Source organism: Ranitomeya imitator, chromosome 1 (genome assembly GCF_032444005.1).
Source record: "Ranitomeya imitator isolate aRanImi1 chromosome 1, aRanImi1.pri, whole genome shotgun sequence".
Classification (NCBI taxonomy): domain Eukaryota; kingdom Metazoa; phylum Chordata; class Amphibia; order Anura; family Dendrobatidae; genus Ranitomeya; species Ranitomeya imitator.
Window position 1 is genome coordinate 372,858,334 of NC_091282.1, and position 250,268 is coordinate 373,108,601.

A 250,268-nucleotide genomic window follows, 5' to 3' on the forward strand; every position below is an offset into this window, starting at 1 on the left:
CACACTGATCTGCACTTGGCCAGAACTAAAAAAACAACAACTAAACTTACCAATAAATTAATAGAGAACACTCAAGAAGTGATAACACATTTTTTTTTAGATCTAAAGGGTAATACAAAAATAGGTATTTCCCATGATAGTAGCAATTTTACTAATCACTTGTCCCACTGGGAAAAATGTCAAAGCATGAACAATAATGTCACCAACAAAGCAGCATCAATAAGATTATAACTGTTTTTCTGGTACTAGACATATTAATTAGCATTAATAATAGCCTAAATTTGTCTATAGACTTGAAATATTTCTCAATTAGGCAATGTTCATACTGAGGTTTATTTTTAGGCATTCAAAACAACACATTTTTGGGGGGAGTTTTGTTTTCCCGAAGCATTTCCTAAACCTGTTTTGAAGATTTTTTTTCCTAAAACTTTCTTTTAATTTTGCAGTGCTTAAAGGGACACTGTCACCTGAATTTGGAGGGAACAATCTTCAGCCATGGAGGCGGAGTTTTGGGGTTTTTGATTCACCCTTTCCTTACCCGCTGGCTGCAATATTGGATTGAAGTTCATTCTCTGTCCTCCATAGTACACGCCTGCGCAAGGCAAGATTGCACCTTGTGCAGGCATGTACTACGGAGGACAGAGAATGAACTTCAATCCAATATTGCAGCCAGCATGCAGCCAGCGGGTAAGGAAAGGGCGAATCAAAAACCCCAAAACCCCGCCTCCATGGCTGAAGATTGTTCCCTCCAAATTCAGGTGACAGTGTCCCTTTAATTTGAAGTGGTCTCACCAGGATCCGCTTCAAAGAAGTGACATGCATTTTTTTTCACACCAAAAATGTTTCAAAACCTCTTCAAGAAAAAAAGTTGGGTGGGTGAGGCCAGCGTCACACTAGGCGTATGAAAATACGGTCCGTTTTTTACAGCCGTAATACGCAGAAATAATCCAGAAAGTGTTCCGTATGTAATCCGTTGGCAAGGTGTGGCCGCGTATTTTGCGCATGTAATGTTGCGTATGTAATCCGTATGACATCCGTACTGCGTTTTTTCCATGCAACCTGACAAAATGGACATTTAACGGTTTTGTAGCCTGAAATTAATTTAAATCAGCATCAGCAACCCTATTTAAGGCCTCTACAACAGGTGGCACCCTCCCATATGGCCATTTTGTGGTTGTGCACCTGTTGGTGTGTTGTGGCAATGTTTGCACCATGTCTGACCTACTGCACTTCACCCCAAACTCAGCGGGTGTTATTTAACTGGGTCTTGTCGCGTCGTTTTGGGCAGCCATACCCTGTTATTGTTGATCAGCGAAGGAGAAGAATGTGGGTGCATCCTCTTTTGACCAAACGCCTCACTAATGGCCATTTTCAGAGGCTCTATACAGCTCTGCGTGCACATCCTGATAAGTTTTACCTATACTGTCGAATGACAATACCAACATTTGATATCTTGTTGGAGACAGTACGTCCAGGACTCACGTATGAGGAGACCAGGATGCGAAAAAGCATATCTGCAGAGGAGAGTCTTCTCCTTACCTTACTGTATGTATTCAACATCCTCACATACTGTATGTTGATGATGCTTTTTTAAGGGTTGTTTGCTAGCAGGTATTTTAAACTATATGTGTAAGTTAGGGCAAAATCCCTTCCAAAATATGTATTTGTAATGATCAACTTATGTACCCTAGGTAAATTTTGAATAATTTCATTGTTCTTCCTGTGTTTTCAAATCTACAACATGTTTGCATGTTTTAGCGCTGCAGTGTGCTGCCTTATTTACTTGACTATATACGAGTTGGCGACTCAAGGTTCAGCACCTGTTCACACTTAGTCTATGTTTGGATGTGACGGTCAGTTTTTTTAAATTTATTCTTTAGCCTTCTGATCAAGCACTCCGCCTCCTAGCCACAGGTGTTTTAATTACAGCAGGTCCAATACCCCTTCACAGAGAGAGAGAATTTTAGTCTAAGAAGAGGTTTCACAGGTACTCATTCAGATGGAGACGTTTATTCTCAGCGAGGAAAGGCAAGTGTAGGACCTGGTATAAGAAAGATGCCGTAAAGTGGCTAACAGGTACACATAAAATTGGCCATTTTTATGCGCTAAACGCTCTCATTTTTCATATTTCTAGTGCAGTAATGCAGTTCAATTTTTGTGTTTCATGTTTGCATGTTTTAGCGCTGCAGTGTGCTGCCTTATTTACTTGACTATATACGAGTTGGCGACTCAAGGTTCCGCACCTGTTCACACTTAGTCTATGTTTGGATGTGACAGTCAGTTTTTTGAAATGCCACTATCCAACCAGACTTGGGCTAAAGAAGCGCTCTAATGGCGCGTGGCGCCATACTAGCGGTCACAGCAGTAGACGCTGTTTCGTGTGTTAACGCTGTGAGTTCAGCCGGGCACTAGATAGCAGCCATACACCTTACGCGAACAGTCATACACAAGGGATGGGTTTTTTAAGGAACGACTTGCACTCATCAACACACACACGATTACAAATGTACACTAGCGCATGGCTGTGCGGTCATGCGAACCTTTTATAGCTTATTATATTATTATTATTTTATAGCTGCAGCATGTACAAGACCTTCCCAGAAGGACCAATGGGAGGCTGCCACAGAAGTTGAGCACCTTCATGACCTTCCTGGAGGACCAATGGAATCTGCTGCAGTATCTGAGCATGTGACCCTCGATCTCCAATGGGAGATCTTGCCCTGGGCATGCTTAGAAGAGGAAAAGCAGGACTTAGTCCCAAAAGCATCTGCTTGCCGCTGCCCAGCATTGGCCTCAATTGCAGAAGATGGAAAAGCAGCAATAACCATATGCACAGAGTGAGACTGAGCAAGATGCTGGGACCGACATCTCCGCTGATCAAGCTCCACTGCAACAGAAGAAGAATAGGAGACCGCAGCTGAGATGGCCCGAGATTCCCCCTGTGCAGAGGTGGGAACTCGATCCTTAACTTACAGATTTCTGTACGTTGGTGGAGGTGATGGCGGAAGCTCAGGGTCCTGCTCCGGTGGCCTTTTTTGGGCTAATTGTCCTTCACCCTGTGTGGATGTTGTGTGGGGCGGATCAAAATACAGGCCTTAATTATATTGGTCAGTTGGGTATTGCCCATAAGGGATGTGACTCTGGCCCTCATGTTGCTGGAAATATGGCCTTGACTCATAGCCACCCCCAATATGGCCATGTCGTCCAAACCCAGGTTGGGACCAGCCTTCAGCACTGGGTCTGGACAAGTGGCCATATTGGGAAGGGTGATGGTAGGCTGGCATATGGTACTGAAGTTGCCTTGGTGGGTTTTGGGTGGGAAGGGGTTGAGGTGTAGGCACACGTGGAGGAGGTGCTTCAAATCCCTGTTGAGCATGCATCTGTTGAGATCTTGGCAGCCGCAGGACGTTATGTGATGAGAGCTGCCACCTCTCAATAAACTCAAACAACACATATGGGTTATTTGGGGGTTGCATGCATCAATAAGGATTTGAAGACACCCTCTCACATGTAGCCTCACCTCACGGGGTAGGGGACGTAGGTACCGGGTCAGGCTTCTTGCAAATGACTACTCCCCCTCATTCTGAGTAGCCCTTGCAAGATAGTTAAGGACCCCAGCATTCACATTCCTCCGACTTTCTTGGAGATCTCTCCTTCGGCGGCCACGCCTTAAAATTACAGCAGCCTGTGGGGATGTCTCCAGTGGCACAGTAGGGCTGCTGCTGTTTCCAAGATCATCCTGGCTTCTTTGTCCTGTTGCTGCTGTGGGTGGTGGGGCCTCATCTTGGGCAGATGAAGAGGATCCTGGAGGGATGGACCTTGAAGGAGCAGAAGATGGGCCAGCCACCTCTTCTCCTTCCCCAACTGGATCAATCACAAGCTCTGAGTCTGATCCTGTCTCCCTCTCAGTGAGGTTGGACTGTGTTCTGTTATGAAAGTATGGGAAATAAAAAATAAAATATATAATGTCTGACCATTGAAAACATGTGTGTAATGTGTTGTGACGTTTGTACTTACGGTCTGAGATCCATACTGGTATCACCTAAATGGAACAATCTGCAGGCAATGCTATTTAACTTTATAGCCCGGAGATATTATGGACTTTGACGGTGATATGGGGAGAGCTCTCGAGGAGAACACACTGGAGAATTCATTTGTAGTATTATGTGATGATATTTCTATATCGATGCTTTTTTCTTCTCGGGGGTGTCTCTCTCTATTCCTTTTGTATACAGTAATATGTATTGGAGGTAATTTCTCCATATTATCAGATATATATATGACATGTATATGAGCAATCTTTGTTGTTATATTTTCCGGTGCTCGCCTATGTCTGCTGACATGTTATGCTACTTACCATCGATATTCAGGGTGGAAGCGCTGACCTTTTTCTACTGCAGTCCGTGGAATGGTTAAATCTGTCCACAATAAGATGGCAACGCGCATGCGCACTGCGCCCGGGACCCACCATTTTGTTGAAGGCCTCTGTATTGTCGGCACTGCGGATATGACGTCATGGAGGAGTTCCTCCCCGCATGCCGACAATGAGTGCCGGAAACAGATGCACCTGGGTCCCGGGGGCGGCGGTGCCATACGCGATGCAGGATTGGCAGCGGCATTAAGCATCAGGCTCTATTTAAACCGGGTATATGGGAGACATGATATGCACATTTTTTGCTTCCCCTTGATAAAGCACATACGCGAAACGCGCGTCGGGGTGCTCTCTGAGGCTGAGGACAGGCAGATCTCATGGGTATGTGTTGTGTTTTGTATTAACCCTGTATGCATTTGCACTTTCTTACATAGGATGGGTTATTTTGCGTGTATATTACCGCTAAGTCATTGTATTCATGTTATACCAACCCTATCCCAGAGCCTTATTTTCCTCACCCTCTATTTTTGTGCAATTTTACTCGGGTATTTGACATCCTTCCTCATACTGTTCACAGTAATTATTTACTGGCTTATAATTATGCGTTTTTAGTATTTTTGTATATTTAATAAAGTTTGTTATATCTTTATATTGCCCTCTGAGTGGTGTGCTTTTTGATACTTTGTATCTTTTTGGGTGAATGTTAGTTTTTCACACCCCATCTATGTTCCCTATGGGATTTCCTTCTTTGGTAGAGGAACCCTTTTGATGAGCATTATTATGTTTATGGACATTTTTGTTTATTTAACTGTTGTTGTGTTTTTCACAGCTGTCGATCCTAAACATATGGACTATAGAGCCCGTGATCAGACGTGGCTCCATAAGTTAAATGAGGTATTTAAGGATGACCCGAGTTTGGTTTTAAATGGCAGAGATACACAGGAGCAAACAGTTTCTCTTAAAAATCTCCTTCACAGACGTACTAAGGTGTGGTGGAACCGTGCGTTTTTGGAACGCTATATGTCTAAAAATCTGATCCCGCGTGGTCTGCGGGTGCAGATATTTCCATCGTTTGTGGTTAATGACGAGGAATTAAAAGATAAATGGGAGAAAGTTGCTGATGGCTGTTCTAGAGGCTTTATGGAAATTCTTATGCAAATTGATGATGCTAAATTAAAGGAGATTGAAAAAGAAATTGAAGAGGTCCAAAATGATCTCAAAAAAGCATTATCAGGGGCTGCATTGGACGAATTCAACAAAGATCTTGAACTATGTTTTCAAAAATGGGAGAAAGAAATCGTGAATGCAAAATCCCGTAAACTTCAGCGCGATAATTTGGACTTTTAGAATAAGACTGTATATAGATGGAGGAGAACTAGGAATATTGGAAGACCGAATAGGTCAAGATCGGGATCGATGTCATCTTTTACATCCATTGATGAACCACGACCCGGTGTTAGTGATCCACCTATTGAAAGCCTCTATACGTCATCTAGTACTAGAAATCCCAGGAGGACCAACAAATACAATAAGGGAAAAATTACCCCTCCACAGCATTATAATAAGAAAACCCGCAGTGCCCGCAATAATCTGGAGGTAATCAACCTTTCTTCCCACACCTTGTCCCAGGCACAACAGGAGGTCTTGAGGTTTGGTCTATCTTTCTCCCCCACTAATAACTTTCATCTCTTTACAGCAATAAAAGATCTCCATCTTTTTTGTCGGAAGCTTGTCCTGAGGAGGCTGCATCATCGGCCTAGTGGGGATGTCGGCGTCTGTGGTGACACTGAGCAGGAGGCTTTAGAGGTATTAGAGGATTTACTAAATGAGCAGGAATGTGACAATGCGGTTGGGTTTCCTGGTAATGTTGTGCCAAGATCTAGAACTTTTCCCCCCTTGTCCGTCTGTCCACAAATTGATATTTTTGCACGTCTGGTGACTGAGGACTTCAAAAAGATACCAACAAAAATAAGGCACGATAATCTTAGTCCCAATCACAGACGTGCGATCAAACAACTTAAATCATTAGATGATGTGGTTATTAAATCAGCGGACAAGGGGGGAAACGTCGTGATCTGGCCAACAGACAAATATGAAAAGGAGGCGTTTAGACAATTAAAAGACAAAAATTACTATTCTTTGCTCCCTCAAAATCCGGTAACCGCATTCTCGCACCTGCTTAATACAATTTTGATTCAGGCATGGGAAAAAGGACTTATCCCTAAAAAAATTCTGGATGGTTTAATGACAAAATTCCCTAAGGTTCCCACCTTCTACCTCCTTCCTAAAATTCATAAGGACCCTATCGACCCGCCGGGGCGTCCCATAGTCTCTGGCATAGGAGGGCTATGCGACCCTGTGTGTAAATTTATTGATTATTATCTGAAACCTTTGGTCGAAACGTTGCCCTCTTATGTCAGGGACTCTGCGGACGTCCTGGTGAGGGTTGATGGCCTTTGTTTGGATCCAGATATGCTCCTTGTCACCGCAGACGTCGAATCCCTCTACACGTGTATTGATCATCACCATGGTCTCATGGCCGTACGATATTTCCTGGAGATGAGCAGTCTGGGCGGACCCTTTGTTGATCTTCTGTTGGAGCTATTGCAATTTGTTTTGTATCACAATTTCTTTACCTTCAGGGACCGGTTTTACCTGCAGAAACGCGGCACTGCCATGGGGGCGGCGTGTGCGCCCGCTTACGCTAACCTCTTTCTCGGGTTTTGGGAGAGGGAGGTTTTCTGTGAGGAGGGGGCACGCGCCGCCGACCGTGTGCAGTGCTGGTTTCGTTATATTGACGATCTCTTTATCATTTGGCAGGGCCCGGTCCCTGAGCTTGAGAAATTTATATCTACCTTAAACAATAATGAGTATAACATCAGACTCTCATATAAATGGCACGAGCTGAGGATCGATTTTTTAGACATTGCTCTATCGGTTGACGACCTGGGGTCCGTCCACACTGACATCTTCAGGAAAGATACTTCCGTTAATTCTTTTCTTCATGCCTCCTCGGGACATACCTATTCGACAATTAAAGCTATCCCAATTGGCCAGTTCCTTAGAGCTAAACGAACTTGCTCCACAGTGGAAAAGTTTGAGGAACAGGCCAAGGATTTGAAAGATCGTTTCATGGAAAGGGGATATAGTTATAGAAATATCAAGCATGGTTATCACCGTGCTAAATATACCCCACGGCAGAAATTGTTGGTTAACCCCGGTACTAAGACTAATAAGGGTGAAGTTCAAACTAGATTCATTTCAACCTTTAACTGCCACTGGGACACCATGCGCCAGATCTTGGTCAAGCATTGGCCTGTTCTTCAAACCGACCCCATCTTAAAGGAGGAAATTTCTACTAAACCTCTTATTACAGCAAGAAGGAGCAAAAATTTAAAGGATCAGCTGGTGAGAAGCCACTATGTAGCTCCACGTAAGAGCTTCTTCGGTAACTCAAAACAAAGATGGGGCTGCTTCCCTTGTGGGAACTGTATGGCATGCAATCTATCGAACATTGTGAGGGCCAAAACCTTTAATAATGCTGCTGGTACTCATGAATATAATATTGTTCATTATATATCCTGCACCACCTCATATGTTGTATACCTTGCACAATGTCCGTGTTCCAAAACCTATATTGGCTTGACATCTAGGGAACTACGAGTTAGGGTGAGAGAACACGTGAGGGACATCTCAGCTGCTAAGATGGCAGAAGATACATCTATACTGAAAACACTACCTAAACACTTTTTGTCGCACCATAATTCTGACCCCCGAGGTCTCAAAGTTAGGGGCATTCACAGGATTTACGGTGGTATAAGAGGGGGTGACTTAAAGCAACTGTTAGCACAATCTGAGACCAGGTGGATTGTTGAACTTGGTACCATGTCCCCTGGGGGGTTAAATGAGAAACTTAGTTTTGCTCCATTTTTATAATTATAATTCTCTGTTTCTCTTACCCCATGACGGCACTAACGAGAGAGAGGGATCCGCCTTCAGGGACAGGAAACCCACAGGTTAAAAAGGCGGGACCTCTCCTCCACCTCAGTTCGGTTTCCTGTCCCCGACGGGGATCCCACAACTCACCATCCAGGAGTCCAGGGACCATCGGGCCGAGTTCAGGCAGCGGGGGGCCCTGCCACGGTTCAGGTGGATTCCTCCCTGAAGGCGCGTTCCGGGGTCGGCGGGCCTCGTGGATATGCGCGGAGGGGAGGCAGTGAAGAGGTTACCGAGCCTGCCTCTTCTCTTTTCAATGGAGTGGTCGGTAATAGGTAGCGGCGGCTACCTGGAGGTTTCCTCCGCCGGTCCATGAGGCGCACAGGGGGTGGTGACGCCGGTCACCGACAAGCGGCAAGACGCAGATTGCAGCGGCAGCTGCAGAAGCTCCGTCCCTCCTGTGAGCCGGCAAGTAGTGAGCGCGCGCGCGAGGTCCGGCAACTTACTGCGCAGGCGCTGGGGTCACTTCCGGGGTCGGCGCAAGGTACCTCTGGGTAAACCGGAAGTTACCTGGCGCCGCTCTGTCAGCATAAAAAACGGAAAAAAAGGGGCATACCGCTGCTCAGTAATTACCACCATGAGTGGAATAGAGCAGTCGGTGGAAGAAATTTCACAGGCCCCTGTGACAAAGAATCCGAAGGAGCGCCATTCGTCACGGAAACCTACGCAGCGCAGCAGCTCAGGATCCCAGCGCAGCAGAGGCTCTGGTGGATCCAGGAGGGAGACGGTGGTTCAAGTGGAGGAGGCATCCTCAAAGCCACAGCCGGTATCTTCCTCACATTAGGAGGGTAAGTGACCTCCGTGAAAGTGTATATTCTAATAGGGGTTTATTGTTTCCTAGGGAAAGAAATGCCAAGGGAAAAGTAAACATAAAGTGTGCCCACTTTGTTCAGCAGATTTGCCAGATTAGTGGGTTAAAAAACTCTGTGCGTCATGTATTAAGAACACCATTGATGAGGAGGCACCAAGTTTCACATCTGAATTAAAAGATTTAATTAAAACCCAAGTAGCAGACGCATTAAAAAGCGTAAAAAACCGTAAAAGAAAACATAAAGAAAAATCTCCAGATTACAGCTCCAGCGAGGGAGATAGTACGAGTGGGGATTCTGATAGCTCTACAGCTTCATCATCCTCCTCCGCATCTTCAGAAAGCGGTCGCAACTGTTTCCCAATAGATGAAACGGATGCGTTGGTGAAAATGGTTAGGGCGACAATGGGTCTGGCAGATACTCGTTCCAAAAAATCTGTACAAGATCTTATGTTTAGTGGCCTGGAACAAAAGAAGTACAGAGTGTTCCCATTAAATGAAAAAATTCAAGCCCTTATAAAAAAGGAGTGGAAAAGACCAGACAAAAAAGTACTGTTAACACCCAAAAGGAAATACCCATTTGATGACCCAGCCTGCGCCTCATGGGGAAAAGCGCCAAAATTAGACGTCGCCATCGCGAAAGCCTCTAAAAAGTTCGCTCTGCCTTTTGAAGATATGGGGACCCTCAAGGATCCTATGGATAAAAAGGCCGATGTCTTCCTAAAAGGGTCCTGGGAGGCCGCCAGCGGGGGGCTAAAACCCGGTATAGCTGCTACGTGTACAGCTAGAGCACTAATGGTCTGGCTGGATCATTTAGAGACTCAATTAAAAAATAAAACCCCGAGAGAGTCTATACTAGACTCCGTGTCAGCGATGAAAGGGGCCGCTGCATATTTAGCAGATGCCTCAATAGACTCAGTTAGACTGACGGCAAGATCGGCTTCCTTCTCAAATGCGGCTAGGAGAGCATTATGGCTAAAGTGCTGGCCGGGGGACCTGCAAACTAAAGCTAAGTTGTGTTCCATTCCGTGTGAAGGTGAATATTTGTTCGGTCCCACCCTAGACGATGTCCTCGAAAAAGCGGTTGATAAAAAGAAAGCCTTTCCGGGATTCCTAAATCAATCTTATAGGCGGCCCTTTCGAGGAAGGAGGTTCACACAAAGACGCCCCCCAAAAAATCAAAAGGAGGGGTGGGAAGACAGAAAATTCAAAAGAGGAGGTTTCATGTTCAACAAGCCGGATAATAAAAAACAGCCACAATGAGGGTGTGCCCCAGGTAGGAGGGAGACTGACCCACTTTCTTCCAACCTGGGAAAAAATTTCTGGAAGTGCCTGGACTCTAAACATCATAAAGACGGGCCTAAAACTAAGCTTTCACACAATGCCACACAATCAGTTTGTGGTCACACCACGAAGAAAGTCAGAGATCGAGCAGCTGAGCATCCAGAGAGAAGTTCTCAGTCTTCTGGAGAAGAAAGTCTTACAGGAAGTTCCACAACAGGAAGAGACGAGGGGGTTTTATTCTCCACTCTTTCTTCGAACAAAACCGGACGGAACTTTCAGAGTAATTATAAATTTAAAACAACTAAACAGATACCTGGTAATAGAAAAATTCAAAATGGAGACAATAAAATCATGTGTCAGATCCCTTATCCCGTCTTGTTTCATGACTGTTATAGACTTAAAGGACGCATACTATCATGTGCCAATCCATCCGGATTTCCGGAAATATCTCAGGGTTGCAGTAATGATACAAGGGGAACTGAAACATTACTAATACAAGGCTCTTCCGTTTGGTCTAGCCATTGCCCCGAGAGTATTCACAAAATTAATGGCGGAAGTAATGGCCCATATAAGGGAACAAAACATATTGATTGTGCCTTATCTGGACGACCTCCTAGTGATGGGCAGTTCCTCTCTACATTGCAGCCAGCAACTAAACAGAGTGATGGTAGCCCTATCGAATCTAGGATGGTTTCTGAACCTGGAAAAATCCAGGCTTATCCCATCTCAAGTACAGTTGTACTTGGGGATATTAATAGACTCAACAAAGCAAGAGTGTCGTCTGCCGGAAGAAAAAGTATCCAACATGATACATCTAGTGAATCAGTTGAGTATCTCTCCTCTGATCTCTCTAAGGAGAGCCATGTCCATACTGGGGTCAATGACATCCTGTATCCCAGCGGTACAGTGGGCTCAGAGCCACTCGAGAGATCTCCAGTGGGAAATACTAGAGGCGGTATCCCACGCAGGAGGAAATTTAGAAAAGCAATTAAAAATATCCTCTCGGACAAAAACTTCCTTAGCTTGGTGGACAGACCCGTCCAATCTCAGGAGGGGGGTTCCATGGGTATGGCCGGTCTCGATAATCCTGACCACAGACGCAAGCCCTTGGGGGTGGGGGGCCCACCTAAACAGGCAAATTGCCCAAGGTCCTTGGTCAGTAGAAGAAAAAGACCTTACTTCAAACATGAAGGAGCTTTTAGCAGTTCAGTACGCCATCAATCATTTTTTAACTTCCCTCCGTTCCCACCACGTGAGAGTACTGACGGACAACAGGGTGGTAGTAGCATATTTAAACCATCAGGGAGGGACGAGGTCTCAATCCCTAATGAAAGTGACAAATTTCATCATGTCACAAGCAGAAGCCAACTTGTCCTCCCTGACAGCCCTTCACATAAAAGGGTCAGAAAATCAAACTGCAGATTTTCTAAGCAGAACCCAATTAAAACAGGGGGAATGGGAGTTAAATACAAGTATATTCAAACGCATAGTGGATCTTTGGGGGGCCCCGGATATAGATCTATTTGCAAACAATCAAAATCGGAAAACGGAGGCCTTCTGCTCGATAGATCCTCGGGGGAGTCCAGTGGCCATAGACGCGTTGTTAATTCCATGGAAATTCCATCTAGCTTATGTGTTTCCTCCGATAGCTCTAATTCCCTTAGTCTTGAAGAAAATCAGGGAAGACAGAGCCAAAGTGATACTGATAGCTCCGTTCTGGCCGAAAAGAGTATGGTTCCCATGGCTACGCCTAATGTCCATAGCGGATCCATGGGTACTCCCAGATATCCCAGACCTTCTGCATCAAGGGCCAGTGAATCACCCTCAAATAAAAAGTTTGCACATGACGGCCTGGCTTTTGAAAGGGAACTGTTAACAAAAAGGGGGTTTTCTTCAAATCTAATTTCTACCCTGCTGGCCAGTAGAAAACCTATAACTACCAGAGCCTACGGCAAAGTCTGGAAAAAGTTCCTCTCCACGTCAGGAGTTATCCTATCAAATCAGATGCCAATTCAGGAAATCTTAGAATTTCTTCAAAAAGGTTTAGAGAAAGGCCTAGCAACAAATACTCTGAAGGTTCAGATTGCAGCATTGGGTGCCCTTTACAACCAGGATTTGGCGGGGAATCACTGGGTAAAAAGATTTGTTAGAGCATCTACTAGGTCCAGACCAGTTATACATCTCACCGCTTCTCCCTGGGACCTGAACCTAGTCCTTTCAGCACTAACTAAAGCGCCGTTCGAACCTTTATCTCAGGCTTCACTAAAAATAATATCTTGGAAAACCTGTTTATTGGTGGCCCTAACCTCAGCTCGCAGGATTAGTGATCTGCAGGCCTTATCAGCCTACCCACCTCTAACACAAATATTAGATGACAGAGTAATCCTCAAAACTGACCCTTCTTACCTTCCCAAAGTGGCGTCAAAATTCCACAGATCTCAAGAGATAGCGTTACCATCTTTTTGCCCCAATCCAAAAAACAAAAAAGAGGAGGCTCTACACACTCTAGATGTAAAGAGATGTCTAACACACTATCTATCAGCCACAAGGGAGTGTAGAAAAGGGAGGGCTCTGTTTGTCTGCTTTCAGGGACCAAATAAGGGTCACAAGGCATCGAAAGCCACGTTGGCGAGGTGGGTAAGAGATGCCATCAAGATGTCATATACCTCTTCCGGAGAACAAGCTCCGGACACAATTAAGGCCCATTCAACCAGGTCGGTGGCAACCTCTTGGGCTGAACGTGGTGGAGCATCAATAGATCAAATATGTAGAGCAGCCACTTGGTCTTCCCCCTCTACATTCTTCAAGCACTATCAGCTTAATCTATCTTCTCCCTCAGACTTAACTTTTGGTAGGAGAGTTCTTGAGGCAGTAGTCCCACCCTAAAATTTTTCATTCTTTGAAATTCTCTCGTTAGTGCCGTCATGGGGTAAGAGAATATCGTAGTTACTTACCGATAACGGTATTTCTCTGAACCCATGACGGCACCTGTATATTCCCTCCCTTCACGTATGGGTGTCCACACTACTTATAAATTAAGTCACGAGGTGTGCAAAAAAAAAAAAAAAAAAAAAAAAATGTGTGTGTATATATATATATATATAGAGGAGCTTATATAAGTTATACAGTTATATTTTGTTGTGTAAAAATAACCAATTAAGTTACAGCAGAAATTCCCTGCAAGGCTCTGTAAACCAACTGAGGTGGAGGAGAGGTCCCGCCTTTTTAACCTGTGGGTTTCCTGTCCCTGAGGGCGGATCCCTCTCTCTCGTTAGTGCCGTCATGGGTTCAGAGAAATACCGTTATCGGTAAGTAACTACGATATTTTTATTTCCTTGTTGTTATGTCTCTTATTTATAATTTTCTCTTTCTTTCTGTATGTTTTTATTTTAGCAATAATGATGGAAATTGCCTAATTAATGCCTTGGTCAGAGAGTCTTATCATCCCATAATTCCATGACATTTTACTTGGCTTTGTATCACCTAAATGGAACAATCTGCAGGCAATGCTATTTAACTTTATAGCCCGGAGATATTATGGACTTTGACGGTGATATGGGGAGAGCTCTCGAGGAGAACACACTGGAGAATTCATTTGTACTATTATGTGATGATATTTCTATATCGATGCTTTTTTCTTCTCGGGGGTGTCTCTCTCTATTCCTTTTGTATACAGTAATATGTATTGGAGGTAATTTCTCCATATTATCAGATATATATATGACATGTATATGAGCAATCTTTGTTGTTATATTTTCCGGTGCTCGCCTATGTCTGCTGACATGTTATGCTACTTACCATCGATATTCAGGGTGGAAGCGCTGACCTTTTTCTACTGCAGTCCGTGGAATGGTTAAATCTGTCCACAATAAGATGGCGACGCGCATGCGCACTGCGCCCGGGACCCACCATTTTGTTGAAGGCCTCTGTATTGTCGGCACTGCGGATATGACGTCATGGAGGAGTTCCTCCCCGCATGCCGACAATGAGTGCCGGAAACAGATGCACCTGGGTCCCGGGGGCGGCGGTGCCATACGCGATGCAGGATTGGCAGCGGCATTAAGCATCAGGCTCTATTTAAACCGGGTATATGGGAGACATGATATGCACATTTTTTGCTTCCCCTTGATAAAGCACATACGCAAAACGCGCGTCGGGGTGCTCTCTGAGGCTGAGGACAGGCAGATCTCATGGGTATGTGTTGTGTTTTGTATTAACCCTGTATGCATTTGCACTTTCCTACATAGGATGGGTTATTTTGCGTGTATATTACCGCTAAGTCATTGTATTCATGTTATACCAACCCTATCCCAGAGCCTTATTTTCCTCACCCTCTATTTTTGTGCAATTTTACTCGGGTATTTGACATCCTTCCTCATACTGTTCACAGTAATTATTTACTGGCTTATAATTATGCGTTTTTAGTATTTTTGTATATCTAATAAAGTTTGTTATATCTTTATATTGCCCTCTGAGTGGTGTGCTTTTTGATACTTTGTATCTTTTTGGGTGGATGCTTAGAAGAGGAAAAGCAGGACTTAGTCCCAAAAGCATCTGCTTGCCGCTGCCCAGCATTGGCCTCAATTGCAGAAGATGGAAAAGCAGCAATAACCATATGCACAGAGTGAGACTGAGCAAGATGCTGGGACCGACATCTCCGCTGATCAAGCTCCACTGCAACAGAAGAAGAATAGGAGACCGCAGCTGAGATGGCCCGAGATTCCCCCTGTGCAGAGGTGGGAACTCGATCCTTAACTTACAGATTTCTGTACGTTGGTGGAGGTGATGGCGGAAGCTCAGGGTCCTGCTCCGGTGGCCTTTTTTGGGCTAATTGTCCTTCACCCTGTGTGGATGTTGTGTGGGGCGGATCAAAATACAGGCCTTAATTATATTGGTCAGTTGGGTATTGCCCATAAGGGATGTGACTCTGGCCCTCATGTTGCTGGAAATATGGCCTTGACTCATAGCCACCCCCAATATGGCCATGTCGTCCAAACCCAGGTTGGGACCAGCCTTCAGCACTGGGTCTGGACAAGTGGCCATATTGGGAAGGGTGATGGTAGGCTGGCATATGGTACTGAAGTTGCCTTGGTGGGTTTTGGGTGGGAAGGGGTTGAGGTGTAGGCACACGTGGAGGAGGTGCTTCAAATCCCTGTTGAGCATGCATCTGTTGAGATCTTGGCAGCCGCAGGACGTTATGTGATGAGAGCTGCCACCTCTCAATAAACTCAAACAACACATATGGGTTATTTGGGGGTTGCATGCATCAATAAGGATTTGAAGACACCCTCTCACATGTAGCCTCACCTCACGGGGTAGGGGACGTAGGTACCGGGTCAGGCTTCTTGCAAATGACTACTCCCCCTCATTCTGAGTAGCCCTTGCAAGATAGTTAAGGACCCCAGCATTCACATTCCTCCGACTTTCTTGGAGATCTCTCCTTCGGCGGCCACGCCTTAAAATTACAGCAGCCTGTGGGGATGTCTCCAGTGGCACAGTAGGGCTGCTGCTGTTTCCAAGATCATCCTGGCTTCTTTGTCCTGTTGCTGCTGTGGGTGGTGGGGCCTCATCTTGGGCAGATGAAGAGGATCCTGGAGGGATGGACCTTGAAGGAGCAGAAGATGGGCCAGCCACCTCTTCTCCTTCCCCAACTGGATCAATCACAAGCTCTGAGTCTGATCCTGTCTCCCTCTCAGTGAGGTTGGACTGTGTTCTGTTATGAAAGTATGGGAAATAAAAAATAAAATATATAATGTCTGACCATTGAAAACATGTGTGTAATGTGTTGTGACGTTTGTACATACGGTCTGAGATCCATACTGGGATCCAAAAACGATAGTCTGTCCTAATATATTTTTTTTTGGCGGAGCTGCTGCCCCACTTTTAGCCCTCTGCTGCCTTTCCCTCCTATATTGATCTCTTATGCTCCGCCATCTTTTCAAAACATCTTCCACTGCAAGGAAAGAGAGAAAAATAATGTATAAGGCCATTGTGCACAGTGGTAACACAAGGTGTAATTGCTTACACAGATTGTAGTGAGGCCTAGGAAGCTGCATTTGTTTAATCTAAACTTTTAAAAACAAACAAGAAGATCATCACAGAATGTAAGGCCACAAGGACAGAGTCCTCTCCCCCCTATACCAGTATGACATTTTTCAGTTGTTTACTGTAAGGGACATCTATAATAAGGTGACCAGAAAAATGCCCACAGGAAAATACATCTGACCAACGTGTTTGTGGGGGGGAAGGGCCAAATTTTGCACTGGGGCTCATCGGACTCCACTTCAAAAGCATATCATACATTCTCAGCAAGAACACAAAGTGGTACAAGTGACAGAATCTCACCTTTCTGCTGTGCCTTCTGGGCTTCCAGGACCAACTATCTCTGCTAGCAGCAGTGATACTTTTGCGAGCACTGATAGCAGTGATGGCTCCTCTGGATCACACTGCTGCTGCATGTGCTGCTGTTTTGGGCTTGTGGGAGGAGTAAGGCAGAATCAGTGAGAGATGAGAGCAGACTAGATCTATCTATTGCTGATAATGACAGACTGCTGCAAACCACAGATCATCATTTTTGCAGGTTTGCACTAGTTTGCAACTGTAAATCACAAGTTGATCACATATTATCTGAACATCCTCACCTTGCACCTGAAATATCATAGATCTGAAAGTTTTGTGATGCTGTAATTGGCAATTTTCTGTGTGGGGAATTTTCTGTGTGGGGAATTTTCCATGTGGGGAATTTTCCTGTGGGCATTTTTCCTGTGGGCAATTTTCCTGTGGGCATTTTTCAGGGAACTCTATAATAAGCCTGTATGTAACCAGTTTCTCATGTCCAGCACCATGGAATTAATGGTGCTATATACTGTAACTAAATAACTAGAATAATAAACAACATATTTCAATGTGATTAAAATCACTTAGGTACTGCAGTTTCACATAAAAATTAATGTAGAAACATGAGTGTACTTACTGTTATGATCAGGTGACCTTGGAGCAGCATGAAAACTTTCACTGGAGTAGGTGGTAACTATCCTGACCGCAAACCCTGATCTTATCACCGCAACTAGAAGTAGCCGTGGGGTGTACCTAACAAAACCTAGACACCTCGACACAGCCGGAGGACTAAATACCCCTATAGATGGAAATAGGAATTTCTACCTTGCCTCAGAACAGAACCCCAAAGGATAGGCAGCCCCCCACAAATATTGACTGTGAGTAGTAGAGGAAAAGACACACGTAGGCAGAAAAACAGGATTTAGCAAATGAGGCACACACTAGCTAAATAGGAGAGGATAAGACAGAATACTAAGCGGTCAGTATTAAAAATCCTTCCAAAAATATCCACAGCACAAAATACAAAAACTCCACCATCTAACTAAAGATGTGGAGCATATATCTGCATCTCCAGAGAATCCAACAAGACCGAGAAAACACTGACACAGTCTAAGCTGGACAAGAGAAAAACAAATGAATAGCACAGAATATAAGCACACTGCATGTGTGCCACAGGAACAAAAACCAGACACCTATCTTTGCTGAATTGACAGCTGAGTAGGAGAAGCCAGAAAGAGATCCAACACTTCAGAAGAAACATTGACAACTGGCAAGGGCTAATGAATCCTGCACACTTAAATATCCCAGTCAGAACAGCAATCAGCAGATACACCTGGCCAGGACTGTGACTCAGAGACAACTGCATTCCTACCTACAATCACTGGAGGGAACCCAAGAGCAGAATTCACAACAACTTACTTATTTGCCTCTGGACCTCACGTGGCCGCTGATCATAATTTGGGAATAGGGACCCACATATGCTCCTCCATGCAGCCTCTTTTCTTGCCCGGTTTGCATAGTTTGCATCCCTTTGGTCCCAAATTTCGGGCCTTTCCTGGACCAGGATGATAAGCATGTCCACATTTATTATAGTAGCCATGCTGCTTCAGACTCCGTGGAGGCGTGCGGCAGACTTCCGGGATGTCTTTCTGGCTTTTTCAGCTAATTAGCATGTCTAAGCTTCCTGATTGAGGCCTTGGCACATTTCCTGTCACCTGCCAAAGTCTAGCGTATTTCTCGCAAGTCACACGCATGGTCCGTGTGTAATCCGTATTTTGTGCGCCCACATAGACTTGCACTGGCGCATTTTTGGCGCAATACGCTGGCAAACACAGCATGCTGCGATTTTCTACGCCCGTACAATACCGTATAACATGGATGTGTAAAATACGGCAGATAGGAGCTGCCCCATAGAAAATCATTGGTCCGTGTGCAATGCGTATTTTCTGCGCCTCTCATACGTCCGTAAAACTCGCTAGTGTGACGCCGGCCTGAGACTGAGCAATTGCCCACAGCCTCTATCCCCAAAAGGTCTCCCAACCAATGCAAGCCCTGCATTATCAGTGCAGTGTCCGAGCTTGGCATCATGGTTATATGAGCAATAGTCCCTAACAATGTGGGTGAATGGGGAAACTGAAGAGGACAGCACCTTTTATGTCCTCTATATTGTGTGTGTGTAACATACAGTGTGTATGCCCCCCCAAGTACCCGATATATCACATGACATGTCACATGATTCTCTTTGATAGATCATATGATAGGACATGTAACACACAGGTGCTCTGGTGCACATCTGTACATGGAAAACGACAGAGATAGCGGAGCAACATGCATATTTTTCCCTTATGTACAGCACTATACATAGCATAGCGCTATACAAAATAGAGCAGGGGTGGGAGAATATATTTCCCAAGGGGCCAAGTGAGAGACTGACTGTTGTGGAGGCCAAAACAACAGGCTGAAAGTAATTCTGCTAAATATTAATATTAACATTACTATTATTAATTGTATGACTTAATATTGAGAAGAATTAAGTATGCTGATACCACTATATAAGGTACGAGCCCCCACATAACCCCCTACATACAATATGAGCCCCCACATTGCCCCCTCAATCAACAACCAAACCTATGGGGCCCTTATACATACAGTATAAACCATTAAAAAAACTTAAAACATTCTCTATTTGATCAAAATAAAAAATAGTAAATCAAATTCCCTTTGTCACCCCCTTAATTAAATAAAAATATTGTAATCTTTTTCCATTCTTTGCTGTTAGGGTTGGGGTTAGAATTGTTTTTTTTCCCAAAAGTAAAAAAAAAATGATGCTGATATGACGGCTATTGTTGGGCGCAAGTGCACACTTCTAACAGCCGCAAAACAAGTAGGGCAGGGACTCAGGCATGTCACTCAAGCAACTGCGATATTTGGTGCATATCCGAGCACCCAATGTAAAACGGAGGAGCGAGCACTTGCGCTCAACACTAATGATGATGTAGTCAATATGACAACCTAATGTTATCAAATTCCAATTCGTACCTGTGGGTTCAAGGTGCTCAATACACCCCTGGGGTGGTTTCCAAAATAGGGTCACTTGTGTGGGGATTCCACTGTTCAGGCACATCAGGGTTCCCCTCTCCAAACGCAACATGGTGTCCGCTGTCGATTCAAGACAATTTTGCATTCAAAAAATCAAATGGGACCCCTTCCCTACCAAGCTCTGCCATGCACCCCCAGTGGATTTCCTCCACAAATGGGGTATCGGCGTACTCAGGAGAAATAGAACAACAAATTTTGGGGTCCATTGTTATGACCTGGTGGTTAGGACAATAATGGACCTGGTGGTAAAGAGCACACGGAATGACCTGATAGTTACTAATAATACAGGACAAGCTCTGGGACGTGGGAACTCTGCTGACCGCAATCCCTAATCCTATCACACACACTAGAAATAGCCGTGGATTGCTCCTAACGCTCCCTATGCAACTCGTCACAGCCTAAGGAACTAGATAGCCCTAAAGATAGAAAAATAAAGCCTACCTTGCCTCAGAGAAATTCCCCAAAGAAAAAGGCAGCCCCCCACATATAATGACTGTGAGTTAAGATGAAAATTACAGACACAGAGATGAAATAGATTTAGCAAAGAGAGGCCCGACTTACTGAACAGCACAAAAACTACAAAAAGACCACGCAGAGGGCGCAAAAAGACCCTCCGCACCGACTCACGGTGCGGAGGCGCCCCTCTGCATCCCAGAGCTTCCAGCAAGCAAGACAAAAATCAAAATAGCAAGCTGGACAGAAAAATAGCAAACAAGAGAAAAACAAGCAGGAACTTAGCTTCTGCTGGGAAGACAGGTCACAAGAACGATCCAGGAGCGAACTAGACCAATACTGGAACATTGACAGGTGGCATGGAGCAATGATCTAAGTGGAGTTAAATAGAGCAGCCAGCTAACGAATTAACCTTGTCACCTGTGGAAGGAAACTCAGAAGCCGCAGCCCCACTCACAGCCACCAGAGGAAGCCCATGGACAGAACCAGCCGAAGTACCATTCATGACCACAGGAGGGAGCTTGACAACAGAATTCACAACAGTACCCCCCCCTTGAGGAGGGGTCACCGAACCCTCACCAGAGCCCCCAGGCCAACCAGGACGAGCCAAATGAAAGGCACGAACCAGATCGGCAGCATGAACATCAGAGGCAAAAACCCAGGAATTTTCTTCCTGACCATAACCATCCACTTGACCAGGTACTGGAGTTTCCGTCTCGAAACACGAGAATCCAAAATCTTCTCCACCACATACTCCAACTCCCCCTCAACCAACACCGGGGCAGGAGGATCAACGGATGGAACCACAGGCGCCACGTATCTCCGCAACAACGACCTATGGAATACATTATGGATGGCAAAAGAAGCTGGAAGGGTCAAACGAAATGACACAGGATTGAGAACCTCAGAAATCTTATACGGACCAATGAAACGAGGCTTAAACTTAGGAGAGGAAACCTTCATAGGAACATAACGAGACGACAACCAAACCAAATCCCCAACACGAAGTCGGGGACCCACACAGCGCCGGCGGTTAGCGAAACGTTGAGCCTTCTCCTGGGACAATGTCAAATTGTCCACCACATGAGTCCAAATCTGCTGCAACCTATCCACCACAGTATCTACACCAGGACAGTCCGAAGACTCAACCTGCCCTGAAGAGAAATAAGGATGGAAACCAGAATTGCAGAAAAACGGCGAAACCAAAGTAGCCGAGCTGGCCCGATTATCAAGGGCGAACTCAGCCAAAGGCAAAAAGGACACCCAATCATCCTGATCAGCAGAAACAAAGCATCTCAGATATGTTTCCAAAGTCTGATTAGTTCGTTTGGTTTGGCCATTAGTCTGAGGATGGAAAGCCGAGGAAAAAGACAAATCAATGCCCATCCTAGCACAAAAGGATCGCCAAAACCTCGAAACAAACTGGGAACCTCTGTCCGAAACGATGTTCTCCGGAATGCCATGTAAACGAACCACATGCTGGAAAAACAATGGCACCAAATCAGAGGAGGAAGGCAATTTAGACAAGGGTACCAAATGGACCATCTTAGAGAAGCGATCACAAACCACCCAAATGACCGACATCTTTTGAGAGACAGGGAGATTCGAAATAAAATCCATAGAAATATGCATCCAGGGCCTCTTCGGGACCGGCAAGGGCAAAAGCAACCCACTGGCACGAGAACAGCAGGGCTTAGCCCAAGCACAAGTCCCACAGGACTGCACAAAAGAACGCACATCCCGTGACAAAGACGGCCACCAAAAGGATCTAGCCACCAAATCTCTGGTACCAAAGATTCCAGGATGACCAGCCAACACCGAACAATGAACCTCAGAGATAACTCTACTGGTCCATTTATCAGGGACAAACAGTTTCTCCGCTGGGCAACGGTCAGGTCTATCAGCCTGAAATTTTTGCAGCACCCGCCGCAAATCAGGGGAGATGGCAGACAAAATTACCCCCTCTCTGAGAATACCCGCCGGCTCAGGAACACCCGTAGAGTCGGGCACAAAACTCCTTGACAGGGCATCAGCCTTCACATTCTTAGAGCCCGGAAGGTACGAAACCACAAAATCAAAACGGGAGAAAAATAGCGACCAACGAGCCTGTCTAGGATTCAACCGTTTGGCAGACTCGAGAAAAGTCAAATTCTTGTGATCCGTCAAGACCACCACGCGATGCTTGGCTCCTTCAAGCCAATGACGCCACTCCTCGAATGCCCACTTCATGGCCAACAACTCTCGATTGCCAACATCATAATTGCGCTCAGCAGGCGAAAACTTTCTAGAAAAGAAGGCACATGGTTTCATCACCGAGCCATCAGAACTTCTTTGCGACAAAACAGGCCCTGCTCCAATCTCAGAAGCATCAACCTCGACCTGAAAAGGGAGCGAAACATCTGGCTGGCACAACACAGGGGCAGAAGAAAAACGACGCTTCAACTCCTGAAAAGCTTCCACAGCCGCAGAAGAACAATTGACCACATCAGCACCCTTCTTGGTCAAATCAGTCAACGGTTTAGCAACACTAGAAAAATTACTGATGAAGCGACGATAAAAATTAGCAAAGCCCAGGAACTTTTGCAGACTCTTCACAGATGTCGGCTGAGTCCAATCATAAATGGCCTGGACTTTAACAGGGTCCATCTCGATAGTAGAAGGGGAAAAAATGAAACCCAAAAATGAAACTTTCTGATCTCCAAAGAGACACTTTGACCCCTTCACAAACAAAGAATTTGCACGAAGGACCTGGAACACCATTCTGACCTGCTTCACGTGAGACTCCCAATCATCCGAGAAGACCAAAATATCATCCAAATATACAATCAGGAATTTATCCAGGTACTCTCGGAAGATGTCATGCATAAAGGACTGAAATACTGATGGAGCATTGGAAAGCCCGAATGGCATAACCAGGTACTCAAAATGGCCCTCGGGCGTATTAAATGCTGTTTTCCATTCATCGCCCTGTTTAATACGCACAAGATTATACGCACCACGAAGATCTATCTTGGTGAACCAACTAGCCCCCTTAATCCGAGCAAATAAATCAGACAGCAGCGGCAAAGGGTACCGAAATTTGACTGTGATCTTATTAAGAAGGCGGTAATCAATACAAGGTCTCAAAGAACCATCCTTCTTGGCCACAAAAAAGAACCCTGCTCCCAATGGTGACGACGACGGGCGAATATGACCCTTCTCCAAGGATTCCTTTATATAACTCTGCATAGCGGCGTGTTCTGGCACAGATAAATTGAACAGTCGGCCCTTAGGAAACTTACTACCAGGAATCAAATTAATAGCACAATCGCAATCCCTATGAGGAGGTAGGGCACTGGCTTTGGGCTCATCAAATACATCCCGATAATCCGACAAAAACTCTGGAACTTCAGAAGGGGTGGATGACGAAATAGACAAAAATGGAACATCACCATGTACCCCCTGACAACCCCAGCTGGACACAGACATAGATTTCCAATCCAATACTGGATTATGGACCTGTAGCCATGGCAACCCCAAAACGACTACATCATGCAGATTATGCAACACCAAAAAGCGAATATCCTCCTGATGTGCAGGAGCCATGCACATGGTCAATTGGGTCTAGTACTGAGGCTTATTCTTGGCCAAAGGCGTAGCATCAATTCCTCTCAATGGAATAGGATACTGCAAGGCCTCCAAGAAAAAACCACAGCGCCTAGCAAACTCCAAGTCCATCAAATTCAGGGCAGCGCCTGAATCCACAAATGCCATAACAGAATAGGATGACAAAGAGCAAATCAGAGTAACGGACAAAAGAAATTTCGACTGTACCGTACCAATGGTGGCAGACCTAGCGAAACGCTTAGTGCGCTTAGGACAATCGGAGATAGCATGAGTGGAATCACCACAGTAAAAACACAGCCCATTCCGACGCCTGTGTTCTTGCCGTTCAGCTCTGGTCAAAGTCCTATCACATTGCATAGGCTCAGGTCCATGCTCAGACAATACCGCCAAATGGTGCACAGCTTTACGCTCACGCAAGCGTCGATCGATCTGAATTGCCAAAGACATAGGCTCATTCAGACCAGCAGGCATGGGAAATCCCACCATGACATCCTTAAGGGCTTCAGAGAGACCCTTTCTGAAAATTGCTGCCAGGGCACATTCATTCCACTGAGTGAGTACAGACCACTTCCTAAACTTCTGACAATATATCTCTACCTCATCCTGACCCTGACACAGAGCCAGCAAGATTTTCTCTGCCTGATCCACTGAATTTGGTTCATCATAAAGCAATCCAAGCGCCAGAAAAAACGCATCAACATCACGCAATGCCGGATCTCCTGGCGCAAGGGAAAATGCCCAGTCTTGAGGGTCGCCACGTAACAAAGAAATAATAATTTTCACTTGTTGAACAGGGTCACCTGAGGAGCGAGGTTTCAAAGCAAGAAACAATTTACAATTATTTTTGAAATTCAGAAACTTAGATCTATCCTCAAAAAAACAAATCAGGAATTGGAATCCTAGGCTCTAACATCGGATTCTGAACCACAAAATCTTGAATGTTTTGTACCCTTGCAGCGAGATTATCCATACAAGAGGACAGACCTTGAATGTCCATATCTACACCTGTATCCTGAACCACCCAGAGGTAAAGGGGAAAAGAGAGACAAAACATACTGCAAAGAAAAAAAAATGGTCTCAGAACTTCTCTTATCCCTCTATTGAGATGCATTAATACTTTGGGCCACCTGTACTGTTATGACCTGGTGGTTAGGACAATAATGGACCTGGTGGTAAAGAGCACACGGAATGACCTGATAGTTACTAATAATACAGGACAAGCTCTGGGACGTGGGAACTCTGCTGACCGCAATCCCTAATCCTATCACACACACTAGAAATAGCCGTGGATTGCTCCTAACGCTCCCTATGCAACTCGTCACAGCCTAAGGAACTAGCTAGCCCTAAAGATAGAAAAATAAAGCCTACCTTGCCTCAGAGAAATTCCCCAAAGGAAAAAGCAGCCCCCCACATATAATGACTGTGAGTTAAGATGAAAATTACACGTGAGAAGAAAAACACCGTGTGCACAGCTCACAAATTGGTGCTAAAACTTAGGTTCCCAAACCGTCAATACATGTAATGTAAAAGTTTAGCACTCAACTTCAGTAACCGTAGACACAATCATAACCGTGAAAACGATTTATTAGTAGCACCAGAAACGTTTCAGTCCCTTAGGACTTTCATCAGTCGCTACAACATAAAAAAGAGTGAAATAACAAAAAAGAAGTACAACCTGTACAAAAATAACTAAAGTATATATAAAAAATACTAATGAATAGACAGACAAGGTATACATGAAGTTTAGGTCAAACATAATATATAGCATAATGCATAGGAGTAATCAGGGAAACTAATCTCCAGGCCAAGTGTTGCTCCAATGAAAAGGGCGTGATGAAGCCAGTGGACGGGACCAAGGTAAGAATGAGGTGGATCAAGCCGACATGCAAATCATGCTCATGAAGAGACTATCCAGAAAGTCGAATAAATAGTGGCTAAGAGTGGATAAACTAGCCAAGTGTGGTATAGCTATTATGGACAAGCGTGTAGATATGTTGTACCAGGAGGGGATAAAGGGTGGTGTCCGAGTAGATAGAAAGAAGAGAAGAAGAAAGAAAAAACAAGCACAAAATAGATCAAAATTAAGCAGACACACATACCGTGCCTATGAAGATCCAAGCAGGCAAATATAGAATAGCTGGAAAATTATGAGAATAACCAGCGCCTGAATGAGAGGGGAGCAATCAAAAATAGATATGAGACTCCAAGCTCCAGAGAATGAAGGGGCAAAAGAGAATATTACGGATACTCACATATAGGTGAAAGCGCCCCAATGTAAAGGGGATGTACTAGAAAGATAATGTAAAAAGGGGGAGGGAAGATTAGACACGAACAATACACCCCGCCAGTCCCAGAGTGAATAATGAAATAGGTACCTTAAAATGTATATGAAAACGATATATAAGTAGCACCAGATGGTGGAAGCTGTCCACCTAACGGGTGAATCACCCGTAACTATGGGAGAGAGAGAGACCATAATCAAATATATAGGACCAGGGAGAGAGGTATGAAATTCCGGAACAGATACCCCCGAAAACAGATTACCTTGAGAATGCTGGGGAGAGGGAGAGGAGAGCCACCTCTGGACACGGCGTCCACCGCAAGTCTGTGAAGCGGTGGTAAACGCCGGTTTAAATGGCGCCAGACGCCGGCCCTGAGACTAGGGGGCGGAGACGCCAAACCGGAAGTGACGTAGCGTGGCGTCAGCCGAGGTGGAACGGAAACAAGATGGTGAAGCGGTTCACCTAGTCTGTGCGTTCCACCTGGCAGCCATACACATGCAGAAAACAGAGGAGCTAACAAAGAATGAGGACTAGATGAAAGAAAAAAGAGAAAAAAGGAAATGGCATAACGAAACGGACATCCCTAGGTGTAATATAAGGGGAACATATGGAGAAATTATAAAAAAAGGAGAAATATATAAGGGAGAAAAAAAAAGGGGGGATCTGTCGCATAAGGGTAGGGATCCAGGGCTAACCTGGATAACAAGAGCCATAACCCAAGAGGGTAATATGGTTAGAGAACATCAATGATAAGCCAGAAAAGAAGAGGAAAGGGGATATAGAAATATGCAGATAAATGGGGAGTATAGTAACAAGTGATGTATGTGCCCCTCTTACCCAGGTCAAATTAAGACCAACATGCAGGCCATAGTAAACTATACAGATATTAACGTCACTTCCGGTTTGGCGTCTCCGCCCCCTAGTCTCAGGGCCGGCGTCTGGCGCCATTTAAACCGGCGTTTACCACCGCTTCACAGACTTGCGGTGGACGCCGTGTCCAGAGGTGGCTCTCCTCTCCCTCTCCCCAGCATTCTCAAGGTAATCTGTTTTCGGGGGTATCTGTTCCGGAATTTCATACCTCTCTCCCTGGTCCTATATATTTGATTATGGTCTCTCTCTCTCCCATAGTTACGGGTGATTCACCCGTTAGGTGGACAGCTTCCACCATCTGGTGCTACTTATATATCGTTTTCATATACATTTTAAGGTACCTATTTCATTATTCACTCTGGGACTGGCGGGGTGTATTGTTCGTGTCTAATCTTCCCTCCCCCTTTTTACATTATCTTTCTAGTACATCCCCTTTACATTGGGGCGCTTTCACCTATATGTGAGTATCCGTAATATTCTCTTTTGCCCCTTCATTCTCTGGAGCTTGGAGTCTCATATCTATTTTTGATTGCTCCCCTCTCATTCAGGCGCTGGTTATTCTCATAATTTTCCAGCTATTCTATATTTGCCTGCTTGGATCTTCATAGGCACGGTATGTGTGTCTGCTTAATTTTGATCTATTTTGTGCTTGTTTTTTCTTTCTTCTTCTCTTCTTTCTATCTACTCGGACACCACCCTTTATCCCCTCCTGGTACAACATATCTACACGCTTGTCCATAATAGCTATACCACACTTGGCTAGTTTATCCACTCTTAGCCACTATTTATTCGACTTTCTGGATAGTCTCTTCATGAGCATGATTTGCATGTCGGCTTGATCCACCTCATTCTTACCTTGGTCCCGTCTACTGGCTTCATCACGCCCTTTTCATTGGAGCAACACTTGGCCTGGAGATTAGTTTCCCTGATTACTCCTATGCATTATGCTATATATTATGTTTGACCTAAACTTCATGTATACCTTGTCTGTCTATTCATTAGTATTTTTTATATATACTTTAGTTATTTTTGTACAGGTTGTACTTCTTTTTTGTTATTTCACTCTTTTTTATGTTGTAGCGACTGATGAAAGTCCTAAGGGACTGAAACGTTTCTGGTGCTACTAATAAATCGTTTTCACGGTTATGATTGTGTCTACGGTTACTGAAGTTGAGTGCTAAACTTTTACATTACAAGATGAAAATTACAGACACAGAGATGAAATAGATTTAGCAAAGAGAGGCCCGACTTACTGAACAGAGAGAGGATAGGAAAGGTAACTTTGCGGTCAGCACAAAAACTACAAAAAGACCACGCAGAGGGCGCAAAAAGACCCTCCGCACCGACTCACGGTGCGGAGGCGCCCCTCTGCATCCCAGAGCTTCCAGCAAGCAAGACAAAAATCAAAATAGCAAGCTGGACAGAAAAATAGCAAACAAGAGAAAAACAAGCAGGAACTTAGCTTCTGCTGGGAAGACAGGTCACAAGAACGATCCAGGAGCGAACTAGACCAATACTGGAACATTGACAGGTGGCATGGAGCAATGATCTAAGTGGAGTTAAATAGAGCAGCCAGCTAACGAATTAACCTCGTCACCTGTGGAAGGAAACTCAGAAGCCGCAGCCCCACTCACAGCCACCAGAGGAAGCCCATGGACAGAACCAGCCGAAGTACCATTCATGACCACAGGAGGGAGCTTGACAACAGAATTCACAACAGTCCATTTCCTCTTGTTACTCTTGTAAGAACAAAAAAGTTTGGGTCTAAAGTTAACTTTTTGTGAAAAACGTTAAATGTTCATTTTTTCCTTCCACATTGCTTCAGTTCTCATGAAGCAACTGAAGGGTTAATAAACTTCTTGAATGTTGTTTTGAGCACCTTAAGGGGTGCAGTTTTTAGAAAGGTGTCAAAGTCACTTCAAATGTGATGTGGTCCCTAAAATATGGTTTTGTAAATTTTGTTGGAAAAATGAGAAATCGCTGGTCAACTTTTAACCTTACTTAAAGGGACCTGTCACCCCAAAAATCGTATATCAGATAAGGCCACCGGCATCAGGGGCTTATCTACAGCATTCTGTAATGCTGTAGATAAGGCCTCGATGTAAAGGTACCTTCACACTCAACGATATCGCTAGCGATCCGTGACGTTGCAGCGTCCTGGCTAGCGATATCGTTGAGTTTGACAGGCAGCAGCGATCAGGATCCTGCTGTGCCATCGTTGGTCGGAGCAGAAAGTCCAGAACTTTATTTCGTCGCTGGATCTCCTGCAGACATCGCTGAATCGGCGTGTGTGACGCCGATTCAGCGATGTCTTCACTGGTAACCAGGGTAAACATCGGGTTACTAAGCGCAGGGCCGCGCTTAGTAACCCGATGTTTACCCTAGTTACAGCGTAAACATAAAAAAAACAAACACTACATACTTACCTTCCGCTGTCTGTCCTCCGGCGCTGTGCTTCTCTGCACTGTGAGCGCCGGCCAGACGGAAAGCAGAGCACAGCGGTGACGTCACCGCTGTGCTTTCCGGCTGGCGCTCACAGACAGTGCAGAGAAGCAGAACGTCGGGGGACAGACACCGGAATGTAAGTATGTAGTGTTTGGTTTTTTTTACGTTTACGCTGGTAACCAGGGTAAACATCAGGTTACTAAGCGCGGCCCTGCGCTTAGTAACCCGATGTTTACCCTGGTTACCAGGGGACCGGCATCGTTGGTCGCTGGAGAGCTGTCTGTGTGACAGCTTTCCAGCGACCAAACAGCGACACTGCAGCGATCGGAATCGTTGTCTGGATCGCTGCAGCGTCGCTAAATGTGACGGTACCTTAACTTGAAAGGTAAGAAAAACAGGTTATATTATACTCACCCAGGGGCGGTCCCGGTTCTGTTCGGGTCCGATGGGAGTCGTGGTCCGGGGCCTCCTATGTTCATACGATGATGTCCTCTTCTTATCTTCAGGCTGCGGCTCCGGCCTACTTTGTCCTGTTGAAGGCAGAGCAAAGTACTTGAGTGCGCAGGTGCTGGGCCTCTCTGACCTTTCCGGTGTCTTCCTGCCATGGCTCCGGCGTAGGCGTACTTTGTCTGCACTGTTGAGGGCAGCGCAAAGTACTGCAGTGTGCAGGCGCTGGGAAAGGTCAGAGAGGCCCAGCGCCTGCGCACTGCAGTACTTTGCTCTGCCCTCAACAGGGCAGACAAAGTACGCCTGCGCCGAAGCCGCGGTGTGAAGAGCAGAAGAGGACGTCATAGTAAAAAGATGGGAGGCCCCGGACCGTGACGCCCATCGGACCAGACCGCCCCTGTTTTTCTTACCTTTCAGGTTACATCGGGGGCTTATCTACAGCATTCCAGAATGCATTCCAGAATGCTGTAGATAAGCCCCTGATGCCGTTGGCCTTATCTCATATACGATTTTTGGGGTGACAGATTCCCTTTAACAAAAACAACTTTCCAAAATTGTGCTGATGCAAAGTAGACAAGTGGGAAATGATATTTATTAACTATTTTGTGTGACATATCTCTCTGACTTAAGGGCACAAATATTGAAAGTTTGAAAATTTCAACATTTTCAATCTTTCTGCCAAACATGTTTTTTTCATAAATAAATGCAAGTCATATTGATTAAATTTTATTACTATCATGAAGTACAACATGTCACGAAAAAAACATTCTCAGAATCACTAGGATCTGTTGAAGCGTTCCAGAGTTATAACCACATAAAGTGACACTGGTCAGAATTGTAAAATTTGGCCGTCATTTTGGAGAAAAAGCGCATCCTGCAAAGTTGCCCGCAGGATGCGTTTTTTCTCCATAGACTTGCATTAGCGACGCATTGCCACACGTCGCATCCGTCGTGCGACGGATGCGTCGTGTTTTTGGCGGCCACGACGCACAAAAAACGTTCCATGTAACTTTTTGTGCGTCGGGTCCGCCATCTTCGACCGCGCATGCGTGGCCGAAACTCTGCCCCCTCCTCCCCAGAACTCACAATGGGCAGCGGATGCATTGTAAAACTGCATCCGCTACCCACGTTGTGCTAATCAATCACACTGTCTGTCGGTACGTCGAGCCGACGGTTAGCGACGGCCCGTACCGACGGACTAGTGTGAAAGTAGCCTAAGGGGTTATCTATATTTGCATTTGGGGTCCTACTTTTCATTTTGGCCAAGAGTCACACTTTGTTTAAAACTGGTCCAGCAGTTTCTTGAGTTTTGTGCCACAAAAGCCACCTAATAACATTTTACTCTGCTTATTCATTTCAGTGTTATTACCTTTGCAGTTCATATGTAGTAGGTTTTTTTAGTGTGTTTTTTTTTTCACTTCAGGCCTTGAAAAACATTTGGTGGGAGAAAAGAAAGTGCACGTCCCTTCTGTGAAGAATTTCCGGATGGAAAATGGTGCAAACTAGGCAATGATCCAAACTAGACACGGTCTAATCAATAGATGGCAAAAAAAAAAAACCCTCTTGCAAAGTGCTTCAAACCTGCCTTAGGAAACGGAAAACTTCAAAACCTTCCGAAAAGCAGCGTTTTGAGAAGGGATTTCGGTCTGAAAAGCTCGATATTTTTCAAAAAAACCTCATTGCACATGTACCCTAAAGTTACCCATCCCTTGACTGATCAGCCAAACGTAGTTAGACACGGCTACGTGTGGCCTTACCCTTAGCATGGCCGCATAGTTAGGACCATCAGAGGCTAAGATGATGAAAGAAAGACTAGTCAGAGATATCTAGGAAGCATAGTCACACTTGTGAGGGTAGCATAACCTCTGGTAGAGACCACCGAACTGACACCCCCAAGTGCATGGAGCACGGGGAACCACCGTTCCTCATCTCTCAATATCTTCCCTCACGTAATCTTCGATCCTCCCAAGACCTCCTTCTCTCCTCCACACTTATTTGTTCTCCTCCACACTTATTTGTTCCTCACACCATCGCCTCCAAGATTTCTCCCGAATATCCCCCATTCTCTGGAATTCCATGCCTCAACACGTCCGATTATCCACCACCCTCGGATCTTTCAGACGGAACCTGAAAACCCAGCTCCTCAGGAAAGCTTACAGCCTGCAATAACCATTCTGCCACCTCACCACCATCAGAGCTGCCGCCTCACCAACCACCAGAGCTGCCGCCTCACCAACCACCAGAGCTGCCGCCTCACCACCGTCAGAGCTGCCGCCTCACCAACCACCAGAGCTGCCGCCTCACCACCGTCAGAACTGCCGCCTCACCAACCACCAGAGCTGCCGCCTCACCACCGTCAGAACTGCCGCCTCACCAACCACCAGAGCTGCCGCCTCACCAACCACCAGAGCTGCCGCCTCACCAACCACCAGAGCTGCCGCCTCACCAACCACCAGAGCTGCCGCCTCACCACCGTCAGAGCTGCCGCCTCACCAACCACCAGAGCTGCCGCCTCACCACCGTCAGAACTGCCGCCTCACCAACCACCAGAGCTGCCGCCTCACCACCGTCAGAACTGCCGCCTCACCAACCACCAGAGCTGCCGCCTCACCACCATCAGAGCTGCCGCCTCACCAACCACCAGAGCTGCCGCCTCACCAACCACCAGAGCTGCCGCCTCACCACCGTCAGAGCTGCCGCCTCACCAACCACCAGAGCTGCCGCCTCACCAACCACCAGAGCTGCCGCCTCACCACCGTCAGAGCTGCCGCCTCACCAACCACCAGAGCTGCCGCCTCACCACCGTCAGAGCTGCCGCCTCACCAACCACCAGAGCTGCTGCCTCACCACCATCAGAGCTGCCGCCTCACCACCACCAGTGCTGCCGCACCCCCGACCTTCTGTCTCTTCCCCATTACCCCGTAGAATGTAAGTCCGCAATGACAGGGTCCTCTCCCCTCTGTACCAGTCTGTCATCATAAATTTGTTTACTGTAAACGGCATCTATAACTCTATATGTAACCCCCTTTCTCATGTACAGCACCATGGACTTAATGGTGCTATATAAATAATAATAATAGATCATATATAGGACCTGCTGGTATGTCTTCTCGTGAGGTAACTTTTTGAACTAAAAGCCTTGGAAGATGGCAGCATACTGTGCTTGTTGTCAGGGCTTCAGTTTCTGATAGGCCCCGAAGTATTGGACCCCAAGAGAAACCTAAGAGTGCAGATGCAAGATTATATGCGGGATGTTTGGCTGCGGGGAGAAGGGGGCTTCTGACAGTTTCTGAATAGGTGGAGGGGAAATGTCCGACCAGCCAGAGAAAGTACCGGAAGCACACTGTGCACACAGAGACAGAACAGGCTTTGTGCATGGCATTGAGTGTCCAATCAAATAGCAGCTTTCACCATTTTCAGCACGGATGAGAGCAGTGAGATGATTGGTCGCTCCTCTCTGCATAGAAACTCATTCTACGCTGTCACCTTCCTGCTCACAATTCCCCTGAAGGCCCCAGTACACGCCGCCTGCCCCGCCCACCCTCACTCCTGACCAATCAGCAGGCAGCAGAGGCGTGTACCAGCTGTGCACTCGTCTTTGCACACACGGCTCCAAGAATACAAAGGGGACACGCTGACCTTCACGTATCCTTTCTCACTGCCGGCCCGTGTACGCGGTATAGCGCCGCCGGGTATACTCTGTTAACCGCTTCATTGCTGCCCGCGTTAGTGGTGTCTCGCCTCCCCTCCCCCGCTGGTTTGGCCTCCTGCCCGTAGTTGCGAGTGAGTAGGGGGCTGACGGTACGGGTGGGAGGGGAGAGCTCGCGGACGGGAACTTTGCGGCTGGACACAATGGTTCGCAGCGTCGGGTGGAGATGGGAGTGGGCGTCTCGTGTATCGAGGGTCGGGGCTGTGCACACGGCCGGGCTGTGCTCCTGGCTCCTCTCAGCAGGAGTTTCCCGTACACTGAACGCCGCATCATTCGCTAGCGCCGTCTATTTAGCTGCCATGACTGGCAAGCCTGGGGTTAACAGAGGAAGGGTTGTAGTCAGGCTCTTCTATTGGTCGCTGGTAGCCCGCCTCTCTTTCAGCACGACGAATGGCTAACCTGAAGTTCTAATTGGCAGCTGGCCGGTACGAATCAGATGTGAGGGCGGATAGCCAATCAGAGGGAGAGGTGGGTGTGTCTCGGCGTGCGCGCTATGTACACGGAACACTGTATGTCGCGCGTACAGCCTGGAGGTCACGTGAGAAATGGCGTGTACTGGCCACACCCACCTAAGTGACGCAAGACGCTGGGCGGATGAAAGAGGTGGGAAGAGCCAAGGCGGAAGGCGCGCGGCTCTAGTCACGTGTGGGAAGAGGAATGCCGGCTTCTCCCGTCTGTAGGAAGAGCGGCGGCGCTCTGGTGCCCGCGGGGTGCGCTCTGTGCGGTATCTGCACGGCCTTCACCTAGTTCCTCAGGAAGCAGCGTTCTCGCCAATGTGTGACCAGGCTGGAACGTTCACATTAGCGTTTCCCGACGCTTCGTCGGGAAACGCAGCGGCGACGCACGCGTCATGCGCCCCTATGTTTAACATGGGGGACGCATGCGTTTTTCTTGTTGCGTTTTCCGACACGTGCGTCGTTTTTGACGCTAGCGTCGGACGCAAGAAAATGCAACAAGTTGCATTTTTCTTGCGTCCGATTTTCGTCAAAAAACGACGCACGCGTCGAAAAACGCAGCGTTTTTGCGTGCGTCGTGCGTTGCGTCGCCGACGCAGCGGCGCGCAACGCTAGTGTGAACGTAGCCAAAGTGCTTCCTCTATCTCCTCTGCTGCCGGCGTCTGCGGGAATCGCACTGCACTGGGATGACATCCGAGTGCAGTCTGGTGTTTCACATGCACCCATAGACTTATAAGGCCGGGTCACACTTGCATCAATGTATATGCAGCTGAACACTCCGGTCCCAAATGCCGGGTATTGAGGCGAGAGTTTCCCATAACACTCCCAAGTGTGACCCCGGTTAGGGTGCGAGTGAGCAGAGTCTCGCTGCCATTGTTCTCTCGTGCATGAGAACATCTCAGGTGTGAGCTCCCCATAGTATAACACTGGGCGAGCGCGATCTGATGTTTTATCACATAGCACTCCGCCGTGTTATACGGTAGTGTGACTCCGGCCATATAGTGCCGCTGCCGTGTGGGTCCTGATTCATCAAGTTCAGCATTGTTCTCGTTAGTGGTTATGAGGTGATCTGCTGGAGTCACATGTTCCTAATTCATGGACAGTTGCCCACCGCCCAGGCTTGCCACCAGGAATTTTAGGGCCCCGTGGTGGCAACATTTTCAGGCCCCTTGAGACTCTGCCCAGGCTCCGCCTCCACCCATCAAACCTTCCACATTCCCACCGCCCACTCTTGGAATAACTCCACTTCTGCATCATGTCCTCGTCAATCACACATTAACATTTCCCATTGAACACCATATCGCAGAGGTCCCCAACTCCAGTCCTCAAGGCCCACCAACAGGTCATGTTTTCAGGATTTCCTTTGCATTGCACAGGTGATGCAATTATTACCTGGGCAAGACTAAGGAAATCCTGAAAACATGACCTGTTTGTGGGCCTTGAGGACTGGAGTTGGGGACATCTGCCATATCGGATATATAGCCATTAGCTTTTGTTTTGGCCAATACATTTTTTCTTAAGCCGCCGCCGCCATGACAAGGTAGACTCTTTAGCAGGGCCCTACTCTTAACATATTAAACATTTCTTAAAATATCCAATACTCTTTTTAGTAAATTTTTATTACATTTTCTTTCAGGTAATAGGTCACATACATTTTTAAAATGACCAATAATACCACATATAAGGAACAAATTCCATCACATAATGGTCGGACCACATCTTACCACTACATAGTGACTAATACCACATACAAGGAACAAATACCATCACACAATGGTCGGACCACATATTACCACCATATAGTAACTGAATAATACCACATACAAGGAATATTTATGACCAGACCACATAATACCAAATCACATATTACCGCAACATAGTGACCGAGTACTATCACATACAAAGGACAAATACCATAACACCATGACCAGACCACATAGTGACTGAATAATACCACATACAACGGACAAATAGCGTAACACCATGACAAGACCACATATTACCACCACATAATGGCCAAATAATACCACATACAAGGGACAAATACCATAACACCATGACCAGACCACATATTACCACCATATAGTGACTGAATAATACCACATACAAGGAATATTTATGACCAGACCACATAATACCAAATCACATATTACCGCAACATAGTGACCGAGTACTACCACATACAAGGGACAAATACCATAACACCATGACCAGACCACATATTACCACCACATAGTGACTGAATAATACCACATACAACGGACAAATAGCGTAACACCATGACCAGACCACATATTACCACCACATAGTGGCCAAATAATACCACATACAAGGGACAAATACCATAACACCATGACCAGACCACATGTAACCACCACATAGTGGCCGAATAATACCACATACAAGGGAGAAATACCACCACACCATAACACCAAACCAAATATTGCCACAACATAGTGGCCGAAAATTACAATACTGATCATTAATAAAAAAAAAAACTAATATTTTTCCCAGCGGCACGGATTACATGTTTATGGGGCTGTGTGAAACACAACAGAGAGATGGCATCCGTGTGTCATTGTGCTGTACGTGTTTAACATTGCAAAGTATAGGAGAAGCTTTGTAATTAATTTTTCTTAAGCCATACTGAAAAAATAAATGACACACTGATGGCACACTGATACTGTTTTTTTCTGGTATCGGTGATATACTGATGTGTGAAGGGGGCCTTATTCAGTAGGCAGAGTAACTGCTGCGTTTGGACATTGCTCCATCCACAAAGGTAAAATGTAAAAGCATATATATTCAGTTTCACTAGATGCATAATTATTCAAATAAAATCAAAAAAATTTATCCTAATAAGAACAACTAAAACATCAAAATGGCAGATTCACTACTATTATTTGCTTAAAGGGAACCTGTCACCCCGTTTTTTGAGATTGAGCTATAAATACTGTTAAATAGGGCCTGCGCTGTGTGTTCCTATAGTGTATGTAGTGTACCCCAATTCCCCATGTATGCTGAGAAATAACTTACCAAAGTCGCCGTTTTCGCCTGTCAATCAGGCTGGTCAGGTCGGGAGGGCGTGGTGACATCGGTGGTTCTTCCTCAGCTTTACGTTGGTGGCGTAGTGGCGTAGTGGTGAACAAGCAGCGCGCGATCTGCGCTGTAATCCCTTGCATCGGTGGGGGCGGCCATCTTCCTGGGGCCGCGCGTGCGCAGATCGAGTGCTCTGCTGCACGGGGCTTCAGGAAAATGGCCGCGGGATGCCGCGCGTGCGCATTAGAGATCGCGGCGGCCATTTTCCCAAAGCCGAGATGCAAACTCGGCTTTGGGAAAATGGCCGCCGCGATCTCTAATGCGCACGCGCGGCATCCCGCGGCCATTTTCCTGAAGCCCCGTGCAGCAGAGCACTCGATCTGCGCACGCGTGGCCCCAGGAAGATGGCCGCCCCCACCGATGCAAGGGATTACAGCGCAGATCGCGCGCTGCTTGTTCACCACTACGCCACCAACGTAAAGCTGAGGAAGAACCAGCGATGTCACCACGCCCTCCCGACCTGACCAGCCTGATTGACAGGCGAAAACGGCGACTTTGGTAAGTTATTTCTCAGCATACATAGGGAATCGGGGTACACTACATACACTATAGGAACACACAGCGCAGGCCCTATTTAACAGTATTTATAGCTCAATCTCAAAAAACGGGGTGACAGGTTCCCTTTAATTCAGCTCCCTAAAAATGGAATCAAATCAAAGAAAACATATACATATTGTAGGGGTTCCACTCACTCAGCTGCGACGGCTGACACTCAGGAGGCAGGTTCCTTTAAAGTTCACTGGGTTTATTACTCCATAAACCATATGACAAAACAACAGAAAGCAAATAGCCTTTGGTTCAGGCAAAGAAAAAACAAGTGTCCAGTTCATCCGGCTCAGTCCTGAAGCCGTAACACACTCAGGAGGGTCTCACCTCCACACATATCTACCTGTGTTAAGCATTAGGCTTTCTTTTATATGTCTAACCACACCCAGAACCCATCACATGACCAGACATGTGGTTGTGACATCACCACAGGTCCTGAAACACATATAGGTAGCTATGGTTACATCACAGTAGCAAGCCATCTATAAGGGACATATCTCCCATCGATTAGACATCCTTTAGCCACGCTACAATATACAGTTATGGCCGAAAGTGTTGGCATCCTGAAATTGTTCCAGAAAATGAAGTATTTCTCCTAGAAAATTATTACAATTACTCGTGTTTTTTTATACACATTTTTATTTCCTTCGTATGTATTGGAACAATACAAAAAACAGAAAAGGGAAATTGGACATCATTTACAAAAAAAAAAACAAAATAGACCTGACAAAGTTGGTGGCACCTTTCCAAAATTGTGGGTAAACAATTTTGTTTCAAGCATGTGGTGCTCTTTCAAACTCACCTGTGGCAAGTAACAGGTGTGGGCAATATGAAAATCACACTTGATAAAAAGGGGAGAAGTTGACTCAATCTTTGCATTGTGTTTTTGTGTGTGCCACATTAAGCATGAAGAATAGAAAGAGAACTGTCAGAGGACTTGGGAACCAACCTTTTTGAAAAATATCAACAATCTCAAGATTACAAGTCCATCTCCAGAGATCTTGATGTTCCTTTACCCCACATTGCACGACATAATCAAGAAGTTTACAATCCATGGCTCTGTAGCTAATCTCCCTAAATGTGGGCAGCAGAGAAAAACTGATGAAAGATTGCAACGCCGGATAGTACCGATGGTGGATAAGCAACCCAATCAAAGAAATTGAAGCTGTCTTGTAGGCTCAGGGTACATCAGTGTCAGCGGGAACAATCCGTTGACATTTGAATGAAATAAAATGCTATGGCAGGAGACTCAGTAGGACCCCACTGCTCACAAAGAGACATAAAAAAGCTAGATTACATTTTGCCAAAATGTACGCGAGTAAGCAAAAATCCTTCAGTGAAAGTTGCTTGCAGACAGATGAGACAGATTATTAACGCACATCATTCTATTGTTTACCGAAAATAGAATGAGACCTACAAAGAAAAGAACTCGTACCTAAAGTCAAATATGGTGGAGGTTCAAAGATATTTTGGGGTTGTTTTGCTGCCTCTGACACTGGGTGTCTTGAATGTGTGCAAGGCATGATGAAATCTGAAGATTCCCAGAGGATTTTGGGTCACAATGTAGTGCCCAGTGTCAGAAAACTGGGTTTGCGTCCTAGGTCATGGGGTTCAGCAGGACAATGACCCCAAAAATACTTCAATAACAATTTTGTATGGCCCATTTTTTTGGTTTTGTGTGAAATGATGTCCAATTTGCTTTTTTTGTGTGTTTTTTTTGCATTGTTTCTATACAAACAAATGAAATAAACGAGTAAATGCAATAATTTTCTGAGAGAAATACTTAATTTTTCTGGGACAATTTCAAGGGTACCAACACTTTTGGCCAGGACTGCAACTAATGTAGGTAGTAAAACCAAAAATATATGAATTTGGTATCTCTATAACCATACGGAAAAAAATTACCAGGTCATTTTGCTACAGTGTGGACCTTGTAAAATAAAACACTAAAAACAGCAGTAGAATTTCTGTGTTTTCAATTCCACTTCATGTTGAATTTTGTTTCTTGTTTTTGGCACATTATATGGTGAAATGAATGGTTTAAGCCAAAATAACTACATGTCCCACATAAAAATATAAGCTCGTTATGTGGATATATCAATAGAAATGTAAAAAATTTATTACTCTAGGCAGAGCAGAAGTGTTGGATAAAAGAAGGGCGCAAAAGTGAAAAATTAGGCTTCATGTGCCGCGGCTGTTAACCTATTAGGTGCCGCTGTCAATCTCTGCGGCATTTGACACGCGATTATAGAGAAGTGCGTCATTTACATGATTGCGAGGCACCGATGGGTTGCTATGACAGCCGAGGGTCTGCTGAAGACCTGTGCTTGTCATGGCATTTCTCCTGTGAAAGGCAACCTGTAGCTGGCGTTCATAGATTGTGATTTTCTCTGTACATAGCAGTGCTGCTTCACTGCTATGTATAGCCCAAGCGATCAAATAATCGCAGCTTCACTTACAAATACAGTAAAAAGTGAAACAAAAAATCTTAATCTGAAAAAAAATAAAATAAACACAAATTTAAATCACCCTCCTTTTGCCCCATTACAACTAAAACAAAAAACAAGTAAAAAAACACATTTCAAAATAAAAAGTAAATTAATGTGATTGGTAAACAGCATTATGAGAAAGGAAATGAAAGGAAAAAACAAAGATGAAAAAAAGGAAATTGGCCACGCCACGGTGTGAAATGGTGTAAAGGGTATGTGTCAGCAGGATTGTGCACAGTAACTTACAGTGTCAGGTCAGCGCCGTTATACTGATTACAATGATACTTTGGGTGATGAAATCCGTCTTGTGGTTGTTGTGTAATCTTTATTTTCAGTTTTGAGTTAATGATATGCCCGTGCTTCGGGGCGGCCTGTGGGGGTCTTCATGTGGTGCTCTGATTAGGTATTCATACTCATGGCTTATGACCGGTCACTGATCCCTCACTGACCTGCTCCCTAGTTTACATAATGAATATCTGTACATACTGAAGAAAAGAAAAAACCTGCTGTCAGAAGGTGTGTGTAGGTCCGATCTCTGATAGCTGCTACTGCGCAGGCGCCATTTTCAAATTGATTTTTTATTTTTTTTGCACTTGCTCAATGACTTCAAGAATAGTTATTAATAGGACACAAAACATGCAATTATGCTGCAGCGCAGGGGCCACGGCTGACACCTGCCTGCAGAAGGATTTTTTTTTCTTCAGTATGTACAGGCATTCATGGAAACCAGAGGGCAGGTCAGTGAGGGATCAGTGACCGGTCAGCAGTCTGCATAATGAATACCTAATTAGAGGAGCACATGAAGACTCCTTCTCCAGCAGGCCGCCCCGGAGCACGAGCATATCATTAACCCAAACCTGAAAATAAAGATTAAACAACAACCACAAGACGGATTTCATCAAGAAAGGTATCATCTTAATCAGTATAAGGCTATGTGCACACGGTGCGGATTTTGCTGCGGATCCGCAGCGGTTTTGACGCTGCAGATCTGCAGCTGTTTTCCATGAGTTTACAGTACCATGTAAACTTATGGAAAACAAAATCCGCAGTGCACATGCTGCGGAAAAAAACGCGCGGAAACACCGTGAATTACATTCCTCAGCATGTCAATTCTTTGTGCGGATTCTGCAGCGGTTTACACCTGCTCCATAATAGGAATCCGCAGGTGGAATCCGCACAAAAACCGCAGTAAATCCGCAGGTAATCCGCAGTGCGGTTTACCTGCGGATTTTAAAAAATAGGTGCGGAAAAATCCGCAGAGATCCAACCTACATGTGCACATACCATAACGGTGCTGACTTGACACTGTAGGTTACTGTGCACAATCTTACTGACAGGTTCCCTGTCAGCCCCAAAATCGAAGATGAGCTAAGCCCACCGGCATCAGGGTATCCTGAAAGATGAGAAAAAGAGGTTAGATTATACTCACCCAGGGGTGGTCCCGCTGAGGTCCGGTCCGATGGGTGTCGCGGTCCGGGGCCTCCCATCTTCTTATGATGACGTCCTCTTCTTATCTTCAGGCTGCAGCTCTGGGGTACTTTGCCCTGTTGAGGGCAGAGCAAAGTACTGCAGTGCGCAGGTGCTGGGCCTCTCTGACCTTTCTGGCGCCTACGCACTGCAGTACTTTGCTCTGCCCTCAACAGGGCAGACAAGAAGAGGAGGTCATCGGGAGAAGATGGGAGGCACCGGACCGGACAGCGACACCCATCGGACCGGACTGCAATGTGACCGCTCCTGGGTGAGTATAATCTAACCTCTTTTTCTCATCTTTCAGGATACATCGGGGGCTTATCTACAGCATTCCAGAATGCTGTAGATAAGCCCCTGATGCCGGTGGGCTTAGCTCATCTTAGATTTTGGGGGTGACAGGTTCCCTTTAAGGAGTTGTCCTCTTCTTCAACAACCACTTCTTAAATGCTAAGAACAGATACCACTGATGCATATCTTAGAAATAAATACCGGGAAAATATACCCTATACATTTGGACACTATCACAGTCACCAGGACACTCCGAAACTTCCTATCCTACAACACACTATGGAGTAAAAAGTCCCATACAAAAGTATAAAAAATGTAACAATAAGTTTATTCACCATCACAAAAAATAAAGACAATAAATACAGACTAACAATACAAGATCCAGATATGATACGTGTACAGAGAACACAGACTACTGTAATAACAATATGGGCTTAACAGACGGATCACTAAGTAATACACATAGTATAGTATACATCAGAGAGGTGCTTAGTGCAAAGTAAAGTGCCAAAGTATATGCAGCTAAATCCCTATAATTCATAGCATATGTGAGGTCAGAAGGGAAATAAATAAGGAACGGGAACCGCTCATCTTACCCATGAATATATGCCAGTGTTTTTCTCCAGCAGCCCTGACGCACGTTTCGCGTTGGGCTTCCTCGGGGGGCTGTCACTTCTTAAATGCTGTAGTCTGTAAAATTAAAAAACAATTCTAATCACTTCCTGTACCTGCTCTGTTCCAGTGCTGCCAGTGCAGGAATTAAGTATCAGAATTCTTTATTTTATATGGGAAAAATGAAGTGTCTTTATGAGATCAAAGTAATTGTCCAATTATAGGCGAAAAAAATGGGTGGGCATGTATGCGCTTGAAATAAAAAACAAGCTTCAGTGGTACTCTGCTCTCCTTTCTAAATAGAGTAGAAATCACTTCGGAGCTGGAACAGACCTTTAAAAGCGAGCAACGCTGGATCTATGGGGATTCTGGAAGGTGAGTATGCCACCGTTTTTTGTTAACCCCTTTAATTGTAGAATTATACCTTCCTGAATGATTACATTGGCTTGCAAAAGTATTCACCTCCTTGTCATTTTTTGTGTTTTGCTACCTTCCAACCTGGAACTTCACTATTTTGAGGGTTTGGCATCAGTTCATGTAAAGAACATTAAATCACTGTATTGGTAACCATAATTCAATAATGAACCCAAACATTTTTTGGTACTAAAAATAGATAATTTTAATAATATAGTAATTTAACCCCTTAGCGACCGCCGATACGCCTTTTAACGGCGGCCGCTAAGGGTACTTAAACCACAGTTCCGTTAATTAACGGCGCTGTGGAAAAAGTCAATAGTGCCCCCCAGAGGCCGATTTTCTCCGGGGTCTCGGCTGACCAGGGTAGCCGAGACCCCAGAGAACATGATTCGGGGGGTTTTTAACCCACCCCGCATTTGCGATCGCCAGTAATTAACCGTTTACCGGCGATCGCAAAAAAAAAAAGGCGATCTCTTTTTAATTTCTCTGTCCTCCGATGTGTTCGCACATCGGAGGACAGAGAAAAGGGGTCCCAGGTGGCCCCCCAATACTCACCTAGCTCCCCCGATGCTCCTCGTGTCTCCCGGTGGGCGTCGCCATCTTCAAAATGGCGGGCGCATGCGCAGTGCGCCCGCCGGCCGGCACCGGGAGGATCTTTGGGGTCTCGGCTGCCGGGGGTAGCCGAGACCCCAAAGAGCATGATCGGGGTCGGTATTACCGACCCCTGTTTTGCGATCGCCGGTAATTAACTGTTTACCGGCGACCGCAAAAAAAAAAAGTAAAGTGTAATTCTCTGTCCTCTGATGTGATCGCACATCAGAGGACAGAGAAATAGGGGGATTCGGGGACCCTAGCATACTCACCTAGGTCCCTGGATCCTCTTGCTGCTCCTCCTGGCCGCCGGCAGAAGAACATGGCGGACGCATGCCCAGTGCGCCCGCCATCTGTCTCCATCTGCCGGCCGGCAGGAGAACAGCAGTTGGGGCTAAAATTAGGGTTAGGGCTAGGGTTAGGGCTAGGGCTAGGGTTAGGGCTAGGCTAGGGGCTAAATTTAGGGTTAGGGTTGGGGCTAAATTTAGGGTTAGGCTTCTTTCACACTTACGTCGGTACGGGGCCGTCGCAACGTGGGCAGCAGCTGTAGTTTTTCAACGCATCCGCTGCCCAATCTATGTCCTGGGGAGGAGGGGGCGGAGTTACGGCCACGCATGCGCGGTCAGAAATGGCGGATGCGACGTACAAAAAAACGTTTCATTGAACGTTTTTTTGTGCCGACGCTCCGCCAAAACACAACTGATCCAGTGCACGACGGACGCGACGTGTGGCCATCCGTCACGATCCGTCGGCAATACAAGTCTATGGGCAAAAAACGCATCCTGCGGGCACATTTGCAGGATCCGTTTCTTGTCCAAAACGACGGATTGCGACGGAATGCCAAACGACGCAAGTGTGAAAGTAGCCTTAGGGTTAGGGTTGGGGCTAAAGTTAGGGCTAGGGTTGGGGCTAAAGTTAGGGTTAGAGCTGGGATTAGGGTTAGGGTTTGGATTAGGGTTGGTATTAGGGTTAGGGTTGGCATTAGGGTTACGCTTGGGATTAGGGTTAGGTTTGGGATTAGGGTTAAGGTTAGGGTTGTGATTAGGGGTGTATTGGGGTAAGGGTTGTGATTATGGTTAGGGTTAGTGATTAGGATTATGGATCAGGTTGGGATTAGGGTTAGGGGTGTGTTGGGGTTAGGGTTGGAGCTAGAATTGGGGGGTTTCCACTGTTTAGGTACATCAGGGGGTCTCCAAACACGACAGCCAATTTTGCGCTCAAAAAGTCAAATGGTGCTCCCTCCCTTCTGAGCTCTGCCGTGCGCCCAAACAGTGGGTTACCCCCACATATGGGGCATCAGCGTACTCGGGATAAATTGGACAACAACTTCTGGGGTCCAATTTCTCTTGTTACCCTTGTGAAAATAAAAACTTGGGAGCTACAAAATCTTTTTTGTGAAAAAAAAAATATTTTTTATTTTCACGACTCTGCATTCTAAACTTCTGTGAAGCACTTGGGCATTCAAAGTTCTCACCACACATCTATATAAGTTTCTTGGGGGGTCTAGTTTCCAAAATGGGGTCACTTGTGGGGGGTTACTACAGTTTAGGTATATCAGGGGCTCTGCAATCGCAACATAATGCCCACAGACCATTCTATCAAAGTCTGCATTCCAAAAAGGCGCTCCTTCCCTTCCGAGCTCTGCCGTGCGCCCAAACAGTGGTTTACCCCCACATATGGCGCATCAGCGTACTCGGGATAAATTGGACAACAACTATTGCAGTCCAATTTCTCCTGTTACCCTTGTGAAAATAAAAACTTGGGGGCTACAATATCTTTTTTGTGGAAAAAAAAATATTTTTTATTTTCACGACTCTGCATTCTAAACTTCTGTGAAGCACTTGGGCATTCAAAGTTCTCACCACACATCTAGATAAGTTCCTTGGGGGGTCTAGTTTCCAAAATGGGGTCACTTGTGGGGGGTTACTACAGTTTAGGTACATCAGGGGCTCTGCAATCGCAACATAATGCCCACAGACCATTCTATCAAAGTCTGCATTCCAAAAAGGCGCTCCTTCCCTTCCGAGCTCTGCCGTGCGCCCAAACAGTGGTTTACCCCCACATATGGCGCATCAGCGTACTCGGGATAAATTGGACAACAACTATTGCAGTCCAATTTCTCCTGTTACCCTTGTGAAAATAAAAACTTGGGGGCTACAATATCTTTTTTGTGGAAAAAATAAATATTTTTTATTTTCACGACTCTGCATTCTAAACTTCTGTGAAGCACTTGGGCATTCAAAGTTCTCACCACACATCTAGATAAGTTCCTTGGGGGGTCTAGTTTCCAAAATGGGGTCACTTGTGGAGGGTTTCTACTGGTTAGGTACATCAGGGGCTCTGCAAACGCAACATAATACCCGCAGACCATTCTATCAAAGTCTGCATTCCAAAACGGCGCTCCTTCCTTCCGAGCTCTGCCGTGCGCCCAAACAGTGGTTTACCCCCACATATGGGGTACCAGCATACTCAGGACAAATTGGACAACAACTTTTGGGGTCCAATTTCTCTTGTTACCCTTGTGAAAATAAAAACTTGGGGGCTAAAAAATCTTTTTTGTGGAAAAAAAAAATATTTTTTATTTTCACGGCTCTGCATTCTAAACTTCTGTGAAGCACTTGGGCATTCAAGGTTCTCACCACACATCTAGATAAGTTCCATGGGGGGTCTAGTTTCCAAAATGGGGTCACTTGTGGGGGATTTCTACTGTTTAGGCACATCAGGGGCTCTCCAAACGCGACATGGCGTCCGATCTCAATTCCAGCCAATTCTACATTGAAAAAGTAAAACGGCACTCCTTCTCTTCCAAGCTCTGCGGTGCGCCCTAACAGTGGTTTACCCCCACATATTGGGTATCAGCGTACTCAGGAGAAATTGCACAACAACTTTTGTGGTCTAATTTCTCCTGTTACCCTTGTGAAAATAAAAATTTGTGGGCAAAAATCATTTTTGTAGAAAAAATGCGATTTTTTTTTTTTTTCACGGCTCTACGTTATAAACTTCTGTGAAGCACATGGGGGTTCAAAGTGCTCGCCACACATCTAGATAAGTTCCTTAAGGGGTCTAGTTTCCAAAATGGTGTCACTTGTGGGGGGTTTCCACTGTTTAGGCACATCAGGGGCTCTCCAAACACGACATGGCGTCCAATCTCAATTCCAGCCAATTCTACATTGAAAAAGTAAAACGGCGCTCCTTCACTTCTAAGTTCTGCGGTGCGCCCTAACAGTGGTTTACCCCCACATATGGGGTATTGGCGTATTCAGGAGAAATTGCATAACAAAATTTATGGTTACATTTCTGTTTTTACACTTGTGAAAATAAAAAAAATGGTTCTGAATTAAGATGTTTGCAAAAAAAAGTTAAATGTTCATTTTTTCCTTCCACATTGTTTCAGTTCCTGTGAAGCACGTAAAGGGTTAATAAACTTCTTGAATGTGGTTTTGAGAACCTTGAGGGGTGTAGTTTTTAGAATGGTGTCACACTTCATTATTTTCTATCATATAGACCCCTCAAAATGACTTCAAATGTGATGTGGTCCCTAAAAAAAAATGGTGTTGTAAAAATGAGAAATTGCTGGTCAACTTTTAACCCTTATAACTCCCTAACAAAAAAAAATTTTGTTTCCAAAATTGTGCTGATGTAAAGTAGACATGTGGGAAATGTTATTTATTAACTATTTTTCGTGACATATCTCTCTGATTTAAGGGCATAAAAATACAAAGTTTGAAAATTGCAAAATTTTAAAAATTTTCGCCATATTTCCGTTTTTTTCATAAATAATCGCAAGTAATATCGAAGAAATGTTACCACTAACATGAAGTACAATATGTCACGAAAAAACATTCTCAGAATCAGCGGGATCCGTTGAAGCGTTCCAGAGTTATAACCTCATAAAGTGATAGTGGTCAGAATTGCAAAAATTGGCCTGGTCATTAAGTACCAAATTGGCTCTGTCACTAAGGGGTTAAAAAAAATATTGAAACATTACAATGAAAATAATAGAAAAGGTGCTGAATTCAATTGAAAATAGGGGCCATTTTGCCATGGGATGAACACTAAGCAGCGGCCAAAACGTTAATAATTGATTTTCAAAACATAGTAAGGTGATGCATTATATACAAATTACTGAAATTCAATCTATGTGAAGGCTTCAAAAAAATGTCTGCCTATAATAAGAATGAGCAGTTCACAATAAGTTATTGTATAGTCACCTATATGTTAAAAGTGAAGTATTCATCATGGGATAATAATAATAAATGAGCGATTGCCTGCCTAGGCTAATAAATGCTATCTATACCCATGACTAAATATCACTTGAATAAAGCAATAAGGTATGTTACCTATATGGCGGCGTGTTAATCTCCTGGCGTCCCTCAAAGGGGGTGAATACTTTCCCAAGCCACTGTACATCTTATGTTTTTGTTAATTGGTGGCAGTGATATTTTTGTTATGGTTATTAATGTATTTCACAGGAAAAACGGCATTTTACCCTTTCTTCACTTTGGTTAAAACAAAAGCACATGCTTCTGGAATGAGGATGCGCCTTTCTGCATCTGCTTTAATGTTATTGTCATGTCTCCAGCTCTTTTATTGTCAGCTTTGTGAATCGCTTTATTGCTGTGTTCCTTAGCTGTTGTGAGATATTTCCCCGAAATTTTAGCAATCTGAACACTTCGGTGATTTATCAGACCGCAATCTGCATAAGAAGTCAACAAGTATGAAAAGAGAAGCTTAAAAACACATAGAGGAACTGGAATAATCGGATTGGGGGGCCGAAATAAATCTGGTGGGATGTGTTTGCAATCTGACAGTAGGAATAGAAAATGTTCCCTCAGGAATCCGTGACAATCACAGGAAAACATCATGAATATATTAAATAATACATCATCGAGACGGATGACACAACATACTGGAGTATTGCTCGGACTTGAATTATTTAGGTGTAATATTCCATTTCATAGACCATCACAGAAAAGCTAATAAGAATAAGGCGGTGGATGTTATATCTGTAAAATATTTATTCACAGTAACCACTATTTACACTGATCAGTTAGACTTTTAGGACAAATATTTGGATTGAGCATTTTGCCAAGATGTCATTCAGTGCGACAATATTGTTCACGCCACCACCAGGACAAAGTGATGGAAAGTGTGCCTGCAAAGTGGAAAGTACCTCGGGGGGTTCAGTGTCTGTTGATGGCGCGACCCCTATCACAGTTAATGGGCAAGGTATGGCGGTGCAGGGTTGTGAGCAGCTCCTTCACCTTATCTATCAACGAGTGGAGAAAGCAGTGGGACTAGCCGAAGCTGCCCTTAATGTCGCCAATGCAAACAGTAGCCTCCTCAGTCAACTCCAAGGCGAGGTCAGTAGTCTCAGGAGAGAAATGGAAAGGCCAGAGGCTCCAAAGTCGCCACCAGAAATCCACGCACGGTGCAAGTTATCGGAGGAGGAGGAGGAGGCTGAAGAAATTGGTGGAGTTCAGGTTGTCATTGAGGAGCTGAGGCAGCTGGGAGCCGCCTCTGCCTCATTAGTTACCGGGCTTCACCCTCCAGTTCTGGACAGGACGAGAGAAAACTGCTTAACGGCATGTCCGCCCAATGAAGCTCCATCCCTCCTAAGTCCAGTGCACATGCCAGTAAGTAAGCTTGTATATGTGCTCCCATATTACTACCGCTGTGGAATGAGACGCTTACCTTTCCTCCTAGCTAAGTTACGTGTTGGCCATTGTTTTTATAGATTTATTCACATTTATAATGTGTTTGTTGAGGCACAATAAAAGCAGCACATGACATGAAAGGGAACCTGTCACCAGGGTTTGCAAATTAAACTACAGCCACCACCTTTAACTGATGTTTTACCGCAGCCCATCATTCTGCATATAAGCCCCCAGCTCATCATTGCTTTTATAAGTCTCCCATGCCATATGCTAATCAGCGCCGTCTGGTCCAGTGGGCATCTGTTGTCTGGGGTATGCTCCTCTCTGGGGTATGCTCCTCTTTTATCGGCGGAATGTCCATTCTCTCGCTTTGATTGATGTGAATGTCAAGTCCCACGTCACGAATAAATCCCTGGGAATCTTGCGCCCGTACCATTAAAGTGCAGGCACACTTTTCTCTGACCTACTAAGGGTAGAGTAAAGTCCTGTAACGTACGGTCTTCTATTAACTGGAGGTCAGCACTTGCACATTAAAGAACTTTACACTGCCCACAGTAAGGCAAAGTGCACAGATTCGTAAGGGTCTGTGGATGACGTAGGACACGCCATTCACATCAATGAAGGCAGGGTGATGTATATTCTGCCAGAGAAGTGGCGCAGACCACTGACACCCATCAGACCGGACCATGGTGATTAGCATATGGTGCAGAAGACTTATAAAGGTAGTTTTTGCTATGTGCAGGGGTAGTTGGAGGCTTGTGTACATTTTAATGGATTGCGTTAATAGACCAGTTACAAGCAATGGCTTTAGTTTATACTGGGAAATCCTGGTGACTGGTTCCCTTTAAGTACACCTCTTATACCTGTGTAGGCCGGTGTACTTACTTTGAAAGCCCATGTCAGAATGGCAGTAAGATGAGCACTTATCAGTAGAGCAGGTATCTATCTCCAGAGGGAAGTTTCAGAAAGGATTATACAGCCATTTTGACATGATTTTGTAAAGTCCGTTCACCAGGCTTATCAGGGCTAAGATATCTGTGTAATACGATATTGTGAAATGTGCTGACAGCTCCACGTTCATTAGTATAAGACTATAGCCAAGTAAACCAGTGAGAACATGTGCATCTCCCTAATAGGTTACTACTGGGATCTCTTGTAGGAACCACATTCCCTGCAGCCCATCAGTAAGCTCCGTCCTTGTTAGGCAAATCCTAGACCCCTGTAGGCTTTCCCATCACTGTCAGCCGCTAGCTGCAGACTCTTCTTGCCTGGTATCACTCTTGTGTATAAGGAAACTGCCAGTATGGCTAATGTAAGAGAAAGGCCATTGCAACCAGTCACTTAATATGTGTGGGGCCGGATGCATCTGAACATAGACTCAGCCACCCTTGCGCTTCTTTAGCCAGATCCGGAGTTCTCGGCCTAGGATCCAGCTGTTGATCCTGTACCTGCCATTCTTTTGGCCCCGCACTCCTCCGCTCCCGGACATGATTATGTGTGCATAAGATATCCGCTCGCAGTCTGTTTCTGCTCAGTCTCCATTCTAGTGCCCTCCAGTGGGACACGCAGTCTGTCACTTGTAATAGGGACAGCTTCTGTTTGCTGCAATCCTGGCAGGTGTGTCATCTTTGTACCATCTGTTGTGTACATGCAGAAAGCTGGGTTCCCTCCCTGCCAGCCTCCTCTTTGTATTACAGCACTGCACTTTCCTACCTGAATGTCATGTTTTGTGCATTACACATTTACTAGTCACGCATGCATACTTTCATTTTTATAGGTCATCGATGACTTCCTAACATCAGAGTCCCCAGCCCAGAGGATTTTAGCCTCCACCTTTGTGAAGCAGTTGACAGACACTCGTCCTCATAGGGACCCAGCGGAAAACCTGAATGAACCAATTCCTCCGATTGTGAAATCAAGTCATTCCCAAATGTTAATGCAGAAAGATGGCTCCCTAAGTCCAGGAGGGATGATTATAGCAGAAACTTCACCCGATTCCGGAGACATGAGGCCAAGTTCATCACCGTGTTTTCCGACTTTTTATAGTGGCTCAAACAGTCGGCAGCGCAGCAATGGGCAGAAATGTTCTCGCCGAAAACGAGACCTAGTGCTGTCGGTGAGTTTATTTATTGTGAGAGGTGAGAAGACCCCATTTTATTATACTTAGACAACAGCTAAGGGTAAGCGGTAAATATAAAACACACCACCATCCAAAAATATTCAATTGTGTTTCTATATACAAACATATTTGTATTTGTGCATAGATACAAGTCACATACACTTCCATTATTCCAGCACCTGATAATCATTAAATTCTGACAATATGCCATCAAACTTAAAGGGAACCGATCAGTAGGATTGTGCACAGTAACCTACAGACAGTGTCAGGTCGGCGCCGTTATACTGATTAAACTGATACCTGGGTTGATGAAATCTGTCTTGTGGTTGTTACTTAATCTTTATTTTCAGTTTTGTGTTAATGATATGCTCGTGTTTCGGGGCCTGTGCAGTAGCAGCTATCGGTGTGTGTGTACAGATCCGATAGCTACTAGTGCGCAGGCGTCGTCAGCGCCATCTTGCTGGAAAAGAAAAAACATTTATTCCTCCAAGCAGTAGCAGCTCTCGGAGATAGCCGAAAACTGCTACTGCACAGGCGCGAGCTGCGCCATCTTGGAGGAGGAATTTTTTTTCTTCTCCAGCAAGATGGCGGCGCCTGCGCAGTAGTATCTATCGGAACTCTTCACACCGATAGTTGCTACTGCGTAGGCGCCATTTTCAAATTATTATTTTTTTTACTCTTGCTCAATAACATCAAGAATACTTATTAAATGGACACTAAACAACACGGCTGGCACCTGCCTGCAAAAGGTTTTTTTCTTCTTCAGGCATTCATTATGTAAGCTAGGGGGCAGGTCAGTGAGGGATCAGTAACCTGTCAGCAGTCTGCAGTATAAATACCTAATCAGAGCACCACATGAAGACCCCCACAGTCAGCCCCGGAGCACGAGCAAATCATTAACTCAAAACTGAAAATAAAGATTAAACAACAACCACAAGATGGATTTCATCAACCAAGGTATCATTTCAATCAGTATAACGGTGCCGACCTGACACTGTCTGTAGGGTACTGTGCACAATCCTGCTGACAGGTTCCCTTTAAGCAGTCAATGCTGGAGAACGAGGAAAATTACTTGATAGTCCATCATACTAAGCAGTGTTTGGCCTACATTACTTCTGATTGGTTTTAGGACATAAAAAGAACGTCAGTGTCTATGTCAGCATGCCCTTAGAATGTCTTTGTGGGTACTGGGCCTAATACTGGCAGCGGAGGTACAATAAGGGACCATTTCAGGTTATAGGACACTGAAATCAGTGTCAGTGCACAATGACCCACTGCAGAAGACCCCCAATTTTTGCAGTGGTAACTTTTATACTCTTCCAGTATTACAGAATGTCTGATAATCCTGGTACGTCTGTGGTCCAGGTTGTTGGTATGTTGGTGTCCGTATAAATTGCAGAAGAACACTGTCTGCAAATGTGTACCAGGATACATTTAGCTATAGTTATACTGTAATATTGCTGTTTTTCATAATTATACTTGTCTATACGATATAAGATACGGTAGTGTGCATGCTAATAGAATTGTTTGATCTATTATCCACTTTTTGTTAGTTGCTAATAGTAACATGTCTGCTGGTGTAAGTGCAGACTTTTTTCTTTTTCAGCCTTTGGTCTAGAATGGAAACCTATGTTTGCACAAGCTGACGTATATTGCCCACTGTTTAAAAGCAACCATGTTAAAGGGAACCTGTCGCCGCGAAAATGCAACGTGTTATAGAGCAGGGGGAGCTGAGTAGATTATATATTTATCTTATGAGAAAAGATTCAGTCTAACCCTTGATTTAATAATTTAAGCCTCTTCTCTTTCTGGGGATTTTTTGTCCAGTACATGCACATTTATACAAAGGAAGCTGTGAGTCACTGTTAGGACCACCCACTGGACTGAAAACCCCCAAAAGAGCAAAGGTGTATGATTAAAACATGGGTTGTACTGAATCTTTTCTCACAACGCTATATACAGTTATGCCCAGAAATGTTTGGAAAGTGAACAAATCTTTGTGATTTCCGCTCTGCATGCCACTGTCGGTTATTTAAAATGAAACAACTGAGATGCCATTGAAGTGTAGACTTTCAGGTTTAATTAAATGGTTAAATATGCTGTGAGAAGTTTAGGAATTGCAAGCATTTTATGTACAAAGTCTCCTCATTTCTGGGGCTCAAAACTAATTGGACAAATTAACTTTACCATAAAAAAAGTCATTTTAAATACTCTGTAGAGAATCCGTTGCAGTCAATGACTGCCTGAAGTCTGGAAACCAGGGAGGTCACCAAACGCTGAGTTTCCTCCTTTGTGATGCTCTGCCAGGCCGTTACTGCAGCTGACTTCAGTTGTTGCTTGTCTCTGGGTCTTTCTGCCTTAAGTTTTGTCCTAAGCATGTGAAATGCTGCTCGATGGGGTTGAGATTTGGTGACTGACACGGCCATTGCAGAATATTCCACTTCTTTGCCTTAAACTCCTGGGTTGCTTTTGCAATATGTTTTGGATCATTGTCCATCTTTACTGTGAAGCGAAGTCCAATCAAGCTTGCTGCCTTTGGTTGAATCTGAGCAGAAAGTAACATCCTGTACATTTCATAATTCATCTGGCTGCTTCTGTCTTCAGTAACGTCGTCAAAAAACACTAGTGACCTAGGACCATTGGAAGCCATACATGCCCATGCCGTCACACGGCCTCCACCATGTTTCACAGAGGATGCGGTGTTTTGGATGATGAGCAATTGCTTATCCATATTTTCTTCCCATCATTATAGTTCAAGTTTATCTTAGTTTCAGCTCTCCAAAAAATGCTTTTCCAGAACTGGCTCCTTTAGATTATTTTTGGGAAAAAGTAATCTGGCATTTCAATTTTTGAGGCTGATTAATGGTTTTCACCTTGTAGTGAACCCTCTGTATTTGCTCTCAAGAAGTTTTTTCATTATGGTATGCAATCATCTATCACTGATGTCTTCCGTGGACGTCCAGGCATTTTTGAGTTCCCAAGCTCATCAGTTCCCTCTTGTTTTGTTTGCAGAATGCTTAAAACTGTTGATTTGGCCACTCCTAACATTTCTGCTATGTCTCTGATGGATTTCTTCTTTTTTTCTGCCTAATTATGGTCTGTTTCTGTTTCATTCAGAGCTCCTGTGACAGCAAGTTGCGTGTTTACACCCATAACTTCCAAATGCAAATGCCACACGTAGAATCAGTGATCGATCAATTACTGAGGGACTAGCCCATGCAGCTCAAGAAAGAGCTTTTGATTTAATTGTCCAATTACTTTTGGTTCCTTGAAAAAGAGACAGTTGCATATTAAATACTTGTAATTCCTGAACACTTACTGCAATTAGGATGTGGATAGGTCCATCAAGTTCAACCTTTCTCCACCAATTGTTCATTTTTTTACTAATTTAACTATAACCCACAATGTTATGTGTATCGAGGAAATCATCCAGCCCCAGGAAAAAAGGGACCCCAAAATTTTATGTGGTTGAAAAGCACTGTTCAAAGCTCAGAAGGGAAGCAGCGCCATATTGAAGTTTAGATTTAGCTGGACTGGTTTGAGGGTGCCATGTCAAATTGGTAGAGCCCCTGAGGTGCCAGACCAGCAGAACCCCCTATAAGTGATGCTATTTTACAAACTACACCTCTCAATGAATTCCTCTAGCGGTGTAGTGACTATATTGACACAACAGGTGTGTCAGAATTTTATACCATTGGACAGTGAAGAAAAAATAACCACATTTTCTCTATCGCCTCTCATTGGGGGACCCAGGAACTATGGGTGTATGCTGCTGCCACTAGGAGGCTGACACTATGTACAAAAAAAAGTTAGCTCCTCCTCTGCAGTGTACACCCCACCGACTGGCATTATGAACATCAGTTTAGCATAGTTTCAGTAGGAGGTGGACACGGGTCTTTCATTAGACCCTTATCTACCTAAATGTGCGTCGTTCCTTTTCAGATTTTCCGGAGGGATACAGTGTGAACTGTCACAACTGTAATCCCACATACGGACTATGAGTACGGTGTGTACTGCCACCATGTATCCTCATAGATCCGACAGCAGGACCAAGATCCTAGCACACAAGGTGCTTAGAAGTCCAGTCCTAGCTCCGTCTCCCACCCACTCGCCCACCAGAGCCTGTCGGTTGCAGAGACGAAGACGTCCATCACCAGCTCCCCGGACATCTCATACCTTCCTTGGATCAAGGTTAGTAACGGACGACTTGGGGTCTGTGAGGTGAGTATTTCCCCCACCCGTCCCAGATAGGCATTAATAAGGGGTACCCTGGGAATTTTTATTACATACATAGGCGGGAGACATTTGCAGGGGACAGGGATCTTAGCTGCAGACAGCTTTTGCAGGCACAGATTCCCTCATCCGCGCGGCGGCCTTTGCAGGCAGCTATGTCTCTTCTTTCCGAGCTGCTTAAGGGAGGTCGCTCTCCCCTTTCCCGGCGGCCGCACTGTCTTCTTCCGGCACGACAGCCTTTACAGGCAGCCGCGTCTTTTCTGCTCCTTTTTTTTCGGCGGCCGCACTGTCTTCTCTCCGGCACGGCAGCCTTGCAGGCAGCCGCACCGTTTCTTCTCCCTGCGCCACGGCGCTCTCGGCGGCCGCCGGCCTCTAATTTAGTCCCTGGCTTCTGCTCGGGCCTACTCTTTCGGTGCCGACTTCGCCCACACCTCTTCTCTCGGGCGGGCTTTTCTCCTGCCCGACTGTCATTGCCCGCCCACCGACACCATCTTGGTGCTCCTCTACAGGCGGTTTAGCCCCGCCCACCACTCCTGTGCCCCTCCAGGAAGCATTTTGGCGCCACAATCGCCCTGCCCATTCCAACAGTGTGAATCCTGGCGTCCCCGGCTACTTGCGGACGCCATCTCCTGCTGTTGCCCACACCTATCTCCGGATCCTGAAGCCGTCTCTGACTCTCTTGAGGAGCATCTTCCAAGCTGTGCAGTGGACACCGAATCGTCTGCCGTGAGTAGCTCTGCACTGCACACTGACACTCTCCTCTGCCCTCCTGTCCCCTAACCTTCTGGCATTACTCAGGGGTTCATTCGCCATGTCTAACGCTAAGGGAGGTCACTCTCACCCTCCTAATTCTTCCTCTACTTCCTCTGCCTTAGTCAAACACTTTGCGTGTTCATCTTGTAACTGCAAACTTCCCTCAGGTCAGTCCTCTCCCCTCTGTCAGGCTTGCAGCAACCCCATTATGTCCACCGCCCAGGACCCCCTGCTGTTCCACCTGAGAGCAAAGCCTCTACCCCAGCCTGGGCTTCCTCTCTGCCACAATCCGTAGCAGATCTAACACGAGTGTCTCAAACTCTTGTGTCTGTGCTTGATAGGTTGCTCCTGCAGACCCCCGCAGTAGCCAGTGGGTCGCAGGAGGCTCCGTCTGAGCCTTCCATTATAGGCCGTAAAAGATCCAGACAGGAACGCCGGTCTGAGTCCTCTTCCCGTTCCATCTCGCCACGCGGTCCTTCTCTGCGGTCGGCTTCCCCCCGGTCCTCCTTCTCTGAGTCAGGCGAGGCGTTCTCTGATGCGCCTTCGGAGGATATTTCAGAGCTGGATCCGAACCAAATCTCTAGCATGAGAGACATGGTTCAGAACCTCATTGGAGAGATAAATCAGACCTGGGGCATCAAAGAATCCTCTACGGAACCCGCAGACCAGGTGGTTTCGTTTAGACGGTCTAAACCACCTTCCAAGTTTTTCGCTCCTCACCCTGAATTCAAGGAGATCATGACCAGAGAAAGAGAGAATCCGACCAGACGTTTTCAGAGGGGAAAGCGCCTTGGCGTTTTATATCCTTTTTCGCCAGAGCTTACCGCCAATTGGACTGTTTCTCCCTCGGTGGATCCTCCAGTTTTCAGGCTGTCCACCAACACTGTCCTCCCGCTGTCCGGCGGAGCATCTCTGAAGGATTCTGACGATAGTCATAGAATCCTTTGCGAAGTCAGCCTTTGAAGCGGCTGCAGCTACTCTGTGACCGGCTTTTGCTTACACTTGGGTTTCAAAATCCATTTCCAAATGGGCCAAACAACTCCGTCGGGGTATCCTGGACAGCTGGCGGAGCTTGCCAAACAGATTTCTCATGCAGGCGAATACCTGGTCTCCGCTTCCCTTGATGCCGCGTCTTGTGCGGCTCAGGTGTCCAGCAATGCTGTTGCCATCCGTCGGACCGTTTGGCTCAAGGCCTGGCATGCGGACTTGTCTTCAAAGAAGTCCCTTACCAGCCTGCCTTGTCAGGGTTCACGTCTCTTTGGTCCTAAGCTGTTCTAGGACTGGAAGATCCACCTCGGCATGACTCGCCATAAGAATCCAGCCTGCTTCCCAGGCTGGGCGGCCGTCTCCTCTTTTTCAGAGACGTTAGTTAGTAGAGGACGCATAGGTCAGGGAAGTTGTATCCTCGGGATACAAGATAGAGTTCGTTTCACAACCGCGGGATCGTTTCTTTGAATCCCGACCTCCAAGGGACCCCACTCTAGTTCCGGGTTTTTTCGCAGCTATTGCTTCTCTCCTCAAATCCGGGCTAATCGTTCCCATCCCAGAACAAGAACAGTTCACGGGTTTCTATTCAAATCTCTTTGTGGTACCGGAAAAAGACGGCAAGGTTCGTCCCATTCTGGATCTCAAATTGCTGAACAAGAGGGTTCGTCTGAGACACTTCAGGATGGAATCCCTTCGTTCAGTAATTGCTTCCATGGAGGCTCAGGAATTTCTGTGCTCCATAGACATCCAGGACGCCTACCTCCATGTCCCGATATTCCCGGGACATCACCGATTCCTGCGTTTTGCAGTACTTCAGGAACATTTTCAGTTTATCGCCCTGCCTCGCAACCGCTCCCAGGGTTTTCACGAAGATCATGGCAGCCCTGATAGCCATCTTGAGAGTCAGGGGCCTGGTACTTTTTCCGTACCTCGACGACATCCTCATCAAGGCTCTGTCTTTTTCTCAGGCTCACGAAAGCCTGTCCATCGTCCTCGACACTCCAGCCCGTTTCGGGTGGCTTGTCAACAGGAAGAAATCCTGTCTTGTCCCTTCTCAGCATCTTGTTTTTCTGGGCATGCTCTTCCAAGACCAAAGTCTTCCTTCCTGAAGACAAGAGATCCATCCATCGTCGGGAAGTTCGCTTGCTCCAGGGTCCTCGGCTTCCCTCCTTCCGATCGGCCATGAAGGTTCTGGGAAGGATGGTTGCAACCTTGGAAGCGATTCCCTTTGCCCAATTTCACTCGCGACCTCTTCATCAGGCTATCCTATCACAGTGGGACAGGTCTGTCTTCTCCCTGGATTGTCCAATTTGACTCTCTCCCTGGGTCAAGCAGTCTCTCAACAGGTGGCTGACATCACCTCTCCTCTCCCAGGGCAGGTCCTTCCTTCCAGTTCACTGGCAGGTGGTGACGACGGACGCAAGCCTTCTCGGCTGGGGTGCGGTGTTTCGTCACCTGACTGTCCAGGGTCGTTGGTCGGCGCAGGTGTCTTCTCTGCCGATCAGCGTCCTCGAGATTCGGGCCATCTTTCTGTCCCTTCGTCACTGGGAAAGGATTCTCAGGGGTCTACCAATCCGAATACAGACGGACAATGCCACGGCTGTGGCATATGTCAACCATCAGGGGGAACTTGGAGCTCCTTGGCCTCCAAGATCCTCCTCTGGGCAGAGGCAACAGTTCCGGTGATATCCGCGGTGCATATTCCCGGCGTGGACAATTGGGCCGCCGACTTCCTCAGCCACGAGGGCCTCGCGGCAGGGGAATGGTCATTGCATCAGGAGGTCTTCCATCAGATTTGTCTTCGATGGGGGACTCCGGACATGGACCTCACGGCGTCCCGTATGAACAGAAAGGTTCCTCGGTTCGTCTCCAGGTCTCGTGACCCTCTCGCAGTGGGCGTCGACGCTCTGGCCTTTCCTTGGTTGCAGTTCGTGCTCCCCTATCTGTGGCCTTTTCTTGGTCGCAGTTCGTGCTCCCCTATCTGTTTCCACCCCTTCCCTTGCTTCCCAAGCTGTTGAAAAAGATCAGGCGGAAGGGGTGAAGGTCATTCTGATCGCCCCGGATTGGCCCAGGAGATCTTGGTTTGCAGAGATTGTCAATATTCTCGCGGACGCCCCCTGGCGCCTTCCAGACAGACCCGATCTTTTGTCTCAGGGTCCTATTTGCCACCCGAATTCTCGGTCGCTCAGTTTAACGGCGTGGCTGTTGAGACCGCAGTTCTAAGAGCATCCGGCTTTTCGGACCGGGTGATTCACACTATGATCCAGGCTAGGAAGCCTTCATCTTCCAGGATCTACTATCGTACCTGGAAGGCTTACTTCCTTTGGTGTGAGTCCAACCACGTTTCATCCTATGTCCTTTTCCCTGCCTTCCATTTTGGCTTTCCTTCAGGCCTGGACTCGGGCCTTGATCTTAGTTCCCTAAAGGGCCAGGTTTCTGCGCTCTCCATCCTTTTTCAGAAGACGTTATCCTCTCGGCCACAGGTTAAGACCTTCCTTCAAGGAGTAGCCCATGCTGTCCCTCCGTACAGGGCCCCTGTGGATTCATGGGATTTAAATCTTGTGCTGGATGTTCTGAGGGGTTCCCCCTTTGAGCCTCTCAGGGAGGTTTCCCTGTCAGTTCTATCTTGGAAGGTGGCCTTTCTTGTGGCCTTCACTTCTATCCACCGCGTTTCCGAGTTGGCAGCCCTTTCTTGACAACCTCCTTTCTTGGTTATCCACCAGGACATGGTGGTCCTCAGGCCTCCGCCTTCCTTCCTTCCTAAGGTGGTTTCCACCTTCCACCTCAACGAGGACATCGTTCTACCTTCCTTTTGTCCAGCTCCGACTCATCCTCTGGGGCGATCGTTGAACAAGCTGGACCTCGTCAGGGCAGTGAGGATCTACCTGGCTAGAACGGCCGCTTTCCGGAAGACTGATTCTCTTTTCGTCATTCCTGATGGCATGCGTAGAGGCCTGCCGGCTTCCAAGGCGACTATTGCTCGCTGGATCAGAACGGCAATTCTGGAGGCTTACAGGGTCAAGAACAGAGTGCCCCCTCCTGGGATAAAGGCTTACTTTACCCGGGCAGTCGGCGCTTCCTGGGCAGTACACTACAGGGCTTCCGTCCTACAGCTTTGCAAAGCGGCAACCTGGTCTTCCATCCCCATTTTCGCCAAATTTTACATACCTACACTTCAGCGGATGCCAGCCTAGGCAGAAGGATCTTGCAGGCGGCAGTGGTGAGTCCTCTGACCTGATGGAAGTCTGGTTTTCCCACCCCAGGGACTGCTTTTGGACGTCCCATGGTTCCTGTGTCCCCCAATGAGAGGAGATAGAGAAAACAGGATTTGTGGTTGCTTACCGTATAATCTGTTTCTCGGAGCCTTCATTGGGGGACATAGCACCCTCCTATATTTTTCAGTTTCTGTTGTTCGGTGTTCTATGACTGTTCTCATGTTTACAGTTCTCATGTTTGTTACTATGTTATTTCATTCTTATTGTTTTCTCCTACTGCTTTCTCACTAACTGATGTTCATAATGCCAGTCGGTAGGGTTGTACACTGCAGAGGAGGCGCTAACTTTTTTGTGCAAAGTGTCAGCCTCCTAGTGGCAGCAGCATACACCCATGGTTCTTGTGTCCCCAATGAAGGCTCAGAGAAACAGATTTTACGGTAAGCAACCTTAAATCCTGTTTTTATCACCAATATTTTGTATTAGCTCCTGATTTTACATTTTCAGACTGGGAAATGGGTAAAAATAGCACCAAGATTTGTCCCACAATTTCTGCTGAATGTAGAATTACCCCATAGGGAGCTGTACAGTACTGCTTAGTCACACCGTGAGACTTGGGAGGGGCGGAGCGCTATTTGTCTCCTGGAGCGCAGATTTTCCTAGAATAGTTTTCAGACTTCATATACAGAGCCCCTAAGTACTAAAGCCCATTTTGGAAATTATACCCCTTTGTGAATTTATCTACAGGTGTTTTCCAGAAACAAACAATAGTGGATGTTGTTGAGTGAAAATTGCAAACTACCAATGTTCTGACCAGTACGTTGTAGTGACCAGCCTATGCTTGTGGAGACACGCACCCCTTAATTAGGCGGGCTCTCATCGCTACAGAAATGCCAAACATGTGGATGCTAAATGTGGTTTAGACACACTGGGGCTCAGAAGAGAGGGGGCATTTGGATTTGGGAGTACTGAATTTGCTGAATTTCTTTTGGGGGGCAAAAAGATCGCTCTTCCAGATCCTTTGTACTACCAATAACGCGGAAGCCCCCTATATTTCCGTTAACAGATGATGGACCTGAATGGAGATTTGCTTTTTTGTGGATTGAGTTGAAACTTTTATTGGGAAAATTCTACATAACATTTAGGATCAGATTTTTCCAGTGCACTACGCACTTTTGAGTTTTCATTTCTGAGTGACGTGACAGATTAAAACCCCCGACAGATCCATTCCCTAAAATGAGGCAACACAGGCACTGTAGACTACATCTAGCCTCTGTTCAGAGGTGTCATTTGTTTTTTTTTAGAAGTGCACAAAACTGTGGTCGATCGCGCTTTTATGTACGCTCAAAAAGATGGACACCACAGAATCATAAGTCCTACAGTGACTCCATCTTCCTCATTATAGGTGATCTTCCACTGAGGGTTCTGTATGAATCACGTATTTCAGAGATGAACACGGAAACCGCCGATGTACGCATTCAGTGCAGGATAAATGTGTGCTAGTCTTACTGCGATCTTTGGGAGGCAGAATGAACAAATGAACAGAATGTGAAGAATTTGTTTTTATTTTTTACGCCATTCCTCGTGCAGTATGAGTGATCAGACAACTTTATTGTTTGGGTCAGTGTGATTACAGCGATACCAGATTTATATTGGGTTTTTATGTTTGGCAGCTGTCACACACTAAAAGATGCTTTTTATTGCAAAAACTAGTTTTTGCATCCTCATATTTAGACAGTTATAACTGAGTTGACGTTTTTATTTGTACCATTTTCGGGCACGTGACATATTTTGATCTTTCTATTCCAATTTTTGGGCGTCAGAATGAACAAAAACCAGTAATTCAGGAATTTTTAAAAAAAATTTATGCGGGTCTGCATATGGTAAAAATAAGGCAGCTTTATTCTTAGGTCAGTACAATTGCAGCGATGTGTGGTGAGCACTTTGAACCCCCAAGTGTTTCACAGAAGTTTAGAATGTAGAGCCGTAAAAATAAAAAATTTTTCACAAAAATGATCTTTTCGCCCCCAATTTTATATTTTCCCAAGGGTAACAGGAGAAAGTGGACCCCAAAAGTTGTTGTGCAATTTGTCCTGAGTACGCTGTACCCCATATGTGGGAGAAAACTACTGTTTGGGCACACGTCGGGGCTCGGAAGGGAAGAAGTGGCGTTTTGGAGTGCAGACTTTGATGGTATGGTCTGCGGGCGTCACATTGTGTTTGCAGAGCCTCTAATGTACCTAAACAGTAGAAACCCCCCACAAGTGACCCCATATTGGAAACTAGACCCCCAAGGAACTTATTTAGATGTGTTGTGAGAACTTTGAACCCCCAAGTGTTTCACTAAAGTTTATAACGCAGAGCCGTGAAAATAAAAAATCATTTTTTCCCACAAAATGATTTTTTAGCCCCCAAATTTTTATTTTCCCAAAGGTAACAGGAGAAATTGGACCTCAAACGTTGTTGTCCAATTTCTCCTGAGTACGCAGATACCTCATATGTGGGGGTAAACCTCTGTTTGGGCGCACGTCGGGGCTCGGAAGGGAAGAAGTGGCGTTTTTGGAATGCAGACTTTGATGGAATGGACTGCGGGCGTCACGGTGCGTTTGCAGAGCCCCTGATGTGCCTAAACAGTGGAAACCCCCCAATTCTAACTCCAACCCTAACTCCAACACACCCCTAATCCCAACCCTAACCACACCCCTAATCCCAACACACCCTTAGCCCTAACCCCAACACACCCCTAATCCTAATCACAACCCTAGCATAACCCTAGCCACACCCCTAACCCTAATCCCAACCTCAACACACCCCTAACCCTAATAACAACCCTAGCCACACCCTAACCACACCCCTAACCCTGACACACCCCTGACCCAAGCGTAAACGTAATCCAAACCCTATCCCAAACTCTAGCCCCAACCCTAACCTTAATAGCGGGTTTTTATGTTTGGCAGTTGTCAAACACTAAAAGACGCTTTTTATTGCAAAAAAATAGTTTTTGCGTCACCACACTTTGAGAGCTAAAATTTTTCCATATTTTGGTCCTGTTTTTGCAGGACGAGTTGACGTTTTTACTGGTACCATTTTCCGGCACATGACATTTTTTGTTCGCTTTTTATTCCAATTTTTGTTAGGCAGAATGAACAAAAACCAGCAATTCGTGAATTTCTTTTGGGGGACGTTTTTATACCGTTCCGTGTTTGGTAAAATTGATAAAGCAGTTTTATTCTTAGGGTCAATACGATTACAGCGATACCTGATTTATATCATTTTTTTATGTTTTGGCGCTTTTATACAATAAAAACTATTTTATATAAAAAATTATTATTTTTGCATCTCTTTATTCTGGGGCCTATAACTTTATTTTTTCGCTGATGACGGCTCGTTTTTTTGTGGGACAAGATGACGTTTTCAGCGGTACCATGTTTATTTATATCTGTCTTTTTGATCGCTTGTTATTCCACTTTTTGTTCGGCGGTATGATGATAAAGCATTGTTTTTTGTTTTTTTTTACGGTGTTCACTGAAGGGGTTAACTAGTGGGAAAGTTTTATAGGTCGGGTCGTTACAAATATGTGTACTTTTATTGTTTTTTTTTTATTTACATAAAGAAATGTACGGTATTTATTGGAACAATATTTATTTATTTTGGATTTTTTTTTAAATATTTTTACACAGTGTAATTTTTTTTTGTTTTTTACTTTTTTTTTACATTGTCCCAGGGTGGGACATCACTATACTGTATATTGTCAGATCGCTGATCTGACACTTTCAGAGCACTCGACGGGATAGTATATCAGAAAGGGGTTAACCATAACATTGACATTTTATTACCATAGTGTATGAGTTTTCTGCAGGATTCTAGTAGTATTTCCTTAAAAATGCCCCATTTATGTTCGGTATCCCCAGTTACCATGACGTGGTTCCATTCTACATGATTAAGCTCTTCCCTTAGGGTACCGTCACACAGTGCCATTTCGATCGCTACGACGGTACGATTCGTGACGTTCCAGCGATATCGTTACGATATCGCTGTGTCTGACACGCAGCAGCGATCAGGGATCCTGCTGAGAATCGTACGTCGTAGCAGATCGTTTAGAACTTTCTATTGTCGCTGGATCTCCCGCTGGCATCGCTAGATCGGTGTGTGTGACACCGATCTAGCGATGCGATCTAGTGATGCGTTAGCTTGTAACCAGGGTAAACATCGGGTTACTAAGCGCAGGACCGCGCTTAGTAACCCGATGTTTACCCTGGTTACAAGCGTAAAACTAAAAAAAAACAAACAGCACATACTTACATTCCGGTGTCCGTCAGGTCCCTTGCCGTCCGCTTCCCGCACTGTGACTGCCGGCCGTAAAGTGAAAGCAGAGCACAGCGGTGACGTGCTTTCATTTTCACTTTACGGCCGGCAGTCAGTGAGTGCGGGAAGCAGACGGCAAGGGGCCTGACGGACACCAGAATGTAAGTATGTGCTGTTTGTTTTTTTTTAGTTTTACGCTTGTAACCAGGGTAAACATCGGGTTACTAAGCGCGGTCCTGCGCTTAGTAACCCGATGTTTACCCTGGTTACCCGGGTACCTCGGCATCGTTGGTCGCTGGAGAGCTGTCTGTGTGACAGCTCCCCAGCGACCACACTACGATTTACCTACGATCACGGCCAGGTCATATCGCTGGTCGTGATCGTAGGTAAATCGTATAGTGTGACGGTACCCTAAATTTGATGAAATCCGCTTTCCTAAGCCGGGCTCACACTAGCGAGTTTTACGGACGTAAGAGAGGTGCAGAAAATACGGATTGCATACGGTACAATTATTCTCTATGGCCCAGCTCCTATCTGCCGTATTTTACTGATCCATATTATACGGTCTTCTACGGCCATAGAGCAGCATGCTGCGTTTGTCACCGTATTGCGCAAAAAATACGCCAATGAAAGTCTATGGGGGCCAGAAAAATACGGATTACACACGGACCAACAGTGTGACTTGCGAGAACTACACAGCGGTGTTCTACAGAAAAGCCGGCAATTCAGTGTGGTGTACAGTAAAATCACACTGACAGAATAGAATAGAATAGCTAAGATAAATGTCTACACATAGTATAGGGGTGTATATATATATATATATATATATATCTAATATATAAAGCTGAATGTGTGTATGTGTGTATGTATGTCCGGGATTGGCATCTGCACCGTCGCAGCTACAGCCACAAAATTTTGCACAGTCACACTTCTGGACCCCGAGAGCGTCATAGGCTATATTGTGAGGTGAAATTTTAACCCCGCGCTTTCCAATTCACCAAACAATTTTGCCCCTATCTACATAATGGGGAAAAAAGTGAAAGGAAAAGTGCTGGAGGCGTCGAAGCTACAGCCACAAAATTTTGCACAGTCACATGTCTGGACCCCGAGAGCGTCATAGGCTATGTTGTGAGGCGAAATTTTAACCCCGCGTGTTCCAATTCACCAAACAATTTTGCCCCTATCTACATAATGGGGAAAAAAGTGAAAGGAAAAGTGTTGGAGGCGTCGAAACTACAGCCGCCAAATCTTGCACAGTCACACGTCTGGACCCCGAGAGCGTCATAGGCTATGTTGTGAGGTGAAATTTTAACCCCGCGCTTTCCAATTCACCAAACAATTTTGCCCCTATCTACATAATGGGAAACAATGAAAGGAAAAGTGTAGGAGGCAAATTGACAGCTGCCAGATGTGAACAAGGGGGACGTAAAGAGTGAGAGCGATGGCGCCAAAGAGTATATACCGTACAGTTGCTAAGGTGGGGCCCCGACATGGGATACTCACCACACACGGGGATATGGACACACACAAAATGCGCCACACACTACCACGTGCTTGAACACATATTACCCTCAGCACACATTTCACCACATATACGCCAACCTCGCCACATAAAAGTCGAAACACAAAAGTCGCCGCTCAAAACTCGCCACGCGCAGAACTCGCCACATGCAAAAACTAGGCTCTTGCAAAACTCGCCACAAGTGCAAAACTCACCTCATGGAAAACTCGCCACATGCAAAACTTGCACACGCGGAAAAATTGCCACATGCACAAAAGTTGCAACACATGCAAAATTTGCCTCACACGAAACTTGCACATACTCAAAAGGCACCACACAAAACTCGCCATGCGCAAAACTCGCCATGCGCAAAACTTGCTGCACACAACTTGCTACACTAACCTGTCACATGCAACTCGACACACAAAAAGTTGCTACACGAATGTTGCCACACAAAACTCATCTCACAAAAGTCGCTACATGCATGTCGCCACACGCAACTCAACATACACAACTTGACAAACGAAACTCGCCCTAAAACACACACAAGTCTGGTCTTATCCTTCAAAAATAAAAATCTGATTAATAAGCAGACAAACTACAACAAATGTACCATATAGGAAATACGGCAGCTGTCAGTCACATGACCTGTCTATTATGTGTATGTGTGAGCTAATATATACTGCCAGGGGGAGGGCTTCCTGTTGGCTGGGGTTTGTCAGGCTGCCAACTTAGCTTACAAATACTGAGGTAAAAATACTGAGCAAATAACGTGTGAACGAGGTCTAATACAGGAGGAGATGACACACAGGTATATACTATATACAGGGGAGATGACACATAGATATATACTATATACAGGAGAGATGACACACAGGTATATACTATATAGAGGAGGAGATGACATACAGGTACATATATATACAGGAGGAGATGACACACAGGTATATACTATATACAGGAGCAGATGACCTACAGGTATATACTATATATAGGAGGAGATGACATACAGGTATATGCTATTTATAGAAGATGACATGCAGGTATATACTATATACAGGAGGAGATGACACACAGATATATACTATATACAGGGGAGATGACACATAGGTATATACTATATACAGGAGGAGATGACATACAGGTATATACTATATATAGAAGGAGATGACATTCAGGTATATACTATATATAGGGGAGATGACACACAGCAGGTATATAATATATACAGGGGAGATGACATACAGGTATATACTATATACAGGAGATGACATACAGATGTATACTATATATAAGGGAGATGACAAATATGTATATACTTAGGTGATGAGGTGAAAATGAGAGGTGTGAGGTGAAAATGAAAAGGTGTGAGTGCAAAATGAGAGGAGTGAGGAAAAATAGTGGAGTGATCAGAAAATGACAGATGTGAGGTTGAAATGATAAGTGTTAGGGGGGAATGAGAGGAGTGAGGGAGAAAATGAGAGGTGTGAGGGAGAAAATGAGAGATGTGAGGGGAAAATGAAAGATGTGATTGGGAAAATGAGAGGCGTGATGGGAAAATAAGAGAAGTGAGGTGCTATAACTAACCACAGATATTTACTATGCCCAGGCAACGCCGGGCTCTTCAGCTAGTATATATATATATATATATATATATATATATATATATATATATGTCAGTGAGACACATATATGTATATATATTAATATTTCATATAGCGCTAGATAGCTTAAAAGCCGATAATTCAATTGCCGGCTTTTCCTATCTCCTTCTCAACCCCGACATGATATGAGACCTGGTTTACATACAGTAAACATCTCATATCCCTTTTTTTTTTTTTGCATATTCCACACTACTAATGTTAGTAGTGTGCATGTGCAAAATTTGGGCGCTCTAGCTATTAAATTAAAGTGTTAAATTTTCTCCGCCAGAATGGTAAAGCCAGTGACTGAGCGCAGATATTAATAGCCTGGAGAGGGTCCATGGTTATTGCCCCCCCCCCCCCCCAGCTAAAAACATCTGCCCCCAGCCACCCCAGAAAAGGCACATCTGGAAGATGCGCCTATTCTTGCACTTGGCCACTCTCTTCCCATTCCCGCGTAGTGGTGGGATATGGGGTAATGAAGGATTAATGTCACCTTGCTATTGTAAGGTCATATTAAGCCAGATTAATAATGGAGAGGCGTCAATTATGACACCTATTTTAATGAAATAAATACACAGGTTGTTGTAATAGTTTATTATACTGGTAATCCACCTGAAGACCCTTGTCACCTGGAACAAATGTAAAAAACCAAACAACAATATTCCATACCTTCCGGCGATCAGTCACGTCCCACGCTGTAATTCCATCTGAAAGGGTTAACTAATTTTACAAGCAGAAGCCTGCTAATGCAGCCGCCCCTGCCTGTAAAACACCAGCGAATGAATGGAATGTAGGTGAATGACCTGTAGTTACCTTGAGTTGCGGTGATGCGCCCTCTGCTGGATGTACTCATATGAACTTGAGCCTGGGAAAATATTCTGAAAAGTTCCCTTATTTTTTAAGGGCTAGATTCCAGCAGTGAGCGGTCGTGAATTCTTCAGCCTTGGGGAGGACGCTCCCGCACCAGGCACAAACGGACAGTGGGGAGGAAGTTCCTATGCCATCTTGTATCTTGAAAATGTTTTGGTTAACAGCTAAAATGCAAAAAACTTCTGTCACTGTCCAAATATTTCTGGACTTAACTGTATCAATCTGCTCCGCACCCCGTGCGCTATAACATGCTGCCTGCAGATGCGACTGTATTTTCATGACCGATTCCCTTTAAGTGCAAATCGAAAATGAAGGCAGACAGCATTTCCAAGCCATGCATATACAGAGAAATATTCTAACACCTGTGTACACATATACAGAATCATTAGCACTCCTACAGTTTTAATGTGTCTCCTTCACTTGAATAGTACACAATGTTTATCAATGTAAAAAATACACAGATACATGGCCCTTACTGTCTTTTCAGCCACAGTATAATGTTACTAACGTTTAAGGAAAGTTCAGTTATGCATGGGAAATGTGTAAAGATCTGCCTATAGAAGAAGCACTCCCATGAATATTGTTTTCATTAGAGAGCTTGTCCACTACTTCATCATTGATGATGTATCCTTAGGATAGTCATCGATCTCTGATCGGTTAGGGTTCGATTCCCGGCACACCTGCTGATCATCTGTTTTCGGTGTCAACGGTTGCCAGCTGGAACTGCTCAACTGCGGAGCTGCTCCGTCTTCTGTTAGTGGCTGCAGCAGGGTGCGGCACATCCTCCTCCTATTGATTTGAATAGAAGATGAAGCAGCCCCGCAAATGAGTAGTTGCGGCCGCTGACACTGAGAACAGCTAATCGGCGGGGGTGCCAGGTGTAGGACCCCGACTGATCAGACATTGATATTGTACACTAAGGATAGGTCATCAGTGATAAAGTAGTGGACAACCTCTGTATCTGTATGTTAATGTAGTGTAGTGTGAGCGTATTAATATACTCACCTCCAGGATCCAGCGCCGTTACTCCGCTTATTAGTGATGTCACCGCTCAGCAGCCTCTCCAGCTCACGGTGCGCTCTGTGTGACCTGCAAGTGACTTTTACAGTGTAAGTCTATGGCACATCAGAACGAGGCTCCATAGGTTTACATTGTAAAAGAGGTTTCCGGCTCATTCACAGAGCCAGCCGGATAGTCAGAAAAGCGGTGACGTCACTGAGAAAAGGAGCGGAACGCCGCTGGATCCCGGAGAGATCAGAGGGAGGTGAGTACATTACTACACTTCATTAAGACTGCTTGTTTAAGTTAGAATGTCTGCTGAGGAACTCAGGAGATCCTTATATCGGAATGCCACTTTATTAGTTATTGTATGGAAAAGGTGTATTTGTAGTCATGAAAACACTCGAAAGACTTATTGTTAAAAAAAATATGTAAAATCATTGTTAGGTTAAAAGACATTGATTTGAAAAGTGCAAAAGCATCAATGCTATCTCCATGTTATGGGAACGGCATCCAAGGGAACAAATTAACAAATATTGGATTACAACCTCATGGATCAAATGCAGTCATGCAGGATATACTTAAAATTCATGATATATATTTAATATTTAAATAAGCTTCTGCAAAAACGACTAAGGAAGTGACAAAAACAATTACAGGCATTTTCCTAAAAGCGTCTTCTGTAACAATAACGATGCTGGTGTCCAACAGACGCTCGTGCACGTACACTCCGCTGGATAGTGTATTATAAGTTCTCAGAAGAAGACAATTCCAAGTCTTATCACTTCTGCTAATTTATCTGTTTTTGTGTTTTCAGAAACTGGTCCATAATATCCACAATCACATCTCTAACAACAAGCGCTTCAATGGCTCCGAGAGGTAAGTGAGCTGCCTGTGCCATTGCCGATTACTACTGGAAGCCCTTAAGTTACCATCATCTGTTTATCTGGTCTGACGTGTAATCGCAGCATCAAGTCTTCCTGGAATATTTCCGTATTAAAGTTTTTGGTGGAGAAGCTGAAGCAAGAGCTTGTATCCAGTGGCCATCGGTATACAGACAAAGAGCTGAAAGGTAATATGACGCTAACAAAAAATATGACAATGCTTAACCCTTAGGCCATGTTCACACTATGCGGTTTTTACTGCGGAACCGCGGCGATTTTGCCGCTGTGGGTCCGCAGCTGTTTTCCATGCAGGGTACAGTACAATGTTACCCTATGGAAAACAGAAACTGCAGTGCACATGATGCGGAAAAACCCCCCAAAAAACGCGCAGAATTGCTGCGGAAAAAAAGAAGGACCATGTCACTTCTTTGTGCAGAATCGCAGCGATTCTGCACCCATAGAAATGCATTGATCCGCTTACTTCCCGCATGGGGCTGTGCACACCATGCGGGAAGTAATGTGAATAATGTGCGCGTTATACCCGGGGTGGAGGAGAGGAGACTCTCCTCCAGGCCCCGGGAACCATATTTGTATTAAAAAAAAAAAGAATTAAAATAAAAAATCATGATATACTCACCTCTGAAGTCTCAGCGCTGCACCCGGCCGTCCGGTCTCAGGTTTGCTATGCGACCAGGACCTTCGGTGACGTCGCGGTCACATGACCGTGACGTCACCGAAGGTCCTGGTCGCACAGCATCTTTGGAAACGGACCACCGCATGCAGCGCCCAGGAGATCGGGACGTCAGAGGGTGAGTATATCATCATGATTTTATTATTTTTAACATTACTATTGATTCTGCATATTGCTGCATATGCAGCATCAATAGTAGGGGTAAATCCCGCAGCGGAACCCGCAGCGGAACCCGCAGGACATACCGCGATAAATCTGCAGGGATAACCGCAGCGGGTTTGCCCTGCAGATTTATCAAATCCGCTGCGGGAAAACCCGCGGGACAAAAAGGAACGTGTAAATGTGGCCTTATCCAGCCATTTTTCTTTTTTTTTTTTTTGCCGTTTTTTTCCTCCCCTTCTTACAATAGTCAGAACATTTTATTTTCCATCAATATAGCAGTATGAGCGCTTGCTTTTTGGGAGACGAGTTGTTCTTTTGAATTACACCATTAATGTTACCTCATGGTGGTCTGGAAAACAGGAAACAAATTCCAAGTGCAGTAAAATTGCAAAAAAAAGTTTTGTAAAACCAACCTGTCAATATGTTTCTCCAGGTCAGTAGGGGTATGCCTACCTCAAACATGTATACTTTGTATATACATATATATTTTTTAACCTCTTCACGCCATTTAACTTAAATTTAAGTCATGGTTGGAAAGGGGTTCCCACAAAATGATGTTAATTTCCGTCATGGTGAGATATATATATATATATATATATATATATATATATATATATATATATATATATATATATATATTCGATATCGCCACGTCCGACATGACCTGTCATACTATTAAACCCCTTCAGTGAACTCCGTAAAAATTAATAAAAAACGTGGAAAAAACTATGCTTTTTCATCATACTGAAAAAAAGTGGAATAACATGCAATCAAATTGTCAAATGTAAATAAACATGGTGCCATACAGCTCCATCAGCGGAAAAATAAAAAATTATAGCTCTCAGAATATGGCAATGCAAAAACTATTTTTTTTCTACAAAATTGTTTGAATTTTGTAAAAGGGGCAAAATATAAAAGAAATTATATAAATGTGGTATCCTTGTATTCGTACTGACACGAAGAAAAAAGCTGCCTCATGAAATTTACCATATGGTGAACGGCATAAGAAAAAAATTAAAAAAAAAAATATTCCTGAATTGCTGTTTTTTGTTCATTCTGCCTCCCATAAATCGAGAGATCAAATACTGGACACAGCAGTAGATATATAACCAACCAAATAAATTAATGTACAATATTTTTCGGATTATAAGACACTTTTTTCCCCCGATTTGGGGGGGAAAATGGGAGTGTGTCTTATAATGCGAATGTACCTTACCAGTACCGTTGCTGCAGGCCACAGGTTGGGATGAAGGGGTGTCCGGTGGTGCTGCGGCTGTCCGGCGCTGCTACCCAGTGCTCTGCGGGTGTCCGGCAGTGCTACTGCAGGTGTCCGGCGGTGCTGCCCGTTGCTCTGCTGGTGTCTCCGGTGCTGGGGGGCGCGGACGGCGCTGCCCACTGCTGCTGCGGTCTCCGGTGCTGCCGGGGCAGTCCCATGGTTTCCTGTGCGGCCTGCGGCATCACCCCACTCCTGCCTCCTCCAGCAGTGACTCTGGGACCCCACTTCACCGCAGTCACCACCCCCGGTAAGCAATAAGACGCATGGATTATAAGAAGCACCGCCATTTTATTAAAAAAAAAAATTGTCCTATTTTTCTCCTTAAAATTTGGGGTGCGTCTTATAATGCGAAAAATACGGTATATATTTTCTTAGAAAATAGGTGGTATACATTTGCTGTGTGGATGAATGGTAGACCATTCCGGAATTATGTGAAAACCAAAAAGGGGAAAGCTGAACATGTGATCCAAGTTAATACCGGACAAGAAAGTATAGAGTTAAAATACCTTTATTGACAAAAGTGGTAAAGAGTAGCACCAAACACAAAAGGTGCACCGTAAAAATAAACAAACAGTAGTGTATACAATAAAATTAAATAAAAAAGAAGCCACCTCCCAGGTAACAATACATATAATCTACTCAAATCATAGATGTATAGCTCATATAGTACTAAATGTTGAAATGTGTCAAAAATATAAATCAAATAAAAAAATATGTAATACATATATTTAAATAATAAAAAAATCAATCCATTTTTTAAAAGAAATATCCATAATACGACAATATGTGCCGTGTCCCATAGTAAGTTTGAAAGCTCAGAAGAAAAATTAAATAAATTGAAAAAGAGTACAATTACTCCAAGAGTGTCAACTCAAAATAATGTAATTTATTAGTGCTAGGTAATACCTAATGACGCCAGGACTAAAGTGGATGAAAATGGTCATCAATGCTGTGAAACCAAAGAAAAATAAAGTGCTAATAGAATCAAATATTTTAGTGTAAAAAAAATTGTAAGTTTTCATTTACTCAGCCCAATGTTATATAATTATGTGAATTGCCTGAGGGTTAAAGGGAACCTGTCCACAGGATTGTGCACAGTAGCTTACACAGTGTCAGGTTGGCACCATTATACTGAATAAAATGATACCTGGGTTGATGCGTTGCATCATGATCGCACGTATAATATGCATTTAGTTTATTTATTTGCTGGTCTAAATATATTCAGAAGAAAAAAAAATTCTGTCTCAAAATGCTGCCGGCCGCGCCTGCGCAGCAGCATCTATGATCGGTGATCCGATAGATGCTCATGCGCATGCGCAGGTGCTGCCATCTTGTCAGATGAAAAAAAAATTGTCTCCACCAAGATGAATTAATTTATACCAGCAAATAAAATAATTAAATGCATATTATATATGTGATCATGCTACATTGCAGCCGCTGGTGCCTGCATACTGAAGGTGATTTTTTTTCCAATACATATTCAATATGTAAAATAAGAGGAAGGTCAAGTACCTGTCATAAGCCATCAGTATGAATACCTAATTAGAGCACCACATGAAGACCCCCCTACAGCCCCGCCCCGAAGCACGAGAATCTCATTAACTCAAAACTGAAAATAAAGATTAACCCCTTTCTGGCATTGGACGTACTATTCCGTCCATGTGATGGGACTTAAAGGGAAGGTGCCATCAAAAAAATTTTTTTTTCAGAAATTGTAAAAATGTAAAGAATTAATGATTACATTTTCTTAAAAAATATTATCATTTGTTTATAATTTAGTAAAATATGAAAAATAATTTGAAAAGTTTTGGAATTTTCACTTTTAAACACTAGGGGGAGCAGCTGCTGAAATTTCAGAAAAACCTAGTGTACAACTAGCTCACATTACTGCACTGCAGTAATTATGGGCGGAGTCTGCTGACGTGTGTGATGTCTCCTCTCCTCCCCTTCTGGTGTTTGCTAAGGGATTAGAGAGGATGATATTCAGGAACCCAGTGAGCAGCCATTTTGTTGGTGACTGCAGAGTATGGCTGCCGTCACACTATCAGTATTTGGTCAGTATTTTACCTCAGTATTTGTAAGCCCAAACCAGGAGTGGAACGATTAGAGGAAAAGTATAATAGAAACATATGCACCACTTCTGCATTTATCACCCACTCCTGGTTTTGGCTTAGGCCGGCTTCACAATTGCGAGTTTTACGGACGTAAGAGCGCAGAAACTACGTCCGTAAAACTCGCAAAACATACGGCACAATTATTCTCTATGCCCCTGCTCCTATCTGCCATATTAAACTGATCAGTATTATACGGCTTTCTACGGCCGTAGAAAATCGCAGCATGCTGCGTTTGTCACCGTATTGCGCAAATAAAACGTCAATGAAAGTCTATGGAAGCCCCAAAAATACGGATTACACACGGACCAGCAGTGTGACTTGCGAGAAATACGCAGCGGTGTTAGAAAAGCCGGCAATTCAGTGCGGTGTACAGTAAAATCACACTGACAGCTTCCAGTAGAATAGGTAGAATAAATGTGTACACATAGAATAGGTATATATATATATATATATATGTCAGTGAGACACATATATGTATATATATTAATATTTTTTCCAGCGCTATACAGCTTTAAAGCCCGTAATTCAATTACCGGCTTTTGCTTTCTCCTTCCTAAAACCCGACATGATATGAGACCTGGTTTACATACAGTAAACCATCTCATATCACCATTTTTTTTGCATATTCCACACTACTGTTAGTAGTGTGTCTATGCAAAATTTGGCCGTTCCAGCTAGTAAATTAAGGGGTTAAATGGCGGAAAAAATTGGCGTGGGCTCCCGCACAATTTTCTCCGCCAGAGTAGTAAAGCCAGTGACTGACGGCAGATATTAATAGCCTGGAGAGGGTCCATGGTTATTGGCCCCCCCCTGGCTAAAAACATCTGCCCCCAGCCACCCCAGAAAAGGCACATCTGGAAGATGCGCCTATTCTGGCACTTGGCCACTCTCTTCCCATTCCCGTGTAGCGGTGGGATATGGGGTAATGAAGGGTTAATGCCACCTTGCTATTGTAAGGTGACATTAAGCCAAATTAATAATGGAGAGGCGTCAATTATGACACCTATCCATTATTAATCCAATACTAGTAAAGGGTTAAAAAAATACACAAACACATTATTAAAAATGATTTTAATGAAATAAAAACAAAGGTTGTTGTAATATTTTATTGAACGCCCAATCCAATCACTGAAGACCCTCGTTCTGTAACAAAAAAAACATAATAAACCAACAATATCCATACCTTCCGCAGATCTGTAAAGTCCAACGATGTAAATCCATCTGAAGGGGTTAAAATATTTTGCAGCCACGAGCTTTGCTAATGCAACTTTGCTCATGTCTGCAAAACCTCGGAGAATGAAGGTAAAGTAGGTCATTGACCTATATTTACCTGCATTTGCGGTGAGGCGCCCTTTGCTGGTTGTTCCTAGATCGTGGGAACTTTCCTAGAAAGCTCCCTGGCTCGAGTTCATATGAGGACAACCAGCAGAGGGCGCCCTCTTATGAACTCGAGCCAGGGAGCTTTCTAGGAAAGTTCCCACGATCTAGGAACAACCAGCAGAGGGCGCCTCACCGCAAATTCAGGTAAATATAGGTCACTGACCTACTTTACCTTCATTCCCCGGGGTTTTGCAGCCACGAACAACGTTGCATTAGCAAAGCTCATGGCTGCAAAATATTTTAACCCCTTCAGATGGATTTACATTGTTGGACTTTACAGATCTGCGGAAGGTAAGGATATTGTTGGTTTATTATGTTTTTTTTGTTACAGAACGAGGGTCTTCAGTGATTGGATTGGGCGTTCAATAAAATATTACAACAACCTTTGTTTTTATTTCATTAAAATAATTTTTAATAATGTGTTTGTGTATTTTTTTAACCCTTTACTAGTATTGGATTAATAATGGATAGGTGTCATAATTAACGCCTCTCCATTATTAATTTGGCTTAATGTCACCTTACAATAGCAAGGTGGCATTAACCCTTCATTACCCCATATCCCACCGCTACACGGGAATGGGAAGAGAGTGGCCAAGTGCCAGAATAGGCGCATCTTCCAGATGTGCCTTTTCTGGGGTGGCTGGGGGCAGATGTTTTTAGCCGGGGGGGGGGGCAATAACCATGGACCCTCTCCAGGCTATTAATATCTGCCCTCAGTCACTGGCTTTACTACTCTGGCGGAGAAAATTGTGCGGGAGCCCACGCCAATTTTTTCCGCCATTTAACCCCTTAATTTACTAGCTGGAACGGCCAAATTTTGCATAGACACACTACTAACATTAGTAGTGTGGAATATGCCAAAAAAATGGGGATATGAGATGGTTTACTGTATGTAAACCAGGTCTCATATCATGTCGAGTTTTAGGAAGGAGAAAGCAAAAGCCGGTAATTGAATTACCGGCTTTCTGCTATATCGCGCTGGATGAAATATTAATATATATACATATATGTGTCTACTGACATATATATATATATAATATATATATATAACAGTATATATGTTTTTTGGTTTTTTTTGACACATGGATCCCTTGTATAGCCGTATGTCGGTTTTGCAAGCCTGCGATAAAAACACGCAGTACGGATGACATACGGATTACATACGGAGGATGCCATGCGCAAAAAACGCTGAAACACCCTGCCTACGGAGGAGCTACGGACCACTATTTTCGGGACTTTTCAGCGTATTACGGCCGTAATATACGGACCGTATTTTCATACGCTGAGTGTGAAGCCTTACAAATACTGAGGTAAAATACTGACCAAATACTGAGCGTGGACGGCAGCCTTAGGCTACTTTCACACTAGCGTTGTTGGCTGTACGTTGCAATGCGTCGTTCAGGAGAAAAAACACATCCTACAAAGTTGTCTGCAGGATGCGTTTTTTCCCCATAGACTAACATTACCGAAGCATTTCGACGTATTGCCACACGTCGCAACTGTCGTGCGACGGTTGCATCATGTTTTGGTGGACCGCCGCCACAAAAAAAGTTACATGTAACATTTGTTTGTGCGTCGAGTCCGCCATTTTCGACCGCGCATGCACGGCCGAAACTCCGCCCCATCCTCCCCAGACCTTACAATGGGGCAGCGGAAGCGTCGTAAGACTGCTTCCGCTGCCCACGTCGGTCATTTCTTTCACAGCATACGTCGGTACGTCGGCCCGACGCACTGCGATGGGCCCGTACCGACGCTAGTGTGAAAGCAGCCTTATACTGACAAGTAGACGGTCACCGAGAATGGCAGGCAGCAAGGATTCTGGGAGATATGTGGTGGAGGGAGCAGGGTGACAGCAGCACAGAGTATTTCAGGAGAGCAGTGTGCTGGTCTATAGGGGCCCCCAGTTTTGTGCGCGGAGCAGCCAGGGATTGTACATAGAGCGCTGTCTTTTATACACATGGATGGACCGTCTGCTTGTCTGCTCCACAGAAATCCAGGAAACATTTCTGCGGATTGATGGCCTGTTCTGATCCAGACTTTGCATGCAGACCCTATTCCCCTCCTCAGATCCTGTCTTCTCCATCCTGTCCTGGCAATATATGAAAGCGAGGTGACAGGCGCAGTCGGGGTGACACTGGGAAGGAAATGTAGCCATATAGTAACGATAAAAATGAGACCCCTCTCTTCAGGTGCCTCACCAGCCTTCCCCTGACTACACCTAACTGGTGGTCATGCTGCCCCCTCTATTACCCCAGACCCGCGTGCAGGTGCTCAGCCAGAACCACCATAGAATAGGTCCGCTTTCTGAAGATAATACTGCCATAGTGTTCTCACATAATACCGCCATATAGATCACACACAATACTATCAAATAAATCACACAATACTGTCATACAGTTCTCACATAATACCACCATATAGATCACACATAATACCGCCAGTGTTCTCACATACTGCCATATAGATCACACATAATACTGCCATAGTGTTCTCACATAATATCGCCATATAGATCACACATAATACTGCCATAGTGTTCTCACATAATACCGCCATATAGATCACACATAATACTGCCATAGTGTTCTCACATAATACCGCCATATAGATCACACATAATACTGCCATATAGATCACACATAATACTGCCATAGTGTTCTCACATAATACCGCCATATAGATCACACATAATACTGCCATAGTGTTCTCACATAATACCGCCATATAGAATATAGATCACACATAATACCACCAGTGTTCTCACATACCGCCATATAGATCACACATAATACTGCCAGTGTTCTCACATAATACCGCCATATAGATCACACATAATACTGCCAGTGTTCTGACATAATACCGCCATATAGATCACACATAATGCTGCCAGTGTTCTCACATAATACCGCCATATAGATCACACACAATACCACCATATAATTCTCACAATACTGATCAAGCATAATACCACCATACAGATCACATAATACCGTCATATAGATCTCACATAATGCCATAATAGAGCATGACGCCCGCAGCTCCTGTTATCGAACACATTGAGTTGTGTGTGCAATGGGGAAAGATATGCAGGGGGGAGAGGAGTGCATAGGAGAGGATTAGATACACGGTTCACCAGACAGTATCACACAAGAGAGGATTAGATACACGGCTCAGCATAATATCACACAGTATAGGATTAGATACACGGCTCAGCAGACAGTATCACACAGGAGAGGACTAGATACACGGCTCAGCAGACAGTATCACACAGGAGAGGATTAGATACACGGCTCAGCAGACAGTATCACACAGGAGAGGACTAGATACACGGCTCAGCAGACAGTATCACACAGGAGAGGATTAGATACACGGCTCAGCAGACAGTATCACACAGGAGAGGATTAGATACACGGCTCAGCATAGTATCACACAGGAGAGGATTAGATGCATGGCTCAGCATAGTATCACACATGAGAGGATTAGATACACGGGCCAGCAGACACTATCACACATGAGAGGATTAGATACACGGGCCAGCAGACACTATCACACAGGAGAGGATTAGATACACGGGCCAGCAGACAGTATTACACAGGAGAGGATTAGATACACGGGCCAGCAGACAGTATTACACAGGAGAGGATTAGATACATGGCTCAGCACAATATAGTGATAGATGCACGGTCTGATGTCCTGTGAGGAGCTGCAGTGAGAGCAGGGTCGGAGCAGCACAGAGCCTCCCCCATCCCCCTCTGTTACCTTTCTGCAGCTCCTGATAGAGGACATCAGACCGCAGCACTCCTTCACCCTCTCTAGCGATTCTAGAGATTACAGCCACACACCAGGGGGCAGAGGACAGGGAACGGCCGCTGACAGTGTGAAGGGAGACAGATGTAGCTTCCCCTCCAACAGCACAGCTCTCAGTCACAGTGGAGCTCACAGGTACACTCCACTATAGGCTGAAGCAAGATGGCGCCGATCTCCTGCCTCTGCTGTGATGTGGAGACAGCCCAGGGGGCGTGGCCACATCAGAGTAGAGCGCATATAGTGGTAGCTATGGGGTCGGCTCCCGACCGCAGCCTCCTATGCCCAGGGCTGCCGTATTTGCAGAGTGTAAGTGTCGTGCTGGGACTCTTACACTTCTGAAAAGCAAAATGGCGGCGCCTAGTGGCTGCAAAAATAATAATAAAAAAGATAAGATACTAAAGTTAAAAAAAATAATTTTGTATTAAAAATAATTGTTTATATAAACAATCATTTTTAATACAAAAACAAAATTGTGGCACGTTCCCTTTAATACCCATGGACGGAATAGGTGGCTGATCGCGACCGAGTGTCAGCTGGTTCTCACAGCTAACACCCGGCACTAAGTGCCAGGAGCGGTCAGGCTGACAGCTTCTATGCCTTTGGATCGCTCCCATGGTAACCCAATGTCGTCATGACAACATCCGGGTTACCAGGGCTTAGAGATTTCCTGTCATGCGCAGTGAATGTCAGGAAGTCTCTAAGGTCAGTGTGCAGGGATAACAGCGCTGACAGCCTGCACAAAATTGAGTGTCCCATAGTGGGACAAGGTGAAAAAAAATGTTGTTTTTTAAATAATTATAAAAATATTTAAAAAAAATACTAAAATATAATCATACAAACATCAACATTTATTCCACAATAAATATTTGAATAAAAAATATCTAAACAATAAAAGTATACATATTTAGTATCGCCACGTCCGTAACGACCCGACCTATAAAACTGTCCCACTACTTAACCTCTTTAGTGAACACCATTAAAACAAGGCAAAAAAACCAATGCTTTATTATCACACTGCTGAACAAAAAGTGGAATAACACGCGATCAAAATGACGGATATAAATAAACTTGGTATCGCTGAAAACGTCATCTTGTCCCGCAAACACAAGCCCCCATACAGCTCCATCACCAGAAAAATAAAAAAGTTATAGCTCTCAGAATAAAGCGATGCAAAAATATTTTTTTATATAAAATAGTTTTTATTGTATAAAAGTGCCAAAGCATAAAAAAATTATATAAATGAGGTATCGCTGTAATCGTTACTGACCCGAAGAATAAAACTGCTTTATCAATTTTACCACACGCGGAATGGTATAAATGTTCCCCCCCCCCCCCCAAAAAAAAAAAGAAATTCATGAATTGCTGGTTTTTGTTCATTCTGCCTTTAAATAAAGCGGAGTAAAAAGTGATCAAAAATGTCATGTGCCCGAAAATGGCAAATAAAAACGTCAACTCGTCCCTCAAAAAACAAGACCTCACATGACTCTATGGGCCAAAATATGGAAAAATTATAGCTCTCAAAATGTGGTGATGCAAAAACTATTTTTTTGCAATAAAAAGCGTCTTTTAGTGTGTGACAGCTGTTAAACATAAAAACCCACTATAAAAACCCACTATAAATAGTAAATCAATCCCTCCGTTATTACCCCCTTAGTTTGGAAATAAATACATTTTTATTATTTTTCCCTTCTTCTCATTAGGGTTAGGGTTGGGGCTAAAGTTAGGGTTAGGGCTAAAGTTGGGGTTAGGGTTTGGATTACGTTTACAGTTGGTATTAAGGTTGGGATTCGGGTTAGGGGTGGGTTGGGATTAGAGTTAGGTGTGTGTTTGGGTATGGGGTGTGATTAGGGTTAGGGGTGTGTTGGGGTTAGAGTTGAAGTTAGAATTGGGGGTTTCCACTGTTAAGGCACATCAGGGGCTCTCCAAATGCGACATGACATCCGATCTCAATTCCAGCCAATTTTGCGCTGAAAAAGTAAAATGGCACTCCTTCCCTTCCGAGCTCTGCTGTGCGCTCAAAGAGTGGTTTACCCCCACATATGGGGTATGAGCGTACACAGGAGAAATTGGACTACAACTTTTGGGGTCCAATTTCTCCTGTTACCATTGTGAAAATAAAAATTTGGGGAAAAAATGATTTTTTATTTTCACGGCTCTGTCTAATAAACTTTAGTGAAACACTTGGGGGTTCAAAGTTCTCAGAACACATCTAGATAAGTTCCTTAGGGGGGTCTAGTTTGCAATATGGGGTCTCTTGTGGGGGGTTTCTACTGTTTAGGTACATCAGGGGCTCTCCAAACGCAACATGGCGTCTGATCTCAAGTCCAGCCAATTCATGTATATCACCAAATAAAATAATTACATAGACATTATACATGTGATCATGCTAGAGCGCAGTCACTGCCCTGCTGAATATGAATTCATGAGCATATCAAGTCAAAAGATGAATTTCATCAACCCAGGTATCATTTTAATCAGTATAACGGCGCCGACCTGACACTGTGTGTAGGTTACTGTGCACAATCCTGCTGACAGGTTCACCAAAAATACTCCTCGAAGTTCTGAAGAACTGTAAAGTTGCTCCAACAAGTTTCAGCGCTATATGTAAATTAATTCTCTTTTTAGGCTGAGATAGGCTGCTGTTCAGTTATTGGTTACGTACACAGCTTTCTAAGGCATTCTTATTCCACTCTAGGTGCCTGTGTTGCCTACTTTCTGACAAAGAGAAGGGAATACCGAAACTCAATGAATCCTTTCAAGAGCCTGAGAGAAAAAGAAGAAAAGAAGTTGAGAAGTCGTAGATACAGGGTCAGCATACAGAGAGATGAGCTGGTTCTCACTCTGCATGGCTTTCTTTTCTATAAATAACATAATTTGGTACTTTAAAAGTAGCTATGAATTATTTAGAAGGGTTGTCAGGTCTCCTGCTAAAAGTCTGAAGTCACTATGTCAGGAATTTTCAGTATTGTCAGTGATCGAATTGAGTGAGGTCAAGTATGTCTAGTCGGAATGTGGCCACAGACTTAGAATTACTACAGAATTTTAGCAGAAGACCGGCCAGCCCCTTTAAGTGACAAATAATAATCTTCATTTACAAGGCAGACTTCTCTCGGGTAACCAAATGAAAAATGCAACTCCATTCTGATTAGTGACATAGCATTAAGACCGATAATAAAACCTTGGGTTATTCAATTCCATGACAATTATGGCTTTACGGTCATCTAGTCACTACCTGTAACCATGCCAAATAGACATGCATTGAGTCTAGATCTTTTACCATCATGATAGAGGTGGATTGTTTAGAGCTAGAGCAGCGAACTGTGGAACTCTCAGCCAGAGGAAACTATAATAGACAACTCATGTAGGAGTTCAGAAGGGATCTGGAAGCTGTTCTCTGGTTTAATACCACACATTATAGTTATTAGATTGTTGGAGGTGGGTCATTGACAGAGATGGGCAAACACAAAAAGTAAAATTCGGGGTCTATACCTAACATCTACTCTTTGGTTACGGACCCCGAACATGGACTTCACAAGGAAGTTTGTTATACTGTTCAGGTTTAGCACCCCGAACACCTGGTCTTTCTCGCGCTGTCATCTGCATGACAACGCAAGAAACACCAGCGGCTCTGATCGGCAGTAAGATTAATACCGATTCTCATGCTGTCAGATGAGGGCTGCTATTTTTAGGCTGGGAGGGGCAATTTCCATGGCCCCTTACCAGCCTGAGAATACCAGCCTCCAGCTGTCTGCTTTAGCTTGACTGGTTGTCAAAAATGTGGGGTGACCCCAAGCTGTTTAATTATTTATTTAAATAATTAAAAAAGAACGCAGTGGGGACCCCTCTATTCTTGATATCCAGTCTTGCTAACACTGACAGCTGAGGGTTGCAGCCCTGTCAGTTTTGCCTGGCTGGTTATGAAAAATACAGGGGAATTCACAAATTTTTTTTAATCTATTTGTAGCGCACTCACTGTTATTAGCGGCAGCAGGCTGACGGGAGTAGTCCCATCAGCCGACACCTGTAATTGGAGGTAATCTTTTTACTTCTGGTCACAGCTGCAGGCTCACGCTGTCATCTGACACGTGGTTCTGACCAGCGGTAACGATCTTACTGCCAATCAGAGCCAATGTTTGCCGTGCTGTCATGCACATGACAGCGTGGCAAACACTGGATGTTCGGACCCCCTTTCAAGTGAATAGGGGTTTGGGTACTGTTCTGGTACCCGAACCAAACTTTAACTGTTTGGTCAAACCCGCCAGATCCGAACATCCAGGGGTTTGCCCATCACTATTCATTCATGCATGGATTTATTTTCATCTCCTGCTTTTAATAACTGTACTTGTCTTAGAAAATGCAATTCCACAACGATTTACTAATAATTCATATGCAGTGAATTTATATCTGCTCCTCACCTACTATACTTTTAGTTTGTTGTTTCTTCCTTTTTGCAGTCGGTATTTGTACCATAAAATCTAAAGACAATCTGTCACCAGAATTTTGCTATTAAACGATCGGCAAATATGTACAGATGGGTGGTTGTTTAACACCACTAGTTGGGTACCTTTAAGCATCCCATACACATAAGATAGCTGTCAGATGAACAATCGGTCAGCTAACAGCTATCTTTCCCGAGTTCCATAGGCACTCTTGGTGCAGTTGAGCGCTTCTGTGTTTTCAAGGCGTACCTGCTGGACTCCTGGCAACAACTTATGTCCCGAAGGACTAAATGAGTGGCATCAGAAAGCTGAAGTGCCAGATCCTTCACTCCCTAACACCATCTGTCAGGCTAGAGTTGGGAAACCCCCATACAAATTAGTAATTTGGCTCGCTTTGCCCATAATGGCGAAATATGCTGACTGCAGTATAATGTATGTATGGCCTTAATTTATTGCTTTATATGTTCATGCTCAGTGCGGAACTATGCATCTTTTTAGGAGCAGTCATACTTTTGCAGCATACACCACACTGGAGATAAATATGGTTTGGATTTATATTTTGTTATCTATATACTTCATTAACTTGCAAAAATGTCTCTAAACAGCTTTTTGCAAATCGATCCTGGGGTGTACAGCAGTTTTCACCAGAAGAGCAAGCCCTGTGGGAAGGTGTGACAGAAGAGTTAATGTCGGATGAAGAGGACAGTCTCTCTGAGCCTGGTGTCTGGGTTGCCCGGCCGCCTCGCTTCCGAGCACCAGATCTGTCCAGGCTCTGTTACAGCATTGACTCGCACTCTAAGCATGGCAATAAGACCAATCGTGTTTATGGCTCTCTGTCTGATCGGTTACCTTCCACAGAGATCCAACTTCTTCCCCAGCATCTCTACAATCCAAACTGGGAAAGAGAAGCGGAAGAGGAGGAGTCGACCAATGGAGGAAGAGGAAGAAAATCCTTTTGTCCTGACCTAAATGCTTTTATACAAATAAAGGTGGAAAAGGATGAATGAAGGCAGTTCTCAGACTACAATTAAAGGACCTGATCTGTGTGCATAAGTACAAGGATTGTACATATAAATCATCCCAGTATCACAGTGTTGTTCCAGAAGCCACCTATGTCTAATAAATTGCGTTAGTTTTTATTTTTCACATACTTGTCTGTTATATTATGAGACTAACGATATTATAATAAGCATTGCAAGCAATCTTTCATTCAATAGAGCTTTACATATCTGCATATCATGGTCTGTGTATGGATGTGCCACAGGTGGTCTCTTGGCCTGAACTAACCACCTCATACATGCCTATAAGGCTGTTAGCTCGGGCTGGTCCAGAAACATGAGCCATGAAATGCTGATCTGTGAAGCCGTCCTAACAAGTGCAAAACTACTTATAATGAAGCAGTTCAGGGACAGGAAAGTAAAATTCCCTGTTGCTACATAGCAAATCTGTGAGCGCAATAAAGATTGCCATAATAAAGGCTATTTTATCTCTACAGACCGCTGATCACGTCAGGTAAAATCAACAGATCCATTCAAGCTGATGGAGTCACTGTGGACACTGATCTCCGTCCTGGCAGTAATCATCTTTTTTAGACATGAAAAGGGGAGACCACAATTTTGTGTACATCTGAAAAAGACGAATAATGCCAAAATGGAGGCCAGATGGTGTTACAGTGACTCTGTTGGGGTTCCTGTTGGAATGCGTTTTCTTGAGAATTCTTTCAGATTCCCCAACATAGAGCTCAGCAGAGACCACTGTATTTATATGAATTTAGCTCAAAGCTGTGTTCGCAATCTACAAGGGATGGGTGAGGATACAACAGGTGATGGCAGAGCTGGTCGTGTAGCGGTTTGGTGTTTTGGTGGTTACTGTGGGTTGTAGGCTTTTTGGAAGAGTTAGGTCTTCAGGTTTTTTTTTAAAGTTTCCACAGTAGGCGAGAGTCTCTGTTGGGATAGAGAGATCCAGAGGACGGGGGATGCACTGGAGAAATCTTGTATGAGATTGTGGGAAGAAGAGGGGAGTTGTGAAGGAGATCTTGTGAGGATCGGAGGTTGCGTGCAGGTAAGTACCGGGAGACTAGGTCACAGATGCATGGAGGAGACAGGTTGTGGATGGCTTTTATGCCATAGTTAGGGTTTTGAACTGGAGTCCCTGAGTAATGGGGAGCCAGTGCAGGGATTGACAGAAGGGAGAGGCCAGGGAATAAAGGGGGACAGATGAATTAGTCAGGCAGCAAAGTTTAGATTGGAGGGGTGCGAGAGTGTTAGAGGGGAGGCCATAGAGCAGGCGGTTGCAGTAGTCAAGACGGGAGATGATGAGGGCATTATGTTCTTTCTTTGTAAAATTTTAGGGCTTTTTCATGCTGGTTCCAGGTGACATCCACCTGAAAAAGACATCGTGTGCACATACCCTTAGAGTGTTTTTTTTTTTATTTTTTTAAGCATTTTACACTTTTTTTCAATAGACAAACATCATTGCAGTTTTTTGATCCTAAGCCAAAATGTTTGCTCAAGAGAAATGGGAAATATAAAGTAAGGACCAATATACTTCTCCTTAATGCTGGATTCACTTCTGATTTTGACTCACAAAAACTACATTACCATTTTTTCCAAATCCTCCTGAGTATATGCGCCCTGACCTGCAGACTGGGTTGTGGATTTGGAGTTGGATTACGCCCAATAGCTTTCAATTAACTTGCATAGTCCTGTATTGTGTTTTAGAATTTCAGTCTCACAATAGAAAAATACAGTATTTAGAATTGAGAGTCCTCAGTGGTTGATACCTTTTAATGGCTAACTGAAAAGATGGTAACAAATTCCAAGCTTTCGAGACTACATACGTCTCTTCATCAGGCAAAGACGAAATGCCTTTGTCTTTGCCTGATGAAGAGACCTGAGTAGTCTCGAAAGCTTGGAATTTGTTACCATTTTTCAGTTAGCCATTAAAAGGTATCAACCACTGAGGACTCTCAATTCTAAATATTTTTCTATCTACTGGCTAACACGGTACCAAGATATATATCTTTCTAGTCTCACAATAGGAATTACACTAGTATACTTAAATTGTAAATCAGGGCTTATGGGATTGCTCTCGGTGCAAACGAAACAAGGCAGTTTTAAATGATTTGTCTCAAAGTAGCCCATAATTTTCTAAGCAGGATAGGTAAGTGTCTCGTTAGCTGGATTCCCGATTGCTAAAACTGTGGTTCTAAGCCTCCTGTGTGACTGCAAGGAATATTCCCATCTCTTACACAGTGTATCCACAGGATATGCTATAAATATATAATACGGAGTTCCCACCAATGAAACCGGCATCTCTCCCTAGAATGGTGTCCTCTATACACACCAATGTCAGTGGACACATTTCATTTGTATGGGAATTCCCACAACCTCTCCACTGAAAGAAGCTCCCAACAAGGTGCTGCTCTTGAGATGGTTGTCCTATGGGTGGGACCTGCACCCACTATACATTTGAAATTTCCTGTATTTAAGAGATGTGCATAGCTCTTTCGTGGCATGACTAGTAAAAACTTTGGAGTGGCACCACTCCTATTAAATGCTATCAGACAGACTGAGACCCACCAACACGGAATGGACCAAAAATGCACATGCATGAAGTAAAAACGTCATCTGTAGGTAGCTGATAGAGGTCTATTGTAGGACCATCGTTATAAGGCTTTATTTACAGGGTATTACAGGAAAGGGGATAAAGACAAGCACTGAGCGACACTTTCTGTTCAGACAGGGCTGCTTCTGCATCCAGCCCTTCTCGCGTCCTGTGATGGAGGACATGATCACCATGGCATCTCTGCAGGGGACACGTTTGGACCAGCCGTAATCATGATTCAGGAGTTGAGTCCTGTGACACGAGCTCATAAAAGTAAAAAGACAGGATTTATCACTCAGGTTTGAGACATTTGCTTCTTCATGATCCATTAAAGGATTTTGCTGGAATGATTCAAGATTAGGTATAGTGGCATCTAAAAGTTTGTGCACCCCTGGGCAAAATTACTGCTATTGTGAACAGTTAAGCAAGTTCAAGATTAAATTATCTCTAAGGGTATGTGTCCACGTTCAGGATTGCATCAGGATTTGGTCAGGATTTTATGTCAGTATTTGTAAGCCAAAACCAGGAGTGGAACAATTAGAGGAAAAGTATAATAGAAACATATGCACCACTTCTGTATTTATCACCCACTCCTGGTTTTGGCTTACAAATACTGACATAAAATCCTGACCAAATCCTGATGCAATCCTGAACGTGGACACATACCCTAAGGCTGTGTGCACACGTTGCTGATTTTTCGCGTTTTTTTCCCGATAAAAACGCTATAAAACCGCAAAAAAACAGCATACATTATGCATCCCATCATGTTTAATGAATTCCGCAATTTTTGTGCACATGATGCGTTTTATTCCGCAAAAAAACGCATCGCGGTAAAAAACGCAGCATGTTCCTTAATTTTGCGGATTTTTTGCAGATTTCCCACTATATAATGCATTGGGAAATGTCCGGAAAAATCCACAAAAAAAGGCGATAAAAACGCGCAAAAACACGCATGCAGATTTCTTGCAGAAAATCTCAGGATTTTCTCAGGAAATTTCTGCAATAAATCCTGAACGTGTGCACATAGCCTTAAAGGCATAAAGTTAAAGTTGACACATTTCCTTTGTATTTAGGCACAATAATAATAAATTATAAATATGATATACTGTGTATATACATAGCTCTGTCAAAAATTAAGAGACCACAGCAAAATGTTCAGTTTGTCTAATTTTTCTCTTTATAGGTATATTTTTGAGTAAAATGCAAATTGTTCTTTTAATCTATAAACTATTGACAACATGTCTCCGAATTTCCAAGCAATAAATTTTTTTCTGACAAAGAAAAATGGTCAAAATAAAAAAATCCCAGTGCTTTCAGACCTCAGATAATGCAAAGAAAACAAGTTCATAATCATTTAGAAACAACAACACTAATGTTTTAACTCCGAAAGAGTTCAGAAATCAATATTTTGTGGAATAACCATGATTTTTAATCACAGCTTTCATGCGTCTTGGCATGCTTCCACCAGTCTTTCACACTGCTCCTGGAGCAAAAATGTAAGCAGTTCTTCTTTGTTTGATGGCTTGTGACTATCCATCATCCTCTTGATTACATTCCAGAGGTTTTCAATGGGGTTCAGGTCTGGAGATTGGGCTGCCCATGACAGGGTTTCGATGTGGTGGTCTCTTAATTTTTTCCAGAGCTTTATATATACATCTTTTTACATTTTAACAATTACAAAAAGGAAAATGGGCCAATGCAAAATTTTGGGCACCTTGCATGGTTCGTACCTAGTTGTAAAAAATTTGTAGCCAGCCAAGAGTCTTTCAATTCTTGTTTGAGGGATTTTCATTTATTCTTCCTTGGAAAATTCTTCCAGTTCTGTTAGATTCCTGGGATGTCTTGCATGCACTGTTATTTTGAGGTCTAGACACAGATTTTCAATGATGTTCAGATCAGGGGACAGTGAGGGCCATTGTAAAACCTTCAGCTTGCACCTTTTCAGGTACCATATTTTTCAGACTATAAGGCCGGGGAAACACTTGTGAGTGCAATGCGAGAAACTTGCATCAATACCCGACACTGCCGCTGGCACTCGGTACCGGAGTGTGCAGGTGTATGTATTTCTATGCAGCTGAACGCTCTGCTCCCGAGTGGCGGCAGCAGTGCCGGGTATTGATGCGCAAGTTTCTCGCATTGCACTCGCAAGTGTGACCATGGCCTAAGACGCACTTTTCCCCCAAGAGGTTCAAAACAGCTGACATGTGCCGGGAAAGATGTGGGCTCAGTGCCGAAGTCCACATCAAAGAGATACACGACATGCACAGTACATGTATGGCGCATGTCATGAAGGGGTTATTGGTTTGTGAGATGTTCTTTTCCTAAAATTCTGTGCTCTTTTTTTGTCCACACATACCTGATCATTGTGGCCAAAGAGTTTTATTTTAACCTCATTGGTCCACAAGACTTGTTTCCAAAATACATCAGGCTTGTTTAGATGTTCTTTTGCATACTTGACTACTGCAACCTCCTGCCCCTGTCCTCCATCCATCTGTGACCTCGTCTTCCGGTACTTATCAGCACGCAACCTCTGATCCTCACAAGATCTCCTTCTCTATTCCCCTCTTATCTCCTCTTCCCACAATTGCATTTCTCTTGCGTATCACCCCTATTCTGGAACTCTCTGAGACAACACATCAGACTCTCGCTTACCATCGAAACCTTCAAAAAGAACCTGAAGACCCACCTCTTCCGACAAGCCTACAACCTGCAGTAACCACCGATCAACCAAACCACTGCATGACCAGCTCTATCCTCACCTACTGTATCCTCACCCATCCCTTGTAGATTGTGAGCCCTCGTGGGCAGGGTCCTCACTCCTCCTGTACCAGTTGTGACTTGTATTGTTTAAGATTATTGTACTTGTTTTTATTATGTATACCCCTCCTCACATGTAACACACCATGGAATAAATGGTGCTATAATAATGATAGTAATACTTCTGATGCTCAATTTTATGGTAAGGACGCAGGAAAGGCTTTCTTCTGATGACTCTTCCATGATGGCCATATTTGTGCAGGTGTCTGAACAACAGAAAAAGGTATCACAACTCAGAGTCTGCTAAATCTTTTTGAGTGTCATTTGCAGTCAAGCGGGGGTTTTGAGTGCTAGGCAGCTGCATAGAAGAACCCACGGCTCCTGTTTTTTGGCACAAGGTTAGAGGAGGCTGGGTTTTTATAAAGCTGGGAAGTTTGCATCACCTGGCCTTTCCTACCGATGTTAGTGAACAAGCCATAACCTTAACAGGCTAATTAAGGTCTGAAACCTTGGTCAGTTATCTGAGTACACAAATCTCCAAGGGGGCCCAAACTTTTGCATCGACCCATTCTCCTTTTTCTATTTTTTAAAATGTTAAAAAAAATATATATATATATATATTTTTTTTTTTTTTTTTACATAAACTACAAAGGAAATGTGTCATCTCTACCTTTAGGCCTTTTAGAGATCATTTCATCTTCAAGTTTCTTAACTGTTCGCAATTACAGCAATTTTGACCAGAGGTGGACAAAATTTTACATGTCACTGTATATGAGGGGAATGCTATAAAAATTCCTGCCCGCCCGAATCCCAGCACTTCAGCATCACTGACTGTTGCCTCTTAGGCTACGTTCAGACTAGCGTTGTGCTAGTCTGCGTTGGCGCCGCGTCGGGCGCCGCAGCGGCGCCGCACGCGTCATGCGCCCCTATGTTTAACATGGGGGACGCATGCGTTTTTGCTTGTTGCGTTTTGCGACGCGTGTGTCTTTTTTGCCGCAAGCGTCGGACCAAGAAAACGCAACAAGTTGCATTTTTCTTGCGTCCGATTTTCGGCAAAAAACGACGCACGCGTCGCAAAACGCAGCGTTTTTGCGTGCGTTTTGCCGCATTTTTCGGTGCGTTGTGCGTCGCGTCGCCGACGCAGCGGCGCACAACGCTAGTCTGAACGTAGCCTTACTGGCGGTTGTGACGTCCCATTTGTCCACTGCAGCCAAACGTCACCACAGAGGCCAGTGATTGGCTGCAGCGGTCACTGACTGCTGGACGTGACGTCATCACTGCTATACTGGTGCAAGTCATTGTTATTGCTTCATTTTACCCCATTCTCCTCCTTTAATTCCAGTGAAACTCCTTTACCTCTCATTATAACTGTGCATATTTCATGCAATGAGTCCCTTGTGTATCAGGACCATGAGACTGGCGGAAGGATAACGCTGCGGTGACTCACACTGGCCGGCTCCAGGCGGCCGCCATCTTTCCGTAGAGCATGAAGAATTATAATAGCTGCAGTGTGCACGCCCTCTAGCGGCCGTGTTCGGAGCCCTTACCAGTGACGTCAGTTTGAATCTTTCCCGCTTCGGTGTAAAAACCCAAGATATATAACGGAGGCAAGTGACAGAGCAGAAGTGAGAGGAGACTCGGCGGAGACTGCACGTTGTGGAGATGGCGGCCCGGAACTTCCAGTATGGTGAGTACACGGTTGTTACCATGTGTTTGTCGATGTGTCAAGGGAAGTCCTGTGACCCGTGTACCTAAGTATATGTATCTCCTCCATTGACTTACAAGGTGGAGTGGCTGCGCATGCGCGGCCACTTCTCAGGCTGTGGACATCAGGAATCCAACATATACAGTGGCGGTTTCCTATATATCAAGGACTGTCCCACTCATCCATGAGACCAGATATATTTTGGGACCCAGGGTGGCACCTGGTGGATGAGGGACCCATTACAGTGAGACCATGCCCAGGCTGGCTTGCATTAAGTGTGTTTCTTGATGAGATCCTTATATAATGTGGTGCCCAATCACCACAAAGCTCAACAGCACCACTTTTTTTCATGTAACTGGCTGGTACTGCGGTTTAGCAGCAAATAAGTCTCAATTTCTTAAATGGAGCTGAGATGCAGTACCAGACATGGCCACGTGATTGAGTGGTGCTATTGGGTTTTATTTATTTTTTTAATTCTGCCCTGCAGCTAGTTAGGTGAGTCAGCCTGTAATCCTCTGAGCAGTATTAGGGGCCACAATGAATGTCCTCCTGTCATTGTTTATTTTAGTCTCTTTTAAAGTTGGTGTGATTTGATTGGCATGTCCCATTCAATCCTGTGTCTGCTGCATGGGGGCAGGAGTGCCACCTCTTAACTTCCAGCCTGGCACTGTGTCATGCCACAAGGCGTGGCAGTACTGCCTCTTACCCGCCGATCTCTAGTCTGTGTGCGCCAACTGGAGGTAATCTATAAGTGAATGACACAGGGATTGGTGATGTCTGATGCTCCTCTGTGTCCGTCAGCCGCATGGACGTGAACTAAAAGGAAGGGTACTTGGCGGCTTCTTTGCTCAAGAAGGTTATGCAAGGGGACATAGGACCTCAACATTGGACACATCCTGCAGATTCAAACATATTTTCTCAATTGTTCAGTTTTTATGTCCTCCTGGAGTTGTCCTCTGACTAATAAATGTATCTCTCCTTCTAGTGAATAGCCGTCTCCCGATGCTTCAGTTGGAGGAAGAAGATTTGGAGGTGAATCCTCACTTTGGTAAACTCTTACTAGAGTTATGCCAAATTCTGGAGCCAACTGGAGCTAATGCCAGGCTGTTCCGCGAGGTGGAGGAGGTAATGCTCTGGTAGGCAGGATGGGCAGAGCGGCTTGTTGGTGTTGCTCCCTATGGGAATGTACAAAGACCCTTTAGGGATGATTTGCTCCCTATGGGAATGCACGTGGACCCTTTAGGGATGATTTGCTCCCTATGGGAATGCACGTGGACCCTTTAGGGATGATTTGCTCCCTATGGGAATGCACGTGGACCCTTTAGGGATGATTTGCTCCCTATGGGAATGCACGTGGACCCTTTAGGGATGATTTGCTCCCTATGGGAATGCACGTGGACCCTTTAGGGATGATTTGCTCCCTATGGGAATGCACGTGGACCCTTTAGGGATGATTTGCTCCCTATGGGAATGCACGTGGACCCTTTAGGGATGATTTGCTCCCTATGGGAATGCACGTGGACCCTTTTTAGAGATGATTTGCTCCCGTGAAAAAGGTTGTTGGATGGATAGCAGATAATGCTTCCAGTCACTTTGCCAGCACCACCCTGTCTTCCACACTGTCCAGTCTCTGCAGTTGTGATTCTGGACCACATAATCCTCACTCTGATCCTCCTTCCTCCCACCATACCGAGTGCCCGGAGAGCACATTTGAACAATCCAAAGAGCTGTTCACATTTTCATTTATAGATTTTTGGCCTCTCGCCCTGTCCATTTCAAGCGGGACATGAGGAGATCGCAGGTAGCCATGGTCACAAGCTGGCGACGGTGGGGGAAATGCAATTACTATCCCAAGACGTGGATGATGATGAGACACATTTGCTGAAAAGTGATGTTTTGGGTCAGCAAGTCATGAGGAGGACCAGGGTGCGGAAGTGGAAGACAAGGTGGTGGACAATGAAGTCTTTGACCCAATCTGGGAAGGTGACATGCATAGCGAGGACAGCAGCGTGGAGGGGGAGGGATCCACAGGACAGCAACAGACAGGAAGAGACAGTGGGATAAAGAGACACAAGGCAGGCAACTGTTGTCCAGAGCATCAACACAGGTAAAGTTGTCAGGCCAATGGTTAAGTGTTCCTGAGTCTAGCGCTTTTTTTTTTTTTTTTAAAGACAGTCCAGTTAACCTAAAAAAGTCCATTTGCAACATCTGTCGTGCCAGCATCAGCAGGGGCAGCACAACTACCAGCCTGACCATCGCCAGCATGCACAGGCACATGACTGCAAACTACCTGACCAGTTGGGCCGAACGGCAGGGTCCAAAAAGTGTCTGAAGGTGGCACCGCTGCTTTTTCACCTGTTATGCATGCATGCATGCATGCCAATACTCTGTCCACGACGCAGGCAAAGATGCCTCCCAGCCTTCAGCTGTCATTGCACACTTGCAACCACATCCTTGTCCTAGCAAAGAGTTCAGTTGTCCCTACCCCAGTCCTTGGAACACAAGCGTAAATACACAGCCACCCAACCACAGGTCACAATACTAAACGGCCACATTTCTAGACTGCTTGCCCTGGAAATGTTGCAGTTTAGGCTTTTTGAGACGGAAGCTTAGAACCAAACAAGAAAAAGTGTATGCATACAAATTGGGATCACTACAATAATTCCAAATTAGCAAAATACAGCTTTATTAAGGGAACAACATACAAAAACCCATAAAAACATTTAAAAACCCCATAATATGACCTGGGGTAACGGGTCCATACAGATAACAGATAAATGCTATAACACAGCAAACAACATTGTACAGCTCATATGCATAAATACGTAGATCACAAAGACAATATACCCAATATATGGGTGTGATGTAATATAGTGTATTACCACCAACCAAATCCAAAATCCTGGACTAAAACCAGGCACAAGTTACTATGCCCCCTAAAAAAGGATCCAGAGGAGAAATAAAAATCCCCCTTAAGAAGTGAGGAATATCATCCAAATCCCTAGACCCTGAAGTTCAGGTCCCATATACCTTACCCTCCCTAAACAAGTAGGCAGTAGTAGGGCTCCTAGCAGGATTGGTTGAGCGGAACTATAGCAGGCTGTACAGTTGCTTAAGACCCACGTGTATCGACGCCTATAGCGTCTTCCTCAAGGTCAATATAACAAACATGGCGTATTCCCTACCTTAAATAGCTCTAACATTATTAAATACACCTACCAGGTGTGAGCAGCACTGTCAGTCATGGTGCGCCGAACTCTGCGTCTAATAGGGACCACTGCGCAGGTGCGACTGCGCATGATGTCATCTCCTAGCACCCGTGGTCGGCGCGTGCGCACAACTAGATATTAGGTACCCCCGTCTAGTTGTGAATAACTCTCAAGTTCCCAGTGACACAGCGCATGCGCAGGGTGTCCAGGTGCGCCACTGAAGGCAACAACCAAGACAACCGTCGTCGCACAGATTAATAATGCGCCTGCGCAACTGTACTCCTCGATTTACAAACTATGCGCCCATGCACACTATGCCATCAGAGAGGGTATATATATAACCCCCTAGTGGACCATTATCCCATTAGCACCCAGCAACGATAACATTAAGTGGCGCGCCGAAGTATAGCACCAATATAAACGTGTGCTGCAGCGGGCACAAACCCGCCCTTGTTTTTAGTGGCCTGAGTAGTAGCGCCAATAGTAAATGGCTGCGCCTAAAAATAAATGGCAGTAGTTCATACAACCTAAAACGAGCACAAGCTCACCTCTACTTTTAGATAGAAAGGATAGTGGCGCAAAAGGTAAGAGCGCCTAAATACCTATGGCGGTTTGTCCAGCGGGCTAGAGCGAGCACAAGTTTGATACTACCACAGCAATTTAAATGAAGACATACAAGACAATAGATAGCTAAACCTAAAGTTGGTGGGATTCTCATTACGGACTTAAGTCTGTTAAAGATGACCATATTAATAAAAAGCATCAATATGGACAAATAATATGTATGCGTATACATTTTAGTAGAGGACGGCTAGAGGCTCACAATCAGACCCTCCAGCAGTATAGCCCTAGTGCGATACCCACACCCATAATCAGACAACGTAACAAATTTTGGGGGTGCGGGTCCGCCGGCAATGGTGATATTTTACCCTATGGGGAATCCTATAATTTCACTGTATCAATAGTATGCCCCCAACGCCAAGTGTTGAACCTAGATACAATACGCACACGAGCAATTTAGAGAATATAATATATATGTACACATCAGCAAATGGAGGAGTGATAACACACTCTGAGCAGGAGTCACAATGATGTAACAAAAAAAAAAACACAAAAGAATCCACATTATATACAATTTGAATGTCTGTCTTGCGGGCCTCCAGCCACTAGTGGATAGTTCATCTGAATTCCATGTGTTGAAGAGACCAAAATGTTCAAGTTTCCCTTGGAAAAGATGACGAAAATGAAGGGATAAATAGTCCTCTTTTGTTAATCTGAAACAAAAACAAAAAGAGAAAACCACATGATATGTGTACCCATATATGGGCTATGCTTATAATAAACACAGCCAACTCCATACCTCTTACAGGCCACAATGAACACATAGGTAAAAATCCCATAGTCTTTTGTAAAAGCCTGTATAAAGGAGTTCACCATTCAGGCCACCCGGTACTAGGCTCTTAAGCTCATAAATCCAGCGGGATTCTCTTCTCAATAGCTCATCTGTTAGCCTACTGCCCCTAATACTCGGGATAACCCTCTCTAATCCCATGACACGGAGAGTCCTGATACTCCCATTATGGTGTTCTAGGAAGTGGGTAGCCACAGTGGTCATCTGTTTGCCTTTGTCTCTATCGCTTCTAGCTGTAGATATACTCGAGATGTGCTGCTGCACCCTGTGGCGAAGCTCTTGAGTAGTTTGTCCGACATACATTTTGTGGCATCCACAAATTAGGGCATAGATTAAATTGCGTGTGCGGCGATTAAAATAAGCTCTTGATTTCACCCGAAATGACACAGAGGGAACTGAAATACCCATATCTGCCAGCATTAGTGGACATATAGAGCAACCCCCACATGGGTAAGAACCAAGAATAACATTACCTAAGTGGGTTCTGGATGTGGGCCTTTTGAAGTGGCTCCTGGACAAATGATCTTTCAAGTTTCTCGCTCTTCTGGCAACAACCCTTGGTCTGCTGGGGACAAGTCCCCTCAACCTAGTATCACTCAACAAAATCTCCCAGTTTACATCCATCAAATGACGTAAATCATCCCACTGGTTATTATATCTTGTAATAAGACTCAGTTGATCCTGATTGGCTCTTGGTTGTACTTTAAGGACTTCATCCCTTGGTTTCTGCCTTGAATGTTCAAATGCCCTTGAGACAACCCTTCGTGGATATCCGCGTTCATGGAAACGATTCGTGAGCTGTCTTGATTCATCCTGGAAATCTGCTGTGGTACTGCAGTTTCTCCTAACCCGGAGGAACTGTCCCTTTGGGATACTATTGCGGAGATGGTTTGGGTGGAAACTGGAATAATGCAAGACATTGTTTGTGGCGGTCTTCTTCCGGAACAGGGTGGTATTAATCCGGTTATCCCTGACCATGATTTTCAAGTCCAAGAAGTCCACCGAACTCCTGGAGTAGCAGGATGTCAGTCGAATGTTGCATTGGTCCGTGTTGAGTTCCTCGACAAACTTTTCAAATGTCTCTGCCGTACCTGTCCACAAAACAACAATATCATCGATGAATCGGTACCACTTTAGTACATGTTGCTGAAAGTACCGATTCTTAGATACTTGGGTTTCCTCCCACCATCCCATAAAGAGATTCGCATATGGGGGCGCGCACCTAGCCCCCATAGCAGTTCCGGTCACTTGCTTAAAAAATACTCTATCAAAAACAAAATGGCTCTTTTCTAGGACCATTCTGAGAAGATCCAGGATGAATGAGTCATGCCCCCTACTCCCCGTTGTATATTTGTCCAGAAAATAGCCTATAGCTGAGATACCTAGATCGTGCTTGATGTTGGTATATAGTACTTCCACGTCCATTGTGGCAAGAATAACTTCATCCGGTAGCGTCAGGGTATCCAATTGCTGAATCAGAAACGAAGAGTTTCGTATGTATGAATCCAGTTTAAGTACGATGGGCTGTAAATAAAAATCCAGATAAATACAAGACTTTTCATAGAGCCCACCGATCCCCGAGACTTGACTGGATGGAAGACTGTTGGTGTCATCATAAAGAAAGGTGGCTATTTTGGTCACTAATTGTTTGGAGTTTTGTTTTTGCATGTCAGAAATGCTTATTTCTAAATTTTGTGCAGTTATATTGGTTTACCTGGTGAAAATAAACAAGTGAGATGGGAATATATTTGTTTTTTTATTAAGTTGCCTAATAATTCTGCACAGTAATAGTTACCTGCACAAACAGATGTCCTCCTAAGATAGCCAAATCTAACAAAAAAAAATAATAAAAAAAAGCCCACTCCATCTTCCAAAAATATTTAAGCTTTGATATTTGAGTCTTTTGAGTTGATTAAGAACATAGTTTTTGATCAATAATAAAAATAATCCTCTAAAATACAAATTGCCTAATAATTCTGCACACAGTGTAGTTTTGGAAGATGCTGAAGGAGTACCTTTGTGACCATACCAGCGTCTTGCATGCTTCCACTGTGCGTACAACTGTAGCCAAGCTAGGCACTTGGAATGAACTGTCTCTCTCTATGCCTCGGAGTGCCTGGCCTGCCCTGCCCCTAGCATTTTGTAAGAACAGGTTTTTAGTGCCTCCGGGGATATTATAACTGATCGGCGCATCCGCTCTTTAACTCAAAATGCTCACTCTGATCAAAATGAACATGGGCCGGATTGGCTAGACTTCTCAACACCACTGACAGCAGCAGAACATAAAGTCAAATCCAGTGTGTGTGTGTGTGTGTTTGTTTTTTTTTTTTTTTTTTATTTTTTTTTTTTTTTAAGTCCTTCCTTCCTTCCTTCCTTCCTTCCTTCCTTCCCTCCCTCCCTCCCTCCCTCCCCTTTATAGATCTCTTGCACAGACCATAACTTGATTTGTTTTCTTCCATGCACTCATTGAGAGATTCATGGTTTTTTAAGATGATCTGTACTCAGAAATGTATCACAACAGGCAATATTAACTGATTTTAATGTGTATATTCAGTTTCTCTGTAGCATCTAGATGTAAGAGGTAGTGGTGGAAGACTTTACGCTACTGAAGCTGGAATTACCACTTCTGAGTTCTCCAGTGCTTTGTTTCCATTTATTTCTCGGTGTTTCTTGAAGTACCGTATTTTTCGGACTATAAGACGCACTTTTTTCCTCGCAAAATGGGGGGTGCTCTTATAGTCCGGATGTATTAGCTCTTGCTGAGGTGGGGGAGCTGTATCAGAGGTGCAGCGGGTGACAGAGGCAGGAGCCGGCGGCTCTGGCTATCTCCTGTATCCGCTGCTAAAGGGAAATGAATATGCACTGCATTCCATATTCATTTATCTTAAGTATCGGCACACGTGACCGCAGCAGCAGGAAGCAGGCGGCTGACAGTGCACGCTGCTGAAGAGGAATGGATACTCACCGCGATCTCTGATGAATACCCGGTGAGTATTCTGCCAGCTGTGCTCTGCTTGTGAACAGCGCATGACGTCCCTGCCGTGCGTTGCTTACAAGCATTAAGCAGCTGCTGGCACAGGAGCAGGATGCTACGACTGCGAGGGAGCGGAAGAAGGTAAGAGTAATGTGTGTGTGTGGCTTTTTTGTTTTTGTTCTGTTTTTTTTAAATCTTTTCTGACGGGGCCAATCAATGAATCATACCGGGAATTGGATGGGGGCCAATCAATCTTACAAGAATAAGAATAGGACCATGCATACGGCCGGTTTCACACTTCAGTGGCTCCGGTACGTGTGGTGACAGTTTCCTCACGTACCAGAGACACTGACTCACGTAGACACATTAAAATAAATGTGTCTCTGCACATGTCAGCGTGTTTTCATGGACCGTGTGTCCGTTTCGAAAACACGGAGACATGTCAGTGTGCGTGGGAGCGCACGGACCCATTAAAGTCCATGGGTCCGTGTAAACACGTACCACACACGGATGCTGTTTGTGTGCGTTTTTCCTGTCATAGGATTAAAAATGGTAAAAATTGTTGCAAGACATGGACAGCACACGGACCCTAAACATACTCATGGACATCACACGGATCCCACACGGATGGCCTACGTGACCACACGGATAACTCCGGTACCGTTTTCTCCGGTACTGGAATTATCTGGACGTGTGAGACTGGCCTACCAGGATGGGGATGAGGGTCATGCATACCAGGATGGGGATGAGGGGACCATTGACCACTTTTTTTTTTTTTTTTTTTTTTCCTTTTTTTCCCTAATTTCCTCCTCTAAAACCTAGGTGCATCTTTATGGCCCGGTGTGTCTTATAGTTCGAAAAATACGGTATGTTTCGTGTCATTGTCCTGCTGGAAGACCCATGACCTAGCATGCAAACCCAGCTTTCTGACACTGCACTACATTGCGACCCAAAATCCTTTTGGGAATCTTCACTTTTCGTGATGCCTTGCACGCAGTCAAGGCACCCAGAGGCAGCAAAACAACCCCAAAATACATTGAATCTCCACCATATGTGATTGTAACTTCTGTGTTCTTTTTTTATTTGTAGGCTTCATTCCATTTAGAGTAAACAGTAGAATGATGTGCTTTACCAAGAAAGCTCTATCTTTGTCTCATCTGTCCACAAGACACCTGCTGGCCCTCTAACAATAGTAAGGGCCACCTTATGGCCCTGAAAAAAAATACTTTGTAGCTTATAAAGTCCCTCCTTCATAAATTAAACAGGATGTGTTTCATCATGTCTCACACACCACATGGCCAGATAAGGTAGTAAAATATTTAAATAACATTTTCCCTTCCCCCCCCCCCCCCATGACGGCATACCTGAGAGGGAGGATCCACCCAGTCAGGACAGGAAACCCTACTGAAAATAAAAGGGCGGTACCTCTGTTGCTTCAGCTGGGTTTCCTGACAGGGACCCTTGTGCTGAACACAGCGATGATTCCACTCACCCAGCTCCCGTCCCAGCGTGGAAGAACAGGCAGCACCTGTGCGTCGGAGCTCGGGGTCTGAATGCGCCATCCGCGGGTCCTCCGGGGCTCTGCGGGCGTCTGTGCAGCACGGTCGGATGGCCAGGTTCCTTCCGTGGCTGCCACGCCGCCCTCCTCTCTGCTGTGCGTCGGCCGCTTCCGGGTAGCCCGCCTGACGTCACCCGCAAGGCACGCTGGGAATGGGCGTGCCAGTGTGTCGTCGAAGGCGGGCGCCGGATCCAAGATGGCGGCGCCCATGAAGAAAACACCGGCTGGTGGATAAAGACTCCGGTGGCAGGGGAGGGGCCACTATTGGGCACCGGAGGAGGTGGGGAGTGCAGTGGATCCCCCATAAAAGGGGTGATAACCACAGAAGACTGTCGTGATAAGGTAATTCAGTACCACAATGGACATAGGAGTCAGAGCACATACAGTGACCTGACAATAACCCAAAAACATAGAACGAGCTCTGAGACGTGGAAACTCTGCTGACCGCAATCCCTAATCCTCTCCAACACAACTAGAGGCAGCCGTGGATTGCGCCTAACGCTCCCTATGCAACTCGGCACAGCCTGAGAAACTAGCTAGCCTGAAGATAGAAAATAAGCCTACCTTGCCTCAGAGAAATACCCCAAAGGAAAAGGCAGCCCCCACATATAATGACTGTGAGTAAGATGAAAAGACAAACGTAGAGATGAAATAGATTTAGCAAAGTGAGGCCCGACTTTCTGAACAGAGCGAGGATAGGAAAGGTAACTTTGCGGTCAACACAAAACCCTACAAACAACCACGCAAAGGGGCAAAAAGACCCTCCGTAACGAACTAACGGCACGGAGGTACACCCTCTGCGTCCCAGAGCTACCAGCAAGCACAAGAAAACAAATAAGCAAGCTGGACAGAAAAAAACAGCAAACAAAAAGCAAAAGCGGAACTTAGCTATGCAGAGCAGCAGGCCATAGGAACGCTCCAGGAGGAAACAGGTCCAATACTAGAACATTGACTGGAAGCCAGGATCAAAGAACTAGGTGGAGTTAAATAGAGCAGCACCTAACGACTTCACCACATCACCTGAGGAAGGAAACTCAGAAGCCGCAGTACCACTTTCCTCCACCAACGGAAACTCACAGAGAGAATCAGCCGAAGTACCACTTGTGACCACAGGAGGGAGCTCTGCCACAGAATTCACAACAGAAGACGCACTCGTGCCCAGAAACTTCATCATGGAAGTGGGGCAGCAAGAGCAGTAGCAGCAGCCGCCATCACAGCAGGAGCTCTCGCCAGATGCCTTGCCAAGCCACCAGCATACCAGGAGCAGCCGCTCAAGTGGTAGGAGCAGCAGTCGTCCTGTCCGGCAAGATTCATCGGCGTCCAGGAGGGACGCTTCACGTGCATCTGTCCAGCCTCCAAAACCGGTACCCTTGATTGTCGGCGGTGGTGAGTGATCTACGTTAATGTCACCCTTGTGGTAACAGGGTCCATTTTTTTTCTGTTTGATCACTAGGGGTCCAGGAAGTCTAGCGGTAAAACAAAGAACCGAGAGTGTGCCCTTTGTAAACACCCGCTTGCAGTTCAGTGGCAGAAGGATCTCTGTGCTAACTGCATTAGTAAAACTATACAAGAGACCCCTAACTTCGCCACTAGCCTTAAAGCCATAATACAGGCAGAAATGAGACTCCTTGAAAATGGCCCTTAATAAACCGAGAAGGAAAAGCCGTAAGGCGTCTACAGAGTCAGATGCCTCAGACAGGAGAGTCATAAGTCGTCCCGATCTCCCTCGGCCTCTATTCAGTCTTCAGATTCCTCCTCGGACAGTGATTCAGGAGGTCGTCCATGTTCTCCAACTGAGGACGTAGACAAATTAGTTAAAGGGAACCTGTCACTTGAATCTGGCGGGTCCTTTTTTGGGTCATACGGGCGGTGTTTTGGGGTCTCTTATTAACCCCTTTTTTTCCCCGCTGGCCGCAAAATTGACTTGCCATTGATTCGCTTTCCTCCCTAGTTAACGCATGCGCAATGCAATCTTGCCTTGCGCACGCGCAGTATGCTTTGCCCAACTGCGGGCAAAGCCGAAAACCATAATGCGCCGGCGCACTAATGTCCCGGAAGTATTTTGCTGTGTTCCGGGACATAGTGCGCATGCGCACTAATAGTTTTCGGCTTTGCCCGCAGTTGGGCAAAGCATACTGAGCAAGGCAAGATTGCTTTGCGCACGCGTTAACTAGGGAGGAAAGCGAAGCAACGGCAAGTCAATTTCGCGACCAGCGTGCGGCCAGCGGGAAAAAAGGGGATTAAAAGACCCGAAAACACCGCCCATATGACCCAAAAAAGGACCCGCCAAATTCAGGTGACAGGTTCCCTTTAAAGCAGTTAGATCTGCAATGGGTCTTAAAGGGGAGAAGACACCTAGGTCACTTGAAGATGTTATGTTTGGTGGCTTAGAAGAGAAAAGGAAATGCTAGTTTCCGGTCAATGCGAAAATCAAAGCATTAATTGAGAGTGGAAGAAACCTGAAAAAAATGGGTACTTTGCCGTCTTCATCCAAAAGGAGATATCCTTTTGAGGAAAAAGACTGAATCCTGGGAGAAGATCCCTAAAATTGACGGGGCAATAGCCAAATGCTTAAAAGGATCGTCCCTTCCATTAGACTTGGCTGTTCTTAAAGACCCGCTTGATTAAAAAAGCAGACAGTTTTCTGAGACATCTGGGAAGCCTCAGCGAGGGGCCTGAAGCCAGCAATTGCTGGGACTTGTACGGCCCGTGTTCTCATGGTCTGGCTACAGCAGATAGAGTATCAGCTAAGGGATAAAGTACCCAGAGGCTACATCCTTGCAAATATATCTTTAGTGCAAGGAGCAGCAGCTTTCTTGGCAGACTCTTCTGCAGATTCCGCAAGACTCACAGCCAGAGCAGCGAGCTTGTCCAATGTGGCAAGAAGAGCCCTTTGGCTCAAGGGTTGTCCGGGGGATTTGCCATCTAAACAACATAAGCTGTGCCCCATTCCATGTGACGGCCAACTCCTTTTTGGCAAAAAATTAGAAGAGATCCTGGAACATGCAGTGGATAAAGAGTTTTTCCCAATATCCCTAAAGATTCCAAAAAACCTTTCTTTTGGAGAAGAAGATTTAACAGAGGGCGCCTCCCCCCCCCCTTCCCCCCAGGGGAGAGGAAAAATTGGGACTTTAAGGATATGAGAGGATCGGGCTACATGCTTAAAGGGCCCTCTACATCAGCAAAAAAATCCCCATGACATTACGCCAGAAGTGGGAGGAAGACTCCCTCTTCTTTCCGGCCTGGATAAATATCTCCCCCAGTACCTGGGTAGTGAATATTATCAAAGACGGCCTAAAAATAAAATTCATTCGTCCACCCAAGCAAAACTTTATAATAACTCCCCGAAGAAGGTCCCAGAAATCTGCCATGGAGACGGAGGTCTTGGGACTCGTTCACAAAAAAGGTTCTTCAGGAAGTCCCAGCTCGGGAAGGAGGCGGATTTTACTCTCCCCTCTTTTAAATCCAAAACCGGATGGCTCTTGGAGAACTATAATAAATCTAAGGAAGCTAAATCGATAGACTCCATCTTGAAGGAGTAGTTCTCTATCGACACGACCATAAAACTTCTCTTCCAACACTGGTTCATGGCAGTAGAATTAAAAGATGCGTACTACCATATACCAATACATCAGGAATATCGGAAATACTTGAGAGGAGCTCTCTATATTCAGAATCAGATAAATAATTGCCAATATACAGCCCTTCCGTTCAGCCTGTCTGCAGCCCCCAGGGTTTTCACCAAAGTAATGGTGGAAGTAATGTCATACCTCCGGTCCTGGGATGTAGTAATTGATGTAGTAATTGTCCCATATCTGGACGATTTCCTTGTAATAGGGAGGTCAGAGTCCCACTCATCAAGTATCAGTGTTAACATCAACTCTATTGGAGCTGGGTTGGATAATAAATATCCCTAAGTCAAGATTAGTACCAGTAAAACTACAATCCTTCTTGGGGTTAATGCTGGACTCCGAGCGTCAGCTCTGCCTCTTTCCAGAAAACAAAGTATTCAATATAATAAACCTGGCCAGTACAGCAAATACATCAACCAGCAATGACTCTAAGAAAGGCGATATCCCTACTAGACTCGTTAACATCGTGTATTCCAGCAGTAGGATGGGCACAATTCCACCTAAGACAACTACAGTTGGAAGTTCTCTCAGCTCAAAGACTGTTAAGAGGGCATTTAGAAGGAAATCTATATCTCTCCCTGGGCGTAAGGGATTCCTGGGCATGCGCACTGCGACCTGGGTGAGTGGCTTAGACACGCAGAGCGCATGCCCAGGAATCCCAGCCCCGCAGTGTGAATAAATCATAAGACACACTGAGGGGCTGGGATTCACAAGCAGGGTGGCCGCACAGGCGCAGTCAGCGAGACTGCATATGAGGACAGACGTGCAGCGCTCACTGCGCCTGCCCCATGCATGACAAAAGAGCGCAGGCGCCGGCAGATTTCAAAACGGCGCTGAGGAGGCGGCGCCAAGAAGACTTGAGTGACGGCTGTGAGGCGTCTGCAGCAGGGGGGGAAAGGCCTGCCTCCAGGACTGAAGACAGGTATTTCAAACAAATTACAAAACGGATTATTTCTGCATTTACAGCACCAATCACTAAAAGAGCCCCCTTGTCAGAATGCAGCATTACTGCTGCACAAGGTGGCTCTTTTAGTTTCAAACGCCTGGTGTTATGATCCGGTGACCTTGGAGCTGCATGAGAACTTTCACTAGAGAAGGTGGCCACTATACTGACCGCAAACCTGAACTTAACACCGCAACTAGAAGTAGCCGTGGAGTGTACCTAACACACCTAGACACCTCGTCACAGCCAGAGGACTAAATACCCCTAAAGATGGAAATAGGAAAATAGGAATACTATCTTGCCTCAGAGAAAATCCCCAAAGGATAGACCGCCCCCCACAAATATTGGCGGTGAGACGGAGAGGAAAAAAACATACACAGGCAGAAAAACAGGATTTGGCACAGGAGGCCACTCTAGCTAAATAGGACAGGATAGGACAGAGTTCTGTGCGGTCAGTATTAAAACCCTTCAAAAACATCCACAGCAGAATATACAAAAACTTCCTACATCTAACTAAAGATGTAGGAGCGTAAATCTGCAACTCCAGTGAATCCTACAATCAGAGCAGGAATAAAACTGAAACAAGCACACAGCAGTGTGCCACAGATACAAAAACCAAACACTTATCTTTGCTGAATTTGGCAGCAAGCAGGAGAAGCCAGAAAGTGATCCAACACTTCACAAGGAACATTGACAACTGGCAAGGGCTAAAGGATCCTGCACACCTAAATTTCCCAGTCAGAATTGTAATCAACAGATACACCTGGCCAGGACTGCGACTCAGAGACAACTGCATTCCCACCTACAACCACTGGAGGGAACCCAAGAGCAGAATTCACAACAGCCTGGGGGGTGTGACAGGTTCCCTTTAACTTCCTGGGTGAACGATTGGGGGAGGTGGCTCCAGTGGGTCCTTTCCTAGAATTTCTGCAAGCAGGATTACATCTCTGGTTAGCAACCAGCACCCTTAAAGTTCAGGTTTCAGCCTTGGGGGCCCTATATAACTGTAATCTTGCCTCAAACAGATGGGTTTCACGATTCATAAAATCTTGTAGTAGATCTCAACCGGTCGTTATCCCAAAAATCCCTCCTTGGGATCTAAATTTAGTCTTAGAAGCCCTAACTAAAGACCCTTTTGAGCCCTTACAGGAGTTATCACCTAAGTTACTTACCCTAAGTGCCGATGTTAAGGCTACTAGTAGAACCGTTTTAAGGGTAAGTGATTTACAGGCCCTGTCAATATGCCCTCCTTATACTCAGGTTTTTGACAGGATCGTTCTAAGACCAGACCCGGCGTATCTCCCCGAGGTGGTTCAAAAGTTCCATAGGAGTCAAGAGATTACTTTACCATCATTCTGAAGTAATCCTAGAAATCCAGGGTAACAAAAGTTCCACATGCTAGATGTAAGAAGATCTATGTTACAATACATGTCTATAACTAGCCAGTGGAGGAAAGATCAAACCCTATTCGTAGCCTTTCAGGGTAGCAAAAGAGGGTGTGGGGTAGCTAAAAGTACTATTGCTAGATGGATCAGGGAGGCAATTAGTTTATCCTACTCTGTGGGTGGCAGTCTGGTTCCTGAAGGCATCAAGGCTCACTCCACCAGAGCCGTGGCTACCTCCTGGGCAGAAAAGGCTGAGGTATCAATTGATCAAATTTGCAAGGCCGCTACCTGGTCCTCACTCTCCACTTTTTTCAAGCACTACCGGCTAGATCTTTCTTCCTCTGACCTAACCTTTGGTAGAATGGTATTACAAGCGGTGGTCCCTCCCTAAGGTTTCATTCTACAAAAGTCTCTCAAGTGTGCCATCATGGGGGGGAAGGGAAAACACCAAGGTTACTTACCGGTAGCCGTTTTTTCCAGAACCCATGATGGCACCCGTGTATTTCTTCCCACCCCCCCTTCATCACCCCTTCGGTGTGCACTATTGCTTTGGGTGCTTTTTTAGTTAATATGATGTGGTGATGGATTGCCATGTATACTAACCAGGGGGCCTCTCATGCTCTAAAAACCAACTGAAGCGACAGAGAGGTACTGCCCTTTTTTTTTTTTTTTCAGTAGGGTTTCCTGTCCTGACTGGGCAGATCCCCTCTCTCAGGTGTGCCGTCATGGGTTCCGGAAAAACCGGCTACTGGTAAGTAATCTTGGTGTTTCCTGGTGAATGTTTTCTTTTCCCCATTGAAAGCAATGCAAATGTGCATAAGCACTACATATGAACGTAGCCCAAGATGTGGAGGAGTGTGTTTTTGTTTTTTTGTTTTTTTTTTGTTTGTTTTTTTTTAAAGTCAGAATTCCAGGAAGTTAGCAGATCAAGACAAGGGATATGCAAACGGATGTCAGAGCCAAGATCAGGCAGCAATAGATCAGAACAAAGAAATACAAGGCACACAAACACCAACAAGCTAAGGCTACAACTGGCAGCAATCAGATACAGAAAGCCAGGTAGTAACCAAGGACGGAAGACACCTGAGGAAAGCCCAGCACTCCCATGCTCTGATTGGATGGCTGGGCTGTCACTCACATTGCTGACAGCTTAGCACACCCCAGCCCCAAATTGGACAGCTGAGCCGTCACTTACAGCATTGTCAGCTCAGTACGCCCCTGCCCCCGATTGGATGTTGGACGACTGACCTGTCGTTCACTGCATCAAAGACACAATGGTGGACCATGACACTTTCCTTAAGGTACCGTCACATTAAGCGACGCTGCAGCTATATAGACGATGCCGATTGCTGCAGCGTCGCTGGAGAGCTGTCACACAGACAGCTCTCCAGCGACCAACGATGCCGAAGTCCCCGGGTAACCAGGGTAAACATCGGGTTACTAAGCGCAGGGCCGTGCTTAGTAACCCGATGTTTACCCTGGTTACCATTGTAAATGTAAAAAAAAAACACTACATACTTAGATTCCGGTGTCTGTCACGTCCCCCGGCGTCAGCTTCCCTGCACTGTGTCAGCGCCGGCTGTAAAGCAGAGCGGTGACGTCACCGCTGTGCTCTGCTTTACGGCCGGCGCTCAGTCAGTGCGGGAAGCTGAAGGCGAGGGACGTGACAGACACCAGAATGTAAGTATGTAGTGTTTTTTTTTGTTTTTGTTTTTTTACATTTACTATGGTAACCAGGGTAAACATCGGGTTACTAAGCGCAGCCCTGCACTTAGTAACCCGATATTTACCCTGGTTACCAATGAACACATCGCTGGATCGGCGTCACACACGCCGATTCAGCGGGTGATCCAGCGACAAAATAAAGTTCTGGACTTTCAGCTCCGACCAGCGATGTCACAGCAGGATCCAGATCGCTGCTGCGTGTCAAACACAACGATATCGCTATCCAGGACGCTGCAACGTCACGGATCGCTATCGTTCAAAAGTTGCTGAGTGTGACGGTACCTTTAGCTGAAAGTGTATATGTTCACGGTGTGGAGAGGGAAACAAGGCACTGCTGGTCTTCTCTCGGAACAATGTGTGTCTCTGATAACAAAAGGCTCTGACATGTTGAAATGCAGCTGCTTAAACCTTTTCCTTAACTCTCCGTTTGGGGAAGAGTCAGGAGCCCTCATTAACATTGGATTAAACCAACAGTCATTTAAGGCCCCCTTCACACGTCCGCTTATGTCCATATACGTGTTTTTTTTTTTTGTTTGTTTTTTTTTTACCCCTTCCCGACCTGTGATACAGCGTATGCGTCATGAAAGTCTGTGCCAATCCGACCTGTGACGCATATACTGTGTCACAGAAAGATCGCATTCCTGCAGATCAGGTTAAAGGGTTAACTGTAATTTCACCCGACCTGCAGGGGAGTGGTACTTCAGCCCAGGGGGGTGGCTTCGCCCTCCCTCCCCAGTGGCTACGATCGCTCTGATTGGCTGTTGAAAGTGACTGTTTCACTTTCAATCAGAGCAATCTTAATATTTCACCAATGAAAATTGGTAAAGTATTACAATCCAGCCAAGGCCGATGCTGCAATATCATCGGCCATGGCTGGAGACCACGTTCTGCCCCCGCCACCGATCTCCTCCCCTCCTTCCTGTCCTCCGCTCTCTCCCCCCCCCCCCCCCCCCCCCATATTTACCGACCTCTGGTGTCCGTCTTCTGCATGGGTGCTGCCATCTTCCAAATCGGCCGGCAGATTCATTCCATGTACATTTTGATCACTGTGATAGGTTCTATCACAGTGATCAAAATAAAAAAAATACTGTATATACTCGAGTATAAGCCGAGATTTTCAGCCCAAATTTTTGGGCTGAAAGTGCCCCTCTCGGCTTATACTCGAGTCACGGTCGGCGGTGGGGTCGGCGGGTGAGGGGGAGAGAGGGCTGAGGCAGACTTACCTGCTTCCGGCGATCCTGGCGCTCCCCCTGCCTGTCCCACGGTCTTCGGGTGCCGCAGCTCTTCCCCTGTTCAGCGGTCACGTGGGACCGCTCATTAGAGAAATGAATATGGACTCCACTCCCATAGGGGTGGAGCCGCATATTCATTTATCTAATGAGCGGTAACGGTGACTGCTGATAGAGGAAGAGGCTGCGGCACCGAAGACCAGCTGTCCGGGGGAAGGAGCGGGATGCCGGGAGCAGGTAAGTATTACATATTCACCTGTCCCCGTTCCACACGCCGGGCGCCGCTCGGTCTTCGCGTCCTCTTGCACTGACTGTGCAGGTCAGAGGGCGCGATGACGCATATAGTGTGCGCGCCGCCCTCTGCCTGAACAGTCAGTGCGGAGAGACGGCGACGTCGGGACGGGACGCTGAGGATCTGCAAGCAGCAAGAGGTGAGTATGGCATTTTTTTTTTTATTGCAGCAGCAATGGCACAGCTTTCTATGGTACATCTATGGGGCAATAATGAACGGTGTAGAGCACTATATGGCACAGCTATGGGGCAATAATGAACGGTGCAGAGCACTATATGGCACAGCTATGGGGCCATAATGAACGGTATGGAGCATCTATTTTTATTTTTGAAATTCACCGGTAGCTGTTGCATTTTCCACCCTAGGCTTATACTCGAGTCAATAAGTTTTCCCAGTTTTTTTTGTGGCAAAATTAGGGGGGTCGGCTTATACTCGAGTATATACGGTAGTAAATAACCCCCCCCCCCTTTATCACCCCCATAGGTAGGGACAATAATAAAATAAAGAAAATTTATTTACTTTTATTTTTCCTCTAGGGTTAGGGTTGCAGGTAGGGTTAGAATTTGGGTTAGAATTAGCTATGTGCACACGGTGTGGATTTGGCTGCGGATCCTTGGAATCGTAGCAGTTTTCCATCACGTTTACAGTACCATGTAAACCTATGGAAATCCAAATCCGCTGTGCCCATTGTGCGGAAAATACCACGCGGAAACGCTGCGTTGTATTTTCCGCAGCATGTCAACTCTTTGTGCAGATTCCGCAGCGTTTTACACCTGTTCTTCAATGGTAATCCGCAGGTGAAATCCGCACAAAAAAACCTGGAAATCCGCAGGTAAAACGCAGTGCCTTTTTTACCTGCGGATTTTTCATAAACGGTGCAGAAAAATCCTCACACGATTCCGCAACATGGGCACATAGCCTTAGGGTTGGAATAGGAGTTGGGGTTGGAATTGGGGTTAGCGTTGGAAGTGGGGTTAAGGTTAGGGGTGGGTTAGGGGGTGTGTTGGGGTTAGGGTTATGGCTAGAGTTGGGATTAGGGTTAGGGGTGTGTTGGGGTTAGTGTTGGAGTTAGAATTGAGGGGTTTCCAAACGCGACATGGAGCCACCATTGATTCCAGCCAATCTTGCGTTCAAAAAGTCAAATGGTGCTCCCTCCCTTCCGAGTTCCGACGTGCGCCCAAACAGTGGTTTACCCAAACATATGGGGCATAAGCGTACTCAGGACAAACTGTGCAACAACTATTGGGGTCCAATTTCTCCTGTTACCCTTGTGAAAATAAAAAATTGCTTGCTAAAAAAAATTTTAAGGAAAGAAAAATTATTTTTTATTTTCACGGCTCTGCGTTATCAACTTCTGTGAAATACTTGGGGGTTCAAAGTGCTCCCCACACATCTATATAAGTTCCTTGGGGGGGTCTAGTTTCCAAAATGGGGTCACTTGTGGGGGGTTTCTACTGTTTAGTCACATCAGGGGCTCTGCAAACGTAACATCGACTCCCGCAGACCATTCCATCAAAGTCTGCATTCCAAAACATCACTACTTTCCTTCCGAGCCCTGACGTGTGCCCAATAAGTTGTCCCCCCACATATGGGGTATCGGCGTACTCAGGAGAAATTGGACCCCAAAAGTTGTTGTCCAGTTTGTCCTGTTACCCTTGTGAAAATAAAAAAATTGCGGCCTGAAAAAAGATTTTTTTTTTTATTTTCATGGCTTTGCGTTCTAAACTTCTGTGAAGTACTTGGGGGTTTAAAGTGGTCACCGCACATCTAGATTAGTTCCTTGGGAGGTCTACCGTAGTTTCCAAAATGAGGTCACTTGTGGGGGAGCTCCAATATTTAGACACACAGGGGCTCTCCAAACGCGACATGGTGTCTGCTAACGATTGGAGCTAATTTTTCATTCAAAAAGTCAAATGGCGCTCCTTCCCTTCCGAGCCCTGCCGTGTGCCCAAACAGTGGTTTACCCCCACATGTGAGGTATCGGTGTACTCAGGAGAAATTGCCCAACAAATTTTAGGATCCATTTTATCCTGTTGCCCATGTGAAAATGAAAAAAATTGAGGCTAAAAAATTTTTTGTGGGGAAAAAAAAGTACCATTTTTACGGATCAATTTGTGAAGCACACGGGGGTTCAAAGTGCTCACTATGCATCTAGATAAGTTGCTTGGGGGGGCCTAGTTTCCAAAATGGTGTCACTTGTGGGGGAGCTTCCAATATGTCACGAAAAAGCACTCAGAACCGCTAGGATCCGTTGAAGCGTTCCTGAGTTACCTCATAAAGAGACGCTGGTCAGAATTGCAAAAAATGGCCAGGTCATTAAGGTCAAAATAGGCTGGGTCATGAAGGGGTTAAGGACCGCAAATATGGACATATGCACACCCATTGTATTCAATGGTGGTGTGCACATGTCAGGTACTGTGTCCGTGTAAAAAACCCACGATGTCGATTTGTGTTTTTTTTTTTTTTTTTTAATTTTGTGCAGCATGGACAAAGTGTGTGGCATATGGATGACATCTGTTTGACACATACCGGCGCCTGGGAAACCCTGTAGAGTTCACCTTGTTCCCAGCCTTTAAATAAACACGCCACTCTCATTTTCCCATTTAAGAATGAAAATAATAAAAAACATATTCCTCATCTCTCCGACAATCCATTTGTCCCACGAAGAAGTCCATCTCTACTACATCTGGATTATATGGTTGAGCGGTCGCATCATGCCACTATTCAGCCATGAATCCAGGAGACTTTGAGCTGAGCTTGGGATGCAACTTCAGTGATGAGCGGTAATCTCATAAAAGTTACCGCCGGTCACTGTCAGCTGTTCCCTCTCTCAATTCAGTGTGAGGTGGCCGATGAACTGCGGTAACCTTCATGATGTCACTGGTAGCACAATGAGAAATTTCTCACTTTGCTATTGGTTGTCTCATTGCGGTCACCTCAGTTCATCGGGCCACTCACAATGCAGGTCCAGAAGCTGTGCTCTAACGCTCAGCTCAGTGTTGCCTGTAGGTCAGGCTGAACGATCGCATCATGCCACCGTTCAGCATGGCATCCAGATGAAGCCGAGATGGATTACGTACGGTGAGAGACAAATGGATTATTGTCGGACAGGTGAGGAATGTGTTTTTTTTTTTTTTTTGTTGTTTGCTTGTTTTGTGAATATATATATATATATATATATACATACTGTAATGGGGAAATGGTTGGGGTATTTTATTTCAAATAAAGAATTTTATTTTTGCTGTGTTTTTCAAAACATACTATGGGGGTGTCTTATAAACGCCTCTCCATTACTAACCACTGGGCTTAATGTTAACTAAGATTACAATGCTGACATCAACCCCCAACCCTATTACCCCACTTGCCACCACCACAGGACAAGTGGGAAGAGTGGAGACTAAGCACTAGAATTGGCGCATTTTACGGATGCACCATTTCTGGGGTGGCTGAGAGCTGATGTTTTCTGGGAGGGGGCCAATATCCATGTCCCTTTTCCAGGCTATTAATATCAGGCCGCAGCTCTCTGTTTAGCCTTTTCTGATTTTTGATTGTAGGGGGACCCCATGTCAATTTTTCTTTTGGTGGGCAGGTTACTTTTATAACAACCAGTAAAGGCTATACAAGCAGCTGTGAGCAAATATTAATTGCCTGGGAACAGGTATGGCTTTTGCCCATTTTCCCAGAATATTAGCCTCCGTGGTCGGCTTTCCCTCTACTGTTCACAGCTGGTGCTGAATACAACTCCTATCATTGTGACTTGGTCGTGATGATCTCAGGGAGGCCAGGTGACAATGATGCGCAGGGCTGTGGTAAACCAAACCTCCGACTCCTCAATTTCCATGACTTCGACTCCCACATACATGGCTCATGTTTAAGTTTACTGTAGTAAAATGGTAACATCAGGCTTTTAATCATTATTATAATACAATAATCAAGCCATTTAGATAGAACATAAATATATTTATTGGAATGCAACTTTAGAACAAAATACTTTTGCATATTTATAATTTATTATACACTATGCAGTCAGTGGGAAAAACAGTTTTCAACAAAAACGTACTGACTAGCATTTGTGCAGTCTATGAATTTTGTTCTGAGAAATAGTATCATCAGATCCTCCATAGATGACCTCAAATCTGACCTAATTATTTTAAGGCTAGATAACAACTTCTCTACTATAACTTGGGTTGGTGGCAATGCAGTAACCACATGGGCAACATCTCTAACAATTTCAGGGTATAAAGGAATTGCCTTGTGCACTGTTGGTTTTGATGACCAATTGAACTCTTCTTTGAGAGCAAGTGAAAAACTTTGCTGAAATATGGTCAACTGCTCCATGTCGTCCAAATACTTTTCAAAATCAAACTCATCTGATGAGGATGAAGAAACTGCAGCAGAAGCAGCACTGGCAGGACCCGAGTCCTCTTGCTCTTGGCCGTCCTGTAGCCCACTCATCCTAACTGCTACCTCAATCAGAGCTTCTTATCCTGTAGTAAGCTGTTGATCAGCCAATGACTCGGGTCCACATAAACAGTTGCCAGAAGAATTTTATTTTCTTATAGCAGTGTCTGTTTCATTGAAGAAGCAATGCCATCTGCGATTAACCCTCCTCTTTGGGACAGGTATAACAACAATTTCTTCCACTCATTTATAAAAATGCCAGGAGTTAAATCCTCAGCTAACTTTTTTAGTCGCTGTAAATGGGTGATGAAGCAATTCCTTCAATTCAGCCACCTGTGTCCTTTGACCTTCATGTAGTGAGGGTTGGCCATATCTGCAAGGAAGGGTTTTCAGCTCAAGCAATTGCTCAATCATTAAATAGGTGCTGCCCCACCGAGTGGCTTGATCCACAATTGCCCCTTTTCCAGCATGTCTCTTCAAGATGGAATCAATTTTAGGGGTTCTGGCAGCAATAGACAATTTCCTCAGTTTGCTAAGCAGAGTTCCAGCATGTCCCTCTTGCAGACTTATCTTATTGCCAGCTGCAGCATGTGCACAACACGGTGCATGTGGTGAATGGGAAAGAGGTGTGAAGCAGCTTCAACTAGATCATCTAATTGTAAAGAATCATTTTGCTGTTCTTCTGTAGTAATATCTGTTTGTAGATTGAAGGCCACAGTCCTGTTCCCATAACTGAGGAACAATGTACTGAATGTAAAATGTTCTAGCTGCTATTCACCTTCATTATTCTCATTCATCAGTTTAATTGTACTTATCATGTTTGAAGCATTATCCGTTACAATAGCAAGAACTTGTTGTTTTTTTTTAGTTCATAATCTTGCAGAACTTTTCCCATTAAGGTCTGGAGAAACTGGCTGCTGTGATGAGCTTTAGTATCTTTTACTGTCAGTGTCTTAGTAACAATTTTTTGTTGTTGTCACAAACATATCGAACGCTGATGGCAAAATAGTTCACTTTGTGCCGTGTGCAGGCATCCATTTTAAGAAGCGTAAACCGTCTCTTGAGTCTTTTTAAGATCTTCCTTTTGACTAAGGGCTTCTTCAATCACTTAATTTTCTAACTTTCTCTTTACAGAGAAACACCAAATTTGCTGGTCATTTCTCCATTAAGAGCTGTAAAAGCTGGTCGTGCAAATAATGATAATGGTACACAGTCCTTTACAACAAGCTTGATGAGCTGTCTTTTAAACACATCTGCTGTCATTGTTACAGTAGCTTTGTCACAAAATATCTTGTAACTGACATTTCAGATGCTCTTTCCTCCTCCTTTGCCTGGCGGGAAGTGCTGGTCTCTGGTTTCTTGGTGCTGCTGTGATCTTTTTCAGTCACAGCTTTGTAAACTTCTGGGTGGCAGCGTTGTAAATGTCTTTTTAGATTGGAAGCTCTTGAAGGAGCATTTTTACCACTGCCTGAGTATGCACTGATTTTGGCATTACAGCATTTGTTTTCATCTGGGTCACTTATACACGAACACACAAAATTTTTTATCTTGAGTCACTGTGAAATGCACAAATACAGCTGACTTCATAAGATGCTTCTTAGACACTTTGTAATTATGTAAATTCGCTCTCAAAATAATTTTGTCCTGTAAAAAAAAAATAAAAAATTGGGTATATTGTAATTCTTGCAAGAATAGGGAATCATGCACTGCATAATTTAGGATAGAAATAAAACAATCTTTGCATAAACCAATAGGACAGATAAGTATAAAGTTTATAAAATATGTTGTTAGCCTGAAAGTTCAGAGTAAAGCTTTGTTTCCACAGTCCGAAATGGCAGCACTTTGGACGCAGCGGATACCCGCCCCTTCCAAAGCCCTGCCGTGGTGATTCCGCATGTGTTCATTGAACACATGCGGAATAACCGCATCCTATACATAGAACGGAGCATCTCCACAAGATAAATATAGACCACATCATGTCTAAAGACGCACCGTATGTGCTTATACCCGGTCTGCCACCTGCGTCTTTGTACGCATAGTGGATATGGGATTTAATAAAATCCCCTCCACTATGCTGTAACATCTGTATGTTGCGGAAACATTTACTGGGCTATTGATTTATGCACAGTTTATTGAAAGTTTAGACATGCTTTAAGACGTACTTGCCTTAATCCTGCTTTCCTGTTCACTCCAGAACTTCTGAGATGAATGTAGGCTTTCCTTCCATGTGTTTATTTTTTTTCCCCTTATCTGTAGAGGAGGAGCTTCACTACTTATTATGAACATAAACTGCAGCACAGATTCATCTCAGCTAAAAGTCTAGACCTTGGATCAGGAATAGGACAGACATTTATAGGAGATTTAATAACTTTCCCAAATTCTTATGAAAAAAAATATTCCCCACAAACTGCACTGAACTACTGTACCCAATTTATTATATATTTTAGGAGTTGAAGTCATTCCATTTTATACCGACTCCATGACCCTGTCTCCCACAGCCCTGATGAGAGCTGCCTTCAGCACCGTTTTTTCCAGTACAGGACGTGTGAAGGGGGCCTCATAATGTGTTTGGCCGATTTGGTGGTAGGGCAGTGTCACAGGACTTGATACTTCAACATTGCCTACCTTTTTTAACAAAACGACTGACCCAGTCATGGGTTCTGATATCCCTGGCAGAGGAATAGTAAAGTGTTTCTTTTCTGCAATATTGAGAATATAACCCCTGTACCTACCTCTGCTCATATTCGCTTGTCATCACATTTTAGCCATATTTCTAATCCTGCAAGGCCATCTTTAATTATACCATAACTCTGTAATGTGTGGAGGTGGAGACAGCTAGTACGATGTGCTCTCCTCTCGATCCCCTGCACCTTAAGATGCAGGACACCTCTGTGTTGCTTATTCTTGAATATACGGTAGTTGTGATTAACTGAGGGCACTAATTTTGGTGGCACGATGTGTCTTGACTAATGTCCCTCTTGCTGGCTTCTGTCGGCCACATTTCTCCTGCACAAGGTAACTGAAATCTCTGCATTTCGGCATTTTTATAGGAGTGAATGATGATTACAAGGACGGGGAACTGTACAGAGGGATCTTAAGTCACGGCGACAGAAAATTGTTAGCTCCATCATTGCCGTCCTTCAACACCTATCTGTGTTGTGTGGCTGAGAGTCTGGTGGTTGTCACCGACTATCTGTTTAACAGATTTCCGCTGCCTTATGATTTTCTAACTTTTTATTTTTCTTTTAAGACACAAAGAGAGCTCCAACTGCAGAGGACAATTTGGTTCAGGTCAGAAGTTCCCCATCGCCTGATTCAGGAGATATTAGTAGACTTGCAGATGAAGAAGCAGGAGGATGCACTGACTGATGAGGAGAATAAGGTATGTTGCGTCTGTTCTTTGTTCCTGGCAGTAAGAATGATGAGCCATATATTACCTTCCATTTTATGTGTATCTTTGTATTTTCTCTTTCCTGTCTCCCCTTCACAATGTAGTTTCTGGACCACCTGCAGCGGTGTTTTGTGGTCTCGGAGTGCGCACGTCTTCTGCCCTCTATAGATGAGCCTGCCTCTGCATCTCTTCTCGGATTGCAGAAGAAACACGTGAATGAATTTCTGCCATTACAGAGGGTAACAAAATGCCTCTTTTGTAACACAACATGCCATCCTGTTATTTTATATGGTGTCTGGATTGTCTCCTATCATTTCAGGATGTTTTTTGGATGAGAGAACAGTTGAAGAAGCAGCTGGAAGATGCCTTGCGAAAGAAATGCCTAACTTTTTTGTCTTTTCACCAACCAGAAACAGGTGTGCTTAAATTTATTATCTTAAATTATTATCTATAAATTTAATAGTTGTAAGTTATTTTGTCAGAATAAGGCTAGCGTGGTTTGGTCATGCAGCATTAACTCCTTCCCGACATTGTACGTACGGCTACCTCCTATTTTGGAGTGTGTTCCCGTAAGTGGATATATATCGGTACACCCTGGCGATCATATCGGCACAGAAGCTATTCCCGCACGATCGCCACCAGGAGCTTGGCTTAAGTGATAGCCAAACCATGTCTGTTTATTCCTCTAAATGCCAAGATCAATAGCGATCGCAGAATTTAGAAGGCTAGGAGAGCCTTCCCTCCCAATCGTCACCGCGCAAGGTAATCGCTGGCTGCCAATGATGGTCATGGCAAATGGACGTCAAATGACGATCTCCGGTATATTTATGTAAAAACAAAGTACATATATTTGTTATCGCTGTGTCTGGAAGGACCCGATCTATAAAACTGGTACACATGTTAACCCCTTCAGTGAGCACTGTAAAAAATAAATAAAACCGTGACCAAAACTATGCTTTTTCATCGTACCGCCAAACAAAGTGGTGTAAAAAGCTATGAAAAACCTGTTTGTAAATAAAAGTGGTATAGCTGAAAACGTCATCTTGTCCTGCAAAAAACTGTCCGCCATAGAGCTCCATTGGCAAAATAAAAAAAGCTATAGCTCTGAGAATGAAGTGATGTAAAAACTATTTTTAAAGTTGTGTAAAAATCTGCAAAACATGAAATTATAGAAATGTGGTATCGCTATTGAAGAATAAAGCTGCTTTATCACTTTTACCACATGACAGAAACATTAAGAAAAAAAAAATCCTGCATTGCTGGTTTAAGTTAATTCTGCCTCCAAAAAATCGGAATAGTAAGCGATCAAAAAAAGTTGTGCTCAAAATTAGTACCAATAAAAACATCAACTCGTCCTGGAATAAAACAAGCCCTTACATGACGGTAGAAATATGGAAAAATAATAGCTCACAAAATATGGTGATGCAAAAAAAAAATTTTTTTTTTTTTAGTGTATAGTGGTAGCTAAACTTAACCCCTTTACCCCCAAGGGTGGTTTGCACGTCAATGACCAGGCCAATTTTTACAATTCTGACCACTGTCCCTTTATGAGGTTATAACTCCGGAACGCTTCAACGGATCCCGGTGATTCTGACGTTGTTTTCTCGTGACATATTGTACTTCATGATAGTGGTAAAATTTCTTTGATAGTACCTGCGTTTATTTGTGAAAAAAACGGAAATTTGGCGCAAATTTTGAAAATTTCGCAATTTTCAAACTTTGAATTTTTATGCAATTAAATCACAGAGATATGTCACACAAAATACTTAATAAGTAACATTTCCCACATGTCTCCTTTACATCAGCATAATTTTGGAACCAATTTTTTTTTTTTGTTAGGGAGTTAAGGGTTAAAAGTTGACCAGCAATTTCTCATTTCTACAACACCATTTTTTTTTTAGGGACCACGTCTCATTTGAAGTCATTTTGAGGGGTCTATATGATAGAAAATACCCAAGTGTGACACCATTCTAAAAACTACACCCCTCAAAACCACATTCAAGAAGTTTATTAACCCTTCAGGTGTTTAATAGGAATTTTTGGAATGTTTAAATAAAAATGAACATTTAACTTTTTTTACACAAAAAATTTACTTCAGCTCCAATTTGTTTTATTTTACCAAGGGTAACAGGAGAAAATGGACCCCAAAAGTTGTTGTCCAATTTGTCCTGAGTACGCTGATACCCCATATGTGGGGGGGAACCACCGTTTGGGCGCATGGGAGGGCTCGGAAGGGAAGGAGCGCCATTTGGAATGCAGACTTAGATGGAATGGTCTGCAGGCGTCACATTGCGTTTGCAGAGCCCCTAATGTACCTAAACAGTAGAAACCTCCCACAAGTGACACCATTTTGGAAAGTAGACCCCCTAAGGAACTCATCTTGATGTGTTGTGAGAGCTTTGAACCCCCAAGTATTTCACTACAGTTTATAACGCAGAGCCGTGCAAATAAAAAATATTTTTTTTTCCACAAAAATTATATTTTAGCCCCCAGTTTTGTATTTTTCCAAGGTTAGCAGGAGAAATTGGACCCTAAATGTTGTTGTCCAATTTGTCCTGAGTACGCTGATACCCGATATGTGGGGGGAAACCACCGTTTGGGCGCATGGGAGGGCTCGGAAGGGAAGGAGCATCATTTGGAATGCAGACTTAGATGGATTGGTCTGCAGGCGTCACATTGCGTTTGCAGAGCCCCTAATGTACCTAAACAGTAGAAACCCCCCACAAGTGACCCCATATTGGAAACTAGACCCCTCAATGAACTTATCTAGATGTGTTGTGAGAACTTTGAACCCCCAAGTGTTTCACTACAGTTTATAACGCAGAGCCGTGAAAATAAAAAATCTTTTTGTTTTCCCACAAAAATTATTTTTTAGCCCCCAGTTTTGTAATTTCCCAAGGGTAACAGGAGAAATTGGTCCACAAAAGTTGTTGTCCAATTTGTCCTGAGTACGCTGATACCCCATATGTGAGGGTAAACCCCTGTTTGGGCACACAGGAGAGCTCGGAAGGGAAGGAGCACTGTTTTACTTTTTCAACGCAGAATTGGCTGGAATTGAGATCGGACGCCATGTCGTGTTTGGAGAGCCCCTGATGTGCCTAAACAGTGGAAACCCCCCAATTATAACTGAAACCCTAATCTAAACACACCCCTAACCCTAATTCCAACGGTAACCCTAACCACACCTCTAACCCTGACACACCCCTAACCCTAATCCCAACCCTATTCCCAACCGTAAATGTAATCTAAACCCTAACTTTAGCCCCAACCCTAACCCTAGCCCTAACCCTAGCCCTAACCCTAGCCCTAACCCTAGCCCTAACCGGAAAATGGAAATAAATACATTTTTTTTTTATTTTTCCCTAACTAAGGGGGTGATGAAGGGGGGTTTGATTTACTTTTATAGCGAGTTTTTTAGCGGATTTTTATGATTGGCAGCCGTCACACACTGAAAGACCCTTTTTGTTGCAAAAAATATTTTTTGCAATACCACATTTTGAGAGCTATAATTTTTCCATATTTTGGTCCACAGAGTCATGTGAGGTCTTGTTTTTTGCGGGACGAGTTGACGTTTTTATTGAAAACATTTTCGGGCACGTGACATTTTTTGATCGCTTTTTGTGAGGAAGAATGACCAAAAACGAGCTATTCATGAATTTCTATTGGGGGAGGCGTTTATACCGTTCCGCGTTTGGTAAAATTGATAAATCAGTTTTATTCTTCGGGTCAGTACGATTACAGCGACACCTCATTTATATCATTTTTTTATGGTTTGGCGCTTTTATACGATAAAAACTATTTTACAGAAAAAATAATTATTTTTGCATCGCTTTATTCTCAGGACTATAACTTTTTTATTTTTTTGCTGATGATGCTGTATGGCGGCTCGTTTTTTGCGGGACAATATGACGCTTTCAGCGGTACCATGGTTATTTATATCTGTCCTTTTGATCGCGTGTTATTCCACTTTTTGTTCGGCGGTATGATAATAAAGCGTTGTTTTTTTGCCTCGGTGTGTTTTTTTTTTTTTTTTTCTTACGGTGTTTACTGAAGGGGTTAACTAGTGGGACAGTTTTATCGGTCGGGTCGTTACGGACGCGGCGATACTAAATATGTGCACTTTTATTGGGTTTTTATTTAGATGAAGAAATGTATTTATGGGAATAATATATATATTTTTTTTTTTCATTATTTTGGAATATTTTTTTTTTAATTTTTTTTTACACATTTGGAAAAATTTTTTTTTAACTTTGTCCCAGGGGGGACATCACAGATCAGTGATCTGACAGTTTGCACAGCACTCTGTCAGATCACTGATCTCACTTGCAGCGCTGCAGCCTTCACAGTGCCTGCTCTGAGCAGGCTCTGTGAAGCCACCTCCCTCCCTGCAGGACCCGGATCCGCGGCCATCTTGGATCCGGGGCTGGAGGGAGCAGGGAGGGAGGTGAGACCCTCGCAGCAACGCGATCACATCGCGTTGCTCCATGGGTCTCAGGGAAGCCCGCAGGGAGCCCCCTCCCTGCGCGGTGCTTCCCTGCACCGCCGGCACATCGCGATCATCTTTGATCGCGGTGTGCCAGGGGTTAATGTGCCGGGGCGGTCCGTGACCGCTCCTGGCACATAGTGCCGGATGTCAGCTGCGATAAGCAGCTGACACTCGGCCGCGCTCCCCCCGTGAGCGCGGCCGATCGGCTATGACGTACTATCCCGTCCAGGATCAGATAAGCCCAGGGCACCTCGACGGGATAGTACGTCTAAGGTCACAGAGGGGTTAAAAACCCGATATAAATCTGGTATCCTTGTAATTGCAAAAAACACCCGTAAGAGGAAAAACCTCCACTATTCTTGACAAAATGGCCATGATATCAACCAATACCTTGCATACATTGTTTTGCATTTGTGCACTTTATTTACACTTACCGTATATACTCGAGTATAAGCCGAGATTTTCAGCCCAAATTTTTGGGCTGAAAGTGCCCCTCTCGGCCTATACTCGAGTCAAGGTGGGTGGCAGGGTCGGCGGATGAGGGCGCTGAGGCATACTTACCTGCTTCCAGCGATCCTGGCGCTCCCCCTGCCGTCCCACGGTCTTCTGTGCTGCAGCTCTTCCCCTCTTCAGCGGTCACGTGGGACCGCTCATTAGAGAAATGAATAGGCGGCTCCACCTCCCATAGGGGTGGAGCCGCCTATTCATTTCTCTAATCAGCGGTGCCGGTGACCGCTGATAGAGGAAGAAGCTGCGGCAATGAAGACCAGCTGTGACAGGCAGAGGGAGCCGGACGTCGGGACCAGGTAAGTATGTAATATTCACCTGTCCCTGTTCCAGCCGCCGGGCGCCGCTCCATCTTCCCGGCGTCTATCTGCGCTCTGACTGTTCAGGTCAGAGGGCGCGATGACGCATATAGTGTGCGCGGCGCCCTCTGCCTGATCAGTCAGTGCGGAGAGAGACGCCGGGACCGGACGCCGGAACGAGACGCTGGGAGCTGCAAGCAAGAGAGGTGAGTATGGCTTTTTTTTTTTTTTTTTTTTATTGCAGCAGCGGCACAGATTTATGTGGAGCATCTATGGGGCAGTATGAACGGTGCAGAGCACTATATGGGGCACAGATATGGGGCAGTATGAACGGTGCAGAGCACTATATGGGGCACAGATATGGGGCAGTATGAACGGTGCAGAGCACTATATGGCACAGCTATGGGGAAATAATGATTTATTTTTATTTTTGAAATTCACCGGTAAATGCTGCATTTCCACCCTAGGCTTATACTCAAGTCAATAGGTTTTCCCAGTTTTTTGTGGCAAAATTAGGGGGGTCGGCTTATACTCGGGTCGGCTTATACTCGAGTATATACGGTATATGAAAAAGTTTGGGCACCCCTATTAATCTTAAGCTTAATGTTTTATAAAAATTGTTTGTTTGTTTTTTTTGCAACAGCTATTTCAGTTTCTCAGGCTGTGACGAGGCGCCTAGGTTCTGGTCAGGAGCGCTCCACGGCTACCATTAGTGTGGTTTGATAGGCTTAGGGATTGCGGTCTGCAGAGTTCCCACGTCTCAGAGCTCGTTCTATTATTTTGGGTTATTGTCAGTTCACTGTATGTGCTCTGACCTCCATGTCCATTGTGATTCTGAATTGCCTTTCATAACAGTACAGGAAGCCAAAAGTGCTAATGATTCTCAATAGAGGGAAAAAAAGAAGTTCTGAGACCATTTTTTTTTCTTTGCACTGTGTTTTGTCTTTTTTTTTCCCCTAGACATTTGGGTGGTTCAGGACACAGGTGTAGCAATGGACATTAAAGGTCTGTCTTCATGTGTGGATCAGCTCACGGCAAGAGTTCAAAATATTCAAGATTTTGTGGTCCAGAATTCTTTGCTTGAACCGAGAATTCCTATTCCAGATTTGTTTTTTGGAGATAGAACTAAATTTCTGAGTTTCAAAAATAATTGTAAACTAATTCTGGCTTTGAAACCTCGCTCTTCTGGTGACCCAATTCAACAGGTTAGGATCGTCATTTCTTTTTTGCGCGGCGACCCTCAGGACTGGGCGTTTTCTCTTGCGTCAGGAGATCCTGCATTGAGTAATATCGATGCGTTTTTCCTGGTGCTTGGGTTGCTGTACGATGAGCCTAATTCAGTGGATCAGGCAGAAAAAAATTTGCTGGCTCTTTGTCAGGCTCAGGATGAGATAGAGGTATATTGTCAGAAATTTAGAAAGTGGTCAGTGCTCACTCAATGGAATGAATCTGCGCTGGCAGCAATATTCAGAAAGGGTCTCTCTGAAGCCCTTAAGGATGTCATGGTGGGATTTCCTATGCCTGCTGGTTTGAATGAGTCTGTCTTTGGCCATTCAGATCGGCCGACGCTTGCGTGAGCGTAAACCTGTGCACCATTTGGCGGTATTACCTGAGCTTAAACCTGAGCCTATGCAGTGTGATAGGACCTTGACCAGAGTTGAACGGCAAGAACATAGACGTCTGAATGGTCTGTGTTTCTACTGTGGTGATTCCACTCATGCTATCTCTGATTGTCCTAAGCGCACTAAGCGGTTCGCTAGGTCTGCCACCATTGGTACTGTACAGTCAAAATTTCTTCTGTCTGTTACCTTGATCTGCTCTTTGTCATCATATTCTGTCATGGCATTTGTGGATTCAGGCGCTGCCCTGAATTTGATGGACTTGGAATATGCTAAGCGTTGTGGGTTTTTCTTGGAGCCCTTGCAGTGTCCTATTCCATTGAGAGGAATTGATGCTACGCCTTTGGCCAAGAATAAGCCTCAATACTGGACCCAGCTGACCATGTGCATGGCTCCTGCACATCAGGAGGTTATTCGCTTTGTGGTGTTGCATAATCTGCATGATGTGGTCGTGTTGGGGTTGCCATGGCTACAAGCCCATAATCCAGTATTAGATTGGAAATCCATGTCGGTGTCCAGCTGGGGTTGTCAGGGGGTACATGGTGATGTTCCATTTCTGTCAATTTCGTCATCCACTCCTTCTGAGGTCCCAGAGTTCTTGTCTGATTACCGGGATGTATTTGATGAGCCCAAGTCCAATACCCTACCTCCGCATAGGGATTGTGATTGTGCTATCAATTTGATTCCTGGTAGTAAATTCCCAAAAGGTCGATTGTTTAATTTGTCCGTGCCTGAGCACACCGCTATGCGCAGTTATGTGAAGGAATCTCTGGAGAAGGGGCATATTCGCCCGTCATCGTCGCCATTAGGAGCAGGGTTCTTTTTTGTAGCCAAGAAAGATGGTTCGCTGAGACCTTGTATAGATTACCGCCTTCTTAATAAGATCACGGTTAAATTTCAGTACCCCTTGCCATTGTTATCTGATCTGTTTGCTCGGATTAAGGGGGCTAGTTGGTTCACAAAGATAGATCTTCGTGGTGCGTATAATCTGGTGCGAATTAAGCAAGGTGATGAATGGAAAACTGCATTTAATACGCCCGAGGGTCATTTTGAGTATCTCGTGATGCCGTTCGGACTTGCCAATGCTCCATCAGTGTTTCAGTCCTTTATGCATGACATCTTCCGAGAGTACCTGGATAAATTCCTGATTGTGTACTTGGATGACATTTTGATCTTCTCGGATGATTGGGAGTCTCATGTGAAGCAGGTCAGAACGGTGTTTCAGGTCCTGCGTGCTAATTCTTTGTTTGTGAAGGGATCAAAATGTCTCTTTGGTGTGCAGAAGGTTTCATTTTTGGGGTTCATCTTTACCCCTTCTACTATCGAGATGGATCCTGTTAAGGTCCAAGCCATCCATGATTGGACTCAGCCGACATCTCTGAAAAGTCTGCAAAAGTTCCTGGGCTTTGCTAATTTTTATCGTCGCTTCATCTGCAATTTTTCTAGTATTGCTAAACCATTGACCGATTTGACCAAGAAGGGTGCTGATGTGGTCAATTGGTCTTCTGCTGCTGTGGAAGCTTTTCAGGAGTTGAAGCGTCGTTTTTCTTCTGCCCCTGTGTTGTGTCAACCAGATGTTTCTCTTCCGTTCCAGGTCGAGGTTGATGTTTTGAGATTGGAGCAGGGGCTGTTTTGTCGCAGAGAGGTTCTGGTTGCTCAGTGATGAAACCATGCGCTTTCTTTTCCAGGAAGTTTTCGCCTGCTGAGCGTAATTATGATGTGGGCAACCGAGAGTTGCTGGCCATGAAGTGGGCATTCGAGGAGTGGCGTCATTGGCTTGAAGGAGCTAAGCATCGCGTGGTGGTATTGACTGATCATAAGAACTTGACTTATCTCGAGTCTGCTAAGCGCTTGAATCCTAGACAAGCTCGTTGGTCGTTGTTTTTTGCCCGTTTTGACTTTGTGATTTCGTACCTTCCGGGCTCTAAAAATGTGAAGGCGGATGCTCTGTCTAGGAGTTTTGTACCCGACTCTCCGGGTTTATCTGAGCCGGCGGGTATCCTCAAGGAAGGAGTAATTGTGTCTGCCATCTCCCCTGATTTGCGGCGGGTGCTGCAAAAATTTCAGGCTAATAAACCTGATCGTTGCCCAGCGGAGAAACTGTTTGTCCCTGATAGGTGGACGAATAGAGTTATCTCTGAACTTCATTGTTCGGTGTTGGCTGGTCATCCTGGAATCTTTGGTACCAGAGAGTTGGTGGCTAGATCCTTTTGGTGGCCCTTTCTGTCGCGGGATGTGCGTGCTTTTGTGCAGTCCTGTGGGATTTGTGCTCGGGCTAAGCCCTGCTGTTCTCGTGCCAGTGGGTTGCTTTTGCCCTTGCCGGTCCCGAAGAGGCCTTGGACACATATCTCTATGGATTTTATTTCTGACCTTCCCGTTTCTCAAAAGATGTCAGTCATTTGGGTGGTCTGTGATCGTTTTTCTAAGATGGTGCATCTGGTACCCTTGTCTAAATTGCCTTCCTCCTCTGATTTGGTGCCTTTGTTCTTCCAGCATGTGGTTCGTTTGCATGGTATTCCAGAGAATATTGTTTCTGACAGAGGTTCCCAGTTTGTTTCGAGGTTTTGGCGAGCCTTTTGTGGTAGGATGGGCATTGACTTGTCTTTTTCCTCGGCTTTCCATCCTCAGACTAATGGCCAGACCGAGCGAACCAATCAGACCTTGGAAACATATCTGAGGTGCTTTGTTTCTGCTGATCAGGATGACTGGGTGTCCTTTTTGCCTTTGGCTGAGTTCGCCCTTAATAATCGGGCCAGCTCGGCTACCTTGGTTTCACCGTTTTTCTGCAATTCTGGGTTCCATCCTCGTTTCTCTTCTGGACAGGTTGAGTCTTCGGACTGTCCTGGTGTGGATACTGTGGTGGACAGGTTGCAGCAGATTTGGACTCAGGTAGTGGACAATTTGACCTTGTCCCAGGAGAAGGCTCAACTTTTCGCTAATCGCAGACGCCGTGTGGGTCCCCGACTTCGTGTTGGGGATCTGGTTTGGTTATCTTCTCGTCATATTCCTATGAAGGTTTCCTCTCCTAAATTTAAACCTCGTTTTATTGGTCCGTATAGGATTTCTGAGGTTCTTAATCCTGTGTCTTTTCGTCTGACCCTTCCAGATTCTTTTTCCATACAGAACGTATTCCATAGGTCATTGTTGCGGAGATACGTGGCACCTATGGTTCCATCTGTTGAGCCTCCTGCCCCGGTTTTGGTGGAGGGGGAGTTGGAGTATATTGTGGAGAAGATTTTGGATTCTCGTGTTTCAAGACGGAAACTCCAGTATCTGGTTAAATGGAAGGGTTATGCTCAGGAGGATAATTCCTGGGTTTTTGCCTCTGATGTCCATGCTCCCGATCTTGTTCGTGCCTTTCATGTGGCTCATCCTGGTCGGCCTGGGGGCTCTGGTGACGGTTCGGTGACCCCTCCTCAAGGGGGGGGTACTGTTGTGAATTCTGTGGCAGAGTTCACTCCTGTGGTCACAAGTGGTACTTCGGCTGATTCTCTCTGGGATCTTCCGTTTGTGGAGGAAAGTGGTACTGCAGCTTCTGAGTTTCCTCCCTCAGGTGATCTGGTGAGCTCGTTAGCTTCTTCTCTACTTAACTCCACCTGATGCTTTGATCTATGCTTCCTGTCAATATTTCAATGTGGGACTTGTTTTTTCCCTGGATCATTCCTGTGGCCTGCTGCTCTGCAAAGGTAAGTTTTGCTTATGTTATTTTGTTGCTATTTTTCTGTCCAGCTTGCTTTATTGGTTTTTCTCGCCTGCTGGAAGCTCTGAGACGCAAAGGGACCACCTCCGTACCGTTAGTCGGTGCGGAGGGTCTTTTTGTCCCCTCGCCGTGGTTTTTTATAGGTTTTTGTGCTGACCGCAAAGTTATCTTCCCTATCCTCGTTCTGTTCAGCTAGTCGGGCCTCACTTTGCTAAATCTGTTTCATCTCTATGTTTGTGTTTTCATCTTACTCACAGTCATTATATGTGGGGGGCTGCCTTTTCCTTTGGGGAATTTCTCTGAGGCAAGGTAGGCTTATTTTTCTATCTTCAGGATTAGCTAGTTTCTCAGGCTGTGACGAGGCGCCTAGGTTCTGGTCAGGAGCGCTCCACGGCTACCTTTAGTGTGGTTTGATAGGCTTAGGGATTGCGGTCTGCAGAGTTCCCACGTCTCAGAGCTCGTTCTATTATTTTGGGTTATTGTCAGTTCACTGTATGTGCTCTGACCTCCATGTTCATTGTGATTCTGAATTGCCTTTCATAACACCAAACAACTCAATCTTGGTTTCATCAGTCCACAGGACCTTCTTCCAAAAAGAAATTGGCTTCTCCAAATATGCTTCTGCATACCTCAGCCGACTCTGTTTGTGGGGTGCTTGCAGAAACTGCTTCTTTCTCATCACTCTACCACTTTAAGTAGCTTTTCTCATGATTGCATACACCTGGCTATGAAGTTCAAAGCTCAATGAGGTTATAAAACCAAAAAAAGTGCTTTAGTAAGTCAGTAAAAAGTAGGTAGGAGTATTTAAAGCAAGAAAATAAGGGTGCCCATACTTATGCACCGGTCAAATTTTGTATGAATGCAGATTGCACATTTTCTGTTAGTACAATAAACCTCATTTCAAGGCAGAAACATTACTGTGTCCAACAGTTATTAGATGTATGAAACTGAAATAGCTGTTGCAAAAAAACAATTTTTATAAAACATTAAGCTTAAGATTAATAGGGGTGCCCAAACTTTTTCATATAACTGTATTTTTCAGGATGCAGTTGGGCATAGATGGCTCTGTAAACTGTGGCCTCTGTTCACACAGGATGCATTATAGTCAGCAATGGTTAGCCCGCCATAAGGCGTCAGTAGTAGGCTTTGCCAGATGCTCTGCATTCCTGTGTGAACATCGCCGCATACAGATTATCTGTTTGCACAGGTGCACCAAGCGGCCAATCCCTGATTGTAGGCTGGCTGCCTTATCTGTATTATTGCACCTGTGTATTTGCCATCTTAACTTGGGTCCGCTGCACCTTGGTTAGTGCAATTGTTTGGAGGCCTTGGACAGGTAAGCATCTCTGCCTGTGTACTGGTGTGTTTTTTTTTTTTTTTTTTTTTTTTTATCACTGTAATTGCACCAACCCAAAGAATGAGTCTCATCACTTATATCACACGAGGTATGGCTTAAAAAATAAAAACAATTCTTTGCCTGCTGTTTGGTTTATTCTACCTCTCAAAAACAGCAGTAAAGCTTGACTTGCATTTATCCTACACTCTACACTGAGCGCTTACACCGTGGCGTCCATGTAAATCTCAGCAATACACGATTCAGGAGGAACCCCCCCGGGAGGAAGATTCCCAATAATGAGGCAGATGGAGGCACTTTGGACTTTCTGATCTATTACCTGGCAGTACCCATCTTTTACATATCTTTTTAGGTGAGCACAAAAGTGTGGTCGGCCACAGTTTTGTGTACGGCTGAAAAGGGCACCACTGAACAGAGGCCAGACTGAGTCCATAATCACTCTGCTGTCTCATAGTAGGATCCCTCAGGGGTTTTATCTGAGTCAAGTCATGTGGAGATTTAAATGGAATTCCTGATGTAAGTGCTCAGCGTGGCTAAGAGATGGGTAAAGGTAGGGCACCACGCCACATATTCCGCATACTCTAGGGGGGTCAGCATCCTCATCTGGGTTGGGGTTCCTTTTGTGTATCACAAAGTGGTTATAGTTCAGTCGGGTAGATTCACCACCATATTGTGGAAAGGTGCTTCACAGGGTTCTGGAGATAATAGAGGAGACGCCGGGTATACCGTTTTTGATAATGGGGGACTTTAACAACATTCCGGACACACACTGGCATAGGGGGAGATGAAAGCCATTTAAGTAGGGTGGTAATTGTACACCATTTGGTGCCGTCCTGAGGGAAACGGCTCTGCATGATTTATGGAGGATTTCTCATCCTGGGGTGTACAAATATTCCTGTTTCTCCATCGTCTCATTGGGGGACACAGGACTGTGGGTGTATGCTATTGCCGCCAGGAGGCTGACACTAAGTAGACAAAAAAAAAGTTAGCTCCTCCTCCATAGTATACACCTTGACACTGGCCCTGACAGCTCCAGTTTATGCTTAGTGTCCGTAGGAGGCACATCTCTGGGTTTTCCCAGATTCATTCTACCTTGAAGATAAGACAGGGGCGACGGACCTTTTTGAAGGTGTCCGATCTCCCCAAACTAACAACGGGCGAGCACGTGTGAGTGTCGCCTCCACGTATCCTTTCCCGCGACGTGGGATTGCCGGACTTAAAGCCTGACCACCCTGAGGTAACGAAACCCTAGGTTGTACAGGCATTCATGCATTGTCCGTGCAGCCTCCACTTTGATCACCAATGCATTTGACTACGGTGCTTAAAGGAGGCAGACGGTCCCTCTCCTCACCTTTTGAAAGGTGAAGGAGCTAGGGTGCCTGCACCGTCCTTTCCCATACATGTGTGTGTGTGTGTGTATATATATATATGTGTATATATATATATATATATATATATATATATATATATATATATATATATATATATATATATATATATATATATTATAATGATTCATGTGTATGCCTCTTTTTCTAACCTTGCGTGTTGTCAGAGGCTGCGGGGGGGGGGGGGGGGGGGCTCCTGCTTCATCGCGCGGTCTCAGGTGGTAAATCGCCATGCTACACTCAGTGCAGTGCCGGTTCCATCATAGCTAAAGCATGGGCGGAAGTCCCGCCCCTAGCATCTTTCTTCCGGCGGCCCGCTGCATCGTGGTCGCTGTAGTCTTCCTGCAGGATCACGGGCGGAAGTTCCGCCCCTAGCATCCTTTTCTTAGGCGGCCCGCTGCATCGTGGTCGCTGTAGTCTTCCTGCAGGATCACGGGCGGAAGTTCCGCCCCTAGCATCCTTTTCTTAGGCGGCCCGCTGCATCATGGTCGCTGTAGTTTCAGCAGGGTTGTGGGCGGAAGTTCCGCCCCCTTCGCCGGCGCGTACTTCCGGTTTCGCGCTCCCAGCGTTTCTAGGAGAGCGCAGGTATGGGGAAAATCAAGTCCCCTGCTTTGGCCTGCTGCGCGTCCCTTATGGCGGCTCCTCCCCCTTTCATGATCTTCATAAGGGAGGTTTTCTCTGCTCAGAGCTCGGTTAGTGTGGTGCTCAGAACCGACGGGAACACAGGACTGGGGTAAGTGCTACTTCCCTCAGCCTGACAGCAGTCTTTTGCTCTAGACACAGTGGCCCATAAGGAGTTTCATAGCAGCAGCAGCAATAGTCAGTCATGTCTAGAAGGACTAAGTCTCACTCCGTCCTGTATTCCTCATGCATTACTTGCCGGGCTTCTTTTCCGCATGCGCAAACTAGCCACTTCTGTGAGGCTTGTGACCCCGAACGCGTCCAGGAGCCCCCGCCTGCTATTCTGCCGGGTATGCCTGTATCTGAGACTGCGGCATCTCCCCCTGAGTGGGTCGTATCCTTAACGCAATCTATGGCGTCCCTAACAAAGGCAGTTGAGTCCCTTCAGGCCCCTGTCGGGGACATTCATCCATCTGCTTCGGGAAGATCCTCCGATTCTAATGACCCTCCGGCCTGCAGGGGCCGTACTCCCTATAGGCAGACGCGGGGGAAGCGTACCCATACAGCGTCTCCCGGGCCATCGGGTGCATCTGTGAATTCCGTCTCTCGGTCTCCCTCACCTGTGGATGTGAGTGGACATGGTTCAGACGTTGACTCTGAAGGGTCTTTTGATTTAGAAGCTCCTGATTATCAGGAATCAGTTGACAGTCTCATTGAGGCCGTTAACCAGTCTTTGAGAGTAGAGGATGAAGCCACCCTACCTTCAGGTCATAAGGTGTCTTTTAAAAGATTCAAGCAACCTCATAAGGTGTTTTCTTCTCATCCTGAGTTTGAGGATCTAGTTCAACATCACATGGAGCGACCGGATAAACGTTTCTTAGGCCAGAAGGCCCTGGGTACCAGGTATCCTTTCGCTCCCGAAATTTGTAAAAAATGGGCAGAATCTCCTTCTGTGGATCCTCCCGTGTCCCGTTTGGCCTCTAACACACTGTCTCTTCCTAATGGATCCGCTATTAAAGACCCAACTGATCGGCTCTTAGAGAGTCTAGCTCGGTCGGTGTTTGAGGCTTCAGGGTCAGCCCTCGCGCCGTCTTTTGCGGCGACATGGGTTGCCAAAGCTATGATAGCTTGGCCAGAATCCGTCACTAAAGTTCTTCAGGATAGGGAGTTTTCTGTAGAAGTGATAGAGATGTCTAATCAGATATCCTTGGCTGGGAATTATTTGATTAATGCATCTTTGGATGCGGCAAATTGTTCAGCATTGGCAGCTGCAGATGCTATCGCTATCAGAAGGGCTCTATGGCTGCGAAATTGGCGGGCGGATTCTACTTCAAAAAAGTCCCTTACATCCCTTCCGTATGGAGTCGCTCCGCTCGGTTATTGCGGCTATGGAAAAGGGAGAATTCCTAGCTTCCATAGATATCCAAGATGCCTATCTGCATGTTCCCATATTTCTTCCGCATCAAAGGTTTCTACGGTTTTCCATAGGCGAACGTCACTTCCAATTCACAGCATTACCTTTCGGTCTCGCCTCTGCTCCCAGGGTGTTCACAAAGGTGATGTCAACAGTTGTGTCCATCCTGCACTCCCGGGGCATAGTCATTTTGCCACACTTGGACGATCTCCTGGTCAAGGGACCAACTTTTCAAGCATGCAAAGAAAACATCAGCATCACTTTGGACACTCTGTCCCGACTAGGGTGGCTGGTCAATCGGAAAAAGTCATCTCTCGTCCCATCTCGAAAGATTTCTTTTTTACTTCTCGGGGTCTGACTATCCTACCCCAGGACAAGGTACTCTGCCTTCGGCAGGAAGTGAAAATACTGCAGCAACCAAGTTTTCACTCTATCCGGTTTTGCATGAGGGTCTTGGGCAGGATGGTGGCGGCCATAGAAGTACCATTCGCCCAATTTCATCTTCGACTTCTCCAGCAGGCAATTTTGTCAGCCTGGAACAGGAGTCATGCTTCTCTCAACCTCCGGTGCCGTCTGTCTCCCTGGGTCAGGCAGTCTCTCATATGGTGGATGAGGAGCTCCTCTCTGCGGCAGGGGAAAGCTTTTCCTCCAGTCCATTGGCTGGTAGTCTCTACAGACGCCAGTCTTCTCGGTTGGGGAGCAGTGTTTCTCCAACACACAGCACAAGGTTTTTGGTCTCCAGAGGAGTCAACTCTTCCAATCAATCTGTTGGAGATAAGGGCTATTTGGCTGGCTCTGCAGAACTTTCACCATCTTCTGGCGGGTCGCTCGGTCCGGATCCAATCGGACAATGCCACGGCTGTGGCTTACGTAAATCATCGAGGGGGCACCCGCAGCAGGTCAGCCATGCGCGAGGTAGGGAAAATCCTCCGCTGGGCCGAGAACAACCACTCCGTGATCTCGGCAGTTTACATCCCGGGCAAGGAGAACTGGGCAGCGGACTTTCTGAGCCGTCAGGGTCTTGCGTCCGGGGAATGGTCTCTTCATCCCGACGTTTTTCGGCAGATTTGCCAACGCTGGGGTATCCCGGACGTGGATCTAATGGCATCCGGGTGGAATGCCAAGGTCCCCAGGTTCGTAGCTCGTTATCGAGATCCAAGAGCTCTCGCCATAGACGCGCTGGTCCTTCCTTGGAACCAGTTTCGTCTTCCATATCTGTTTCCTCCTCTGGCGCTCCTCCCAAGGGTAGTCAGGAAGATCAAGATGAAGGGGGTTCCGGCAATTCTAGTCGCCCCAGATTGGCCTCGGAGGTCATGGTACGCAGACCTCGTTCAGCTGATTGCCGGGGTTCCTTGGCAGCTTCCAATGCGGCCGGATCTTCTGTCGCAGGGGCCGATATTCCACCAGAACTTAGGGGCCCTGCGTTTGACGGCTTGGCCGTTGAATCTTGGATTCTGACCCAGGCCGGTTTTTCTCAGAAGGTAGCTTCTACTATGATTAATGCTCGAAAGACTGTTTCTGCACGCGTCTACCACCACACCTGGAAAGTTTTTCTTTCATGGTGCAGGAAGAAGGGTCTTCCTCCTTTACGGTTCTCCGTTCCTAATATTTTAACCTTTCTCCAAACTGGTTTAGACTCAGGTCTCGCTCCAAGTACCCTTAGGAGGCAGATATCAGCCTTATCGGTTCTTTTTCAGCGCAGGATTGCTACCATTTCACAGGTCAAGACTTTTTTTTGCAGGGAGTCTCTCACATGGTCCCCCCTTACAGAGCTCCGCTAGAGGCTTGGGACCTTAATCTGGTCTTGAGCGCTCTTCAGGAAGCCCCATTTGAGCCCCTCCAAGAAGTTTCTTTAACGTATCTTTCTTGGAAGGTTTTGTTTTTGGTAGCCATAACCTCCATTAGGCGGGTGTCGGAATTGGCGGCCTTGTCCTGCCAGTCGCCTTTTCTGCAATTTCATCAAGATAAGGTAGTATTAAGACCAGTTCCCTCTTTTGTACCAAAGGTAGTTTCCTCATTTCACATCAATGAGGACATAGTCTTGCCTTCGTTTTGTCCTGCTCCTTCTCACCGTGTGGAAAAAGCTCTCCATACTCTGGACCTAGTGAGAGCACTGAGAAGATATGTTTCTCGGACCGCGTCTTTTCGACAGACGGATGTCCTGTTCATTCTTCCGGTGGGTCACAAGAAGGGATTCGCAGCCTCTAGGTCGACCTTAGCCAGATGGATACGAGCCACCATTCAGGAGGCCTACCGTATCAAGGGTGCAGCCATCCCAGCTGGGATCAGAGCACACTCTACTCGAGCAGTGGGGGCTTCCTGGGCACTTCGGCACCAAGCTTCAGCAGAACAGGTTTGCAAAGTGGCAACTTGGTCCAGCCTGCACACCTTCTCTAAGCATTACAATATCCACACTCAGGCCTCTGCTGATGCAAGTTTGGGAAGAAAAATTCTTCAGGCTGCGGTATCACACCTATAGGCGGTAAGTGCCTAAGGGTTTGTTCCAGTAAGTCTTTTTTTTTCCCACCCTGGGACTGCTTTGGGACATCCCACAGTCCTGTGTCCCCCAATGAGACGATGGAGAAACAGGGATTTTTGTGTTACTCACAGTAAAATCCTTTTCTCCGAGTCATTCATTGGGGGACACAGCGCCCTCCCTATTTTTTTTCTTGTTGTTTTTTCTACGGAGTTGTTCAGGCTGTAGTATTATTCTAGACATGTTGTCTTTGCTCTAATGCTGTTTTGTTGTCTCTATCTCCTACTGCTTGTGCACCAAACTGGAGCTGTCAGGGCCAGTGTCAAGGTGTATACTGTGGAGGAGGAGCTAACTTTTTTTTGTCTACTTAGTGTCAGCCTCCTGGCGGCAATAGCATACACCCACAGTCCTGTGTCCCCCAATGAATGACTCGGAGAAAAGGATTTTACGGTGAGTAACACAAAAATCCCTGTTTCCAGTTCACCACCTGACAGCACACTGGAGGACGTCCTTCTTATCCTTGATGGGACAGGAACACGAGAGGTTAAAAGGACCCTCCCCCTACCACCCTTCAGTGTTTTTCCTGTCCCATCAGGGATAGGAACAGACGAGAGGATCTGCCGTTCTGTGCGGGGGGGATGTGGATCGGGGGGGCTCAGCCTCACCCTTCCCTCCTGTGACTCCCGTTGGCTGACACCTGCCCGAAGGGTCCCTCAGCCTACCAGTGTAGCGCTGCTCCTGGGTTGGGGATCGCTTCCTCCTGGCGGGGGCTCTCGATCCCTCCGTCCGTCCCCTGGTGTGTGCAGGCTCAGCGGCGGCCTCTGCTGGCGTCGGCGTCTCCATGCGGCCGCTGGGGGAACCAGTTCAACGCCGCACCTTCCTCTCTTTCCGGCCGCATGTCACTTCCGGTTTGCGGCTGAGGGGGACGGACGGCGTCTCTGCTACAGGAAGTGCAGAGGAAAGAGCGGTGGAGAACGCTGGAGCGTCATTTTTTGAGTGAGGAACAGAATAAAAAGGTATGTGCAGGGGCAGTAGTGATCTCTAGAGCAGGGGTCCCCAACTCCAGTCCTCAAGGCCCACCAACAGGTCATGTTTTCAGGATTTCCTTTGCATTGCACAGGTGATGCAATTATTACCTGGGCAAGACTAAGGAAATCCTGAAAACATGACATGTTGGTGGGCCTTGAGGACTGGAGTTGGGGACCCCTGCTCTAGAGCATCATGGAGGACGCAGCTAGAGCAGAGGGTCAGGAGTCAGCAGCACTAGTAAGTAGAGGCAAAAAAAAAACGCTAGTGTTTGATTGAATATATATATATATATATATATATATATATATATATATATATATATATATATATATATATATATATATATATATATATATATATATATATATATATATATAATCTCCATAGGCAGCCTCCCTATCTGAGAAATCGGTAAAGAAACCCAGTAGGAATAAGAAGTGTCCTATCTGTGCGGTTAAGCTAAAGGATTCCTGGCAGAAACCCCTATGTGAAGCATGCACCTGCAAAGTCATAGGAGAGGAGCAGGCGTCTCTTATGTCTAATATGAGAGCCATGATAAGGGAGGAAGTTCAGGCTTCAGTCTCATGTCTGGTACTCCCTCAAGTCTCACCTTCACCTTCGGAGAGGCCGAGGAAAAGACCAAGGATCGAGTACTCTTCCATAGACTCATCATCCTGTGGGTCGGAGGTAGAGGAGGAAGATGAGAGTAGAGATCCCCCGGAGAAAGGGAGAAGATATCTGTTCTCTGCTGCGGACACTGGAGAGCTGTTGGAAGCAGTGCGGCACACCATGCAGGTGGAGGAGCCGCAGCCATCTTGCTCCGTTCAGGACGAAATGTTTGGAGGCTTGCGCTCACAGACATGCAAAGTGTTCCCTGTTAACTCCCATATCAGATCTATGATTCTGGAGGAATGGGAGGAAGCCGAGAAGAGACTGACTATTCCTAAGGACTTCAGACTCCGCTTGCCGTTTAACCCAGAGGAAGTCAAGGAGTGGGTTGATGTACCAAAAATTGACACACCCTTGGCTAAAGTCTCCAAAAGGACGGCGATTCCATTTGAAGATTCGTCCAACTTGAAAGAACCCATGGACAGAAAAGCAGATGGCCTTCTAAAAAGGGCCTGGGAAAGTTCCTCGGCAATTATTGGGGCTAATATTGCAGCGACATCAGTAGCCCGCTCCATGGACCTTTGGCTAGATGATCTTAAGGATCAATTAATAGCTAAAACGTCCAGAGATAATCTAAAATCCCTACCCTTGCTAAAGCTAGCAACTACCTTCTTGGCAGACGCATCTGCAGAATCGGTTAGGTTCGCAGCTAGGGACCAGTCGCTATCGAATGCAGCCCGTAGAGCCATCTGGCTTAAGAGCTGGTCAGGGGACATGCATTCTAAGAATAAATTGTGTGCTATACCCTTTTCCGGGGGCAAGGTCTTCGGACCAGTCCTCGACGATATTTTAGAGAAAGCTGCAGATGTTGAGAGAGGTTTTCCGGAAGAGAAACCTAAAAAATTCCAGCCCTTTCGGAGGCCCCGCTTTAATCAAAAACCCGATTATAGGGGTAAGGGAAAGCAGGGTAGATGGAGCTACCAAAAAGGGGGGGATAACAGGCCTAAAAATAAAGAAACAAGCTACTCTGGACAGGGTTCCAGTTACCGCAGAAAATGACGCCATCAGAGTAGGGGGTCGTCTGACAGGTTTTCTGGAAGGTTGGAGGGAGATCACGTCAAGTCCATGGGTCTTACAGATAGTATCCCAGGGATACAAAATAGAATTCACATCTCTTCCTCCCGAAAGATTCCTGGTATCCAGCTCCCACCTAAAACTGTCATCCCCCATGTGGTCAGATATTCAGGACCTTCTAAAAATGGCGGCCATTGTCCCAGTACCCCCTCAGGAAGAAGGCAGGGGTCATTACTCCAATCTCTTCTCGGTAACAAAACCATCGGGAGAATCGAGAACCATTATAAATTTAAAACCTCTGAACAATTGGGTCATTTACAAAAGGTTCAAGATGGAGTCGATTCGGTCCACCATTCCCCTGTTGGGAAAAGGCATGGTCATGTGCACTCTAGATTTAAAGAGTGCATATTACCATGTTCCCATCTATCTAAACCATCAGAGGTTCCTGCGGTTCGCGGTAGTCTTGGAAGGAAAGATCTTCCATTTCCAATTCCGCTGTCTCCCCTTCGGCCTGGCCTCCGCTCCCAGAGTTTTTACAAAACTTATTGTAGAAGTAGTTGCTTTCCTGAGGAATCAGGATATAATGGTGGTCCCCTATTTGGACGACTTCCTAATAGCAGCAGACTCAGAAGTCCAACTCAGGATCAACTGTCGGTCCCTCATCTCAACTCTAGAGAATCTAGGATGGATTGTAAATTGGCAAAAATCAGACCTAATCCCAAAACCCAAAATAAAATTCTTGGGAGTCATGCTCGATTCACAAACAAGAATGTCCTTCCTTCCGGAGGACAGGCTGAAGGGCATAATACAGAAGATCCGTCACTTTTCCCGAGGTCGGAATACGATCAGAGATGGGATGAAGATACTAGGTCTGATGACGGCGTGTATTCCCTGTGTAAGATGGAGCCAGTTTCATTCTCGACAGCTTCAGAGGGGAGTCCTGAGAAGCTGGAACAGAAGACAAAACTCGCTGAACCGAACTCTGAACCTTACTCCACAGATCAAAAGATCTCTGGGTTGGTGGACTCTTCCCAGGAACCTCCGACTGGGGGTACCATGGCTTCAAACACCAAGCGTTTCAGTTACAACAGACGCCAGTCAGCTGGGTTGGGGAGGTCATGTACTGGGAAGATATTTTCAAGGTCGCTGGAAAGAGGCAGACAGCAACCAGTCATCAAACCACAGGGAACTACAAGCGGTTTGGGAGGTCCTGACGGCAGCACAACATCTGCTACAGAACAAACATGTGAAGGTCTTTTCAGACAACACGACAACAGTAGCATTCCTGCGACATCAAGGGGGTCCAAGACATCCGGCATTGCAAGACCTGGCGGAATGGATATTCAAGTGGGCAGAAAGGTCGGTTCTGTCAATCACGGCAATTCACCTGGAGGGCTCCAAGAACCAGTTGGCAGATTTCCTCAGCAGGAAAAGCGTATCCCCCACGGAGTGGGAACTGAACAACGAGGTGTTCAAAGACCTGTCATCATTGGGGAATGCCGACGGTGGACCTATTCGCTTCAAAGGGAAACGCAAAGCTCAGGACCTTCTACTCCCTAAACCCTTGGGAGAGTCCAGCCGCGATCGATGCCTTCTCATAACCCTGGAATCACGGTCTCCTGTATGCATTTCCTCCTCTAGCGATGATTCCGAGGACACTCAGGAAAATCTGCGAGGACGAGACCAAGGTCATTCTCATAGCTCCTCACTGGCCGAAACGCAGTTGGTTCCCATTGTTGAGAAAACTATCAGTAGAAGAACCCCTCCTGTTGCCGGAGAGAGAGGATCTTCTTCTACAAGGACCAGTTCTACACCAGAATCCAGGAGCACTTCAGCTGGCGGCCTGGATCCTGAACGGAAGGTCTTGAGAGCAAAAGGACTCTCGGATGATGTCATCTCTACCCTTCAAGCGAGCAGGAAGCCGGTAACATCGGCTATTTATTTGAAAATATGGAAGAGATTCTGTGGGTTTTGCGGAGAGACGACAGTTGATACTGACTACCCAAATATCCCCAAAATTCTTGATTTTTTTTTTGCAGTCAGGGTTTCAAAAAGGTCTTAGACCAAGCACATTGAGGGTCCAGATAGCGGCCCTAAGTGTATTCTTTGACTCTTCCCTTTCTGCTCATCCCTGGATTAGCCGTTTCTCTAAAGCCGTCCAGAGACTAAAACCACTGATTAGACGTTCTGTCCCGCCGTGGGATCTGAACTTGGTTCTGAATTTCCTATGTAAACCGGCGTGGGATGTATGGGGGGGATATAGAAGTAGATAAACTCTCTCTCAAAACCGCATTTTTAGTTGCAATCACGTCGGCAAAAAGATTGGGGGAACTACAGGCCCTGTCGGTGCAGAATCCATACTTGCAGATATTCGAGGATAAACTAGTATTCCGACTCGATCCGGCGTTTCTCCCTAAAGTTGTCAGATTCCAATATGAATCAGGAAATTGTCTTACCATCATTTTGCCAGTCCCCTAAAAATCAGAAAGAAAGATTTTATCATAACTTAGACGTAAGGGTCTCGGTGCTCAGGTACCTTGAAATATCCAGACCCTGGAGACAGGACAACAATTTGTTTGTCCAGTTCAGGGGTCCAAATAAAGGTAGGAAAGCGTCTAAAGCGACTATCGCACGGTGGATAAAATCCACGATCAACTTAGCCTATAGAGCTAGCGGGCAAAATTCCCCGGTCAGCATCAAAGCCCATTCATCTAGAGCCATGGCCACGTCATGGGCAGAGAAAGGGGGGGGCGACGGCAGATCAGATCTGCAGAGCTGCATCATGGTCTAGCCTTAGAACCTTTTCGAAGCACTACAAGTTAGATGTAGTATCGCCTCAGTTGGCTTTTGGTAGGAAGGTACTTCAAGCAGTAGTCCCACCCTAAATACCATTCTCCTTTGGTATTTCTCCAGTGTGCTGTCAGGTGGTGAACTGGAAAACAGTAATTAGACCTACAGGTAATTGTATTTCCAGGAATCCATCCTGACAGCACTATTAGTTCCCTCCTTAATGTATGATCTTTATACTCATGTGATGTAACATTTGTATGATTGATTATGTTGTCGGAATAAACCTGTGTTTTTGCATCCATCCAAATGTGTTACTTTGGAAAAGCACTGAAGGGTGGTAGGGGGAGGGTCCTTTTAACCTCTCGTGTTCCTGTCCCATCAAGGATAAGAAGGATGTCCTCCAGTGTGCTGTCAGGATGGATTCCTGGAAATACAATTACCAGTAGGTCTAATTACTGTTTTTTCATCCTCCTTCGCTTCTTTGTCAAGAATAGATCTGGCCTTGGGCAATACACAGATGTTGGGCCTTGTTGGGGAGGTAACATATATGGCTAGAACAATATCGGATCATTCCCCCATGAGTGTGATACTTGAGGGAGTGGGATCTGTACCTCCTAGGGGGTGCATGTGGAGGCTGAACCCGTTCTGGCTACACCTTATTGACTTAGATGGACACACAGGGGGGAAATTAAGGAATATTTTAAAATGAATGCTGGGTCGGCTTCATTATTAATGGTATGGGAGACTATGAAGGCTTACTTCAGAGGGCTCTGTATTATAGGGATATCCCGAGTCAAGGCAGAAAGGATCAGATGTTAAGAGTTGGAGGAGGCTGAGGTGGCATTAATTAACGATCAGTCCCCAGAGGCACAGGGGGGGGGAGGTTAAAGGTAGCTCAGAATAGAGTATGTCAGATGACAATGAAAAAAGCGGAAAGTAGGAGAATGTTTCAAACTGCTAAATACTTTGAAGAGGGGGACAGGGCGGACCATCTCCTTTCCAGAATAGTGACAGCACAGAGAGACTCCACACATATAGTCGCTTTGAAGGGAAGGAGCATACTGGTTGCAAAGCAATTTTGGAGGTGATGACTGAGTATTACTCGGATTTTTATCAATCACGGATACAGCCAAAGATGGAGGAGGTGGATGGTTTCTTGAGAGAGGTACAGCTCCCCAGACTCTCGGAGGCAGATCGGGGTCTTCTTGTGGAGCAGTTTAATTTGGAGGAGCTTGACGCCGCACTGGCCTCTATGCCTAATGATTAAAGCCCCAGGGGTAGATGGGATCCTGGGGGAGGTGTACAAAAAATATAAAGAGATACTGCTTCCTGCCTTATTGGAGGTGTATGCTTCTGGTCTGGTGGAGGGGGAGCTGATGCGGTCCATGCGTGAGGCAATAATTGTTGAGCTGCCAAAACAGGGTAAGGATCCGGCTTCTTATCGCCCAATCTCATTATTAACGACAGATATCAAAATTCTGGCCAAGATGTTGGCTAATCGTCTTAACAAGGTGATATCGACACTAATTCATTGGGACCAATCTGGGTTTATGCTAAGTAGTTCTACAGTGTGTAATCTTAGACGATTGTTTCTCAAAATGCAGGTAAAGGCGGATAATATGGGTCGGAGAGTTGTGGTGTCTTTAGACGCCGCTAAGGCGTTTGATAGTGTGGAGTGGCGGTATTTGTGGGTGTTCATGAAGGCTATGGGTTTTGGGGAGAGATTTATAAGATGGGTGCAGCTGATATATACGTCTCCAAGAGCTAAGATACGGGTAAATGGGCCCTTGTCGAGGGATTTCCCGTTTATATAGGGGAATGCGGCAGGGGTGCCCCTTGTCTCCTCTGCTATTTGCAATTGCTGTTGACCCCTTGGCGGCGATACGGAGGGATAGGGACGTAAAGGGGTTTCGGTATGGAAACTATGAAGAAAAGAGAGCCCTGCATGCGGACGACGTGTTATTGTTCTTGGAAGATGCGCAGGAGTCTCTGGGGGCCGTTATGAATAGTATTACTAAATTTGGGGCTGTTTCCAGATTATCTATTAATCAGGATAAGTCTGTGTTGCTGCCCATGGACGCGGCGGCTCCTGTGACACTAGACCCTGGTGTTTCTATAAGGGTGGTACATGAGTTTAAATATCTTGGCATTGTGGTTTCGGACAAAATAGAGGACTATGTGCGCCTCAACCTGACTCCTTTGCTTGGGAAGTTCCAGCAGAAGATAGGGGCCTGGAAGAAGCTAATTGAGGCTTGAGGCGCTACCAGGAGACAGGCCAGTACACCAGAAGACGTGGAGCCAGCAGGCCACAAATGTGCATGTGTCTGCACAAGCAGTTAGAAACCGACACCATGAGGATGGTCTGAGTGCCCGACATCCACCAATTTTCTAACCGTTTGTGCAGACACATGCACTTTTGTGGCCTGCTGGAGGTCATTTTGCAGGGCTCTGGCAGTGCTCCTCCTGTTCCTCCTTGCACAAAGGCTGAGGTTGCGGTCCTGCTGCTGGGTTGTTGCCCTCCTAATGCCCTCTCTGCATCTCCTGGTGGTACTGGCCTGTCTTCTGGTAGCGCCTCTGGACCCTACGCTGACAGACGCAGCAAAGCTTCTTGCCATATCTCGCATTGATGTGCCATCCTGGATGAGCTGCACTACCAGAGCCACTTGTGTGGGTTGTAGAGTCCATCTTCTGCTACCACGAGTGTGAAAGCACAACCAACATTCAAAAGTGACCAAATCATCAGCCAGAAAGCATTGGTACTGAGATGTGGTCTGGTCTGTGGTCCCCACCTACAGAACCACCCCTTTATTGAGGGTGTCTTGATAATTGCCAATAATTTCCATCTGTTGTCTATTCCATTTGCACAACAGCATGTGAAATTGATTGTCAAACAGTGTTGCTGCCTAAGTGGACAGTTTGAATTCATAGCGGTTTGACTTACTTGGAGTTATATTAAGTTGTTTAAGTGTTCCCTTTATTTTTTTTTAGCTGTGTGTGTGTGTGTGTGTGTGTGTGTGTGTATATATATGTATATTTATATATATATATATATATATATATATATATATATATATATATATATATATATATATAATTTTATTAATTTTTTTTTTTTTTCTCTCATGACTTGAGCCCCAAGGGTGGTTTGCACGTTAATGACCAGGCCAATTTTTACAATTCTGACCACTGTCCCTTTATGAGGTTATAACTCTGAAACGCTTCAACGGATCCTGATGATTCTGATATTGTTTTCTCGTGACATATTGTACTTCATGATAGTGGTAAAATTTCTTCAATAAGACTTGAGTTTATTTGTGAAAAAAAAAATGGAAATTTGACCAACTTTGAAAATGTCGCAATTTTCCCACTTTGAATTTTTATGCCCTTAAATCAGTGAGAAATATCACACACAATACTTAATAAGTAACATTTCCCACATGTCTACTTTACATCAGCACAATTTTGGAACCAACATTTTTTTTTTTTTTTTGTTAGGGCGTTAAAAGTTGACCATCAATTTCTCATTTTTACAACACCAAATGAGATGTGGTCCCTAAAAAAAAAAAAAAAAAAAAAAAAAAAAAAGTCATTTTGAGGGGTCTATATAATAGAAAATACCCAAGTGTGACACCATTCTAAAAACTGCACCCCTCAAGGTGCTCAAAACCACATTCAAGAAGTTTATTAACCCTTCAGGTGTTTCACAGGAATTTTTGGAATTTTTAACCTTTGTCAGGCTGCATAATTTTACAACGTTAACAGGCTGCAGAGGTACAATTGTACCTTCATATATTTTTTTTTTTAAACTCGTTTATTAATTTCAGAGTAGACAAACATTGCACATATTACATTTATCATTATTAAACATACCATCAGATACAAATGATTACAAAACATTATCGCATCCAAAGTTCAAAGGTAATAGACTGTGCATGTTGAATCACTAGTACCTATAAAATACCTACTATACAACTTAAACAACTTTAACCTTTAGTAATAAGTCGCCAAAAGAAAACAGATTCAAGTTTGCTGTGCAACGATGTCCCTAAACCACATGCCCTCCCTCCCGTGCATATATCTAATCCGCGCAGACTACAGAGTATGATGAGATGAGTTCCATCTACCCCAAATTTTTTCGGATTTACCTGGGCACCCTCTATTATGGTACAGTGTTCTTTCATATGGGATAACCGAGTTCACCAGGTCAATCCAAGCTCTGAGAGATGGGGAGGAGCTACCCATCCACCTTAATGCCAGTACCTTTCGTGCTAAGAAGAGCGCTTCTCCAAGGAAGATCCCAGTATGGTGATCCCAGGTCTCTGTATCCCACACCCCAAATAGGCAAGTCAATGGTTCAAGTGGGACAGGGATTAACAATAAAGACGTTAACAATGTCGTGACTTCTTTCCAATAGTGAAAGATTACCGGTCACCTCCATATCATGTGGATAAAATCCGCATCATGCGCGTGACATCGTGGGCAGTCTGACGTCTGAAGGCGGCCCATTTTAAAAAGTCGTGTCGGATTCAGATAGGTCTGATATATAATATATAGCTGGGTCATCCTATTGTTAACTGAGGGAGAAACTTTAGTTGGAGATTCCAAAATATCTTCCCACTCCTCTCCCAGTGTTTCGGGAAGGAGTCCCTCCCATTTCTTTTTTAAGCAGTTAATAGTGAGCCCATCTCCCACGGATAATAGATATGTGTATAAAGAGGAGATGAGTCCCTGAGGACCCTGTGATTTGAGAATGCCTATAAGGGGTAAAGATGAAATTGCTCGACTTGCATCTGCATTTCGCATATGTGACTGGAAAGCTGACCTCAGCTGTAAAAAACGGAAGAATTGAGATCTTGGGATATTGTAGGTATCCCGCAATTGCTCAAAGGACACAAAAACATCCTGGTTATATAAATTACCTACCGAGAGAACACCATATGAGATCCAGAACTCAGTAGATGGGTGATTTAGTAATTCTGGAAAATAACTATTATACCACAGTGGCATTTCGGCTATTATATCTGTATATTTAATAACTTTTTTTAATTTGCCTCCATATTAATCTCGCTTGTCGAAGCAATGGCAGCAAACGGGGAGCACTGACTTTCTCCATTTCCAAAAAACCCAGTGGACAGTCAATCCGGGCAGAATGGATTATATGGCTTTCTGAATTGGGTAGGGGGTTGCTAGGCATCCACTTGCTTATCGCTCTAGCCTGCCCGGCAAGATAATATAGATAAAAGTCTGGTAAGGCTGCCCCTCCCCCCCTTGTCGGTCTCTGTAGAGTAGATAGCTTGAGTTTGGGTCTGGTCTTCCCCCATATAAAGGACGTGGTCAGGGAGTTTAAGTTTGCAAAGAAAGATTTAGGTATTGGCACAGCACTATGTTGGAGACAATAATTAAATTTGGGGAGCAATATCATCTTAACTAAATTAATGCGACCTGCAACGGAGAGAGGGAGTTTGCTCCAAGTTATGAATTTAGATTTGGCCAGGTCCAATAGTGGATAAATATTAAGTCGTAGGTCCAGCTGACTATATTGAGACATATGTATTCCTAGATATTTGAAATTGGAGACTACAGGTAGTGACGAGAGATTTTTGAGACAGGGCATCGGCGCATGAGACAGAGGCATCAGAGCAGATTTATCCCAATTTATATAGAGACCAGAGAATTTGCTAAAATTATCTATAGTCGTTATTACTCGTGGTAGTGTTTCTTCTGTTTTATCCATAAATATGATCATATCATCAGCATATAGACCGATGGTATCCACACGATCCGCAATACTTATTCCTTTGATATCCGTGGAGGACCTTATGCGTATTGCCAAGGCTTCTATCGCGAGGGCAAAGAGGGCCGGGGACAGAGGACATCCCTGACGGGTTCCCCTATGTAAAGTAAAGGAATCAGAGATAGTTATTCACAATTACCCGTGCCCTAGGATTCCTATATAGTGTATCTATCCCTCTAATAAATTTATCTCCAAAACCGTATTTCTGCAGACATGCGGAAAGAAAAGGCCATTCGAGGGAGTCAAACGCTTTAGCTGTGTCTAGGGATGCCAGAGCCCAGTTATTGTCCAATTCTAGGGAGCTATATTGAATCACTGATTGGACCCGCCGAATATTAATAGAGGTATTTTTCCCGGGCATAAAGCCTGTTTGATCTGGGTGTATAAGATCTAATATGATTGTATTTAGTCTAGTGGCCAATATTTTAGTGAAGATTTTATTATCTACGTTCACCAATGATATGGGGCGATATGATCCACATTCCAAGGGGTCTTTTCCCTCCTTCTTAAGTACAATGATATTTGCATCATAAAATGTTTCAGGCATAATTTCTCCCTCCCATATATTCTGAAGCACCTTCAATAAAAGTGGTGCCAGGTGGTCCCGATATATTTTTTATAGAACTCAACGGGAAACCCGTCAGGTCCAGGGGCCTTCCCGGTGGCCATGTCCATTTTAGCCTGTTCCACCTCCTCCAGAGTAAACTCGGCTTCCATAAAAGCTCGCTGGGTTGGGCTCAGTAAGGGGAATGCTATGACTGATAAATAGTCTGTACAGTCAGGGACCCCAAGACCACTACCCGATTTGTACAGTGACTTATAGTAATTACAAAAATTTTGAAGAATTTCCTCGGTGGAGGATACCAACGAACCATCGAGTGTCCTAATCTGTAGTACCGTGTTGGAGGTGTTATGCTGACGTACCAAAAAAGCTAGGAGTGTACTGGCCTGATTCCCCAATTCAAAATAAGACTGACTGGTAAAAAATAATTTACGTTTTGATTTAGTGTCTATATTTTGGGTGTATAATCTTTAAGAAGTGAGCCACTCCACCCTGTTGCCGTTAGTTTGATTGGCCACATAGGCGGCTTCCGAGTCCTTCAGCCGTCGCTCCATCTCGTCATCCTCCCCCGCCGTCACCCTCTTTATATAGGAGATTGTAGAGGACAGACATCCCCTCAAGTATGCCTTTAGAGTGTCCCAGAACAGATTGAGATTCGAGGGGTCTGGGTGAGTAGAGACAAAGCAGTTTAACTGATCAACCGTTCTATCACTAGCATCTATCAGTTTCAGCCAGAAGGGATTCAATTTCCAAGGTATATTATTATTTGACTGACCGTATTTAAGTTTGAGAACAACTGGGCTGTGATCTGATATCCCCCTGCTACCATACCTTCATATATATTTTATTGAAATTTGGCCAATATATTCTGGACCAAAACTGCAGAGATGTCACGAAATTTCAGCCTCTACGGCTTTTCGAAAAAAAAAAAATTATTGCAATTTTAAAACTGAATAGTTACAATTGTACCTACTCAGCCGGACGAAGGTTAAATAAAAATGAACATTTAACTTTTTTTCACACAAAATTTACTTCAGCTCCAATTTGTTTTATTTTACCAAGGGTAACAGGAGAAAATGGACCCCAAAAGTTGTACAATTTGTCCTAAGTACGCCAATACCCCATTTGTGGGGGTAAACCACTGTTTGGGCGCATGGCAGAGCTCGGAAGGGAAGGAGCGCCGTTTGACTTTTCAATGCAAAATTGACTGGAATTGAGATGGGACTCCATGTTGCGTTTGGAGAGCCACTGATGTGCCTAAACATTGAAACCCCCCCACAACTGACACAATATTTTGGAAAGTAGACTCTCTAAGGAACTTATCTAGATGTGTGGTGAGGGCTTTGAACCCCTAAGTGTTACACTACAGTTTATAACGCAGAGCCGTGAAAATAAAAAATCATTTCTTCCCACAAAAATTATTTTTTAGCCCCCCGTTTTGTATTTTCCCAAGGGTAACAGGAGAAACTGGACCCCAAAAGTTGTGCATTTTGTCCGGAGTACGCTGATATCCCATATGTGGGGGGGGGGGGGGGGAACCACCGTTTGGGTGCATGGCAGAGCTCGGAAGGGAAGGAGCGCCATTTGGAATGCAGACGTAGATGGATTGGTCTGCAGGAGTCACGTTGCATTTGCAGAGCCCCTAATGTAGCAGTGGAAACCCCACACAAGTGACCCCATATTAGAAACTAGACCCCTCAAGGAACTTATCTAGATGTGTTGTGAGCACTTTGAACCCCCCAAGTGTTTCACTACAGTTTATAACACAGAGCCGTGAAAATAGTCATTTTTTTCCCACAAAAATGTTTTTTTAGTCCCCCAAATGTTTTTTTTCCCAAGGGTAACAAGAGAAATTGGACCCCAAAAGTTGTTGTCCAATTTGTCCTGAGTATGCGGATACCCCATATGTTGGGGGTACCCCCTGTTTGGGCGCACGGGAGAGCTCGGAAGGGAAGGAGCACTGTTTTACTTTTTCAACACAGAATTGGCTGGAATTGAGATCGGACACCATGTCGCGTTTGAGAGCCCCTGATGTGCCTAAACAGTGGAAACCCCCCAATTATAACTGAAACCCTAATCCAAACACACCCCTAACCCTAATCCCAACGGTAACCCTAACCACACCTCTAACCCTGACACACCCCTAACCCTAATCCCAACCCTATTCCGCTCCACGTTTGGTAAAATTGATAAAGCAGTTTTATTGTTCGGGTCAGTACGATTACAGCGATACCTCATCTATATCATTTTTTTTTAAAATGTTTTGGCGCTTTTATATGATAAAAACTATATAGAAAAAATATTTTTGCAACACTTTATTCTGAGGACTATAACTTTTTCTATTTTTCGCTGATGACGCTGTATGGCGGCTCGTTTTTAGCGGGACAAGATGACGTTTTCAGCGGTACCATGGTTATTTATATCCGTCTTTTTCATCGTGTGTTATTCCACTTTTTGTTCGGCGGTATGATAATAAAGCGTTGTTTTTTTGCCTTTTTTTTTTTTTTTTTTTTTTTTACAGCGTTCACTGAAGTGGTTAACCAACTAGCGGGACAGTTTTTATAGGTCCGGGGGGGGGCACTGACATCAGGTTACAGTGCACTCTGCACAGCACTGTCAGATCAGCGATCTGACAGGCAGTGCTCCAGGCTTGCCGGTGCTTGCTCTGAGCAGGCGCTGGTAAGCCACCTCCCTGCAGGACCCGGATGCAGCCCCGCGGTCATTTTGGATCCGGGGCCTGCAGGGAGAAGGTAGGAGACCCTCGGAGCAATGCGTTCATATTGCGTTGCTCCGAGGGTCTCAAGGAAGCCCGCAGGGAGCCCCTCCCTGCACGATGCTTCCCTATGCCTCTGGAACACTGCGATCATGTTTGAGCGCAGTGTGCCAGGGGCGGTCCGTGACCGCTCCTGGCACATAGTGCTGGATGTCAGCTGCGATAGTCAGCTGACACTCGGCCGCGCTCCCCCCGTGAGCGCGGCCGATCACATATGACGTACTATCCCGTCACTGGAAATTAAGTCGCAGGTCACCTCGGCGGGATAGTACGTCATGGGATTAAAGGGTTAAAGGGAACCTGTCACCCCGTTTTTTGAGATTGAGCTATAAATACTGTTAAATAGGGCCTGCGCTGTGCGTTACTATAGTGTATGTAGTGTACCCTGATTCCCCATGTATGCTGAGAAATACATTACCAAAGTCGCCGTTTTCGCCTGTCAATCAGGCTGGTCTGGTCAGGTGGGCGTGTTCACAGCGCTCTTTTCTTCCCCAGCTTTCCGTTGGTGGCGTAGTGGTGTGCGCATGTCCAGAGTTCCGACTTCCCTGCGCCCACGTGAAGACACAGCGCGCGATCTGCGCTGTAATCCCTTGCATCGGTGGGGGCGGCCATCTTCCTGGGGCCGCGCGTGCGCAGATGGAGTGCTCTGCTGCACGGGGCTTCAGGAAAATGGCCGCGGGATGCCGCGCGTGCGCATTAGAGATCGCGGCGGCCATTTTCCCAAAGCCGAGATGCAAACTCTGCTTTGGGAAAATGGCCGCCGCTGTTATGGCTGGCAATCAGGCAACACAGCGTGCAGTAATCAGCGCACATACAGAGATCTGGCAATAACCAAAAACAATAGGACGAGCTCTGAGACGTGGAATCTCTGTAGACTGCAGTACCTGATCTATCCTCACACAACTATAAGCAGCAGTGGATTGCGCCTATCACTACCTATGCAACTCGGCACTGCCTGAGGAGCTGACTAGCCTGAAGATAGAAATACAAGCCTGACTTACCTCAGAGAAATACCCCAAAGGAATAGGCAGCCCCCCACATATAATGACTGTTAGCAAGATGAAAAGACAAACGTAGGAATGAAATAGATTCAGCAAAGTGAGGCCCGATATTCTAGACAGAGCGAGGATAGCAAAGAGAACTATGCAGTCTACAAAAAACCCTAAAATGAAAACCACGCAAAGGGGCAAAAAGACCCACCGTGCCGAACTAACAGCACGGCGGTGCACCCCTTTGCTTCTCAGAGCTTCCAGCAAAAGTTAATAGCAAGCTGGACAGAAAAAACAGAAAACAAACTAGAAGCACTTATCTAGCAGAGCAGCAGGCCCAAGGAAAGATGCAGTAGCTCAGATCCAACACTGGAACATTGACAAGGAGCAAGGAAGACAGACTCAGGTGGAGCTAAATAGCAAGGCAGCCAACGAGCTCACCAAAACACCTGAGGGAGGACGCCCAGAGACTGCAATACCACTTGTGACCACAGAAGTGAACTCAGCCACAGAATTCACAACACGCCGCGATCTCTAATGCGCACGCGCGGCATCCCGCGGCCATTTTCCTGAAGCCCCGTGCAGCAGAGCACTCCATCTGCGCACGCGCGGCCCCAGGAAGATGGCCGCCCCCACCGATGCAAGGGATTACAGCGCAGATCGCGTGCTGTCTTCACGTGGGCGCAGGGAAGTCGGAACTCTGGACATGCGCACACCACTACGCCACCAACGGAAAGCTGGGGAAGAAAAGAGCGCTGTGAACACGCCCACCTGACCAGACCAGCCTGATTGACAGGCGAAAACGGCGACTTTGGTAATGTATTTCTCAGCATACATGGGGAATCAGGGTACACTACATACACTATAGTAACGCACAGCGCAGGCCCTATTTAACAGTATTTATAGCTCAATCTCAAAAAACAGGGTGACAGGTTCCCTTTAAAACATAATGCATGTTTAGTATCTCTGTAAAAGTAATTTTGCCAGGTCATTTCTACCCTAAAATAAATGCTGTAATTATTTAAAAAAAAAAAAACAAAATAAAGTGTGGTATTGCGCTTTATTTGATATTTTGCCTTTTTGGAGTTGTTCTTGTTGTTTTTTTTTTTTTTTCTGTTTTACTGCTTTCCATTATATTACATGATAAAATGGATGGTAACATTCAAAAGTACAAAATGTCTCATAAAAAAACAAGTTATGGCTCTTGGAATAGGGAGAGGAAAAATGAAAGCTCAAAAGAAACGATCCCCAGCTATTTTTGAGTATTATATAAAACTCAGTTTAAGAAGTGTAAGTGTTATTTTCCCTATCATGTTACTGTATATTCCAAACAAAGAAGTGCATTAGGAATAGTGGAGGTACACTATATAAATTTCTCCTGAAGATCGTGTCTTGTTGGCCAAGGAGACTGATCAGAACAGGCCCATGTCATACAAGATCCTCGTGTGTGGGTCTTTATATGAACCACTATTAGTTTGGGGTGGCAAAGGTTAAATATGTTTGCTTAGTTTTATGTGGATCCTGAATCGGTAGCTTTACCTGTTCTTGATGACTATAACTAATTACCTGTTCTTATTTATGCCTTATTCTTCAGATGAGGAAAGTGAAGTTCTCCGTACTGCAAAAGCTGTTCGTCTGGCCACAACACTGGAGGATGAAAAAAGGAGGTTAAAAAATGAACAAGAAAAACATCAGGAAATGGGGGCTGCACTTGAAAAACAGCACGAGATGTATCCCCGTGTAAGTTAATGGGGAGAATCTACATCTAGGTGCATGCCTGGAGATCCGGCCATGGATAATTACTATATAATATGGCAATAACATAACTTACATTGAGGTGTCTTTCATCTCGTCTAACGCCACATTCCAGTGTCAGATCTGCTCTGCCTGCGCCATCCACTGACTGACATAGTGAAGTTGCTTTTTTTGTGTATTTTTTGTGAAAAATCCAGCGTCTGTAAAGATGTAACTTTACTGTCCTATAAAGTATTAAAGGGAACCTGTCACCCCCAAAATCGAAGATGAGCTAAGGCCACCGGCATCAGGGGCTTATCTACAGCATTCTGTAATGCTGTAGATAAGCCCCCAATGTATCCTGAAAGATGAGAAAAAGAGGTTAGATTACTCACCCAGGGGCGGTCCGGTCCTATGGGCGTCGCAGTCCGGGGCCTCCCATCTTCATAGGATGACGTCCTCTTCTTGTCTTCACGCTGCGGCTCCGGCGTACTTTGTCTGCCCTGTTGAGGGCAGAGCAAAGTACTGCAGTGCACAGGCGCCGGGAAAGGTCAGAGAGGCCCAGCACCCCCCCAGGTGAGTATAATCTAACATCTTTTTCTCATCTTTCAGGATACATCGGGGGCTTATCTACAGCATTTCAGAATGCTGTAGATAAGCCCCTGATGCCGGTGGGCCTAGCTCATCTTTGATTTTGGGGGTGACAGGTTCCCTTTAAAGTCTCTGAAGAATTTGGGGAGCTATTAAATAGCCCTCATGTGGATCACTTAGTGTAAGGGTCACAAAAGAGTTTTATGGCTATATAACTGTGTGCAGAATTATTGGGCAAGTTGTATTTTGATCACATGATACTTTTCATACATGTTGTCCTACTCCAAGCTGTTCAGGCTTGAGAGCCGACTACCAATTAAGTAAATCGGGTGATGTGCATCTCTGTAATGAGGAGGGGTGTTGTCTAATGACATCAAAACCCTATATAAGGTGTGCTTAATTATTAGGCAACTTCCTTTCCTTTGGCAAAATGGGTCAGAAGAGAGATTTGATGGGCTCTGAAAAGTCCAAAATTGTGAGATGTCTTGCAGAGGGATGCAGCAGTTTTGAAATTGCCAAACTTTTGAAGCATGATCACCGAACAATCAAGCGTTTCATGGTAAATAGCCAACAGGGTTGCAAGAAGTGTCGGGCAAAAAATACGCAAAACTGCCCATGAATCGAGGAAAATCAAGCGTGAAGCTGCCAAGATGCCATTTGTCACCAGTTTTGTCATATTTCAGAGCTGCAACGTTACTGGAGTAACAAAAAGCACAAGGTGTGCGATACTCAGGGAAATGGCCAAGGTAAGGAAGGCTGAAAAACGACCACCTTTGAACAAGAAACATAAGATAAAACGTCAAGACTGGGCCAAGAAATATCTTAAGACTGACTCTTCAAAGGTGTTATGGACTGATGAAATGAGAGTGACTCTTCATGGGCCAGATGGACGGGCCAAAGGCTGGACCAATAAAGGGCAGAGAGCTCCACTCCGACTCAGACGCCAGCAAGGTGGAGGTGGGGTACTGGTATGGGCTGGTATCATCAAAGATGAACTTGTGGGACCTTTTCGGGTTGAGGATGGAGTGAAGCTCAACTCCCAGACCTACTGCCAGTTTCTGGAAGACAACTTCTTCAAGCAGTGGTACAGGAAGTCTGTATCGTTCAAGAAAAACATGATTTTCATGCAGGACAATGCTCCATCACATGCCTCCAACTACTCCACAGCGTGGTTGGCCAGTAAAGGTCTCAAAGGAGAAAAAATTACATGGCCTCCTTGTTCACCTGACCTGAACCCCATAGAGAACAGGTGGTCACTCATAAAATGTGAGATCTACAGGGAGGGAAAACAGTCCACCTCTCAGAACAGTGTCTGGGAGGCTGTAGTGGCTGCTGCACGCAATGTTGATCGTAAACAGATCAAGCAACTGACAGAATCTATGGATGGAAGGCTGTTGAGTGTCACCATAAAGAAAGGTGGCTATATTGATCACTAATTTTTTGAGGTTTGGTTTTTGCATGTCAGAAATATTTATTTCTAAATTTCTCCTTCGCCTCATTGGGGGACACAGGACCATGGGTTATGCTGCTGTCACTAGGAGGCTGACACTAAGCTGAGACAAAAAAAGGTTAGCTCCTCCCCTGCAGTATACACCCTCATGCTGGCTTCCAGAGACCCAGTTCAAGCTTAGTGTCCGTAGGAGGCACACTGATTTTTAATCTCACTGATTTTTTAACCTTCCTATTCCGGACGAAGGGGGCGACGGATTCTTTCAAGGTCCGCTCTCCCCCGAACCAACAACAGGCGAGCACAGGAGTTTCACCTCACCGTATCCTCTCCTGCGACGTGGGAGCCACTGCCTGAGCTGACCTTTTTTGGGCGACGGTCCCTTTCCCGGGCGCCGATCTCCCCACCTTGTACAGACGAGCACTGGTGTTTTACCTCCAGTATCCTCCTCTGCAGCCAGGCTTTTTATTGCCAGACATCTGCCCTGTCCACCAGGTTCTCCCTCGGCTGTACAGAGGCTCTATTCCCGTGGCGTCCGTGCAGACCACACTGCATCACCAATGTCTATGCGTGATTCAGGTGGTGGACGGTTCCTCTCCACCCCCCTGTCTGGGGCTGGTGGATGGAGGCTTCCCAACCCCTGCCATACAAGGCACTCATCACCTCATCGGGGTAAGTGTCTCATGGGGATGGGGGGGGGGGGTCGCCGGTTTTGCGGTCCGGAGGGCTTTTCCTAAGTAGCGGCACATCGGTTGTCTGGGCCCCTTATTTTCGGCTCTTTGCGGCCACGCGCCGGACCGAAGCCGCAAATTTAGTCCCCGGCTTTGGCCTAGCCGCAGGACGCTGCCGATAGGCTCCGCCCATCCCTTCGCGTCATTCGGCGGCGCCGCCCCCCGGTCCTGGCGCTTCTCGCCGCCTCCGAGATCTCTCTCCTGATCTCGGCGGCCATCTTGGTCCCTCACTGCACGCCGCAGCTCCAGCTCTGCCGCAGCTTCTAGGCGACACAGCGCCCACGTGCAGCGTTTTTCCAGCTCCTCTTCGTCTTCTCAGGACAGCGGGACACAGGACCTGGGTAAGGAGACCTCGTCAGCCTCTCCTCTGCAGCGTCGCCCTCTGCTTCCCTAGCTTATAGACCCTGTGGTCTATTTTTTTTGCATTAGAATCATGTCCCAGTCAAGGTCTAAAAAATCCTCTAAGGTGCATACGACCTTTTTTTTTCTGCGTGTACCACCTGCCAGGCCCCACTTCCTCGGCCTCAATGTTCTCCCCTCTGCTCTGCCTGCGATGCTCCATGTGCCCAGGAGCCCTCCACCGACTCCGGCGTACCTAGTCCCCCCCCCCCCCCCCGTGGGTCGCTTCCCTGTCGCAGTCCGTGGATTTTTTAGCCAATGCCATCAAATCCATTCAAAATCCTCCCGGGGAACGGGGCAATCCGTTACAGGTCCGAAGAGATCCCTCCGTAACAGGGGAATCGTCGGCCAGCAGGGGCCGCTCTCTCCATAAAGAGGCACGGTCATCCAGAAAACTGATCCGCACTACCTCTCCTGAGCGCTCACCTCGCCACTCAGACTCTGGCAGCTCCACCTCTCGCTCACCCTCTTTGGGGGCTCGCAGCGTTCACGACTCTGAACATGAGTCCGAAGTATCATTGGACCCGGAGGCTCCGGAGTTCAGAGCTACGGTTGACTCCCTCATTGTAGCAGTCAATCACGCACTTAAGGTGGATGATGACTCTAATTCCGCTCCGGAACACGCTGTCTCTTTTACCAGAACCAAGTGCTCTCACAAAACTTTTGCCTCTCACCCAGATTTTTCTGGATATAGTCAGGCGACACAGGGAGCGTCCAGATGAGCGTTTCACGGGAAAGAAGGACCTGGTATCGAAGTATCCCTTTTCAGCAGATCTCGTGAAAGACTGGACGGATCCCCCTATAGTAGATCCTCCGGTCTCGCGCCTGGCTTCTAAAACGCTTCTTTCAGTCCCGGACGGCGCTTCAATTAAGAGTCCCACTGAACGCCAGCTAGACTCTCTAGCTCGCTCAGTGTACGAAGCCTCAGGTTCTTCCCTATCCCCCTCCTTCGCCGCGGCTTGGGTGGCCAAGGCAATGGTTTCCTGGGCGGATGCTCTAGCGAAATCCATTCATGAACAGGACCTCCCGTCTGAGATGGCGGACCTGGCTAAACAGATAGCCATGGCTAGTGATTACGTGATGTACGCATCCCTCGATGCAGCGAATTGCGCAGCATCGGCGGCTTCTAACGCCATCTCTATCAGAAGGGCACTTTGGCTCAGAGAGTGGCGCGCAGATTCCTCCTCTAAAAAATCTCTGATCTCTCTCCCTTTTCAAAGCGGGCGCCTTTTCGGTGAAAAGCTTGACCAGCTTATTTCCGACGCCACAGGGGGAAAGAGCAAGTTCCTTCCCCAACAGAGGCCCAAGGCGGCCTTCCAGCGCCAGCCTTACTTTCGCTTTCGTACCAGCCCAGCCTGGTCCAATCCTACCGGTCTTTCCAGATTGGACCGATCCGCTCGCACAGACAGAGACGCTCGTCCCTCCTTCAGGCCGAATCCGTCCTGGCGCGGAAAGCCGAGGCAGCCCAGAACCAGAGGTTCGAGACCCCCCAGATTCCCGTCTCAATGACTCGGGAACGGCGCCAGTCGATACCACCAGAGTAGGCGGACGTCTACTCCTTTTTCAGCAAGCCTGGCTCTCCGTCATTCACGACGAATGGGTCAGGGATCTGGTATCGTCTGGCTACAAAATAGAGTTCTCCGCTCCTCCTCCAACTCTGTTTTTCCCCTCTCGTCTCCCCAGTTCGGGAGCTCAGTCTCGCGCCCTCCTTTGCGCCATTCACTCCCTCCGCCAGAGCGGGGTCATTGTCCCGGTTCCGGAACACGAGAGGTTCAAAGGTTTCTACTCAAACCTCTTCATCGTGCCAAAGAAGGACGGAAAAGTGCGCCCCATTTTGGATCTGAAGCTCCTGAACAAGTGCGTAAGAGTACGGCACTTCAGGATGGAATCGCTCAGGTCGGTCATCTCTTCGATGGAAAGAGGGGAATTCTTGGCATCGATAGGCATCCTTGATGTCTAATCTTCACATTCCGATATTCCCGCCTCATCAGAGGTTCCTCCGCTTTGCCGTTCTAGAGGACCATTTCCAGTTCACGGCCTTACCCTTCGGTCTTGCCACGGCGCCCAGGGTATTCACGAAGGTCATGGCGGCTGTCATGGCCATTCTTCATTCTCGAGGAGTCGTCGTGTTACCTTACTTAGACGATCTCCTCATAAAGGGCACGTCTTTTCAGGCCTGCGAGTCAAGCGTCCACATTACCCTGGATTCTCTTTCGCGCCTGGGCTGGTTGATCAACTTGGACAAGTCCTCTCCTGTTCCTGCCCGTCGGATCTCCTTCCTGGGAATGATCCTGGACACTTCAAGGGGGCTGGTCTTGCTTCCTCGGTCCAAGGCCCAAGCGCTTCAGCAGGGAGCCCGAACGCTCTGCCATCCTCGCCCGCGAACCATTCGGTTCGCCATGAAGATCCTGGGAAAGATGGTTGCAGCAATCGAAGCGGTTCCTTTCGCTCAACTCCATCTCCGTCCCTTGCAACAGGCTTTGCTGGACAACTGGGACAGGAGTCTCCCATCTCTCGACCGCCCTTGCCCCCTGTTCCCGCGGGTCAGACAATCACTCGTATGGTGGACCCTGGGTCCATCTCTTCTCCAGGGGAAGTCCTTCCTCCCGATCTGCTGGTTAGTGGTAACTACCGACGCCAGTCTCCTCGGCTGGGGGGCGGTGTTTCTTCACCATTCTGCCCAGGGCCGTTGGACAGTTCGGGAATCCAGACTCCCCATCAACATCCTGGAGATTCGTGCGATCAGACTTGCCCTGAGTCGCTTTCACGCCCTGCTCGCGGGTCACCCAATACGAGTCCAATCGGACAACGTCACGGCGGTGGCTTACATCAACCACCAGGGGGGTACCCGCAGCAGGGCGGCGAAGCAGGAAGTCTCTCACATTCTTCGTTGGGCCGAAACCAACCATTCCACCATCTCTGCGGTGCACATCCCGGGAGTCGAGAACTGGGCGGCGGACTTCTTGAGCCGCCAGTGCCTTGCCTCGGGGGAGTGGGAACTCCATCCGGAGGTCTTTCGACAGATCTGCCTTCGCTGGGGGACCCCGGACGTGGATCTGATGGCGTCCAGATTGAACACCAAGGTCCACAACTTCATTGCACGTTCTCGGGATCCCCAGGCCTTAGGAGTAGACGCGCTGATTTCTCCGTGGCATCAGTTTCAACTCCCATACGTGTTTCCTCCCCTTCCCTTACTGCCGAAGGTGATCCGAAAGATCAAGACGGGGGGAGTTCCGGTCATTCTGGTCGCCCCAGACTGGCCACGCCGCGCTTGGTACGCGGAACTCGTTCAGCTCGTAGCCGACGTTCCCTGGCGGTTACCAGACCGCCCAGACCTGCTTCACCAAGGTCCGATCTGCCACCAGAGCTTAGGGGCCCTACGTTTAACGGCGTGGCTGTTGAAACCTGGATTCTAACTCGAGCCGGTTTCTCTCAGCAGGTCATTCCCACCATGTTAAGTGCTCGCAAGGCGTCTTCCGCCTCCATTTACCACCGCGTCTGGAAAACTTTCTTCTCATGGTGCAGGCTCCGAGGTCACCCTCCGCTCGCTTTCTCTATCCCTTGCATCTTGAATTTACTTCAGTCCGGTCTGGACTCCGGCTTGGCACTGAGTTCCCTCAAAGGCCAGATCTCAGCGTTATCCGTGCTGTTCCAGCGCAGGATCGCCGCCAACCTTCAGGTCAAGACCTTCATTCAGGGAGTCTCCCATGTGGTTCCCCCCTACAGGATGCCGTTAGAGACCTGGGATCTCAACTTGGTCCTGGGGGTTCTTCAGGAACCTCCGTTCGAACCCCTTCAAGACGTTCCGCTCTCTGTCCTCTCATGGAAGGTTGCCTTCCTGGTAGCGGTGACGTCCATCAGAAGGGTTTCAGAGCTGGCCGCTTTATCCTGCCGGGCTCCTTTCCTTGCCTTTCATCAGGACAAAGTAGTTCTACGCCCTTCCCCGGCGTTTCTTCCGAAGGTGGTCTCATCTTTTCATCTTAACGAGGACATCATTCTTCCCTCCTTTTGCCCGCAGCCCAAACATAGGGTTGAGAAGGCTCTCCATACCCTGGACGTGGTACGGGCCCTCAGGAGGTACATTTCCAGAACGGCTCATTTCAGAAAATCGGACGCCCTTTTCGTGCTCCCGGAGGGTCACAGAAAGGGTTTGGCTGCGTCTAAAGCCACGATAGCCAGATGGATCCGATCTGCTATCCAGGAATCCTATCGGGTCAGGGGCAGTCCTATCCCGGCGGGGATTAGAGCACACTCCACTCGGTCGATGGGTGCTTCCTGGGCCATCCGGCACCAGGCAACAGCGGAGCAGGTTTGCAAGGCCGCAACGTGGTCCAGCCTGCATACTTTCACAAAGCACTACAATGTCCACATTCACTCCTCTGCGGACGCGGCCCTTGGCAGACGTATCCTGCAAGCGGCCGTTGCGCATTTGTAGTCAGATGGTACACTGAGTTATTTGGTTGTATTGTTTCCCTCCCAGGGACTGCTTTGGGACGTCCCAAGGTCCTGTGTCCCCCAATGAGGCGAAGGAGAAATAGGGATTTTTGTGTGTACTCACCGTAAAATCCTTTTCTCCGAGCCACTCATTGGGGGACACAGCACCCACCCTGGTAGCCTTACGGCTCGTTACCTTTTTTGGTCTTTGACTGTTTGTTTGACATGTTATATTCTAATGTTACTTGATATATTGTTGTTATTATCCTACTGCTTTTGCACTGAACTGGGTCTCTGGAAGCCAGCATGAGGGTGTATACTGCAGGGGAGGAGCTAACCTTTTTTTGTCTCAGCTTAGTGTCAGCCTCCTAGTGACAGCAGCATAACCCATGGTCCTGTGTCCCCCAATGAGTGGCTCGGAGAAAAGGATTTTACGGTGAGTACACACAAAAATCCCTATTTTGTGCAGTTATATTGGTTTACCTGGTGAAAATTAACAAGTGAGATGGGAATATATTTGTTTTTTATTAAGTTGCCTAATAATTCTGCACAGTAATGGTTACCTGCACAAACTGTTATCCTCCTTAGCCAAATCTAAAAAAAAAACACCCCAACTTCCAAAAATATTAAGCTTTGATACAGTTAGGTCCCTATATATTTGGACAGAGACAACATTTTTCTAATTTTGGTTATAGACATCACCACAATGAATTTTAAACAAAACAATTCAGATGCAGTTGAAGCTCAGATTTTTAGCTTTCATTTGAGGGTATCCACATTAAAATTGAATGAAGGGTTTAGGAGTTTCAGCTCCTTAACATGTGCCACCCTGTTTTTAATGGGACCAAAAGTAATTGGACAGATTCAATAATTTAACCCCTTCAAGTCGCGGCCCTTTTTCATTTTTGCGTTTTCGTTTTTCACTTCCCTCCTTCCCTGAGCCATAACTTTTTTTATTTTTCCGTCAAGTTGTACTTTTGAACGACACCATTGGTTTTACCATGTCTTTTACTAGAAAACGGGAAAAAATTTCCAAGTGCGGTGAAATTGCAAAAAAAGTGCAATCCCACACTTGTTTTTTGTTTGGCTTTTTTGCTAGGTTCACTAAATGCCAAAACTAACCTGCCATTATGATTCTCTAGGTCATTACGAGTTCATAGACACCAAACATGTCTAGTTTATTTTTTATCCAAGTGGTGAAAAAAAATTCCAAACTTTGCTTAAATAAAAAAAAAAGTGCCATTTTCCGATACCCGTAGCGTCTCCATTTTTCGTGATCTGGGGTCGGGTGAGGGCTTATTTTTTGCGTGCCGGGCTGATGTTTTTAATGATACCATATTTGCGCAGATACGTTCTTTTGATCGCCCGTTATTGCATTTTAATGCAATGTAGCGGTGACCAAAAAAACGTAATTCTGGCGTTTCGGATTTTTTTCTCGCTGCGCCTTTTAGCGATCAGGTTAATGCTTTTTTTTAATTGATGGATCGGGCGATTCTGAATGCGGCGATACCAAATATGTGTATGTTGGATTTTTTTTTTTTTTTTATTGTTTTATTTAGGATGGGGCGAAAGGGGGGTGATTTAAACTTTTATATTTTTTATATTTTTTTCATATTTTTAAAAACCTTTTTTTTTTTTACTTGTGCCATGCTTCAATAGCCTCCATGGGAGGCTAGAAGCTGGCATAGCCTGACCGGCTCTGCTACATAGCAGCGATCATCAGATCGCTGCTATGTAGCTGAAATGCAGGTGTGCTGTGAGCGCCGACCACAGGGGGGCGCTCACAGCAGGCCTGCATCAGTAACCATATAGAGGTCTCAAGGACCTCTATGGTTACCTTCCTGATGCATCGCCGACCCCGATCATGTGACAGGGGTCGGCGATGACGTCATTTCCAGCCGCCCGGCCGGATGCGGTAGTTGAATGCCACTGTCTGTGTTTGACAGCGGCATTTAACAGATTAACCCCTTTACCCCCAAGGGTGGTTTGCACGTTAATGACCGGGCCAATTTTTACAATTCTGACCACTGTCCCTTTGTGAGGTTATAACTCTGGAACGCTTCAACAGATCCCAGTGATTCTGACATTGTTTTCTCGTGACATATTGTACTTCATGACAATGGTAAAAATTCTTTGATAGTACCTGCGTTTGTGAAAAAAAAAAAAACGGAAATTTGGCGAAAATTATGACAATTTCGCAATTTTCCAAATTTGAATTTTTATGCAATTAAATCACAGAGATATGTCACACAAAATACTTAATAAGTAACATTTCCCACATGTCTACTTTACATCAGCACAATTTTGGAACCAAAATTTTTTTTTTTGTTAGGGAGTTATAAGGGTTAAAAGTTGACCAGCAATTTCTCATTTCTACAACACCATTTTTTTTTTTAGGGACCACATCTCATTTGAAGTCATTTTGAGGGGTCTATATGATAGAAAATACCCAAGTGTGACACCATTCTAAAAACTACACCCCTCAAGGTGCTCAAAACCATATTCAAGAAGTTTATTAACCCTTCTGGTGCTTCACAGGAATTTTTTGAATGTTTAAATAAAAATGAACATTTAACTTTTTTTCACAAAAAATTTAATTCCGCTCCAATTTGTTTACTTTTACCAAGGGTAACAGGAGAAAATAGACCCCAAACATTGTTGTACAATTTGTCCTGAGCACGACAATACCCCACATGTGGGGGTAAACCACTGTTTGGGCGCATGGCAGAGCTCGGAAGGGAAGGAGCCCCGTTTGACTTTTCAATGCAAAATTGACAGGAATTGAGATGGGACGCCATGTTGCGTTTGGAGAGCCACTGATGTGCCTAAACATTGAAACCCCCCACAAGTGACACCATTTTGGAAAGTAGACCCCCCCTAAGGAACTTATCTAGATGTGTGGTGAGCACTTTGACCCAAGTTTTAGCCCCCAGTTTTGTATTTTCCCACCCAAGGGTAACAGGAGAAATTGGACCCCAAAAGTTGTTGTCCAATTTGTCCTGAGTACGCTGATACCCCATATATTGGGGTAAACCCCTGTTTGGGCACACGGGAGAGCTCGGAAGGGAAGAAGCACTGTTTTACTTTTTCAACGCAGAATTTGCTGGAATTGAGATCGGACGCCATGTCGCGTTTGGAGAGCCCCTGATGTGCCTAAACAGTGGAAACCCCCCAATTATAACTGAAACCCTAATCCAAACACACCCCTAACCCTAATCCCAACAGTAACCTTAACCACACCTCTAACCCTGACACACACCTAACCCTAATCCCAACCCTATTCCCAACTGTAAATGTAATCTAAACCCTAACCGTAACTTTAGCCCCAACCCTAACTGTAGCCTTAACCCTAGCCCCAACCCTAACTTTAGCCCCAACCCAAACTGTAGCCCTAACCATAGCCCTAACCCTAACTTTAGCCCCAACCCTAACTGTAGCCCTAGCCCTAACCCTAGCCCTAATGGAAATAAATACATTTTTTTTAATTTTTCCCAAACTAAGGGGGTGATGAAGGGGGGTTTGATATACTTTTATAGCGGGTTTTTTAGCGGATTTTTATGATTGGCAGCCGTCACACACTGAAAGACGCTTTTTATTGCAAAAAATATTTTTTGCGTTACCACATTTTGAGAGCTATAATTTTTCCATATTTTGGTTCAGAGTCATGTGAGGTCTTGTTTTTTGCGGGATGAGTTGACGTTTTTATTGGTAACATTTTCGGGCACGTTACCTTTTTTGATCGCTTTTTATTCCGATTTTTGCGAGGCAGAATGACCAAAAAACAGCTATTCATGAATTTCTTTTGGGGGAGGCGTTTATACCGTTCCGCGTTTGGTAAAATTGATAAAGCAGTTTTATTCTTCGGGTCAGTACGATTACAGCGACACCTCATTTATATAATTTTTTTATGTTTTGGCGCTTTTATACGATAAAAACTATTTTATAGAAAAATAATTATTTTTGCATCGCTTTATTCTCAGGACTATAACTTTTTTTTTTTTTTGCTGATGATGCTGTATGGCGGCTCGTTTTTTGCGGGACAAGATGACGCTTTCAGCGGTATCATGGTTATTTATATCTGTCCTTTTGATCGCGTGTTATTCCACTTTTTGTTCGGCGGTATGATAATAAAGCGTTGTTTTTTGCCTCGTTTTTTTTTTTTTTTTCTTACGGTGTTTACTGAAGGGGTTAACTAGTGGGTCAGTTTTATAGGTCGGGCCGTTGCGGACGCGGCGATACTAAATGTGTACTTTTATTCTTTTTTTTTTTTATTATTTAGATAAAGAAATGTATTTAGGGGAATAATATATATATATTTTTTTTTTTTCATTATTTAGGAATATTTTTTTTTACACATTTCGAAAACATTTTTTTAACTTTTTTACATTGTCCCAGGGGGGGACATCACAGATCAGTGATCTGACAGTGTGCACAGCGCTGCAGCCTTCACAGTGCCTGCTCTGAGCAGGCTCTGTGAAGCCACCTCCCTCCCTGCAGGACCCGGATCCGCGGTCATCTTGGATCCGGGGCTGGAGGAAGCAGGGAGGGAGGTAAGACCCTCGCAGCAACGCGATCACATCGCGTTGCTGCGGGGGGCTCAGGGAAGCCCGCAGGGAGCCCCCTCCCTGCAGGAAGCTTCCCTATACCGCCGGCACATCGCGATCATCTTTGATCGCGGTGTGCCAGGGGTTAATGTGCCGGGGGCGGTCCGTGACCGCTCCTGGCACATAGTGCCGGATGTCAGCTGCGATAAACAGCTGACACCCGGCCACGATCGGCGGCGCTCCCCCCGTGAGCGCCGCCGATCGCGCTGGACGTACTATCCCGTCTGTGGTCATGGGGGCCCACCCAACCTCGACGGGATAGTACGTCCCATGTCAGAAAGGGGTTAATAGCGGCGGGTGAATAGCGATTTCACCCGCCGCTATTGCACCGTGCAGTGAACCCTCTGTATTTACTTTCATGCAGTCTTCTCTTTATGGTAGATTTGGATATTGATACGCCGACCTCCTGGAGAGTGTTGGTCACTTGGTTGGCTGTTGTGAAGGGGTTTCTCTTCACCATGGAGATTATTCTGCGATCATCCACCACTGTTGTCTTCTGTGGGCGCCCAGGTCTTTTTGCATTGATGAGTTTACCAGTGTTTTCTTTCTTTCTCAGGATGTACCAAACTGTAGATTTTGCCACTCCTAATATTGTAGCAATTTCTCGGATGGTTTTTTTCTGTTTTCGCAGCTTAAGGATGGCTTGTGTCACCTGCATGGAGAGCTCCTTTGACCTCATGTTTACTTCATAGCAAAACCTTCCAAATGCAAGCACCACACCTCAAATCAACTCCAGGCCTTTTATCTGCTTAATTGAGAATGAAATAACGAAGGGATTGCCCACACGTGTCCATGAAATAGCCTTGGAATCAATTGTCCAATTACTTTTGGACCCTTTAAAAACCGGGTGGCACATGTTAAAAAGCTGAAACTCCTAAACCCTTCATCCAATTTTAATGTGGATACCCTCAAATGAAAGCTGAACGTCTGAACTTCAACTGTATCTGAATTGTTTTGTTTAAAATTCATTGTGGTGATGTCTATAACCAAAATTAGAAAAATGTTCTCTGTCCAAATATATATGGACCTAACTGTATGAGTCTTTTGGTTTGATTGAGAACATAGTTCTTGATCAATAATAAAAATAATCCTCTAAAATACAACTTGCCTAATAATTCTGCATACAGTGTATGTAAGAGTGCCAGATTAAAAAACCTGTAGGCATGATAACAAAGCGCCTCCAAAGGTTAATAGCCATGGGAGAATCTTTTTCCAGAGAAATTGCCGTATTGTTTAACTATAAAACGCATCACAGGTTTAGACAGCAGAAAATGGGAAAAACATTTTTCCTATTAATTAAAACTGCCCTGGTGATGTAAAGTTTAGCGGTCATTAATGTACTATACAATATGGACATAATAGGTCTATTAATATTTCTCTGCAGTGTATCACACACACACACACACACACACACACACACACACACACACACACACACACACACACTCTACCTCTTAGGCTGGTTTCACATTTGCGGTTTTTTTTTTTTTTTTTGCGCTAAAAAACACAAAGCATGCGCTTTTTTCCCCCTATACTTCACATTAAAAACACATGCGTTTTTTTGCATGCGTTTTGACGCGTTTTTGCAACGCATGCGTTTTTTTTCTCTGCATGCGTTGTATTGCAGAAATGCAACATGTAGTAATTTTAGTGGTAACAAAACCAGGCAACATAATAGATACACGAGGGGAATTGAAGCACTAGATAGTGCAGAATAACCCCCCACCAAACACAAAAACCAACTCCATAAGAATTCTGAATGATGATTACACAAGGAGCATATAGGTAGTCCAAAAAATAACAATACTTTATTAAATAACATATATTTGTACAAAAGTGCAAACAGTAACCGCAGAATAGTATAAAAAAATAGTGTTCAAGGATGATTAAAAACATGCATGAGTGGGTATCCCCCGGTGTGCACTGATTATGGGGCCAGTGTAACAGCTAATGGTAAGGACGTACTGCTATAGGTGCATCTATATCAAAATGTACCAATAAGTCAACAATGCCCAATGGCGTAAAAGTGAAGGATTTTACAGAGCAGCACTTACCAATGCAAGGTCCCAGAGCAGGGCACACCGGGTGGGATCCACAAACGCAACCCCCGACGCGCGTTTCGCCCACAGATTTGATAGCTTTATCAAGGGGAGATGGCGCTGAATGAGTTTGGCATCATTAAATAAGGCCGGCCTGCCACCATGTGATTAGTCACCTGTTAAATCCCAGCCAGTGGCAGCGGAATACTCGGCGCATGCACGTGTCCGAGCGCCGCGTCGCAGAAGGCGTCATGCATCGCGGGGGTGCCTGGGAAAATACCCAGAGCGCACGCGCAATGCAGAAGAGACGCAGCTGCGAGGGGGAGAGACACGGCGCATGCGCACCACCGCGGTAAGCCGGCTCGGGAGTATAGAGCCTCCCACTGATGTAAACCCCAGTGTCATCAATGCAGGGAGGGGAGAGAAACACAACATGGGATCTAACCCCTCATACCGACCTACAAAATAGATATATGACCATGAGTTGAAATATTATAGAAGCGGCAAATATAAACCAGTGATACGGCCCTAGTGATAATCCAATTGAAACAGTATAAGCCGCAACAAACAGGGAAGTTTGATGGTCGGTTGTATGTTGATAGTGAGGAGGTGACATCCTCACGATATTTGGAGAGGAGATCCATTCCGGCCAATACTGATGAAATAGATAGGATGCCAATAACCCTGTCATTGCTTAGAGTGGCTAAAAAACACATACAAAAATATAGACATGAGTGAAAATAAAAGCAAATTAAAGCCATAACAAAAGGAAGATCCCCAGTGGGAACCCACTCTGGGGGGAGATGTAAAGAATGGAGGGGCAAAGGATGCACACAAGCAGGACTCACATTACATGAGAACAAAACAAATGAGAGAAAAAATCGTCAGTGGCGTTATAGGTCTGGTGAAGAGCCAGGTGCCACAATAGGGCACCAATAAAATAACCACAACAGGTTAGAGAAAAGAGGAGAAACTTAGGGACTCATTCAGTCCTTTGGGTGCCATGGTATCAACCCGAACGATCCAACCTGCTTCCCACTGGGCAAGGGCCTTCTTATAATTACCACCTCTAGCCCCGAGGTGAATACTCTCGATGCCCCTGACCTGAAGAGTCCCCGCATCACAGTTATAGAATTGTTTAAAGTGTAGTAATTTTAGCGGCGTTTTTTTGCGGCAAAAAAACATATTGATGTCTATGTAAACGCATGCGTTTTTAAGCACATGCGTTTGCATGCGTTTTTATAGAAAAACACAAGAATACACACTGATAAGCCACCCCCAAACCCTAACCCTAAGGGATCCTAACCCTAAGGGTTAAGGTTAGGATCCCTAGGGTTAGAGTTTGGGATAGGGTTAGAGTTTGTATTTTAGGGTTAGGGTTAGAGTTTGTGTTTTAGGGTTAGAGTTTGTGTTTTAGGGTTAGGATCCCTAGGGTTACTAGGGATCCTAACCCTAGCTATTTCTGTTTATAGTGGGTTTTCTAGTTGATTTTGATTGGCAGCTGTCACACACTTCTCATCATGGGTTTCAAAAACGCAAACGCAGGAAAAAACGCTTGTAAACGCGTCAAAATGCGTTTGCGTTTAAAACGCTGCAGATCAAAACGCAAGTGTGAAACCAGCCTTATTTAGTTATTATGCATGCTTATATAGCACTATCATATTCCACATCACTTTACAGACATTATCATCACTGACAATCTAAATTCCTTATCAGTATGTCTTTGGAGTGTGGGAGGAAACCCACATATATACGGTAAGAACTAACAAACTCATTGCAGACTTTGTCCTTGGTGGGATTTGAACCCAGGACCACAGCGCTGCAAAGCAACAATGCTAACTACTGAGCCAGTACTCTGTACTCTGCTACATATGCATGTTTAAATACACACACACACACACACACAGTTCTGCTACATATGCACATATAGATACAAACACACATACACTTCTGCTACATGCACAGCTCTGCTACATATGCACGTATAGATACAAACACATACACACACTTATGCTACATGCACAGTTCTGCTACATATGCACGTATAGATACAAACACACATACACTTCTGCTACATGCACAGTTCTGCTACATATGCACGTATAGATACAAACACATACACACACTTATGCTACATGCACAGTTCTGCTACATATGCACGTATAGATACAAACACATACACACACTTATGCTACATGCACAGTTCTGCTACATATGCACGTATAGATACAAACACATACACACACTTATGCTACATGCACAGTTCTGCTACATATGCACGTATAGATACAAACACACATACACTTCTGCTACATGCACAGTTCTGCTACATATGCACGTATAGATACAAACACATACACACACTTATGCTACATGCACAGTTCTGCTACATATGCACGTATAGATACAAACACATACACACACACTTATGCTACATGCACAGTTCTGCTACATATGCACGTATAGATACAAACACATACACACACACTTATGCTACATGCACAGTTCTGCTACATATGCACGTATAGATACAAACACATACACACACTTATGCTACATGCACAGTTCTGCTACATATGCACGTATAGATACAAACACATACACACACTTATGCTACATGCACAGTTCTGCTACATATGCACGTATAGATACAAACACACATACACTTCTGCTACATGCACAGTTCTGCTACATATGCACGTATAGATACAAACACATACACACACTTATGCTACATGCACAGCTCTGCTACATATGCACGTATAGATACAAACACACATACACTTCTGCTACATGCACAGCTCTGCTACATATGCACGTATAGATACAAACACATACACACTTATGCTACATGCACAGTTCTGCTACATATGCACGTATAGATACAAACACACATACACTTCTGCTACATGCACAGTTCTGCTACATATGCACGTATAGATACAAACACATACACACACTTATGCTACATGCACAGTTCTGCTACATATGCACGTATAGATACAAACACATACACACACTTATGCTACATGCACAGTTCTGCTACATATGCACGTATAGATACAAACACACATACACTTCTGCTACATGCACAGTTCTGCTACATATGCACGTATAGATACAAACACATACACACACTTATGCTACATGCACAGTTCTGCTACATATGCACGTATAGATACAAACACATACACACACTTATGCTACATGCACAGTTCTGCTACATATGCACGTATAGATACAAACACATACACACACTTATGCTACATGCACAGCTCTGCTACATATGCACGTATAGATACAAACACATACACACACTTATGCTACATGCACAGCTCTGCTACGTATGCTACAAGCACACTTGCATACGCACATAGCTCTGCTATATGCACGTTTTTACACACACATTATACATTATCACATATTGCATTTCCTTTCAGGCATGTGACTGATAATATAACTTAAAGTCCTGGACCTAGTTGGGTGGAAGTTGATTACGTACTCTAGGATATATGACCTAGAGAAGACAGCGTGTTTTCTATGGTAAAAGTAAAGCTTACAAAAAAATCTCATTGGCGTTTTTAGGTGCTTTTGCGGTGCCTGCAACTCTTCCGGAAGGCTGTGTCCACTCTCCGTCTTCAGGCACAGTCTGACGTAGACAAGATGAACGCTGAATACCTGGAAACAAAGAGTAGCGCTTTGTTTCTAAAACTACGGTAAGAGTTGTGACTCGACACTTTGAGGTTTTTTCTTAATTCTTGTCAGGCCGACACTTCCTCACCTAATTTCTTATGTCTTACAGGATGGAAGAGCTCCAAGTCCTCACTGACACATACACTCCTGAGAAGGTGGAAGTTCACAAATACATCAGGTAAAGAAGGGGAACAAATGGTGTGGATCTGGGTAATGTCACTTCTCCTTGCTCACTTTTTCAATCTTCTAGGTCTACTTTGGAGGCCGCTGTGAAATCTGAAAACACAGAACTATCAACATCCAGACAGATCCTTGCCTCTTATGAATTCCTGGGCACACAATTTGAGGAGATGGTTCAAGAATATACCCGCCTAAGAGATAAGATTAAGGACAATCGCTGGGCCATTCAGGAGCTCAGTAAAACCTTACCTTGAGAGATGATGAAAGAAATGAGGATATTCCAGGGGGGAAACAAAGACTTTACTTCTACCCCGGAGCTCAGCCTTGCAGGAGTAGAAATGATCTGCTTTGTGTAATGTCATATTACAAGTCTACTATACAAATGATACGATCAACACCATCTCTCATTTACTGTACGCCATCTGTTTTTCTGTACATAGGTAATGCTGGTTTGAAGCCTTTTTGAATGTTTTATTAAGGAGGTGCATTGGGAAGTTTTCCTCAAAGTACTGTAACTATCCTAATAATACTGCGGGGTATAAGATATTGGCAGTAATACGGTCCCAGGCTTTAAATGAACCAAGCATACATACCGCGTTAACAGAGCAAGGTTTGGATTCTAATCTAATTCTATAATATACTTACAGTACTTTAATTCACAGATTCGCTTTAATGATCTGTACATAATGTGTTTTTTTTCTTATGCTAATTATGTAACTTAATGCAACACAAATTTCTAAAATAAAAATTGTAATAGAAATCTCGATTGTAAGATGTGTTGAAGTGTTCTGAACAATATCCTAGGAAGAGATGAAATGGCGCAAGCGGATTGATTTTACATGGGATGTGCCCTCTGCCACAGTCATCAGCCAGACATAAAGGATATTCCTCAATCATTACAGTGGTCTTGTGACTGACTGTGAAGGGGGGGGGGTCATTGAAGAAATTCAGTTCCTCTTGAACTACAGGTGTTCTTTTTCCAGACCTACATAAGATATGTGTGGCATGTCTCTCATATTATATAACAATCTGGCGGGCTTTTTTTATTGCAACTCTGGAGCAAGCTGGAGGTCACTTGTCAATGCGAGCCTGTATGAGATCCTCGTTCCTGCTCTTGTAGACTTACACTGAGAGCTTGTGACTATTGATGAGCGAACGTGCTTGGATAAGGTGTTATTGGAGCATGCTTGTGTGCCAACAGGGCCTTTGGCGTTCTAGAGTCCCTGCGCCTGTATGTCTCGTGGCTGTTCGATAGACGCAACACATGCAGGGATTGCCTAACAAATGGAGAGCCGCAACACATGCAGGGATTGCCTAACGGAGAGCAGCAACACATGCAAGGATTGCCTAACAAATGGAGAGCCGCAACACATGCAGGGATTGCCTAACGGAGAGCAGCAACACATGCAGGGATTGCCTAACGGAGAGCAGCAACACATGCAGGGAGTGCCTAACGGAGAGCAGCAACACATGCAGGGATTGCCTAACAAATGGAGAGCCGCAACACATGCAGGGATTGCCTAACGGAGAGCAGCAACACATGCAGGGATTGCCTAACGGAGAGCAGCAACACATGCAGGGAGTGCCTAACGGAGAGCAGCAACACATGCAGGGATTGCCTAACGGAGAGCAGCAACACATGCAGGGAGTGCCTAACAAACTGAGAGCCGCAACACATGCAGGTATTGCTTAACAGTCTTGAGGCATGCAGCCGCGGAGACTTGAGCATATTTTTCCAGCACGCCGTAGACACGGCTTGCACACGAGCATGCTCAGATAACCCTCTATCCAAGCACACTTGCTCATCACTAATTGTGATTGTTACCTCTGACTTCCGGTCAGTAAGAAGTTGCAGTCATGAGATGGCGGGGAGGGACTGGATCGGCATTGGTAATGGCTGAAGATGGTGGCTTGTAAGTATAAGATTAGGTGCAGGGATCCGACGTTAGTAGCTCCAGTGTTGAAATAAAAAAACAAATGCTGTAGTGGTGTTTTAAAACCAGCTGCCAGTATAGTGCAGGTCTACAGTGCTGATATACTCTGGGGTACCCTTAGACCTTGCCCCGTACATAACACACTGTATATGGTTGCCTAGAATGTTACTTAAAGGCCAAGTTCACACAATCGTATAAAAAGTTGTCAGATTTTTCTTCCAGAATAAAGACGATTTTGCATCAGTATTTTCCGTATGACATCTGGTTTTATAGGTCAGTGAATAAAATTAACCAGACCAAAACTGGTTTCCTATGTTAATAACGGCAGTGTATGGATGAAAAGTGGCAATGTGTCAGTAAAAATCAGATACTATACAATTAACCCATGAGTTTTGTTCTTTTTGGGGTTTTTTCACACCTATAGACTTCCTTAAGAAAGTCTAATTAGAAATACTGAAAAGACTCTTACGTGGTCAGCCCTGCACCTATCAATTGCAGATCACAGAATGCACTGGAGGAATACCTGATGTCAGATGTGCATAGGGAGCCTGGTGAAGAAGCAGGTGCTTGTGGGAAATGTAGTTTACTGTGGTCACATGGTCAGCACTGATGAACCGCCCACTTCACACTGAGCAAAGAAGCAGTATAATAATCTTTATATAGCGCTAACATATTCTGCAGCGCTTTACAGGTTGCACACATTATCATCACTGTCCCCGATGGGGCTCACAATCTAGAATCCCTATCAGTATGTCTTTGGAATGTGGGAGGAAACCCACGCAAACACGGAGAGAACATACAAACTCTTTGCAGATGTTATCCTGGGTGGTGATTAGAACCCAGGACCCCAGCGCTGCAAGGCTGCTGTGCTAACCACTGCACCACCATGCTGCCCAGTATGGAGAAGTTGGAGCCAAAAAGGAATGCGAATGCAGCTAACGAATATCTGAGGACATTGCTGGGTTACTTTAGAGAGGTTATATACACTATGTTCCAAATTATTATGCAAATGACATTTTTCTCGGAGTTTCCTAAATGGTCGGTGCAAATGACACTCTAATAAAAGTCATCACCCATTAGAGTATACATCGAATTTTATTGAAGAAACCTCCCAATGATAACCGTATAATCTCCATAATGAATAAAAACTCAAAATGCACTGTTCCAAATTATTAGGCACAGTGGAATTTCTAAACATTTGATATGTATTAAAGAGCTGAAAATGTTCATTTGTGGAATTTGCAGCATTAGGAGGTCACATTCACTGAACAAAAAAGCTATTTAACTCCAAAACATCCTAACAGGCCAAGTTACATGTTAACATAGGACCCCTTCTTTGATTTCACCTTCACAATTCTTGCATCCATTGAACTTGTGAGTTTTTGGAGAGTTTCTGCTTGTATTTCTTTGCATGAAGTCAGAATAGCCTCCCAGAGCTGCTGTTTAGATGTGAACTGCCTCCCACCCTCATAGATCTTTTGCTTGATGGTTCTCCAAAGGTTCTCTATAGGGTTGAGGTCAGTGGAAGATGGTGGCCACACCATGAGTTTATCTCCTTTTATGCCCATAGCAGCCAATGACTCAGAGGTATTCTTTGCAGCATGAGATGTCATGCATGAAGATGATTTTGCTCCTGAAGGCACATTTCTGCTTTTTATACCATGGAAGAAAGTTGTCAGTCAAAAACTCTATATACTTTGCAGGAGGTCATTTTCACACCTTCAGGAACCTTAAAGGGCCCTACCAGCTGTTTCCCCATGATTCCGGCCCAAAACATGACTCCTCCACCTCCTTGCTGACGTCGCAGCCTTGTTGGGACATGGTGGCCATCCACCAACCATCCACTACTCCATCCATCTGGACCATCCAGGGTTGCTCGACACTCATCAGTAAGGCTAAGTTCACATTAGCGTTGCGCCGCTGTTGCGTCGGCGACGCAGCGGCGACGCGCCCCTATGTTTAACATAGGGGACGCGTGCGTCTTTTTGTTTGCGTTTTTCGCCGTGTGCGTCGTTTCCGACGCTGGCGTCGGACGCACGAAAACGCTACAAGTTGCATTTTCTGTGCGTCCGATTTTGGTCAAAAACGACGCACGCGTCGCAAAACGCGCGCGTTTTTCGATGCGTCGCGCGTTGCGTCGCTGACGCAGGGCGGCGCAACGCTAGTGTGAACGTACCCTAAACAAGACTGTTTGAAAATTAGTCTTCATGTATGTCTGGGCCCACTGCAATCATTTCTGCTTGTGAACACTGGCTAGGGGTGGCCGAACAGTAGGTTTATGCACCACAGTAAGCCTTTGAAGGATCCTACACCTTGAGGTTCGAGGGACTCCAGAGGTACCAGCAGCTTCAAATAACTGTTTGCTGCTTTGTAATAGTATTTTGGCAGCTGCTCTCTTCATCCAATGAATTTGTCTGGCAGAAACCTTCCTCATTCTGCCTTTATCTGCATGAACTCTGTCGGTGCTCTGTTTCAGTCACAAATCTCTTCACAGTATGATGATCACTCTTAAGTTTTCATGAAATATCTAATGTTTTCATACCTTGTCCAAGGCATTGCAATATTTAATGCTTTTCAGCAGCAGAGAGATAATTTTTATTTCCCATATTGCTTGAAACCTGTGGCCTGCTTAATAATGTGGAACATCATTTTTAAGTAGTTTTCCTTTAATTAGAATAACCAGGAAAACTAATTATCACGTGTGTTTAAGACTAATTTCAGTGATCCATTGAGCTCTGAGACACAAAACCATCCACGAGTTTATTTGAAATACAAAACAATTCTTTATGATACTTAAATCCAATTTGCATAATAATTTGGAACATATTGTAGCTGAAGGGAGTCTGGGGAAAAAATGGATTCTGGAACATCTCTTTTAAGTATTATATAACATCGGATGTATTCTATAGAATGTGCAGCACCGAAAATGAATAAATTGAGTCTTGGGTCGGTTTCATGCATTTTTGAAACATGGACCGTGGTGGGATTGCCTTGTAGGCATTTATGAAGCAATCGTTCCAAGAGACCCGCCAGTATTGCACCTAGTGATGAGCGAGAGTGTTCCCCACCCAACCATGCATCATCAGAGTGCTCTGGTACACACGGAGTATCACAGGTGCTCAAGCGCCATGCTCGAGCCCCGGCCCAGCATGCAGGGATTGCCTGCCATATACTGTAATGCTGTAACCATGTTGGCTATGGCAATCCTCGCATGTTTACTTTTTAACAGCCATGAAACGTGCGGGGCTGGGACTCGAGCGTGGTGTTTGAGCTCCTGCGATACTCAATGCGTGCCAGAGCCCCCTCGCTCATCAATAATTCAAAGCCAAGCATGGTCCTTGTTTAAGAGATGTATAAAACTGGCTTTGCAACCATACCCGATGTTACTGTTCTCTTCCATTTGTTTAATTCTTTCCCCAGTCAAACAACTATAATGTGAGCTGTATACTTGCCTGGTTAAGTTGCCTGGTTTTCTCAGACCTCCCCACAATCTGGCTTTCTTACTTTATACTGCACGGAAATGACAATGACCAAAATTTCTAATCATCTCCTGAATCAAATACTCCTTCTTTATCGGCTGCATTTGGGATTATAGATTACTAGTGATGAGTGAGTATACTCGTACCTCGGGTGGTCTCTGAGTATTTGTGAGTGCTCGGAGATTTAGTTTTTGTTGCCTCAGCTGCATGATTTATGGATGCTAGACAGCTTGAACACGAGGGGATTCTCTAGCAACCAGGTAACCACAACATATACTCAGGCTGGCTAGCAGCTGTAAATCATGCAGCTGCGGCAAGAAAAACTAAATCTCCAAGCAGTCACAAATACTGAGAGACCACCTGAGCGTGCTGGGGAAAACCCGAGTAACGAGTACACTCGCTTATCACTATAGATTACCCAACACTCACTCTTTTCATTACTTTTGCTTACACCGCACCATTATAACCTGTTTTGCTTCCTACCGTATTTCTCTGACCGATCTTTTAGGCAATGTTCACATGTTCATTATTTGGTGATTTTTTTACCTCAGTATCTGTAGCCAAAACCAAGAGAGGGCAATAAATACAGAAGTGACATGTTTCTATTATACTTTTCCTCTGATTGTTCCACTCCTGTTTTTGGCTTACACATACTGAGGTAAAAAACTCACCAAACACTCAACGTGTGACCATGGCCTCAGGGTAAGGGCAGAGACAGACTGCCGTATTCCTCGTGCGATAACCACATCGCACTGCATGCACTGGCCTGGCACCTCTCCTGACCTGAGTAAGACAGCGTGATGGATTACTATGCTGCTGTCAAGCTCGGGTCTGGAGAGCCGACAGTACAAGTTTTACAATGCGATTCTCGCATGAGAAATACGGCAGTGTGTCTCTGCCCTAAGTCTGTACTCCATCTTTCCTCCTCAATTAGGGTTGACTATGGATCACGGGCTACATGAGTTTTCTCTTTATACAATTCCAGGTGATGATACCACTAGCTGGTTTGACCTCCAATACCATCTTAACGTTGATGATGCCCCACTACATAAATTGTCCTGTGATATTCTCCAAATATAAAATACAATTGCCTATCTGAAAGTTAAAGAGGTTGTCTACCTATGAAAACATTTTTTTTTTTAAAGTCATGTATTTAGTGCTAAAACTAATTTTTGCAATCTGGCTTCATTATAGATTTTGCACCATTTTGCTTTTCCAGGTTCTTTGTTTCTCTGCACATCCAACTTGTACGGAGTCTGTGGTCATAAATCAGTTGAGAGGAGCTCAGGAAAAAGACTGACTCTTTCTGCGGCTAGCAATAAGAAGTGCAACAGAGAGGCTACAGAAAGCAAACTGAGCAAAAAAATTATGAAATCCAGTTGCAAAAATTAGTTGTGTCCCCAAATTCATGCATTTAAGGAAGAACAAAATGTCCCCAAAAGTGGACAACCCTAGTTGTCCTGCTATAGGAAGTAAGGTCCTATTGTGCGTCCAACTTCCAGGACCTCTACTCATCCACTGAGTGAAGAAGCTTAAGCAGAGGTCTTTCACAGGTTCTCCATGCACATCAATGATGTCAGCACCGAGGGTATCAGCTGGGTGGACCCGTACATGGTGGGTGTCATAAACCGAATACAACTACAGCCTTCTAAGGCTGCCGTCACACTAGCAGCATTTGTAAGCCAAAACCAGGAGTGGGTGATATATACAGAAGTGGTACATATGTTTCTATTATACATTTCCTCTGATTGTTCCTCTCCTGGTTTTGGCTTACAAATAATGATGTAAAATACTGACCAAATACTGAACGTGTGACGGCAGCCTAAAGGTACCGTTACACTAAACGACTTACCAACGATCACGACCAGCGATACGACCTGGCCGTGATCGTTGGTAAGTTGTTGTGTGGTCGCTGGGGAGCACTTCCCCTGACGAAGCTGCGGAGGCAGCGATACGCGTGGGGTGCGCTCCCACCTTATCCTTCTCCTACCTCAGGGCCATTTTGGGGCTGTTATGTTCCCTGGCTCTATGTGGATTTAACCCTTGTGGTGCTCTGTGCCCTTTGACATTGCTGCATCTCCATATACCAGAATTGACGCAGGACAGGTTGTATCCACAGCTGTTATATAGCATGCTATCACATTCCAATCTCAGGACCATGTATTGCATGGATGTTTCATTTTTTGGTTATTAGCAGTGGATACTGACATATTGTGGTCGAGTCCTTTGCGGCCTGTATAGGCACATTTTTGCAGGAGAGCATATGTGACTAGGTGCATCTAGGGTAGGATATTACTGTTTTCCTATTGTATTATGGGATTGTCATTTATTATGGGATATGATGGGTATAGGGATTTGTACATTTGTTTTTAAATGTTTTTAACATGTTTTTTGAGGTGTTTAATAAAGGTGTTTTGCTTTATAGTACTACCGATTGTCTCTATATTTTGGGTTGTGCATACTATTTTTAGTCTACCCTTTCTCTTTTCGTTTGTCCTGTTCTATTTATAGACTAAGTATTGCACCCCTTGATGGTGACTGTGACATTATATATTGGTGCGCCCTTTTCTATCTTTACTCTTGTCGCTGGGGAGCTGTCACACAGACAGCTCTCTCCAGTGACCAACGATCAGGGGAAAGACTTCGGCATCGTTGAAACTGTCTTCAACGATGCCGAAGTCCCCGGGTAACCAGGGTAAACATCGGGTTACTGAGTGCAGGGCCGCGCTTAGTAACCCGATATTTACCCTGGTTACCATTGTAAAAGTAAAAAAAAACACTACATACTCGCATTCCGATGTCTGTCACGTCCCCCGCCGTCAGCTTCCCGCACTGACTGTGTCAGCGCCGGCCGTAAAGCAGAGCACAGCGGTGACGTCACCGCTGTGCTCTGCTTTACGGCCGGTGCTGACACAGTCAGTGCGGGAAGCTGTCGGCGGGGGACGTGACAGACATCGGAATGTGAGTATGTAGTGTTTTTTTTTTTTTTTACTTTTACAATGGTAACCAGGGTAAATATCGGGTTACTAAGCGCGGCCCTGCGCAGCTCTGTTTAGGTGCAGTCGTGCTTCCACTCTACTGCCATCTAGTTGAGCCTGCAGCTACCTGCATTGCAGCAGCGTGACACATTGATCATACACGTGGGACGGCGATCGGCCTGCGATGCTCGGACTGGCCGGCGGCTCTCCTAACCCGAGCGTGAGACCTTCATGGATTTCAATGCAGCTGTCACGCTCATGTGGGTAGAGCCGGTGACCAGTCCCAGCACTGCGGTCCGATCGCCGTCCCATTTATACCGCCATCTGACCGCTCACTTAGCCTAATTCAACGTTTGGGAATGTTAAAAACATCACAGAATTTTTGGGCACTTGTGTACACTAATGGAGCACAAAATGTGTCACAATTTTGATTTTAAAGTCAAACGCAGCATTTTAAGAGGTGATTTAAGGGTTTATACAATTACTTTACAAAAATAAGTTTCTTAGAATTTCTGCTCATTTTGATGCATTTTGCTTAAAATCTGGAAATGAAAAAGGACAAGATAAAATAACAACAACCATGAAATGGGCAATGGGGGGCATACGCTCTGAATGGGGCAGCAGAGCACAGAATTAGTACCCCTAGTCCTGTGACTGGTGGGCACCAGAGGATCGGCCACTTATTACCAGTCCTATGGGTAATTGTGACATCCGTCACACTATATACACACATTATGAAATTAACTATATAAAATTAACGTATTTATGCAATAGTAATCTGTGTGATTAAACCTGATCAACTATAGATTTCGTAATGAAATACTGGAGAACAGATCTAATCCAAGATTGCATAGATACTGCCTGATAGTATGGGGTATGATAAAAATATAATGACATGATATATATTATAAAAAAAAAAAAAAAAAAGAGTCATTCCGAGCCAGCCAGGAGTCGAACCTAGAATCTTCTGATCCGTAGTCAGACGCGTTATCCATTGCGCCACTGGCCCTCAGACATGTAAGCTAGGATCACATACGCCCCATGAACTGTGCTCCTGCGAAGTGTGATTGGTGCGCTTGACTGTTGTTATGGCTGTACTAGGGCGTAGCTAAAGCGGCTTGCACGCTGGAACGCCCCTCGGTTGTGTAGCTCTACTCTGATAGGCTAGTTCTCCTTTCTGAACGTAAAGTGCGCTTTAACATATAAAGAGAGAAGTAACGGGATTGGCTAGTTACTGACCGCCCATTCTTGGCTCTAATTGGATGATGATGGTTGTCACGGAGAAGGGGCGTGATTTGTCCAGCGCGTGTGGAGTGATTGTCTGTTCAAGATGGCGTCAGCGGGCAGCGGGGGAGGCCGGGTGTCCAGCGGCCGGGACCTGAACTGTGTCCCCGAGGTGGCGGAGACTCTGGGGGCTGTTGCTAAGCAGGGGTGAGGCACCGGGTGTGATGTGGCTTCTGTGGTGGCTAGTAATAGCGCAGCGGTTTAGCTGGGGGCCATGTGCAGTCACATGTAGCATGTAAGGTGCAGTGTCGGCACGTGGGCAGCACTAATGTATGGCCTGTATCATGTCCTGGCCATGGGCAGCACTAATGTATGGCCTGTAACATATCCTGGCCATGGGCAGCACTAATGTATGGCCTGTAACATATCCTGGCCATGGGCAGCACTAATGTATGGCCTGTAACATATCCTGGCCATGGGCAGCACTAATGTATGGCCTGTAACATATCCTGGCCATGGGCAGCACTAATGTATGGCCTGTATCATGTCCTGGCCATGGGCAGCACTAATGTATGGCCTGTATCATGTCCTGGCCATGGGCAGCACTAATGTATGGCCTGTAACATATCCTGGCCATGGGCAGCACTAATGTATGGCCTGTAACATATCCTGGCCATGGGCAGCACTAATGTATGGCCTGTATCATGTCCTGGCCATGGGCAGCACTAATGTATGGCCTGTATCATGTCCTGGCCATGGGCAGCACTAATGTATGGCCTGTAACATATCCTGGCCATGGGCAGCACTAATGTATGGCCTGTAACATATCCTGGCCATGGGCAGCACTAATGTATGGCCTGTATCATGTCCTGGCCATGGGCAGCACTAATGTATGGCCTGTATCATGTCCTGGCCATGGGCAGCACTAATGTATGGCCTGTATCATGTCCTGGCCATGGGCAGCACTAATGTATGGCCTGTATCATGTCCTGGCCATGGGCAGCACTAATGTGTGGCCTGTATCATGTCCTGGCCATGGGCAGCACTAATGTATGGCCTGTATCATGTCCTGGCCATGGGCAGCACTAATGTATGGCCTGTATCATGTCCTGGCCATGGGCAGCACTAATGTATGGCCTGTATCATATCCTGGCCATGGGCAGCACTAATGTGTGGCCTGTAACATGTCCTGGTCATGGGCAGCACTAATGTGTGGCCTGTAACATGTCCTGGTCATGGGCAGCACTAATGTATGGCCTGTAACATGTCCTGGCCATGGGCAGCACTAATGTATGGCCTGTAACATGTCATGGGCAGCACTAATGTATGGCCTGTATCATGTCCTGGTCATGGGCAGCACTAATGTATGGCCTGTAATATATCCTGGCCATGGGCAGCACTAATGTATGGCCTGTAATATATCCTGGCCATGGGCAGCACTAATGTATGGCCTGTATCATATCCTGGCCATGGGCAGCACTAATGTATGGCCTGTATCATATCCTGGCCATGGGCAGCACTAATGTATGGCCTATCATATCCTGGCCATGGGCAGCACTAATGTGTGGCCTGTAACATGTCCTGGTCATGGGCAGCACTAATGTATGGCCTGTAATATATCCTGGCCATGGGCAGCACTAATGTATGGCCTGTAACATGTCCTGGCCATGGGCAGCACTAATGTATGGCCTGTAACATGTCATGGGCAGCACTAATGTATGGCCTGTATCATGTCCTGGCCATGGGCAGCACTAATGTATGGCCTGTATCATGTCCTGGTCATGGGCAGCACTAATGTATGGCCTGTAACACGTCCTGGTCATGGGCAGCACTAATGTATGGCCTGTATCATATCCTGGCCATGGGCAGCACTAATGTATGGCCTGTATCATATCCTGGCCATGGGCAGCACTAATGTATGGCCTGTATCATATCCTGGCCATGGGCAGCACTAATGTATGGCCTGTATCATGTCCTGGTCATGGGCAGCACTAATGTATGGCCTGTAATATATCCTGGCCATGGGCAGCACTAATGTATGGCCTGTAACATGTCCTGGCCATGGGCAGCACTAATGTATGGCCTGTAACATGTCATGGGCAGCACTAATGTATGGCCTGTATCATGTCCTGGTCATGGGCAGCACTAATGTATGGCCTGTATCATGTCCTGGCCATGGGCAGCACTAATGTATGGCCTGTATCATGTCCTGGTCATGGGCAGCACTAATGTATGGCCTGTAACACGTCCTGGTCATGGGCAGCACTAATGTATGGCCTGTATCATATCCTGGCCATGGGCAGCACTAATGTATGGCCTGTATCATATCCTGGCCATGGGCAGCACTAATGTATGGCCTGTATCATATCCTGGCCATGGGCAGCACTAATGTATGGCCTGTAACACGTCCTGGCCATGGGCAGCACTAATGTATGGCCTGTATCATGTCCTGGTCATGGGCAGCACTAATGTATGGCCTGTAATATATCCTGGCCATGGGCAGCACTAATGTATGGCCTGTATCATATCCTGGCCATGGGCAGCACTAATGTATGGCCTGTATCATATCCTGGCCATGGGCAGCACTAATGTATGGCCTGTATCATATCCTGGCCATGGGCAGCACTAATGTATGGCCTGTAACATGTCCTGGTCATGGGCAGCACTAATGTATGGCCTGTAATATATCCTGGCCATGGGCAGCACTAATGTATGGCCTGTAACATGTCCTGGCCATGGGCAGCACTAATGTATGGCCTGTAACATGTCATGGGCAGCACTAATGTATGGCCTGTATCATGTCCTGGTCATGGGCAGCACTAATGTATGTCCTCTATCATGTCCTGGTCATGGGCAGCACTAATGTATGGCCTGTAACACGTCCTGGCCATGGGCAGCACTAATGTATGGCCTGTATCATGTCCTGGTCATGGGCAGCACTAATGTATGGCCTCTATCATGTCCTGGCCATGGGCAGCACTAATGTATGGCCTGTATCATGTCCTGGTCATGGGCAGCACTAATATATGGCCTGTAACACGTCCTGGTCATGGGCAGCACTAATGTATGGCCTGTATCATGTCCTGGTCATGGGCAGCACTAATGTATGGCCTCTATCATGTCCTGGCCATGGGAAGCACTAATGTATGGCCTCTATCATGTCCTGGTCATGGGCAGCACTAATGTATGGCCTGTATCATGTCCTGGTCATGGGCAGCACTAATGTATGGCCTGTATCATGTCCTGGCCATGGGCAGCACTAATGTATGGCCTCTATCATGTCCTGGTCATGGGCAGCACTAATGTATGGCCTGTATCATGTCCTGGTCATGGGCAGCACTAATGTATGGCCTGTAACACGTCCTGGCCATGGGCAGCACTAATGTATGGCCTGTAACACGTCCTGGCCATGGGCAGCACTAATGTATGGCCTGTAACACGTCCTGGTCATGGGCAGCACTAATGTATGGCCTGTATCATGTCCTGGTCATGGGCAGCACTAATGTATGGCCTCTATCATGTCCTGGCCATGGGCAGCACTAATGTATGGCCTCTATCATGTCCTGGCCATGGGCAGCACTAATGTATGGCCTGTAACACGTCCTGGTCATGGGCAGCACTAATGTATGGCCTGTATCATGTCCTGGTCATGGGCAGCACTAATGTATGGCCTCTATCATGTCCTGGCCATGGGAAGCACTAATGTATGGCCTCTATCATGTCCTGGTCATGGGCAGCACTAATGTATGGCCTGTATCATGTCCTGGTCATGGGCAGCACTAATGTATGGCCTGTATCATGTCCTGGCCATGGGCAGCACTAATGTATGGCCTCTATCATGTCCTGGTCATGGGCAGCACTAATGTATGGCCTCTATCATGTCCTGGTCATGGGCAGCACTAATGTATGGCCTGTAACATGTCCTGGCCATGGGCAGCACTAATGTATGGCCTGTAACATGTCCTGGTCATGGGCAGCACTAATGTATGGCCTGTAACATGTCCTGGTCATGGGCAGCACTAATGTATGGCCTGTAACACGTCCTGGCCATGGGCAGCACTAATGTATGGCCTGTAACACGTCCTTGCCATGGGCAGCACTGGCCTGTAATATGTCCTGGCCATGGGCAGCACTAATGTATGGCCTGTAATATATCCTGGCCATGGGCAGCACTAATGTATGGCCTGTAACATGTCCTGGTCATGGGCAGCACTAATGTATGGCCTGTAACACGTCCTGGCCATGGGCAGCACTAATGTATGGCCTGTAACATGTCATGGGCAGCACTAATGTATGGCCTGTAACACGCCCTGACCATGGGCAGCACTAATGTATGGCCTGTAACATGTCCTGGTCATGGGCAGCACTAATGTATGGCCTGTAACACGTCCTTGCCATGGGCAGCACTGGCCTGTAATATGTCCTGGCCATGGGCAGCACTAATGTATGGCCTGTAATATATCCTGGCCATGGGCAGCACTAATGTATGGCCTGTAACATGTCCTGGTCATGGGCAGCACTAATGTATGGCCTGTAACACGTCCTTGCCATGGGCAGCACTGGCCTGTAATATGTCCTGGCCATGGGCAGCACTAATGTATGGCCTGTAATATATCCTGGCCATGGGCAGCACTAATGTATGGCCTGTAACATGTCCTGGCCATGGGCAGCACTAATGTATGGCCTGTAACATGTCATGGGCAGCACTAATGTATGGCCTGTAACACGCCCTGACCATGGGCAGCACTAATGTATGGCCTGTAACATGTCCTGGTCATGGGCAGCACTAATGTATGGCCTGTAACATGTCCTGGTCATGGGCAGCACTAATGTATGGCCTGTAACATGTCCTGGCCATGGGCAGCACTAATGTATGGCCTGTAACATGTCCTGGCCATGGGCAGCACTAATGTATGGCCTGTAACACGTCCTGGCCATGGGCAGGCGCATTCCGTGTGTAGTGTCGGCACATGGGCATCACTAGTGCAGGCGCATGCCGTATGTAGTGTCGGCACATGGGCATCACTAGTGCAAGTGCTTGTATTATGTAGTGTCTGCACATGGGCATCACTAGTGCAGGCACATGCTGTATGTAGTGCAGGCGCATGCCGTGTGTAGTGACGGCACATGGTCATCACTAGTGCAGGCGCATGCCGTATGTAGTGTCGGCACATGGGCATCACTAGTGCAGGCACATGCCATATGTAATGTCGGCACATGGGCATCACTAGTGCAGGCACATGCCGTATGTAGTGCAGGCGCATGCCCTATGTAGTGTTGGCACATGGGCATCACTAGTGCAGGTACATGCCATATGTAATGTCGGCACATGGGCATCACTAGTGCAGGCACATGCCGTATGTAGTGCAGGTACATGCCCTATGTAGTGTCGGCACATGGGCATCCCTAGTGCGGGCACATGCCGTATGTATTGTCAGCACATGGGCATCACTAGTGCAGGTACATGCCATATGTAGTGTCGGCACATGGGCATCACTAGTGCAGGCACATGCCGTATGTAGTGCAGGTACATGCCCTATGTAGTGTCGGCACATGGGCATCACTAGTGCAGGCACATGCCGTATGTATTGTCAGCACATGGGCATCACTAGTGCAGGCACATGCCGTATGTAGCGTAACTCAAGCCGTGTTTCTTCTCTTCTTAGTGCCATAATGATCAGAATTTTGTCAAGTCAGAAGCTTTTAGAGGGGTTTAATTTCTAGAATGAAGGGACCTGACATTGTGCCCATTTCGGTCTCATCAGTTCTCCGCCATATTAATCTGGGGTTTTCTTATTGGTTGTTTTGTAGCTTTGACTTCCTGTGTATGCCAATATTCCACCCTCGCTTTAAGAGAGAGTTCAATCAGGAGCCTGCAAAGTTGCGATCTGGACCACAGACTCGTTCAGACCTACTTCTGTCTGGGAGAGGTATGATATGGATTGATTTTTATTTGTTTTCCTTCAGCTCCTTGAAGAGAAAAGATCTACTATTCTTCACAGTATTAAGTAAAGCTGTAATGACGGGGTTAGGTCAGTCCTATGACTAGATCTCCAGAAGTCCCGGGTAAGGGTGGCTATGGATATTACGGTATATATCCTCTCCGTTTCTGTAATAGGTTATGTCTTGAATCCTTGCGGTGCAGTCACTGCCAGAGAAGAGTCTCTTCTTCATGAGCTCCAGCAACCATCAGTCTGATGGGTAGGTGAGGAGCAGCAGCTCTTCAGTAAGCTTAAGGACACATTTCCAGGTGGCATCCATTAAAGAGGTCGTTTGGGATGAAATAAAAAGTCTGCAGACACTTTGTAGCTGCACATTAATGCATTATGACGGTGTTCACTGCACACATTCTCACTAGTCCCCTGTATTCCCCATGGGGTGGGCGTTTTATATGTGGACATTTGTGTTAATTGCATACTTTCAGTCACATGCCAACTAATCTGAAGTTCAGGAGTCTACTATTCGATTCGCATGTGGTAACATACCAGCTAGTGATATGAACCCCCACCCTCTCTGGGGAATTGTGAGTGCATGTGAATCACACACTGACTGCGGACTTTTCATTTCAGCCTGGACAACTCCCTTAACCAACTCCTAAATGTACTTCTATATCAAAGAAACACTCGGCCTCATTTTTCAAAACTGTATAAGACAAAAAACTGCCTTTTTTCCATAGCAACCAATCAGAGCTTTGCTTTCATTTTCTATACTGCTTTGTTAAGATGATAGGTGTGCTGTGATTGGTTTCTTTTGGGCAGTTTTGATTTAAAAAAAAAAGTTGCCCTGTTGTTTGGAAACCTGAGCTTCAGATAATGTTAAGACATTAATAGGCAGATATATTTTTGCACCTATAAATGGTGATAGAATGTGGACATTAGCGTTAATGTGCGCTGTCCTGCATTTGCTTCAGCTCTATTACGCTTTGTCATGAAATTGTGAGTTTTTCAGCTTGTGTGGATACTAACCGAACCTTTCTGTCACAGACTGGAATACCCTTATTGTGGGAAAGCTTTCGGAATGGATAAAGGCAGACTCTGACATCCCAGCAATCCGCCAAACGTCCGAAGCGGTAAGAGCGAGCAGTGCTTCTGAAGGTAGCCCCTCCGTACACCGCGCCCCATGGTTTTATTTCATCTCGAATTCCCAATCTTGGAAATCTACTTGTTCATTCCTGCACAGGATCCGATGGAAGTTTATAAATGTAGCTTTAACCAGGTAATCTCATCATGTCATTGCCTAGGTTACCAGAAAACGTCTGCAATCTAGTCTCCTAGGCAAGGAGCGTACATTCTCCAAGCTGCCCCTGCTTGTGGCGCTGCACCGGGATGCAGTAACACAGAGGCTGCAGAGCCGGGATAAACTCTATTATTTAACAGTGGGAAAGCTCCTCACAGGGAGATAGTCTATTGTTAACGGTTCCACTTATGGTGATTCTGAAGGCCCCGTTGATCACAGAATGTTGGCGGTGTTCGGTGTATTGTCTGCTAGGCCTAGGGACATTCAGGGCACTACCACCGATTGCCAGCTTGTTCACAATGCACAGTGTACACAGGAGCTGCCAATCGGGGATGTGGGCAAGGTTATACAGAGCGCAGCAATCTGACCACTGCTACATCTACAGCAGAGAAAACGGAGTCTATCAAAACTGCACCAAGCAGCCCAGTAAGTGATACATCACTGGAATCCACTCTCTGCCCTTGTATTTTGCTTCTCCCCGATTTCATAACAAATGCCTACTCACAGATTCCATTTAGGCTGCAGTCAGACGACTGTATGTTTTTTCATGCTAGAGAATTGGGCTGATTATGTTAATGACACTCGGCTCAAGCTGTCAGTTTGATCCGCGTATAATCTTAGTGTGATCCAATTATCTTGCATGAAAGAATAGAAGCACAGCTGTGGGAAAGATGGAGAACTTAAATTTCTCCATTGCCTGTCTCGGCATACATCGGACTGCACTAGGATGACATCCGAGCAGGTACGGACTGGGGCTGAAATTCAGCCCTGGCATTTGAAATCACACAGGCCCATGCTGTCCCCACCTTCGAGCACCAGATGGGATATATTACTAATATTACCTTGGATGGAGGAGAGCAAGATTTACTACAAAACCAATATTTCTAATGATTCCCATGGCATGCTGGGGTAAGTGACGGAGTCAGTGACGTTGTGCTCCATCATAACTATTAACAGTATGGGTGTCCTGAGAACACAGATTCTGCTGACAACATAGCAGACAAGGCAGCCCTCGACCAGACAGGCCCTTCTGGCATTTGCCATATGGAGAGTCCGGCCCTGCATCCGAGTGCAGTCTGCTGTTTTACACGCTCCTGTAGACTTGTATGTGTATACGGTGTTCAGTTATCAGATGTGCTCGATAAAACATTGGATGGCACTCGTCAGTTATACGCTCGTGTGAGCGAGCCCATAAAGTGTACGTGTAGTTACTTCTCTGATATTTTGTCTGTTGTCCTGTTACTGCCCAGCTGAGGACTGCGCCCCTCTGTGATCGGCTCTCCATAGAGATGTGGGCAGAGTGGTGTGCATATACTTTCTGAGCATTACATGACCAACCCCGGCACGGTGAAGATCAGCCTAGTGCTTGTTGTTTTGTTGATTGGTGCAAGTATCCGCACCCAGACCCCTCCGATGAAGTTGTCTTATGATATGTCACAAGTTTCATTATTCAGTGATCCTCATAGAACAATTAATGTTCCAGGCTCTGTTACAGGAGTTAAATTTCTCAGCTTATCTCGGACTTCCTGCCTTTCTGATTCCAATTACACAAGAGGAAAACAGCAACTTGGCTCGCCTCCTTATAAATCATATTCACACTGGCCACCATTCCACAATGGTAAGGATACCCTTTCATTGACTTGTCACTAGTGATGAGCGAGTGTACTGGGTGCTCAGGTTTTCCAGAGCACGCTCGGGTGACCTCCGAGTATTTGTTAGTGCTCAGAGATTTAGCTTTCGTCACCGCAACTGAATGATTTGCGGCTACTAGACAGCTTGATTACAATGTGAGGATTCCCTAGCAACCAGGCAACCCCCACATGTACTCAGCCTGGCTAATAGCTGTAAATCATTCAGTTGCTGCCATGAAAACTAAATCTCTGAGCAGTTACAAATATTCGGAGGTCACCCGAGCGTGCTCTGGAAAACCCGAGCAACGAGTACACTCGCTCATCACTACCTGTCACGGGTGTGCGAGAACTCCAGCTGACCTGACTTTTCATTCTGCTCTTAGTTCTGGATGAGAGTACCACTGATGGCTTCCAATGATCTGCGAGAAGACCTCATAGAAAATGAGCCAGCCCAGGATAGTGATAGTGACAGTAACGTGGAGGAAGAAAGGACATGGATCTGGTGAGAAGACGAGAACGGGATGGGTTGGGCTTCCTAGATGAATGGTGCTGATCGTTTTCATCATTACCCCTTAGGTGGCATAATTTCAGGACCCTCTGTGATTACAACAAGAAAATTGCTTTGGGTGAGAAGATTAATCTGCAGATCTAGTCCTGATCTCACTAATCTTAGATTTGTAACCTTATTGTCATATTACTTCTTGCCAGCTATTGAAGTGGGCGCTGATCTGCCAAGTACTAATGTGATAGACCGGTGGCTTGGGGAACCCATCAAGGCGGCTGTACTTCCAACCAGTATATTCCTCACCAACAAAAAAGGCTTTCCTGTCTTATCCAAAGTCCACCAGCGGCTTATCTTTCGGCTGTTTAAGGTAACACACTTGTATATTTTGGGGACTTGAAATATACTATTACATTGCAATATTGCCTTACTTGTTTCATTTCTTCTCTAGCTGGAGGTTCAGTTCATCATATCTGGGATCCATCGTCACTCCGAGAAAGACTTCTGTTCATACTTACAATATCTAGAGTATTTAAGTCAGAATCGTCCGCCTCCAAATTCTTATGAAATGTTCGCAAAAGGATATGAAGATTATTTACAGTCCCCACTCCAGGTAAGTAGGCTTTACTTATGAGACTGGTTTAGTAATTAGGCTAGACCTCTAATTGCTCTTTGCACGAAGATTTTTCAGCAAGATACATGGCTGGATAGACTACATCATGTGTTGTATTTAACATGTGGATGTCTGTCTGATTTTTCTCTACAGCCTCTGATGGATAACTTAGAATCACAAACCTATGAAGTGTTTGAGAAGGATCCAGTAAAATATTCACAGTACCAGCAGGTAAAGATGGGTGTCTAGCAGTTCATTGTAGGTGGCCGCATTGGCATAATGTGGTCGAGGACTCATGGAAACAAACATGGGGTAATAAAATGTGTGTGTATATATTTTACACACACACACACACACACACACACATACACACACACACACACACACACACACACACACACACACACACACACACACACACACACACACACACACACACACACACACACACACACACACACACACTCATACTCCAAATAGGGGTCTTAGATGTTTGAGTAACAAATGTAGTGATTCGCCACATCTTTTACGCCAGAAAAAACTCCTTGAAAAGTCACAACATTTTTGCCTGACATGGAGTTTTCACACCAGCTTGATGCAGCTCTGCCAAAATGGGCAGAGATAGGGAGAAGCTGCGATAGGATCTGGCTATGCCTGCCCTTCAAATTCAGTTAGTGTGTGTTAGTTATTTTTCTCTGATCGCCCATGACGGCACCACGGAGAGAGAGGATCCGCCCACCAAGGACAGGAAACCTACGGATAAAAAGGCGGTACCACTCTCCTGCATCAGTTGGTTTCCTGTCCTTGATGGGAGACCTACGGACTTACCAGTTCGTCGTTGGAATTCCGGGGCCAACCAGTCCGATTCAGGCAGCTGGGGTCCCTCTGCCTCGGCTAGGGTGGTGACCGAAGCGCCACCGCTGGGGCCAGTGGGCCGAAAGGGTGTGCGGGGGAGGTGACAAGGAGTTCGCGGTCACCTCCCCAGGTAAGATGCAGCAGCGGCAACATCCAGGGGGGTCCCTCTGTGGTTGCGGGAGGTGCAGCGCGAACCCTCCCTAAATCAAGCGTCAGTCTGCACACTGCACCGCCATCGGGCGTGCAGGAATCGCGCTTCAGGGGCTGCATAGGACCGGGGGTGCCGGTCAGCAGCGCCATATCTGCTTCCGGGCGCCGCTTTTGCGCATGCCCGGTATCCAGCTGGTCTCGCGAGGACACAGGCTCTGAGGTCGTGCGCCAGTATGCGCAGGCGCCGGCGGGGCTTCCGGCTGCGCGCTGGGTGCGCTCTGCGCAGGCTCCGGAGGGGCTTCTGGCCGGGCGCTTGATGCGCTTGCGTGGGCGCCGGTGAAGTTCCGGCCGGGCGCTTGGTGCGCTCTGCGCAAGCGCCGGCGGGGCTTCTGGCCGGGCGCTTGGTGCGCTATGCGCAGGCGCCGGTAGGACTTCCGGCGGGCGGTTCGGTCTGCGCAGGCGCCGGCGGGATTACCGCTAGAGCGCCTTTGAGCAGTGTGTGGCTCGGATTATTGCGCAGGCGCCGGCGTTCGGCGCTCCTCCTACGACGGTCGCTACTGCGCAAGTGCAGGGAAGCGGCGGGAGGATTCAAATAGAAGAACCCTCATCCTCCCAGTGGCTCTGCAGTAGTAGGCAGGAGCCTCAAGGGGAATAGGAGCGCCAACTCAGCCGAGTTTCAAGGCACGCAGACCAGCAGCAGTATGAGCGACCCGGCATCACCTCTGCCCGAATCACCTCCACCTGCAGTATCGCCGCAGCAGCAGCAAAAAAGGCGACAGCAGAAGGGGCACCAGGACACCAGCAAAGAACGCCAAAGGTCTCAACACAGTAAGGAGTCCAGTACGGCGTCGGGGGGAAAAAGCCAGAGGCAGAGAACCCCCAATCGGTATTTATGGGTCCTGGAGGTGGTAAGTGGATCTTCGTGAATGTCAGAGACAGTAAGAGTGTTATTTGTCTCTTTTAGGGGAGGAAAAGCGTAGCTAAAACTAAACACAAAAGTTGCGCCATCTGTAGAGAGGATCTTCCACCTACATGGGATAAGAGACTATGCAATACTTGCATTCAGCAAACTGTATCTGAAAACCTTCCAGGGTTTGCATCAGATCTTAAGAGCCTAATTAAAGAGCAAGTAGAGGACACTTTTAAGTCACTAAAAAGTGGGGAAAAAAGGAGAAAGACCAGGCATAGGTCTCCATCTCCAGTCTCGAAATCCGAAAGTGATAGTGAGAGTTCAGTGTCCTCCGACTCATCTTCGTCATCTACTTCTTCCTCGGGGGGACACAACTGTTTCCCTCTAGAGGATACTGATGGCCTCATAAAGGCAGTGAGAAGTACTATGGGGTTGGTAGACTCCCATCCTAAAAAAACAGTACAAGACATCATGTTTGGGGGCCTAGAACAGAAAAAGAGGAGAGCTTTTCCGCTTAACGAAGCAATTTCAGCCTTAATTAAGAAGGAATGGAAGAAGCCCATGAGGAAGACCCTCTTAACTCCAAAAAGGAAATACCCCTTCGAGGAAGAATCGTGCTCCTTTTGGGAAAAGGCCCCCAAATTAGATGTAGCAATTGCTAAAGCCTCAAAGAAATTCGCCCTCCCGTTTGAGGACATGGGGGTTCTAAAAGACCCCATGGACAAGAAGGCAGATGCCTTTCTCAAAGGCTCCTGGGAGGCAGCGGGAGGAGGCCTGAAGCCGGCAGTTGCAGCAGCATGCACTTCTCGCTCTCTGATGATCTGGCTGAACCAACTAGAGGGTCAATTAAAGGGGAAAACTTCCCGGGACTCAATTCTGAACACATTACCCGTAATGAGGGGGGCTGCGGCTTTCCTAGCAGATGCCTCAGCCGACTCCATCAGGCTATCCGCCAGAGCAGCAGTGTTTGCTAATGCGGCCAGGCGCGCCCTCTGGCTTAAGAATTGGCCGGGCGACCTACAAACAAAAACAAAACTCTGTACCATCCCCTGTGAAGGAGAGTTCCTGTTCGGGTCGACTCTAGATGACATCTTGGAAAAAGCCGGGGACAAGAAAAAATCCTTCCCCTCTCTGGGTCTCCCCTCTTATCGGAAGCCCTTTCGGAACAAGAGGTTTTTCCGTAAGAACCCAGGGAGAGGCCAGGGGAAGTGGGAAGATAAGAAAAATAAGAATAAAGGATTTATCTTCAACAAAAACCTCAATGACAGCAAAAAACCTCCACAATGAAGGTTCACCCCAGGTGAGATTATCTCTTTCTCCCAGCCTGGAAAAAGATTACCTCCAGTCAATGGATCCTAAACATCATAGAATCAGGACTGAGGTTAACATTCAAGAAGTACCCTCGTCCCTCTTTCAAGATGACATCTACCAGATCCTCGGCAGAAGAACAGCTAACACTAGAAAACGAGATTGTGGGGTTAGTAAAAAAAGGAGTACTCCTAGAAGTTCCCCCCCAAGAAAGAGGACAAGGGTACTATTCCCCTCTATTCCTGAAAAAGAAACCAGACCAGGACCATTATCAATCTGAAGAATCTAAACAATTACTTAGAGGTTCAAGCATTCAAATTGGAAACGATAAAGTCATCGATCAAAATGCTTTTTCCTCAGTGCTTCATGGTGGTCCTGGACCTGAAGGACGCATATTATCATGTCCCAATACACAAGGAGCACCAAAGATTCCTCAGAATGGCAATCCACATCAAGGGAGTCCTAAGCCACTTCCAGTTCACAGCCCTTCCATTTGGCCTAGCAATAGCCCCGAGGGTCTTTACAAAGCTGGTCGCGGAGGTAATGGCTCACCTCAGGGAAAAAAACACCCTGATCGTACCATATCTGGACGATTTCCTGGTGATAGGCTCCTCCCCGCAACATTGCAAGAATCAACTAGATTTAGTGATTCATTCTCTAAAAGACCTGGGCTGGCTAATAAACCTAGAGAAATCCAGACTAGTGCCTTCTCAGGTTCAGGAGTACCTAGGTCTCACTCTAGACTCCAGAAAAATGGAATGCCGGCTCCCAGAGAGCAAATTACAAAAGATAAAAAGCTTAGCATCAAGAGTACAATCTCTCCCCTCTATAACTCTCCGACAGGGCATGTCACTGTTAGGCTCTATGACCTCTTGCATCCCGGCAGTCCAGTGGGCCCAACTACATTCGAGGGATCTCCAATGGCAGCTTCTGTCAGAGCAAATCTTCCTAGGAGAGCATTTAGACGGGCGGTTAACATTGTCTCCTCGCACCAATCTCTCTCTGACTTGGTGGACATTGCAGGAAAATCTTTCCCAGGGAGTCCCATGGGTAATCCCGATATCAAAAGTCCTAACCACGGACGCAAGCCCCTCAGGGTGGGGGGCTCATCTGGGCGACCTAGTAGCTCAGGGCATTTGGTCTCCATCCCTTGCAAACAATTCCTCCAACATGAAGGAACTCCTGGCAGTAAAATTTGCCCTTCAGGAATTCTTGGGAGTCCTTCAATCTCACCATGTAAGGGTGATGTCGGACAATCAGGTGGTAGTATCTTACATAAACCATCAGGGGGGAACCCGTTCCAAAAGTCTAATGGAAGTGGCCAACTCGATCCTTCAAATAGCCGAAAACAACCTTTTATCCCTGACAAGCCTACACATAAAAGGGATAGACAATTACAAGGCAGACTTCCTCAGTCGATCCAGCCTAAAACAGGGGGAATGGGAACTAAATCCAGAAATATTTACCCAGTTCACGCAAAAATGGGGTGTTCCCAAAATAGATCTCTTCGCGAGCCATTTAAACAAAAAAGTAGCCTCCTTTTGCTCCCTATCTCCCCTGGGGAACCCAGTAGCTGTGGATGCTTTCCTGATTTCTTGGGGTCACCATCTGGTCTATGCCTTTCCTCCTCTCATTCTGATTCCAGCAGTGCTGAGGAAGATTCGGGAGGACGGGGCGCTGGTCATCTTAATTGCCCCGTTTTGGCCGAAGAGACCTTGGTTCTCATGGATGAGGAAGATGTCAATATCCGACCCTTGGGTATTACCAGACCTCCAGGGTCTGTTGTCACAGGGCCCAATCTATCATCCGCAGGTCAAGAACTTACACTTGACAGCCTGGCTCTTGAGAGGAAAATATTAGAAAGCAGAGGATTCTCTTCAGGGTTAATCTCAACTCTGTTGAAAAGTAGGAAGCCGGTTACAACAAAACAGTACGGCAAAATATGGAAAAAGTTCCTGTCCTTTTCAGGTACTAAAATAGGGAAAGAAATTCCCATTAATGCCATATTAGAGTTCCTACAAAATGGATTGGAAATGGGTTTAGCCACCAGTACCCTAAAAGTTCATGTGGCAGCATTAGGTGCCCTATTCAATTTTGACTTAGCTTCAAATAGGTGGGTCTCTAGATTCATTAGGGCGGCAGGAAGATCTAGGCCTCTGCCAGTAAAAGTGGTTCCTCAATGGGACTTAAATTTGGTCCTTAATGCCCTGACTAGTTCCCCATTTGAACCATTACATGAATCTACAATAAAAACGCTATCTCTCAAAACAGCTCTTTTAGTCGCCCTCACTTCTGCCCGTAGGGTCAGCGACTTACAGGCCCTTTCAGCCAATCCCCCTCACACACAATTTCTAGAGGATAGGGTTGTTCTAAAAACAGACCCAGCATATCTCCCGAAAGTGGCTTCAAAATTTCACAGGTCTCAAGAGATATCTCTCCCCTCCTTCTGTCCTAATCCTAAAAATAAGGAGGAACAAAAACTACATACACTAGATGTAAGGAGATGTCTCTTACATTACCTAGAAGTCACTAGAGAGAGTAGGGAGGATTCCTCTCTGTTTGTGTGTTTCCAGGGTCCCCGGAAGGGGAAAAAAGCATCTAAAGCCACCATAGCAAGATGGATCACAGACGCCATCAGTCTCTCATACTCAGCAAGTGGGATGTCCGTTCCCGGGGAGGTTAAGGCTCACTCAACAAGGGCAGTAGCGACTTCCTGGGCGGAGAAGGCCGGAGCTTCCATAGACCAGATATGTAGAGCTGCTACCTGGTCCTCACCATCCACATTCTATAGGCACTATAGATTGGACTTAATCTCCTCTTCAGACCTTACTTTTGGTAAAAGGGTTCTGGAGGCGGTGGTCCCTCCCTGAATGTACTATCTATGTAATTCTCTCCGTGGTGCCGTCATGGGCGATCAGAGAAAAATATAGTTCTTACCGATAACGGTATTTCTCTGAGCCCATGACGGCACCCGTACATTCCCTCCCTTCACTTATGGGAGCACACATTGAAATAGTGCCATAGTCTATTATAAGTTTAAAGTCACGCGGTATCTTGTTATGCTAAACAGTTAAAATTTTACAAATGTCTTAGTAGTCTCCCATCGTTATCTATGTAAACAACTGATGCAGGAGAGTGGTACCGCCTTTTTATCCGTAGGTTTCCTGTCCTTGGTGGGCGGATCCCCTCTCTCCGTGGTGCCGTCATGGGCTCAGAGAAATACCGCTATCGGTAAGAACTATATTTTTTACACCAGAAATACTACTCCAGGCCTCGACTGGAGTAGCATTCCTGGTGGGGCGCCCGCCACAGATGATGTGCCAAATTCATTAGCCAGCATGCGCCTCTTAAGGGGAACCTGTCACTGGATTTTACCTCCACATAAGGTACAGTCACCACCCCTAAGGGCTCTTTTACAGCTTTTTAGAATTCTGGTGGAAAAAAAAAAAAAGTCCCCAATCCCTTCTGCAGATCTTAACCCCCGAATCTGTTTTCGGTTTTGTGTTTTCGTTTTTCGCTCCCCTTCTTTCCAGAGCCATAACCTTTTGATTTTTTTTCCTTCAATATGGCCAAGTGAGGGCTTATTTTTTGCGGAACGACTGTACTTTTGAACGACACCATGTTTCGTAATCTGAGGTTGGGTGAGAGCTTATTTTTTTCCGCGCCGAGCTGACGTTTTTAATTATACCATTTTGGTGCAGATACATTCCTTTGATCGCCCTTTGATAGTTAAAAGGCATGGGCGTATCGCGATTCTGCCCGCGCCTATTGTGGGCACATGTCAGTTGTTCAAAACAGCTGACATGTGTCGGTTTTGTTGCGGGCTCACCACTATTCCGTCCGATGACAAAAAGGGGTTAAAAAAGACGTATAATACTCTTAACTGCACAGTCCAGTGGGTGTCTCTGGTCTTGATCCAGCGCCACCTCTTTTCATTCTCCATCCTCCTTTCCTGCTTCGTGCTTTCCTCACACGAGACTCTGCGCCTACGATGCCAGAGCAGAGTACAGACTGAATAGGTGGAATCTAGCAGTTGAGAAGAAGTTGTCTGGGTAGTGGACAACCCCTTTATCCTAGCGAATTTAATTACATTACATATACAGATGTGAAACTAAAGGCTGTTTCTCTTCATTACAGGCGGTGTATAAATGTTTACTGGACAGAGTCCCAGAGGAAGAAAAGGAAACTAACACACAGTAGGTGTCATGTGATTCCTGGTTCCATCACCATAGTATAAAACCTTCTTTGTTTTTTAGTTGGTGCTTGTATAACATGTGCCCTTTTTATTTTACTAGTAATATCCTGTGATCAGTAGTTATTTCTAGTTCCCTTTTATGTCCAATATTTCAGCCAGTTTATACTTTTGTGTGACCCTCTAGGGTTTTGATGGTTCTTGGAGCTGGTCGGGGGCCTCTGGTGAATGCATCGATCAGAGCTGCCAAACAAGCCGAGCGTTTAATAAAAGTATATGCGGTGGAGAAAAATCCTAATGCTGTTATTACGTGAGTGACAAACGCTGAAGTCTTAAGAATATTTTTAAATCTTGAGTCTGGAAACAAACTTTTTCTTCTGTCAGGTTGGAAGGATGGCGCTATGAAGAATGGGGTAGTCAGGTGACCGTGGTCTCCAGTGATATGAGAGAATGGAATCCTCCTGAGAAAGCGGATATTATTGTTAGCGAGCTCTTAGGATCTTTTGGAGACAATGAGCTGTCCCCTGAATGTCTGGATGGAGCCCAACACTTTCTTAAAGGTTTTTTTTCCTTACCTCTTCGTTTATTTGCTCACAGTGAGACGCATTTATTGACGTTTGCATTTAGCCGTAAATTTACGTAGAGAAAGCAATTACTTTTAATCTGCCATTTGCTTATTGCTCAGTCAACACACGTGTCTTGTCCTGGTTCAGTGTAAAATTCCAGTTGTCGCATAATTTTTTTTAATAAAGAAAATGGTGCGACCAAACCAAAACACCAGAGTAATGACAAATAAAAGTAAGCCCAAGCCCTACAGTGCAGAGAAGGGGATGTATATGTATGCTATACAATAGCCATTTTCTATATTATCTTGATTGAGATGTTTTCTAATAGTCTATTGTGTGCCACCACCTGTTATCTCCTAATACTATTTTTTCCCCTTTCTTCACACATTCTCTTTATTTTTGCAGAGGGTGGTATTAGTATTCCAGGGGAATATACCTCTTATTTGGCACCAATATCTTCCTCCAAACTTTACAATGAGGTGAGAGCATGCAGAGAAAAGGACAGAGACCCAGAGGTGAGTTGGGAATGTTACCGTAAGTATAACATGTCAATGCAAAAAGAAAAAAAAATGCAGCAGAAAGAGCTCAAAACATCTTATCAAGGTATCAATAAAAATGTCAGCTTGCCAATCAAAAAGTAAGCCTGCACATGGCTCCATTGACAGAAAAATGAAACCGTTACAGATTTGATATCGGCACTGCAATTTTTTTTATTTTTCTTGCTTTAAGAGTTTTCTGACAGTGTATGTGTATGTATACGTGTGTGTGTGTGTATATATGTATATGTGTGTGTGTGTGTGTGTATATATATATATATATATATATATATATATATATATATATATATATATATATATCTATCTATCTATCTATCTATCTATCTATCTATCTATATATATATATATATATATATATATATATATATATATCACAAAATTAGAATAAAATCAAAATCAGTTCTTCACTACAAAAAGTGAAACTCCTATATATTAGTCATTACAAACAGAGTGATCTATTTCAACTGTTTATTTCTGTTAATGTTGATGATTATGGCTTACAGCCAATGAAAACCCATGTCATAATCTCAGTAAATTAGAATCCTTTATAACACCATCTTGAAAAATGATTTTAAAATCTGAAATGTTGGCCTACAGAAATGTATGTTCAGTAAATGCACTCAATACTTGGTCGGGGCTCCTTTTACATCAGTTACTGCATCAATGCGGCGTGGCATGGAGGCGATCAGCCTGTGGCACTGCTGAGGTGTTATGGAGGCCCAGGTTGCTTTGATTGCAGCCTTCAGCTCATCTGCATTGTTGGGTCTGGTGTCTCTCATCTTCCTCTTGACATTACCCTATAGATAATGGGGTTAAGGTCAGGTGAGTTTGCTGGCCAATCAAGCACAGTGATAGTGTTGTTTTTAAACCAGGTATTGGTACTTTTGGCAGAGTGGACAGGTACCAAGTCCTGCTGGAGAATAAAATTTCCATCTCCAAAAAGCTTGTCGGTAGAGGGAATCATGAAGTGCTCTAAAATATCTTGGTAGATGGCTGCACTGACTTTGGTCTTGATTAAACACAGTGGACCTACACCAGCAGATGACACGGCTCCCCAAACCATCACTGATTGTGGAAACTTCACACTAGGCCTCAAGCAACTTGCATTGTGTGCCTCTCCACTCTTCGTCCAGACTCTGGGATCTTGATTTCCAAATGAAATGCATAATTTACTTTCATCTGAAAACAACACCTTGAACCACTGAGCAACAGTCCAGTTCTTTTTCTCCTTGGCCCAGGTAAGATGCTTCTGGCATTTTCTATTGGTCATGAGTAGCTGGACACAGTGATGGAGATGGGAATGTAATTCTCCAGCAGGAGTTGGCACCTGTCCACACTGCCAAATGTTCCAATACCTGGTTTAAAAACAACAGTATCGCTGTGCTTGATTGGCCAGCAAACTCACCTGACCTTATCCCCATAGAATAGAGCGTCTATGGGGTATTGTCAGGAGGAAGATATGAGACACCAGACCCAACAATGCAGGCGAGCTGAAGGCTGCTATCAAAGCAACCTGAGCTTCCATAACACCTCAGCAGTGCCACAGGCTGATCCCCTCCATGCCACTCCGCACTGATGCAGTAATTGATGCAAAAGAAGTCGCAACCATGTATTGAGTGCATTTACTGAACATACATTTCAGTAGGCCCAACATTTCAGATTTTAAAATCATTTTTCAAGCTGGTGTTATAAAGTATTCTAATTTAATGAGATAATGACCTTTGGGTTTTCATTGGCTATAAGCCATAATCATCAACATTAACAGAAATAAACACTTGAAATAGATCACTCTGTTTGTAATGACTATATAATACCGTATATACTCGAGTATAAGCCGACCCGAGTATAAGCCGACCCCCCCCCCCTAATTTTGCCACAAAAAACTGGGAAAACTTATTGACTCGAGTATAAGCCTAGGGTGGAAAATTCAGCAACTACCGGTGAATTTCAAAAATAAAAATAGATGCTCCATACCGTTCATTATGGCCCCATAGCTGTGCCATATAGTGCTCTGCACCGTTCATTATTGCCCCATAGATGTACCATAGAAAGCTGTGCCATATAGTGCTCTGCACCGTTCATTATTGCCCCATAGCTGTGCCATATAGTGCTCTGCACCGTTCATTATTGCCCCATAGCTGTGCCATATAGTGCTCTGCACCGTTCATTATTGCCCCATAGCTGCCATATAGTACTCTGCGCCGTTCATTATTGCCCCATAGCTGCCATATAGTACTCTGCGCCGTTCATTATTGCCCCATAGCTGTGCCATAGAAAGCTGTGCCATTGCTGCTGCTGCTGCAATAAAAAAAAAAAAGCCATACTCGCCTCTCGCTGCCGCAGCTCCTCTGCGTCCAGTCCCGGCGTCTCTCCGCACTGACTGATCAGGCAGAGGGCGGCGCGCACACTATATGCGTCATCGCGCCCTCTGACCTGCACAGTCAGTGCAAGAGGACGCGAAGACAGAGCGGTGCCCGGTGTGTGGAACGCGGACAGGTGAATATAAAATACTTACCTGGTCCCAGCGTCCGGCTCCTTCTCCCGCACAGCTGGTCTTCGGTGCCGCAGCCTCTTTCTCTATCAGCGGTCACCGGCTGATTAGAGAAATTAATATGCGGCTCCACCCCTATGGGAGGTGGAGCCGCATATTCATTTCTCTAATGAGCGGTCCCATGTGACCGCTGACAGGAAGAGCTGCAGCACCGAAGACCGTGTGACAGGCAGGTGGAGCGTCAGGAGCGCCGGGGCTAGGTGAGTATGCCTCAGCACCCTCTCACCCGCCGACCCTGCCGCCCACCGTGACTCGAGTATAAGCCGAGAGGGGCACTTTCAGCCCCAAATTTTGGGCTGAAAATCTCGGCTTATACTCGAGTATATACGGTACAAGGTTCACTTTATGTATTGAAGAAATGAAATACACTTTTTGATGATATTCTAATTTTGTGTATGTATAAATATAAATTTTGTTGTTTTTTTTTAACTTCCATCTCACCCCCCCAATGCGTCTGGTCTTTTTGTTCTTTCTCATTCTCGGGTCCTCTACCAGAGGCTTGGGAGTGTGAGGGTTCTGCACAGGATCTTGGTTGTTCCCAGCATTGCACTTTTCTGGACAGAAGTGCAGATGTTGTTTCTGGGATCTGTTGTAGCCATTTTCCCAACTTACGGGTCGCTGCTCCAAGTGCTCCTACCACCACCTTCTTTCTGATGTTGCTGTCACTTGGCACTGCCTCATCTATCATCATATATATGATTAATAATAATAATAATAATAATCGTATTTTGTCATGTCATTACTACTGCACAATAGACGCCGAAAAACAAACTCATGTGTGGTAAATTGACTAATTTCATTTAAAGTAACTTGTCTTGCAGAAAACAATCTCTAGTATGATATGGAAAGTTATGGAATCTTGACAAGGGAGGAAAAAAGCTCAAATGTAAAATTGCCATGTCTGGAAGGGGTTACAGAGGGGCTCATATTGTAGCACCAGTTGTAAAGTGATAAAACTGTAATTGTTTTCTATACATTTCTCCATCGTCTCGTCTCATTGGGGGACACAGGACTGTGGGTGTATGCTACTGCCGCCAGGAGGCTGACACTAAGTAGGTATAAAAAAAAAAGTTAGCTCCTCCTCCATAGTATACACCTTGCCACTGGCCCTGACAGCTCCAGTTTATGCTTAGTGTCCGTAGGAGGCACATCTCTGGGTTTTCCCAGATGCTTTTTTCTCTGAAGATAAGACAGGGGCGACGGACCCTTTTGAAGGGGTCCGATCTCCCCAAACCAACAACGGGCGAGCACGTGGAGTGTCGCCTCCACGTATCCTCTCCCGCGACGTGGGATTTTTTTGCCGGACTAAGAACCTGACCACCCTGAGGTAACGGAACCCTAGGTTGTACAGGCATTCATTCCTTGTCCGTGCAGGCTCCACTTCATCACCAATGCACGACTACGGTGTTTAAAGGAGGCAGACGGTCCCTCTCCTCGCCTTCTGAAGGGTGTAAGGAGTTAGGGTGCCTGCACCGTCTTTTAATATTTATATATGTATATATATTTATATGTGGATTTTTTGGTCTAACCTCATGCGCTGTCAGAGGGCTGCACAGGGGGCTCCTGCTTCATCGCGCGTTCTGCTGGTACTGCACAGGTGGCGACTATTATCCGGCGCTGTGCTGGGTTCCAGCGTTATTCCCCACAAGCAAACTTCAGCAGGGGCATGGGCGGAAGTCCCGCCCCTTTTTTTTTTCGGAGGTTTCCTGTTCTCTAGGCAGCCTGAGGCATTATGGATCTTGTAGTCTGAGCATGGGCGGAAGTTCCGCCCCTTTTTCGGCGGCTTCCGGTTTTCTGTACGGCCTGTGGCATTATGGGTCTTGTAGTCCGGGGGAAGTCCCGCCTCCATCGGCGGCGGTTTACTTCCGGTTTCGAGCACCCAGCTTTCCCGGGAGAGCAGGGGAAGGAGTAAAATCTAGTTCCCTGCTTCGGCCTAAACCGGGTCCATGCGCGGTAACTCCTCCCACTTTTTTAGGCATCCGCCCTGTAATTTAGTTTATATGTGTGGTTTGCACAGGAGACATGGTTCAGTGTTTGAGAGCATACGGGGACACAGGACTGGGGTGAGTGCTACTTCCCTCAGCCTGACAACAGTATTTGTTCTAGACCTAGTAGCTCATAAGGAGATACGGAGCATAGCGGCTTTAGAGTCATCATGTCTAGAAACCCTAAGACTCACTCAGTTCTGTATTCCTCATGCATTACCTGTCGGTCTGCTTTTCCGCATGCGCAAAGTAACCATCTCTGTGAGGCTTTTGATTCCGAGCGCGTGCAGGAGCCCCCGTCTGCTACCCTGTCTGCTACCCCGCCGGCTATCCTGCCGGGTGTGCCTGTACCTGGGTCGGCAGTGTCTCCCCCTGAGTGGGTCATATCATTAACACAGTCTATGGCGTCTCTAACAAAGGCGGTTGAGTCCCTTCAAGCCCCTGTCAGGGACATTCATCCGCCTGTTTTGGAAAGATCCTCCGATTTTCAGGATCCTCCGGCCTGCAGGGGCCGTACTCCCTCTAGGCAGACACAGGGGAAACGATCCCACACAGCGTCTCCCGGTCCGTCAGGTGCATCAGCATCTTTGAATCCTGTCTCTCGATCTCCCTCTCCTGCGGAATTGAGTGAGCACGGTTCGGACTATGACTCAGAGGGGTCTTTTTATTTAGAAGCTCCTGGTTATCAGGAATCTGTTGACAGTCTCATTGAGGCCGTTAACCAGACTTTGGGAGTAGAGGATGTGGCCACCTTACCTTCTGGTCATAAGGTGTCCTTTAAGAAATTCAAGCAACCTCATAAGGTGTTTTCTACTCATCCTGAGTTTGAGGATTTGGTCCAACGTCACATGGAGCGACCAGATAAACGTTTCTTAGGCCAGAAGGCCCTAGGTGCAAGGTATCCTTTCGCTCCAGAGCTTTGTAAAAAGTGGGCAGAATCCCCTTCAGTGGATCCTCCCGTGTCCCGTTTGGCCTCTAGTACGTTGCTGTCTCTTCCTAATGGGTCGTCTATTAAGGATCCGTCTGATCGGCTCCTAGAGAGTCTAGCTCGGTCTCTGTTTGAGGCTTCAGGGTCAGCCCTCGCACCGTGTTTTGCGGCCACATGGGTTGCCAAAGCTATGATAGCTTGGTCAGAGTCCGTAACTAAGGCTCTTCAGGATAAGGGGTTTCCTGTAGAGGTGATAGAGATGTCAAATCAGATATCTTTAGCAGGAAATTATCTGATTAATGCATCCTTGGATGCGGCAAATTGTTCAGCATTGGCTGCGGCAAATGCTATTGCTAGCAGAAGGGCCCTATGGCTAAGAAATTGGCGGGCGGACTCTACTTCAAAAAAGTCCCTTACATCCCTCCCTTATCAAGGTGTCCTTCTTTTTGGCGAAAAATTGGATCAGCTTATATCTGATACCACGAGAGGTAAAAGTAATTTCCTTCCTCAACAAAAGGTTAAGCAACCTTTTCGTCGCCAATTTCAAGCAAGATTTAAATCCTTTCGTAACTCCCGGTGGTCTGCGGCACCAAGCGCAGGTCCCACAAGTCGGCCTGTCCAAGACAGGGAGCACCAGGTCTCCTATAGGGCCAATCCATTGGCAAGAATGCGGTATCAACCGTCAAGATCTAGGGGATCTAGATATCCTCGATCTTCGGCTAAATGACTGGAGGCAGCCTCTCGTCGCTTCCAACAGAGTAGGCGGTTGCCTACTACTGTTCCATCAGTCCTGGCTGTCAGTTGTTCACGACAGATGGGTAAGAGACCTGGTGGTTTCAGGGTACAAAATAGAGTTTTCCTATCTCCCTCCAGGCCGTTTTTTTCCGTCCAGTCTTCCCAGTTCAAAAACCCGTCTAAGAGCTTTATTCAGAGCAGTCGAGTCTCTTCAGTCCAACGGGGTCATTGTCCCTGTTCCAAAGGAAGAAAGGTTCAAAGGGTTTTATTCAAATCTGTTTACGGTTCCCAAAAAGAATGGGACCGTGAGACCCATTCTGGACCTAAAGTGTCTAAACAAATTCATCAGCACTCGTCGCTTCCGTATGGAATCTCTCCGCTCGGTCATTGCGGCTATGGAAAGGGGAGAATTCCTGGCTTCCATAGATATTCAAGACGCCTATCTGCACGTTCCTATATTTCTTCCACATCAAAAATTTCTACGGTTTTCCATAGGCGAGCGACACTTCCAATTCACTGCATTACCTTTCGGGCTCGCCACTGCTCCCAGGGTGTTCACGAAGGTGATGGCAACAGTGGTGTCAATCCTGCACTCTCGAGGCATAGTCATTCTGCTTTACTTAGACTATCTTAGTCAAAGGATCAACTTTTCAGGCATGCAGGGACAACGTCAACATCTCTTTGGACACCCTAGCTCGCCTAGGGTGGCTGGTCAATTTAAAGAAGTCATCTCTAGTACCATCTCGGAAGATCTCTTTCTTAGGGATGATCTTCGATACCTCTCGGGGGCTAACTATTTTACCCCAGGACAAGGTGCTTTGTCTCCGGCAGGAGGTAAAAATTCTTCGGCAGCCGAGTTTCCATTCAATCCGGTTCTGCATGAAGGTCTTGGGCAGGATGGTAGCAGCTATAGAAGCGGTTCCATTCGCCCAATTCCATCTTCGTCCACTCCAACAGGCACTTCTGTCAGCCTGGGACAGGAGTCCTTTGTCTCTCAACCTCAGGTGTCGTCTGTCTCCTGGGGTCAGGCAATCCCTGATATGGTGGATGAGGAGTTCCTCCCTACTTCAAGGGAAAACCTTTCCTCCAGTTCATTGGCTGGTAGTCACTACGGACGCCAGTCTTCTCGGTTGGGGAGCAGTGTTTCTCCAGCACACGGCTCAGGGTCGTTGGTCCCCAAGGGAATCAACCCTTCCAATCAATATGTTGGAGATAAGGGCAATTTGGCTGGCCTTGCAGCACTTTCACCATCTTCTGGCGGGTCGCCCGGTGCGGATCCAATCGGACAATGCCACGGCCGTGGCCTACGTAAATCATCAGGGGGGCACTCACAGCAGATCAGCCATGTGCGAGGTAGGGCAAGTCCTCCGCTGGGCCGAGAACAATCACTCTGATCTCGGCAGTTTACATCCCGGGCAAGGAGAACTGGGCAGCAGACTTTCTGAGCCGACAGGGTCTTGCGCCCCGATGTTTTTCGGCAGATATGTCTACGCTGGGGAATCCCGGACGTGGATCTAATGGCCACCGGGTCGAATGCCAAAGTACCCAGGTTCGTTGCACTGTTTCGAGATCCAGGCGCAATTGCCGTAGATGCACTAGTCCTATCTTGGAACCAATTTCGTCTTCCATATCTGTTTCCCCCTCTGGCGCTGCTTCCAAAGGTCGTCAGGAAGATCAAGTTAGAGGGAGTTCCAGCAATTCTAGTCGCCCCAGATTGGCCTCGGAGGTCATGGTACGCAGACCTAGTTCAGCTGATCGTCGGGGTTCCTTGGCAGCTACCAATGCAGCCAGATCTTCTGTCGCAGGGGCCGATATTCCACCAGAACTTAGAGGCCCTGCGTTTGACGGCTTGGCCGTTGAATCTTGGATTCTGACCCAGGCCGGTTTTTCTCAGAAAGTAGCCTCAACTATGGTTAATGCTCGAAAGACAGCTTCAGCACACATTTACCACCACACCTGGAAAGTCTTTCTCTCATGGTGCAGGAAGAAGGGTCTTCCTCCTCTTCGGTTTTCCATTCCTAATGTCCTAGCTTTTCTCCAATCTGGTCTAGACTCGGGTCTCGCTCCAAGTACCCTTAGGAGAAAAATATCAGCCTTATCGGTTCTTTTCCAGCACAGGATCGCTACCAATCTGCAAGTAAAAACTTTTTTGCAGGCAGTCTCTCATATAGTCCCTCCTTACAAAGCTCCGATAGAAGCTTGGGACCTTAATTTTGTCTTGAGTGCTCTTCAGGAACCTCCATTTGAACCCCTCCAAGATGTTCCTTTAATGTACCTTTCTTGGAAGGTTTTGTTTCTGGTAGCTATAACTTCCATTAGGCGGGTATCGGAATTAGCGGCCTTGTCCTGTCAGGCGCCGTTTCTACAATTTCATCAGGATAAGGTGGTGCTGAGACCAGCTCCTTCTTTCCTGCCAAAAGTAGTCTCCTCATTCCACATTAATGAGGACATTGTCTTGCCTTCTTTTTGTCCTGCGCCTACACACCGGGTGGAAAAAGCTCTCCATACTCTAGATTTGGTGAGAGCTCTGAGAAGATACGCTTCTCGGACCGCTTCTTTTCGAAAGACTGATGTTCTGTTCGTTCTTCCTGTGGGTCATAAAAAGGGACTCGCAGCCTCTAGATCGACCTTAGCCAGATGGATAAGAACCACTATTCAGGAGGCCTACCGTATCAAGGGTGCAACCATCCCGGCTGGGATCAGGGCACACTCTACTCGGGTGGTAGGGGCCTCCTGGGCGCTTCGGCACCAAGCTTCAGCAGAGCAGGTTTGCAAAGCGGCCACTTGGTCCAGCCTGCACACTTTCTCTAAACATTATAATATCCACACTCAGGCCTCTGCTGATGCAAGTTTGGGAAGGAAAATTCTTCAGGCTGCGGTATCACACCTATAGGCGGTAAGTGCCTAGGGGTTTTCTTCCAGTGAGTCTTCTTCCCACCCTGGGACTGCTTTGGGACATCCCACAGTCCTGTGTCCCCCAATGAGACGATGGAGAAACAGGGATTTTTGTGTTACTCACCGTAAAATCCTTTTCTCCGAGTCGTTCATTGGGTGACACAGCTCCCTCCCTATTCATTTTATTTGTCTATGGGGTTGTTCAGACTGTAGTATTAATCTAGAAATGTTGTCTTTGCTCTAATGCTGTTTGTTGTCTCCTACTGCTTGTGCACCAAACTGGAGCTGTCAGGGCCAGTGGCAAGGTGTATACTATGGAGTAGGAGCTAACTTTTTTTTTATACCTACTTAGTGTCAGCCTCCTGGCGGCAGTAGCATACACCCACAGTCCTGTGTCCCCCAATGAACGACTCGGAAAAAAAGGATTTTACGGTGAGTAACACAAAAATCCCTGTTTTCCATTGAGGCTGTGTAGACGTACATATGATACCAGTGTTTGTCCTCCAGCCCATGCACTACAGCGTCCGAAGTGCAGCCGTTACTGGAGTGCGCATAATGACTTGATGGCAGTGTGTACAGTGATGTATTCCTGCCTTACCGTCGGTCATAGCAGAATGTTCTTGTTTTCCAGGCACAGTTTGAGATGCCGTATGTGGTGAGACTGCACAACTTCCACCAGCTCTCGGATCCCTTACCGTGTTTCACGTTTCGACATCCAAATAAAGGTGATTGTTGCGATTAACCGTGGGGATGTTTATATAGCCCCATTCTTCATGTGACATACCTGCATATTACATGGTGTGCCGATGCATCAAGCCGGCTAGGAAGCAAAGGTCGAAGCTAGATCTGATCACTGATGGTTAACACCTTAAATGCCTCTGAAAGTTGCATTGAAGGCACTTGATCTTGCTTCGGCTGCTTTTTGCTCCAGGTTCAGATGGGTTGTTGGGATAGCTGTCACGGATCCCTACTCCGTGGTGTCCTATTCCGTCACGTGCCTGCTCTCACACGTGACTTAGATTAACCCTTGCAGGCACAACCCCATCTCCCCACTCTCAGTCCAGCATTCAACCTCTGTCCTATGCTGTAATGTGAGGATAAATCACACACCGACCCAGGCCACACACCCGCTCATACGCGCTGCCACTACTCATCGAATACACGGGCGATGAGTCCCAGAAATAACTAATAATAATATGTTTATCACTCATAAGGCTCGCACACCTCTAGGCTATGGATTCTTTAGAACATTCAAGGTTCAACTTAATAAAGTTTATACTTTAATAGCAAAAGGTTCAATACTTACAATAAGAAAAAGGTATAAGAATATGATAATAAAAAGACATACAACTTATGCAAACAATGTCAAAATAAACAGGATAAACTTACAGAAATCATCTAACTTGTAGTCTGCTTTCTGCTCCCTGAGGGGGGGTGAATGGAATTGTAGAACACATCAGCTTCTCAGGCTGCCCTCACATGTGAACCTCACATCTCCTCCAGTCTCTCTCTCCAGTCATCACAAGTCACCTACAGTAACTACAATCTTTAATCTCTCCCTCTCCTCTGGCATTTTCCCCTCCTCCTTCAAACACTCTATCATTACTCCATTACTAAAGAAACCCACCCTCGACCCATCCTGCACAAACAACTACAGACCGGTCTCCAATCTCCCCTTCATCTCTGAACTCTTGGAGCGCCTGATATACTCCCGCTTTACCCGTCCGGTTTCCGCCCCCTACATTCGACAGAAACTGCACTCATCAAAGTGACCAATGACCTTCTGACAGCAAAACGTAATGGTGACCACTCTCCGCTCATTCTTCTCGACCTTTCTGCAGCTTTTGACACTGTTGACCACCCTCTCCTGCTCTCTAGGCTCCAGTCACTAGGCATTAAGGACACCGCTCTCTCCTGGTTCTCCTCCTACCTTTCTGACCACTCCTTCAGTGTTCTGTTCCCTGGCTCCACTTCATCTCCTCTTCCTCTCACTGTTGGGGTACCTCTGGGCTCAGTCCTTGGCCCCCTTCTCTTCTCCCACTACACGGCCCCAATTGGACAGACCATCAGCAGATTTGGCTTTCAGTACCATCTTTATGCTGATGACACACAACTATACACGTTATCCCCTGACCTTACCACCGCTGTACTACAGAACACCACTGACTGTCTGTCCGCAGTCTCCAACATCATGTCTGCTCTCTATCTGAAACTCAACCTCTCCAAAACTGAACTTCTTCTGCTCCCGCCATCTACTAACCTCCCTAAATCTGACATTTCCCTCTCCGTGGATGGCACCATAATAACACCCGATCTCTCCTTCACCTCCCATATACAATCTCTTGCCCGCTCGTGCCGCTTACACCTAAAGAACATCTCTAGAATCCGCCCTTTTCTCACCATGGAGACAACAAAAACCCTCACTGTCGCCCTGATCCACTCCCGCCTGGACTACTGCAATGCTCTATTAATTGGCCTCCCCCTCACTCGACTTTCCCCTCTCCAGTCTATCCTTAATGCAGCAGCCAGGGTTGTCCATCTGGCTAATCGTTACTCGGACGCGTCCGCTCTTCGCCAGTCGTTACACTTGGCTGCCCATTCATTACAAGATACAATTCAAAGTACTTGTTCTCACCCACAAAGCTCTCCACAGTGCGGCACCCCCTTACATCTCCTCCCTCATTTCTGTCTATCAGCCTAACAGACCACTGCGCTCTGCAAATGACTTTCGACTAACCTCTGCACTAATCCGTACCTCCCACTCCCGACTCCAAGACTTCTCCCGTGCTGCGCCAATCCTCTGGAATGCTCTACCCCAAGATATTAGGACCATCCACAATTTGCATAGTTTTAGGCGCTCGCTCAAAACACATTTGTTCAGAGCGGCCTATCACGTTCACTAATCAAAGTAATTTTATGTTTGTGTGTGTGTGTGTAGCCCATTCATTATCCCAATCTATCCCCCACCCCCTGAAGATGGCTGGACCATCATTGTAAATACACACCTGTACTTTGTATCTCCCGCACCACATTGTAGATTGTAAGCTCTCACGAGCAGGGTCGTCTTGTGTTGCTTTAATTATTGTATTGTTAACGTTGTTACTTATGACTGTTGTGTTTGAAGCTGTTAAACTGTAAAGCGCTGCGGAATATGTTGGCGCTATATAAATAAAGATTATTATTATTATTATTATTATTACTGGGGCTTGTCACTGCCATCTTAGTACTCCGGTCATACAGTGTGGGCTTCAAAAGACTGTGATGTTTCCTATATACTGTAGTACTGAGGTATAAAGAACAAGCCAAGTGATAGACTAGACTAAGTTGTATAACCGGCAAGAGAAGTTTAAGAAAACTTTTTTTTTGTTAGTAGGATTTCCAACCTTCTGGGCCACTTGCTGTCCCTGATATACTAGACACCAGAGCTAGTCATGGGTTACATGTCACCAGAGATAGCAGAGCCCGACTGACTCTTTGCACCGGTTTTGTCACTGGCACATGACTCCATACTAGGCACATATGGCTTTGTAGAACAGACCTTTTACATTAGGTTGGTTTGTTTTACTGGGGATAGCATTATATTTGTGTTCTTCAGTATCTTTGGTAGGCTTTTTAGTGATAATTAAGGTAGCCTCTTCTATACCGTAGTGTCTGGGCAGTACAGTTTCAGATCTAGTCCCAGAGGTCTACTTATCCAATACTGATCCATGCTAGAGCCAATATATAGTACTGTAATTTATAGCTCCTTTTCTAGGATATATTCAGGAGATGCAATCTGCAGCTGTGTGCCCCTGTCTGACTTCTGTGTAATAGGGTTGGGTGTCCTGTTCTCTTTTCAGATCCAGTGATTGACAATAATCGCTACCGCTGCCTGAAATACGACATAAAGCTCAACACTGTGCTGCATGGATTTGCGGGATACTTCCATACGGTGCTCTATAAGGATGTTACGCTAAGTTAGTACTTCGTCTTCACAGCCTAAGATGCTACTTTTCTTTAAAAAAACAAAATCTTGTTTTTTTTTTTGCCGCTGTAACCTAAATAAACTTATTTTTAGCACATTATATCAATTACAGGTATTTGCCCCGAGACACATTCTCCAGGAATGTTTTCTTGGTTTCCTATTCTGTTTCCAATAAAGGTGAGTTTTGTGTTAGAAATGACCATTGTCTAATGAAATGTGTGTGTGATAATGGCACTCCTCGACCATGCCAAAGTAACTGTTCTACACGGTGAGCGACAAGCCACAATTGGGTTACATATTACCTCAAGCTTATCTAATAATGAAGACAGTGGTGGCATCAAGTCTCCTGGTGCCCAGTGACCCCCTCAGCTGAGTAGAGCTGCTCGCGTGGCAGGGATGGTGGCCGCTCAGAAGCTGGGAATTGTTGTTCTATGGAAACTTTGGGGTCACTGTTAATTACTGAACTTCTAAGCTTTCCTATTGTCTGGACCCCCATTTAAGTGCTTACATAATTGAGTATTTAGGTGCCACAACAGCAGCTGGCATGGTTCCCATTCTGACACTGTAATACTACAGTTGCTTCCTATGTCTGTAGTATAAGCTGGTCCAGTATCTTTTGGCTCTTTATGGATGACTTTGTACTATGTGCTGTACTAGAATAACACTTTAGGACCCTTGGAGTGACTTTCCAGGATCACTAATAAAATCAAAATTCTTTAACTCCACTATGCTTATTTAGGCTACGTTCACATTAGCGTTTTGCGTGTTTGCATCGGGCGACGCAGCGGCGACGCATGCGTCATGCGCCCCTATATTTAACATGGGGGACGCATGGACATGCGCTGTGCTGCGTTGTGCGACGCATGCGGGTTTTTTGCCGCAAGCATCGGGCGTAGAAAACGCAACAAGTTGCATTTTTCTTGCGTCCAAATTTCGGCAAAAAAGGACGCATGCGTCGCAAAACGCAGCGTTTTTGCATGCGTTTTGGTGCGTTTTTATTTGCGTTGTGCGTTGTGTCGCCGACGCAGCGGCGCACAACGCAAATGTGAACGTAGCCTAATGTCCTTCCTTTGTGATAGGACATCAATCCCGTACACTTTAATGAAAGCTGAGTTATGATACCCCAGAACGGCCACTACATATTGTATGGAACTGTGCTGTCCCAGCTTTGTACGCTGTGGACATCCAGCAGGAGCTGCAAACAGCTGATCGGTGGGGGGTGTCTGGTCAGACCCCACTGACTGACAGGTAGATGCAGGTCCTGGACAGCCCCTTTATGGAAAATCCATTGCTATTGTTGTCCACTTTGTGTCAGACTTGCCTGTATTATCAATTCTCTGATGCCCCAGTTTTATCTTATGTACTAATTTTCGATTTCTCTATTCTTTAGCAACCAATTCCTTTGCGGGAAGGAGATACAGTACATGTACAGTTCTGGCGTTGTAACAATGGCAAGAAAGTCTGGTACGAGTGGGCTGTGACATCTCCAAGCTGCTCTGCAATTCACAATCCCACCGGTCGCTCCTACACCATCGGACTGTGACCATCGTGCTGGACTCCTACTATGGCTGCTGATTGCCGCTGGTAGCAGACTGTATAATACAGACTTGATGGATGCTCTAAAGTGTACCGCCACTACCGGAGTATAGACTTTTACCAGAAATCCTCAGTAAAACCTCTTAGTTTTTTTTATCATGTGAAAATAGAAGCAGTAAATATTGAACTGTTAACTGTTCTCCTTGCCTTACTTGTGGACGTCTGTATGGGGCCAGTTTTGTGTGTACGTACATATGCACTGTATAGCAGATCATCACCAGCAGAAGAACACAGAGAATTCCTACCTTCATCATTCTCATTGATACTGATTGCTGAATGTAATTGGGGTACATACACACTGTACATTTGTTGCAGAAATTCCTGCCACTGTCTCAATTATTTGCACGGGATTTGCAGAAACGCATAATTTTTTTTTTTTTTTTACCTTTTTGAATTTGAAGGATTGCCTCCTATGCTATATTCTATTTTAGGGTCAGAATTCTTGAATACAGTATCCTCAGGGGTATGTTGTTCACACTACCTCTTTTTCCATCAACCAAAAACGCCAGTTTTTAAAATTGACGCTTTAGAAAACTTTTTGCATTCGTTTACAAAACTGGATTTTCTTTTTTTTTTTTTTTTTTTTGTTTTAGCACTTTTAGATTGTTTCCTGAGCACTTGTCCAAAGGTTTTTTGTTTTTTTACAGCATTGGGGTATGTGCACATTGGCCGATTTGTCAAAGCTTCTAGGCCAGAAAACTAGCCTAAAAGCTTAAACATGGCACACAATTTTTGCACAATGGAGAGTTGTAGAAAAATACTGCAAGTTTGGTCATTATAACCTCTGTTTGAATCGGCTCCAATAAAATAGGCGGAGCTAGGGAGGAGCCGAGGCAGGATGGCACATGGTCACACCCACTTGTCAGTTATCAAAAGGTCCATCGTTTTGTACACCAGAATTGATACAGCAGTCAAGGTTCCTCAGTCTTTATGCTGAAATTTTGCATTATAAAATGAGGAAATTCTCCATATCCTCCTCAAAAACTTCTGGCCCATTTGAACAAAGCTTTTATGCCAGTATTTGAGTGTAAAGTGAAAAATCTCAGGATTAGAGTGCACCTTGATGCTGCACAAAAATTTGGTGAATATTGGTGTTCTGCCATTTTTGTCCAGCTCTGAGAAAGGGGGAAGGACGGGCACGGCGACCCTCATCAATATCGAGCGTTGGCACTTGCATGCCAGAAATCTTACTCCAGCTCCTAGCCACAAATAACTTTTCAGCACAGTTTTCAAAATTAGAAATCTTGCTAGGGTGCAAGGAGCTAAAACAAAACCACATATTAGCCGAGATCAGCAAAATATTCACACACATTAGTAGTAAAGGCCCCAACTGCAATACAGCCCAGACCGATTGTGTCTGGAAGTACGGTAACTTCTCAGCATAAAGTAATAAAACGCCTACATGAGACAATACGGGATAGACGACCACAAAAATATGAATACATGTATTTAATGACAAATGCCAATAGACAAACAAGTTCAAACCATAAGATCAGACAGCGGAAGGTGACGGGTACTGTTTGAGTATGGAGTCGGACGCTTCCTATTATTGCTGCTTGGAGATCGTTCTGTAGCGCACATTAGCCGCATGGCCATCGTGTGATTTGATATGATAATGTCTTTTAACCCTTTCCCGACCTTTGACGCAGCGTATGCCTCATGAAAACCTGTGCCAATCCGACCTGTGACGCAGCATATGCATCATGGCCGGATTGGGCTCCTGCAGGCCGGGTGAAAGGGTTAACTGTAATTTCACCCGGCCTGCAGGGACAGGGGGAGTTGTACTTTAGCCCCGTGGCTACGATCGCTCTGATTGGCTGTTGAAAGTGACGTTTGTCTTTCACTTTCAATCAGATCGATAGTAAGATTTCACCAATGAAAGTTGGTGAAATTTTACAATCCAGCTATGGCCGATGCTGCAATAGCATCAGCCATGGCTGGAGATCGCGATGTGCCCCCCACCGATCACCTCCCCTCCGTCCTCTGTCCTGTCATTTCCTGTCCTCCGCTCCCCACCGTCCTCCTGTTCGGTCCCCCCCCCGCTGTCCTGTCCACCCCCCTGTCAAATCCCCCCCATCATACTTACCGACCTCCCGTGTGCCTCCCGGTGTCCATCCGGCTGCTGCATGGGCGCCGCCATCTTGGAAAATGGCGGGCGCATGCGCAGTGCGCCCGAGGAATCTGCCGGCCGGCATATTCGTTACAAGTACATTTTGATCGCTGTAATAGGTTCTATCACAGCGATCAAAATAAAAAAAATAATGAATAAACCCCCCCTTTATCACCCCCATAGGTAGGGACAAAAATAAAATAAAGATTTTTTTTTTTCTTTGCAGGGTTAGGGTTAGTTCACACTGCGTCTAAGCAGTCCGTTAGACGGACTACGTTACACCACGGCATAAACGCGGTGTAACGTAGTCCGTTACGGCCGCCATTGACAGCAATATCGGACGCATCACTAGCGCACGCCCACAATGGGTGTACACTAGGGATGTGCCATCATTGAGTGACGGACCCGGAGACGCGGGCTGCAGCGTTTCCGGGTCCGTCACTGCTAGCGCAGATAGAGCTAGCAGATGCTCTATCTGCGCTAGCGCGATGCAAATGTCGGCACTTGCGCCAGCAGCAGCCCGTTAGCGTATGTGCTGAACAGGCTGCTGCTAGCGCAATGTGAACCTGGCCTTAGGGTTGGGGTTTGGGTTACGGCTAGAATTAGGGTTAGAACTAGGGTTAGGGTTAGAATTAGGCTTTGTGCACACGGTGCGGATCTGCAGCAGATTTGGCTGCGGATCTGCAGCGGATTGGCCGCTGCGGATTCGTAGCAGTTTTCCATCAGGTTTACAGTACCATGTAAACCTATGGAAAACCAAATCCGCTGTGCCCATGGTGCGGAAAATACCGCGCGGAAACGCTGTGTTGTATTTTCCGCAGCATATCAATTCTTTGTGCGGATTCCGCAGCGTTTTACACCTGTTCCTCAATAGGAATCCACAGGTGAAATCCGCACAAAAAACACTGGAAATCCGCGGTAAATCCGCAGGTAAAATGCAATGCCTTCTACCTGCGGATTTTTCAAAAATGGTGCGGAAAAATCTCACACGAATCCGCAACGTGGGCACATAGCCTTAGGGTTAGAATTAGGGCTAGGGTTGGAAATAAGGTTAAGATTAGGCTGTGGTTAGGGTTATGGTTAGGGGTGTGTTGGGGTTAGGGGTGTGTTGGGGTTAGGGTTGTGGTTAGGGGTGTGTTGGGGTTAGGGTTGTGATTAGGGTTATGGCTAGAGTTGGGATTAGGGTTAGGGGTGTGTTGGGGTTAGTGTTGGAGGTAGAATTGAGGGGTTTCCACTGTTAAGGCACATCAGGGGTCTCCAAACGCAACATGGCGCCACCATTGATTCCAGTCAATCTTGCATTCAAAAAGTCAAATGGTGCTCCCTCCTTTCCGAGCCCCGACGTGCACCCAAACAGTGGTTTACCCCCACATATTTGGTATCAGTCTACTCAGGACAAACTCGGCAACAACTATTGGGGTCCAATTTCTCCTGTTACCCTTGTGAAAATAAAAAATTGCTTGCTAAAACATCATTTTTGAGAAAAGAAACCAGATTTTTTATTTTCATGGTTGTGCGTTGTAAACTTCTGTGAAGCACTTGGGGGTTCAAAGTGCTCACCACATATCTAGATAAGTTCCTTAATAGTCTCGAAAAAAATCCAGCACACTGTTTCTCCAAACACGGTGAAATTTATTAGAAATGTAAATTTATTTCATTTCGTATTCAAGCAAAATGCGCACAAAAAGGACCAAAAAGGTACGGTATCAAAATCCACATGAGGTAGGTATCATATTTCAACGTTTCGGCTATAGCATTAGCCTTTATCAAGAGATACCTAAATATGGCGATATAAATTCAAATTACTAACAAAAATAATAAATACAAAAGAGCAAAAATATGTAAAAATAAAGCATAATAAACTATATACGGTACATATGCAATTATAAAGCTTACACCCGAAGACATTTGATACTCATTGGTAAAATAAAGACTCCATCCTATACATATATCTCCAAGCAACAGACCATTGTGTTAGGAAAAAATATGTATCAAATATGTTCAAAAATCCATAGTCAGATACCACAAAGCTTGAAAAAACTAATGTAACAGCTCACACAGCAGTATGTGTCCCTGTTAATATATATCCCATGTAATGTTGTGAAGGAATAAATGAAAAATATGTAAAAAAATATATAAAAATATATATGAAAAATGACAATTATAGAAAAATGATTGCAAAAAATATTGCAAAAACACTGCAAAAATATAACCAAAATATCGCGAGAATATCAGAAGAATATCTCCAAAAGCATGTGTACACATACACACATATACACATGCATACAAAAATATACACATGTATACACGCGTGCACATATACACATACACTAGACAAGATACTAAGCAAAATATCCCTGCTCAATCTCCGGAAAGCAAAAGAAAACCCAGGAAGCCAAAGTGAAAGCATCCATACACTATAAATGGACGCCAAAAGGGATATTTTGCTTAGTATCTTGTCTAGTGTATGCGTATGTGTATATGTGCACGCGTGTATACATGTGTATATTTTTGTATATATGTGTGTATGTGTACACATGCTTTTGGAGATATTCTTCTGATATTCTCGCGATATTTTGGTTATATTTTTGCAGTGTTTTTGCAATATTTTTTGCAATCATTTTTCTATAATTACAAAGTCAATAAAAAATACTCCGGCACTCAAGAACGATGCAAAGAATTTTTAATTCAAACATGAAGTGTCCAAAAGATGGGACTCCTTATCCAAAAGAAATTTGTATAACCAAAAATTTCCATATGCATATGTTCCTTATAAACATAAATGATTCAGGACTCCAATTTGTCCGTGAAGCGATAATCCCCACATAAATATTTCATAGGTATAGGATTCTATATACAGACATGTAGTTCAACGTTTCGGCCAAATAGCCTTCCTCAAGAAACATCTGTAGCTGAAACGTATATAAGAACAAAATATAAGTAAAAAACGTGTAGAAAGAAAAAGGAAAAAACGAAAACACAAAAAAGTCAGTTGGAGTTCCCAATCCAAAAAAATGATTACTATACATTAATCTAACCAGGTCTATAGGACATCTGATGTAGAGATATAAACAATAGAACATATGAAATGGGCATAACCCAAAATAGCATCCTATAAAGAGAGGCCTCCTCAAAACACTAAAATAAAGTCAGATGAGCAGAGAAAAGTACGTCTACACCCGTGACTATAAGCAATACCAAAAGGTATAATGGATATATAGTGTCAATTGAATCACCCAGTATATAAAGGTCTTACTTGAAACAATTTCTTCAAGGGAAAAATATCACGCAGCGCTGTAAGTATAGAAAAAAACTTCATATAACCTCATAAAAAGGGAGGGAAAAAGGTAAAAAACAAAAGAGGGGGGAAAAAAACAATGTCTGAGGCACTTAAATACACAAGCGGTCCTCTGAGATGGAGTTACCTTCAGTGTATGGATGGAAAAGAACGTCGCCAAACGTGCCACCGTGTTGTGCGGTCCGAAAGCAGGAGCTGGATGAGATGGCAACAGAGAGTCCTGTGGTGAGGACGCACAGGGCCGGCTTTTTATACTTCCGGTGCCCATATGTGAGATAGTGCTTCCGGAATCAGGGGGACGCCGAGGCGTGGAGTTTAGTGCGCATGTGCCCTCCGGAAAAAGTCGGAAAAGACCGAGTCCCACTTAATATAGAAAGATAGTGAGTGCGCATGCGTAGATTGATCGCGGCGCTACATTTATCTCGGACCTCCGCTGGTGAACTGTAAAAAGGAGAAAAGGAAGAGTTAACAGAGGAGGAGTGCATAATTATATAACATACATGTACATAATATGTCCTCTTATAAAAAATTATATATATTTGAAAAACCTAAATATATATAGGTAAAGAGAGACAGTCTAAATGCATCATGTCCAGAATATTGAAACAACATCAGTTTTCATATAAGTGTATCCAGAGGACTGAGATTCCGACGGGGAACCATGTATAGGAATAATGATAAAATATAGAGGTCAAGATGGTGAATGAGCTAGCATTTCAAAGACGGAATTCATACTCCCTATTGAGACCCAAAGGAGTCAGAGTCTGAAGTGTATGAATCCAAAAGGATTCTCGATCCTTAAGTCTCTGAATTCTATCACCTCCCCTTCTCAATGGAGGAACGTGGTCAATGATTTGATATCGTAATTGAGAAATGCCATGATGGTGTTCTAAAAAATGAGCCGGGATGGGGAGAAGTGTTCTCCCACATCTGATGGTAGATTTATGTTGAGAAATGCGGTCTCGGATATGCTGGGTAGTTTCTCCCACATATCCGAGACCGCATAGACACTTTATAAGGTACACCACATAGGATGAATCACAGGAGAAATGTCCCTTAATGGGATATCTTTTACCTGTCCGTGGATGAGTAAAGGAATCCCCTTTGGTAATATTTGAACATTGCAGACAGCTTAAACATGGAAAGGTTCCATTACGTGGTGTAGAAAGAACCCTTTGTATTTGTCTCCTATTGGGTGAACCTACGTCAGCTCGAACCAGAAAATTTCTCAAGTTCTGGGACCTTTTATTACAAATGATGGGATTAGAATGGAATTCTTTAACTTCAGGGTATGCCCTCCGTAAGATGTTCCAATGTTTCAGTATACAATGATTAAGGAGATAATTAAAGGGATGAAATGTCCTCACAAAAGCCAACCGAGGGATTTTGTGATCTAATGATGTTCGGTTTTCATTAGTACTGTCGACTAATATGGAATGGGGATACCCTCTATTCTGGAATTTGGTATTCATATCATGATGTCTAGTGCGTCGAGTGTCTGGATTGGACACAATCCTGTCAATTCTAATGTGTTGTGATTTCGGAAGTGACTTCTTCACGTGTTTGGGATGACAACTGTCATATCTCAGCAAACTGTTCTTGTCAGTAGGTTTCACATATAAATCGGTTTCTATATTTCTGTCCTCTTTAATAATAACGGTAGTATCCAAAAAATTCATCGAACACGAATCATGACTAATTGAGAAGGTAAGGCCAGGTACATATTCATTAAGATCCTTATAGAAAGAGAGAAGGGTCTTGTCATCACCGGTCCAAATGAAAAAAATGTCGTCTATGAAACGTTTCCAGTAAATTACATGTAATTTAAAGCTGGGGTGTGGATATACGTATGAAGTCTCAAATTGTCCCATAAATATATTTGCATATGGGGGGGCCACATTAGATCCCATAGCAGTCCCCCTCTTTTGTATGTAAAATTGATCTTCAAAAAGAAAAAAGTTTTTTGTTAAGATGAGTGTAAGTAAATCTTTACAGAAATTGAGTTGATCAATTGAAAAGTTGGTATGTTGGGAAAGAAACAGCATAACTGCCTCCACACCATCCACATGTTTAATGCTAGTGTATAAACTATTAACGTCCATAGATACTAATATACAATCTCTGGGTAAAGTGCCAAGACCTTGTAGGGAAGTCAAAAAGTCTGTAGTATCTTTCAAAAAAGAGACGGTACAAGGGGGGACAAAATCTTATCCAGGGTGATGGCCAGAGGAGAAAAAATGGAGTTGGTAGACGCTACTATAGGGCGTCCGGGGGGTTTTGTCAGATGTTTGTGTACTTTAGGAAGAGTATAGAACACAGGTATGACAGGATGTGGATTAATCAGAAAGTGCCCCAGTTTTTCATCTATAGTACCCAGTCCCCTATAATGAGTAATAAGTTCCTTGATCTCTCTGGCTATGGAAAAAGAAGGGTTATAACTAACGGGTTGATATGTGTCCAGCGCGTTAAGCTGATTACGTATCTCGTCCATATAGTAACTCCGATCTAATATAACAATCGCACCCCCCTTGTCCACCGGTTTTATAATTAACTCTTTATTCTCTTTCAAGGTAAGCAAGGCCCTATGTTCATCATTGGTGAGATTATTTTTAATATGAATATCCCCTCTCACAATTGACCCCAGAACCTCTTGGATGTCTTTTTTAACAAAATCAATATACGTTTCCACTGGATGATAAAAATGTGGTGGTTGGAAAGTACTCGGTACACGTAAATTCAACGCTTGAGAAGTAAAAATGCTCTCTATAGGCTCAGGAGGCAGTGCAGTAGAAATGGATGAGTTTGAAAAATGCGCTTTAAGTCTCACATTTCTGAAGAAACGATAAAGTTCCTGTTCCAGCTGGAAAGTGCTAAATCTGGGTACCGGACAAAAAGTCAAACCTTTTTGTAATATGGTCATTTCTGACGGGGAGAGACAGTATGAGGAGATGTTGTAGACAATATTCGAGGAAATGTCTGTACCTGAGATCTGGTCGTCATCCTGTGTAGATCTTGGCCGTAGTCTCCTCCCCCTCCTCGTCTTCCTCGATTGCCCCGAGCACGACGTGGTTCTAAAAAAGAGGAACGGGTGGTGCCGAAATCACTGTCTGAACTAGTGGAAATGGGGCTGTATTCCCGTCGGATGGGTCTCCGGTTTCTAAAGGAACTAGTCGACTGCCAGCGATAGACTTGATTGTTCCTATAATCATCGGTATCTCGCAGGAACTTGTTCCTCTTCCTGGCCTGTAGAGTGTCACGTAAGTCCGAAACATTTTTGTCTATTTTCTCCTTCAGAATCTGAAAATCCTCTGGTGAAGAAGTACTCTTCAACTGCTGTTCTGATGATGTAATCTTGGTCTTAAGTTCAGAAATCTCTTTCTGTAAGAAATCAATTGTTAGTACAATCAAATCCATAGAGCATTTATTAAGTATAGATTCGAACTTGGTACAAAATTCTGTATTTTCTTGAAACAAAGTAGGTCTGAGTGGTACTCTTAGGCCTCTTGGGATACGTTGTACCCGGTGATATTCCGCCAAGGTAATACTATGAAGGTCTAATGCTGTAAACCGTCTCAAATCTTTTTCAAATTCCCTGGTGCGAAGTTCCTCTGAGGGAGTGTGCAAAAAAGTTCCAGGGGTGGTGATCTGTGAAATAATAGAAGAGGCTTCTTCTTGGTTATAGGATAAAGTGGAAAAAGACATTAAGTCCAAGCAGGGGCTACCCCAAAAAAAGACAATATAAATAGATTAAGGGATGCTCAACTGCTTAATTAATAAAGAAGGTGCTCAGGAGAAAAAATGATCCAAAGTCATTAAAAAATACTCCAGCACTCAAGAACGATGCAAAGAATTTTTAATTCAAACATGAAGTGTCCAAAAGATGGGACTCCTTATCCAAAAGAAATTTGTATAACCAAAAATTTCCATATGCATATGTTCCTTATAAACATAAATGATTCAGGACTCCAATTTGTCCGTGAAGCGATAATCCCCACATAAATATTTCATAGGTATAGGATTCTATATACAGACATGTAGTTCAACGTTTCGGCCAAATAGCCTTCCTCAAGAAACATCTGTAGCTGAAACATATATAAGAACAAAATATAAGTAAAAAACATGTGTAGAAAGAAAAAGGAAAAAACGAAAACACAAAAAAGTCGGTTGGAGTTCCCAATCCAAAAAAATGATTACTATACATTAATCTAACTAGGTCTATAGGACATCTGATGTAGAGATATAAACAATAGAACATATGAAATGGGCATAACCCAAAATAGCATCCTATAAAGAGAGGCCTCCTCAAAACACTAAAATAAAGTCAGATGAGCAGAGAAAAGTACGTCTACACCCGTGACTATAAGCAATACCAAAAGGTATAATGGATATATAGTGTCAATTGAATCACCCAGTATATAAAGGTCTTACTTGAAACAATTTCCTCAAGGGAAAAATATCACACAGCGCTGTAAGTATAGAAAAAAACTTCATATAACCTCATAAAAAGGGAGGGAAAAAGGTAAAAAACAAAAGAGGGGGGAAAAAAAACAATGTCCGAGGCACTTAAATACACAAGCGGTCCTCTGAGATGGAGTTACCTTCAGTGTATGGATGGAAAAGAACGTCGCCAAACGTGCCACCGTGTTGTGCGGTCCGAAAGCAGGAGCTGGATGAGATGGCAACAGAGAGTCCTGTGGTGAGGACGCACAGGGCCGGCTTTTTATACTTCCGGTGCCCATATGTGAGATAGTGCTTCCGGAATCAGGGGGACGCCGAGGCGTGGAGTTTAGTGCGCACTCACTATCTTTCTATATTAAGTGGGACTCGGTCTTTTCCGACTTTTTCCGGAGGGCACATGCGCACTAAACTCCACGCTCCAAGTTTTTTTTCTATACTTACAGCGCTGCGTGATATTTTTCCCTTGAGGAAATTGTTTCAAGTAAGACCTTTATATACTGGGTGATTCAATTGACACTATATATCCATTATACCTTTTGGTATTGCTTATAGTCACGGGTGTAGACGTACTTTTCTCTGCTCATCTGACTTTATTTTAGTGTTTTGAGGAGGCCTCTCTTTATAGGATGCTATTTTGGGTTATGCCCATTTCATATGTTCTATTGTTTATATCTCTACATCAGATGTCCTATAGACCTAGTTAGATTAATGTATAGTAATCATTTTTTTGGATTGGGAACTCCAACCGACTTTTTTGTGTTTTCGTTTTTTCCTTTTTCTTTCTACACATGTTTTTTACTTATATTTTGTTCTTATATATGTTTCAGCTACAGATGTTTCTTGAGGAAGGCTATTTGGCCGAAACGTTGAACTACATGTCTGTACATAGAATCCTATACCTATGAAATATTTATGTGGGGATTATCGCTTCACGGACAAATTGGAGTCCTGAATCATTTATGTTTATAAGGAACATATGCATATGGAAATTTTTGGTTATACAAATTTCTTTTGGATAAGGAGTCCCATCTTTTGGACACTTCATGTTTGAATTAAAAATTCTTTGCATCGTTCTTGAGTGCTGGAGTATTTTTTAATGACTTTGGATCATTTTTTCTCCTGAGCACCTTCTTTATTAATTAAGCAGTTGAGCATCCCTTAATCTATTTATATTGTCTTTTTTTGGGGTAGCCCCTGCTTGGACTTAATGTCTTTTTCCACTTTATCCTATAACCAAGAAGAAGCCTCTTCTATTATTTCACAGATCACCACCCCTGGAACTTTTTTGCACACTCCCTCAGAGGAACTTCGCACCAGGGAATTTGAAAAAGATTTGAGACGGTTTACAGCATTAGACCTTCATAGTATTACCTTGGCGGAATATCACCGGGTACAACGTATCCCAAGAGGCCTAAGAGTACCACTCAGACCTACTTTGTTTCAAGAAAATACAGAATTTTGTACCAAGTTCGAATCTATACTTAATAAATGCTCTATGGATTTGATTGTACTAACAATTGATTTCTTACAGAAAGAGATTTCTGAACTTAAGACCAAGATTACATCATCAGAACAGCAGTTGAAGAGTACTTCTTCACCAGAGGATTTTCAGATTCTGAAGGAGAAAATAGACAAAAATGTTTCGGACTTACGTGACACTCTACAGGCCAGGAAGAGGAACAAGTTCCTGCGAGATACCGATGATTATAGGAACAATCAAGTCTATCGCTGGCAGTCGACTAGTTCCTTTAGAAACCGGAGACCCATCCGACGGGAATACAGCCCCATTTCCACTAGTTCAGACAGTGATTTCGGCACCACCCGTTCCTCTTTTTTAGAACCACGTCGTGCTCGGGGCAATCGAGGAAGACGAGGAGGGGGAGGAGACTACGGCCAAGATCTACACAGGATGACGACCAGATCTCAGGTACAGACATTTCCTCGAATATTGTCTACAACATCTCCTCATACTGTCTCTCCCCGTCAGAAATGACCATATTACAAAAAGGTTTGACTTTTTGTCCGGTACCCAGATTTAGCACTTTCCAGCTGGAACAGGAACTTTATCGTTTCTTCAGAAATGTGAGACTTAAAGCGCATTTTTCAAACTCATCCATTTCTACTGTACTGCCTCCTGAGCCTATAGAGAGCATTTTTACTTCTCAAGCGTTGAATTTACGTGTACCGAGTACTTTCCAACCACCACATTTTTATCATCCAGTGGAAACGTATATTGATTTTGTTAAAAAAGACATCCAAGAGGTTCTGGGGTCAATTGTGAGAGGGGATATTCATATTAAAAATAATCTCACCAATGATGAACATAGGGCCTTGCTTACCTTGAAAGAGAATAAAGAGTTAATTATAAAACCGGCGGACAAGGGGGGTGCGATTGTTATATTAGATCGGAGTTACTATATGGACGAGATACGTAATCAGCTTAACGATCTGGACACATATCAACCCGTTAGTTATAACCCTTCTTTTTCCATAGCCAGAGAGATCAAGGAACTTATTACTCATTATAGGGGACTAGGTACTATAGATGAAAAACTGGGGCACTTTCTGATTAATCCACATCCTGTCATACCTGTGTTCTATACTCTTCCTAAAGTACACAAACATCTGACAAAACCCCCCGGACGCCCTATAGTAGCGTCTACCAACTCCATTTTTTCTCCTCTGGCCATCACCCTGGATAAGATTTTGTCCCCCCTTGTACCGCTTATAGTCTCTTTTTTGAAAGATACTACAGACTTTTTGACTTCCCTACAAGGTCTTGGCACTTTACCCAGAGATTGTATATTAGTATCTATGGACGTTAACAGTTTATACACCAGCATTAAACATGTGGATGGTGTGGAGGCAGTTATGCTGTTTCTTTCCCAACATACCAACTTTTCAATTGATCAACTCAATTTCTGTAAAGATTTACTTACACTCATCTTAACCAATAACTTTTTTCTTTTTGAAGATCAATTTTACATACAAAAGAGGGGGACTGCTATGGGATCTAATGTGGCCCCCCCATATGCAAATATATTTATGGGACAATTTGAGACTTCATACGTATATCCACACCCCAGCTTTAAATTACATGTAATTTACTGGAAACGTTTCATAGACGACATTTTTTTCATTCGGACCGGTGATGACAAGACCCTTCTCTCTTTCTATAAGGATCTTAATGAATATGCACCTGGCCTTACCTTCTCAATTAGTCATGATTCGTGTTCGATGAATTTTTTGGATACTACCGTTATTATTAAAGAGGACAGAAATATAGAAACCGATTTATATGTGAAACCTACTGACAAGAACAGTTTGCTGAGATATGACAGTTGTCATCCCAAACACGTGAAGAAGTCACTTCCGAAATCACAACACATTAGAATTGACAGGATTGTGTCCAATCCAGACACTCGACGCACTAGACATCATGATATGAATACCAAATTCCAGAATAGAGGGTATCCCCATTCCATATTAGTCAACAGTACTAATGAAAACCGAACATCATTAGATCACAAAATCCCTCGGTTGGCTTTTGTGAGGACATTTCATCCCTTTAATTATCTCCTTAATCATTGTATACTGAAACATTGGAACATCTTACGGAGGGCATACCCTGAAGTTAAAGAATTCCATTCTAATCCCATCATTTGTAATAAAAGGTCCCAGAACTTGAGAAATTTTCTGGTTCGAGCTGACGTAGGTTCACCCAATAGGAGACAAATACAAAGGGTTCTTTCTACACCACGTAATGGAACCTTTCCATGTTTAAGCTGTCTGCAATGTTCAAATATTACCAAAGGGGATTCCTTTACTCATCCACGGACAGGTAAAAGATATCCCATTAAGGGACATTTCTCCTGTGATTCATCCTATGTGGTGTACCTTATAAAGTGTCTATGCGGTCTCGGATATGTGGGAGAAACTACCCAGCATATCCGAGACCGCATTTCTCAACATAAATCTACCATCAGATGTGGGAGAACACTTCTCCCCATCCCGGCTCATTTTTTAGAACACCATCATGGCATTTCTCAATTACGATATCAAATCATTGACCACGTTCCTCCATTGAGAAGGGGAGGTGATAGAATTCAGAGACTTAAGGATCGAGAATCCTTTTGGATTCATACACTTCAGACTCTGACTCCTTTGGGTCTCAATAGGGAGTATGAATTCCGTCTTTGAAATGCTAGCTCATTCACCATCTTGACCTCTATATTTTATCATTATTCCTATACATGGTTCCCCGTCGGAATCTCAGTCCTCTGGATACACTTATATGAAAACTGATGTTGTTTCAATATTCTGGACATGATGCATTTAGACTGTCTCTCTTTACCTATATATATTTAGGTTTTTCAAATATATATAATTTTTTATAAGAGGACATATTATGTACATGTATGTTATATAATTATGCACTCCTCCTCTGTTAACTCTTCCTTTTCTCCTTTTTACAGTTCACCAGCGGAGGTCCGAGATAAATGTAGCGCCGCGATCAATCTACGCATGCGCACTCACTATCTTTCTATATTAAGTGGGACTCGGTCTTTTCCGACTTTTTCCGGAGGGCACATGCGCACTAAACTCCACGCCTCGGCGTCCCCCTGATTCCGGAAGCACTATCTCACATATGGGCACCGGAAGTATAAAAAGCCGGCCCTGTGCGTCCTCACCACAGGACTCTCTGTTGCCATCTCATCCAGCTCCTGCTTTCGGACCGCACAACACGGTGGCACGTTTGGCGACGTTCTTTTCCATCCATACACTGAAGGTAACTCCATCTCAGAGGACCGCTTGTGTATTTAAGTGCCTCAGACATTGTTTTTTTCCCCCCTCTTTTGTTTTTTACCTTTTTCCCTCCCTTTTTATGAGGTTATATGAAGTTTTTTTCTATACTTACAGCGCTGCGTGATATTTTTCCCTTGAAGAAATTGTTTCAAGTAAGACCTTTATATACTGGGTGATTCAATTGACACTATATATCCATTATACCTTTTGGTATTGCTTATAGTCACGGGTGTAGACGTACTTTTCTCTGCTCATCTGACTTTATTTTAGTGTTTTGAGGAGGCCTCTCTTTATAGGATGCTATTTTGGGTTATGCCCATTTCATATGTTCTATTGTTTATATCTCTACATCAGATGTCCTATAGACCTGGTTAGATTAATGTATAGTAATCATTTTTTTGGATTGGGAACTCCAACTGACTTTTTTGTGTTTTCGTTTTTTCCTTTTTCTTTCTACACATGTTCTTTACTTATATTTTGTTCTTATATATGTTTCAGCTACAGATGTTTCTTGAGGAAGGCTATTTGGCCGAAACGTTGAACTACATGTCTGTATATAGAATCCTATACCTATGAAATATTTATGTGGGGATTATCGCTTCACGGACAAATTGGAGTCCTGAATCATTTATGTTTATAAGGAACATATGCATATGGAAATTTTTGGTTATAGAAATTTCTTTTGGATAAGGAGTCCCATCTTTTGGACACTTCATGTTTGAATTAAAAATTCTTTGCATCGTTCTTGAGTGCCGGAGTATTTTTTATTGACTTTGGATCATTTTTTCTCCTGAGCACCTTCTTTATTAATTAAGCAGTTGAGCATCCCTTAATCTATTTATAATTTTTCTATAATTGTCATTTTTTATATATTTTTTTTACATATTTTTCATATATTCCTTCACAACATTATATGGGATATATATTAACAGGGACACATACTGCTGTGTGAGCTGTTACATTAGTTTTTTCAAGCTTTGTGGTATCTGACTATGGATTTTTGAACATATTTGATACATATTTTTTCCTAACACAATGGTCTGTTGCTTGGAGATATATGTATAGGATGGAGTCTTTATTTTACAAATGAGTATGAAATGTCTTTGGGTGTAAGCTTTATAATTGCATATGTACCGTATATACAGTACTTTATTTATTATGCTTTATTTTTATTTTTACATATTTTTGCTCTTTTGTATTTATTATTTTTGTTAGTAATTTGAATTTATATCGCCATATTTAGGTATCTCTTGATAAAGGCTAATGCTATAGCCGAAACGTTGAAATATGATCCCTACCTCATGTGGATTTTGATACCTACTTTATGTACCTTTTTGGTCCTTTTTGTGCGCATTTTGCTTGAATACGAAATGAAATAAATTTACATTTCTAATAAATTTCACCGTGTTTGGAGAAAGTGTGCTGGATTTTTTTCGAGACTATTAAGATATTTTTCCTGAGCACCTGCATACAACAGTCTGAGCCACTCCTTATCTGCTCTAGATAAGTTCCTTGGGGGGTCTAGTTTCCAAAGAGGGGTCACTTGTGGGGGGTTTCTACTGTTTAGGCACACCAGGGGCTCTGCAAACGCAACGTGACGCCCGCAAACCATTCCATCAAAGCCTGCATTTCAAAAGTCACTACTTCCCTTCCGAGCCCCGACGTGTGCCCAAACAGTGGTTCCCCCCCACATATCGGGTATCGGCGTACTCAAGACAAACTGGACAACAACTTTCCGGGTCCAATTTCTCCTGTTAGGGCAGCAGTTCTCAACCTGGGGGTCGCGACCCCGAGGGGGGTCGAACGACCAAAACACAGGGGTCGCCACCAGTGGCGTAGGAAGGGGGGAGAAGAAGAAAAAAAAAAAAAAAAGACGCCCCTTTAAATCTTCGGGCGGCGCCGTCCGCCGCCACGACCAGGGCCAGCTCCCCCCACCCCCGGGCCCCGCCCCGATCTAATACTCACCTCTATTGGTTCCTGCGGCGCCGGCAGCTGCAGCGTCCTCTGACTCTGCGACGTCTCAGAGCAGAGGGCGCGATGACGTCACTACTGTGCGCGCCGCTCTGCCTCTCTGTCCTGAGCGTCGCAGAGCCGGAGAGACGCTGACTGGCTGCACCGGACCTGCGCTAGGAACGGGAGAGGTGAGGATTTTACTTTTTTTTTTTTTTTTCTTTATGTCTGACTGTCTGGGGGCTGGGGCAATGCTGGACACACTGGGGCAATACTGGAGACCATGGGGCAGATTGCTGGACACACTGGGGCAATACTGGAGACCATGGGGCAGATTGCTGGACACACTGGGGCAATACAGGAGACCATGTGGCAGAATGCTGGACACACTGGGGCAATACAGGAGACCATGGGGCAGATTGCTGGACACACTGGGGCAATACAGGAGACTATGGGGCAGATTGCTGGACACACTGGGGCAATACTGGAGACCATGGGGCAGAATGCTGGACACACTGGGGCAATACTGGAGACCATGGGGCAGAATGCTGGACACACTGGGGCAATACTGGAGACCATGGGGCAGATTGCTGGACACACTGGGGCAATACAGGAGACCATGGGGCAGATTGCTGGACACACTGGGGCAATACAGGAGACTATGGGGCAGATTGCTGGACACACTGGGGCAATACTGGAGACCATGGGGCAGAATGCTGGACACACTGGGGCAATACAGGAGACCATGGGGCAGATTGCTGGACACACTGGGGCAATACAGGAGACTACTATGGGGCAGATTGCTGGACACACTGGGGCAATACTGGAGACCATGGGGCAGAATGCTGGACACACTGGGGCAATACAGGAGACTATGGGGCAGAATGCTGGACACACTGGGGCAATACAGGAGACCATGGGGCAGATTGCTGGACACACTGGGGCAATACAGGAGACTACTATGGGGCAGATTGCTGGACACACTGGGGCAATACTGGAGACCATGGGGCAGAATGCTGGACACACTGGGGCAATACTGGAGACCATGGGGCAGATTGCTGGACACACTGGGGCAATACAGGAGACCATGGGGCAGAATGCTGGACACACTGGGGCAATACTGGAGATCATGGGGCAGAATGCTGGACACACTGGGGCAATACTGGAGACCATGGGGCAGATTGCTGGACACACTGGGGCAATACAGGAGACCATGGGGCAGATTGCTGGACACACTGGGGCAATACAGGAGACTATGGGGCAGATTGCTGGACACACTGGGGCAATACTGGAGACCATGGGGCAGAATGCTGGACACACTGGGGCAATACAGGAGACCATGGGGCAGATTGCTGGACACACTGGGGCAATACAGGAGACTACTATGGGGCAGATTGCTGGACACACTGGGGCAATACTGGAGACCATGGGGCAGAATGCTGGACACACTGGGGCAATACTGGAGACCATGGGGCAGATTGCTGGACACACTGGGGCAATACAGGAGACCATGGGGCAGAATGCTGGACACACTGGGGCAATACTGGAGACCATGGGGCAGAATGCTGGACACACTGGGGCAATACTGGAGACCATGGGGCAGATTGCTGGACACACTGGGGCAATACAGGAGACTATGGGGCAGATTGCTGGACACACTGGGGCAATACTGGAGACCATGGGGCAGAATGCTGGACACACTGGGCAATACTGGAGACCATGGGGCAGATTGCTGGACACACTGGGGCAATACAGGAGACCATGGGGCAGATTGCTGGACACACTGGGGCAATACAGGAGACTATGGGGCAGATTGCTGGACACACTGGGGCAATACTGGAGACCATGGGGCAGAATGCTGGACACACTGGGGCAATACAGGAGACCATGGGGCAGAATGCTGGACACACTGGGGCAATACAAGAGAACATGGGGCAGATTGCTGGACACACTGGGGCAATACAGGAGACTATGGGGCAGATTGCTGGACACACTGGGGCAATACAGGAGACCATGGGGCAGAATGCTGGACACACTGGGGCAATACAGGAGACCATGGGGCAGATTGCTGGACACACTGGGGCAATACAGGAGACTATGGGGCAGATTGCTGGACACACTGGGGCAATACTGGAGACCATGGGGCAGAATGCTGGACACACTGGGGCAATACAGGAGACCATGGGGCAGATTGCTGGACACACTGGGGCAATACAGGAGACTACTATGGGGCAGATTGCTGGACACACTGGGGCAATACTGGAGACCATGGGGCAGAATGCTGGACACACTGGGGCAATACTGGAGACCATGGGGCAGATTGCTGGACACACTGGGGCAATACAGGAGACCATGGGGCAGAATGCTGGACACACTGGGGCAATACTGGAGACCATGGGGCAGAATGCTGGACACACTGGGGCAATACTGGAGACCATGGGGCAGATTGCTGGACACACTGGGGCAATACAGGAGACCATGGGGCAGATTGCTGGACACACTGGGGCAATACAGGAGACTATGGGGCAGATGGCTGGACACACTGGGGCAATACTGGAGACCATGGGGCAGAATGCTGGACACACTGGGGCAATACAGGAGACCATGGGGCAGATTGCTGGACACACTGGGGCAATACAGGAGACTACTATGGGGCAGATTGCTGGGCACACTGGGGCAATACTGGAGACCATGGGGCAGAATGCTGGACACACTGGGGCAATACTGGAGACCATGGGGCAGATTGCTGGACACACTGGGGCAATACAGGAGACCATGGGGCAGAATGCTGGACACACTGGGGCAATACTGGAGACCATGGGGCAGAATGCTGGACACACTGGGGCAATACTGGAGACCATGGGGCAGATTGCTGGACACACTGGGGCAATACAGGAGACTATGGGGCAGATTGCTGGACACACTGGGGCAATACTGGAGACCCTTTGGCAGATTTCTGGACACATTGAGGCAATGCTGGAGACCCTGGGGCAGACTTCTGGACACACTGGGGCAATGCTGGACACTGGGGCAGATTGCTGGACACACTGGGGATAATATGCTGGACACACTGGGGCAATGCTGGACACTGGGGGTAATATGCTGGACACACTGGGGCAGATTGCTGGACAACATGGGGGTAATATGCTGGACACACTGGGGGCAGGACTTGAGGCATGGGCAGAATGTAGATACGGGGCATGATTGGAGACACGGGGCAGGATTGGATCATGGGGCAGGACGGATACGATGGAGGCTGGTGGGGCAGGATGGGGAGATCATATGGAGTAGAATGGATACTCATGAGGGCAGGATGCGAGAACATATGGCTGGAGCCAGGAATGAGATAAACGGGGCCAGGGTGGGGAATAGTGTTACCATAGGCATAATAGGGGATAATTAAGGGATATTATTACTGCAGTGATGTATTTATTTTATTTTTTGAGTATACTGTTTTAAATGGGGGGGCGGTCCTGTTACTGTGCAGAGTGACACTATATCGCCTTTTTATCTTCATGTGGTGTAATGTAGAAGTTGTGAAAAATTAAGTAATGTGTTCTGCAAGCGGAGCTCTAGATAACTGTGTTATTTCCTGCAGAAACGAGTCCTGGCTGGAAGGAATGATGGCGGTCTGTGCTGGATGAAAGATGAAGGACTTCACCTAGAGACGTCACTGGTGAGTCAGTGTTACCTATACACTGACACTATACACTGTATACTATATAGAGGTCCTGTGTATAATGTCACCAGTGATCTCTGTATTACCTCTATACATAATGCATATCAGATATTTACATTCCGAATCATAACTAATAAAATTACAGTTTTAAAGTAGCCACCAAAATTATTTTTTGGGTTGGGGGTCACCGCAACATGAGGAACTGTATTGCGGGGTCACGGCATTAGAAAGGTTGAGAACCACTGTGTTAAGGTATGTGCACACGTCAGGATTTTTAGCGTTTTTTTTGCGGAATTTCGCTATAAAAACGCTATAATTATGCATCCTATCATTTAGAATGCATTCCGGATTTTTTGTGCAGATGTAAGCGTTTTTTTCCGCAAAAAAAACGCTTACCGCTAAAAATCCAGACATGCTCTATCTTTTTCCGGACTTTTTGTGGATTTCTAAGCCAAAATGACATTCCGGAAAAAAAAAAAGAAATCCGCAAAAATTCAGCAAAAAATCTGTGCAAAAAATGCGCAATTTCCGCAAGAAATCCGCGCAAAAAAAAAAACGCGGATTTCTGGCAGAAATCTCAGGATTTGGTCAGGAAAAAATCCTGACGTGTGCACATACCCTTACTCTTGTGAAAATAAAAAATTGTGGGCTAAAAAAATAATTTTTGAGGAAAGAAAAATTTTTTATTTTCACGGCTCTGCGTTATAAACTTCTGAGAAGCACTTGAGGGTTTAAAGTGGTCACCACACATCTAGATAAGTTCCTTGGGGGGTCTAGTTTCCAAAATGGGGTCACATGTGGGGAAGCTTCAATGTTTAGGCACACAGGGGCTCTCCAAACGTGACATGGTGTCCGCTAACGATTGGAGCTAATTTTTCATTCAAAAAGTCAAATGGCGCTCCTTCCCTTCTGAGCCCTACCGTGTGCCCAAACAGTGGTTTACCCCCACATGTGAGGTATCAGTGTACTCAGGAGAAATTGCCCAATAAATTTTAGGATCCATTTTATCTTGTTGCCCATGTGAAAATGAACAAATTGAAGCTAAAAGAATTTTCTTGTGAGAAAAAAAAAAAAAGTACTTTTTCATTTTTACGGATCAATTTGTGAAGCACCTGGGGGTTCAAAGTGCTCACTATGCATCTAGATAAGTTCCTTGGGGAGTCTAGTTTCCAAAATGGGTTCACATGTGGGGAAGCTCCAATGTTTAGGCACACAGGGGCTCTCCAAACACGACATGGTGTCCGCTAATGATTGGAGCTAATTTTTCATTCAAAAGTCAAATGGCGTGCCTTCCCTTCCGAGCCTTGCCGTGTGTACAAACAGTGGTTTGTGACCACATATGAGGTATCGGTGTACTCAGGAGAAATTGCCCAACACATTTTAGGATCCATTTTATCCTGTTACCCATGTGAAAATGAAAAAATTGAGGCTAAAAGAAAATTTTTTGTGAAAAAAAAGTACTTTTTCATTTTTATGGATCAATTTGTGAAGCACCTGGGGGTTCAAAGTGCTCACTATGCATCTAGATAAGTTCCTTGGAGAGTCTAGTTTCCAAAATGGGTTCACATGTGGGGAAGCTCCAATGTTTAGGCACACAGAGGCTCTCCAAACGTGACATGGTGTCCGCTAAAGATTGGAGCCAATTTTTAATTGAAAAAGTCAAATGGCGCTCCTTCCCTTCCGAGCCCTGTCATGCGCCCAAACAGTGGTTCCCCCCCCACATATGGGGTATCGGTGTACTCAGGACAAATTGTACAATAATTTTTGGTGTCCAGTTTCTCTTTTTACCCTTGGGAAAATAAAAAAATTGTTGCTAAAACATCATTTTTGTGACTAAAAAGTTAAATGTTCATTTTTTCCTTCCATGTTGCGTCTGCTGCTGTGAAGCACCTGAAGGGTTAATAAACTTCTTGAATGTGGTTTTGAGCACCTTGAGGGGTGCATTTTTTAGAATGGTGTCACTTTTGGGTATTTTCAGCCATATAGACCCCTCAAACTGACTTCAAATGTGAGGTGGTCCCTAAAAAAAATGGTTTTGTAAATTTTGCTGTAAAAATGAGAAATCGCTCGTCAAATTTTAACCCTTATAACTTCCTAGCAAAAAAGAATTTTGGTTCCAAAATTGTGCTGATGTAAAGTAGACATGTGGGAAATGTTATTTATTAACTATTTTGTGTCACATAACTCTCTCGTTTAACAGAATAAAAATTCAAAATTTGAAAATTGCTAAATTTTCAAAATTTTAGCCAAATTTCCATTTTTTTCACAAATAAACGCAAAAATTATCAACCTAAATTTACCACTAGCATGAAGCTCAATATGTCACGAAAAAAACAATCTCAGAACCGCTTGGATTCGTTGAAGCGTTCCTGAGTTATTACCTCATAAAGGGACACTGGTCAGAATTACAAAAAACAGCCAGGTCTTTAAGGTCAAAATAGGCTGGGTCATGAAGGGGTTAAAGGGAACCTGTCACCCCCAAAATAGAAGATGAGCTAAACCCACCGGCATCAGGGGCTTATCTGCAGCATTCTGTAATGCTGTACATAAGCCCCCATGTAACCTGAAAGATGAGAAAAAGAGGTTAGATTATACTCACCCAGGGGCGGTCCCGCTGCGGTCCGGTCCGATGGGTGTCGTGGTCCGGGGCCTCCCATCTTCTAACAATGACGTCCTCTTCTTGTCTTCACGCTGCGGCTTCTGCGCAGGCGTACTTTGTCTGCCCTGTTAAGGGCAAAGTACTGAAGTGCGCAGGCGCCGGGAAAGGTCAGAGAGGCCCAGCGCCTGCGCACTGCAGTACTTTGCCCTCAACAGGGCAGACAAAGTAGGCCTTCGCCGGAGCCACAGCGTGAAGAAAAGAGGATGTCATCGTAAGAAGATGGGAGGCCCCGGACCGCGACAACCATCGGACCGGACCGGACCGCCCCTGGGTGAGTATAATCTAACCTCTTTTTCTCATCTTTCAGGATACATTGAAGCGAGAAAAAAATTCGATACGCCAAAATTACATTTTTTTGGACACCATGACAAAAAAACCACAGCTCGGCACGCAAAAAATAAGCCCTCACCCGACCCCTGATTGTGAAAAATGGAGACGCTATGGGTATCGGAAAATGGCGCAAATTTTTTTTTTTTTTTTAACAAAGTTGGGAATTTTTTTTCATCATTTAGATAAAAAATAACCTAGACATATTTAGTGTCTATGAACTCGTAATGACCTGGGGAATCATAATGGCAGGTCAGTTTTAGCATTTAGTGAAGCTAGCAAAAAGCCAAACAAAAAACACGCATGGGATTGCACTTTTTTTCGCAATTTCACCGCACTTGGAATTTTTTTCCCATTTTCTAGTACACAACATGGTAAAACCAATGATGTCGTTCAAAGGTACAACTCGTCTCGTAAAAAATAAGCCCTCACATGGCCATATTGACGGAAAAATAAAAAAGTTATGGCTCTGGGAAGGAGGGGAGCGAAAAACGAACACGGAAAATCCCAAGGTCATGAAGGGGTTAATAGATTTGGTCTTTTTAGGCCCCCTAGGCTTCAAGGCCCGAGTATGAGTGCAACTCTGCCCCTATTGTAGTTACGCCCATGTTCATTTATGGTTATATTTTCCAGTATGCATAATACAAGCATCTAACAACCTGGTGATTATGTAATGTGATATATCCACAGATGATTGACATTCTCAGGCTAATTACCGTAGCTCTGGCTCAGTTCACACAAATTAGGAGCCTCGTTTAGGTATGTATCTTTATCTAACATATTCATTCACTCTGGCGGAGGCCAAAGGAGTCTGCTGGTGTACAGGAATATGCATTACATTAAGTAAGCCAGGCACTTCCAGTCGCTGCTTATAAAGTGTATAGGCTCAAAACCCCTTGTACAGTGCTCTATCAGCGGTTTCCCCACTGCATGCTTTTAGGGTATGTTTTCACGGTCAGTATTGACAGCGCTTTGGATGCAGCTCCGTCCAAAGCGCAGTGACTCCGCATATGTTCATTGAACCGTGTGTTATCACCGCGTCCTATACATTGGACTGGTGATATTTATCTTACGGAGACTGAGCGTCTCTGCTAGATAAATAGATATGCTGCGGTCTCGAAAGACGCACCGCATGTGCGTCTCCACAGGGAAGCCAGAAGCATCCGTGCACGCATAGTGGAGATGGGATTTCATAAAATCCCATCCACTATGCTGTAATTAGCAGCGAATACTGACCATAGAAACATACCCTTATCCACACATTAGGAAATCGAGAATAATAATGGATGTAACCCTTTCAGTGGGGGAGAAGACTGGAGCTTTAGTGCCACCTATTGGAGACAGCAATCCTAAAAGTCAGTATAGACCCTTTAACCCCTTTACAGCACTGCGTGACATTCACGCGGGCTCTTGTGGAGCACCAGCATGATCAAAATTCAGTGCTATATGATAGCTGACACCTTGGGGCAACACCCGCAATCAGTGCTAGTGCTGATTGCGGGGTTTAACGCTTCTGATGCCACTGTCGGTGACCGACATCAATCTGCACAGCAGAGGGAGGGAGCTCCCTCTCTGCTCTGATCTGCACAATCACATTTTGCCGATGGTCTCTGTGGTGACCCTGGGCCAAAAGATGGCCTCGGGGTCACTGAGGTATTGTGGCCTGTCGGCTCCATGTATTGCTATGCGGTCGCACGCTCTGCTCTGGAGTGCCGGCGCCAGAGCTTGGATTTCACATGCGAGACACGGACGTGTTTCTCGCATGTGTGATCCCGGCCTAAGTGTGAGACTCTGATCTAATGCCCTTAAATGTAATGGCATTGAAGAGTATTAGATTAATGATCATGGCAGGAAAAGTTCGTCTCATAGTGGAAAAAAATTATTGAACCTATATGTAAAAACTAAAGTACACGTATTTGGTATCACTGCTTCCAGAACAACCTGACCTATAAAACGCTCACTAGTCTGAGAGTTTTAGATCTGAATTGCGTCATTCGGAGATTTAGATTGAAACCCTGTTGTGAGTGCTCAGCGTAGAGCGCCAGATAAAGGTGATCCCAAACATTATGTAAATGTTCCCAATAAAAGCTTCAACTCAATCCACAAACCAAATCCCCACACAGATCCATCATCTGTTAACCGAAATATGCTACTGGTTTCACAAAGGCTATGGAAAAGTGCTATGGCTCCTTGCCCCACCCCCCAAAAAAAGAAAAAATCTAGGGACATCTGCGCTTCCAAATACCCCCCTCTCTTCTGAACCCCACAGTGTACCTAAAGCACATTTAGTGTCCACATATTTGGCATTTCTGTAACGATGAGAGCCGCTTAATTTACAGAGTCCATGTCTACAGAAGTACAAGCTGGGCACAATGTATGGGCATTACAACGGCAGATTTGCAATTTTCACTTCGCATTCATTGCTGTTTGTTTCTGGAAAACACCCATGGAGTCAAAATTGTCACAACACTTGTAGATAAATTCCAAAAAGAGGGTCACTTGGGGGATTCTGCTCTTCTGTCACTTAAAGGGAACCTGTCACCCCCAAAATCGAAGATGAGCTAAGCCCACCAGCATCAGGGGCTTATCTACAGCATTCTGTAATGCTGTAGATAAGCTCCCGATGTAACCTGAAAGATGAGAAAAAGAGGTTAGATTATACTCACGTGGGTGGTCCGATCTGATGGGCGTTGCGGTCCGGGGCCTCCCATCTTCTTACGATGACGTCCTCTTCTTGTCTTCACGCTGCGGTCAGAGAGGCCCAGCGCCTGCGCACTGCAGTGCTTTGCTCTCAACAGGGCAGACAAAGTATTCCTGCGCCGGAGCCGCAGCGTGAAGACAAGAAGAGGACGTCATCGTAAGAAGATGGGAAGCGCTGGACCAGACCACGACACCTATCGGACCAGAACGCAGCAGGAACGCCCCTGGGTGAGTATAATATACCCTCTTTCTCATCTTTCAGGATACATCTGGGGCTTATCTACAGCATTACAGAATGCTGTAGATAAGCCCCTGATGCCGGTGGGCTTAGCTCACCTTCGATTTTGGGGGTGACAGTTTCTCTTTAAGTGCTCAGTATATGGAGTCCGTAAACTTTTCTACTCTAATTTGTTCTTGTCACGGGGTCCTTCTCCGATCCCTAGCTCTGCTGATTGTGTGGTAAGTGTGAACAATCCCAAGACCTTTATTATAGGCAAAACTAAAAGGTCCATTAACAATCCACCACACTGAGGATACAATAGTCCAGAACACGAATGCAGTTCAGTAACAGGATAAAATGTCCAAGGTGATGAGAGTCCAATAATCCAGCAGACAGGATAAAAAACAATCCATATGCTTCCCTTTCTCTCTGAAGTTGCTGTCTCCACACCATCCTCACCACACGGGAACTGACATCCAGCTCCTGTCTTCCCCAGCCCTCTCATCTCCAGGGGTAGTCAGACAGGTTGGGGTGGTTTTCAGTCCTGCCAGACCTGACAAAGGTGCCTTTGGGGATTAAGGCACTACAGGGGGTCATCAACAGGCATAGATAGGCAGGCTCCAGACAGTAAGTGAGCTAATCCAATTATCAGCCTTTTGGAAGGTAATTGAGACTCTAGACAATATAGGGAATACACGGAATGATACAGGGCAACAAGAGAACACTATGAAAATCAGCAAAGTATAAATATTCACAAAATGATACCCATATAACATATCACACCATTACAACCTCTCCCCTCTCATAATAAGTGAGCACGCCATGAGGTCTACACAGACCTCTGGCCTGCTCACTTTAGTCCACATTGCTCCACTGTTTAAAGCTCCTTGTACAGTGGCAGGGATTGTCTTTCAATAAATTCCCGGGTCCTGGCATTACGGTCATACCAGGTTTTTTGACTGGACTAGGTTATTCGCTGATGTTCATTAGCCATGGTAGCTATCTGGGCGAGACGGTCTCTGAACTCTAGAACGTAGGGAATGATGGGCGTTCCGATGTCTGCAGTATCTCACTCCAATTGTTCTTACAGAAGAGTGAGAGGCCCACGGACCTTCCGGCCAAACAGATTGCTCCCCGGTGAGGTCTGGATGTCGTGGTGCTTGAAGGGGCTGCAGTCTGGTGACTGCTCCCACAAAATGACACTGCAACGCCCCGATGTCATTTCCAAGGAGGATATCTGCAGGAAGTCCTCCCATATCTCCAATCCAACACAGATTTTCTCCAAAACCATAATCCACCAACGCTCGCTGTATATATTTGCGGGCACCCCCCACCAGGACAATGGGAATTCCCGGGCCCTGGTGAATTGCCTCAGGTCACACCTCACGGGGTCAGCGATAGTGAGGAATGCCCCTGTGTCTGTAAATCCTGACACTTTGTATCCATCAATTAAGACATCCTGCAGGTGGCGTTGCTGTTGCTCTGGGTAGTTAAAGGACAAAGGCCGGAGTCCGTACACTCCAGGAGGGGTATCTAAGGTGCCGTGGTCGGTGGTCCACTCTGGTGGGGGTGGTGGTAGCTCTTCAGGCGGGATGGAGTGCACAAGATGCACTGGATGAGGTGGGGCTCCCTCCGAATCCTTGAGGGACATCCAGACTGCAAATGTCCAGGTTGCCCACACCCATAACATCTCTCTCTGATACCGCCAGGTTGTGGTTGGAACTGTTGGGGCCCAGGATTGTGAGGCGTGATTGTCATCGGCTTGCGACTAGGTGGAAGGGCAGATATAATTGGAGGGGGATGAGGCGCGGGAGCAGGCCGTGGTTCAGTGTCCAGAAGCCTCCTCCATTGCGGTCGGATAGTAAGAGCTTCATCGGCCAGGGCTGCAGCTCTATCCACGGTACATGGCGTGCGCTCCTGGACCCATTGCCGTACCTCTGCGGGGCACTTGACAAGAAATTGTTCTATAAGGAACGTCTGTATAACATCTTCCACAGTAAAGTCGTTTTCTGCTTCCAGCCATCTCCGACATGCCTGGGAGATCTTATGTGCATACATCCTAAACCAGGGGTCCCCAACTCCAGTCCTCAAGGCCCACCAACATGTCATGTTTTCAGGATTTCCTTAGTTTTGCCCAGGTAATAATTGCATCACCTGTGCAATGCAAAGGAAATCCTGAAAACATGACCTGTTGGTGGGCCTTGAGGACTGGAGTTGGGGACCCCTGTCCTAAACGATCCCCCCGTGGTGCATGGGAAGTCTCGGAACTTGGGCCTATAATAATAATCATCTTTATTTTTATATAGCGCTAACATATTCCACAGCGCTTTACAGACATTATTATCGCTGTCCCCAATGGGGCTCACAATCTAAATTCCCTATCAGTATGTCTTTGGAATGTGGGAGGAAACTTGAGTGCCCGGAGGAAACCCACGCAAACACGGAGAGAACATACAAACTTTGCAGATGTTGTCCTTGGTGGGATTAGAACCCAGGACTCCAGCGCTGCAAGGCTGCTGTGCTAACCACTAAGCCACCTATATGAGTCTGGGGTGATAGCATGGTAATCCATGATAGTCCGCTTCACAATGTTATAATCCCGATTCTGCTGTGAGTCAATGGTTCGGTAGCCTCCGTCATGCTTCCGTTCAGGAGTCCCACTAACAAAAAACACACTTAATGAGCGGGCACCATCTATATATATAATACTTTTTTTAGGGGATCACCACCTGCATACGTCATATAGTATAAGACCAAACAAGAGAAAAGTGTATGCAAAAAATTGGGATCACCACAATGATACAACAGTAGTAGACAAAATACAACTTTATTAAGGGAACTTTAGAAAAAATACATAAAAACACTTAAAAACCCCATAATGTGACCTGGGGTAACGGGTCAATACAAAATGACAGGTAAATGCAGTAACACAGCAAACAACATTGTACAGCTCATATGCAACAGTAGATAAATAACAGAGTGAGTATTCCCAGCATATGGACATAATGTGAATAAAATACACTACCACTCATACCACCAAAACCAGGATCCTGGATTGAATCCAGGCACACATGATAATGCTCCCTGAACAGGGGGTCAAAGTGGAAACAGGCGATAACAAGAAAAAATATTCCCTCAAGAAATAGCCAATAACGTCTAAATCCCTGACCCCTGATATCAAGATCCTCTAGTATCTTACCCTCCCTGAATAGGTTAGGCAGTGGTAGGGATCCTGGCAGGATAGGTAAAGTGGCACTGAAGCAGGCTGTGCAGTTGTTAAAGACCCACGCGTATCGACGCCTATAGCGTCTTCCTCAAGGTCAATATCCCACTAACAAACGCATCCAGCCAGAGTGGGGCACCTCCATCACAGCACACTGCTGCTCAAAGTCCTTGAAGAACCCCTCCACATCTCCGGAAGCCTCATCAAATGGCTTAAACTCTGTCCGGGTGATCCATACAGGCTCCCGGATCGTTGGGATTGCATTACTCCCTCTTTCAAGCTCCATTGCTTCTTGTCTCCGCTGTGCCCGGCGGGCAGCCTCCTCCTTATACTACTGAGAGACGCCTGGGCCCAGAATCGCCATCTCTTCTTCGTACCACATGAACCACTGTCTTTTTGGGGTGGGGATCCCTGTTTCCAGTGCTTGCCCTTCAGACATCTGGGAGGAGGTGGCCGGGCTAGCACCCACCAGTAGGTCAATTAAGTCTTTAGTCCAGGGGTGTCAAACTGCATTCCTCGAGGGCTGCAAACAGGTCATGTTTTCAGGATTTCCTTGTACTGCACAGGTGATAATTTAATCAAAAAAAAAAGGGAAGAAGCCAGCACTGCTTATGGTCAGAACGCAATAACTGAAGTGCAATTGCACATAAATTCTAACTGTATTTCAAATATGAGACATTTAGCAAACAATTGATCAATTCTTTGAGCTACCCCGCCACTTCACGGCAATCTCATAATGGGGCAGTCCTAATCTTCGTATTTTATTTACGTTGTGCCATTATGGCTTCCTGAATGTATAAAAAAAAAAAAAAAAAAAAGGACCACATTAAATGCGAACTGTACCTGGAGCATTTTCAGAATCACTCCCTTGGTGCCAGGAAAGGCAAGCGCAGGTAAAGGCCGATCAGGTCCAGTGCGGACATTTCAGATCTGGCTTCCACACTGCCAAACCCGCACCAAAGATGAAGGGTGAGACAGGCTGAGACACAGGTGCACAATTAACTTGAGCCTGAGGCGGGGCAGGGCTGCTGTGTGTGTGCACAGCAGCCTATCAATCACAGTGAACACAGAAAAAATGGCGCACATAACCCAGCGTGCGCGGCAACAGTGGTGGTCAGCCACATACCAATGCAAAGCAAAAAAAAAGGGAAGAAGCCAGCACTGCTTATGGTCAGAACGCAATAATTTAATCACCAACTCATTATTTGTGTGGGTGATTAAATTATCACCTGTGCAGTACAAGGAAATCCTGAAAACATGACCTGTTTGCAGCCCTCGAGGAATGCAGTTTGACACCCCTGCTTTAGTCAGTCTCTGGTGGTTCAGGCCCAGGTCTCTGGCTCTCTTCTGTAAACTAGATACAGTCCAGTTTCTGTACTCACTCTGTGGGTGGTTCTCCATTGGGTTACACTCTGTTGATCCCACTGCTACCACCAGTTGTCACGGGATCCTTCTCCGATACCACACAATCAACAGAGCGAGGGAAGTGTGAACAATCCCAAGACCTTTATTAGAGGAAAAACTAAAAGGTCCATAAACAATCCACCACACTGAAGATACAATAGTCCAGAACACGAATGCAGTTCAGTAACAGGATAAAATGTCCAAGGAGATGAGAGTCCAATAATCCAGCAAAGGATAAAAAAAATCCATATGCTTCCCTTTCTCTCTGATGTGCTGTGTTCACACCATCCTCACCACACAGGAACTGACTTCCTCAGCTCCTGTCCTTCTCAGCCCCCTCCTTATCCCCAGGGGTAGCCAGACAGGTTGGGGTGGTTTTCAGGCCTCCTAGACCTGACAAAGGTGCCTTGGGGATTAAAGGGACACTGTCACCTGAATTTGGAGGGAACAATCTTCAGCCATGGAGGCGGGGTTTTGGGGTTTTTGATTCACCCTTTCCTTACCCGCTGGCTGCATGCTGGCTGCAATATTGGATTGAAGTTCATTCTCTGTCCTCCGTAGTACATGCCTGCACAAGGTGCAATCTTGCCTTGTGCAGGTGTGTACTACGGAGGACAGAGAATGAACTTCAATCCAATATTGCAGCCAGCATGCTGCCAGCGGGTAAGGAAAGGGTGAATCAAAAACCCCGCCTCCATGGCTGAAGATTGTTCCCTCCAAATTCAGGTGACAGTGTCCCTTTAAGGCACTACAGGGGGTCATCAAGAGGCATAGATACAGTCAGGCTGCAGACAGAAAGTGAGCTAATCCAATTATAAGCCTTTTGGAAGGTAATTGAGACTAGACAATATGGGGAATACACGGAATGATACAGGGCAACAAGAGAACACTATCAAATTCAGTAAAGTATAAATATACACAAAATGATAGCCACATAACATATCACACCATCACAGTTCTCTAAGAGTCAAATAGCGCTCCCAAGCCTGGCCGTATGGCTAAGCAGTACTGTACAGCCACATATGGGGTATTGCCATGTTCAACAGAAATTGTAGGACAAATTTTGGTGCCACTTGAACCCATTTCCTCGTGTGACAATGTAAAATCTGGGGCTAAAACAAGTTTTTGTGGTGAAAATGTAATTATTTTTTCTTTGTGCCCCCCAAAGGTATAACATTCTGTGACAGACCTGTAGGGTCAATATGATCACTGCCCCCCTAGATGAATTCATTGAGAGGTGTAGTTTGTAAAATAAGGTCATTTATGGGGGTCTCTTCCAATGTGACATGGCACCCGCAAACCATTCCAGTAAAATGTGCACTCCAATATGGGGCTCTTTCCCTTCTGAGCTTTGCACTGTGCCTCAAAAGTAGTATTCCACCACATATGGTGTATTTGCGCACTTAAGAGAAATTGCGTAACATTTTGTAGTCTATTTTCTCCTATTATCCCTTTTGAAAATTGAAAGCTTTGAGTCCAATCTAACATTTTGGTGGAGAAAAATGGTAATTTTCCATTGACTCAGCCCAATGTTATACAATTCTATGAATAGCTTTAGAATTAAAAATGCACCCCTAGATCAATTCCTTCAGAGTTGTAGTTTCCAAAATGGTCACTTGTGTGGGTTTCTGCTATTTTGGCATGTCAAGGGCTCTTCAAATGTGAAATAACATATGCAATCTATTTCAGACAAAACTGCCCTCCAGAATTAAATTGGACACACGTCAGGGCTCGGAAGGAAAGGAGCGCCAAACAGTAGTTTTCCACCACAAATGGAGTATCTGTGTACTCAAGATGAACTGAATGGTCATTTTTCGCATTACCCTTGTGAACATGCAAAAACTGGGGCAAAAGGGATATGTTTGTGGGTACAAAATGTATTTTTAAATTTTCACAGATCAACATTATAACATTCTGGGAAGCACCTGGGGTTCAAGGTGCTCACTATACCTCTAGATAACTCCCTTAAGGGGTCTAGTTTCCAAAATGGGATCACTTGTGGGGGTTTCTACTTTTTAAACACATCGGGGCTCAGCAAATGTGACATGGTGTCTATCTATTCCAGACAATTTTACGATCCGAAAGTCAAATGGCTCCTTCCCTTCAGAGCTCTGCCATGTGCCCAAACAATAGTTTTCCACCACATATGGGGTATCTGCGCACTCAGGAAAAATTACGCAACAAACTTAGGGGTCCATTTTCTCCTGTTACCATTGTGAAAATAAAAAACGTGGGGCTTAAACAACGGGGTTTTTTTAAGGGAAAAATTTGATTTTTATTTTCAGAGCTCAATGTTATAAGAGAAATTGTATTGTTCGTTATTTCCCGTTACCCTTGTGAAAATACAAAAATTTGACGCTAAAGTAACATTTTTCTGGGAAAAATTAAAATTTTTATTTTTTCCTTCCACATTGCTTTTTTTTCGCTGTGAAACATGTGACGGGTTAATAAACTCCTTGAATGTGGTATTGAGAACTTTTGAGAGGTGCAGTTTGTAGAATGGTATCAATTTGGGATAATTTCTGTCATATAGGCCTCTCAAAGTCACTTCACATGTGATCTAATCCCTAAAAAAAATAGCTTTGTAAATTTTGTTAGAAAAATTAGATCTAAGGGGTAAGGTTTCTCCTTGTGGAGAGTGACATACCAGCTCTGGCTTGTCAAGGTAAGGAGGCTTATTTGCTGTGCAATGCTCCTCTGGGAAATTGAATATGCAAATTGCCTCTTCAGTGAGGATTTGAACTCTATAGCGCCACCTGTTGGTAGTATCGATCCTACAAGTCACAATCAACCCTTCAGGAAAATGGCCGCCGTGATCTCCATCTGCGCACGCGCGGCATCCCGCGGCCATTTTCCTGAAGCCTCGGGAAGCCGGACACTCCATCTGCGCACGCGCCCACCAAGAAACCGCTGAATAGCGGAGAGCGCGCTCTTTTTCTACAGCTGCGCAGTGCATTCGGCACTTGCGCATGCGAGAAGCACTACGCCACAAACGGGAACATAAGCAAGATGTGGGGGAGAAACAGCGCTGTGACCACGCCCTTTTGACCAGACCAGCCTGATTGACAGGCGAAAACGGCGACTTTTGTAAGGTATTTCAGCAGCATAGGTGGGGAATCAGGGGACAAAAAATACCCCATTGTAAAGCACAGCTCAGGCCCTATTTAACGGTATTTTTATCTCATACTGAAAAAACGGGGTGACAGGTTCCCTTTAAAGGGTTGATTGTGAAGTGTAGGATCGCTACTTCCAACAGGTGGCGCTATAGAGTATTTATAGAGTATAAATTGTGCAGCATTCAGTGGTGCCAATACTATTGCAGTGTTCTAGTCATACGGGTAGAAGTGAAGCTTCTATTACTCCTCACAGAAAGTGATCCGAATACCTCTCCGCAATGGAGACAGGCGGTCTGTGAGTAATATTGTTTTGCAGGAACGATCCATGGAAAAGATTTCCTTTATGGAATTTTCTAAAAAGTCTTCACCCTGTTTACAGCATACATGTTATGATTTATGCCAGTTTTGAATCCTATAGATTTATCTTTTTCAAAGGCACTAATGGACAGCACATCTTCTTCCCTACACACGCTTTTTTGTTGGATAATGTAGGCTACTAGGCCGTTTTCGATCTTTTGGCCATTGCCTAGTGGTGCCCTATGACACAATTAGCGCGGATGTCTTGAGCTTTCCCAGTATATGCTATGAACAAAAAACAAACAAAAAAGTAATGGGACGGAAACCAAATTGGTATACGTGCAATGTGTATGAGCATGTTCACACTGTGGCCATTTCATAGAGAAAACTCAGGACAAAATCAAAATGATCAAATACCCTGCAGTAAGTAAATAGTAAAAGTAGATGTAAATATCATAGGGTACTTAGCTGGCACTATTTTGATCAAAGAAGTGCAAAAGTCCTCCAACCATGACAAGTTGTACCCAATCGGGACAGTCGTATCTCTAGTATTAAACCTTAGGTTGTGTCAGCCAACCTCAATATAGACGGGGCAGAGCAGGACAGGGGCCGGCCGCTCAGACTCCTATGGGAAGCTGCATAGATGACATGCCTGTTTGTACAAAGTACAAGAAACTACAGCAAAACCAAGGAAATGAGCCGGAGCACAAGTTGGTATATGTGAAACGTGTAAAACCACATTGACACTATGGTCATTGTACAGACAAAATCCAAGAAAAAACAAAATGAGTAGATGTCCTATAGCAAGTAAACAAATAGTGCATGTAAGTAACATGGATGACACTATTTTGATCAGAAAAGCGTTGTGTTCCATGATAAATTGGGAGGCTTTGAGTTCCTACACTGCGGGACTGTCCATGTTTGGAGTGCCACCTTCGGGCTTGGTTATAACGACCGCACTGGAAACAT

The 250,268-nt window shown here is 45.2% G+C and overlaps 3 protein-coding genes, 3 long non-coding RNA genes and 1 other non-coding gene across 7 annotated transcripts; 3 read left to right on the forward strand and 4 right to left on the reverse strand.

The window, feature by feature from the left end:
* Window positions 1-15,030: 15,030 nt before the first annotated feature.
* On the reverse strand, window positions 15,031-17,431 carry LOC138657803 (uncharacterized). Its single transcript, XR_011317193.1, has 3 exons — window positions 16,806-17,431; window positions 16,265-16,413; window positions 15,031-16,173 (listed from the first exon to the last, which is right to left on the reverse strand). It is a non-coding gene; the product is annotated as an uncharacterized lncRNA (long non-coding RNA).
* A 16,111-nt stretch (window positions 17,432-33,542) lies between these two features.
* C1H14orf93 (chromosome 1 C14orf93 homolog) lies at window positions 33,543-85,855 on the forward strand. Its single transcript, XM_069761766.1, has 7 exons — window positions 33,543-33,643; window positions 48,315-49,310; window positions 51,109-51,447; window positions 70,774-70,835; window positions 70,925-71,028; window positions 82,966-83,078; window positions 85,315-85,855. The coding sequence occupies exons 2-7, from the start codon at window positions 48,768-48,770 to the stop codon at window positions 85,714-85,716; spliced, it is 1,563 nt and encodes a 520-aa protein (XP_069617867.1). The 5' UTR covers window positions 33,543-33,643; window positions 48,315-48,767; the 3' UTR covers window positions 85,717-85,855.
* A 6,758-nt stretch (window positions 85,856-92,613) lies between these two features.
* HAUS4 (HAUS augmin like complex subunit 4) lies at window positions 92,614-173,029 on the forward strand. The gene is made up of 9 exons (XM_069761778.1): window positions 92,614-92,759; window positions 93,763-93,902; window positions 118,787-118,918; window positions 119,032-119,166; window positions 119,247-119,343; window positions 154,006-154,151; window positions 171,976-172,106; window positions 172,193-172,261; window positions 172,334-173,029. The coding sequence occupies exons 1-9, from the start codon at window positions 92,735-92,737 to the stop codon at window positions 172,515-172,517; spliced, it is 1,059 nt and encodes a 352-aa protein (XP_069617879.1). The 5' UTR covers window positions 92,614-92,734; the 3' UTR covers window positions 172,518-173,029.
* An 8,561-nt stretch (window positions 173,030-181,590) lies between these two features.
* TRNAR-ACG (transfer RNA arginine (anticodon ACG)) lies at window positions 181,591-181,663 on the reverse strand. The gene has a single exon. It is a non-coding gene; the product is annotated as a tRNA-Arg (tRNA).
* Window positions 181,664-181,939: 276 nt separating this feature from the next.
* Window positions 181,940-215,186, forward strand: PRMT5 (protein arginine methyltransferase 5). The gene is made up of 17 exons (XM_069761779.1): window positions 181,940-182,085; window positions 187,690-187,808; window positions 188,862-188,947; window positions 190,598-190,732; window positions 191,129-191,247; window positions 191,322-191,371; window positions 191,454-191,617; window positions 191,699-191,860; window positions 192,014-192,091; window positions 199,221-199,279; window positions 199,463-199,585; window positions 199,660-199,835; window positions 200,247-200,356; window positions 210,124-210,217; window positions 213,332-213,448; window positions 213,569-213,633; window positions 214,847-215,186. Exons 1-17 carry the CDS (start codon window positions 181,985-181,987, stop codon window positions 214,997-214,999), a joined length of 1,911 nt encoding a protein of 636 aa, XP_069617880.1. The 5' UTR covers window positions 181,940-181,984; the 3' UTR covers window positions 215,000-215,186.
* A 4,642-nt stretch (window positions 215,187-219,828) lies between these two features.
* LOC138657804 (uncharacterized) lies at window positions 219,829-220,706 on the reverse strand. The gene is made up of 2 exons (XR_011317194.1): window positions 220,588-220,706; window positions 219,829-220,074 (listed from the first exon to the last, which is right to left on the reverse strand). It is a non-coding gene; the product is annotated as an uncharacterized lncRNA (long non-coding RNA).
* Window positions 220,707-224,296: 3,590 nt separating this feature from the next.
* On the reverse strand, window positions 224,297-225,176 carry LOC138657805 (uncharacterized). Its single transcript, XR_011317195.1, has 2 exons — window positions 225,059-225,176; window positions 224,297-224,542 (listed from the first exon to the last, which is right to left on the reverse strand). It is a non-coding gene; the product is annotated as an uncharacterized lncRNA (long non-coding RNA).
* Window positions 225,177-250,268: the final 25,092 nt, after the last annotated feature.

Bases quoted from the DNA above. Each gene is read 5' to 3' on its own strand.
- C1H14orf93 (XM_069761766.1), top strand. From the start codon at position 48,768: ATGTCATTCAGTGCGACAATATTGTTCACGCCACCACCAGGACAAAGT. The intron at 49,311-51,108 runs GTAAGTAAGCTT...TCATTTTTATAG, and splicing joins TAAGTCCAGTGCACATGCCA to GTCATCGATGACTTCCTAAC. The intron at 51,448-70,773 runs GTGAGTTTATTT...TTGTGTTTTCAG, and splicing joins AACGAGACCTAGTGCTGTCG to AAACTGGTCCATAATATCCA.
- HAUS4 (XM_069761778.1), top strand. From the start codon at position 92,735: ATGGCGGCCCGGAACTTCCAGTATG. The intron at 119,167-119,246 runs GTAACAAAATGC...CTATCATTTCAG, and splicing joins AATTTCTGCCATTACAGAGG to GATGTTTTTTGGATGAGAGA. The intron at 119,344-154,005 runs GTGTGCTTAAAT...CTTATTCTTCAG, and splicing joins TTTTCACCAACCAGAAACAG to ATGAGGAAAGTGAAGTTCTC.
- PRMT5 (XM_069761779.1), top strand. From the start codon at position 181,985: ATGGCGTCAGCGGGCAGCGGGGGAGGCCGGGTGTCCAGCGGCCGGGAC. The intron at 182,086-187,689 runs GTGAGGCACCGG...GTTGTTTTGTAG, and splicing joins GGGGCTGTTGCTAAGCAGGG to CTTTGACTTCCTGTGTATGC. The intron at 190,733-191,128 runs GTAAGGATACCC...TTCTGCTCTTAG, and splicing joins CTGGCCACCATTCCACAATG to TTCTGGATGAGAGTACCACT.